This window comes from Phaenicophaeus curvirostris, chromosome 13, assembly GCF_032191515.1.
Source record: "Phaenicophaeus curvirostris isolate KB17595 chromosome 13, BPBGC_Pcur_1.0, whole genome shotgun sequence".
NCBI lineage: Eukaryota > Metazoa > Chordata > Aves > Cuculiformes > Cuculidae > Phaenicophaeus > Phaenicophaeus curvirostris.
This window is the reverse complement of record NC_091404.1, coordinates 1757517-1994843: the sequence shown is the minus strand read 5'-3', so window position 1 is coordinate 1994843 and position 237327 is coordinate 1757517. Positions and strand designations below refer to the sequence as shown.

The window sequence follows — 237327 nt, the reverse complement described above, 5'->3', positions numbered from 1 at the left end:
GCACTGTGCACCCTGGGGCTGTCAGGCCATGGAATCATGGAATGGTTTGCGTTGGAAGGGGCCTTAAAGTTCCAACCCCCCTGCCATGGGCAGGGACATGTCCCACTGGATCAGGCTGCCTGAGGCCACATCCAAACTGGCCTTGAACATCTCCAGGGATGGGGCAGCCACAGCTTCTCTGGGCATTCTGTTCCAGTGCTTCCCCACTCTCATTGTGAAGAAATTCCTCCTTACGTCTAGTCTAAATCTGCCCCTCTCCAGTTTATACCCGTTGCCCTACGTCCTATCACTACAAGCCTTTGTAAACAGTCCCTCCCCAGCTTTCTTGTAGCCCCTTCAGCTACTGGAAGCTGCTGTAAGGTCTCCTCGGAGCCTTCTCTTCTCCAGGCTGAACAGCCCCAACTCTCTCAGCCTCTCCTCATACAGGAGGTGCTCCAGCCCTTTGTCCCCTCTGCATGTGTCCCAGGGCCCCCGGGTTGTTCCCTTTTGCTACTGGGTGGCCACCTCTCCCTAACCTGTGTACCATCAGTTGCTTCCATCTGCCCTCCTCTGCCCCTCGCATCCCTGTGGCCTCTGGTCTCCCCAGGATCCCCTTCCATCCCCAGGGAGCACTCTCTTTCCTCCTGAGTCTGCAGTACAGCTCATCGTTCAGCTTTCAGTGCTCCCCAGAGTCCTCGTGACTGGTTCCATGAAACCAGAGCCCCCCCCATTTCCCTTCTGCTCCCATCAGGAACCTCTGTTTCTCCTCCAGTACGCCCTAGTGTTTCTTTGTTTCCTCCCAGGCCCTTCCAGAGCTCCCTGCAGCTCTCAGGGTTGCTCTGTTTCAGCTTTTGCTGCATTCCCCCTCCAGTCCCCACTGGTGCAGCCAGGAGCCCTTCACTCCTTGCAGGCCTTGCCTTAAACAGATATAAGCTGCTGTAAACCAAACAAAGAATAATTTGATGGACAGAGGCTACCACGAAAAGGAAAAAGAACGTGTGTATCATTCTTGAAACCTTTTGGTCCATGCTTCCATCAATTAATAACGACATGTAGTGATTAAAAGCCTTTTCTTATATTAAAAAAAACCGGTTCCATTCTGCATTTCCTGTACTGAAATTATTCTTAGCAAACTGAAAAGTATTTAACTTTTTATGCCAGCTCCTCCTTTCTTTCTGTTTTGGCTACTGAAAAACATAGAAGCTGTGGTAGTGTAGTGTCCTCCTGCTGAGCTAACTAAAAAATGTGTTTCCTGGAGCTAATTACTGACTTATCACAGAATCATAGGCTTAACTGAGCCCTGGTTCAAACCTGAACTGTCAGGGTCAGAGGGACACAAAGAGATTTGCTATGGAAATGGTGCAAATGGAACAGAAACACATCAGGAGCAAATTAACATGGAGACGAGGTTGAGCAGAGACCTCGTCGCTCTCTGCAGCAGAAAGGAGGTTCTGGTGAGGTGGGTGCTGGTCTCTTCTCCCAGGTAACAAGCGATAGGACGAGAGGAAATGGCCTCAAGTTGCACCAGGGGAGGTTTAGATTGGATAGCAGGGAAAATCTCTTTCCTGAAAGAGTGGTGAAGCCCTGGCAGAGGCTGCCCCGGGCAGTGAGGGAGTCTCCATCCCTGGAGGGGGTCAAAAAAATGTGTGGATATGGCACTTGGGCACAGGGTTTAGCAGGCACGATAGGGTTGGGCTGACGGTTGGACTGGATGAGCTGAGAGGGCTTTTCCAACCTTAACAACCCAGTGATTCTATGATAAGTAGGACAGTTCCAAAGAAAGACAGATGGTGCATGTGAACGTCCTTGTGCTGAGCTTTGGAGGTGTGCGGGACGAGTGGGCTGCTCTTGGTAGGATGTGGAATCGTAAAGGCAACAGGCCGACCCCTCTGCAAACCTCCCAGTGATGAGCTCTTGTGGAAAGCCTGCCCATGGCACAGGGCTTGGAATTTGATGATCTTTACGGTCCCTTCCAACTCAAACAAATTTATGAACCCCCTCCTCACTCCTGCTGCTCCCCGGTAATGCTTAAAGGATCTGCAGTGGGACAGAGCTGCTTTGGGAAGGACTCAGGAGGCTTTCCCTGTCGCCCTTGACTGCAAGGTGGAGGCTGTTTGTCTTCTCCTGCCTGGGGACCAGAGAAGGGGTGAGCGGCTGCACACCTGCTGCATCCTCAGCATCGTCCTGCTGGGGGTGGAGGGGTCTCTGACAGCAACGGGGATGCTGAGGGGGTCTAGAAAATGCAATTCTTAACACTTATTCATCCACACACTTCTGATTTCTAGCAGAGAGGGACACTCGTCCCTTCACGACTTTGGGGCTGCAGCAGTGTGGCAGTGGGAAGAGAGAAGGACCTGGGGTTGTGCACGAGGTTCACAGCTGCTCCTGGCTGCCTGCTCTTCTTATCTCTCTCCAACCACAATAACCTGGACTAGCCCAGAGCGGCAGGTGTGCAAATTCTTCCTCGCAGCCAATATTGACAGGTCTGTGCTGCTGTGTTTGCTGTTTGATCTCTCTCAGCCCCTCAAGAGGCACAGGAAAAACTTTTAAAATACTTCTGAAAGGAGTTAAGCCCTAGCAGAAACCTGTCATGGTTTTTAATTTAAGTTATCTAGGATTAAATGGAGAATATGGAAGTGTTCCAGGCCAGATTGGATGGGGCTTTGAGCTTCCTGGTCCAGCAGGAGGTGTCCATTCTTGTGGCAGGGGGGTTGGAACTGGATGGGCTTTGAGGTCCCTTCCAACACAAACCATTCTAGGATTCTATGATGTGTCTTATAAAGTTTCCTTCCAGCAACCTGGAAGGACATTTTTCAAGGATAAGTCTCCTTCCAGCAACTGGGAAAGATTAATGGGGTCAGAGTGCCCTGATGGATAACAATTACTCTTTGGAGTAACCAAAGCAAGAGGTGGACATGGATGATGGGGACATGGGTGGGTAATGCTCATCTACAGCAGCTCATCCTTCCTGCAAGTGAACAAAATATCTGTCTGGAGAATCACAGAATGCTTTGGGATGGAAGGGACCTTTAAGATCGGTGGATGTGACAAATTACAGCATGAGGAGCATCAAAGCTGGGAGCTCGTGGGCAAGATGCAGCTGGATTTTGTGGTGGCCAAGGCAGGGGAAATGAGAAACAACTGAACTGCTCAGATCACAGAGGGGAGCACTGGGGACCTCTATGGGGTAAGACTTGCAAGGGGAAAGCAGAGTGGCGATAGCAGCTAAAGCTGAGATTGCCTGGGGCTGGGGGATCAGGACTGCTGAGTTTGGGGGTGGAGATAGCAAAATGAGGACCGATGGGGGAAATATAATTGTTTGGAAGGAGATAAAGAATGGTAGGAAGGGTCAAGAAATGGGAAAAGGGTTGGCAATGTCAGCATCGGGATGACCGTGATGTAGGGGTTGGATTTGCTCTGGTAGGTGGGAGGCACGGGCTGGGTGCTTTCTGAGGCTGGCAGGGAGCATGAAGAGAGGGCTGATGGAGCCAATGGGGATCACCGTGTTGATGCTCCAAACCCAACGACATCTGCATCCACCCACCCTTTCTCAATGCTTTACATGCAGCTGTCCTGTCCCAGCATCCATCTCACTCTGGCCCTGGTGGTCCCTGGGAGGCAGGCAGGGCTGGCCGTGCTCACCAGGGCAGGAAAGCTTTCCCCAGAGCTCAAACCTTCCAAAGTCTCTCCTCCCTTTGCTCCTCAGTGCAGAACTTGAAACTGAGTCCTCTGATCCCAGGCGCATCTCTCCCTTCAGCTGAAATTCCCTTTGCAGAAAGCTTGTGATGCAGTGGGAGGTGTCCCTGCCCATGACAGGGGGTGGAACTGGGTGGGCTTTGAGGTCCCTTCCAACCCAAACCATTCCATGATTAGTGGAGGAAAAAGCTGCTCACAGTGGGACAAATGTTTCCGAGCCCTCCCGAGCCCCTGGCCACCACTAGAAAGAGGCTGCAGGATGAGTTCAGCATCTGCTCTGCTCGTGGAGCTGGGCTCCTCTCCCCAGGGGCAGGATGGACGGTGGCTGAGCTGTAAGAAAGGCTTGGGGGTCGATGTCTTAGGGCACGGGAGTGATCTGGGACATCCCTGTGATTTATAGCACTGCAAGAACTGAAATAGGAAACCCCTGCTAGGAGAGGATTCAGGTGGGCTCTTCTCCCTGGTTTGGCCTGACAATAAAGTCGGTGTTTCTGGGGTGCGTTCAGGGCTGCCCCTGACCCCACGGGCTGCAGAAGGGCCCTTTGGGGTGGCAGAAGGGCTGGGCATGGGCAGCCGCTGCTCCAGCCGCCGAGCAGGGATGCGCAGGGAGCTCTGCCTTCCCACGCCGCCTGCGCACAGCACCGGGGAGCGGCCACCGAGCAGCCACCGGGAAGGGTCCCCAGCAGGACAGGAGGCAGCGAGGAAGGAGAGGAGCATCACCAGGAGAACAGCGAGGTCGGAGCCAGCCCAAACCGGGACCAGTGGCAGCGCTGCCTGCACGAGCATCACGAGTCCGGCCACTGAGACTGCAGAAACTCCTCCCGTGGTACAGCCTGACCTGTTACTCTCCTCACAGGGTGGACTTTTAAGGGGCAGTTTTAAAAGCAGGGTAATTTTGGAGGCGTTTTTCCTGGACAGATGTGGACGTGCCGCCCCGCAGAGCTGCTGGTGACCAGCTGGATGCTCCTTGCAGGTAAATTGTCCCCAGGCTGGGTGAGGTACCGCTGCCGTCTGGCAGATCCTCGCCACGGGGAACCTGAGGCTTCACTCGAGCGATGCTGTTGTGCATGGGGACACTCAGTCCATGCACTCAGACTTCTTAGACGGGGCAAAATGCTTAACCTGAAGGGGAAAGGTGTGTCTGCCTTGCTGCCCAAAGGCAGAGGAGGTAGAAGCAGCTCAGGAGCAGGCACAGTGCGAAGCTGAAGTCTGTGGCAGAGCTTTATACTGGGGCTGATGTATGTGATAACACCGAATTTATTGCAGTTATCCTCGTGTGAGCAGCCTCACCATGGTCCTTACAGCTGCACTGGCTGCACTGGAGCACAAATGTACAAAGATATTCAAGGCGAGCACCTGAAATAGAAAAGAAACCCATGGCAATAATCCCAGATCTTCTGATGCCGTGATGTTAGTGAGCTCTGAGTGTCGATTGAACGAGCTTTGGATGTTGTAGCTATAAAAAGATGCCTGTGAGGAAGTGTTCTGTCTTACTTTCTGCTAGTAGGACCACATGGTCTGTAGAAACAGTGTTCATGGAATCATAGAACCGTTTGGTTGGAAAAGACCTTTGAGACCACCGAGCTCAGCTGTCCCTGTCCTCCTCTGAACAAGATCCTTGAGCGCTTTGTCTGCCAATCTTTTAAACCCCTCCAGGGATGGGGACTCCAGCACTGCCCTGAGCAGCTGTTCCAGTGCCCGAGAACCCTTTTAGGGAAGAATTATTCCCTGATATCCAACCTGAACCTCCCCTGCTGCAACTCGAGGCCATTTCCTCTCATCCTCTCTTCTTACCTGGGAGAAGAGCCCAGCACTCAACTCGCTCCAACCTCCTTGTAGAATTCTTCTAGGGCAAGGGGATTTTCAGTCATAAGGTGGTTTCTTCTCCCTGCACGTCCCAGAGTCTGAAGGGGATGAAGGTGCCAAAATAAAACCCAGTAGCTGCTTCTCAGGGTGATGGCAGTGAGAAATGAAACCCACCAGATGTCCTTGGATTGTTACGCCTATTTTCTTTGCCATTTGTGCCGCAAAATAGCTCGGAGCAATCACTGGGCAGAGGACAAGAGACAGATTGCAGAATTGTTTGCAGAGACAGCAGGCGGCGGTGTAACTGCCTGAATATCTGCTTATCAGGGCAGGAACCAAGATACGATGGAGAGAGAAGAGCAAACAGCCTGTGCGGCTGGTGGCTCTGAGCTGGGATCATCCTGCCTGTGCAGCATCCCTCGGCCTCCCTGCGGTGGCTGGAAATGGGGTTTTTATGAGATCTCTTCTCTTGGGAAGCGTGGCCACGTTTGCACAGCCGGGGCTGGAAATAGGGTTTTATGAGATCTCTTCTCTTGGGAAGAGTGGCCGCGGTTGCACAGCGGTGGCTCTGTGGGGACAGGCAGGGATCGCTGCCACCAGTCCCTGTCTGGGAGAGTCTCAGCCGTGATGCTCCTTTGCAAGGGCTCGACTGACAGCTTTGAGGAGGAGAAGAGGACCTTCAGCAGAAATCCTGGTTTCTGCTTCAGAGCAACCTCCTAAGAAGCACTAGGATTGCTACCAGCAATAAACTGGACCTCTGTCTGGGTAGATAAACACCTTTTCCTTCATTTTGTCTGCCTAGGGCTGCCTCATGCTTTAAAGCCTCAGTTTAGAGCTGTTGGAGCGATTCTAGGGGAGGCCACAGAGATGATCCGAGGGCTGGAGAACCTCCTGTAGGAGGACAGGCTGGGAGAGTTGGGGTTGTTCAGCCTGGAGAGGAGAAGGCTGTGGGGAGACCTTAGAGCAGCTTCCAGGGCTGAAAGGGGCTCCAGGAAAGCCAGGGAGGGGCTCCTGAGCAGGGAGGGCAGGGAGAAGACACAGAGAATGGTTTTGAGCTGGAAGAGGGGAGATTGAGATGAAATCTTAGGGAGAAATGTTTTGCTGTGAGGGTGGGGAGGCCCTGGCCCAGGCTGCCCAGAGCAGTGGTGTCTGCCCCATCCCTGGAGGGGTTCAAGGCCAGGTTGGATGGGGCTTGGAGCCCCTGATGCAGTGGGAGGTGTCCCTGCCCATGGCAGGAGGTGGAACTGGATGGGCTTTGAGGTCCCTGGGTGCTGTGACCTACCTAGAGCGGCTTCTCTTGAAGTCCTCAAGTGGCTGTTAGGGTCCAAGTCGTGCCAAGCCCAGGAACTGCCATGTGTTTTGGGGATACAACCACAACCCTGTGAATGTGTGGGCACTTTCAGCCCCAAATGAGACCAGGAAACGGGGATGAACCACAGAAATTATGTGAGGATTAGGAAGTCCCTTCTGGAAATGCCACCCAAATGCACACAGAACTGGAGTAGAAAAAGCTCACAGCCCTGCAGGTGGGCACCCCCAAGCACCCTGTGCTCTATTTAGGCACCTCTATCGGCTCTGGCTGGGATGTCTCCCTGGCTGGGAGCATGACAGGCAATGACAACAGTCTTGTGAGAGGCACTGACCAAGTGGTCCAAGTCCCCATGTGTGTCCTTGGGCCCCCCAAACCCTCCACCAAACCATGTTGACTTGCTCCGTCTGCCCAGATCATCTTCCCCTCCCCTGCCATCCAGGGCTGCTGGTGCCTCTGCGACAGGCTGCAGGAGTGCCTGGAGTCCTCAGGAGGAAAGTCACTGCTGTGGGATCCTCGGTGCTGCTTCCTGGTCCGGATAATGTCACGCACATCGAGTCCACGCGATGGGAGTTCCTCAATGGCACCAGCTCCAACACCATCCTGCAGTACTACAGGGGGTCTCACAACCCAGCCATCCACGCGCTCTACACAGGACGAGCCATGTTCCATCCATCCAATGGATCCCTCTTGCTGGAGGATGTCCAGGAAAGCGACAGTGGGCTCTACAAAGTGACTGTCAATGTGGGAAACAGCAAGAGCCTGAAAATCCTGCTTGAAGTCCTCAGTAAGTGGTGGGCATGGGAGGGAGGAGCGGGGTGATGGATGCAGGCAGGGCCGTGTTGTTATCTGACTGTACATGGATCATCAATGAAGCAAAGGGCTCTGGGGAAGGGCTTGGAGCTAATGGGTTGGTTTGAACCTGCCATGCATGTAGACGTCCCCACGGAGATTTTGGGAAGAGGTTTCCAGCCTGTCCCAGTGGAGAAGATTTGATAGAGATGCCCAAGGAGACGTTCTAAGGCGACAGAGGTGCAGGCTCCTTCCTGGAAAGGCGATTTCCTCCCCTGTTTTCTACTCTCTGAGCAGAGATTGAGGGACTGCTGGGAACAGAACCCAGCTGCCCCGCTGCCCATCCTGACTCCTAGACCACAATCTGCAGGCAGCAGCTGCTCTCACAGAGAGAAGAGTTCACTTAGAATAATACAAACGTTCTCCTCAATATAAGAATCATAGAATCACAGAATTGCCAGGTTGGAAAAGACCCACTGGATCATCGAGTCCAACCATTCCCATCCATCACTAACCCATGCCCCTTTGCACCTCATCCACCCATCCCTTAAACCCCTCCAGGGAAGGTGACTCAACCCCCTCCCTGGGCAGCCTCTGCCAGTGCCCAATGACCCTTTCTGTGAAATATTTTTTCCTGATGTTCAGCCTGATCCTCCCCTGGCGGAGCTTGAGGCCATTCCCTCTCGTCCTGTCCCCTGTCACTTGGGAGAAGAGCCCAGCTCTCTTCTCTCCACAACCTCCTTCCAGGTAGCTGTAGAGAGCAAAGAGGTCTCCCCTCTGCCTCCTCTTCCAAACAATTCCCTAATGTGCTTTGGCATCACCCTCCTTTGCTGTGATAACTCTGCTGCCATAACGCTGCCATAGGCCTTCAGCACATCCTCCTTTCCACCACATGAAAATCTAAATGAGATCTGTGTACTTTTCTCCTTTTCCCCCATTTCCTGATACATTTTAAAATGCCCTGGGGATACTCAAATGCAATGAAAGCAATGCCTCAGCTAGAGAAAGAAACCCAAGCCTCAAGAGGGGCTCCAAGAGAGCTGGGGAGGGGCTCTGGATCAGGGAGGGCAGGGACAGGATGAGGGGGAACGGGTTTGAGCTGCAAGAGGAGAGATTTTGCTGTCAGGGTTGAGAGGCCCTGGCTCAGGTTGCCCAGAGCAGGGGTGGCTGCCCCATCCCTGGAGGGGTTCAAGGCCAGGTTGGATGGGGCTTGGAGCCCCTGATCCAGTGGGAGGTGTCTCTGCCCATGGCAGGGGTGGAACTGGATGGGCTTTGAGGTCCCTTCCACCCCAAACCATTCCATGATTCTATGGAAAGCAGAGCAGCCCTGTGCAGCACGAGACTTTCCAAGGAAAAGGTGCCTGTGGTTGCAGCGTTGCAGACTCAGGGATGCTGCAGTGACAGCTACAGGCCAGATCCCCATCACAGACGCTCCAGGTTGGGTCTGATGGAAGTGTTGGTGTTTCTGTCCTCTTTCCAGAGCCTGTGTCTCGCCCTCGGCTCCGGAGCAGTGCCCTCGTGGCCCAGGCCCCCGGCGAGGTGCTCTGTGAGGTGGCAGAAGACAGGGTGGACACCTTCACCTGGAAGAAGGATGGGAAGCCGCTTCCCCCAGCCAGATACGTTCACACCTCTGATGGTCTCAGCATCTTGTACCTGAGACCGGTCAAGAAATCGGACTGCGGCTCCTACTCCTGCAATGCCAGCAATGGGATAAGCTGGGAGGAAGCCTCCCTGAACATCACTGTTGCAGGTGATTACTGCTGAGGGTTTCCCCTCTCACTGCTCTGTACCCTTCCCTGGGGATCCCTGGGTGGTTTCAGCCTATCCCACCTCCATTCCCCAAGGTCCTGATGCCCTCTCGTGAGGTTGTGGCCCATGTGCCGTTGACAGGAGCTCTCCATCACAGGATGATCAGCAATAATTCCCAACCTCTGATCCCACCAAGGCACGGTCCTTGGCACGATGGGCAGCAGGAGACTGGCTGTTCCCTCTTAGAGAAGGTCCCTAGCGATGACCCTTGACCAAGGTGACGTTGAGTAGGACATGGGCATGGGAGGGGTTGAGGCCAGAAGGGCAGCGTGCATCCCAGACTGGACATTCCATGGAGCACAGAGTGCAGTAGAGAGGGCTGGTTTGACCACTAGCTGGAAGATAAATGCAATCCATCCTGGTGACAGAGGAGCCCCAAGGCCCACCAGAGCCATCCATGCTGGTCCTGCCAATGCCCTGACTCCTGGCTTCTTTTCCAGGTCTCTCCCCTCCCTTGCAGGACATGCTGAGGGTTGCAGTGGTTGCTGTGGTCTTTGCTGCCGTCTCAGGATGGGGATTAATTTTTCCTGTCTGCCAGTCTGAAAAGCTAAGAATAAGTGAGTCTGTGGTTGAGGGGCAGCCAAGCCATCCATTCCCTCATTTGACAAGGCGGAGAGACGCGTTGTTGTGAGAAGAACTGGGCATCATTTGATTCCCTTTCCAGCTGTCTGGACATCTCTTCTTCAAATCAGCTTGCTAGGTTTTATAAGATCAGAGAAACATTCCTTGGCAAATTTTTTAACGACAAAACCTGATTTTACTCTGTTTACAAGCAAGGTTCGAGCTGGGCACTTCCCCAACATTTTTGTTGTGGATGGTTGAGGTGATTGACTGACACATTTATAGAAAAAGGTGTTTCTTGGGAGCATTTTATTGCAAGGTTCCATCTTTAGGAGTATGTTTAACAAAATGTACCCAGGGCACAGAGACCTTTCCAGCTTCCCACGCTAAAGAGCAGGTCAGAAACCCCTTGGGGTTTGAAAAGACCTATCAGCTCATCCAGTCCAACTGTCAGCCCAGCCCCAACGTGCCTGCTGAACCCTGTGCCAAAATGCCACTGCCACACATGTTTTCAAAGCCTCCAAGGATGGAGACTCCCCCACTGCCCTGGGCAGCCTCTGCCAGGGCTTCACTGCTCTCTCAGGGAAGAAATATTTTCTAATATCCAATCTAAGACTCTCTTGGCACAACTTGAGGCCATTTCTACTCATCCTACCCCTTGTTACTAGGGAGCAGAGCCCAGCACCCAGCTCGCTCCAACCTCCTTTCCAGGAGCTGCAGAGAGCGATGAGGCCTCCCCTCAGCCTCCTCTTCTCCAGGGTAAACAGTCCCAGATTCTTCAACGTCTCCCAAAACCCCTGTTCTCCAGCCCCCTCCCCAGCTCTATTCCCTTCTCCAGATGCATTCCAGCCCCTCAGGGTCTCTCCTGCACTGTGGGCCCCAAAACTGAACCGGGATTCGAGGTGCACCCTCACCAGTGCCAAGGCATCCAGGCGGACGATCCCTTCCCTGCTCCTGCTGGCCACCCCATGGCTGAGCCAAGCCAGGATGCTCTCAGCCTTCTTGGCCACCTGGGCCACTGCTGGCTCGTGTTTGGCCACTGTTGGCCAGCCCCCCCAACAGGGATAGTCCTCAGGATCCCAGGTGGGGATGGGCTGCATTCCAACCTGAGGAAGGGGTGGGAGCTGGTACGGGACATCCCGAGGGGTCACAGCAGTCACCCCTCGCTGCTCTTGGTTTCTAGGAGGGGAGCTGTGGAGGTGGCTCAGCGCCTACACCTGCGGGCTGGTGTGCATCTCCTCCATCCTGGCAGGCACCGCGGGGATCCTCTGGATGCGAGAGGAAGGTAGGAGGTGGCTGGGGCCAGTTTGGGGTGGGTGGATGGTGCTGTGCACTTCTTTGATAGAATCATAGAATCAAAGAATCACCAGGTTGGAAAAGACCCACCGGATCATCGAGTCCAACCATTCCCATCAATCACTAAACCATGTCCCTTTGCACCTCGTCCACCCGTCCCTTAAACCCCTCCAGGGAAGGTGACTCAACCCCCTCCCTGGGCAGCCTCTGCCAGTGCCCAATGAACCTTTCTGTGAAATATTTTTTCCTGATGTCCAGCTTGAACATCCCCTGGTGGAGCTTGAGGCCATTCCCTCTCGTCCTGTCCCCTGTCACTTGGGAGAAGAGCCCAGCTCCCTCCTCTCCACAACCTCCTTTCAGGTAGTTGGAGAGAGCAATGAGGTCTCCCCTCAGCCTCCTCTTCTCCAGGCTAAACACCCCCAGCTCTCTCAGCTGTTCCTCTTGTTCTCCAGCCCCCTCACCAGCTTCGTTGCTCTTCTCTGGACTCGCTCCAGAGCCTCAACATCCTTCTTGTGGTGAGAGGCCCAGAACTGAACACAGGATTCGAGGAGCGGTCTCACCAGTGCCGAGTCCAGAGGGAGAAGAACCTCCCTGGACCTGCTGGCCACGCCGTTTCTGATCCAAGCCAAGATGTCATTGGCCTTCTTGGCCACCTGGGCCACTGCTGGCTCATGTTCAGTCGCTGTTAACCAACACCCCCAGGTCCTTCTCCTCCAGGCAGCTTTCCAGCCAGACTTCTCCTAGTCTGCTCAGGGTTGTTGTGCCCCAAGTGCAGGACCCGGCATTTGGCCTTGTTAAAACCTCTTGCCATTGGTCTCAACCCAGCGGTCCAGCCTGTTCAGATCCCTTTGGAGCCTCCTGACCCTCTAGCAGATCAACACTTCCACCCAGCTTAGTGTCATCCGCAAACTTGCTAAGGGTGCACTCGATGCCTTCATCCAGGTCATTGATAAAGACACTGAACAGGGCTGGACCCAGCACTGAGCCAGCACTGAAGGCAAGATGCAGCACGGAAAAGCAATTCTTTGTGTGCGAACCGTGCAGGATGAAAACCTCATGGGAGATGTGGAGTCATGGGGAAGAAGAGGAGGAAGAAGGGAACTCAGAAAGGAAGGCAGTGGCCTGGAGAGAGAGGTCACACCACTAAACACCTGAGGACAGACCCAGCCAGACAGAGACACACAGCTTCTTGCTGTGTGATTGCATCTAGTGATTGGAACCTGGCCCACCGTATGGATCACACGCCCATCCACACAATCAATTGAGTTATTCCCCTTTCCCCAGAGACCCTTCCCAGAGTTAATTGCAGAAGGGAATTCAAATGATCAATGGGTGGAGAGGCTGCTTGCAGGGACAGATGGAAAAGGCTGGGAGTCAGCAGAGCCTGGGAAAGAGATACAGTGGAGGGTTGCACAGTGCTGAAGGTGTAAGCACAAGAGCTGGTGCTCTGCCACGTCCTGGCTTCTTTCAGGCCCTTCTATTGCGATGATACTGCCGGAGATCGCCCTTACGTACGTGATCGTGGTAACCTTCCTGGTCTCAGCCACTGTGACCTTCCAGCCAACAAAGTTCATCCAACTGAAAAGCAAAACAGGTGAGCTGCTCTGCGAAGGATGGCAGGGAGCGAGAGAAAACTGGTCCATGAAAAAATTCCTTCCGGTACTGAAAGGGGCTGCAGGAAAGCTGGGGAGGGGCTCTGGATCAGGGAGGGCAGGGAAAGGATGAGGAGAACGGTTTTGAGCTGCAAGAGGGGAGATCGAGATGAGAATTAGGGAGAAATGTTTTGCTGTGAGGGTGGGGAGGCCCTGGCCCAGGTTGCCCAGAGCAGGGGTGGCTGCCCCATCCCTGGAGGGGTTCAAGGGCAGGTTGGATGGGGCTTGGAGCCCCTGATCCAGTGGGAGGTGTCCCTGCCCATGGCGGGAGTGGAACTGGATGGGCTTTGAGGTCCCTTCCAACCCAAACCAATCCATGATTCTAAAATCTCATCCTTAAGTTTTTTTAAATAAAACCTTTATTTCTGCTTCTGTGCTAACTCCAGCTGGTGGATTTCACACCAGTTCATGGGTGCAGGTAGACCCCGACCCACGTCTTGTAGCACACGCTAACATCGCTTTCTCACCTTTCCCTCGGCCAGCACAACGCACGCTGGGCTACGCTGCTCCAGGAGGGGTGGTGGCGGTGGTGCTGACGACCAGCTTCCTCATCAAGAACATCCACAATCGCCACGGTGAGAGGGGACGCGCCGGTGACCACCCCAAGGCTTTGTCACACTGAGGCTCAACCTTGTCCATGATCCGTAATCCCAATATCCCTTCAACTCAGCCATTTGGACTTTGATCTGCTCCAAAAAAATCCATCAAATTGGTATTTTCAAGGAAGTGAAATCTTTGCAAAAGCCAAGCTAGTTTTCAACCCGCTCTTTTGGGAGTTTTGTGTGTGTGTATTTTCATGGTGGGAATGTGCCTTTTCCTCCTTGTGCTCGGGCGGCGTTTTGTACCGACCCCTGCTCTGCTTTGCCAGAAGAAGGATGCACGGAGTTCGTGGAGGTGACCGCCCTCGCCATCAGCACAGCGGCCGTGTCAGCGCTCCCGCTCCTCGCTATCTACCTCTGCTGTAAGTCTCCCTGCTCCTGCTCTCCCTGCCCCTCCCAGCACCTTCTACCTAGAGCTGCTCCTCACACCAGCCAGCAACCATGGGAATTAATTCAACACTGTTTGTGGGCTCACACGAAGGCCCCCATCCCTCTCCCATCCCCTGTCCCATCCCAGCGAGCCCCGGCCACCCTCCCCTGAGTACAACACCCCATCCTGGGCTCTCGATGCCTCTCAAACCCTTTGTCCTGACGCCTGGGAACAGACTTGTCCTTTCACAGATCACACGACCCAGGGCTGGCTGAAGGAATACGATTCCACTCGAGTGGACAAGGAAAGGTAGATTCTCTATTGCCTTTTTCTGTGTAAATTCATACTGTCTTCAAGAGAAAAGACCGGGACATGGAAACTGTCCTCTGCCCTGCTTTATGTCCTAGACCCCGAGCCCTGCCCTCCAAGCCCCTGGTTTCACCTCTGGGAGAGGCCATAGAATCATAGAATCCCTAGGCTGGAAAAGACCTTTGAGATCATGGAGTCCAACCATACCTGTCCACTACAAAATCACATCCCTAAGCACTTCACCTACTCGCCTTTTAAACCCTTCCAGGGATGGGGACACTGCCACCTCCCTGGGCAGCCTCTGCCAGTGCTTGAGAACCTTTCTGTGAAGAAGACTTCCCTAATGCCCAACTTGAACCTGCCCTGGGGCAGCCTGAGCCCATTCCCTCTTGTCCTATCGCCCGTGACTTGGGAGAAGAGACCAGCACCCACCTCTCTGCAACCTCCTTCCAGGTGGTTTTAGACAGTGATAAGGTCTCCCCTCAGCCTCCAGGCTAAACCACCCCAGGTCCCTCAGCCATTGCTCGTAAGACTTGTTCTCCAGCCCCTTCCCCAGCTCCATTCCTTTCTCTGGACGCGCTCCAGCCCCTCAAAGTCTTTCGTGAAACGAGGTGCCCAAAACTGAGCCCGGGATTCGAGGTGCAGCCTCAACAGCACCAACTACAGGGGCAGAATTCCTTCCCTGCTCCCGCTGGCCACTCTGTTTCTGATCCAAGCCAAGATGCTGTTGGCCTTCTTGGGCACCCGGGTACACTGCTGGCTCACGTTCAGTCGCTGTCAACCAGCACACAAGGTCTCCAGCCTGCAAAGTGCTTGAGTGCCTGCTCACATCTCCCCACAAATCCCTCCCTTCTGGCCTCAGCCTGAAGCCTTTAAGCTTTAATTCCTGCTGGTTTCCCCCCAGCGCTCTGGGTTTCAGCCACGCTGTTGGTGCATTTAGGCTTGGCCAATCTGTGCGCCCTGCAGGAACGCAACCTCATGGGCCTCAGCCAGCTCCTCACCACCCCGAGAGAGAGAGGAGCAAGTATCAGACCCACAGCCATTTGGAAGGTCGTGTTGTGTCTTTGGGCCATGCAAGAGCGGGTGCAGAGGGAGAGGCCACCACAGCCCTTGCCTCTGCCTGGCACACGGGGCAGGTCTGGATGGGCTCGCAGAGCTCCTGGCTCCGGTGATGCTCAGCACACGCACCTCCTCTTCCTTCCAGGTCCTTCGAAATGTCTCAGCTCCGCAGCAAGGATGCTGTTTCCACTCGTTAGAGGATGGTTGGGGTGATTCAGGTTTGGCTGAGTCAACCCAAACTTGACGGGTTCAGGGCTCTTGGTTTCAGTTGATTTGACTTTCCGCAACAACCGTAATAAACAGCAACAAAATGAACTCGCTCCTGCCTTTTATATTTAACACCGAACTGGGGAAGGCCAAACGTACATTCATTTCCTTCCTTTCTCTTGAAAAACATGCCCTAAAGTTTAGAATCATAGGATCACTGAGGTTGGAAAAGCCCTCTCAGCACATCTAGTCAAACCCTCAGCCCAACCCCACGGTGCCTGCTAAACCCTGTCCCCAGGTGCCACATCTACACACTTTCTGACCCCCTCCAGGGGTGGAGACCCCCCCACTGCCCTGGGCAGCCTCTGCCAGGGTTTCACCACTCTGTCAGTGAAGAAATTTTTCCTGATATCCAATCTAAACCTCCCCTGGTGTAACTTGAGGCCATTTCCTCTCATCCAATCCCTTCTTAGATGGGAGAGGAGCCCAGCATCCACCTCACTCCAACCTCCTTACCAGGAGCTGCAGAGAGTGATGAGGTCCCCCCTCAGCCTCCTCTTCTCCAGGCTAAGCAGCCCCAGGTCCCTCAGCTCCTCCCCGTAAGACTTGTGCTCCAGACCCTTCACCAGACTCATTGCCCTCCTCTGGACACACTGCAGCCCCTCAATATCTTTCTTGTAGTGAGGACGTGTCTTTAGCAGTGCTTGCAGGAGTCTTTCTCACTGTTTGTTTCAGTGAAACCGCATCTTTTTTTAAACATTTCTGGGTAAACAAATGACCCCACTCCTTCCTGTCCCCATGCCTGACTTCTCCTAAAGTGGTGAAAAAATGGTTCTCAGATGTTTGAGCTTGGGGAGAGGGGTTGTCAGACTCTGTCCCCCTCAGTCCACAGGTCTACGTGCTGCCTGTCCCCTCCAGGGTGGGACAGTTCCCCTCCACCACGAGGGCGGCTGCTCTTTCAGTTATTTGCTTAAATGAAAATCATGCTTGTACAACCCCTGGCCCTGTGTCAGGGTGTGTTGATATGATCATACCCCCACAGAATCATGGAATGGTTTGGGTTGGAAGGGACCTCAAAGCCCATCCAGTTCCACCCGCAGCCATGGGCAGGGACACCTCCCACTGGATCAAGAGCTTCTGGAATATTGTCAGGCTCAGAGGTGTGACTGTTTTCCTGGGCTCCACCACCCTCTGGGGAAGAACCTCATCCTACTGTCCCATCTCCCTTGACCCACCTTCCTGCCATTCCCTCCAGTCCTGTCATTGGTGGCCTGAGAGAAGAGCTCAGTGCCTGCTCCTCCTCCTCCCCTGCTGAGGAAGCTGCAGAGTGCGATGAGGTCTCCTTTCAGTCTCCTCCAGGCTGGGGAAGTCCCACTGGACTGGAGGCTGATGTTGTGCCCATCTACAAGAAGGGTCGCAGGGAGGACCCAGGAAACTCCAGGCCTGTCAGTCTGACCTCAGCGCCAGGGAAAGTCATGGAGCAGGTGATCTTGAGTGCTATCACGAAGCACATGCAGGAGAACCGGGTGATCAGGCCCAGTCAACACGGGTTCACAAAAGGCAGGTCTTGCCAAACTAACCTGATCACCTTCTATTACAAGTGACTCGGCTGCTGGACGAGGGAAAGGCTGTGGATGTATCTTCCTGGACTTCAGTAAAGCCTTTGACACAGTTTCTCCCAGCATTCTGCTTCAGAAACTGTCACCTGTGGCCTGGACAGGCGCACACTCTCCTGGGTGGAAAACTGGTTGGCTGGAGGGCCCAGAGAGTGGTGGGAAATGGAGTTAACTCCAGCTGGAGGCCAGTGACAAGTGGTGTCCCCAGGGCTCAGTGCTGGGTCCAGCCCAGTTCAATGTCTTCATCAATGATCTGGATGAAGGCATCGAGTGCACCCTTAGCAAGTTTGCAGACGATGCTAAGCTGGGTGGAAGTGTCGATCTGCTGGAGGGTCGGGAGGCTCCAAAGGGATCTGAACAGGCTGGACCGCTGGGCTGAGACCGATGAGATGAGGTTTAACAAGGCCAAATGCCGGGTCCTGCACTTGGGGCACAACAACCCTGAGCAGTGCTACAGACTAGGAGAAGTCTGTCTAGAAAGCTGCCTGGAGGAGAGGGACCTGGGGGGGTTGGTTGACAGCGACTGAACATGAGCCAGCAGTGGCCCAGGTGGCCAAGAAGGCCAATGGCATCTTGGCTTGGATCAGAAACGGCGTGACCAGCAGGTCCAGGGAGGTTCTTCTCCCTCTGTACTCGGCACTGGGGAGACCGCTCCTCGAATACTGTGTTCAGTTCTGGGCCCCTCACCACAAGAAGGATGTTGAGGCTCTGGAGCGAGTCCAGAGAAGAGCAATGAAGCTTCTGAGGGGGCTGGAGAACAGGCCTTATGAGGAGCGGCTGAGAGAGCTGGGGGTGTTTAGCCTGGAGAAGAGGAGGCTGAGGGGAGACCTCATTGCTCTCTCCAACTACCTGAAAGGACGTTGTAGAGAGGAGGGAGCTGGGCTCTTCTTCCAAGTGACAGGGGACAGGACAAGAGGGAATGGCCTCAAGCTCCGCCAGGGGAGGTTTAGGCTAGACGTTAGGAAAAAATTCTTTACAGAAAGGGTCATTGGGCAGTGGCAGAGGCTGCCCAGGGAGGGAGTTGAGTCACCTTCCCTGGAGGTGTTTAAGGCACGGGTGGATGAGGTGCTGAGGGACATGGTTTAGTGTTTGATGGGAACGGTTGGACTCGATGATCCGGTGGGTCTCTTCCAACCTGGTTATTCTATGATTCTGTGTGATTCTGATTCTGAGGTGATGCTTTTCATGCCTTGTCTCCTGCTTTCCTCTTCCAGGTCTTGAGCCCATTTTGCCCCTGTGCTGGATCACCCAGAGATATTCCCTACGTCTTGCGCAAGGCAAAACCAGATCCTTCTAAGCTCTCCTGGGCTACTTATAAATGCATCATGTAGGAACCTGGAGGTCCTGGTCCCTGCAGGGATGGCTGCGTGGGGAAGAGGGAACATCTCGGTGGTCCCATTGCCGAGGGAGTGGGCGAGCCAGGGGCTGAACCAGAGCATCACTGCCCAACCACCTCCTGCTCCCAAAGAGCAGGGGGTGCGCTAGGGGAGAGCAGAGAGAAAATGAAACAGAGGAAGCGCCAATTGGTGCTTGTGGGTGGGAGCTCCGGAGCAGAAATAAAACAGAGGAGGCTCGGATCTGAGCAGACAGCAGCGAGCAGTGAGCAGCCCCGCAGTGAGTGGGGACGGGCCTGGAGAGGTGGGGATGGGGCTGGAGTGATGGGAACAGGGACCTGGAGTGATGGGAGGAGGTACTGGAGTGATGATGCTGGGGTGCTGGAGCTTTGTACTGGAGTGACAGGGATGGAATAACACCCGGGCTGGAGCAATGGGGAAAAGCCGTCCGCCCCCCTGCCCAGGTCTTCCCTGCCGAGCTGCCAGAAATAGTAAGTAAATATTTGCATGAAGACAGATTCATGATAAGTCATAGAATCATAGAATCGTGGAATGGTTTGGATCAGAACGGACCTTAAAGCCCACGCAGTTTCATCTCCTCCCTGCCTCTCTCCTCTCCTCTCCTCTCCTCTCCTCTCCTCTCCTCTCCTCTCCTCTCCTCTCCTCTCCTCTCCTCTCCTCTCCTCTCCTCTCCTCTCCTCTCTCTCCTCTCCTCTCCTCTCCTCTCCTCTCCTCTCCTCTCCTCCTCTCCTCTCCTCTCCTCTCCTCTCCTCTCCTCTCCTCTCCTCTCCTCTCCTCTCCTCTCCTCTCCTCTCCTCTCCTCTCCTCTCCTCTCCTCTCCTCTCCTCTCCTCTCCTCTCCTCTCCTCTCCTCTCCTCTCCTCTCCTCCTCCTCTCCTCTCCTCTCCTCTCCTCTCCTCTCCCTCCCCTCCCCTCCCCTCCCCTCCCCTCCCCTCCCCTCCCCTCCCCTCCCCTCCCCTCCCCTCCCCTCCCCTCCCCTCCCCTCCCCTCCCCTCCCCTCCCCTCCCCTCCCCTCCCCTCCCCTCCCCTCCCCTCCCCTCCCCTCCCCTCCCCTCCCCTCCCCTCCCCTCCCCTCCCCTCCCCTCCCCTCCCCTCCCCTCCCCTCCCCTCCCCTCCCCTCCCCTCCCCTCCCCCTCCCCTCCCCCTCCCCCTCCCCCTCCCCCTCCCCCTCCCCCTCCCCCTCCCGCTTCCCCTTCTCTCCTTCCCCTCTCCTCCTCCTCCTCCTGTCTTAACAACCCCAACTCTCTCAGCCTGTTCTCATACTCCAGCCCTCACATCATCTCCGTGGCCTCCTCCGGACTTGCTCCAACAGCTCTGTTCCTTTCAGGTTTACCTGAAGGTGGTTTTCCCTTCCATGCAAACCATGACTGCCAAGCAGCCTGCACAGTTTCTTCCTTTGTCACCAGCTGTCACGGTTCCCCTGTGCCCGAGCTCTCTGCCGGGCGGCCTCAGCAGGTGTGAGATGGAGAGAGCAGAGCCAGGCTTTCCTATTTTCTAATGTGCTAATCGAACCTTTCCCAGGTGTCGGGGTGATATCACAGAATGGTTTGCATCTCTTTTGAATTCTTTACTCAGGGCAGGTCAAGGATTGTTCCTCTTTATTTTGCAGAAAAAGGCTTCATGTCAGAGCAAAGGGATCACGCAACGTGTTTAGTGTTTCTCATAGATCCTTGCCAAATGGCCCGATCATACCAGCCCATACCAGAGGTGCCTGCCCTTCCTCTGCAGCAGGGTTTATTTCTCATCAAAGTTCATCTTTGGAAACCATTCATTCCTGTTTTGCCTGTCAACTGTGCCAAGTCAGGGGCAGTAAATTCTTTTAACAACCACACAGAAGCCGGTGCCTAGAGCAGCCATCCCAAGAGTGCAGAGCTGCAGAAAGAGCTCATCCCTCATAGTGGTGTGAAAGAGCCTGCAAGGCGTTACCATGTTGACCCGGCTGCAGGGAGCCGTCACAGGCTGTAAGTATGAAAATGGACTTAGGTGGGGCTTGTAGCACCTCCTTGGGGAGCACATGCTTGCAGCATTTCCGAGCTCTGCTGTCATCCCTGCTCCAGGCAGTGTCAGTGCTGGGAAAGGGATGTGTCCGGGGGAGCCAGGCTGGCAGGTGCCTGCTTCCTCCTAGTGCTGCGGCATCATCATACCTGGGGGCCGCCACCTCCTCCACGCAGCTCTCCTCCACTGCATGCCTACAGGTTGCTTTTCTGGGAGCCTCTTCTCCACTCTCCCATCATGCTGTACACTCTGCTTCCTTTCCCTGAGCCTTTGAACTTCCCCTCCACCATCCTGCCTCTTTGCTTTGACATACTTTCCTTTTGGAACCTGTTGTTGCAGATTGCTTCCTCTTCAGCGACCAGCATAACCTTTGAAACACGCTCAAAGTGGCTCCAGGGTGATGATTCTGGCAGATTTGGGTGCTGGAGGTATCGTGTGTGCCTTTCCTCTTGCTACATGCTCTTACCCAGCAGCGTTACAATGGGATTCTCACGCCTGGGTTTGGTAGAGCCAAGGGAACGTTTCAAGGTCACACAGGCTGACACCCACACTGGCTCCAGTATCCCCTGGGAAAAGCATAACACATTTTCAAGACACAGGCTTTTATGTAAAGACCAGTTCAGGTTCTATTTCATGCTCTTGCTTTCAAGTGCTTTGGGAGCAGCTTGAGGTGCAGGATTGTGGTCCCTGTTAGCAGCCCGTGCTGCGCAGGAAAGCCCCAAAAGTCCAGTTTCCAACCAGTTTCATTGCAAAGAGAAAGGAATTGCCTTAACCAGCTGAGAAGCATTTCTAGAACACACCAACAAAACGTTACAGTTTTTATCTTGAGGAAGGAGGCCAGATCATGGCATAAATATGCTTCAGGAAGGCAGATGGTAATATAGGCAAAAGAAGATGGATAAAACCAGAGTGCCCAAGTACATTAAATGCGCTTTTACTTTAAAACAAACTCATGCTGCTCTGACATCTCTCCCCTTGCCAGATCTGTTGCTGGTTTTGCAAGTGTCCTTCACAGCGGTGGGAATCGCAGAAATAAGACACGCAGCCAAAGGATCTTCCATACTGATGCACGCGCCGGATATCAAGAATGTCAGCTTCACCCAGTGGGAATACCAGAGCACCACCAGCTCTGCGTTAATCCTGCAGCACAGTGCGCATTCCCAGTCTCTCACCATTTACCCAGCCTACCAAGAGAGAGTGATTTTCTACGAGAACAACAGCTCGATTCTCCTGCAGGGGTTACGAGAGACAGACAGCGGCAACTACATAGCGACAGTTAATTGGATAAAGGAAAAAGCTAGGACAACTCGCCTTGAAGTTATCAGTAAGTCAGATGCATTGAAAGGATCTTAGAATCATAGAATCCCTAGGTTGGAAAAGACCTTTGATGTCATTGAGTCCAACCGTACCTGCTCACTACTGAACCAGATCCCTGAGCACCTCATCTACCTGTCTTTTAAACACCTCCAGGGATGGGGACTCCACGAATGCCCTGGGCAGCCATTCCAGTGCTTGAGAACCCTTTTGCTGAAGAAATGTTTCCTAATGTCCAAACTAAACCTCTCCTGATGCAAATTGAGGCCATTCCATCTCATTTTATCAGTTCTTACTTGGGAGAAGAGCCCAGCTCCCACCTTGCTCCAACCTCTTTCCAGGAGCTGCAGAGAGTGATGAGGTCTCCCCTCAGCCTCCTCTTCTCCAGGCTAAACAGCCCCAGCTCCCTCAGCTGCTCCTCATAAGACTTAGAATCATAGAATCTTAGAATCACCAGGTTGGAAGAGACCCACCAGATCATTGAGTCCAACCATTCCCATCAATCACTAACCCATGCCCTGCAGCACCTCATCCACCCGTCCCTTAAACCCCTCCAGGGAAGGTGACTTAACCCCCTCCCTGGGCAGCCTCTGCCACTGCCCAATGACCCTTTCTGTGAAAAATTTTTTCCTACTGTTCAGCCTGAACCTCCCCTGCTGGAGCTTGAGGCCATTTCATTGCTGCCTCACCAATGGCCCTGCCAAACCCTTCAGGATCAGATCCTGAGATCAGCTGCGTTTATGGATGCAGGAGGTTGGGTCTGCCCGGCAGATGGTGCTGATCTCCTGTGGCTCCCTGCAGGAGCTCCCCCTGTGCAGCTCCAGACCTTGCAGATGGTCTTCCTTCCCATCACCATTGCCTGTCTCTGCCTCTGGATTTCCCTAAAATGTTAATAAGAGCTCACCCTGTTTTGAAGTGCCCTTTCCTAGAGCTCAGCACCACTATGAGAGCAGGCTGCAGGTAGGACATCCAGGAATGAAGGACCTCAGGACCACAGGGTTGCTACCAAATGGAAGTCCAGATGTAGTTAAAAGCAACCAGCGCAGGTACCTAGGTGTTAGCTGAGGGACCGTCAGCCCTCCTCCTGCACGTGGCTCTCCAGCACGCAAGGCTTGCTTCTCTGTGCTTTGGCCCACAGGGAGCTGGACCAGTTGAAATGCAGACAGCAGTGAGTCCCCTGTTGCTGCTCTTCAGCTGAACTTCATGAGTTCTTCCCGTCCCAGATTTGCCTGTGCTACTGCTGTGTGGGAAAATGTCTCTCCTCTGGAGACACGCCATGTCACACAGCATCTAGAAAGTGACTTCCCAGTAATCTCATCTCACATCTCTTTCGGGATGGTATCCGCAAGCCCAGGGTGCCAAGCCTCATCTCCAAGGGTTGGTAGAGTCCTTCCTAGGATTGGGGCAGTGGCAGGGATGGGGGCATCTACTTTCTGTAACTCGATGGTTGTTGTGCTGCTCCTGCAGTATCTTCTCTCCCTCCAAACTGACATGGGGTGTAAATCAGAAGGGAAGGACCTGCTAACTGCCCAAGGGTCTCAGTATTCTTGCACGTCAGCCAGTCTCGAGGTCCAAAACAAGGCGGTCCTCGTGCTCCTCGGAATGCTACCACATTGCTCTCTGCTTTTCAGAGCCTGTGCCCCAGCCTGAGCTCCAGTGCACTTCAAACCTGGCAGGTTCACCCATCAAGCTGATCTGCTCGGTGCCAGAGGGAATGGAGGTTTCTTCTGTCTCCTGGAAGAAGGATGGACATCCCCTTTCCCCTGAAAAATGCGACCTGCTCTCTGAAAACATCACTGTGCTGCAGATAAGGAACGGAAAGAAGTCGGACTGCGGCACCTACTCCTGCAACATCAGCAACAGGATAAGCTGGAAGGAGGCAACCCTGAACCTGACGATGACAGGTTAGACTCGCCCTGCTATGGTGGGTCCAGTGGTTTGTCCACCCTGCAGGGCACACCTATCTCTCATGGACTTTTGTGAGCAAGGGAAGGACATGTCCCTCAGGTTTTCCAGCATTTTGCAGTTTTGTATGATCGCCTCTCTGTGTTTTGAGGTTGTTCCCAGTGTGGGGTTTTCCTCCTGCCCTGCCTTGCAGGTCTCACGCCTCGTCTGCACCATGCACAGAGGATGGTCATTGTTACACTGATGTTCACCAGCGTCTCTGCCATCGGCTTCATTATCCAGCTCTGTCACGGGTTCGGTGAGTGCCAGAACTTCACCCCAGCCCCCAGATTCAACCCTCCTCTCCCCACTGTGAACAGCACCGTCTCTCAGGTAATGAGTGATGAGAGAAGAGGAAAAAGCCTCAAGTTGCACCAGGAGAGGTTTAGGTCAGATATTAGGAGAAAATTCTTTACTGGAAGAGTGGTGGAACATTGGACCAGGCTGCCCAGGGCAGTGGTGGAGTCTCCATCCCTGGTGGGGTTCAAAATTCATGTAGATGTGCCACTGGGGAACAAGGTTTAGTAGGCACAGTGGTGTTGTGTTGATGGTTGGACATGACGATCTTAGAGGTCTTTTCCAACCTTAATGATTCTAAGACAGGGCAGATGATAGAAAGCCTCAGGCAAGCTCCTACTCCTCCATCATCCCAATTCACTTCGGCAGTGGAAGGAGATGTGCTTGGCTTGTGCACTTCTGATGCCTCTTCAGTTTACACGGAAAACAAAGCTCCCAAGGAGCAGCTAATCCCAAATGGCCTTGTGAGAGATGGAGCCGAAGTATCACAATACCAAGCAGATGAGCGGTTCCTCTCCTGTTCCTCAGACATCCCTGGGAAGAAATAAAAAGAGCAGGACAGGCAGGCTGCATGGGAAGAGCCTGGAGCTGGCCAATGATCGTGTCTTGTGGGTTTTGGTGACTGAGCACATTGGTGTTTGGGTCATGACATTGGATCTGTTAACCCAAGCTTAACGTCGGTGCTTCAGTAGCAACATATATTTTAATTGAAAGAAACAAACATAAAGACGGAGCCAACAGCAAGTTACAAACACAGTGTTTGTAATCTGCTAAGGTGTTCTTCTGCCCACCAGGAATAACTCCCAGAATAACAGAGACCATGTGGAGAGCACAGGGGAAGCCCTGGTAGAGGTTCTCCCATGTGTATTTGTGTCTCAGCGTTACCACTGGGAGCACGTGCGGGTTGTGACACTAACTCCTGTCTTTGGGGTAATCTCCCCTGAGGAGCGTGGTGAGCAAGAGCTTGTGCCATGTGGGCTTTCCCCCTTGAGATGGGTCTCCAGAGGAAATCCAGCACTTGTTAGATCTTCGTAGGCAGCAAACACTCAGAAGTGTTGTAAAGTGTCTTACTAGGTGGGATTGGTGTCTGGTTCAGTGTGGAAAAGCCCCAAACTGTGCTAACTTCTCCTGGTTCCTCTTGAAGTCAAAGAAAGCACCAGGTTTTCTTTTCGGGGTTTCTAAAGCTCGGGGGTTCAATTCTTTACAAAGAAATCCCAGGCTTGTTGTTGATCTTCCCTTTGCAGGCTGCACCCATTCTGTTTATCATAGAATCATCGGGCTGGAAAAACCCTTGAGATCATCAACTGCAACCATACTTGTCCACTACTAAATCATATCCCTGAGCACCTCATCTACCTGCCTTTTAAACCCCTCCAGGGATGGGGACTCAACCACCTCCCTGGGCAGCCTCTGCCAGTGCTTGAGAACCCTTTCTGTGAAGAAACTTTTTCTGATGTCCAATCTAAACCTGCCGTGGGGCAGCTTGAGGCCATTCCCTCTCATACTATCACCTCTCACTTAGGAGAAGAGACCAATACTCACCTCTCTGCAACCTCCTTTCAGGCAGTTGTAGACAGTGATGAGGTCTCCCCTCAGCCTCCTTTTCTCCAGGCTGAACAACCCAGATCCCTCAGCCGCTCCTTGGAAGACTTGTTCTCCAGCCCCTTCCCCAGCTCCATTCCCTTCTCTGGATGCACTCCAGCCCCTCAGTGTCTTTCTCCTACTGAGGGGCCCAAAATTGAACCTGGGATTCGAGGTGTGGCCTTACCAGTGCTGAGTGCCATGGCAGAATCCCTTCCCTCCTCCTGCTGGCCACACGGTTTCTGATCCAAGCCAAGATGCTATTTGCTTTCTTGGCCACCTGGGCTGCTGCTGGCTCGTATTCAGTCTGCTGTTAATCAACACTCCCAGGTCTTTCTCTGCCAGGCAGCTTTCCAGCCGCGATTCCCCACGCCTGTAGTGCTGCACGGGAGTTTTGTGCCCCATGCACAGGACACAGTTTGTCTGGTACGAATACATCTGCCTTTTTTTCCCCAGGAGAAGCAGCAAAGAAACTTGTAATTCTGTCCACCCATGGATTTTTGTGTATCTCCTCTCTCCTTCTGCTTGCCGCCTCCATCATCTGGATGCTGGAAGAAGGTAGGATTCCTTTATCTGATCTGTTCTTGTTTGCTTCAGTGTCTCTTCTTTCTTTCTCAGCGTCTTTGATGTAGCAGTGTTTGATTTGGGGAAATTAAAGTTAGACTGCCCTGGTGGGTAGCCAGCAGGCTCCTCTTTCTGTGCTCTTTGAAACCAAAGTGCTACGTTTGCCCCTTTGCACTCTTGATGTGCCACTGTCTCCTCAGCCTGTCCTCGTACGGGAGGTGCTCCAGCCCTTGGATCATCTCCATGGCCTCCTCTGGACTCACTCCAAAAGGTCGAGATCTGAATGCTGTGCTGTTTGCTTGCTACCAACTTACAGGATAAACACCATCCTGAGCTGTAGGACATGGTCTCCTGGCCAGCAGTGCTGAGCTAGTTCTGCTTCCAGACTCGTCCTGAGGATGTGGGGACCCTTCTTGGCTGCACGATGCAGCCCAGCTCCTACCTCACAGCCCCTGTGATGGACCCTCCACTCCCACATGCAGCACTAGGTTGCAGGGTCTCCAGAAGCCAACTTTCCTCACCCTGTTCTCAGAGTGCTGTCTTCACTAGCTTCCATCTCACCCTCTGGTTTGCTTCTGCTTCCACAGGTCTTTCTGCTGCCTTCTTCTTGCTTGCCCTGTTCTGCCTCGCTGGGGTGATAGGAAGTGCTGTGGCGGCAGCAGCAGCAGTGAGGGGACCAGCACCTGCGAGCTTCTGCACAATCCAAAGATGTAAGTTGCTGATTACGATCTAAATCTCTGTTGGAAAAGGCCTAATAAGAGCCCAGGACTAAATTCCTTAGGTTTTCACTCCCGGGAGGGAGCAGAGGCTCGGCACACTCTGGAACCTGTCCAGACAATTTTCCACAACTTGCTCACTCTCCCAAAGAAGCCCAACTCCTCTGCATTCCAGCTGTCACTTTTTGTGCCTTTTTCTCTTATCTATCAGTAATTTTTGCCTCTCCCAGGGCACAAAGTCAGCCAGAACTCTACAACCCCCACAACGCTGGTCATCAACTTGTTGTTCACCACCCTTTTGCTCCAGAATGTCCAGAAGCTGCATGGTAAGGGGTGGCCCAAGTTTAGAATCATGGAATGGTTTGGGTCAAAGGGACCTCAAAGCCCATCTAGTTCCAACCTCTGCGATGGGCAGGGACACCTCCCACTGGATCAGGGGCTCCAAGCCCCATCCAACCTGGCCTTGAAGCCCTCCAGGGATGGGGCAGCCACCACTGCTCTGGGCAACCTGGGCCAGGGCCTCCCCACCCTCACACCTTTCTTCTGGGGTTGGGGGGGTGTCTGAGGGGGGGTTACTTCACATGGGGCAGAGAGATTCCATAGGTGGCTTGCATAGCTGGTCCTGCCAGAAACCTTATTGCAGTTAATGCTGTCATGGCAGCTTCTTAGCTCTTGCATAGAAAAGGAAGTTTTGCCTGGTTGGTTCCATGGTTTGAAACACAGGAATTCCCTGTATTAAATTCATGGCACCAAAATGTTCAGAGGGAGGTGTTGGCCAGAGGAGCGACTGCTGACAGCTTCTCCCTTTCTCTTTGTCAGAGCAAGGCTGCTCGGAGGCTGTTCATGTGACAGGCAGCTGTGTCTCTGCTGCTGTAGCAATCTTTGTTGTGCTGCTGCTCCTCCTCCTGTGCTGTAAGTAGCTGCTCCTCATGAGACTTGTTCTCCAGACCCCTCAGTTGAGGAAAGACCTTGAGGGGTTGGAGCGCATCCAGAGAAGGGAACAGATCTGGGGAAGGGTCTGAAGCTCAGAGGTTGTGGGAGCAGCTGAGGGAGCTGGGGCTGTTTAGCCTGGAGAAGAGGAGGCTGAGGGGAGACCTCATTGCTCCCTGCAGCTCCTGGAAAGGAGGTTGGAGCAAGGTGGTTGCTGGTCTCTTCTCCCAAGCGACAAGCTGTGCCACAGGAGGTTTAGATTGGATATTGAAGAGAAATTCTTCACTGAAGGGGTTGTTGGGCACTGGAACACCTGCCTGGGTGGGTGTGGGAGGCAGAAGTCCACCCTCCATGCTGCTTCTTGCTTTCCCCCTGCCCCAAACCAGGGCTCTCCTGGTTTTGGAAAGAGAGGGGCTCTGCCCAGTGCAAGGCTCCCATCCTCGCTGCTCTCTGCAGCCAGTTTTTCTTCCCCTCTCCCACGAAAGGCAGGGTGCAGCCTGCATTACTGAAGTGTTGTTGGAAACCCAAGAGTCACTTGGCCATTCCTTTCTTTGCAGATCACAGGAATAAGCCGAAGGAGAGGATGACAAATACCAGGCGTTCCACCTGCAGCACACAAGACACGCCCGGCACGGTATCTCTCTGCTTTAGCTGGTTCCCTGCTATTGCAAGCCCTTATTATTTACTGATGAATATTTAATTCACAATGAGTGTTTCATTTATAATAACAAGGAAGCACCTGCCTGCATCCCTGCAGGATGCTCTGGGCTTTGTCCTCATCCTGAGGAGACACAGCGAGACCTGTGGTTGCTGGGGCCACCACCTTGGCTGGGCCGGGGCCACCAGGTCAGCTCAGTCCCGTGGGGTCACTGCCAGACCCTGGGGAGCTTTCCTGGCTTTGGGTGGGTGGTGGACGATGCCCTGAGCTCTGCGGTTTCCCTGCCCACGCTGGCCTTGCTGAGATGCAATCAGCTGCCGGGAGAAGCACCTCAGTGTCCCACGTACCGCAGCTCTCCGGGCTGCTGCACTGTGATTTGGGTAACAACATACAAATCCCAAATCCTTACAAATAATGCACAGAGGAAAACCAGTCTTTCAGCAACAAATACACCTCCTGTGCTCACTTCACTCTCTCTCCCTCTTCCGCCCCACTCTGTTCAGAGTAACATCCCTCCCACACCAGCACCGTCCCATTCACCCCAATGCCCCCTTCTCTCCTGCCTCTTTATCTGAGCGATGCCAGAAGGATCTGGGGGGCAGTGGAGCCCCTCCTTTTCTGCCCCTCTGCATTTCAGGGGTGCTGGTGTGTGTGCAGCTGCAGCCTTCTCTTGATTGGGGTGCAGGGACAGGATGAGGGGAACAGTTTTGAGCTGCAAGATGGGAGACTGAGATGAGATCTTAGGGAGAAATGTTTTGGTGTGAGGGTGGGGAGGCCCTGGCCCAGACTGCCCAGAGCAGTGGTGGCTGCCCCATCCCTGGAGGGGTTCAAGGCCAGACTGGATGGGGCTGGATGGGCTTTGAGGTCCCTGCCAACCCAACCCACTCCATGATTCTCAGACCACTGGGCTGAGACCAAGGGCATGAGGTTTAACAACGCTAAATGCTGGGTCCTGCACTTGGGGCACAACAACCCTGTGCAGCTCCAGACTAGGAGAAGTCTGGCTGGAAAGCTGCCTGGAGGAAAAGGACCTGGGGGTGTTGGTTGACAGCGACTGAACATGAGCCAGCAGTGGCCCAGGTGGCCAAGAAGGCCAATGGCATCTTGGCTTGGATCAGAAATGGCGTGGCCAGCAGGGCCAGGGAGGTTCTTCTCCCTCTGTACTCGGCACTGGTGAGACCGCTCCTCGAATCCTGTGTTCAGTTCTGGGCCCCTCACCACAAGAAGGATGTTGAGGCTCTGGAGCGAGTCCAGAGAAGAGCAACAAAGCTGGTGAGGGGGCTGGAGAACAGGCCTTATGAGGACCGTCTGAGAGAGCTGGGGGTGTTTAGCCTGGAGAAGAGGAGGCTGAGGGGAGACCTCATTGCTCTCTGCAACTACCTGAAAGGAGGTTGTGGAGAGGAGGGAGCTGGGCTCTTCTCCCAAGTGACAGGGGACAGGACGAGAGGGAATGGCCTCAATCTCCACGAGGGGAGGTTCAGGCTGGACATCAGGAAAGAGTTTTTCATGAAAGGGTCATTGGGCACTGGCAGAAGCTGCCCAGGGAGAGGGTTGAGTCACCTTCCCAGGAGGGGTTTAAAAGGCGGCTAAGACATGGTTTAGAGATTGGTGGGAATGGTTGGACTCAATGATCCGGTGGGTCTTTTCCAACCTGGTGATTCTATGATTCTCTGACTCTGGAGGGGGTCATGGTGTGGGTGATTTACTGCTTCCCTCAGGACAGTCTCTGGAGGCGAGCTGAGGGATGGGGATGTTTAAGAGAGGACAACAGCTCTGTGTGCTCAGGGGTGCTAATCCCAGGGCTGTGACACAGTTTCCTAGGGGATGCTTCACGGAGTGGCTGAAGTGTCTCTTTTATGTCACCAAATGCCGTGGTCTCTGTGGTTTTGGCAGATGTTAGAAGAAATCCAAGGACAGAAGCAGGAAGAGGAACAAAGGATTGTCACTCTACCAGCTTAGGTGGAGCCCCACGGAGCTGGGAAGCTGCCATTGGCTGAAGCAAGGAATGTGCAAGATCTGCCTCTACCCAGTGAGACAAAGGATTTTGGTAAAGATCTTGTCTCAAGATCTTTACCAAAAGCTTGTCTCACTGCAGGGGAAATCTTAGAGTCACAGAATCACACAAGGCTTTGGGTTGGAAATGACCTTTACAGACCATGCAGGCCAGCGCCCCTGCAGAAGCAGGGACACCTTCAATCAGAGCAGCTTGCTCCAACCCCAAGGTCAGGTTTTTTTGTCCCCTGGGACAGATTGCCAGCTCTAAGATGTGTTCATCCATCAAAAACAGCAAAGAAAATAATACCTTTTGTTACTTTTCCCTTCACTTTGTTATCGCTGTGCTAATAAATGCATTTCATGTGGATTTGTCTGGGTGTCCCCGTCTTGCTTCCTCAAGCAGAAGAGAACTCCACCCTCTTCCCAGGGTCTGGTTCCTGCCCTGGTGGGTGCTGGACCAGGTTTCACTGCCCAGGTAACTTTAGGGCTCCACTGCCCTCGGCTCCTCCTCCTCAGCTTTACATCAGCGAAAGAGGAATGCTGGTTGGGGAAGAAACTGGCTTCTCGCTCTGTGCTGGACCTCTTATTCCTGGCTGCAAGGCTGGGCTGGGGCTCAAGGTCTCTCCTGGTGCTACCAGGAATCATCCAGGCTGTTGGGCCACAAGAGGGTTGTGCTGCACCCTGGCTGGGGGGCTCCTCCTCCGTCACCACCTCCTTTGACCTCCTTACTTCAAGCCCTGTTTCCCCTGCCTGAGCTCTGGATGAGAGCCCGTGGCCCTGCCAGATCCCCACCAAGCCGTGCTGGCAGGGATGCTGTGGGGAGCAGCAGGCTCTCTCCCCATGTTCACTTCTCCTATTGGCTGCATTGGGGCATCCTTCATCCTCCCATAGAGTCATAGATCAGTTGGGGTTGGAAGGAACATCAAAAAGCATCCAGTTCCACCCCCTGCCGTGGACAAGGACACCTCCCACTGGATCAGGCTGCCCAAGGCCCATCCAACCTGGCCTTGAACATCTCCAGGGATGGGGCAGCCACAGCTTCCCTGGGCAACCCGGGCCAGTTTCTCACCACCCTCATGGTGAAGAAATTCCTCTTTATGTCCAGTCTAAATCTGCCCCTCTCCAGTTCAAAGCCACTCCCCCTATCCCTCCAGGCCTCTCAATGCCTCTTGTTCTTGTGGAGACTTCAATCTTCCTGATATCTGCTGGAAGTACAACACAGCAGAAAGGAAGCAGTCTCGGAGGTTTCTGGAGTGTGTGGAAAACAACTTCCTCGCACAGCTGGTGAATGAACCAACAAGGGAAGGTGCCCTCCTGGACCTGCTGTTTGTGAACAGAGAAGGCCTTGTGGGGGATGTGGCAGTAGGTGGATGCCTAGGACAAAGTGACCATGAGATGATGGGGTTTTCTGTTCTAGGTGAAGTGAAGAAGGTGGTTAGTAGGACAGTAGCATTAAATTTCCAGAGGGCAGACTTTGATCTCTTCAGAAGGCTGGTTGGCAAAGTCTCATGGGAGACAGTACTTAAGGGCAAGGGAGCCCATGAAGGCTGGGAGCTCTTCAGAAAGGAAATCCTAGCAGCTCAGGAGAACGCCGTCCCCGTGTTCCGGAAGAAAAGCCGGCAGGGGAGAAAACCAGCTTGGTTGAACAGAGAGATCTTGAGGGATATCAAGAGGAAGAGAAATGTTTATGGGCTCTGGAACAGGGGACAGGCCTCTTGGGTGGACTACAGGAGGGAAGTGAGACTGTGTAGAGGGACCTCAAAGCCCATCTAGTTCCAAACTCTGCGGTGGGCAGGGACACCTCCCACTGGATCAGGGGCTCCAAGCCTCATCCAACCTGGCCTTGAACACCTCCAGGCATGGGGCAGCCACCCCTGCTCCAGGCAACCTGGGCCAGGGCCTCCCCACCCTCATTATGAAGAAATTCCTCCTTATGTCTAGTCCAAATCTTCCCCTCTACAATTTAAAGCCATTCTCCATCATCCCATCACAACAGGCCTTTGTAAAAAGTCCCTCCCCAGCTTTCTTGTTGCCCCTTTCAGGTACTGGAAGCTGCTCTAAGGTCTTCTCAGAGCCTTCTCTTCTCCAGGGTGAACAACCCCAACTCTCCCAGCCTGTCCTTGTATTGGAGGTGCTTCAGCCCTCAGATCATCCTTGTATCCTCCTCTGGACCCATTCCAACAGAATCCATGAGAATCTCTCATTAATAATAAGGCAGAGTTTTCTTGTATTCGGATTGACTTCCCTATTTAACGGGTGCCCACCACCTCCTGGCCTGTCAGTGGGCACCACTGAAAAGTCCGGCTCCCTCTTCATTAAACGCCCTTTAATAAGAGGACTGGTCCCACCACCAACCCCGGATGAACTGGGTCTTCAGGCAGTTTCCAACCCACCCCACCGCCCAGGCTTGGTCGGCTTGTTCCCGAGGAAGCCAAGAGGCACGGTGTCACCCGCCCAGCTGGCCAAGAGCAACGATGGTGGGTAGAAGGTGGGACTTAGTGAGGACCCAGGCGATCTGGATGGGTCAGAGGTTCTTCTTAGAGCCAAAATGACGCTCGTGCCCATCTGCGTGATGGTGAGTTCTGGGAAAACACTGAAGGCAGATAGAGATGACGCTTTTCATGCCTTGTCTCCTGCTTTCCTCTTCCAGGTCTTGAGTCCATTTTGCCCCTGTGCTGGATCACCCAGAGATATTCCCTACGTCTTGCACAAGGCAAAACCAGATCCTTCTAAGCTCTCCTGGGCTACTTATAAATGCATCATGTAGGAACCTGGAGGTCCTGGTCCCTGCAGGGATGGCTGCGTGGGGAAGAGGGAACATCTCGGTGGTCCCATTGCCGAGGGAGTGGGCGAGCCAGGGGCTGAACCAGAGCATCACTGCTCAACCACCTCCTGCTCCCAAAGAGCAGGGGCAGAGCTAGGGGAGAGCAGGGAGAAAATGAAACCGGGGAAGTGGCAGTTGGTGCTTGTTGGTGGGAGCTCCGGAGCAGAAAAAAAACAGAGGAGGCTCGGATCTGAGCAGACAGCAGCGAGCAGTGAGCAGCCCCGCAGTGAGTGGGGACGGGCCTGGAGAGGTGGAAATGGGGCTGGAGTGATGGGAACAGGGACCTGGAGTGGAGGGGCAGCTGCCAGAGAGGTGGGGATGGGGCTGGAGTGATGGGAACAGGGACCTGGAGTGGAGGGGCAGCTGCCAGAGAGGTGGGGATGGGGCTGGAGTGATGGGAACAGGGACCTGGAGTGGAGGGGCAGCTACTGGAGACGTAAGGTTTGGGCTATGTCACAACCCGGACCCACGGGCCACACGGTCGTGTCCGGCCCTGACTCGGGGGGAATTGGATTCGTTTGTCTGTGTGGCGATCCAGTGGCCAATAAGGTCACTCCCAGGGTGAATATCAAAACAGGATTTATTTCTGGCTCCGGGAAGCATAAACACACCGAGACCCCAGGGCGCACAACAGAGACACAGGGGGCTGCAACCACCCAAAGTTACAGAAATGAATCCCCGCAAACAAACCAGGTACCTTGGATCCAATCTGACACGCACACTATGAGGTAATGGGGGAGAGAGAGAGAGAAAGAGGGAGAGAAGGAAAGAAATCACCACGTGGAAGGCAGCAGATAATCTCGGGAACACGTGGCCCAGGTTGGTCCAATCGAAATGCCTGGAGGAGAGGGACCTGGGGGTGTTGGTTGACAGCGACTGAACATGAGCCAGCAGTGACCCAGGTGGCCAAGAAGGCCAATGGCATCTTGGCTTGGATCAGACAGGGTGTGCCCAGCAGGTCCAGGGAGGTTCTTCTCCCTCTGGACTCAGCACTGGGGAGACCGCTCCTTGAATCCTGTGTTCAGTTCTGGGCCCCTCACCACAAGAAGGATGTTGAGGCTCTGGAGCGAGTCCAGAGAAGAGCAATGAAGCTGGTGAGGGGGCTGGAGAACAAGAGGAGCGGCTGAGAGACCTGGGGGTGTTTAGCCTGGAGAAGAGGAGGCTGAGGGGAGACCTCATTGCTCTCAACAACTACCTGAAAGGAGGTTGTGGAGAGGAGGGAGCTGGGCTCATCTCCCAAGGGACAGGGGACAGGACGAGAGGGAATGGCCTCAAGCTCCGCCAGGGGAGGTTCAGGCTGGACATCAGGAAAAAGTATTTCATGGAAAGGGTCATTGGTCACTGGCAGAGGCTGCCCAGGGAGGGGGTTGAGTCACCTTCCCTGGAGGGGTTTAAGGGACGGGTGGATGAGGTGCTGAGGGACATGGTTTAGTGATTGATGGGAATGGTTGGACTTGATGATCTGGTGGGTCTTTTCTAACCTGGTGATTCTATGTTTCTATGATTCTTCCAGCCAGTGCTGGGCTGGGACCCTGCATGTCCCTGCATCCCCATGGCAGGGACCAGGATGAGGGACACAGCAAACCCAGGGAGCTCCAGCCTGAATATAACAAATCTCCTACACTGAGCCATAAACCCCATGAAATGGCTCTGAGGTCAGGCCAGAGCTGCATCCATCGTGTCCCACCTTGTTTCAGGTTATCCAGGTTATCCAGGTTATCCGATGAAAGACCTTTTGTGTGCAGAGAGGAAGGGGATCAACAAAAGCACATGGAGACACAGTCAAGGGAGATGGGGTGAAGGGAGATGGTACCAAAACAATAAATATCTGGTCACTGACTGATGAGCCACGAAGAACTGGGGGGAGAGGACAAACCTGGACTTCACAATTGACAAGAGGAGGGAAGAAGGAGGAAGATGAGGATTTGGGATGAGGATTTTTGTCCCTGTGAGGACAGGCTGGGAGAGTCGGGGTTGTTCAGCCTGGAAGAAGAGAAGGCTGCAGGGAAACCTTAGAGGAGCTTCCAGGACTGAAAAGGGGCTCCAGGAAAGCTGGGGAGGGGCTCTGGATCAGGGAGGGCCATGACAGCATGACAGGGAATGGTTTTGAGCTGCAAGAGGGGAGACGGAGATGAGATCTTAGGGAGAAATATTAGAAAATAACTGTTTTGGGTGAAACAGAAACTTCAGCTCCTATGCCCCCTCATGTCGCTCTGGAGTAAAAATCACTTCCTTTCCATCCAAAATGGAGGCTCCCCAGGAAAATTTCCCTATGGGACCCCCGTCTGACTCCAGATTCCCTGGCATGGATCACCCATGCAGGGAGACTTTGTCCATCACCAATCGGCCTCGCTCCTGGGAGTGATTAGCTGAACGTTATACGGGAAACATTTCAAATGATCCACATACACGGGCTGGGCAGAGAATGGAGTGGGAGCAGCCCTGAGCAGAACTTGGGGTGCTGAGGGAGGAGAAGCTCAACACGAGCCGGCAACGAGGTCTCACAACCCAGAAACCACCCGTGGCCTGGGCTGCACCCTAAGCAGTGGGAGCAGCAGGGAGGGAGGGGATTCTGCCCCTCTGCTCCGCTCTGGTGAGACCAAACCTGGAGCCCCGTGTCCAGTTCTGGAGTCCTCAGCACAGGAAGGACATGGAGCTGGTGGAGCAAGTCCAGAGGAGGCCACAGAGATGATCGGAGGGCTGGAGAACCTCCTGTATGAGGACAGGCTGAGAGAGTTGGGGTTGTTCAGCCTGGAGAAGAGAAGGCTATGGGGAGGCCTTAGAGCAGCTTCCAGTCCTGAAAGGGGCTCCAGGAAAGCCGGGGAGGGGCTCTTCATCAGGGAGGGCAGGGACAGGATGAGGGGGAATGGTTTTGAGCTGCAAGAGGGGAGATTGAGATGAGATCTTAGGGAGAAATATTTTGCTGTGAGGCTGGGGAGGCCCTGGCCCAGGTTGCCCAGAGCAGGGGTGGCTGCCCCATCCCTGGAGGGGTTCAAGGCCAGGCTGGATGGGGCTTGGAGCCCCTGATCCAGTGGGAGGTGTCCCTGCCCATGGCAGGGAGTGGGACTGGATGGGCTTTGAGGTCCCTTCCAACTCAAACCATTCCACGATTCTATGATTCATACAAGAAATTAATCACAGATCAGCTTAATCATGGGTAGTAAAATAGTTTGAAATATAAACATACACTTGTTTTTCTGGGTGTAATTTTGTAGTAACTTGAACTACAGACATGCTTTACCAGTAGAAATCTTTTTGCTTGGCAAACTCAGACAGGGACTCTTTTACTCAGATCACATTGAAACTCCGCGTGTCCTTACTGTCCTTCCCAAAGCTGTTCTTCCCCACCAGATTTGGCTGTCAATGCACAAAGGTATTTCCTACAGCCTGCAGAAGGCTTTTCTGATTTCAGACACAGCTACTGTGCGTAAACCCACATACAAAGGGCACCAGATAAACCTCAGACTGAAACTTCCCCTGAAAATGATCCACAGGGTGAATTCCAGAAGCATCTCTGACCCCGGTGGTATCTTCTCCCAAGCCCAGCTGTCCCTGGGACTATGGGCCGTGCCAGGGCAGCTGCTCGCCAGGTTCCTGTGACTCAGGGATCTGATGCAGACTAAAAATAACCTCACTTGGCCTCAGCACAAGGTGGTTGGGTTGGTTTTAACCCCAGCTCAGTTCCCCAAACTGCAGTTGCCACAGGAGGAACTGGGCTGCCAAGGCAAAGGAGGGGATGGGGAATCATAGAATCATAGGTTGAAAAAGACCTTTGAGATCATCAAGCCCAACCGTACCTGTTCCCTACTAAATCATATCCCTCAGCACCTCATCTAGCCATCTTTTCAACACCTCCAGGGATGGGGACTTCACCACCTCCCTGGGCAGACGTTCCAGTGGGAATGCAGGAGCCAAATGACCTCCTCGGGCACAGCGGCTCTTCCCACAGAGCTGGACATAAGGGGAAATCCAGCATCTCCAATATCTGCCACCACCTGCAAACTGCTACAGAGCCTGAAGCCCACACAGGTACCAACAGCGGGGAGCACATCTCTCTGCTGGCTTTAGATTCTCCACCCGTGAAGGTAACGACAATATCACCCGGGGTAACACACACGCACTTTTATTAGCCGCAATGGACATTAAAAACCACAACATCTCCCAAATGATTTACAGATATCTCTCCAAAACGCTTAGAGAAGTATTTCCTGTAAAACGCGGCTGCATTCATTTGACACCTGCGAGTGTGACAGGGAGCTTGGCAACCTGCACCAAAGCCTAAAACTGAGGCTGAAATCTGGTTTACTCCACCCAAACTACTCTGATTCTTTGAATGCTTTAATTGCAACACGAAAACCCAGGCTGCGAGATGGCCCTCTGCTGCTGGCCCCTTAATATCCTGGTTATCTCTCCTGGACAGAGTGGGCAGCATCCAAAATGGTCAAGCCATGAGCCCCTTCACTCACCTGCGATTTCCCTGTTTGCCCCCGAAAGAGATGTAGGACCTCTCGGTGACTGCTCACACCACGAGTCATGATTTCAGCCTCTCCAAGGTGCAAAGAGAATGGAGAACTCCAAGGAGAGGGAAATCCACCATTCCCCTGGCCAGGAAAGCCCTTTGCTGGCAAAGCAGGTCTACAAGCAAGACCCAAGCAACAGAAACATGCACCTGTGCTGCTCTCCATTTGCTGACAGCAACCCAGAGCAAGGAGAGGTGCCTGAGCTCTCAGAAAGAAGTGAGCACCCAGCAGCCAGACCAGGGCACCCAAACCCCCTGCCTCTGCAGAGACCGTGGGGACCGGCTCAGGCACAGTGCTGGATGTAGGATTGTCCCCACCAGAATGAATGATGGGTGCAAACACCCTGGCCTGATGACCTGCAAGGTTCATCACCCACAGGAGCTGGTGGCGGCTCTTACCAGGGCCACCAGCCCATCCACAAGCACTGGCCCCTGGAGGAAGCCAGGAGTGCTAAGGAGGTTTGAGCACAGGAGCAGCTGGGTCTCCAAGAACAGCCATGCCCACCTCCCCCCACAGGGATGTGCAAAGGGACCTGGGGAAAGGCAAGACAACACAGGAATAGTCCAAGCTTGTGTTTTACAAAACCAAAAATCTTTGTGGTATTCAGCAGCTTGAGCAATTCAGAGGTGAGCCCAGAAGAGGCTGGGACAGCAGCAGATGTCCGGCGCTCCTCAGGCAGCATCCACCACCACCACCAGGGGAGGGCAGGGAGAACATAGCTGCTCAAGCTTTACCTGCAAGGAGAAGGAAGGTTTCCACCTAAGCCATCTCCTGGGTTTGGATCCTCACTTAGACCCCTCCAAGGCAGCTGCAAAGTGTCACATGCTGGCAGTGGCAGTGCTGGACTTGTGCTCTACTCTAAATTTCAGGAGCTACCTCAGCCAACTTACCCTTGGGAGGAGTCACCTGGAACTGGCCGCACAAACCAACCAGGAGCTCTCTTATTTTTGTCTGCCCACGATGTGAGATAGGGTTTCCTGTCCTTAGGGGATCGTATCCTTATCCTCACCCTCCAGGTAGCTTCAGTTAAGAGCACTCTGGGGTCACAGAGTGAGCAAACTCCCAGAAGATGTTAAGAATCACTCACTTCCCAGAAATCTCTGGAGCCCTTTGGATAATTCGAACAAAAGACCCCACTAAGGAGCACGTTTCCGAGTGGGGCTGCACAGCTTCTACATCTGCTCCACCCCAGAGGCTGCTGCAGCTTGGCTGACGTCAATCTGGAAAGCTTTACTGGAAACAAGAGCTTGGCTCCATCTGAGCCCCAGACACACTTTGGAAAAGCTGAGTGTTTCCCCTCCAGGCAAAATTCTGCTCTCCCAAAAAACACAGCCCGAGTTTTTGGCTGCTTGTGCAACAGGAGGAATTGGGATAGGACCACCACTTATTACCCCAGTACACATGGCTTCAGAAAATACATAATGGGAGTTAGAAAGCCAGCGCAGAGGGAGAACAGGTGATGGAGCAAATGGATGATGGAGCAGGAGGAGTTTTGAGGTTCCTCGCTGCTGGTGAGCCTGCACTCCCTGCTGCTGGCACCTGCTTTGCTGAGATAGCCAGCAGTACCAGGCTCTGGGTGGAGGAATCAAGGATACTTCAAGAGCAAATCCCAGTGGGGACTGAACAGGGGGGACAGCAAATCCTTTTTGCCTCCAGAGTGGGGAGAGCAAACCCTCGGCTGCCTCTTACATCTGCAAGGAGAAGCTGGCAAAGGACCCCAAGTTCTCCCACTTGTCCAGCTTCTCAGTTCCAGCCAACGATAACTTTGGGCTCGTAGCTAAGGCTGAGGGAGCCCCAAGAGAGGAGCTGAAGGCATCTTACCTACAGCCATTGCGACACGGGCGGTCCCTGCTCCTGCACCAGACGAAGACACCTGGGGACAAAGCAGTCATCATCTCCATTAAACCCCCTAGAGATGGTGCTCCGGAAACCTTGAGCCAGGAGCGTTTGTCAGCTGGTGTTTGGGGTCTGGAGGAACCACCCCTGCCCATCTCCCTGCTGCCCCACTGTTCGCCCCAGCCCAGCCGATGGTGGGGGAGCAGAGTTGGCCACCAGCTCTGGTGACATGTGGGCAGGTACAGGGGAGCGTCGCGAGGACAATGAGAGCAGGAACACACCATGAGCTTCCCCAGCACCTACCCAGCGCCTGGAGGCTTTGCACAGGAAAAACCTGAAAACTTTGTGCAATAGCAAAACATCCACAGAAACCACCTGGGGAGAACCTCCCACTTCTCTTTTACACTGCCAGAGCCTCTTCTCAGGTCCAGACTTGGCTGCTTCTGTTTTCTTTCCCCACTCCAAGTGTGCTGTTTTTAATCTGAGAATTAAAATCCCCACTTTGCCAGGGACTGGCTCTTTGGCTCCAAAAAAGGTGGAAAAGTGAAGCCACCGAGTTAGGAAGCAAGTTTCCTTTCTGCGGGCAGCTCACAGCTGGGGGCGCTCAGTGCTCTGACCCTACAAGGGATGCACAACATCCCCCAGAGCCATGGGACTTTGCAGGGGGGTGACCCAGATAAGAAAAGTAAAGTTGAATCTCACACCTGCTCTGGACACACAGGAGGCGTTTCATGACCACCTTCCCTCCCACGCCTGGGAGCAGGAAGGCAATGGAAGGACACTGAGGACAACATCACCTCTGCGGATTGGGGACACCCGGCATGAAACGAGGGTAGTGACAAAGCCACAGCCCCTGCGCACAGGTTGCATGGGTGGGAAAACCTCTGTTCTGCTCTTCTGACTCCCCACCTGGAGAATTGTCTCCAGCTATGGACTCCTCAATATAAGAAGGATGTGGAGCTGTTGGAACAGGTCCACAGGAGGCTACAAGGATGATCCAAGGGCTGGAGCACCTCCTGTACGAGGACCGGCTGAGAGACTTGGGGTTGTTCACCCTGGAGAAGAGAAGGCTCCAAGGAGACCTTAGAGCGGCTTCCAAAACCTGAAGGGGGCCACAAGAAAGCTGAGGAGGGACTTTTTACAAGGGCTTGGAGTGACAGGATGAGGGGGAATGGCTTTAAATTGGAGAGGGGCAGATTTAGACTAGACCTAAGGAGGAAATTCTTCACTGTGAGGTGGGGAGGCTCTGGCCCAGGTTGCCCAGAGAGGCGGTGGCTGCCCCATCGCTGGGGGTGTTCAAGGCCAGGTTGGCTGGAGCAGCCTTGCTCCAGTGGGAGGCGTCCCTGCCCATGGCAGCCCTGTTGGAATTAGATGATCTTGAAGGCCCCTTCCAACTCAGATCATTCTACAATTCTATGAAACCCCAGTCCCAGCAAGGACGAGCCCCATCAGCCAGCACAGCTCCTCTCACCCCATCCCTTCTCTCACGCAGCGCCTGCGGCAGCGCCCACCAGCAATGCAGCCAGACAGCCAAAAAATATGGTGAGGAGTCATGCCCAGCACTAACCTGCGAGTGAGCCGACAAAAACACACACCAGGGTCATTGGCAACACCACATTTGCAGCATCTGCAAAGGAGAGGATCCACAGCTCCTGCAGCTAGACCAAATTAAACCCTTTTCCCACACCCTCCAAGCAAAAACCTGCCACTTGGCACAGGGAAAAGGAGACACTGGGTGAGATGATACCATTTGGAGACTCTTTCCCCCGTTTCTTTCCCTGGGCATCAGGAAGAAATCCCCACTTACTCTGGACATGGAGCAGGAAGGAGGTTTCATTCTGGCTGACTTCGTTGCGGACCACACAAGCGTAATAGCCACTGTCATTCATCGACGCTTTAACGATGCACAGGGTGGTGGTGTTGTCAACAAACTGGATGTGGTCACTTCCCAGCAGCAGCTCTCCATTTTTCTTCCAGCGGTACAAGTCTGCCTTCCCTCCCAGGACGTTGCAAACCAGTTTGGTGCTGCCTCCTGCCTTCACCGATGAGTTCCCCACAATTTCTGGCTCAGACAGCGGTTCTGGGAGACATGGAGGGACAGTCAGCATTGAAACCAGCGGCTCCCCAGATGCCAGAACCGAAGCACCTTCCTCCGCAGCGAATCAAGCTCTCCAGCTGTGGCAGAGGGTTTGCTATCTCATCACTCACCCACAACACGCAGCTGGAACCAGCCCGTGGCCTCTGACTCGGACCGGAACCGGTACAGCCCATCATCTCCCTGCTGCAGCACCATCTGCAGCGAGAAGTCCGTTTCATTGAACTTGGTGCGATTCTCGAAGGAACGAGACGTGTTGGCGGGTCTGTTGAAAGCATAACTGACGATAACTCCTTCCTGCGAGTCGGTTTTGTATTCCCAGAAGACGACTTTGGTGGCATTCGGCAGCGGGACAGTCAAAAGCACAGTGCAGCCCACGGCCGAGACCAGCCTCTCTGGTGTGGGGCTGAGGTCAGCGGAGTAGCATGGAGAAAGCGTGCGGGCTGAAGAAGAAACGAGCTGTCACTATAGAGCGCCTGAGATTCAACTTTGCCTGCCTGGGAGGTGGCTGCCAAAACCCTCCCTGGCTCAGCTGCCCCACAAAGGCGGCGTAGGGGACTTATTTCTGGATTTAAGCAGCAACATGGAAAAGCAGGAGGTCCTGGTGGATGCATGCGAGCTCCCTTCCTATCTCTTGTCAAAAAATGCAGCTCTCTGCCTTAACTTGCGGATCTGCACAGCTCCAGCAGCTCAGACCTGAGCTGGGAGAGCCGACTGCTCCCAGCTCACACCCGGGCAGCCTTTTTCCTCCCTCCCTCTCTGCCAGAGGCACAAACCCAGGGGTGACCAACGTAAGGCACCCTCACCATGCACAAAAGCTTTCCCATACGATTCACTGGCAAGAACTTGCCCTAAGAGATGGGAAAGCCCACAAGCACCTTCCCAATTGTCCTTGAAAACACCCTTAGCTCAGTGGGAGGTGTCCCTGCCCATGGTCAGGGGTGGAACTGGATGGGCTTTGAGGTCCCTTCCAACCCAAACCATTCCATGATTCTACGATTCCTCTGCTTCTCCTTTTTCCAGAGAGAGCAAGGGAAGATCTCTCCTTTATCTCTCCCATGACTTGTCAAACCAAAACCAATCTCAAGTCAGCAAAAACAAGAACAAGCCAGGAAAGCAAAGTGAGAGCGATGGGAAGCTTAACAAATTCCCTTCCAGCCCAAACCACTCCATGATCCTATGAAAAGCTTTTCACCAGGAAAAAGATGGGATTAAGGAGTGCCCAGGCCTGGGACTTGTCTTTGCTTCTCACCAAAGGAGCCAGGAAAAGATTCCTGACCCCTTAAAGAGAGAGGAGAGGGAGAAGGACAGGGAGAGGGAGGGAGGGGGGAGAGGGGACAAACACTCGCCTGTGACCCCCGCGCTGGCTGCGGGGCTGCCGGGGCTCGCCAGGACGAGGAGGAGGAGGAGGAGGACGGGCAGCATCAGCGGCCGGAGCGGCGGCGGCTCCGCAGGGGACGGGACGGAGGCACCGGGACCGCCCCGCAGTTCTGCCGGCTCTGCCCCGGCTCCTCCTCCCGCTCCTCTGCCTCCTCTCCTCCCCACTTCTCCTCTGCCAGTTCTTCTCTTCTCCTCTCCCTCTCCTCTCCCACTTCTTCTCGTCTCCCACTTCTTCTCCTCTCCCACTTACTCTCTTCTACTTCTTCTCCTCTCCCACTTCTTCTCGTCTCCTACTTCTTCTCCTCTCCTACTTCTCCTCTCCTTTCCCACTTCTTCTCGTACCTTCTCCCAATTCTTCTCCTCTCCTCTTCCACTTCTCCTCTCCCACTTCTTCTCATCTCCTACTTCTTCTCCTCTCCCACTTCTTGTCTCCTGCTTCTTCTCCTCTCCTCTCCCAGCAGAGGGCGCTCCTGGTGCTTTGGTGGCCTCCCAGTGTCCCTCCAATTGCTGCTCTAAATGGATTCAAGAGGAATCCCCCCTGGGAAGGGGCTCTGGATCAAGAAGGGCAGGGGCAGGATGAGGGGGAACAGTTTTGAGCTGCAAGAGGGGAGATTGAGATGAGATCTTAGGGAGAAATATTTTGCTGTGAGGGTGGGGAGGCCCTGGCCCAGGTTGCCCAGAGCAGTGGTGGCTGCCCCATCCCTGGAGGGGTTCAAGGCCAGTTTGGATGGGGCTTGGAGCCCCTGATCTAGTGGGAGGTGTCCCTTCCAACCCAAACTTCAGCTCAGCTGAAGTGCATTTACACCAATGCATACAGCATGGGGAATAAGAAGGAAGAGCTGGAAGCTGTTGTAGGGCAAGGAGCCTATGATGTCGTTGCCATCACGGAAACGTGGTGGGATGACTCATATAACTGCAGTACAGCTATGGTGTGTACAAACTCTTCAGGCGGGATAGGAAGGGTAGGAGAGGAGGCAGGGTATCCCTCATTGTAAGGGAGGACTTAGACACCATTGAGATGGATTGTGGTGATCAGGAGATTGAGTGCTTGTGGGTTAAAATCAGAGGAGCCCACCAGAAGATTGATTTTGTGATGGGAGACTGTTACAGACCACCCAGCCAAGGAGAAGCAGCTGATGAGCTCTTCTATAAACAGCTGGGGTTAATCTCTAGATCAATGCCTCTCATTCTTGTGGGAGACTTCAATCTTCCTGATATCTGCTGGAAGTACAATAGAGCAGAAAGGAAGCAGTCTAGGAGGTTCCTGGAGTGCGTGGAAGACAACTTCCTTGCACAGCTGGTGAATGAAGCAACAAGGGAGGGTGCCCTCCTGGACCTGCTGTTTGTGAACAGAGAAGGCCTTGTGGGAGATGTGGCAGTAGGTGGACGCCTAGGACAAAGTGATCATGAGATGATGGGGTTTTCTGTTCTAGGTGAAGTGAAGAAGGTGGTTAGTAGGACAGTAGCATTAAATTTCCAGAGGGCAGACTTTGAACTCTTCAGAAGGCTGGTTGGCAAAGTCTCATGGGAGACAGTACTTAAGGGCAAGGGAGCCCATGAGGGCTGGGAGCTCTTCAAAAAGGAAACCCTAGCAGCTCAGGAGAAAGCCATCCCCGTATTCTGGCAAAAAAGCCGGCAGGGGAGAAAACCAGCTTGGTTGAGCAGAAAGATCTTGAGTGATATCAAGAAGAAGATAAATGTTTATGGGCTCTGGAAGAGGGGACCATACAGTCCCTGCTGGACGCAGAAGGAACAACAGTGACAGGGGATGAGAACAAGGCTGAGGTACTTAATGCCTTCTTTGCCTCAGTCTTTAATTGTAAAGAAAGTTGTTCTGTCTGTGTACAAACCCAGGAGCTAGAGGAGCATAATGAGGCTCCCATGATCCAAGAGGAGGTGGTCAGAACCTTGCTAGCCCGACTAGACACCCACAAGTCTATGGGGCCGGACGGGATTCTCCCTAGGGTACTGAAGGAGCTGGTGGATGTGCTGGCCAAATCCCTTTCCACCATCTTCCAACAGTCCTGGCTGACTGGGGAAGTCCCACTGGACTGGAGGCTGATGTTGTGCCCATCTACAAGAAGGGTCACAGGGAGGATCCAGGGAACTCCAGGCCTGTCAGTCTGACCTCAGTGCCAGGGAAAGTCATGGAGCAGGTGATCTTGAGTGCTATCATGAAGCACATGCAAGAGAACCGGGTGATCAGGCCCAGTCAACACGTGGTCACAAAAGGCAGGTCTTGCCAAACTAACCTGATCGCCTTCTATGACAAAGTGACTCGGCTGCTGGACGAGGAAAAGGCTGTGGATGGATCTTCCTGGACTTCAGCAAAGCCTTTGACACAGTTTCTCACAGCATTCTGCTTGAGAAACTGTGACCTGTGGCCTGGACAGGCGCACACTCTCCTGGGTGGAAAACTGGTTGGCTGGAGGGCCCAGAGAGTGGTGGGAGATGGAGTTAACTCCAGCTGGAGGCCAGTGACAAGTGGGGTTCCCCAGGGCTCAGGGCTGGGTCCAGCCCTGTTCAATGTCTTTATCAATGACCTGGATGAAGGCATCGAGTGCACCCTTAGCAAGTTTGCAGACGACACTGAGCAGGGTGGAAGCTGGATCTGCTGGAGGGTCAGAAGGCTCTGCAAAGGGATCTGGACAGGCTGGACCGCTGGGCTGAGACTAATGGGATGAGGTTTAACAAGGCCAAATGCTGGGTCCTGCACTTGGGGCACAACAACCCTGAGTAGCTCCAGACTAGGAGAAGTCTGTCTATAAAGCTGCCTGGAGGAGAGGGACCTGGGGGTGTTGGTTGACAGCCGACTGAACGTGAGCCAGCAGTGGCCCAGGTGGCCAAGAAGGCCAACGGCATCTTGGCTTGGATCAGAAACAGCATGGCCAGGGAGGTTCTTCTCCCTCTGTACTCGGCACTGGTGAGACCGCTCCTCGAATGCTGTGTTCAGTTCTGGGCCCCTCACCACAAGAAGGATGTTGAGGCTCTGGAGCGAGTCCAGAGAAGAGCAACAAAGCTGGTGAAGGGGCTGGAGAACAGGCCTTACGAGGAGCGTCTGAGAGAGCTGGGGGTGTTTATCCTGGAGAAGAGGAGGCTGAGGGGAGACCTCATTGCTCTCTCCAACTACCTGAAAGGAGGTTGTAGAGAGGAGGGTGCTGGCCTCTTCTTCCAAGTGACGGGGGACAGGACAAGAGGGAATGGCCTCAAGCTCCGCCAGGGGAGATTTAGGCTGGACATTAGGAAAAAATTCTTCACAGAAAGGGTCATTGGGCACTGAACAGGCTGCCCAGGGAGGAGGTTGATTCACCTTCCCTGGAGGTGTTTAAGGCACGGGTGGACGAGGTGCTAAGGGACATGGTTTAGTGTTTGATAGGAATGGTTGGACTTGATGATCTGGTGGGTCTCTTCCAACCTGGTTATTCTATGGTTCTATGAAACCATTCCATGATTCTATGAAAACCCGTTTGGATTTCTGGCTCTGGCTTCCCCTCAGTCCCACACCGAGATGGTTGCTGCAGGTAACACAACAGTGGTGTGAGGGCAACGTGGCTGCTTGGGAGGCCATCACACCTCACCAGCAAGTTTGGTCAAGGCCAGAGATTATCTCCTAGGTGATCAGGGATGAAGGCCAGACCACAGCTCAGGGAGAGAAGGTGGGACTTTGAGCATCAGCCCTCTCAGCTGCTTGTCCCAGAAGCATTAACCAGTGTCCCTACACCTGGCAGGAGAGCGACTTTGCAGCCTGCACGTCCCTGGAGGTGAGATGCTGTGCCAGGATCTCTTGATTTGGGTTGAACGCAGCCACCTTAAGGTGATCCCAGAGCTGTGAGCTCTTCCAGCACGGAAAGGCCACGTGCCTGACGTGGCTGCAGCTGGAAAGACGAAGGTTAGATGTGCCCAGGTCATGAATTCTCACCTTTAGGCAGCTGAGCCACCACACTGCACGCCGGCCTCTAACGAAAACAAGGCTTTCAGGTTGTCTCTTGGAGAATGCTCTGCTCCCTCCATGGGTACCAGTGAGGGGAGCAGGGCTGCGGGGAGGAGAGGGGGCACACCAGGGACTGCCCTATCTAGGCCAGAGGAAGATCTCCAGAAAGACATCAAGAACACAGAAACAGGATGCTCAAGAGGAGAAACATGGACACGGCTGTGTGCGCGGTCAGGGAGGCCCCATCACCATCCCACTAGAGGGAGTGAGAAGATCAGCTGTCAGAGGAGACAAGGGGAGGAGCCGGGATGAGGGGTCTAAACACAGAGAGGAAGCTGCAGGCAGCAAATGGCTCTTCCTCCCCTACCCAAGCCTGTGGATGCTCCAGGTCTTGTGTGTCTCAGGAGGGATTAGTCCCACCTTGTGATGTTACGCAGGGTGCTGCTGGTTGGCAGCAGTAGGGCTTTATATCCATCCCTAGGAAGCTTGCCAGTCTGTGGCTTTATGGAGCTGGCTCAAATCTTCCCCCCTCCATCCATCCCTCAGCTGCCACGTGAGCAACCTCCCGTCAGCAAAGCAGGGAGCAGCCCTGCTCCCACAGTCACAGGCTCATAGAATTGTTTAGGTTGGAAGAGACCTTTAAGATCATGAAATCCAGCACTTAACCCAAGACTGCCAACTCCACCACTAAACCATGTTCCTAAGCACCATGTCCACAGGTCTTTTAAACACCTCCAGGGATGAAGACCCCACCAGTGCCCTAGGCAGCCTCTGCCAGGGCTTCACCTGGGTTTTGGTAAAGAAATTTTCCCTAATACTCAATCTAAAACTCCCCTGGTGCAGCTTGAGACCATTTTCTCTCATCCTATCACTTGTTACTGGGAGAAGAGCCCCGCACCCAACTCACTCCCACCTCCTTTCCAGGAGCTGCAGAGAGCAATGAGGTCTCCCCTCAGCCTCCTCTTCTCCAGGCTAAACATCTCCAGCTGGGCTGCGCTCTGGCCTTTTTCCTTGTGTTTGTTATGCTCTGCTTGCCAGGCGGTTGCAAAACCCAGGCAATGAGTCAAAATGACCTGGAGCTCTCTTTTACCCCCTGCAGCCCAGGAGAAACTAGGCATAGCGTCCCAGCTCAGAGATAGCAGGAGCAGCCCTAGGATGGAGACAGCTTCCCATGGGATGCAATGACTGTTACTGGGGTTGAGCTGTGCTGCGTGAGAGGAAAAGCTGAGCCAAACCAGCCCAGATCCTGCTGGTTCACAGGAGGCCACAAAGCCCAGCTCTCCATCAAAGCTTCTGGCTGTGGGCGTTTCTGGTCAGTGAGAAACAGCTTGTGCCCATTTAAACCAACCTGTCGTGCTGCAGTCAGGGTGACCACCGCCCCCTTTAGCTTCCATCCCTACTCCTGGCACTGTGTGAGGCTGGAGGAGCTGGCCTGAGCTGTTAAGCTGGGACAAAAAAACTGGTAGCTTCTGGGCTGCAGAGAGCAAAGGGAGCTCCAGGGTGGTTTGACTCATAGCAACCACCTGGCAACCTCTGGAGATGACCTGATGCAGCCAAGCAGGGGAGGTCTCCATCCTCCCTGATAACGGGGACAAGCAAACCCTGGCCCCAGGCAAGGAGTGACCTGATGGGCCAACAAGGACTGGCAGCTGCTCTCAGTCAAGTTACTGGGAGGACTTCGGAGGAAGAGGCTGGTTCCTCATGGCTGATGTTCTCCCCTTGCAGCCCCAAGGTAAGCATGCAGTGGCGCAGTGCAAAGGCTGCTTTTGCTCCACTGAGAGCAGGCAGAGGGGCCAAACCCGCTGCCCCTCGGCACCACACAACCAAAACCAGGTGTACAACAAACCAGAATGAGCAAGGCTCACCTCAAAAGGGTGTTTCTACTAAACCAGAACCAGGCAGTGAGTACACCCTTCCCCTGCAAGCTGCCTGGATGAGGAAAAGGGGCCTCTTGCAGCTCTGCGGGTGGGAAGCGTGTCTGAGCATCCTCACAAGGAGCTGGGCTGGGAGGAAGGCATGAAAAAGCCCTGAGCAAGCAGGAAACCTGTGGTGGGAAGCTCTGAGTCAGCTCCAACCACGGCTTGGCTGAAATTGGTCCATTCCTCCGCTCCCCAGCCTCCACGTGTCTTGCATGGTTCTCAGATTCCCAGGAACAAAGCAGACGGAGAGCACGCGCCGCCTGTCCGCATCACCCTGTCTGTGTCTGCGGGAAGGCATGGTCATGGGACCTCCTGGGGTGCAGGCTGAAGCCTCTGCATGGGTCTGGCCAAGAGACCAGTCCAAACTGAGCAGTTTGAGGCTGACCTAGTTCCCATCCAGGTGAGTTTAGGGGAAAGGACAAGGATGAGAAGCAAAGTCTCCTCTGAAATGGATTGCTGGGACCATGGTTTGCACACTGCCGCATGGCAGTTAAGGATGCGGTACAAGGTAGAGTGCCACAGGGAAACTGAGGCAAGGAATTAGAATCACAGATCTGTTTAGGTTGGAAAAGACCTTTGAGATCATCAAATCCAACCATCCCTGTCCACTCCTGAACCAGATCCCTGATCACCTCCTCTGCCCGACTTTTAAACCCCTCCAGGGACAGAGACTCCACCACCTCCCTGGGCAGTCATTGCAGTGCCTGAGAACCCTTTCAGGGAAGAAATTCTCCCTAATATCCAATCTAAACCTCCCCTGGTGCAGCTTGAGGCAATTTCCCCTTGTCCTTTGTCAGGCAGCACTGCTGGAGCGCTGAGCCCTGCTGTCGGGACCCCAAAAACTCTCAGCACAGGAACCAATCGGTTCAAATCACAAGACAAATGTTTGAGAGGTCACACCAGGGAGATGAGCGGAGGCGTTCCTGAACTGCAGGCAATGATTTCACCTCCCCGGGGTGGGGGTTTTGTGTTGCTTCCTGGCTGAAGATCCTGTAGCCAACACATGTTTGAAATCATCAGCTGCTCAAGTAAACAAAGCTGCCTTAAAGGAACAGCTTCAGGAAGCTAAGCCCTAGCATCAGAGCCATTTTCCAGAAGAATGGACCCACAGGGAGATGCTCTGTCACTTATCCAGCTCGCGAGAGGATCCAGCCTAAGCTAATCCAACAGATCCTGTGTGCCCCATCACCCTTTTAAAACATGGGGCGACTGAATTGCACATTCAGCCATGGAATCACAGAACGGTTTGGGTGGAAGGAACCTCAAAGCCCATCCAGTTCCACCCCTGACATGGGCAGGGACACCTCCCACTGGATCAGGGGCTCCAAGCCCCATCCAACCTGGTCTGGAACCCCTCCATGGATGGGGCAGCCACCACTGCTCTGGGCAACCTGGGCCAGGGCCTCCCCACCCTCATTGTGAAAAATTTCTTCCTACTGTCTCATCTAAATCTTCCCCTCTCCAATTTAAAGCCATTGCCCTCATCCTGCCACTCCATGCCCTTGTAAAAAGTGTCTCCTCAGCCTTCTTGTAGGACCCTTTGGATATTGGAAGGCCTGCAGAAAAGCTGAAGCGAAACCAAGGGGCAAAGCGGAAAACCCCAGGCACACAAACTCAAACGTCCATGCAGGTGCTCTCTGCCTGGTCCCCCCCACTCCCAGGTCTTGCTAACAACCAGCAAAACACTTTCTCCTGCTCTCCTGCACTTGCTCTGCACCGCTGAGTGCTGAGGAAACCGATTTCCAGCCTCGGCTGACCCAGCCCTCCTAGGGCACAGACCAGGAAACACTAGAAGTGAAAAACAACTCCTCAGCCAGTCTCAGGAGGCCTTTTTGTTTTACCTGGCATCCACCCAATTTTACTTGCACAGTTACAGTTCTGGTCCAGCCCTCGCTTGCAGGCTTGGCTGCTCTGCAAAGCTCCTACGACCAAGACAGGGAGAGCAGTCCCACACTACCAAGTTCTTGTAGCTCCAGGCTTTCCTCTGCTCATCAGCAGAGCCCACGTGCACCCTTGCCCCATCTGACAGGGCAGCACATGGCCCAGGATGGCAGCACATAGATATCACAGAATCACAGAATCACCAGGTTAGAAGAGACCCACCAGATCATCAAGTCCAACCATTCCCATCGATCACTAAACCATGTCCCTCACCACCTTGTCCACTCGTCCTTTAAACCCCTCCAGGGAAGGTGACTCAACCCCCTCCCTGGGCAGCCTCTGCCAGTGCCCAATGACCCTTTTATGAAAAAATTTTTCCTAATGTCCAGCCTGAACCTCCCCTGGTGGAGCTTGAGGCCATTCCCTCTTGTCCTGTCCCCTGTCACTTGGGAGAAGAGCCCAGCTCCCTCCTCTCCACAACCTCCTTTCAGGGAGTTGGAGAGAGCAATGAGGTCTCCCCTCAGCCTCCTCTTCTCCAGGCTAAACACCCCCAGCTCTCTCAGCTGCTCCTCATAAGGCCTGTTCTCCAGCCCCTTCACCAGCTTCGTTGCTCTTCTCTGGACTCACTCCAGAGCCTCAACATCCTTCTTGTGCTGAGGGGCCCAGAACTGAACACAGGATTCGAGGAGCGGTCTCACCAGTGATCAGGCCTATAGTGATAAGACAAGGGGGAACAGCTTTAAATTGGAGAAGGGAAGATTTAGATGAGACATGAGGAAATTCTTCATGCTGAGGGTGCAGAGGCCCTGGCCTAGGTTGCCCAGGGAAGCTGTGGCTGCCCCATCCCTGGAGGTGTTCAAGGCCAGGTTGGATGGGGCTTTGAGCAACCTGATCCAGTGGGAGGTGTCCCCACCCATGACAGGGGGTTGGAATTAGATCTTTAAGGTCCCTTCCAACACAAACCACTCTTTGATTCTATGATCAGGACCCAGGTTGCTTCTGCACACACACCCACACCCCAAATTGCAACTGCATCTGGATCTCCAAGCTCCTGACCACCAAAAGCAAGGGCTTGGTCCCCTCTGCCCTCTTTCCACCCTGTTTATCTGGCTGTCCCTTGCATGTGGTGTCCTTCCAAAACCCCAGAGCAAGCAGTCCCCCAGCACCAGAACCAGGCAGAATTGCTGCCTGAGACAAGTGCAAGGTTTTGCAAGCAGTTTGTGCCACAGATGTGCCTTTTCCAGCTCTTCCCCCTCCACCTGGCTCTGAAGGTCCTGAACCTTTTTAATGAGAAGAGCGAGGAAGGTTCATTTCTTGTTGGATTCTTTTAGAAACAAACAGTCATCTCTCTCCTTGCTCAGTGCCTTTCCCCAGTTCCAAAGAAAGCAACTTGCCTGGGACACCATCTCCTTGCCAGGGCAGGGCAGGTGCCTGCATGGGCACGGGGGCATGCACTGAGCTGTCAGAGGGGACAACACCGCTCGTGGGCCTGGCAGATACTTTTGGCTGGAAGATCCCCTTGTCTCAGGAGCATCCTGACTCACACAGCACGGAGGTGGAAGGGGCAGGGTTTTCCCCACCCAGGTTTCTCCAAGACAAGTAACCAGAAGTTCAGCAGCTCCTTCCCACAGTAAGAGCGAGGACAGGAACGGGTGGTAGAGGTAGAATCATAGAATCCTTAGGCTGGAAAAGACTTTTGAGATCATCAAGCCCAACCATACCATTCACTACTAAATCATATCCCTAAGCACTTCATCTGGCTGCCTTTTAAACCCTCCAGGTTGGAGACTCCACCATCCTGCTGGGCAACACCTGGCAGTGCCTGAGAACACTCAGTGATGGACTCAGAGAAAATTATGTGAGTGGGCACTGAGATCAACATGCAGCCCAAGTTGAAAGACTTTGGCCAGGGTGGTTGGTAATATATGAGCCCTCAGGCCTTCAGCATCCACCTCCACATCTCCTGTCCACTTTGGGTCCCACCTCCCTCACCCTGCTCCTGCAGCTTCGCTCTGATCAGGCTCCAGCACAGATCCTGGGAGGTGGGGAATGGGGGGACCCGCAGCCCCCAAACCACATCAGTGCTGCCTTTCTGCTAAAAGAGTAAGAAGAAAACCCTTTTTGCTATGCAGAAGATGCCAAGGAAACTGCCAGCACCCTCTACACACTCCCCATCATCCTCTCCCTTCGCACATCACAGCCCACTGGAGACACCGGTGCAGGGAACGAGTGATTAGATCAAGGATCCAAAGGCATTTGCATGGAGCGCGCGTTATTCAAGGCTTTGAGAAATCTTTTACAAAGGCAATAAAAGCAGATAAGGGGACTACTTACCTACTTCCCCATGTTTGGGAGCTCATGGCAGCTGGTCACGGGGCTCCTCTGCGTGCTGGGAGCAGCCCCACGTGCCTGGCTTCTGCCGCAAGGACAACTGCATCTTGGTGCCCACCTAAGAAGAAAATAGGGCTCAGGGAGACCAAAGCACTGAGATTAAGTGTTCCCACCCTCACCTGGTGGCAAAGCAAGCATGGGTGAAGGGAAGCTTGTAGAGGAAACCTGCTCCTACGACGCCAACCCAGCCAGGCTGCAGTGATAGGTCCAGAGAGCAAGGGTCAGGAGGAAGGACACGTGCACAATCAGCAGCTGGAGGAGTGAGGAGAGCCAACACAGACCCTGTAGGGAGGTGTCATCCCAAAACACGCGTCTGCTCCAGGAGAAATGGGCAGGGACGGCAGAGTCCAGAGGTCATTGGGAAAGGAGAAAGAGGTGGGATGAGAGTTGACTTCCAGCATGTGGGGGCCACTGTGCTTCACAGGCGGGATTGCTTCAAGTCCGGTAGAAGAAAAGGCAGGACCTGCTTGAGCTCCATGCGTGACCAGGGCCACCCACCCACCCACCTCCTCACACACCGAGAGGCGGTGCATTTGGGGATGGGCAGGAGCAGCCAGTTCTCAGCTCTAAACATGCTCCAACAAGGGCTGTCTCCTCCATCTCCAGAGAAGGGAGCCCCAAAACCCTCACCATCCTCCTGACCTAAAGCAGGGTGGGCGCTGCCTCGCTCTGCAGAGGGGTCAAAGAGCCTGGTTGGGCTGCATGGGCAACGAAACCATCTGTAAGCGGGTACAAGAACACTAAACAGAAAAGCAGGACTGGAAAGATGCTTGAGGGTTTTTTTTTCTTTGAGCTCCTGCCCTGGCAGCTAAGGGAAAGGGTAATTCCTGCCCCTTCACCCAAGCCCAAGGCAATCTGGGACCCAAGAGGGAGCTGCTGCTTCCTCCCAGCCCCACAATTCATTAAAAAGGAGAAACTGGACCTGCTCTTTGCCTTTTAATGAGGTGGTACCTGTGAGCAGCTGCCTTCTCCTCCATCCTGTGTCTCTGTAGGGAACTGGTCTGCACGAAGCCAGGAGGAGGCAGGAGGATTTGATGGAAGCGGTAGTGCCATTCCGGGTGGATAGGATCTGAAATGGGACAAGTTCATTTTTTAGAGGAAAAAAAAAACACCCTTCACAGTGTGGGAGTGCTGGAGAAGTGAGCATGTGGGAGCCAGCTCTTCTGACCAGCTCTCCCTCTGCCCCTCGTTGAGGAGGCCTTAGATGACACACGCTCTGCAAGCCCCAGTCCAGCAAGTCAAGGCTTAAGGGCCAAATCCTGAACTGATGTAACTATTGAAATGTCACAGACAGGTTTAAGCCCCTCAAGGGTCAAAACTCAGCCTGGTGGGACTTTGGTTCACAGCTGTCACGGAGGGAGAGCAGCACTGGCCGGGGAGCTCCATAACCTGCAAGAAACTCAGTCCTGGTTGACTCAGAGCAGCTCTGGCTTCATGTCCACCTCTTTGTGGCATGTCCCTATGGCACTTGGTGCCCTGTGTTCAGTTCTGGAGTCCTCAGCACAGGAAGGACATGGAGCTGGTGTCCAGAGGAGGCCACAGAGATGATCCAAGGGCTGGAGCACCTCCTGTACAAGGACAGGCTGAGAGAGTTGGGGTTGTTCAGCCTGGAGAAGAGAAGGCTGTGGGGAGACCTTAGAGCAGCTTCCAGTGCTGAAAGGGGCTGCAGGAAAGCTGGGGAGGGGCTCTGGATCAGGGAGGGCAGGGAGAGGATGAGGGAAACGGTTTTGAGCTGCAAGAGGGGAGATTGAGATGAGATCTTAGGGAGAAATGTTTCGGTGTGAGGGTGGGGAGGCCCTGGTCCAGGTTGCCCAGAGCAGTGGTGGCTGCCTCATCCCTGGAGGTGTTCAAGGCCAGGTTGGATGAGGCTTGGAGCCCCTGATGCAGTGGGAGGTGTCCCTGCCCATGGCAGGGGTTTGGGACTAAATCAGCTTTGAGGTCCCTTCCAACCCAAACCATTCTATGAGCACCGGTGGCTGCAGTTCTGGGTGGGTCCCAGGCTGAAATCCTTGGACAGGGTGGCCATGGGGCAGCTGCCTCCACCCTGGGTCTCACCTGGCTCCAAATTCTTAGGCTCACAGCCTAGTCCCTGTCCCACCAAACTGCCCCCACGCTCAGGGTTTGGGTTGAGGCCAGGCCTCTTCTCCCACGCCCCATCCTTAGAGCAGAGGGAGAGGCTTCTGGAGGACCAAAGCACTCACATGTTTTAGCAAGATCTCACTTTCTTTTCAGAGCTAATACCACTGCCAGCCACTGCCTCACCTGACCGCAGAGTGGCTCTTGCAGCCACCGGGTGACAGCCAGCCTGCCCGCTTCTCTGTTTGCCATCTAAACACTCCACATTTTGATTTCAGAGCAACTGGGAACTCAGTCTGCCTGCAGGCACCAAGCCCACCCAGCTCTGGACCTCTGTCCCTGGGGACACTCTTTGTCCCCAGGGCCACCTCTGTCCCCTGGGCCAGCTCTGTCCCTGGGGCCACCCTCTGTCCCTGAGGTCACTCTCTCTCCCCAGTAGCCACCCTTGGACTAGCAGCCACCCACGGCCCATGGGTCACCTCTGTGCCTGAGACTACTGTTTGTCCAGGGGCCACCTCTGTCCATGTGTCACCTCTTTTCCCTGGACCAGCTGCATCCCTGGGGTCACCCTTTGTCCCCAGGGCCACCTCTATCCAGGGGCCACCTCTTTTCCCTGGGCCACCTCTTTTCCCTGGGCCATCTTTTGTCCAGGATCACCTTCGTGCCTGGGGTCACCCTTTGCCTCTGGGGCCACCTCCATCTAGAGGCCACCTCTTCTCCCTGGGCCACCTGTGTCCCTGGGGCCACCCTTTGTCCCTGAGGCCACTCTCTCTCCCCAGTGGCCACCCTTGGACCAGCACCTGTTCTCTGCCCAGGAGCCACCTCTGTCTCTGGGGCCACCCTTTGTCCAAGGGCCACCTCTTTGTCCCTGGGGCCACCTCTATACAGAGGCAACCTCTTTTTCCTAGGCCACCTCTGTCCCTGGGGCCATCATTTGCCCCTGGGACCACCCTTTGTCCAGGGGCCACCTCTGTCCCTGGGGCCACCTGTATCCAGGGACCACTTCTTTTCCCTGGGGTCACCCTTTGTCCCTGAGGTCACTCTCTCTCCCCAGTGGCCATCCTTGGACCAGCAGCCGCCCACTGCCTAGAAGCCACCTTTGTCCCTGGGGCCACCTTTGTCCCTAGGCTCCCCCTTTGCCCACGAGCCACCTCTGTCCCTAGGCTCCCACTTTGTCCATGAGCCACCTCTGTCCCTGGGCTCCCCCTTTGTCCAGGGGCCACCATTTCCCCTGGGACTGCCCTTTGCCCAGGAGCCACCTCTTTTCCCTAGGCTCCCCTTCTGGTCAGCAGCGACCTCTTTGTCCCAGGGGCCACCTTTGTCCCTGGGCTCACCTTTTGTCCAGGAGCCACCTTTGTCCCTGGGGCCACCATTGTCCCTGGGCTCAGCTTTTGTCCACGGGTCACAACTTGCCTCTGGGACCACCCTTTGTCCAAGGGCCACCTTGGTCCCTGGGCTCCCCCTTTCTCCAGGAGCCACCTCTGTCCCTGGGGTTGTCATTTGCCACCCTCTGTCCAGGAGCCACCTCTTTTCCCTGAGCTGCCCTTTTCTCCAGCAGCCACCTCTCTGTCCCAGGGGTCACCTTTGTCCGTGGGCTCCCCCTTTGCCCAGGAGCCACCATCAACCCTGGGCTCCCCCTTTCTCCAGGAGCCACCTCTGTCCCTGGGGCCACCTGTGTCCAGGAGCCACCACTTCCCCTGGGACCACCCTTTGTCCTGGGGCCACCTCGTTTCTCTGGGCAGCCTCTGCCTCTGGGGCCACCTCTATCTAGGGGCCACGTCTTTTTTCTAGGCCACCTCTGTATGTGGGACCACCTTTGTCCCTGAAGCCACCCTTTGTCCAGGAGCCACCTCTGTCCCTGGGGCCACCCTTTGTCCCTGGGGCCACCTCTATTCAGGGACCATCTCTTTTCTCTGGGCAGCTTCTGCCTCTGGGGCCACCTCTATCTAGGGGCCACCTCTTTTTCCTAGGCCACCACTGTATCTGGGACCACCTCTGTCCCTGGGGCCACCTTTTGTCCAGGAGCCACCTCTGTCCCTGGGGGGACAGACCATCTCTTTTCTCTGGGCCACCTCTGCCTCTGGGGCCACCTCTATCTAGGGGCCACCTCTTTTTCTTAGGCCAGCTCTGTCCCTGGGGCCACCTCTGTCCCTGGGCTCAGCCTTTGTCCAGGGGCGACCATTACCACTGGGCTCCCCTTTCTCCAGGAGCCACCTCCGCCCCTGGGGTCACTCCCCCTTCCTCCACCCCTATCCCCGCTGCCCCGCTGGGCTCGGTCCCCGCCCCTGTGCCGGTCCCCGCCCCCGTGCGGTGCCTCCCGCGGCTGCCGGGGCTGCGATGGCGGCCGGGGCCGGGACCGGGGCCGGGGCCGGGCGGCGCGGGGCGCGGGGCGGGGGCCGCGGGGCCCTGTGGCCCGGGCTGGGCCTGGGGGCCGCCATCGCCCTGCAGCTCGCGGCCAACGCCGGGCTCTTCGCGTACTTCGCCGGGGCCCTCGCCAAGGTGAGACCGCGGCGGGGATGGGGGAGGCGAGCTCTGCCCCCGAGGGGGAGCTGGGCGGGGGGGGGGTGGGGGGGGGGGGTGGCAGTGATCCCAGCTGTGCGTCCAGATGTGGAGGTGGGGGGCAGTGATCCGAACCCTGTGTCCAGTTGAGGGGGTTGGGCACCAATCTGAACCATGAATCCAGATGTGGAGGCTTGGGGGGTGCACCGATCCGAACTATGAATCCAGATGTGGAGGGGGGGGGGGCAGTGATCTGAACTCTATGTCCGTTTGAGGGGGTTAGGAAGCACCAATCTGAACCATGAATCCAGATGTGGAAGGTGGGGGGGCACCAATCCCAGCTGTGTGTCCAGATGTGGGGGGACACACCAATCTGAACTGTGCATCCAGATGTGGAGGCTTAGGGGGGCAGGCAGTGATTGGAACTATGAATCCAGATGTGGAGGCGGGAGTGGGGGGCAATGATACGAACTCTATGTCCAGTTGAGGGGGGCACCAATCTGAACCAGGAATCCAGATGTGGAGGCTTGGGGTGTGGGGATATGCACCAATCAGAACTATACATGCAGATGTGGAGACTGGGGGGGGGGCACGGATTCGAACTCTGAATTCAGATGTGGAAGCTGGGGGGGGCACCGATCCAAGATCTGTGTCTAGATGCGAGGCTGGAGGATGGGTGGGGTGCACCGATCCGAGCTTTGTGTCCAGATGTGGGGGGGAATGATCCAAACTATCGATCCAGATGTGGAGGTGGAGGGGGGGCAACAATCCAAGCTCTATGTCCAGATGTGGAAACTGGGGGGGCACCGATCCGAACTATGTATCCAGATGTCGGGAGGGGGGCACTGATCCGAACTGTGCATCCAGATGTGGAGGGTGGACTGATCCAAACCATTAATCTGCATGTGGAGGCTGGGGGGGGTTGCGCACCAATCCGAACTGTGCATCCAGATGTGGAAGCTGGGGGGGCACTGATCCGAGATGCATGCCCAGGTTGGGGAGCGGGAGCACCGATCTGGAATATGCGTCCAGATGTGGAGGCTGGGGGGTGGGGAGGCAATCCTAACTGTGCATCTTGGGGGGAGGGGGGAGCACTGATCTGAGCTTTGCAATCCAGATTTGGAGTTGGGAGGGGGTGCACTGATCTGAGCTTTGCATCCAGATGCAGAGGGGACACAATTGCAACTATGCATCCAGATGTGGAAAGGGGGGGGCACCGATCTGAACCAGGAACCCAGATGTGGAGACTGGGGGCAACACCAATCCGAGCTCTATGTCCAGATGTGAGGGAGGCACTGATCCAAACCATGAATCCAGATCTGGAGGCTGGAGGCTGGAGGGACCGATCCGAGCCATTAATCCACATGTGGAGGCTGGGGTGGGGGTGTTCGCTGATCCGAGCTTTGCATCCAGATGTGGAGGCTGGGGGAGGGGGCACGTATCCAAACTCTGCGTTTCTATGTGGGGCTGGGGCAGGGGGAGCACTGATCTGAGCTCTACATCCCATCCCATCCCATCCCATCCCTCTGCTCCTGGGTCCTTGCTCCAGCACAATCCCACCAAACACCCGTGCTGGGAGCCGGGATCCAGCTGTTCCCACCTACCCACAGTGCTACTTGTGCCAAACCCTTCCCAAACTTGATGTGATGGCCAATCCTGCTTCCAAACCCCCTGTCCCAGCAGCTGACTTGGGCTCATGGCAATTCTGGAGCAAGAGGAGGAGGGGGAAACCCCCAACCAGGAAAGATCTTTGCCATGGGGCGAGGGAAATTCAGGCTTGATGATGGGAATCATCAGCCCTGATGGTGGAGGGTCCATCAAGTCCCACAGCTCCAAACTGCACAAAACCACAACAGAGGCAGGGAAAATAAAGGACCAAGCCCTGCTTGGGGTGCAGGAGGGACGGGCTGGGAGCTGAGCATCCTTTGGAGCAGAGCCCTGGGCTTTGTTTCCAGCCCTGCTTCCCACGTGCACCCGCTGTGAGGGGTTTAGATGAAAGACACCAGGGAGAGGAGAGGAATGCGAGCAGATGGAGCCAGAAGGCAGGGCTGAAAGGAGGAGAAAGCTGCTTCCGTGTCCATCTTTGGGGGTCTGCAGAGGCTCCTCAATGGATCCCTGCGTGGTATGCAGAGCTCGGCACCTCTGAGGACACCATAGACCGGTTTGGATTGGAAGGGACATCTGAGCTCGTCCAGCTCCAACCCCCATCGCTCGGCACAATACTTCCCATCCCTTCAGTTTTACCAAACTTGCCCACTTTTCCCTTCGTTTAATGCCCTCTCGCTGGTACCAGGAGCCCAGGAGAAGGCAGGTGGGGCGGTTACCCTGCAGGGAGAGAGGGACCAGTGGCACACGCAAGCTTTAATCAAGGCAATTAGCGCGATCAGGCAGCGCCAGGCGGTTGGGAAGGCCTGGAGGGGTGAGGTGTGTGGTTGCCATCCCCGTGTGCTGCTGGGAATGTGCCACCACCAGCCTACGGACCGGTCGGATGAGGGCTCACCCCCTAATTGGTAATTAGTGCCCGTGGCAGCACGAGAGTGGCACACGCTGGCCCTGCCCAAGCCTGCGCTCGGGTTGTGGGTTCAGCCCCATCACTCGGGGATTTACTGCCCCAGTGAGCACCGAGCATCATCCCTCTCGGGCAGACGGGAGAGACGAGGGCTGTGCTTGCCTTTCTGCACCCATGCTAGCCACTGCCCAGCCCCCCGAGCTGGCCACTGCAGCCCATCTATGAGCCACCACCCAGCCCCCCGAGCTGGCCACTGCAGCCCATCTACGAGCCACCGCCCAGCCCCCCGAGCTGGCCACTGCAGCCCATCTACGAGCCACTGCCCAGCCCCCCGAGCTGGCCACTGCAGCCCATCTACGAGCCACTGCCCAGCCCCCCGAGCTGGCCACTGCAGCCCATCTATGAGCCACCGTGCTCCTGGCAGGGTCGGCCAGTGCGAGGACAGATGCTCGGCCCAAGAGAGTTGACAGGCGCTATGAACACCACCTTCAAAGCCAGGGCTGGGTTTTACTGCTTGAAAAGCCTCATCCCACCAGGGCAGAGGTGAAGGAGTTGGAGAATGAGAAATCTGGGTTCCTTCCCTTGACCTGGTGCTCTGCAGCTTAGGAGAGTCCTTGAGTCTCGTCTCCTCCTCCCGCTTGCTGCTGGAACTCCAGGAAAGAGGTCATGGTGTTTCCTGAAGAGCTGGAGATGGACAAGACTCACATCTTACTCGGCTGAGAGAGCTGGGGTTGTTTAGCCTGGAGAAGAGGAGGCTGAGGGGAGACCTCATTGCTCTCTACAACTACCTGAAAGGAGGTTGTGGAGAGGAGGGAGCTGGGCTCTTCTCCCAAGTGACAGGGACAGGACAATGTCCTGTTTGCAGCTGATGTTTGCATCCCAGCAGTGCCACTGTGGCCCAGCCCCAGCTCTGGGATCAGGGCAGCTCAGGGTTGTTCTCCACACTGCCGCGTGGTCGTGAGCTCCTGAACACTGGAGGAGCTGGGCCAGAGGTGGCTGTCCCATCCACACCCCCTGCCCGGCATCCTCACTGCTCCCCCCAGGCGCACTGTGCACACCCGGTTTGATGAGGAGTTAGAAACATGGAATCATGGAATGGTTTGGGTTGGAAGGGACCTCAGAGTCCATCCAGTTCCCATGGACAGGGACACCTCCCATTGGATCAGGGGCTCCAAGCCCCATCCAACCTGGCCTTGAAACCAACCCCTCCAGGGATGGGGCAGTGACCACTGCCCTGGGCAGCTTGGGCCAGGGCCTCCCCACCCTCACAGCAAAACATTTCTCTCTAAGATCTCATCTCAATCTCCCCTCTTTCAGCTCAAAACTGTTCCTCTCGTCCTGTCCCTACCCCTCCCCAGCTTTCCTGGAGCCCCTTTCAGCCCTGGAAGCTGTTCTAAGGTCCCTCCTAAGCCTTCTCTCCTCCAGGCTGAACAACTCCAACTCTGTCATCCTGTCCTCGTACAGGAGGTGCTCCAGCCCTGATCATCTCCGTGGCCTCCTCTGGCCTCACTCCAGCAGCTCCATGTCTGGGTGTTTCTGTTCCAGCTCAAAGCTGAGGTGCCGGGGAGCACGGAGGAGCTGCAGTGTCTGCAGGTGATCAGCCAGCAGCAGGAGGGCTCCAGCCTGGATGAGCTGATCAGCAACCAGTCCTGTCTCAAGCTGGCCAACACCATCAAAGCCTACGTGGCCACGGTGAGTCCAGACCCGCTGGCTTTGGGGACCGGGGAAGATGGCACAGCTGTTGGGAGAGCTCCTGTCTGCCTCAGTTTCCCCATCCACCTCACTGGAGGGGTGGCCGAGGGCAATTCCAAGGATGGTTTAAGAGCGGAGCGGTGGAGTGAGGCTGCATGTCAGGCCCTCTGCAGCGAGGAGCTGGTGGAGCCCAGAGCCGTAGCACAAAATTCAAGGTTATGAAGGCTTGGTGGAGCTGAGAGGAGCTGGGGCGCGGGGAATGCCCATTTCACCTTTAACCGCAGGACTGTTTCTCTCCTCTCCTGGTTCAGGTGACAGAGAACGTTATCCGCAGGAGTGTGGTGAAGGGTGAGTCCCTCCTGAGGTGCCTCCGTGGCCTCTGCTGGGGTGCGGTTGCAGCCGGACAGACGGAGCCATGGTCCACGTGCGCAGGGCTCGGCATGTGGCTGCGGCTGCCAGCAGGCTCCGTTGCTCCCAGGGCAAACTCCACCGGGCACGGTGCTGCCAGCTGGGGTGGGAGAGGAGAGCAAGGACTGTCCCACAGGAAAGGTTAAGGGCATCTGTCCCAAGGGATGGGGTGGCAGGGCCAGTCTGTGTGGAGTCCAGGCAGCCAGGGCCACAGGGGATAGCACCGAAACCTTAGAGAATGATTGACTTGACATTTCCGTCCCCAAATAACCCCCCTCTTCAACGGGTCAGTGGGGCATTTCCTGCTTGCTCAGTGAGGACCTGCTCTGCCAACATGGGGCTGGGCATCCCCATGCTCTCTGTCCTCTGCAGCCTTGTGTCCCTTGTCCCACAGAGGCCCAGCGGAGCTCCTTCAACATCTCAGAGGGGCAGGTTCTCCCCAGAACAAGTGGCAAGCCCTCGGCGCATCTCACCCTCCGTGCGCAAAGCCTGGCCCAGGACAGTAAGTTGGGTTTCTGATGTGGGAACAGGGGAAAGATCCCATCCAAGGGGTAGGAGAGCAGGATGGGAGGATGCATTTAATAGAATCATAGAATCACCAGGTTGGAAAAGACCCCCACTGATCATCGAGTCCAACTATTCCTATGAAACACTAAACCATGCCCCTCAGCACCTTATCCACCCGTCCCTTAAACCCCTCCAGGGAAGGTGACTCAACCCCCTCCCTGGGTGGTAGATGAGGCGGTTTCTCCTGTCCAGTTCAAGACTGCCTTCACACCTCCGGGCTGTGAGAGACGGTTAAAGCCACCCTTCCTGACCCTGACAGTTGCTCCGCTTGGTGACTCTTCTCCCCAGGAAACTCCAAGCCCTTTGGGAACCTCTCCCAGTCCTGCCGCCACGCCATCTCCCGCTGGGAAGACAGCACCATCCACTCGCACCTGCAGAACATCACCTACCGTGATGGCCGCTTGCGAGTCAACCAGGCAGGCAAGTACTACATCTACTCCCAGATCTATTTCCGCTACCCCAGTGCCGGCGCCAGAGTCTCCGTCCCACAGCTCGTGCAGTGCATCAACTGGAAGACCTCCTACAGCCAACCCATCCTCCTGCTCAAAGGAGTCGGCACCAAGTGTTGGGCGCCCGAGGCGGACTACGGGCTCCACGCTCTCTACCAGGGGGGGCTGTTTGAGCTGAAGGCCGGCGATGAGCTCTTCGTCTCCGTCTCCTCCTTGGCTATCGACTACAACGATGCAGCAGCCAGCTACTTCGGGGCCTTCCGGCTCGACCTGTGACAGCCACCTCAGCCTCCCACCTTCCCTTCCTGTCAGCTCTCCCGCAGCAGCTTATTCCAACCTGCCTCCAGCCCGGTGGCTGGAGCAGGGACGTGGCACGGGGTCCTCCCCAGCCTGCAATGACCCTTGCAGCGAGGAATGAGCCAGAGGAGGGCACGGGAGGTAGCCTCCTGCAGGGACCCGCGGTGCTCAGCGCCGCACAGAGCTCAGCCGCCCATTCCACGAGCCAGGAAGAGTCTGGGGTGGCCTGTGGGTGATGTGCACGAGGGACGATATCCCAGCTGTGTCACCTCCTTGAGCTTCTGCTGCAGGAGAGGCACCAAGGTGGCATCTGGAACTGCAAGAAAAAGCATCCTCGTGGCAGGATGGCCCTTGGCGAGTTGGATTGCACGGCCAGACGGGCTGCAAGGACCCGGGGACACCAAGGCAGAAGCTGGGCTCGGCAGGGCAAAGTTCACCAGGACAGCCCGCAGGTACGAGAAAGCTTCGGCAGCGGCTTCTGAGAAGGAGTCGAAGGAGTTTCAGTTTGGGCTAATTAGAAACCTGGGACGATGCCAGCGATCGGCTTTGGGGCGATCAAAGAACAGGAGCAGCGAGTAATCAGCAGCCCAAGCCCCAGCGCCCGGGCACGGGGCAGAGAGTCAAGTTGTGCCCAAGCAGAGCCACACGGGACCATCCGGCCAGGAGTTTGCTGTGACACTTCCCCTGTGCTTCTGACCAAGCATCTCTTTCCTTGGGGGTATTGGTCCTTCCAGTGCTGTTGGGCCACCTGATTGCTCGCACCTTTAGCCCCAGCAAGGATTGTAGCGGGTGGGTGAGCGCCAGCAGGGACCCAGGAGGGACAGGACCAGCCCCTCGGTGCTCAAGGCCATGGCAGATGCTAAAAGAGGGTTCAAGCAAGGAGGAGCATGGTCACACCAGCTCAACCCAGGGACGCTGGGCTGGACACAGCCCCCCTTTGTAATTCCCCGTATATTCTCTGTATCCTATGAAGACTATTTGTATGGACAGGATGGCAGCGTCAGCTCGACGAAGGATGCAAAGCACCGCCTGTGCCGGCATGGCAAGGGGTTGGCTTGCAGTGCTGGTTTAATTAAAGCCTGTACTCTAGTCCTGCTCTGCTCCCCTTTTGCGTCAGGCAGCCCGGGCATCGCCGAGCGAGCATCGTGACATCCGGGCTGGTTCACATGCTCAGCCAGCAACCTGGGTGCCAGCGCCCTTGGGTGCCAGGCAGCCCTGGCGGCTGCAGCCCACCCTTCTCTGCCCTGTCTTGCCCCGTCCCTGCCCAGCACTGCAAGCACGGGGCTGCGAGGAGACAGAGCAGAGCCGCAGCTTCTCCCCAGCCGCCTGCAGCTTCTCCCCAGCCGCCTGCAGCCTCGCCCTGTGGTTCCACATCTGAGCACTGCCGCGGCACCGGCGGCAATGGAGCAGCCTGGGTGCGATGCCAGAGCTGCCGGGTGCCAAGGCAGCCTCGGGGAATGGGCTGGTTCTCAGGAGCTCTGGCTCTCAGAGCTGCAGACAGAGCCCAGCGAAGGCTGCAGGCCATAACCGGCTCCTGTCTCGTCCTGCATCGGTAGCGCCTCAAAGGGCTCCGTGCCACCTCGAAGGGCTCCACGCCACCTCTTCCCCATGGATTCCTGGGGCATTCCCAGGAAGATGCGCTCCCACTCCTGAGCCCGGTAACTTCGTCTGCCCTGGGACCAGCGGCAGCTCCAGCAGCAGATCCAGCACAATCCCTGCTGGGACCTGACCCAGCCCCACTCCCTCCCATCAGCTCCTGGGAACCACATCTCACCCGCCTTCCCTGGGGCGATCCTGGTGCTGCTCCCCTCTCTTCATTTTGGGGCTGCCAAGCCCAGCCCAAGGCACAGCCAACCCCTGGAGTGCTAGTAGGGGTTTGTTCCCCATCACATCGTGTCCAGCTAGGGACTGCTCTTCACTCCCACTATCCATCCACAGCTTTCCAGGCCTGCATCCTCAGCTGGGGCTGAGAGCCAGTTCCAGGCTGAGCCACGTGGCTCCCACACCCTCCAGAACCCACAGCCCTTAGCCATTGCCACCCTCCAGCTCCTGCAGGCAGCTCCTGCTGCTCCAGAGAGGCTGATCAAAGGGGCACAGTGCGGCCCCCTCGTCCCGCAAACAAGTGTCTGAACCAGCCCCAAACGCAGGGGCAGTTTTCCCAGCTCATCCAAAGCCTGAGGGCACCATCCTGCCACCTGCAAAGGGGAAACACGGCTGCTCTGGAAAGGGCTGGGGGGTGTCCTGCTCCCCCCTGGGTGTGGTTTTCCAGCTCCGTGGAGGGAGGTGAGGCTTGGCTCTGCACTCAGCCCTGCCTGACGCATCGGGCTCTTGCCCAACACAAACAGAATCACAGAATCACCAGGTTGGAAGAGACCCCCAGGATCATCAAGTCCAACCGTTCCCATCAATCACTAAACCATGTCCCTCAGCACCTCATCTACCCATCTTTAAAACCCCTCCAGGGAAGGTGACTCAACCCCCTCTGTGGGCAGCCTCTGCCAGTGCCCAATGACGCTTTCCATGAAATACTCTTTCCTGGTGTCCAGCCTGAACCTCCCTGGTGGAGCTTGAGGCCATTCCCTCTCGTCCTGTCCCCTGTCCCTTGGGAGATGAGCCCAGCTCCCTCCTCTCCACAACCTCCTTTCAGGTAGTTGTTGAGAGCAATGAGGTCTCCCCTCAGCCTCCTCTTCTCCAGGCTAAACACCCCCAGCTCTCTCAGCCGCTCCTCTTGTTCTCCAGCCCCTTCACCAGCTTCGTTGCTCTTCTCTGGACTCGCTCCAGAGCCTCAACATCCTTCTTGTGGTGAGGGGCCCACAACTGAACCCAAAACACAACCCGAAAGCATATGGCACAGCTGGGTCCCCAGAGGTGTCACTTAGCCAAGACCCCATAGCACACCAGGTCCCACCTAGTGCTGGTCCTGCAAACCCCTGCCTTCCAAAACCCCCTCTGAATGGTCGCTTTCGTCTTCCACCTCTTCTTTCTTTGCCAACCACCTCGGTGACCAACAACAGGACTCGGGCTCTCGGAGCTCTTCAAATCCTTCCTGGCATGAACCCTCTGTGCTGGGGAGCGCTGAGCTCATCCTGGCTCCCCTGTCAATGACCCCTGAGCTGTTGCGAGAGCTCAGGTTGAACCTGGAGCTGCAGGAAATGGAGCAGATGAGTCCAAGTTTTGCTTTGAAAGAGAGTTTGAAGCAGCCTCCCCAGCCCGCTACAGTGGAGGTTGCTTTTTGCAGGAGTTGGCAGTGAGGCAGGTAAAGCAGCTCTGTGCGTGAGATGGGAGAGCTGGGTGCAGTGCCAACCAGATCATAGATTGCTCTGTTTCCTGGAAGAGAAAGACTTGTGCACAGAGGATTTCGGAGAAGATGAACTCCACGAGCATTAAGCCAAACAGCAATCTTGCTGTCTGGTGCGAGCTGAGTGGCACCGGGCAAGCAGAAATGGGATGGACTGGGGGGAAGAGGTGGGAGGGTGGGGGATGTCTGTGGCATGGGAGGGTGTTTGAAAGGTCCTGGCTCTGCTGCTCTGGGTTCATCACGGTGGGGAGAGGGCTTGGAGGCATCTCCCAGCCCTGCAGCTGAGATCATAGAATCATGGAATGGTTTGGGATGGAACGGACCTCAAAGCCCCCTGCCATGGGCAGGGACACCTCCCACTAGATCAGGGCCTCCAAGCCCCATCCAACCTGACCTTGAATACCTCCAGGGATGGGGCAGCCACCACTGCTCTGGGCAGCTTGGGACAATGTCTCACTCATTATTCAAAGATCTTGCTTCAGGAATACCTGGAGAAGAGCTCAGAGGTGTAAGGAAGAAGATGCGGTGGTCTTTAATCCAGAGGGTTTGAAGCCATAGCAGTAACCTGTTGGTCATCACCACCTTCATTCTCTACAGCTGCTGAGGTTGGAGAAAGCAGCTGGGTTGGACAATAACCAAGAGTGCTGGCAGGAACCACTCAGTTTCTTCACCAGGAGACCTGGGCACTCCTGAAGCCTCCGTGCCTCGATTTCCCCATTTGTATAAGATGCCTGTGGCCGTCAGCTTTTGTAAAAGGCTTAAAGCCCTGCAGGTAAGAGGGCTTCCCAAACCACTTGTGGTGGGTTTCTGGCAGCACAGACCCCACCAAGCAAAGACCTTGAGCTGCTTGCTGTCACAGAGTTGATCCCAAAAGGTCTGAGTGTGAATAAATAGAGATTTTGGTACCCAGTAGCGTCTTAAGTGCCACCGCCTGGTGCATGACTCACCTGGCCGCCCGTGGCGGGGTCGCTTTGCCCTGCTGCGATTTCTTCCTGCTGCGGCGAGGGCAGAGCTGGGGCGATGCCGGGAAAGGCGGGTGCCAGGCTGCTTGCTCACATTGCCTGGAGGAATGTGTGGCTTCGGGGAAGAGGAGGGGTGCTACCCCGATGGGTGCCAGCACGCCACGTACACACCTACTCCTACCCGGCAAGGGCGGCTTGCTTCCCCGTGCCAAAGGGAGGGTGGGTCAGCACTTCACGGGGCCCTTTCCTTGACATCCACCAAACTCAGAACCTCACAGAAAACAAAAGAAACACCCTAAACTGAAAGCTACTCTGGCTCAAAAGCTGCTCCAGCTCCACTGGGCACCTCATCCCTGCAGGTGACAGCTCCTACGCCTTCCTTGCCCTTTCATAGAGTCATAGAATTGGTTTGGGTTGGAAGGGATCTCAAAGCCCATCCAGTCCCACCCCCTGCCATGGGCAGGGACACCTCCCACTGGATCAGGGGCTCCAAGCCCCATCCAACCTGGCCTTGAACCCCTCCAGGGATGGGGCAGCCCCCACTTCCCTGGGCAACCTGGGCCAAGACCTCATGTGAGAATGGATATTAAGGAGATTCGTGTCAGCATCACAGGAAATGGTGGCAACTGTGAAGTTCTGAATGTTGATCTTCAAGTTTAAGCATTTGACAAAATTCGCTGTTTAATATTTGTGCAGCATTTAGCTGTATTGGATTGTGCAGACGGGGGCATGGGGATGGGGATGTCTGTGTTCACAGAGCCTCAGGGAGCAGCTCTTGAGAGTCCCTAGGTGGACAAGGCGCTGAGGGACATGGTTTAGTGATGGTTGGAGTCAATGATCTGGTGGGTCTCTTCCAACCTGGTGATTCTATGATTCTGTGATTCTATGAAATGTATAAAAAGGTGTGGCCAGCATGGTTTAGTGTGCGTGTTGGTGGGGCAGGAGCTCCCCGCACACCCGGTGCTGTATTATCCAGCTTCTCATCCCCAGATAATAAAATACTTTGCTTCTGAATTGGCCTGGCAGTGTAGTCATTTATAACAAATTTTGGGGGCTCGTCTGGGATCCTCCTTTGAGTCTCACTTAGGGCTCAGAATACCCAGGCAAGGTGCCTACAGCTCCCTATTTGGAGCATAAAGTCTGGATATTTTGGGTCCGGGTTCAGGCGAAGGAAGATTTTTGGGGATTCCTGGGTAATAATAATAAAAGTAATAGTACAGTTATTCCCCATAATTTTGGTGCACACGAAGACCCAATTAAGACATCCGGATGGCTGGAGTTGTGAGTATATCGCTGGGTTGGGGGTAGGGAGGTGTCCTGATACCGGGGGGTTCTCCAGAACCAAACTCCCTAAGAAGGGTCCTGAGACAGGGGGGGTCCCCAGGACCAAACGAAAGTATGATCGAATGTGTGTGTGAGATGTACCGTAGCTACAAAGCGAGTGCGGAGTCCTTCTAACCTTGGTTCCACTCTCCCATGAGGGAAGTGGCAGGTGAAGGGACGAAACGATAGAAAGCGTGCAAGATGGGACAACAAAACAGTAAAAAAGGGGGTAAGGGTGGTACGGTTGAAAATATTCCACAGTATAGTCCACTAGGGCTTAAGTTGAAGGAGTGGAAAGGGAATAAGTTAGCAAGGGAGAAAAGAACAGGTGATTAGATATTGTATGGAGAAATGGGCTAAGGAGGAGATGAGGCCGGGTAAGGTATTTTGGCCAAAGTTTGGATCCTTTGTGGGATGGATTTGTCAAGCTCTAAACTTATACGTAAACTCAAAGAAACCCTTTAATCAAGAGGAAAGTGATTATGCGGCACGTTGGAAGGGCCCACTAAGATTTTCAAACTCAAGAAAGAAATTACTGAGACACCATTATCAGAAAAAGATGAGGAGCCTCCAAAATGGGATCCCTTGGATCCCTCCTCCGCCACCAGCTCAGGAAAGGCCACCTCCTCAGGCTCCCACTCCTCCATACCCAACAGGGACTCTGTCCCCTTTAAGAAGGCGGCGGAACCTTCATAAAAACACTGAAGAATTGGGAAAAGGGAAGCAATGGCTCAGTTATATCCATTATGGGAGGTACCTTTGCGAGGGAACCGTGGAGGCATAGGATTTGTGAATGCTGCCCTATCTGGAGGGGAGGTTCAAGCATTCAAGAAAGAGATGGGGAAGTTATTAGAAGATCCGATAGGGGTTTCTGATAGGGGTTTCCGAAAGGTTAGACCAGTTTTTGGGACCCAACACACACTTGGGATGAGATTCAGTCCATCCTAAGTATTTTATTCAGTCAAGAAGAAAGGCAAATGATCCGGGTGGCAGGGATTAGATTGTGGGAACAAGAAAACCAGAATGGAGACCCGGGTGACCAAAAATGGCCTCATCAAGGCCCTAATTGGGATCATAATAACACGACTGACAGACAGCAGATGTCTGATCGACGCAGTCTTATAATTCGAGGAATTAAAGAAGTCGTACCCCAAGGCCAGAACAACAGTGAGGGCTTTAGTGAGCACCAGGGGAAAGATGAGTCACCAACAGAATGGTTGGAGAGGTTGAGAAAAAACCTGGCTTTATATTCAGGAATTGATCCTACTTCTCCTGCTGGGGAAGTATTAGTTAAAACCCAGTTCATCAGTAAATTACAGGAACTGCTGCGGAAGGCGCAGAAATTTTATGTCCGGAAGGATGAGGAAAAGGCGAAGGCAAAAGCAAAAGTGTTAGTGTGCGCTGTTCACCAGTCTCAAACACCTCCAAGAAATTGTAATAAAGCTCCAGATCCGATGGGGACAGGATCAGGGCCACCACCAGGGGGCAAGAACAGTTTTATTGCGAGAAAATGGGACACCAGGTAGTGGATCGTTTAGAGAGAAAGAGAGACGAAAAAGTATTTCAAGCACAAGAACAATAGAGGGGTCAGGGGCTCTTACCTCCTGGGGTCAAAACCAAATGGAGAGACATTTATAAGATTGAAAATAGGACCCCAGCGGGAAATATGGGAATTTTTAGTAGACCCAGGGGCTGAAAAATCCACAATTCTGAAGGTCCTTGAGAGATGAAAAATTGGGAATGAAACATTAGAAGTAATTGGAGCGAAAGGGGAAGCATTTAAAGTACCGATAATAAAAGATGTTTTTATTGAGACAGGAGCTAAATATGTGGTTAGTGACTTATTAGTGGTCCCTGAGGCAAGCTATAATCTATTGGGAAGAGACCTTATGGTAGCCTTAGGGATCGGGGTAATAGCGAGTGAAGACCTTATAAAGGTAAACCAGATAAAAATCATGAAATTAACGGAAACGGACCAGGAGAAAACAGACCCTCAAGTCTGGGCAGGTCCTAGAAATATGGGAAAGATCCCAATGCCACCTGTTAAAATTACTATTATTGACCCAGAACAACCCATTCAGATTTGACAATACCCCATTTTCCTTGAGGGATGAAAAGGACTAGAACCTATAATAGAAAAATTGTTGCAACAGGGTGTTCTGGAGCCCTGTATGCCCCCTCATAATACGCCCATATTGCCTGTTAAGAAAAATGATAGCACCTACTGACTGGTGCAAGATTTAGGGGCAGTGTTACAGGAGAATAAGTGGATTTTGCCAGATGGGAGAGAAATATTGCCAAGATCGGTAGGTCAAAGAATATTAAATAGATTGCATGAGCAAACCCATTGGGGAACGAGGGCACTGTGTAATCAATATTTAAAATCTTTTGGATGCATAGGGATTTTTGAGATAGCAAAACAAATAACCCAAGGGTGCCCTATCTGCCAAAAAGTAAATAAAGGTGCAATGAGGAAAACACCTTCAAGTGGCAGGGACCTGGCTTATAGACCATTTGAAAGGATTCAAATTGACTATGCTGAACTACCCAAGGGAAGTAAATGGAAATATGTGTTAGTTATCGTGGATCAACTAACTCATTGGGTTGAAGCCTTTCCAGCCACCCGAGCAACAGCCTAATTTGTGGCAAAAATACTATTAAAATCGATAATTTCTCACTTCGGCTTGGTGTATGCTATCGATTCTGACTGAGGCACCCATTTAACATCAAAGTTTTGCAAGAAGTAACACGAGCTCTGGGGGTAAGATGGAACTTGCATACCCCATGGCACCCCCAAAGTTCAGGACAAGCTGAGCCAATGAATCAAACTCTTAAATAACAATTAACTAAATTGATGATTGAAACACAGATGTCTTGGGTAAAATGCTTACTGTTAGCACTAGTAAATATTCGAACTCAACCCCGTAGTGATACAGGCCTAGCTGCCTATGAAATGTTATATGGACTGCCTTGTTTGTGCATGGGGCTGATTACAACTCCAGATATTGAGGATATGACAATACAAAAACACATCTCAGTTATAGCAAGACGCTTGAGCGAGATGCACAAACTGGGGTGGATTGCTCAATCAACACCATTAGGGATGAGCATTCATAAGATAAAACCTGGGACTTGGGTATTAGTAAAGTGTTGGAAAGAAGAGAGCCTGACCCCAAAGTGGGAAGGTCCTTTTCTCATTCTTTTAGTTACAGAAACGGCCGTCCCCACGGCTGAACGGGGGTGGACCCACACAACCAGGTTTATAGGACCAGTGGAGCCACCCACTGAATGGACTGTAACATCACCGCCACGGGACACACGACACCTTACGGAAGACACTGATGAGTAATTAAACTTTTATTTGCATGGAACAGGACAGCAAATATTGAACTGTGTAAATGTTGTGGATATGTGATAGCACATTGTGGCCACAAGTGTGACACAAGTGATATTTGGTTGAATGGTATTGATTTATGAGGTGGACACACATTTTTGAATTTACTGTTGCAAGACTGGTAAGGAACTAAAAACAGTTTCAGGGGTGGTACGACCAAACTCAAGCAACATAGTTCGGAGAGAGAGGGCAAGACCAGATTGGGATTACCGTTTGCCTAAGATCAGTCCAACATGGGAGGCAAACCCATAGTCCTTGGGTATGGAAACGGATCCCATACCGGACCTCACTTAAGAGAAATTACCTTAGTCACGCTTCTACTAGTCGCTACATCCAGAGAGGAATCAAAATGCACCTCTTGCATAAAGGAAACAAGACAAGGAAATGTAATTACCCAGACATTGGTGTACCATGCCCATTATATTTGTACAGGCACCAAAATTGAAAGTTGTAAACTGAATTCGACTATTTATCACCAGTGTAATATTAGTGGATCAATTGTCTGTTATGATCCCTGGATGAATCCCAACAAATGGCACTTGGTAATTAGGGGAAAAAAGGGATTTTAATAGAAAAGACAGAAATTATCAATATCAAAAGCCCTATATCAATAATATTCGATGTATGCAAAGCCATAGACCAAAATACCTGGATACAGGGAAACTGGAGACCTGAGCTGGCGGCGTTATTATATGAACAGTAATAAGCACATGTGTGACCCTTATGGCCCATGTTATAACGCTGAAGATTGGAATTATTGTCCGGGCTGGGATTGTGTTGTATGTGCTACTTGGGATAAAAATCCTTGAGAAACATCCCTTGATCAGAACTCTGGGAAACTGAAGGCACTATTGGTGCAGGCCATAAGTCTCTCAAATTGCACAGCTACTAGTTGTACTCCTGTAAATTGTACTATATATAATCCAGAAGTTCTAATGGGTAGAAAGGAAACAATGTATGGTATACAGATTGAAGGTAGGGGAAAGGATCCTGGAACTATAATTAACGTTATAGTTAAAGAAGAACGTAGAGATCAAGAGCAAAACAAACTAGTATTTCATTCATTTTATCAGGAAATGGCCACAGGAGTCAAATATGACATTCCCTCAGTTGCCCAGAACTTGTTTACAAATCTTGAGGAAAACATAGCTAAATCTTTAAATGTCACCAATTGCTGTGTGTGTGGAGGGACCAATATGGGGGTGTGATGGCCTTGGGAATCTCAGGAGTCAAATCTCTTGGATCCTAGCGGATGGAACAATACCGACCCAGGGAGGGCTCAGCAACGGGCCCTCCAAACCAGTATCATCGGTAGGACGTGTTGGTAAAAGCCGACAGGGAAAAGACCAGTAGGAGATTGGGTGTGTGAAGGAGTATATGTATGGAATGATACTCAATCAAACTGGACGGCTTGGGCAACACCTAAAACTTTAGCTAAAGAAGGAAAAGATTGGACTTTGGGAAAGGCCTTAAATGAAAAATGGGAAGCTCCCTGGGGGTAGTATTGGATATGTGGAAAGTATGCTTATTCCATACTTCCACCTAATTGGATCGGCACGTGTACATTAGGAACCATAAGACCTAGCTTTTTCCTGTTACCCTTAAACAAAGGAGAAAAATTGGATGTACAAGTTTACATAAATCGTGAAAAATGAGAATTAGCAATAGGAAATTGGAAGGAAAACGAATGGCCACCTGAAAGAATCATTGCGTACGGTGATCCAGCTACTTGGGCCAAGGATGGGTCATGGGGATATCGAACACCTATATACATGCTGAATCGAATAATTAGATTACAAGCTATACTAGAAATTATTGCCAATAAAACAGGGGATGCCCTCCCCCTAGTGGCCAAACAAAATACAAAAATAAGAATAGCGGTATATCAAAATTAGCCTGTTAGGCTGGAGAAGAGGAGGCTGAGGGGAGACCTCATTGCTCTCTCCAACTACCTGAAAGGAGGTTGTAGAGAGGAGGGAGCTGGGCTCTTCTCCCAAGTGACAGGGGACAGGACGAGAGGGAATGGCCTCAAGCTCCGCCAGGGGAGGTTTAGGCTGGACATTAGGAAAAAATTCTTCACAGAAAGGGTCATTGGTCACTGGCAGAGGCTGCCCAGGGAGGGGGTTGAGTCACCTTCCCTGGAGGGGTTTAAGGCACGGGTGGACGAGGTGCTAAGGGGCATGGTTTAGTGATTGATAGGAATGGTTGGACTCGATGATCCGGTGGGTCTCTTCCAACCTGGTTATTCTATGATTCTATGAAAATAGATTAGCTTTAGACTACCTCCTAGCCCAAGAAGGAGGAGTCTGTGGGAAATTCAATCTCACTAACTGTTGTTTACAGATTGATGAGGAAGGAAAAGCCATTGAACAGTTGGTAGACGACATGAAAAAAAATAGCTCATGTGCCCATCCAAACTTGGAACGGAATTAACCTTGATAAATGGTGGAAAGACAATTGGTGGAATTTTGGAGGGTTAAAAGGGATCATCCTAGGAATAACTGTATTGATGTCCATCCTTCTATTCCTCCCATGTTGTATCCTGTTAATAAGTAATTTAGTGAAACAAATAGTTGAAAGAGCCACCTTTTCCATAATTTCAGCTGATAATCCTGAGAAACAGGGCAAAAAGACACAAATTAAAGTTTTAAAGAAGAGCAAAGAAGATGAAGATACAAGATTAATTCTCTCCAACTTTGAAAGACAGACGTGAATCAATTTATTAGAAAAGAAGGGGAGGGATTGTGAGAATGGATATTAAGGAGATTCGTGTCAGCATGACAGGGAATGGCAGCAATTGTGAAGTTGTGAATGTTGATCTTCAAATTCACGGTTTAACATTTGTGCAGGGTTTAGCTGTATTGGATTGTGCAGACTGGGGTGTGGGGATGGGGGGGTCTGTGTTCGCAGAGTCTTGGGGAGCAGCTCTTGAGATGCCCTGGGCCATCTGGGAGGGGCTGGGTGCACTAAGGGGAAGGAACATTCTCAAAGACGATTGTAATATTCATGAAACTAAATGAATATGCATGAAGGAACATTCTCGAAACTAAATGAGCAAGCATGGAGGAACACTCTCAAAGATGATTGTAATACCCAGCTCCCCATCCCTTGATAATGAAATACTTCACTGCTGAATTGGCCTGGCAGTGTAGTCATTCCTAACACTCACCAGCCTCATCGTGAGAAATTCCTCCTTATGTCCAGGCCAAATCTTCCCCTCTCCAGTTTACACCCATTGCCCCTCCTCAAATCACTCCAAGCCTTTGTGAGCTTTCTTGTAGCCCCTTCAGGCACTGAAAGGTCGCTCCCCCTTGTTCTATCACTCTATGACTTTGTAAAAAGTCCCCGCCGAGCTTTCACACAGCCCCTTTCAGCACTGGAAGCTGCTCTAAGGTCTCCCTGCAGCCTTCTCTTCTCCGGGCTAAACAACCCCAACTCTTTCAGCCTATCATTCCTCTTGTTACAAAAAATACGTAGGGGTGGGGGACGACTGCAGCTCTGATAACATTTTCAGGCTGACCTGATTTCTCAGGGCCCCGCCGTGTCGATGGGATCCGGACACGCACAGCTTCCTTGTAGTCGCTGCCAAATTCTGTCTTTATCCTCACCGCCACAAAGCTCTGCTTTCAACTCAGGGCAGACAAACACACCAGCCAAGGGGCGTTCACACGCTCCCTTTGTCACAAAATAAATTCTGGGGCTGCAATCCATTTTCGCCCCTCCTTCTGTTGTTATTAACCAGTTCATCACTACCTCCAGGTCTTTTGTTCCCCTTCCAAGCAAGAGTTTGTTTTATTTTCAAGTTCCAAGCCCAGAACAAGTTGGCAGCAGGGAGGAGGAAATCCACGCTGATAAACATGTCTACACCCAGGAAATGATTTATTGGGACCTTATAAATAAAGCCGACAAAGAAAGCAAGCCTGGGGTTGTGACCCCAGCACTGCATGCGTGCAGACTCCGCTGGCAGCCCTGGCTCTGCCCTGATGCGTATCTGTCCCAAGACACCACAGGACACCTCACCCAGCCACCAGGTAGTAGCCAAGCCTGGAAAAAGGGAAAACAATCCACTCTTTCCTTCAGTAAGAAGGACTCAGAGAGCTGTAGGAGGCAGGACTTGCTGAAGCAACAGGAAAACATTAAGCAGAGCGAGCAGAGGGAACCCTGTGCTGCTGCAGGCAGGAGCCCACTGTCACCCATCCCATCCGTGCGGCTCATGCCTTACTCAAGAAAGACAATGCTTTGGAGACGGTTTCTCTCCCTTTCCAGAGTTGCTTTTTACTGCTCAGACCTTGGATTCTGAGCAACGGGGCTGCTGCCCTGCTGAAACCAATGCCAGAAGCTCACCTGCTCCTCCCGTGTCACCTGCAGCCACATCGCTGCTGCTGCTACCCAGCATGGTCCCAGGCTCCCCTGCCAGCACCAACAACTCCCCAGATCTGCTCTTGGGTCTAGCGAGCTGTACACGAGAAAAGAGCTTGATCCAGACTCACAGATCTTGTGCCCCAAGTGCAGGACCCGGCATTTGGCCTTGTTAAACCTCATCCCGTTGGTCTCAGCCCAGTGGTCCAGCCTGTCCAGATCCCTTTGCAGAGCCTCCTGACCCTCCAGCAGATCCAGCTTCCACCCTGCTCAGTGTCGTCCGCAAACTTGCTAAGGGTGCACTCGATGCCTTCACCCAGGTCATTGATGAAGACATTGAACAGGGCTGGACCCAGCACTGAGCCCTGGGGAACCCCACTTGTCACTGGCCTCCAGCTGGAGTTAACTCCATTTCCCACCACTCTCTGGGCCCTCCATCCAACCAGTTTTCCACCCAGGAGAGTGTGCGCCTGTCCAGGCCAGAGGTGACAGTTTCTGAAGCAGAATGCTGTGAGAAACTGTGTCAAAGGCTTTGCTGAAGTCCAGGAAGATCCATCCACAGCCTTTCCCTCATCCAGCAGCCGAGTCACTTTGTCATAGAAGGCGATCAGGTTAGTTTGGCAAGACCTGCCTTTTGTGAACCCGTGTTGACTGGGCCTGATCACCCATGTGATCACCCATGTGCTTCATGATAGCACTCAAGATCACCTGCTCCATGACTTTCCCTGGCACTGAGGTCAGACTGACAGGCCTGGAGTTCCCTGGATCCTCCCTGTGACCCTTCTTGTAGATGGGCACAACATCAGCCTCCAGTCCAGTGGGACTTCCCCAGTCAGCCAGGACTGTTGGAAGATGATGGAAAGGGATTTGGCCAGCACATCCACCAGCTCCTTCAGTACCCTAGGGTGAATCCCGTCCGGCCCCATAGACTTGTGGGTGTCTAGTCGGGCTAGCAAGGCTCTGACCACCTCCTCTTGGATCATGGGAGCCTCATTTTGCTCCTCTAGCTCCTGGGTTTGTACACAGACAGAACAACTTTCTTTACAGTTAAAGACTGAGGCAAAGAAGGCATTAAGTACCTCAGCCTTGTTCTCATCCCCTGTCACTGTTGTTCCTTCTGCGTCCAGCAGGGACTGTATGGTCCCCTCTTCCAGAGCCCATAAACATTTCTCTTCCTCTTGATATCCCTCAAGATCTTTCTGCTCAACCAAGCTGGTTTTCTCCCCTGCCGGCTTTTTTGCCGGAATACGGGGATGGCTTTCTCCTGAGCTGCTAGGATTTCCTTTCTGAAGAGCTCCCAGCCCTCATGGGCTCCCTTGCCCTTAAGTACTGTCTCCCATGAGACTTTGCCAACCAGCCTTCTGAAGAGTTCAAAGTCTGCCCTCTGGAAATTTAATGCTACTGTCCTACTAACCACCTTCTTCACTTCACCTAGAACAGAAAACCCTATCATCTCATGATCACTTTGTCCTAGGCGTCCACCTACTGCCACATCCCCCACAAGGCCTTCTCTGTTCACCAACAGCAGGTCCAGGAGGGCACCTTCCCTGGTTGGTTCATTCACCAGCTGTGCAAGGAAGTTGTCTTCCACACACTCCAGGAACCTCCTGGGCTGCTTCCTTTCTGCTCTATTGTACTTCCAGCAGATACCAGGAAGATTGAAGTCTCCCACAAGAATGAGAGGCATTGATCTAGAGATTAACCCCAGCTGTTTATAGAAGAGCTCATCAGCTGCTTCTCCTTGGCTGGGTGGTCTGTAACAGACTCCCATCACAAAATCAATCTTCTGGTGGGCTCCTCTGATTTTAACCCACAAGCACTCAATCTCCTGATCACCACAATCCATCTCAATGGTGTCTAAGTCCTCCCTTACAATGAGGGATACCCTGCCTCCTCTCCTACCCTTCCTATCCCGCCTGAAGAGTTTGTACACACCATAGCTGTACTGCAGTTATATGAGTCGTCCCACCACGTTTCCGTGATGGCAACGACATCATAGGCTCCTTGCCCTACAACAGCTTCCAGCTCTTCCTTCTTATTCCCCATGCTGTATGCATTGGTGTAAATGCACTTCAGCTGAGCTGAAGTTTGGGTTGGAAGGGACCTCAAAGCCCATCCAGTTCCACCCCCCTGCCATGGGCAGGGACACCTCCCACTGGATCAGGGGCTCCAAGCCCCATCCAACCTGGCCTTGAACCCCTCCAGGGATGGGGCAGCCACCACTGCTCTAGGAGACCTGGGCCAGGGCCTCCCCACCCTCACACCAAAATATTTCTCCCTAAGATCTCATCTCGATCTCCCCTCTTGCAGCTCAAAACCATTCCCCCTCATCCTGCCCCTGCCCTTCTTGATCCAGAGCCCCTTCCCAGCTTTCCTCTTGAATCCATTTAGAGCAGCAATTGGAGGGACACTGGGAGGCCACCAAAGCACCAGGAGCGCCCTCTGCTGGGAGAGGAGAGGAGAAGAATTGGGAGAGGATACGAGAAGACGTGGGGAAGGAGAGGAGAAGAAGTAGGAGACGAGAAGAAGTGGGAGAGGAGAAGAAGTAGAAGAGAGTAAGTGGGAGAGGAGAATAAGTGGGAGAGGAGAATAAGTGGGAGAGGAGAGGGAGAGGAGAAGAGAAGAACTGGCAGAGGAGAAGTGGGGAGGAGAGGAGGCAGAGGAGCGGGAGGAGGAGCCGGGGCAGAGCCGGCAGAACTGCGGGGCGGTCCCGGTGCCTCCGTCCCGTCCCCTGCGGAGCCGCCGCCGCTCCGGCCGCTGATGCTGCCCGTCCTCCTCCTCCTCCTCCTCGTCCTGGCGAGCCCCGGCAGCCCCGCAGCCAGCGCGGGGGTCACAGGCGAGTGTTTGTCCCCTCTCCCCCCTCCCTCCCTCCCTCTCCCTGTCCTTCTCCCTCTCCTCTCTCTTTAAGGGGTCAGGAATCTTTTCCTGGCTCCTTTGGTGAGAAGCAAAGACAAGTCCCAGGCCTGGGCACTCCTTAATCCCATCTTTTTCCTGGTGAAAAGCTTTTCATAGGATCATGGAGTGGTTTGGGCTGGAAGGGAATTTGTTAAGCTTCCCATCGCTCTCACTTTGCTTTCCTGGCTTGTTCTTGTTTTTGCTGACTTGAGATTGGTTTTGGTTTGACAAGTCATGGGAGAGATAAAGGAGAGATCTTCCCTTGCTCTCTCTGGAAAAAGGAGAAGCAGAGGAATTGTAGAATCATGGAATGGTTTGGGTTGGAAGGGACCTCAAAGCCCATCCAGTTCCACCCCTGACCATGGGCAGGGACACCTCCCACTGAGCTAAGGGTGTTTTCAAGGATGATTGGGAAGGTGCTTGTGGGCTTTCCCATCTCTTAGGGCAAGTTCTTGCCAGTGAATCGTATGGGAAAGCTTTTGTGCATGGTGAGGGTGCCTTACGTTGGTCACCCCTGGGTTTGTGCCTCTGGCAGAGAGGGAGGGAGGAAAAAGGCTGCCCGGGTGTGAGCTGGGAGCAGTCGGCTCTCCCAGCTCAGGTCTGAGCTGCTGGAGCTGTGCAGATCCACAAGTTAAGGCAGAGAGCTGCATTTTTTGACAAGAGATAGGAAGGGAGCTCGCATGCATCCACCAGGACCTCCTGCTTTTCCATGTTGCTGCTTAAATCCAGAAATAAGTCCCCTACGCCGCCTTTGTGGGGCAGCTGAGCCAGGGAGGGTTTTGGCAGCCACCTCCCAGGCAGGCAAAGTTGAATCTCAGGCGCTCTATAGTGACAGCTCGTTTCTTCTTCAGCCCGCACGCTTTCTCCATGCTACTCCGCTGACCTCAGCCCCACACCAGAGAGGCTGGTCTCGGCCGTGGGCTGCACTGTGCTTTTGACTGTCCCGCTGCCGAATGCCACCAAAGTCGTCTTCTGGGAATACAAAACCGACTCGCAGGAAGGAGTTATCGTCAGTTATGCTTTCAACAGACCCGCCAACACGTCTCGTTCCTACGAGAATCGCACCAAGTTCAATGAAACGGACTTCTCGCTGCAGATGGTGCTGCAGCAGGGAGATGATGGGCTGTACCGGTTCCGGTCCGAGTCAGAGGCCACGGGCTGGTTCCAGCTGCGTGTTGTGGGTGAGTGATGAGATAGCAAACCCTCTGCCACAGCTGGAGAGCTTGAATCGCTGCGGAGGAAGGTGCTTCGGTTCTGGCATCTGGGGAGCCGCTGGTTTCAATGCTGACTGTCCCTCCATGTCTCCCAGAACCGCTGTCTGAGCCAGAAATTGTGGGGAACTCATCGGTGAAGGCAGGAGGCAGCACCAAACTGGTTTGCAACGTCCTGGGAGGGAAGGCAGACTTGTACCGCTGGAAGAAAAATGGAGAGCTGCTGCTGGGAAGTGACCACATCCAGTTTGTTGACAACACCACCACCCTGTGCATCGTTAAAGCGTCGATGAATGACAGTGGCTATTACGCTTGTGTGGTCCGCAACGAAGTCAGCCAGAATGAAACCTCCTTCCTGCTCCATGTCCAGAGTAAGTGGGGATTTCTTCCTGATGCCCAGGGAAAGAAACGGGGGAAAGAGTCTCCAAATGGTATCATCTCACCCAGTGTCTCCTTTTCCCTGTGCCAAGTGGCAGGTTTTTGCTTGGAGGGTGTGGGAAAAGGGTTTAATTTGGTCTAGCTGCAGGAGCTGTGGATCCTCTCCTTTGCAGATGCTGCAAATGTGGTGTTGCCAATGACCCTGGTGTGTGTTTTTGTCGGCTCACTCGCAGGTTAGTGCTGGGCATGACTCCTCACCATATTTTTTGGCTGTCTGGCTGCATTGCTGGTGGGCGCTGCCGCAGGCGCTGCGTGAGAGAAGGGATGGGGTGAGAGGAGCTGTGCTGGCTGATGGGGCTCGTCCTTGCTGGGACTGGGGTTTCATAGAATTGTAGAATGATCTGAGTTGGAAGGGGCCTTCAAGATCATCTAATTCCAACAGGGCTGCCATGGGCAGGGACGCCTCCCACTGGAGCAAGGCTGCTCCAGCCAACCTGGCCTTGAACACCCCCAGCGATGGGGCAGCCACCGCCTCTCTGGGCAACCTGGGCCAGAGCCTCCCCACCTCACAGTGAAGAATTTCCTCCTTAGGTGTAGTCTAAATCTGCCCCTCTCCAATTTAAAGCCATTCCCCCTCATCCTGTCACTCCAGGCCTTTGTAAAAAGTCCCTCCTCAGCTTTCTTGTGGCCCCCTTCAGGTTTTGGAAGCTGTTCTAAGGTCTCCCCACAGCCTTCTCTTCTCCAGGGTGAACAACCCCAGCTCTCTCAGCCGGTCCTCGTACAGGAGGTGCTCCAGCCCTCGGATCATCCTTGTAGCCTCCTCTGGACTCACTCCAACAGCTCCACATCCTTCTTATGTTGAGGAGTCCATAGCTGGAGACAATTCTCCAGGTGGGGCCTCAGAAGAGCAGAGTAGAGGTTTTCCCACCCATGCAACCCGTGCGCAGGGGCTGTGGCTTTGTCACTACCCTCGTTTCATGCCGAGTGTCCCCAATCCGCAGAGGTGATGTTGTCCTCAGTGGCCTTCCATTGCCTTCCTGCTCCCAGGCGTGGGAGGGAAGGTGGTCATGAAACGCCTCCTGTGTGTCCAGAGCAGGTGTGAGATTCAACTTTACTTTTCTTATCTGGGTCACCCCCCTGCAAAGTCCCATGGCTCTGGGGGATGTTGTGCATCCCTTGTAGGGTCAGAGCACTGAGCGCCCCCAGCTGTGAGCTGCCCACAGAAAGGAAACTTGCTTCCTAACTCGGTGGCTTCACTTTTCCTTCTTTTTTGGAGGCAAAGTGGGGATTTTAATTCTCAAATTAAAAACAGCACACTTGGAGTGGGGAAAGAAAACAGAAGCAGCCAAGTCTGGACCTGAGAAGAGGCTCTGGCAGTGTAAAAGAGAAGTGGGAGGTTCTCCCCAGGTGGTTTCTGTGGATGTTTTGCTATTGCACAAAGTTTTCAGGTTTTTCCTGTGCAAAGCCTCCAGGCGCTGGGTAGGTGCTGGGGAAGCTCATGGTGTGTTCCTGCTCTCATTGTCCTCGCGACGCTCCCCTGTACCTGCCCACATGTCACCAGAGCTGGTGGCCAACTCTGCTCCCCCACCATCGGCTGGGCTGGGGCGAACAGTGGGGCAGCAGGGAGATGGGCAGGGGTGGTTCCTCCAGACCCCAAACACCAGCTGACAAACGCTCCTGGCTCAAGGTTTCCGGAGCACCATCTCTAGGGGGTTTAATGGAGATGATGACTGCTTTGTCCCCAGGTGTCTTCGTCTGGTGCAGGAGCAGGGACCGCCCGTGTCGCAATGGCTGTAGGTAAGATGCCTTCAGCTCCTCTCTTGGGGCTCCCTCAGCCTTAACTACGAGCCCAAAGTTATCGTTGGCTGGAACTGAGAAGCTGGACAAGTGGGAGAACTTGGGGTCCTTTGCCAGCTTCTCCTTGCAGATGTAAGAGGCAGCCGAGGGTTTGCTCTCCCCACTCTGGAGGCAAAAAGGATTTGCTGTCCCCCCTGTTCAGTCCCCACTGGGATTTGCTCTTGAAGTATCCTTGATTCCTCCACCCAGAGCCTGGTACTGCTGGCTATCTCAGCAAAGCAGGTGCCAGCAGCAGGGAGTGCAGGCTCACCAGCAGCAAGGAACCTCAAAACTCCTCCTGCTCCATCATCCATTTGCTCCATCACCTGTTCTCCCTCTGCGCTGGCTTTTTAACTCCCATTATGTATTTCCTGAAGCCATGTGTACTGGGGTAATAAGCGGTGGTCCTATCCCAATTTCTCCTGTTGCACAAGCAGCCAAAAACTCGGGCTGTGATTTTTGGGAGAGCAGAATTTTGCCTGGAGGGGAAACACTCAGCTTTTCCAAAGTGTGTCTGGGGCTCAGATGGAGCCAAGCTCTTGTTTCCAGTAAAGCTTTCCAGATTGACGTCAGCCAAGCTGCAGCAGCCTCTGGGGTGGAGCAGATGTAGAAGCTGTGCAGCCCCACTCGGAAACGTGCTCCTTAGTGGGGTCTTTTGTTCGAATTATCCAAAGGGCTCCAGAGATTTCTGGGAAGTGAGTGATTCTTAACATCTTCTGGGAGTTTGCTCACTCTGTGACCCCAGAGTGCTCTTAACTGAAGCTACCTGGAGGGTGAGGATAAGGATACGATCCCCTAAGGACAGGAAACCCTATCTCACATCGTGGGCAGACAAAAATAAGAGAGCTCCTGGTTGGTTTGTGCGGCCAGTTCCAGGTGACTCCTCCCAAGGGTAAGTTGGCTGAGGTAGCTCCTGAAATTTAGAGTAGAGCACAAGTCCAGCACTGCCACTGCCAGCATGTGACACTTTGCAGCTGCCTTGGAGGGGTCTAAGTGAGGATCCAAACCCAGGAGATGGCTTAGGTGGAAACCTTCCTTCTCCTTGCAGGTAAAGCTTGAGCAGCTGTGTTCTCCCTGCCCTCCCCTGGTGGTGGTGGTGGATGCTGCCTGAGGAGCGCCGGACATCTGCTGCTGTCCCAGCCTCTTCTGGGCTCACCTCTGAATTGCTCAAGCTGCTGAATACCACAAAGATTTTTGGTTTTGTAAAACACAAGCTTGGACTATTCCTGTGTTGTCTTGCCTTTCCCCAGGTCCCTTTGCACATCCCTGTGGGGGGAGGTGGGCATGGCTGCTCTTGGAGACCCAGCTGCTCCTGTGCTCAGACCTCCTTAGCACTCCTGGCTTCCTCCAGGGGCCAGTGCTTGTGGATGGGCTGGTGGCCCTGGTAAGAGCCGCCACCAGCTCCTGTGGGTGATGAACCTTGCAGGTCATCAGGCCAGGGTGTTTGCACCCATCATTCATTCTGGTGGGGACAATCCTACATCCAGCACTGTGCCTGAGCCGGTCCCCACGGTCTCTGCATGGGCAGGGGGTTTGGGTGCCCTGGTCTGGCTGCTGGGTGCTCACTTCTCTCTGAGAGTTCAGGCACCTCTCCTTGCTCTGGGTTGCTGTCAGCAAATGGAGAGCAGCACAGGTGCATGTTTCTGTTGCTTGGGTCTTGCTTGTAGACCTGCTTTGCCAGCAAAGGGCTTTCCTGGCCAGGGGAATGGTGGATTTCCCTCTCCTTGGAGTTCTCCATTCTCTTTGCACCTTGGAGAGGCTGAAATCATGACTCGTGGTGTGAGCAGTCACCGAGAGGTCCTACATCTCTTTCGGGGGCAAACAGGGAAATCGCAGGTGAGTGAAGGGGCTCATGGCTTGACCATTTTGGATGCTGCCCACTCTGTCCAGGAGAGATAACCAGGATATTAAGGAGCCAGCAGCAGAGGGCCATCTCGCAGCCTGGGTTTTCGTGTTGCAATTAAAGCATTCAAAGAATCAGAGCAGTTTGGGTGGAGTAAACCAGATTTCAGCCTCAGTTTTAGGCTTCGGTGCAGGTTGCCAAGCTCCGTGTCACACTCGCAGGTGTCAAATGAATGCAGCCGCGTTTTACAGGAAATACTTCTCTAAGCGTTTTGGAGAGATGTCTGTAAATCGTTTGGGAGATGTTGTGGTTTTTAATGTCCATTGTGGCTAATAAAAGTGCGTGTGTGTTACCCCAGGTGATATTGTCGTTACCTTCACGGGTGGAGAATCTAAAGCCAGCAGAGAGATGTGCTCCCCGCTGTTGGTACCTGTGTGGGCTTCAGGCTCTGTAGCAGTTTGCAGGTGGTGGCAGATATTGGAGATGCTGGATTTCCCCTAATGTCCAGCTCTGTGGGAAAAGCCGCTGTGCCCGAGGAGGTCATTTGGCTCCTGCATTCCCACTGGAACGTCTGCCCAGGGAGGTGGTGGAGTCCCCATCCCTGGAGGTGTTGAAAAGATGGCTAGATGAGGTGCTGAGGGATATGATTTAGTAGGGAACAGGTACGGTTGGACGTGATGATCTCAAAGGTCTTTTCGAACCTATGATTCTATGATTCCCCATCCCCTCCTTTGCCTGGGCAGCCCAGTTCCTCCTGTGGCAACTGCAGTTTGGGGAACTGAGCTGGGGTTAAAACCAACCCAACCACCTTGTGCTGAGGCCAAGTGAGGTTATTTTTAGTCTGCATCAGATCCCTGAGTCACAGGAACCTGGCGAGCAGCTGCCCTGGCACGGCCCATAGTCCCAGGGACAGCTGGGCTTGGGAGAAGATACCACCGGGGTCAGAGATGCTTCTGGAATTCACCCTGTGGATCATTTTAAGGGGAAGTTTCAGTCTGAGGTTTATCTGGTGCCCTTTGTATGTGGGTTTACACACAGTAGCTGTGTCTGAAATCAGAAGAGCCTTCTGCAGGCTGTAGGAAATACCTTTGTGCATTGACAGCCAAATCTGGTGGGGAAGAACAGCTTTGGGAAGGACAGTAAGGACACGCGGAGTTTCAATGTGATCTGAGTAAAAGAGTCCCTGTCTGAGTTTGCCAAGCAAAAAAATTTCTACTGGTAAAGCATGTCTGTAGTTCAAGTTACTACAAAATTACACCCAGAAAAACAAGTGTATGCTTATATTTCAAACTATTTTACTACCCATGATTAAGCTGACCTGTGATTAATTTCTTGTATGAATCATAGAATCGTGGAATGGTTTGAGTTGGAAGGGACCTCAAAGCCCATCCAGTCCCACTCCCTGCCATGGGCAGGGACACCTCCCACTGCATCAGGGGCTCCAAGCCCCATCCAACCTGGCCTTGAACCCCTCCAGGGATGGGGCAGCCACCCCTGCTCTGGGCAACCTGGGCCAGGGCCTCCCCAGCCTCACAGCAAAATATTTCTCCCTAAGATCTCATCTCAATCTCCCCTCTTGCAGCTCAAAACCGTTCCCCTCATCCTGTCCCTGCCCTCCCTGATGAAGAGCCCCTCCCCGGCTTTCCTGGAGCCCCTTTCAGCACTGGAAGCTGCTCTAAGGTCTCCCCACAGCCTTCTCTTCTCCAGGCTGAACAACCCCAACTCCCTCAGCCTGTCCTCGTACAGGAGGTTCTCCAGCCCTCAGATCATCTCTGTGGCCTCCTCTGGACTCACTCCAACAGCTCCACGTCCTTCCTGTGCTGAGGACTCCAGAACTGGACACAGGGCTCCAGGTTTGGTCTCACCAGAGCGGAGCAGAGGGGCAGAATCCCCTCCCTCCCTGCTGCTCCCACTGCTTAGGGTGCAGCCCAGGCCACGGGTGGTTTCTGAGTTGTGAGAGCTCGTTGCCGGCTCGTGTTGAGCTTCTCCTCCCTCAGCACCCCAAGTTCTGCTCAGGGCTGCTCCCACTCCATTCTCTGCCCAGCCCGTGTATGTGGATCATTTGAAATGTTTCCCGTATAACGTTCAGCTAATCACTCCCAGGAGCGAGGCCGATTGGTGATGGACAAAGTCTCCCTGCATGGGTGATCCATGCCAGGGAATCTGGAGTCAGACGGGGGTCCCATAGGGAAATTTTCCTGGGGAGCCTCCATTTTGGATGGAAAGGAAGTGATTTTTACTCCAGAGCGACATGAGGGGGCATAGGAGCTGAAGTTTCTGTTTCACCCAAAACAGTTATTTTCTAATATTTCTCCCTAAGATCTCATCTCCGTCTCCCCTCTTGCAGCTCAAAACCATTCCCTCTCATGCTGTCATGGCCCTCCCTGATCCAGAGCCCCTCCCCAGCTTTCCTGGAGCCCCTTTTCAGTCCTGGAAGCTCCTCTAAGGTTTCCCTGCAGCCTTCGCTTCTTCCAGGCTGAACAACCCTGACTCTCCCAGCCTGTCCTCACAGGGACAAAAATCCTCATCCCAAATCCTCATCTTCCTCCTTCTTCCCTCCTCTTGTCAATTGTGAAGACCAGATTTGTCCTCTCCCCCCAGTTCTTCGTGGCTCATCAGTCAGTGACCAGATATTTATTGTTTTGGTACCATCTCCCTTCACCCCATCTCCCTTGGCTGTGTCTCCATGTGCTTTTGTTGATCCCCTTCCTCTCTGCACACAAAAGGTCTTTCATCGGATAACCTGGATAACCTGGATAACCTGAAACAAGGTGGGACAGGATGGATGCAGCTCTGGCCTGACCTCAGAGCCATTTCATGCGGTTTATGGCTCAGTGTAGGAGATTTGTTATATTCAGGCTGGAGCTCCCTGGGTTTGCCGTGTCCCTCATCCTGGTCCCTGCCATGGGGATGCAGGGACATGCAGGGTCCCAGCCCAGCACTGGCTGGAAGAATCATAGAAACATAGAATCACCAGGTTAGAAAAGACCCACCGGATCATCGAGTCCAACCATTCCCATCAATCACTAAACTATGTCCCTCAGCACCTCATCCACCCATCCCTTAAACCCCTCCAGGGAAGGTGACTCAACCCCCTCCCTGGGCAGCCTCTGCCAGTGCCCAATGACCCTTTCTGTGAAAAATTTTTTCCTGATGTCCAGCCTGAACCTCCCCTGGCAGAGCTTGAGGCCATTCCCTCTCGTCCTGTCCCCTGTCACTTGGGAGAAGAGCCCAGCTCCCTCCTCTCCACAACCTCCTTTCAGGTAGTTGCAGAGAGCAATGAGGTCTCCCCTCAGCCTCCTCTTCTCCAGCCTAAACAACCCCAGCTCTCTCAGCCGCTCCTCTTGTTCTCCAGCCCCCTCACCAGCTTTGTTGCTCTTCTCTGGACTCGCTCCAGAGCCTCAACATCCTTCTTGTGGTGAGGGGCCCAGAACTGAACACAGGATTCGAGGAGCGGTCTCACCAGTGCCGAGTCCAGAGGGAGAAGAACCTCCCTGGACCTGCTGGCCACGCCGTTTCTGATCCAAGCCAAGATGCCATTGGCCTTCTGGGCCACCTGGGCCACTGCTGGCTCATGTTCAGTCGCTGTCAACCAACACCCCCAGGTCCCTCTCCTCCAGGCATTTCGATTGGACCAACCTGGGCCACATGTTCCCAAGATTATCTGCTGCCTTCCACGTGGTGATTTCTTTCCTTCTCTCCCTCTTTCTCTCTCTCTCTCCCCCATTACCTCATAGTGTGCGTGTCAGATTGGATCCAAGGGACCTGGTTTGTTTGCGGGGATTCATTTCTGTAACTTTGGGTGGTTGCAGCCCCCTGTGTCTCTGTTGTGCGCCCTGGGGTCTCGGTGTGTTTATGCTTCCCGGAGCCAGAAATAAATCCTGCTTTGATATTCACCCTGGGAGTGACCTTATTGGCCACCGGATCGCCACACAGACAAACGAATCCAATTCCCCCCGAGTCAGGGCCGGACACGACCGTGTGGCCCGTGGGTCCGGGTTGTGACACAGCCCAAACCTCACGTCTCCAGTAGCTGCCTCTCCACTCCAGGTCCCTGTTCCCATCACTCCAGCCCCATCCCCACCTCTCCAGTAGCTGCCCCTCCACTCCAGGTCCCTGTTCCCATCCCTCCAGCCCCATCCCCACCTCTCCAGTAGCTGCCCCTCCACTCCAGGTCCCTGTTCCCATCACTCCAGCCCCATCCCCACCTCTCCAGTAGCTGCCCCTCCACTCCAGGTCCCTGTTCCCATCACTCCAGCCCCATTTCCACCTCTCCAGGCCCGTCCCCACTCACTGCGGGGCTGCTCACTGCTCGCTGCTGTCTGCTCAGATCCGAGCCTCCTCTGTTTTATTTCTGCTCCGGAGCTCCCACCAACAAGCACCAACGGCCGCTTCCTGGGTTTCATTTTCTCTCTGCTCTCCCCTAGCGCACCCCCTGCTCTTTGGGAGCAGGAGGTGGTTGGGCAGTGATGCTCTGGTTCAGCCCCTGGCTCGCCCACTCCCTCGGCAATGGGACCACCGAGATGTTCCCTCTTCCCCACGCAGCCATCCCTGCAGGGACCAGGACCTCCAGGTTCCTACATGATGCATTTATAAGTAGCCCAGGAGAGCTTAGAAGGATCTGGTTTTGCCTTGCGCAAGACGTAGGGAATATCTCTGGGTGATCCAGCACAGGGGCAAAATGGGCTCAAGACCTGGAAGAGGAAAGCAGGAGACAAGGCATGAAAAGTGTCATCTCCGTCCTGTTTCACTGTTTTCCCAGAACTCACCATCACGCAGATGGGCACGAGCGTCATTTTGGCTCTAAGAAGAACCTCTGACCCATCCAGATCGCCTGGGTCCTCACTAAGTCCCACCTTCTACCCACCATCGTTGCTCTTGGCCAGTTGGGCGGGTGACACCGTGCCTCTTGGCTTCCTCGGGAACAAGCCGACCAAGCCTGGGCGGTGGGGTGGGTTGGAAACTGCCTGAAGGCCCAGTTCATCTGGGGTTGGTGGTGGGTCCAGTCCTCTTATTAAAGGGGGTTTAATGAAGAGGGAGCCGGACTTTTCAGTGGTGCCCACTGACAGGCCAAGAGGTGGTGGGCACCCGTTAAATAGGGAAGACACTCCGAATACAAGAAAACTCTGCCTTATTATTAATGAGAGATTCTCATGGATTCTGTTGGAATGGGTCCAGAGGAGGATACAAGGATGATCTGAGGGCTGGAGCACCTCCAATACAAGGACAGGCTGGGAGAGTTGGGGTTGTTCACCCTGGAGAAGAGAAGGATCTGAGAAGCTTCCAGTACCTGAAAGGGGCAACAAGAAAGCTGGGGAGGGACTTTTTACAAAGGCCTGTTGTGATGGGATGATGGAGAATGGCTTTAAATTGTAGAGGGGAAGATTTGGACTAGACATAAGGAGGAATTTCTTCATAATGAGGGTGGGGAGGCCCTGGCCCAGGTTGCCTGGAGCAGGGGTGGCTGTCCCATCCCTGGAGGTGTTCAAGGCCAGGTTGGATGAGGCTTGGAGCCCCTGATCCAGTGGGAGGTGTCCCTGCCCATCGCAGAGTCTGGAACTTGATAGGCTTTGAGGTCCCTCTACACAGTCTCACTTCCCTCCTGTAGTCCACCCAAGAGGCCTGTCCCCTCTTGCAGAGCCCATAAACATTTCTCTTCCTCTTGATATCACTCAAGATGTCTCTGTTCAACCAAGCTGGTTTTCTCCCCTGCCGGCTTTTCTTCCGGAACACGGGGATGGCTTTCTCCTGAGCTGCTAGGGTTTCCTTTTTGAAGAGCTCCCAGCCCTCATGGGCTCCCTTGCCCTTAAGTACTGTCTCCCATGAGACTTTGCCAACCAGCCTTCTGAAGAGTTCAAAGTCTGCCCTCTGGAAATTTAGTGCTACTGTCCTACTAACCACCCTCTTCACTTCACCTAGAACAGAAAACCCCATCATCTCATGGTCACTTTGTCCTAGGCATCCACCTACTGCCACATCCCCCACAAGGCCTTCTCTGTTCACAAACAGCAGGTCCAGGAGGGCACCTTCCCTGGTTGGTTCATTCACCAGCTGTGCGAGGAAGTTGTTTTCCACACACTCCAGAAACCTCCTAGACTGCTTCCTTTCTGCTGTGTTGTACTTCCAGCAGATATCAGGCAGATTGAAGTCTCCACAAGAACAAGAGGCATCGAGAGGCCTGGAGGGATAGGGGGAGTGGCTTTAAACTGGAGAGGGGCAGATTTAGACTGGACATAAAGAGGAATTTCTTCACCATGAGGGTGGTGAGGAACTGGCCCGGGTTGCCCAGGGAAGCTGTGGCTGCCCCATCCCTGGAGATGTTCAAGGCCAGGTTGGATGGGCCTTGGGCAGCCTGATCCAGTGGGAGGTGTCCTTGTCCACGGCAGGGGGTGGAACTGGATGCTTTTTGATGTTCCTTCCAACCCCAACTGATCTATGACTCTATGGGAGGATGAAGGATGCCCCAGTGCAGCCAATAGGAGAAGTGAACATGGGGAGAGAGCCTGCTGCTCCCCACAGCATCCCTGCCAGCACGGCTTGGTGGGGATCTGGCAGGGCCACGGGCTCTCATCCAGAGCTCAGGCAGGGGAAACAGGGCTTGAAGTAAGGAGGTCAAAGGAGGTGGTGACGGAGGAGGAGCCCCCCAGCCAGGGTGCAGCACAACCCTCTTGTGGCCCAACAGCCTGGATGATTCCTGGTAGCACCAGGAGAGACCTTGAGCCCCAGCCCAGCCTTGCAGCCAGGAATAAGAGGTCCAGCACAGAGCGAGAAGCCAGTTGCTTCCCCAACCAGCATTCCTCTTTTGTTGATGTAAAGCTGAGGAGGAGGAGCCGAGGGCAGTGGAGCCCTAAAGTTACCTGGGCGGTGAAACCTGGTCCAGCACCCCACAGGGCAGGAACCAGACCGTGGGAAGAGGGTGGAGTTCTCTTCTGCTTGAGGAAGCAAGACGGGGACACCCAGACAAATCCACATGAAATGCATTTATTAGCACAGCGATAACAAAGTGAAGGGAAAAGTAACAAAAGGTATTATTTTCTTTGCTGTTTTTGATGGATGAACACATCTTAGAGCTGGCAATCTGTCCCAGGGGACAAAAAAACCTGACCTTGGGGTTGGAGCAAGCTGCTCTGATTGAAGATGTCCCTGCTTCTGCAGGGGCGCTGGCCTGCATGGTCTGTAAAGGTCATTTCCAACCCAAAGCCTTGTGTGATTCTGTGACTCTAAGATTTCCCCTGCAGTGAGACAAGCTAGAGGGGCAGGTGTGGCTGCAGAGCTGAGGGGAGCTGCTGGTCTTGGAGAACCAGCCACCCACCTCTCTGCACCTTAAAAGGAGACTCTCAAAGGCAGGAGGAGTATGTGGCCTCATGAGCAGCACCACGTGTGGGTGTCAACACCAAAGAGCTCTGCTGGAAGCAAACCAGGGTCAGGTGAAAGGTTCAGACGCAAAAGCAAAGGCAGGGGTGGCTCTAGCAGCACCACATCTCAGCAGGGCTTGGGCAGCAGGGTACGCTCGTCTTTTGCACCAGAACGAGTATTAACCAGGCCAGCAGCTAAAGCTGACAATTAATCTGCTCTTCTGCACTTGTCCACACTAACTATTGGCAGCAATGCATTCTGGATCAAATTCCTTGAAGTGCTCCAGAGCATCAGCTTTTTCCCTTGATGGACATGTACATGACTTTTGGGATTTTTTGTTTGTTGATGTATTAATGTAATGAATAAAGAAGGCACATGGTGTAGCAGCTGGTTAAGCTCCAGCTTGGAGCGAGGTACAATTTCTGGCTCATGGAAAAGCTGCTCCTGGTCAGATGACAACCAGCGTTAGCAAAAGTGATGCTCACGTTTTCTCTCACCCTCGGTTTTATGAATAGAAGGCAGTGAAAGTGGGGGAGGAAATATCACTTGTCACCTGGAGCTACTGCTTAGGGACCCAGCGGGCACCAAGATCTTTACCAAAATCCTTTGTCTCACTGGGTAGAGGCAGATCTTGCACATTCCTTGCTTCAGCCAATGGCAGCTTCCCAGCTCCGTGGGGCTCCACCTAAGCTGGTAGAGTGACAATCCTTTGTTCCTCTTCCTGCTTCTGTCCTTGGACTTCTTCCAACACCTGCCAAAACCACAGAGACCACGGCATTTGGTGACATAAAAGAGACACTTCAGCCACACCGTGAAGCATCCCCTAGGAAGCTGTGTCACAGCCCTGGGATTAGCACCCCTGAGCACACAGAGCTGTTGTCCTCTCTTAAACATCCCCATCCCTCAGCTCGCCTCCAGAGACTGTCCTGAGGGAAGCAGTAAATCACCCACACCATGACCCCCTCCAGAGTCAGAGAATCATAGAATCACCAGGTTGGAAAAGACCCACCGGATCATTGAGTCCAACCATTCCCACCAATCTCTAAACCATGTCTCAGCCGCCTTTTAAACCCCTCCTGGGAAGGTGACTCAACCCTCTCCCTGGGCAGCTTCTGCCAGTGCCCAATGACCCTTTCCATGAAATACTTTTTCCTGATGTCCAGCCTGAACCTCCCCTGGTGGAGATTGAGGCCATTCCCTCTTGTCCTGTCCCCTGTCACTTGGGAGAAGAGGCCAGATCCCTCCTCTCCACAACCTCCTTTCAGGTAGTTGGAGAGAGCAATGAGGTCTCCTCTCAGCCTCCTCTTCTCCAGGCTAAACACCCCCAGCTCTCTCAGCTGCTCCTCATAAGGCCTGTTCTCCAGCCCCTTCACCAGCTTTGTTGCTCTTCTCTGGACTCACTCCAGAGCCTCAACATCCTTCTTGTGGTGAGGGCCCAGAACTGAACACAGGATTCGAGGAGCGGTCTCACCCGTGCCGAGTACAGAGGGAGAAGAACCTCCCTGGCCCTGCTGGCCACGCCGTTTCTGATCCAAGCCAAGATGCCATTGGTCTTCTTGGCCACCTGGGCCACTGCTGGCTCATGTTCAGTCGCTGTCAACCAACACCCCCAGGTCCTTCTCCTCCAAACAGCTTTCCAGCCAGACTTCTACTCTGTAGCTGCACAGGGCTGTTGTGCCCCAAGGGCAGGACCCGGCATTTGGCCTTGTTAAACCTCATGCCCTTGGTCTCAGCCCAGCAGTCTGAGAATCATGGAGTGGGTTGGGTTGGCAGGGACCTCAAAGCCCATCCAGCCCCATCCAGTCTGGCCTTGAACCCCTCCAGGGATGGGGCAGCCACCACTGCTCTGGGCAGTCTGGGCCAGGGGCTCCCCACCCTCACAGCAAAACATTTCTCCCTAAGATCTCATCTCAGTCTCCCATCTTGCAGCTCAAAACTGTTCCCCCTCATCCTTCCCCTGCACCCCAATCAAGAGAAGGCTGCAGCTGCACACACACCAGCACCCCTGAAATGCAGAGGGGCAGAAAAGGAGGGGCTCCACTGCCCCCCAGATCCTTCTGGCATCGCTCAGATAAAGAGGCAGGAGAGAAGGGGGCGTTGGGGTGAATGGGACGGTGCTGGTGTGGGAGGGATGTTACTCTGAACAGAGTGGGGCGGAAGAGGGAGAGAGAGTGAAGTGAGCACAGGAGGTGTATTTGTTGCTGAAAGACTGGTTTTCCTCTGTGCATTATTTGTAAGGATTTGGGATTTGTATGTTGTTACCCAAATCACAGTGCAGCAGCCCGGAGAGCTGCGGTACGTGGGACACTGAGGTGCTTCTCCCGGCAGCTGATTGCATCTCAGCAAGGCCAGCGTGGGCAGGGAAACCGCAGAGCTCAGGGCATCGTCCACCACCCACCCAAAGCCAGGAAAGCTCCCCAGGGTCTGGCAGTGACCCCACGGGACTGAGCTGACCTGGTGGCCCCGGCCCAGCCAAGGTGGTGGCCCCAGCAACCACAGGTCTCGCTGTGTCTCCTCAGGATGAGGACAAAGCCCCAAGCATCCTGCAGGGATGCAGGCAGGTGCTTCCTTGTTATTATAAATGAAACAGTCATTGTGAATTAAATATTCATCAGTAAATAATAAGGGCTTGCAATAGCAGGGAACCAGCTAAAGCAGAGAGATACCGTGCTGGGCGTGTCTTGTGTGCTGCAGGTGGAACGCCTGGTATTTGTCATCTTCTCCTTCAGCTTATTCCTGTGATCTGCAAAGAAAGGAATGGCCAAGTGACTCTTGGGTTTCCAACAACACTTCAGTAATGCAGGCTGCACCCTGCCTTTCGTGGGAGAGGGGAAGAAAAACTGGCTGCAGAGAGCAGCGAGGATGGGAGCCTTGCACTGGGCAGAGCCCCTCTCTTTCCAAAACCAGGAGTGCCCTGGTTTGGGGCGGGGGGAAAGCAAGAAGCAGCATGGAGAGTGGACTTCTGCCTCCCACACCCACCCAGGCAGGTGTTCCAGTGCCCAACAACCCTTTCAGTGAAGAATTTCTCTTCAATATCCAATCTAAACCTCCTGTGGCACAGCTTGTCACTTGGGAGAAGAGACCAGCAACCACCCTGCTCCAATCTCCTTTCCAGGAGCTGCAGGGAGCAATGAGGTCTCCCCTCAGCCTCCTCTTCTCCAGGCTAAACACCCCCAGCTCCCTCAGCCGCTCCCACAACCTCTGAGCTTCAGACCCTTCCCCAGATCTGTTCCCTTCTCTGGATGCGCTCCAACCCCTCAAGGTCTTTCCTCAACTGAGGGGTCTGGAGAACAAGTCTCATGGGGAGCAGCTACTTACAGCACAGGAGGAGGAGCAGCAGCACAACAAAGATTGCTACAGCAGCAGAGACACAGCTGCCTGTCACATGAACAGCCTCCGAGCAGCCTTGCTCTGACAAAGAGAAAGGGAGAAGCTGTCAGCAGTCGCTCCTCTGGCCAACACCTCCCTCTGAACATTTTGGTGCCATGAATTTAATACAGGCAATTCCTGTGTTTCAAACCATGGAACCAACCAGGCAAAACTTCCTTTTCTATGCAAGAGCTAAGAAGCTGCCATGACAGCATTAACTGCAATAAGGTTTCTGGCAGGACCAGCTATGCAAAGCCACCTATGGAATCTCTCTGCCCCATGTGAAGTAACCCCCCCTCAGACACCTCCCCAACCCCAGAAGAAAGGTGTGAGGGTGGGGACGCCCTGGCTCAGGTTGCCCAGAGCAGTGGTGGCTGCCCCATCCCTGGAGGGCTTCAAGGCCAGGTTGGATGGGGCTTGGAGCCCCTGATCCAGTGGGAGGTGTCCCTGCCCATCGCAGAGTTTGGAACTAGATGGGCTTTGAGGTCCCTTTGACCCAAACCATTCCATGATTCTAAACTTGGGCCACCCCTTACCATGGAGCTTCTGGACATTCTGGAGCAAAAGGGTGGTGAACAACAAGTTGATGACCAGCATTGTGGGGGTTGTAGAGTTCTGGCTGACTTTGTGCCCTGGGAGAGGCAAAAATTACTGATAGATAAGAGAAAAAGGCACAATAAGTGCCAGCTGGAATGCAGAGGAGTTGGGCTTCTTTGGGAGAGTGAGCAAGTTGTGGAAAATTGTCTGGACAGGTTCCAGAGTGTGCCGAGCCTCTGCTCCCTCCCGGGAGTGAAAACCTAAGGAATTTAGTCCTGGGCTCTTATTAGGCCTTTTCCAACAGAGATTTAGATCGTAATCAGCAACTTACATCTTTGGATTGTGCAGAAGCTCGGAGGTGCTGGTCCCCTCACTGCTGCTGCTGCCGCCACAGCACTTCCTATCACCCCAGTGAGGCAGAACAGGGCAAGCAAGAAGAAGGCAGCAGAAAGACCTGTGGAAGCAGAAGCAAACCAGAGGGTGAGATGGAAGCTAGTGAAGACAGCACTCTGAGAACAGGGTGAGGAAAGTTGGCTTCTGGAGACCCTGCAACCTAGTGCTGCACGTGGGAGTGGAGGGTCCATCACGGGGGCTGTGAGGTAGGAGCTGGGCGGCATCGTGCAGCCAAGAAGGGTCCCCACATCCTCAGGACGAGTCTGGAAGCAGAACTAGCTCAGCGCTGCTGGCCAGGAGACCATGTCCTACAGCTCAGGATGGTGTTTATCCTGTAAGTTGGTAGCAAGCAAACAGTACAGCATTCAGATCTCGACCTTCTGGAGTGGAGCACCTCCCGTACGAGGACAGGCTGAGGAGACAGTGGCACATCAAGAGTGCAAAGGGGCAAACGTAGCACTTTGGTTTCAAAGAGCACAGAAAGAGGAGCCTGCTGGCTACCGACCAGGGCAGTCTAACTTTAATTTCCCCAAATCAAACACTGCAACATCAAAGACGCTGAGAAAGAAAGAAGAGACACTGAAGCAAACAAGAACAGATCAGATAAAGGAATCCTACCTTCTTCCAGCATCCAGATGATGGAGGCGGCAAGCAGAAGGAGAGAGGAGATACACAAAAATCCATGGGTGGACAGAATTACAAGTTTCTTTGCTGCTTCTCCTGGGGAAAAAAAGGCAGATGTATTCGTACCAGACAAACTGTGTCCTGTGCATGGGGCACAAAACTCCCGTGCAGCACTACAGGCGTGGGGAATCGCGGCTGGAAAGCTGCCTGGCAGAGAAAGACCTGGGAGTGTTGATTAACAGCAGACTGAATACGAGCCAGCAGCGGCCCAGGTGGCCAAGAAAGCAAATAGCATCTTGGCTTGGATCAGAAACCGTGTGGCCAGCAGGAGCAGGGAAGGGATTCTGCCATGGCGCCCAGCACTGGTAAGGCCACACCTCGAATCCCAGGTTCAATTTTGGGCCCCTCAGTAGGAGAAAGACACTGAGGGGCTGGAGTGCATCCAGAGAAGGGAATGGAGCTGGGGAAGGGGCTGGAGAACAAGTCTTCCAAGGAGCGGCTGAGGGATCTGGGTTGTTCAGCCTGGAGAAAAGGAGGCTGAGGGGAGACCTCATCACTGTCTACAGCTGCCTGAAAGGAGGTTGCAGAGAGGTGAGTATTGGTCTCTTCTCCTAAGTGAGAGGTGATAGTATGAGAGGGAATGGCCTCAAGCTGCCCCACGGCAGGTTTAGATTGGACATCAGAAAAAGTTTCTTCACAGAAAGGGTTCTCAAGCACTGGCAGAGGCTGCCCAGGGAGGTGGTTGAGTCCCCATCCCTGGAGGGGTTTAAAAGGCAGGTAGATGAGGTGCTCAGGGATATGATTTAGTAGTGGACAAGTATGGTTGCAGTTGATGATCTCAAGGGTTTTTCCAGCCCAATGATTCTATGATAAACAGAACGGGTGCAGCCTACAAAAGGAAGATCAACAACAAGCCTGGGATTTCTTTGTAAAGAATTGAACCCCCGAGCTTTAGAAACCCCGAAAAGAAAACCTGGTGCTTTCTTTGACTTCAAGAGGAACCAGGAGAAGTTAGCACAGTTTGGGGCTTTTCCACACTGAACCAGACACCAATCCCACCTAGTAAGACACTTTACAACACTTCCGAGTGTTTGCTGCCTACGAAGATCTAACAAGTGCTGGATTTCCTCTGGAGACCCATCTCAAGGGGGAAAGCCCACATGGCACAAGCTCTTGCTCACCACGCTCCTCAGGGGAGATTACCCCAAAGACAGGAGTTAGTGTCACAACCCGCACGTGCTCCCAGTGGTAACGCTGAGACACAAATACACATGGGAGAACCTCTACCAGGGCTTCCCCTGTGCTCTCCACATGGTCTCTGTTATTCTGGGAGTTATTCCTGGTGGGCAGAAGAACGCCTTAGCAGATTACAAACACTGTGTTTGTAACTTGCTGTTGGCTCCGTCTTTACGTTTGTTCCTTTCAATTAAAATATATGTTGCTACTGAAGCACCCACGTTAAGCTTGGGTTAACAGATCCAATGTCATGACCCAAACACCAATGTGCTCAGTCACCAAAACCCACGAGACATGATCATTGGCCAGCTCCAGGCTCTTCCCATGCAGCCTGCCTGTCCTGCTCTTTTTATTTCTTCCCAGGGATGTCTGAGGAACAGGAGAGGAACCGCTCATCTGCTTGGTATTGTGATACTTCGGCTCCATCTCTCACAAGGCCATTTGGGATTAGCTGCTCCTTGGGAGCTTTGTTTCCCGTGTAAACTGAAGAGGCATCAGAAGTGCACAAGCCAAGCACATCTCCTTCCACTGCCGAAGTGAATTGGGATGATGGAGGAGTAGGAGCTTGCCTGAGGCTTTCTATCATCTGCCCTGTCTTAGAATCATTAAGGTTGGAAAAGACCTCTAAGATCATCATGTCCAACCATCAACACAACACCACTGTGCCTACTAAACCTTGTTCCCCAGTGGCACATCTACATGAATTTTGAACCCCACCAGGGATGGAGACTCCACCACTGCCCTGGGCAGCCTGGTCCAATGCTCCACCACTCTTCCAGTAAAGAATTTTCTCCTAATATCTGACCTAAACCTCTCCTGGTGCAACTTGAGGCTTTTTCCTCTTCTCTCATCACTCATTACCTGAGAGACGGTGCTGTTCACAGTGGGGAGAGGAGGGTTGAATCTGGGGGCTGGGGTGAAGTTCTGGCACTCACCGAACCCGTGACAGAGCTGGATAATGAAGCCGATGGCAGAGACGGTGGTGAACATCAGCGTAACAATGACCATCCTCTGTGCATGGTGTAGACGAGGCGTGAGACCTGCAAGGCAGGGCAGGAGGAAAACCCCACACTGGGAACAACCTCAAAACACAGAGAGGTGATCACACAAAACTGCAAAATGCTGGAAAACCTGAGGGACATGTCCTTCCCTTGCTCACAAAAGTCCATGAGAGATAGGTGTACCCTGCAGGGTGGACAAACCACTGGACCCACCATAGCAGGGCGAGTCTAACCTGTCATCGTCAGGTTCAGGGTTGCCTCCTTCCAGCTTATCACGTTGCTGATGTTGCAGGAGTAGGTGCCGCAGTCCGACTTCTTTCCGTTCCTTATCTGCAGCACAGTGATGTTTTCAGAGAGCAGGTAGCATTTTTCAGGGGAAAGGGGATGTCCATCCTTCTTCCAGGAGACAGAAGAAACCTCCATTCCCTCTGGCACCGAGCAGATCAGCTTGATGGGTGAACCTGCCAGGTTTGAAGTGCACTGGAGCTCAGGCTGGGGCACAGGCTCTGAAAAGCAGAGAGTAATGTGGTAGCATTCCGAGGAGCACGAGGACCGCCTTGTTTTGGACCTCGAGACTGGCTGATGTGCAAGAATACTGAGACCCTTGGGCAGTTAGCAGGTCCTTCCCTTCTGATTTACACCCCACGTCAGTTTGGAGGGAGAGAAGATACTGCAGGAGCAGCACAACAACCATCGAGTTACAGAAAGTAGATGCCCCCATCCCTGCCACTGCCCCAATCCTAGGAAGGACTCTACCAACCCTTGGAGATGAGGCTTGGCACCCTGGGCTTGCGGATACCATCCCAAAAGAGATGTGAGATGAGATTACTGGGAAGTGACTTTCTAGATGCTGTGTGACATGGCGTGTCTCCAGAGGAGAGACATTTTCCCACACAGCAGTAGCACAGGCAAATCTGGGACGGGAAGAACTCATGAAGTTCAGCTGAAGAGCAGCAACAGGGGACTCACTGCTGGCTGCATTTCAACTGGTCCAGCTCCCTGTGGGCCAAAGCACAGAGAAGCAAGCCTTGTGTGCTGGAGAGCCACGTGCAGGAGGAGGGCTGACGGTCCCTCAGCTAACACCTAGGTACCTGCGCTGGTTGCTTTTAACTACATCTGGACTTCCATTTGGTAGCAACCCTGTGGTCCTGAGGTCCTTCATTCCTGGATGTCCTACCTGCAGCCTGCTCTCATAGTGGTGCTGAGCTCTAGGAAAGGGCACTTCAAAACAGGGTGAGCTCTTATTAACATTTTAGGGAAATCCAGAGGCAGAGACAGGCAATGGTGATGGGAAGAAAGACCATCTGCAAGGTCTGGAGCTGCACAGGGGGAGCTCCTGCAGGGAGCCACAGGAGATCAGCACCATCTGCCGGGCAGACCCAACCTCCTGCATCCATAAATGCAGGTGATCTCAGGATCTGATCCTGAAGGGGTTGGCAGGGCCATTGGTGAGGCAGCAATGAAATGGCCTCAAGCTCCAGCAGGGGAGGTTCAGGCTGAACAGTAGGAAAAAATTTTTCACAGAAAGGGTCATTGGGCAGTGGCAGAGGCTGCCCAGGGAGGGGGTTAAGTCACATTCCCTGGAGGGGTTTAAGGGACAGGTGGATGAGGTGCTGCAGGGCATGGGTTAGTGATTGATGGGAATGGTTGGACTCAATGATCTGGTGGGTCTCTTCCAACCTGGTGATTCTAAGATTCTATGATTCTAAGTCTTGTGAGGAGCAGCTGAGGGAGCTGGGGCTGTTTAGCCTGGAGAAGAGGAGGCTGAGGGGAGACCTCATCGCTCTCTGCAGCTCCTGGAAAGAGGTTGGAGCAAGGTGGGAGCTGGGCTCTTCTCCCAAGTAAGAACTGATAAAATTAGATGGAATGGCCTCAGTTTGCATCAGGAGAGGTTTAGTTTGGACATTAGGAAACATTTCTTCAGCAAAAGGGTTCTCAAGCACTGGAACGGCTGCCCAGGGCATTGGTGGAGTCCCCATCCCTGGAGGTGTTTAAAAGACAGGTAGATGAGGTGCTCAGGGATCTGGTTCAGTAGTGAGCAGGTACGGTTGGACTCAATGACATCAAAGGTCTTTTCCAACCTAGGGATTCTATGATTCTAAGATCCTTTCAATGCATCTGACCTACTGATAACTTCAAGGAGAGTTGTCCTAGCTTTTTCCTTTATCAGATTAACTGTCGCTATGTAGTTGCCGCTGTCTGTCTCTCGTAACCCCTGCAGGAGAATCGAGCTGTTGTTCTCGTAGAAAATCACTCTCTCTTGGTAGGCTGGGTAAATGGTGAGAGACTGGGAATGCGCATAGTGCTGCAGGATTAACGCAGAGCTGGTGGTGCTCAGGTATTCCCACTGGGTGAAGCTGACATTCTTGATATCCGGCGCGTGCATCAGTATGGAAGATCCTTCGGCTGCGTGTCTTATTTCTGTGATTCCCGCCGCTGCGAAGGACACTTGCAAAACCAGCAACAGATCTGGCAAGGGGAGAGATGTCAGAGCAGCATGAGTTAGTTTTAAAGTAAAAGCGCATTTAATGTACTTGGGCACTCTGTTTTTATCCATCTTCTTTTGCCTATATTACCATCTGCCTTCCTGAAGCATATTTATGCCATGATCTGGCCTCCTTCCTCAAGATAAAAACTGTAACGTTTTGTTGGTGTGTTCTAGAAATGCTTCTCAGCTGGTTAAGGCAATTCCTTTCTCTTTGCAATGAAACTGGTTGGAAACTGGACTTTTGGGGCTTTCCTGCGCAGCACGGGCTGCTAACAGGGACCACAATCCTGCACCTCAAGCTGCTCCCAAAGCACTTGAAAGGAAGATCATAGTGCGGAAACCAAGCTCTGAAATGCACTTTGTAGGGACTATGCAGGCTGCTAAATGGTTTCCTGAATGGTGTTAACTCCTACAGACCTCTTCAGCCCTGGCCTCATCATTGCTTCCAGAGGAGCTTGAGCCCTGCAAAATAGATGCTCCCCCTCAGCTAGATGTGACCTTTTCGCATTTGGAAGCTGCTTGGTTCATCACACAGCCACATGTCCTGGAATCACAGCTGCCATGTGGGTGAGCTCTTTCCACAGAACCATTAGGTTAGTGACCATCAAGTCCAACCATCTACTACTAAATCCTATCCCCAAGCCCCTCCTCTACCCACCTTTTAAACACCGGGAATGTGACTCAACCACCTCCCTGTTGAATCTAAACTTCCCCTGGTGCAGTTTGAGGCCATTCACTCTTGTCCTATCCTCTCTCACTTGGGAGAAGAGCCCAAGACCCACCTTTCTGCAACCTCCTTTTAGGTGATTGTATAGAGCATGAAATGGAACCTGAACTGGTCTTTACATAAAAGCCTGTGTCTTGAAAATGTGTTATGCTTTTCCCAGGGGATACTGGAGCCAGTGTGGGTGTCAGCCTGTGTGACCTTGAAACGTTCCCTTGGCTCTACCAAACCCAGGCGTGAGAATCCCATTGTAACGCTGCTGGGTAAGAGCATGTAGCAAGAGGAAAGGCACACACGATACCTGCAGCACCCAAATCTGCCAGAATCATCACCCTGGAGCCACTTTGAGCGTGTTTCAAAGGTTATGCTGGTCGCTGAAGAGGAAGCAATCTGCAACAACAGGTTCCAAAAGGAAAGTATGTCAAAGCAAAGAGGCAGGATGGTGGAGGGGAAGTTCAAAGGCTCAGGGAAAGGAAGCAGAGTGTACAGCATGATGGGAGAGCGGAGAAGAGGCTCCCAGAAAAGCAACCTGTAGGCATGCAGTGGAGGAGAGCTGCGTGGAGGAGGTGGCGGCCCCCAGGTATGATGATGCTGCAGCACTAGGAGGAAGGAGGCACCTGCCAGCCTGGCTCCCCCGGACACATCCCTTTCCCAGCACTGACACTGCCTGGAGCAGGGATGACAGCAGAGCTCGGAAATGCTGCAAGCATGTGCTCCCCAAGGAGGTGCTACAAGCCCCACCTAAGTCCATTTTCATACTTACAGCCTGTGACGGCTCCCTGCAGCCGGGTCAACATGGTAACGCCTTGCAGGCTCTTTCACACCACTATGAGGGATGAGCTCTTTCTGCAGCTCTGCACTCTTGGGATGGCTGCTCTAGGCATGATGGATGGACCTGTGAAGGACACCGTGAAAAGCATCATTGGTGTCTGCCATGCAGGGGTTGGAAAAGGCAGAGGGTGCTCAGTGCAGCAGTGAGGGAGCTCCTAACCTTCTCCATGTGCTCCCTCAGATCTGAACTGGCTGAAGCCTGAGCCCACACTGTTCATCACAGCACAGCGTTAGCTGCCTCCAGAGCCAGTTCACCACAGTGGTGGAAAAAAGGATCTCCTAGATACAAAGGCAACAAGATATCAATAAAGATCACAGAATCACAGAATCACAGAATCACTATGTTGGAGAAGACTCACAGGTTCGTTGAGTCCAACCATTCCTATCAATCACTAAACCACAGCCCTCAGCACCTCATCCACCCATCCCTTAAACCCCTCCAGGGAAGGTGACTCAACCCCCTCCCTGGGCAGCCTCTGCCACTGCCCAATGACCCTTTCTGAGAAAATTTTCTCCTGATGTCCAGCCTGAACCTCCTCTGGTGGAGATTGAGGCCATTCCCTCTCGTCCTGTCCCCTGTCACTTGGGAGAAGAGGCCAGCATCCTCCTCTCCACAACCGCCTTTCAGGTAGTTGGAGAGATCAATGAGGTCTTCTCTCAGCCTCCTCTTCTCCAGGCTAAACACCCCCAGCTCTCTCAGCTGCTCCTCAGAAGGCCTGTTCTCCAGCCCCCTCACGAGCTTCATTGCTCTTCTCTGGACTCCCTCCAGAGCCTCAACATCCTTCTTGTAGTGAGCTTTTCAGGCGGGACAGGAAGGGTAGGAGAGGAGGCTGGGTAGCCCTCTTTGTAAGGGAGGACTTGGACTCCATTGAGATGGATTGTGGCCATCAGGAGGTTGAGTGCCTGTGGGTCAAAATCAGAGGAGCCCACCAGAAGGTAGATTTTGTGATGGGAGTCTGTTACAGACCTCCCAACCAAGGAGAAGCAGCTGATGAGCTCTTCTATAAACAGCTGCGGTCGATCTCTAGATCGATGCCTCTCGTTCTGGTGGGAGACTTCAATCTGCCTGATATCTGCTGGGTGTACAACACAGCAGAAAGGAAGCAGTCTAGGAGGTTCCTGGAGTACATGGGAGACAACTTCCTCACACAGCTGGTGAATGAACCAACAAGGGAGGGTTCCCTCCTGGACCTGCTGCTGGTGAACAGAGAAGGCCTTGTAGGGGATGTGGCGGTAGGTGGACGCCTAGGACTAAGTGACCATGAGATGATAAAATTTTCTGTTCTAGGTGAAGTGAAGAGGGTGGTTAGTAGGACAGTAGCATTAAATTTCCAGAGGGCAGACTTTGAACTCTTCAGAAGGCTGGTTGGCAAAGTCTCATGGGAGACAGTACTCAAGGGCAAGGGAGCCCAGGAGGGCTGGGAGCTCTTCAAAAGGGTGGTCCTAGCAGCTCAGGAGAAAGCCATCCCCGTGGTCCGGAAAAAAAGCCGGCAGGGGAGAAAGCCAGCTTGGTTGAATAGAGAGATCTTGAGGGATATCAAGAAGAAGAAAAATGTTTATGGCCTCTGGAAGAAGGGACAGGCCTCTTGGGTGGACTACAGGAGGGAAGTGAGATTGTGTAGGGAAAAAATCAGAAGGGCTAAGGCTCAGCTAGAAATTGGATTGGCCAAGTCAGTGAAAGATAACAAAAAATCTTTCTACAAATATATAAATAATAAAAGGCGGACTAGGGAGACCATACAGTCCCTATTGGACACAGAAGGAACAACAGTGACAGGGGATGAGGAAAAGGCAGAGGTACTTAATGCCTTCTTTGCCTCAGTCTTTAGTTGTAAGGAGGGTCGTTCTGTCTGTGTACTAACACAGGAGCTAGAGGAGCATAATGAGGCTCCTGTGATCCAAGAGGAGGTGGTCAGAGCCTTGCTAGCCCGACTAGACACCCACAAGTCTATGGGGCCGGACGGGATTCTCCCTAGGGTACTGAAGGAGCTGGTGGATGTGCTGGCCAAATCCCTTTCCATCATCTTCCAACAGTCCTGGCTGACTGGGGAAGTCCCACTGGACTGGAGGCTGGCTGATGTTGTGCCCATCTACAAGAAGGGTCGCAGGGAGGATCCAGGGAACTCCAGGCCTGTCAGTCTGACCTCAGTGCCAGGGAAAGTCATGGAGCAGGTGATCTTGAGTGCTATCATGAAGCACATGCAAGAGAACCGGGTGATCAGGCCCAGTCAACATGGGTTCACAAAAGGCAGGTCTTGCCAGACAAACCTGATCGCCTTCTATGACAAAGTGACTTGGCTGCTGGATGAGGGAAAGGCTGTGGGTGTATCTTCCTGGACTTCAGCAAAGCCTTTGACACAGTTTCTCCCAGCATTCTGCTTGAGAAACTGTCACCTCTGGCCTGGACAGGCGCACACTCTCCTGGGTGGAAAACTGGTTGGCTGGAGGGCCCAGAGAGTGGTGGGAAATGGAGTTAACTCCAGCTGGAGGCCAATGACAAGTGGGGTTCTGCAGGGCTCAGTGCTGGGTCCAGCCCTGTTCAATGTCTTCATCAATGACCTGGATGAAGGCATCGAGTGCACCCTTAGCAAGTTTGCGGACGACACTAAGCTGGGTGGAAGTGTCAATCTGCTGGAGGGTCGGGAGGCTCCAAAGGGATCTGAACAGGCTGGACCGCTGGGCTGAGACCAAGGGCAGGAGGGTTAACAAGGCCAAATGCCATGTCCTGCACTTGGGGCACAACAACCCTATGCAGTGCTACAGACTAGGAGAAGTCTGTCTAGAAAGCTGCCTGGAGGAGAGGGACCTGGGCGTGTTGGTTGACAACCGACTGAATATGAGCCAGCAGTGTGCCCAGGTGGCCAAGAAGGCCAATAGCATCTTGGCTTGGATCAGAAACGGCGTGACCAGCAGGTCCAGGGAGTTATCCTCCCTCTGTATTCGGCACTGGTGAGACCGCTCCTCGAATCCTGTGTTCAGTTCTGGGCCCCTCACCATAAGAAGGATGTTGAGGCTCTGGAGTGAGTCCAGAGAAGAGCAACAAAGCTGGTGAAGGGGCTGGAGAACAGGCCTTCTGAGGAGCAGCTGAGAGAGCTGGGGGTGTTTAGCGTGGAGAAGAGGAGGCTGAGGGGTGACCTCATTGCTCTCTACAACGACCTGAAAGGAGTTTGTAGAGAGGAGGGATCTGGCCTCTTCTCCCAAGTGACAGGGGACAGGACAAGAGGGAATGGCCTCAAGCTCCGCCAGGGGAGGTTTAGGCTAGACGTTAGGAAAAAAATCTTTACAGAAAGGGTCATTGGGCACTGGCAGAGGCTGCCCAGGGAGGTGGTTGATTCACCTTCCCCGGAGGTGTTTAAGGCACGGGTGGATGAGGTGCTGAGGGATATGGTTTAGTGTTTGATGGGAACGGTTGGACTCGATGATCCGGTGGGTCTCTTCCAACCTGGTTATTCTGTGATTCTGTGATTCTGTGATATTCAGCTGGGATATAACTGTGTAACAGGACAAACAACGTGTGTCAGTGGAAGGGAAAGTCCCCAGCACTACAAAGCCTTCAGTCTTTTCAGGGCTGCCAAGGACCCAAATTGAAAGAGGGGAGATTGAGATGAGATCTTAGGAAGAAATGTTTTGCTGTGAGGGTGGGGAGGCCCTGGCCCAGGTTGCCCAGAGCAGTGGTGGCTGCCCCATCCCTGGAGGGGTTCAAGGCCAGGTTGGATGGGGCTTGGAGCCCCTGATCCAGTAGGAGGTGTCCCTGCCCATGGCAGGAGGGTAGAACTGGATGGGCTTTGAAATTCCTTCCAACCCAAACCATTCCATGTCTCTATGATTAATATAATTCATTACAACTCTATGCAAGCAAGACCTTGAGTCCTCCCTGCTGATAGAGAGGGGTGAGAGGTTCCTTTAGGGTCAGAGCGGGTAAAATGCCGTTTATATTGCAATTCCTTCCTCCTCCTCGGTGGTTTCTCTGCAGCACAGATGTTTCCAGCGACAGCCTCGGACTGAAACTATTACCAACTGGCAAAGGAAGCGGCAGCTCTGTGCGGGTGAACCGAGAGCCATCAGCACAGTCACAGGCACCTGCACCCTGGGATTTTCTGCAACCGTGCAGCCCCGCTAGGGAGGTGGGTAGAGAGGAGACATGGCTTATCAGCTCCTGGCAGTGGCAAAAGCCGTTATCCAAGCCCGGGCTGTGGGGGCTCTGGCCCCACCTGGGGAGGAGATGCTCAGGCACCACACTTCCCTGGAGCTGTGCCTCCCAAACACCGGCTCCTGTGTGGTTGTTAAAAGAACAGGGGAGATGGGAGAGCCTTTGCATTGGCTACAGGTCTGGAGAACAAGCCTTACGAGGAGAGGCTGAGAGAGCTGGGGGTGTTTAGCCTGGAGAAGAGGAGGCTGAGGGGAGACCTCATTGCTCTCTGCAACTACCTGAAAGGAGGTTGTGGAGAGGAGGGAGCTGGGCTCTTCTCCTAAGGGACCGGGCACAGGACGAGAGGGAATGGCCTCAAGCTCCACCAGGGGAGGTTCAGGCTGGACATCAGGAAAAAATATTTCATGGAAAGGGTCATTGGTCACTGGCAGAGGCTGCCCAGGGAGGGGGTTGAGTCACCGTCCCTGGAGGGATTTAAGGGACGGGTGGATGAGGTGCAAAGGGACATGGTTTAGTGATTGGTGGGGATGGTTGGATTCGATGATCCAGTGGGTCTTTTCCAACCTGGTCATTCTATGATTCTATGATGCGAGGGCTGGAGCATCTCTCATATGAGGACAGACTGAGAGAGTTGGAATTGTTCAGTCTGGTGAAGAGAAGGCTCTGGGGAGACCCTAGAGCAGCTTCCAGTCCTGAAAGGGGCTCCAGGAAAGCTGGGGAAGGACATTTTACAAGGGCATGGAGTGATAGGATGAGGGGGGATGGCTTAAAATTGGAGAGGGGAAGATTTAGATTAGACATCAGAAAGAAATTCTTCACAGTAAGGGTGGGAGGTGTCCCTGCTCATGGCAGGGGGATGATGAAACTGCATCATCTGATGGCTTTAAGGTCCGTTCTGATCCAAACCATTCCACGATTCTGTGATTCTATGACTTATCATGAATCTGCCTTCCTGCAAATATTGACTTACTATTTCTGGGGCTAGGTAGGTGGAGAGAGCAGCACCTGGGGAGCAGATCCCAGTGCCTGGTCGGGGAAAGCACCTGCAGCTCGGCAGGGAAGACCTGGGCAGGGGGGCGGACGGCTTTTCCCCATTGCTTCAGCCCGGGTGTTATTCCATCCCTGTCACTCCAGCACAAAGCTCCAGCACCCCAGCATCATCACTCCAGTACCTCCTCCCATCACTCCAGGTCCCTGTTCCCATCACTCCAGCCCCATCCCCACCTCTCCAGGCCCGTCCCCACTCACTGCGGGGCTGCTCACTGCTCGCTGCTGTCTGCTCAGATCCGAGCCTCCTCTGTTTTATTTCTGCTCCGGAGCTCCCACCCACAAGCACCAACTGCCGCTTCCTCTGTTTCATTTTCTCCCTGCTCTCCCCTAGCTCTGCCCCTGCTCTTTGGGAGCAGGAGGTGGTTGGGCAGTGATGCTCTGGTTCAGCCCCTGGCTCGCCCACTCCCTCAGCAATGGGACCACCGAGATGTTCCCTCTTCCCCACGCAGCCATCCCTGCAGGGACCAGGACCTCCAGGTTCCTACATGATGCATTTATAAGTAGCCCAGGAGAGCTTAGAAGGATCTGGTTTTGCCTTGCGCAAGACGTAGAGAATATCTCTGGGTGATCCAGCATAGGGGCAAAATGGGCTTAAGACCTGGAAGAGGAAAGCAGGAGATAAGGCATGAAAAGCGTCATCTCCATCTGCCTTCAGTGTTTTCCCAGAACTCACCATCACGCAGATGGGCACGAGCGTCGTTTTGGCTCTAAGAAGAACCTGCAGCCCATCCAGATCGCCTGGGTCCTCACTAAGTCCCACCTTCTACCCACCATCGTTGCTCTTGGCCAGTTGGGCGGGTGACACCGTGCCTCTTGGCTTCCTCGGGAACAAGCCGACCAAGCCTGGGCAGTGGGGTGGGTTGGAAACTGCCTGAAGACCCAGTTCATCCGGGGTTGGTGGTGGGACCAGTCCTCTTATTAAAGGGGGTTTAATGAAGAGGGGAGCCAGACTTTTCAGTGGTGCCCACTGACAGGCCAGGAGGTGGTGGGCACCCGTTAAATAGGGAAGTCAATCCGAATACAAGAAAACTCTGCCTTTCCGAAGAGGGCGACCAAGCGCTGGCACAGGTTGCCCGGAGAGTTTGTAGAGTATCCTTGTCAGCATTCAAAAGCCATCTGGCCATGTTCCTAAGCAACCGCACCGTACCCGTAGATGAAATCAGGCACTTGGTTTTTAACCGTAATGGTATCAGAGAAAAGCAGAGACTCCTGAGCAAACACAAATGTAATAAATAAGTCGTATTCACTGCTACTAGGGCAACAGGAAAACAGGACATAAGGCTCAGAGAAATATCAATGTGGCCCATGCCTATCAGCAAAGCTCCTTTCCACCCCTTAGTAATGAGAGATTCTCATGGACTCTGTTTGAACGGGTCCAGAGGAGAATACAGGGATGATGCGAGGGCTGGAGCACCTCCAATACAAGGACAGGCTGGGGGAGTTGGGGTTGTTCAGCCTGGAGAAGAGAAGGATCTGAGAAGACCTTAGAGAAACTTCCAGTACCTGAAGGGGAGAACAAGAAAGCTGGGGAGGGACATTTTACAAAGGCTTGTAGTGATAAGATGATGGAGAATGGCTTTAAATTGTAGAGGGGAAGATTTAGACTAGACATACGGAGGAATTTCTTCATAATGAGGGTGGGGAGGCCCTGGCCCAGGTTGCCTGGAGCAGGGGTGGCTGCCCCATCCCTGGAGGTGTTCAAGGCCAGGTTGGATGGGGCTTGGAGCCTCTGATTCAGTGGGATGCCACTACCCGTGGTAGGGGGGTTGGAACTGGATGATCTGTAAGGTCCCTTCCTACTCAAACTATTCTATAATTCTATGAAGTTTCAGACTCTGAACACTCAACCTGAAATTAAGCTACAAGTCACAGTTTCCATGACTAAAAGTGGTCACACAGTGTTGCTCAGCCACTGGAAACTACAGGGGGCTCTACCTAAACCTGCCCCCAACTTTCATTTTCAGGTATCGTTTTCTAATGGCTCCATCTACCTTAACAGTACTCATTATCGTCTTCATAAATGACCTGGATGCAGAGCCTGAAGGTTTAATATCTAAGTTTAGGGGTGACATGGAACTGAGGAGCTGTTGAGGGCAGAGAGGACCTGCAGAGGGATCTGGATGGGTTGGAGATCTGGGCAATCAACAACCGCATGGAGCTGAACAAGGGCAAGTGCCGGGTTCTGCAGCTGGGACACGGCAGCCCTGGCTGGACAGACAGACCGGGGATGAGAGGCTGGAGAGCAGCCCTGCGGGAGGGAACATGGGGATCCTGGTCGAGGGCAAGTTGGACACGAGCCAGCAGTGTCCTGGCAACCAAGGGGGGCAACCGTGTCCTGGGGTGCATCCAGCACGGTGTGAGCGCTGGGGGCAGTTCTGGGCACCACAGGATGGAAAGGATCTAAAGCTGCTGGAGAGTGTCCAGAGCAGGGCACGGAGTTGGGGAAGGGTTTACAGGGGAAGAGTGTGAGGAGCGGCTGAAGGCACTTAGTCTGTTCAGCCTGGAGGAGACTGAGAGGAGACCTCATCGCACTCTGCAGCTTCCTCAGCAGGGGAGGAGGAGGAGCAGGCGCTGAGCTCTTCTCTCAGGACACCAATGACAGGACTGGAGGGAATGGCAGGAAGGTGGGTCAAGGGAGATGGGACAGTAGGATGAGGTTCTTCCCCAGAGGGTGGTGGAGCCCAGGAAAACAGTCACACCTCTGAGCCTGACAATATTCCAGAAGCTCTTGATCCAGTGGGAGGTGTCCCTGCCCATGGCTGCGGGTGGAACTGGATGGGCTTTGAGGTCCCTTCCAACCCAACCCATTCCATGATTCTGTGGGGATATGATCATATCAACACACCCTGACACAGGGCCAGGGGTCGTACGAGCGTGATTTTCATTTAAGCAAATAACTGAAAGAGCAGCCGCCCTCGTGGTGGAGGGGAACTGTCCCACCCTGGAGGGGACAGGCAGCACGTAGACCTGTGGACTGAGGGGGACAGAGTCTGACATCCCCTCTCCCCAAGCTCAAACATCTGAAAACCATTTTTTCACCACTTTAGGAGAAGTCAGGCATGGGGACAGGAAGGAGGAGGCTAATTTGTTTACCCAGAAATGTTTAAAAAAAGATGCGGTTTCACTGAAACAAACAGTGAGAAAGACTCTTGCAAGCACTGCTAAAGACACGTCCTGACTACAAGAAAGATCTTGAGGAGCTGCAGTGTGTCCAGAGGAGGGCAATGAGGCGGGTGAAGGGTCTGGAGCACAAGTCTTATGGGGAGGAGCTGAGGGACCTGGGGCTGCTTAGCCTGGAGGAGGCTGAGGGGGGACCTCATCACTCTCTGCAGCTCCTGGTAAGGAGGTTGGAGTGAGGTGGATGCTGGGCTCCTCTCCCATCTAAGAAGGGATTGGATGAGAGGAAATGGCCTCAAGTTACACCAGGGGAGGTTTAGATTAGATATCAGGAAAAATTTCTTCACTGACAGAGTGGTGAAACCCTGGCAGAGGCTGCCCAGGGCAGTGGGGGGGTCTCCACCCCTGGAGGGAGTCAGAAAGTGTGTAGATGTGGCACCTGGGGACAGGGTTTAGCAGGCACGGTGGGGTTGGGCTGAGGGTTTGACTGGATGCGCTGAGAGGGCTTTTCCAACCTCAGTGATCCTATGATTCTTTACTTTAGGGCATGTTTTTCAAGAGAAAGGAAGGAAAAAGAATGTACGTTTGGCCTTCCCCAGTTCGGTGTTAAATATAAAAGGCAGGAGTGAGTTCATTTTGTTGCTGTTTATTACGGTTGTTGCGGAAAGTCAAATCAACTGAAACCAAGAGCCCTGAACCCGTTAAGTTTGGGTTGACTCAGCCAAATCTGAATCACCCCAACCGTCCTCTAACGAGTGGAAACAGCATCCTTGCTGCGGGGCTGAGACATTTCGAAGGACCTGGAAGGAAGAGGAGGTGGATGTGCTGAGCATCACCGGAGCCAGGAGCTCTGCGAGCCCACCCAGACCTGCCCCGTGTGCCAGGCAGAGGCAAGGGCTGTGGTGGCCTCTCCCTCTGCACCCGCTCTTGCATGGCCCAAAGACACAACACGACCTTCCAAATGGCTGTGGGTCTGATACTTGCTCCTCTCTCTCTCGGGGTGGTGAGGAGCTGGCTGAGGCCCATGAGGTTGCGTTCCTGCAGGGCGCACAGGTTGGCCAAGCCTAAATGCACCAACAGCGTGGCTGAAACCCAGAGCGCTGGGGGGAAACCAGCAGGAATTAAAGCTTAAAGGCTTCAGGCTGAGGCCAGAAGGGAGGGATTTGTGGGGAGATTTGAGCAGGCGCTCAAGCGCTTTGCGGGCTGGAGACCTTGGGTGTTGGTTGACAGCGACTGAACGTGAGCCAGCAGTGTACCCGGGTGCCCAAGAAGGCCAACAGCATCTTGGCTTGGATCAGAAACAGTGTGGCCAGCAGGAACAGGGAAGGAATTCTGCCCCTGTAGTTGGTGCTGTTGAGGCTGCACCTCGAATCCCGGGCTCAGTTTTGGGCACCTCATTTCACGAAAGACCTTGAGGGGCTGGAGCGTGTCCAGAGAAAGGAATGGAGCTGGGGAAGGGGCTGGAGAACAAGTCTTACGAGCAATGGCTGAGGGACCTGGGGTGGTTTAGCCTGGAGGCTGAGGGGAGACCTTATCACTGTCTAAAACCACCTGGAAGGAGGTTGCAGAGAGGTGGGTGCTGGTCTCTTCTCCCAAGTGACGGGCGATAGGACAAGAGGGAATGGCCTCAGGCTGCCCCAGGGCAGGTTCAAGTTGGGCATTAGGGAAGTCTTCTTCACAGAAAGGTTCTCAAGCACTGGCAGAGGCTGCCCAGGGAGGTGGCAGTGTCCCCATCCCTGGAAGGGTTTTAAAGGCGAGTAGGTGAAGTGCTTAGGGATGTGATTTTGTAGTGGACAGGTATGGTTGGACTCCATGATCTCAAAGGTCTTTTCCAGTCTAGGGATTCTATGATTCTATGGCCTCTCCCAGAGGTGAAACCAGGGGCTTGGAGGGTGGGGCTCGGGGTCTAGGACATAAAACAAGGCAGAGGACAGTTTCCATGTCCCGGTCTTTTCCCTTGAAGACAGTATGAATTTACACAGAAAAAGGCAATAGAGAATCTACCTTTCCTTGTCCGCTCGAGTGGAATCGTATTCCTTCAGCCAGCCCTGGGTCGTGTGATCTGTGAAAGGACAAGTCTGTTCCCAGGCGTCAGGACGAAGGGTTTGAGAGGCATCGAGAGCCCAGGATGGGGTGTTGTACTCAGAGGAGGGTGGCCGGGGCTCGCTGGGGATGGGACAGGAGATGGGAGAGGGATGGGGGCCTTCGTGTGAGCCGACAAACAGTGTTGAATTAATTCCCATGGTTGCTGGCTGGTGTGAGGAGCAGCTCTAGGTAGAAGGTGCTGGGAGGGGCAGGGAGAGCAGGAGCAGGGAGACTTACAGCAGAGGTAGATAGCGAGGAGCGGGAGCGCTGACACGGCCGCTGTGCTGATGGCGAGGGCGGTCACCTCCACGAACTCCGTGCATCCTTCTTCTGGCAAAGCAGAGCAGGGGTCGGTACAAAACGACGCCCGAGCACAAGGAGAAAAAGGCACATTCCCACCGTGAAAATACACACACACAAACCCCCCAAAAGAGAGGGTTGAAAACTAGCTTGGCTTTTGCAAAGATTTCACTTCCTTGAAAATACCAATTTGATGGATTTTTTTGGAGCAGATCAAAGTCCAAATGGCTGAGTTGAAGGGATATTGGGATTACAGATCATGGACGAGGTTGAGCCTCAGTGTGACAAAGCCTTGGGGTGGTCACCGGCGCGTCCCCTCTCACCGTGGCGATTGTGGATGTTCTTGATGAGGAAGCTGGTCGTCAGCACCACCGCCACCACCCCTCCTGGAGCAGCGTAGCCCAGCGTGCGCTGTGCTGGCCGAGGGAAAGGTGAGAAAGCGATGTTAGTGTGTGCTACAAGACGTGGGTCGGGGTCTACCTGCACCCATGAACTGGTGTGAAATCCACCAGCTGGAGTTAGCACAGAAGCAGAAATAAAGGTTTTATTTAAAAAAACTTAGGGATGAGATTTTAGAATCATGGACTGGTTTGGGTTGGAAGGGACCTCAAAGCCCATCCAGTTCCACCCCCGTCATGGGCAGGGACACCTCCCACTGGATCAGGGGCTCCAAGCTCCATCCAACCTGGCCTTGAACCCCTCCAGGGATGGGGCAGCCACCACTGCTCTGGGCAACCTGGGCCAGGGCCTCCCCACCCTCACAGCAAAACATTTCTCCCTAATTCTCATCTCGATCTCCCCTCTTGCAGCTCAAAACCGTTCTCCTCATCCTGTCCCTGCCCTCCCTGATCCAGAGCCCCTCCCCAGGTTTCCTGCAGCCCCTTTCAGTACCGGAAGGAATTTTTTCATGGATCAGTTTTCTCTCGTTCCCTGCCATCCTTCGCAGAGCAGCTCACCTGTTTTGCTTTTCAGTTGGATGAACTTTGTTGGCTGGAAGGTCACAGTGGCTGAGACCAGGAAGGTTACCACGATCACGTACGTAAGGGCGATCTCCGGCAGTATCATCGCAATAGAAGGGCCTGAAAGAAGCCAGGACATGGCAGAGCACCAGCTCTCGTGCTTACACCTTCAGCACTGTGCAACCCTCCACTGTATCTCTTTCCCAGGCTCTGCTGACTCCCAGCCTTTTCCATCTGTCCCTGCAAGCAGCCTCTCCACCCATTGATCATTTGAATTCCCTTCTGCAATTAACTCTGGGAAGGGTCTCTGGGGAAAGGGGAATAACTCAATTGATTGTGTGGATGGGCGTGTGATCCATACGGTGGGCCAGGTTCCAATCACTAGATGCAATCACAGAGCAAGAAGCTGTGTGTCTCTGTCTGGCTGGGTCTGTCCTCAGGTGTTTAGTGGTGTGACCTCTCTCTCCAGGCCACTGCCTTCCTTTCTGAGTTCCCTTCTTCCTCCTCTTCTTCCCCATGACTCCACATCTCCCATGAGGTTTTCATCCTGCACGGTTCACACACCAAGAATTGCTTTTCCGTGCTGCACCTTGCCCGCAGGGCTCAGTGCTGGGTCCAGCCCTGTTCAGTGTCTTTATCAATGACCTGGATGAAGGCATCGAGTGCACCCTTAGCGAGTTTGCGGATGACACTAACGTGGGTGGAAGCATGGATCTCCTGGAGTGTTGGTAGGCTCCAAAGGGATCTGAACAGGCTGGACCACTGGGATGAGACCAATGGGATGAGGTTTAACAAGGCCAAATGCCGGGTCCTGCCCTTGGGGCACAACAGCCCTGAGCAGCTCCAGACTAGGAGAAGTCTGTCTATAAAGCTGCCTGGAGGAGAGGGACCTGGGGGTGTTGGTTGACAGCAACTGAACATGAGCCAGCAGTGGCCCAGGTGCCAAAGAACACCAATGGCATCTTGGCTTGGATCAGACACGGCGTGACCAGCAGGGCCAGGGAGGTTCTTCTCCCTCTGTACTCGGCACTGGTGAGACCGCTCCTCGAATCCTGTGTTCAGTTGTGGGCCCCTCACCACAAGAAGGATGTTGAGGCTCTGGAGCGAGTCCAGAGAAGAGCAACAAAGCTGGTGAGGGGGCTGGAGAACAAGAGGAGTGGCTGAGAGAGCTGGGGGTGTTCAGCCTGGAGAAGAGGAGGCTGAGGGGAGACCTCATTGCTCTCTGCAACTACCTGAAAGGAGGTTGTGGAGAGGAGGGAGCTGGGCTCTTCTCCCAAGTGACAGGGGACAGGACAAGAGGGAATGGCCTCAAGCTCCACCAGGGGATGTTCAGGCTGGACATTAGGAAAAAATATTTAATGGAAAGGGTCATTGGTCACTGGCAGAGGCTGCCCAGGGAGGGGGTTGAGTCACCTTCCCTGGAGGGGTTTAAGGGACAGGTGGACGAGGTGCTGAGGGACATGGTTTAGTGATTGATGGGAATGGTTGGACTCGATGATCCAGTGGGTCTCTTCCAACCTGGTGATTCTTTGATTCTATGATTCCATTAAAGAAGTGCACAGCACCATCCACCCACCCCAAACTGGCCCCAGCCACCTCCTACCTTCCTCTCGCATCCAGAGGATCCCCGCGGTGCCTGCCAGGATGGAGGAGATGCACACCAGCCCGCAGGTGTAGGCGCTGAGCCACCTCCACAGCTCCCCTCCTAGAAACCAAGAGCAGCGAGGGGTGACTGCTGTGACCCCTCGGGATGTCCCATACCAGCTCCCACCCCTTCCTCAGGTTGGAATGCAGCCCATCCCCACCTGGGATCCTGAGGACTATCCCTGTTGGGGGGGCTGGCCAACAGTGGCCAAACACGAGCCAGCAGTGGCCCAGGTGGCCAAGAAGGCCAAGAGCATCCTGGCTTGGCTCAGCCATGGGGTGGCCAGCAGGAGCAGGGAAGGGATCGTCCACCTGGATGCCTTGGCACTGGTGAGGCTGCACCTCGAATGCCGGTTCAGTTTTGGGGCCCACAGTGCAGGAAAGACCTTGAGAGGCTGGCGCGCGTCTGGAGAAGGGAATAGAGCTGGGGAAGGGGCTGGAGAACAGGGGTTGTGGGAACAGCTGAGAGAGCTGGGGTTGTTTAGCCTGGAGAAGAGGAGGCTGAGGGGAGACCTCATTGCTCTCTGCAGGTCCGGGAATGGAGGTTGGAGCGAGCTGGGTGCTGGGCTCTGCTCCCTAGTAACAAGGGGTAGGACGAGTGGAAATGGCCCCAAGTTGTGCCAAGGGAGTTTTAGATTGGATATTAGAAAATATTTCTTCCCTGAGAGAGCAGTGAAGCCCTGGCAGAGGATGCCCAGGGCAGTGGGGGAGTCTCCGTCCTTGGAGGCTTTGAAAACATGTGTGGCAGTGGCATTTTGGCACAGGGTTCAGCAGGCACGTTGGGGCTGGGCTGACAGTTGGACTGGATGAGCTGATAGGTCTTTTCAAACCCCAAGGGGTTTCTGACCTGCTCTTTAGCGTGGGAAGCTGGAAAGGTCTCTGTGCCCTGGGTACATTTTGTTAAACATACTCTTAAAGATGGAACCTTGCAATAAAATGCTCCCAAGAAACATCTTTTTCTATAAATGTATCAGTCAATCACCTCAACCATCCACAACAAAAATGTTGCTTGTAAACAGAGTAAAATCAGGTTTTGTCATTAAAAAAACTTCCAAGGAATGCTTCTCTGCTCTTATAAGACCTAGCAAGCTGATTTGGAGAAGAGATGTTCAGACAGCTGGAAAGGGAATCAGATGGTGCCCAGCTCTTCTCACAACAACGCCTCTCTCCGCCTTGTCAAATGAGGGAATGGATGGCTTGGCTGCCCCTCAACCGCAGACTCACTTATTCTTAGCTTTTCAGACTGGCAGACAGGAAAAATTAATCCCCATCCTGAGACGGCAGCAAAGACCACAGCAACCACTGTAACCTTCAGCATGTCCTGCAAGGGAGGGGAGAGACCTGGAAAAGAAGCCAGGAGTCAGGGCATTGGCAGGACCAGCATGGATGGCTCTGGTGGGCCTTGGGGCTCCTCTGTCACCAGGATGGATTGGATTTATCTTCCAGCTAGTGGTCAAACCAGCCCTCTCTACTGCACTCTGTGCTCCATGGAATGTCCAGTCTGGGATGCACGCTGCCCTTCTGGCCTCCACCCCTCCCATGCCCATGTCCTACTCAACGTCACCTTGGCCAAGGGTCATCACTAGGGACCTTCTCCAAGAGGGAACAGCCAGTCTCCTGCTGCCCATCGTGCCAAGGACCGTGCCTTGGTGGGATCAGAGGTTGGGAATTATTGCTGATCATCCTGTGATGGAGAGCTCCTGTCAACGGCACATGGGCCACAACCTCACGAGAGGGCATCAGGACCTTGGGGGATGGAGGTGGGATAGGCTGAAACCACCCAGGGATCCCCAGGGAAGGGTGCAGAGCAGTGAGAGGGGAAACCCTCAGCAGTAATCACCTGCAACAGTGATGTTCAGGGAGGCTTCCTCCCAGCTTATCCCATTGCTGGCATTGCAGGAGTAGGAGCCGCAGTCCGATTTCTTGGCTGGTCTCAGGTACAAGATGCTGAGGCCATCAGAGGTGTGAATGTATCTGTCTGGGGGAAGCGGCTTCCCATCCTTCTTCCAGGTGAAGGTGTCCACCCTGTCTTCTGCCACCTCACAGAGCACCTCGCCGGGGGCCTGGGCCACGAGGGCACTGCTCCGGAGCCGAGGGCGAGACACAGGCTCTGGAAAGAGGACAGAAACACCAACACTTCCATCAGACCCAACCTGGAGCGTCTGTGATGGGGATCTGGCCTGTAGCTGTCACTGCAGCATCCCTGAGTCTGCAACGCTACAACCACAGGCACCTTTTCCTTGGAAAGTCTCGTGCTGCACAGGGCTGCTCTGCTTTCCATAGAGTCATGGAACGGTTTGGGGTGGAAGGGACCTCAAAGCCCATCCAGTTCCACCCCTGCCATGGGCAGGGACACCTCCCACTGGATCAGGGGCTCCAAGCCCCATCCAACCTGGCCTTGAACATCTCCAGGGATGGGGCAGCCACCCCTGCTCTGGGCAACCTGAGCCAGGGCCTCTCAACCCTGACAGCAAAATCTCTCCTCTTGCAGCTCAAACCCGTTCCCCCTCATCCTGTCCCTTCCCTCCCTGATCCAGAGCCCCTCCCCAGCTCTCCTGGAGCCCCTCTTGAGGCTTGGGTTTCTTTCTCTAGCTGAGGCATTGCTTTCATTGCATTTGAGTATCCCCAGGGCATTTTAAAATGTATCAGGAAATGGGGGAAAAGGAGAAAAGTACACAGATCTCATTTAGATTTTCATGTGGTGGAAAGGAGGAATGTGCTGAAGGCCTATGGCAGCGTTGTGGCAGCAGAGTTATCACAGCAAAGGAGGGTGATGCCAAAGCACATTAGGGAATTGTTTGGAAGAGGAGGCAGAGGGGAGACCTCTTTGCTCTCTACAGCTACCTGGAAGGAGGTTGTGGAGAGGAGGGAGCTGGGCTCTTCTCCCAAGTGACAGGGGACAGGACGAGAGGGAATGGCCTCAAGCTCCGCCAGGGGAGGTTCAGGCTGGACATCAGGAAAAAATATTTCACAGAAAGGGTCATTGGTCACTGGCAGAGGCTGCCCAGGGAGGGGGTTGAGTCACCGTCCCTGGAGGGGTTTAAGGGATGGGTGGATGAGGTGCAAAGGGACATGGGTTAGTGATGGATGGGAATGGTTGGACTCGATGATCCAGTGGGTCTTTTCCAACCTGGCGATTCTGTGATTCTATGATTCTTATATTGAGGAGAACGTTTGTATTATTCTAAGTGAACTCTTCTCTCTGTGAGAGCAGCTGGTGCCTGCAGATTGTGGTCTAGGAGTCAGGATGGGCAGCGGGGCAGCTGGGTTCTGTTCCCAGCAGTCCCTCAATCTCTGCTCAGAGAGTAGAAAACAGGGGAGGAAATCGCCTTTCCAGGAAGGAGCCTGCACCTCTGTCGCCTTAGAACGTCTCCTTGGGCAGCTCTATCAAATCTTCTCCACTGGGACAGGCTGGAAACCTCTTCCCAAAATCTCCGTGGGGACGTCTACATGCATGGCAGGTTCAAACCAACCCATTAGCTCCAAGCCCTTCCCCAGAGCCCTTTGCTTCATTGATGATCCATGTACAGTCAGATAACAACACGGCTCTGCCTGCATCCATCACTCCGCTCCTCCCTCCCATGCCCACCACTTACTGAGGACTTCAAGCAGGATTTTCAGGCTCTCGCTGTTTCCCACATTGACAGTCACTTTGTAGAGGCCACTGTCGCTTTCCTGGACATCCTCCAGCAAGAGGGATCCATTGGATGGATGGAACGTGGCTCGTCCTGTGTAGAGCGCGTGGATGGCTGGGTTGTGAGACCCCCTGTGGTACTGCAGGATGGTGTTGGAGCTGGTGCCATTGAGGAACTCCCATCGCGTGGACTCGATGTGCGTGACATTATCCGGACCAGGAAGCAGCACCGAGGATCCCACAGCAGTGACTTTCCTCCTGAGGACTCCAGGCACTCCTGCAGCCTGTCGCAGAGGCACCAGCAGCCCTGGATGGCAGGGGAGGGGAAGATGATCTGGGCAGATGGAGCAAGTCAACATGGTTTGGTGGAGGGTTTGGGGGGCCCAAGGACACACATGGGGACTTGGACCACTTGGTCAGTGCCTCTCACAAGACTGTTGTCATTGCCTGTCATGCTCCCAGCCAGGGAGACATCCCAGCCAGAGCCGATAGAGGTGCCTAAATAGAGCACAGGGTGCGTGGGGGTGCCCACCTGCAGGGCTGTGAGCTTTTTCTACTCCAGTTCTGTGTGCATTTGGGTGGCATTTCCAGAAGGGACTTCCTAATCCTCACATAATTTCTGTGGTTCATCCCTGTTTCCTGGTCTCATTTGGGGCTGAAAGTGTCCACACATTCACAGGGTTGTGGTTGTATCCCCAAAACACATGGCAGTTCCTGGGCTTGGCACGACTTGGACCCTAACAGCCACTTGAGGACTTCAAGAGGAGCCGCTCTAGGTAGGTCACAGCACCCAGGGACCTCAAAGCCCATCCAGTTCCACCTCCTGCCATGGGCAGGGACACCTCCCACTGCATCAGGGGCTCCAAGCCCCATCCAACCTGGCCTTGAACCCCTCCAGGGATGGGGCAGCCACCACTGCTCTGGGCAACCTGGGCCAGGGCCTCCCCACCCTCACACCAAAACATTTCTCCCTAAGATCTCATCTCAATCTCCCCTCTTGCAGCTCAAAACCATTCTCCGTGTCTTCTCCCTGCCCTCCCTGCTCAGGAGCCCCTCCCCAGCTTCCCTGGAGCCCCTTTCAGCACTGGAAGCTGCTCTAAGGTCTCCCCACAGCCTTCTCTTCTCCAGGCTGAACAACCCCAACTCTCCCAGCCTGTCCTCATACAGGAGGTGCTCCAGCCCTCGGATCATCTCCATGGCCTTCCCTAGAATCGCTCCAACAGCTCTAAACTGAGGCTTTAAAGCATGAGGCAGCCCTAGGCAGACAAAATGAGGGAAAGGGTGTTTATCTACCCAGACAGAGGTCCAGTTTATTGCTGGTAGCAATCCTAGTGCTTCTTAGGAGGTTGCTCTGAAGGAGGCACCAGGATTTCTGCTGAAGGTCCTCTTCTCCTCCTCAAAGCTGTCAGTCGAGCCCTTGCAAAGGAGCGTCACAGCTGAGACTCTCCCAGACAGGGACTGGTGGCAGCGATCCCTGCCTGTCCCCACAGAGCCCCGGCTGTGCAACCCCAGCCACTCTTCCCAAGAGAAGAGATCTCATAAAACCCCATTTCCAGCCCCGGCTGTGCAACCGCGGCCACTCTTCCCAAGAGAAGAGATCTTATAAAAACCCCATTTCCAGCCCCGGCTGTGCAACCGCGGCCACACTTCCCAAGAGAAGAGATCTTATAAAAACCCCATTTCCAGCCACCGCAGCGAGGCCGAGGGATGCTGCACAGGCAGGATGATCCCAGCTCAGAGCCACCAGCCGCACAGGCTGTTTGCTCTTCTCTCTCCATCGTATCTTGGTTCCTGCCCTGATAAGCAGATATTCAGGCAGTTACATCGCCGCCTGCTGTCTCTGCAAACAATCCTGCAATCTGTCTCTTGTCCTCTGCCCAGCGATTGCTCCGAGCTATTTTGCGGCACAAATGGCAAAGAAAATAGGCGTAACAATCCAAGGACATCTGGTGGGTTTCATTTCTCACTGCCATCACCCTGAGAAGCAGCTACTGGGTTTTATTTTGGCACCTTCATCCCCTTCAGACTCTGGGACGTGCAGGGAGAAGAAACCACCTTATGACTGAAAATCCCCTTGCCCTAGAAGAATTCTACAAGGAGGTTGGAGCGAGTTGAGTGCTGGGCTCTTCTCCCAGGTAAGAAGAGAGGATGAGAGGAAATGGCCTCGAGTTGCAGCAGGGGAGGTTCAGGTGGGATATCAGGGAATAATTCTTCCCTAAAAGGGTTCTTGGGCACTGGAACGGCTGCTCAGGGCAGTGCTGGAGTCCCCATCCCTGGAGGGGTTTAAAGGATTGGCAGACAAAGAGCTCAAGGATCTTGTTCAGTAGAGGACAGGGACATCTGAGCTCGGTGGTCTCAAAGGTCTTTTCCAACCAAACGATTCTATGATTCCATGAACACTGTTTCTACAGACCATGTGGTCCTACTAGCAGAAAGTAAGACAGAACACTTCCTCACAGGCATCTTTTTATAGCTACAACATCCAAAGCTCGTTCAATCGACATTCAGAGCTCACTAACACCACGGCATCGGAAAATCTGGGATTATTGCCATGGGTTTCTTTTCTATTTCAGGTGCTCGCCTTGAATATCTTTGTACATTTGTGCTCCAGTGCAGCCAGTGCAGCTGTAAGGACCATGGTGAGGCTGCTCACATGAGGATAACTGCAATAAATTTGGTGTTATCACATACATCAGCCCCAATATAAAGCTCTGCCACAGACTTCAGCTTCGCACCATGCCTGCTCCTGAGCTGCTTCTACCTCCTCTGCCTTTGGGCAGCAAGGCAGACACACCTTTCCCCTTCAGGTTAAGCATTTTGCCCCGTCTAAGACGTCTGAGCGCATGGACTGAGTGTCCCCATGCACAACAGCATCGCTCGAGTGAAGCCTCAGGTTCCCCGTGGCGAGGATCTGCCAGACGGCAGCGGTACCTCACCCAGCCTGGGGACAATTTACCTGCAAGGAGCATCCAGCTGGTCACTAGCAGCTCTGCGGGGCGGCACGTCCACATCTGTCCAGGAAAAACGCCTCCAAAATTACCCTGCTTTTAAAACTGCCCCTTAAAAGTCCACCCTGTGAGGAGAGTAACAGGTCAGGCTGTACCACGGGAGGAGTTTTTGCCGTCTCAGTGGCCGGACTCGTGATGCTCGTGCAGGCAGCGCTGCCACTGGTCCCGGTTTGGGCTGGCTCCGACCGAGCTGTTCTCCTGGTGATGCTCCTCTCCTTCCTCGCTGCCTCCTGTCCTGCTGGGGACCCTTCCCGGTGGCTGCTCGGTGGCCGCTCCCCGGTGCTGTGCGCAGGCGGCGTGGGAAGGCAGAGCTCCCTGCGCATCCCTGCTCGGCGGCTGGAGCAGCGGCTGCCCGTGCCCAGCCCTTCTGCCACCCCAAAGGGCCCTTCTGCAGCCCGTGGGGTCAGGGACAGCCCTGAACGCACCCCAGAAACACCGACTTTATTGTCAGGCCAAACCAGGGAGAAGAGCCCACCTGAATCCTCTCCTAGCAGGGGTTTCCTATTTCAGTTCTTGCAGCGCTATAAATCACAGGGATGTCCCAGATCACTCCCGTGCCCTAAGACATCGACCCCCAAGCCTTTCTTACAGCTCAGCCGCCGTCCATCCTGCCCCTGGGGAGAGGAGCCCAGCTCCACGAGCAGAGCAGATGCTGAATTCATCCTGCAGCCTCTTTCTAGTGGTGGCCAGGGGCTCGGGAGGGCTCAGAAATATTTGTCCCACTGTGAGCAGCTTTTTCCTCCACTAATCATGGAATGGTTTGGGTTGGAAGGGACCTCAAAGCCCACCCAGTTCCACCCCCTGTCATGGGCAGGGACACCTCCCACTGGATCACAAGCTTTCTGCAAAGGGAATTCCAGCTGAAGGGAGAGATGCGCCTGGGATCAGAGGACTCAGTTTCAAGTTCTGCACTGAGGAGCAAAGGGAGGAGAGACTTGAGAAGGTTTGAGCTCTGGGGAAAGCTTTCCTGCCCTGGTGAGCACGGCCAGCCCTGCCTGCCTCCCAGGGACCACCAGGGCCGGAGTGAGATGGATGCTGGGACAGGACAGCTGCATGTAAAGCATTGAGAAAGGGTGGGTGGATGCAGATGTCATTGGGTTTGGAGCATCAACACGGTGATCCCCATTGGCTCCATCAGCCCTCTCTTCATGCTCCCTGCCAGCCTCAGAAAGCACCCAGCCCGTGCCTCCCTCCTACCAGAGTAAATCCAACCCCTACGTCACGGTCATCCCGATGCTGACATTGCCAACCCTTTTCCCATTTCTTGACCCTTCCTACCATTCTTTACCTCCTTCCAAACAATTATATTTCCCCCATCGGTCCTCATTTTGCTATCTCCACCCCCAAACTCAGCAGTCCTGGTCCCCCAGCCCCAGGCAATCTCAGCTTTAGCTGCTATCGCCACTCTGCTTTCCCCTTGCAAGTCTTACCCCATAGATGTCCCCAGTGCTCCCCTCTGTGATCTGAGCAGTTCAGTTGTTTCTCATTTCCCCTGCCTCGGCCACCGCAAAATCCAGCTGCATCTTGCCCACCAGCTCCCAGCTTTGATGTTCCTCACGCTGTAATTTGTCACATCCACTGATGTCAGTGCCCCAGCCAGGCTGCTGAGCCTGCAACAAGACTGAGCCATCTACCTGCAGCCCCAGCAGGCAGGACAGACACGTACTGGATTGAGAGCAGCCCTGACGAGAAGGGCTTGGGGTGCTGGGGGATGCGAAGCTCAACATGAGCCGCAACTTATGCTCCCAGCCCAGAAGCCAACAGTGTCCTGGGCTGCATCCAGAACAGTGGGAGCAGCAGGAATGGGGAGGGGATTCTGTCCCTCTGCTCCGCTCTGGTGAGACCAAACCTGGGGCCCTGTGTCCAGTTCTGGAGTCCTCAGCACAGGAAGGACATGGAGCTGGTGGAGCGAGTCCAGAGGAGGCCACGGAGATGATCCAAGGGCTGGAGAACCTCCTGTACGAGGACAGGCTGAGAGAGTTGGGGTTGTTCAGCCTGGAGAAGAGAAGGCTGTGGGGAGACCTTAGAGCAGCTTCCAGTGCGGAAAGGGGCTCCAGGAAAGCTGGGGAGGGGCTCTGGATCAGGCAGGGAGGGAGAAGACAAGGGGAATAGTTTTGAGCTGCAAGAGGGGAGATTGAGATGAGATCGTAGGAAGAAACGTTTTGCTGTGAGGGTGAGGAGGTCCTGGCCCAGGTTGCCCAGAGCAGTGGTGGCTGCCCCATCCCTGGAGGTGTTCAAGGCCAGGTTGGATGGTGCTTGGAGCCCCTGATCCAGTGGGAGGTGTCTCTGCCCACGGCAGGAGTGGGACTGTATGGGCTTTGAGGTCCCTTCCAACCCAAACTGTTCTGTGATTCTATGATTTTCAGGCAGGAAGGACAATGACCTTTAAGACAAGTGGCGCTTACAACTGGCTCAGTGCAAACTGTTCACCAAGCCATCTTGAATAGAATCATAGAATCACAGAATGCCCAAAATTGGAAGGGTCTCACAAGGACCACTGTGTCCACCTCCTGTCTCTGCACAGGACAACTCCAAAGCTTACACCATGTGTCTGAGCTTGGTTTGGTTTGGATTTCTCTCTGTGTGTGTGTGTGTGTTAAAGGGGGGCTCAGATTCTGCTTTTCATGTTGTTTTGTGGTCAGCTATGTGTTTTCGTATTTAATTCAACTTCTCTTTCTCCCCATGTCCAGCAGAGCACATTTTCCCATCTGCCTGGTTCCTCAGTGCAGGGCTGGATATTTGTGGGGTCACCTCACAGGTCCTTTGGCATTTTGTCACTGCAGGGAAGGGCTGCTGCTTCCTGCGTGCAGTTTATGTGCAGTTGGGGTGTCTGAGAAGCCAAAAGCAACTGAAGGCAGTGCCAAGGCATGGACGTGAGATGCAAGCAGGACGCCCCATCCCTGGAGGTGTTCAAGGCCAGGTTGGATGGGACTTGGACAGCTTGATCCAGTGGGAGGTGCCCCTGCCCGCTGCAGCGTGATTGAAACTGGATGATCTTAAAGGTCCCTTCCATCCCAAAGCATTCTGTGATTCTCCAGACAGATATTTTGTTCACTTGCAGGAAGGATGAGCTGCTGTAGATGAGCATTACCCACCCATGTCCCCATCATCCATATCCACCTCTTTCTTTGGTTACTCCAAAGAGTAATTGTTATCCATCAGGGCACTCTGACCCCAATAATCCTTCCCAGTTGCTGGAAGGAGATTTATCCTTGAAAAATTTCCTTCCAGGTTGCTGGAAGGAAACTTTAAAAGACACATCATAGAATCCTAGAATGGTTTGTGTTGGAAGGGACCTCAAAGCCCATCCAGTTCCAACCCCCCTGCCACAAGAATGGACACCTCCTGCTGGACCAGCAAGCTCAAAGCCCCATCCAATCTGGCCTGGAACACTTCCATATTCTCCATTTAATCCTAGATAACTTAAATTAAAAACCATGACAGGTTTCTGCTAGGGCTTAATTCCTTTCAGAAGTATTTTAAAAGCTTTTCCTGTGCCTCTTGAGGGGCTGAGAGAGATCAAACAGCAAACACAGCAGCACAGACCTGTCAATATTGGCTGCGAGGAAGAATTTGCACACCTGCTGCTCTGGGCTAGTCCAGGTTATTGTGGTTGGAGAGAGATAAGAAGAGCAGGCAGCCAGGAGCAGCTGTGAACCTTGTGCACAACCCCAGGTCCTTCTCTCTTCCCACTGCCACACTGCTGCAGCCCCGAAGTCGTGAAGGGACGAGAAATCAGAAGTGTGTGGATGAAAAAGTGTTAAGAATTGCATTTTCTAGACCCCCTCAGCACCCCCGTTGCTGTCAGAGACCCCTCCACCCCCAGCAGGACAATGCTGAGGATGCAGCAGGCGTGCAGCTGCTCACCCCTTCTCTGGTCCCCAGGCAGGAGAAGACAAACTCCCTCCACCTTGCAGTCAAGGGTGACAAGGAAAGCCTCCCGAGTCCTTCCCACAAAACCACTAAGCTGGAGATGCTGGGACAGCCTGGGCTAGGAGAGGGCTTTGCTGTGGCCACTGTGCTCCTGCCTGTCAACAATGCTCATGTGGGTGCTCACTGGAGGCAGAGCTTTATGTGGAGGGGGCTAAAATTCTCCACTTGGGATGACATGAGAGAACAAAAGCCATCAGTGAAAAGGAGTCCAATTCACCTGAGAAGTCCCAGTGAAGACAGCGTTGTCTGAAGACCCAGCTCTGGGAACTCAGGGGACGGGGAGCTCTTCCAGCCTGCTCATGTGCACAGAGGTGTAGCTGGAAGCCTTGGCAGATGTCTGTAATCTCAATGATGCCGTGCTCATGACTTTAATCAGCTCAGGTAGCCACGAATCCCAGAACAACAGGGCAGCTGAGGTTGGTAGGTGCCTCTGTGGACGAACTAGTCCAAGCCCCTGCCCATGCAGCACCACGTAGAGCAGGTTGCCCAGGACTGCGTGTGGGTCCAGTTGTTCAGCCAGATTTCAACCTGAAAAAGTGATAAATCCACTCATCTCACTCCTACTTTGTCAGCTTCTCTGTGAGGATGCTGTGGGAAATGGTGCCAGAAGCCAGACTAAATCAGAGTAAATAACACAGCCTCCTCTCCCCTTGTCCACAAAGCCAGTCGCCTCATCACAGAAGGCTATCAGGTTGGTTAAGCAGGAGTTTTCATTCATAAATCCATGCTGACTCCTCCTAATCACCTTCTTGTCCTTCACGTGCTGGGAAATGGTCCCCAAGGGTAGCCGCTCCATCTTCTGCCCAAGGATTGAGATGTGGCTCACTGCTCTGTAGGCCCCTGGATCCTCCTTTTTGCCCCCTTCTGAGGACAGGATCTCTCCCCCAGCCTCCAGAAACCTCCCCGGGTGCTAGAACCTCTTGGAGATTACCAGAAGCGATCGCTCAGTGCTGCCCCAGGGCTCACGGGCGCATCCTCTCAGGGCCCACTGGCACGTCCAGCGTGCTAAAGTGCTGCCTAACCTGATCTTCTCCCATCGAGGCAGCTCTCCCTGCTGTGACCCTTCTCCGAGCCCTTGGATCGCTGGAGATCAGTCTTGATGGTAAAAGCCGAGATGAAGAACGCCCTTGGCCATGCCCTTTGTCACCAGGTCCCCCACCCACCCAGCAACAGCCTCGAAGGACGATATTCAGCCACGTGGGCCCAGGATGGATTGACAGGAGGAAGAATCAACTACGACCAGCAGCAAGGCTGCTGAGAGGACCACTGCGCCGCCTGAAATCTTTAAAATCCAAGGCTGCACATCTCCAGTGGAAGGAAGCTCGCGCTGAGATGCAGCCAGACCTTGAGGTCTGCAAGCACCGAGCCAGTTGCAGCCAGGAGGAAAGCCACACTGACCTTTAAGAGCTTCAAAAAGCAAGCAAAGAAAGGCCTGGGAGGGTGAAGAATGTGCTAAGAGGGGGAAACGAAAAAGCGGAGGCACCTGGTAAGGCTCTGACGTGGGTTAGAGAGAGGGGTGGAAGCCACAGCGCAGGCAAAGACCAAATGTCTTCTGTGGTGGGAGCCCAGAGTGAGCAAAAAGATAGAGAAGATAAAGCAGAAACATGGAGAGCGTCACAGAGCGAATGTGGCCAGCCCTGTCTCCTCTCACCTCTAAGGGTTTCTTTGCCATGAATTTCTGCATTCCTCTCCATTTCGCATGCAGAGACGGGAGACCCTGGATGCAGCCCTGCGGGCGCTCGGTCTGAGGGGCTGTGAGAGGAGCTGTGGGCTTGCTGCAAGGACTTAACAGCTCAGCCGCGTGCAGCAAGTGTAGGGGCTGCTCTCTCCTCCCTCCAGCTACACTTGCGGTCTATAAAAAAGTGTAAAATTTAAACTGCACGATGCCACAAATGCGGTTACCGTGTCTCTTCAACCAAGTAACGAGGGATAGCACGAGCCTCAAGTTGCACCAGGGGAGGTTTAGATTGGAGAGAAGGGAAAACTTCTTTCCTGACAGAGTAGTGAAGCCCTGGCAGAGGCTGCCCAGGCCAGTGGCGGAGTCTCCATCCCTGGAGGGGCTCAGAATCCATGCGGCTGTGGCATTTAGGGACAGGGTTTAGCAGGCACGGTGGGGTTGGGTGACAGTTGGACTGGATGAGGTGAGAGGGCTCTTCCAGACATAACGATTCCAGGATTCTATGATTTCATATTGGCCAGCAAGTCTAGGCAAGTCTCATCAGCATAAAACTGCACGTAATTAGTGCCAACACAGCATCTCACCAGCCAACAGCAGGCACTGGTATCTCTTTGGAGGTGCATGGATTTACTGGTACCCAGCTCAGCTGCCTGATGGGAATAGCAGCCACTGCTGGCAGGGATGAGCCGGCTGAAGTGAATATACAAAAGCCTGGAAGCTCCAGAGCAGGCATGGAATGGAAGAGCCTGGTTTCCTTGGTTGACGCGGATGACAAATGACAAGGACATGACATACCAGACAGAAAATGAGTACAAGTGACTGCTCACAGCCACAATCAGATGATGAATCAGGGAATAGTTTGGCTTGGAAGGGACCTCAAAGCCCATCCAGTCCCACCCCCTGCCATGGATCCTCAACTCCCACTTGATCAGGTGCTCCAAGCCCCATCCAACCTGGCCTTGAACCCCTCCAGGGATGGGGCAGCCACCCCTGCTCTGGGCAACCTGGGCCAGGGCCTCCCCACCCTCACACCAAAACACTTTTCCTTAAGATCTCATCTCAATCTCCCCTCTTGCAGCTCAAAACCATTTCCACTCACCCTCTCCCTCCCCTCCCTGATCCAGAGCCCCTCCCCAGCTTTCCCGAAGCCCCTTTCAGAACTGGAAGTTGCTCTGAGGTCTCCCCACAGTTTTCTCTTCTCCAGGTTGAATAACCCCAACTCTCTCAACCTGAAACTCCCATTAACCTCATCCCACCAATCCTGGATGTCCCTAACTCTGCCTGAGACAGGCTGAGCACTGCAGAAACAGCTCCAGACAAGAAGGTAAAATCCACTGAATTTCCTGACTAGAAACCAACCTTAGTCTTCCTGTGAGCACATTAAAGCAAAAGTGAGAACTGCAGCTCCTCTGTGAGATGTCCAGAAAGCTGCTGCAACAGCCCTTGTGCTCTAGGTGAGCTCCCTGCCACCTCTCTGCTCCCTTCCTCCCCACACGCTGCCAGCTGCCACCGCTGCAGAGCTGCCAGCCCTGCTCACAGCTCCCTCCTGCCCGAGCAGTGCTCCTCGCCCTCACCCCGGTGGCTCCAGCCACAGAGAGGTGGTTTATCAAAAGCTGCTGTGACTTTGCTGGGGAATAAAACCTAAAGGGACAGTAGCCCCGACCTCTGAGGAAAGTGTCATTCACAGAAGCGGCTCAAACGAGGCTGAGCGGGGTCAGTAAAACACAAGAACCACTTTGCATCTTCGTGCTGCAATCAAGCCCCACGCCAGCATCCTGCTCAAGAGTCAAACTTTCTACCACCTCCTACACGGAAACACCGCGGTCCATCAAGTGAACTTTGCTCAATAGCCCCGTTTCCCAGGTCCAAAATAAAATCCACCCTATACTGACCTGCCAGTTGGGCACCACAGGTGGGTAACGTCCCAGCTTATGGGACATCCCAGCTTTGTCTGTATGGCCCATCACACACCTGTATCTTCTCACACAGAGCCACAGAGGTTGGTCTGCGTCAAACTCATATCGGGTTCCTCTTCCTTTCTACCTCTCAACCTTACCCAAAGGCAGAAGGATAAAGCAAAACTCTGGAAACTCTTGCAAAACTTCACTTTTTGATCCTTTCAGCACATTTATGATGACAGCAAGCTGAGTGGTGCAGCTGACACACCAGAAGGCCAGGATGTCCTCCAGAGGGACAGGGACAGGCTGGAGAAGTGGCCCACGTGAACATCATGAGGTTCAGCAAGACCCAGTACAAGGTCCTGCACCTGGATTGGGACAATCTGTGGTTTCAATACAGGCTGGAGGATGTTGTGGTTGGGAGCGGCCCTGAAGAGAAGGACTTGGGGTGCAGGGGGATGCAAAGCTCAACATGAGCCACAACTTATGCTCGCAGCCCAGAAACCAACCATGTCCTGGGCTGCATCCCAAGCAGTGGGACCAGCAGGGAGGGAGGGGATTCTGCCCCTCTGCTCAGCTCTGGTGAGACCAAACCTGGAGCCCTGTGTCCAGTTCTGGAGTCCTCAGCACAGGAAGGACATGGAGAGGCCATGGAGATGATCTGAGGGCTGAAGCACCTCCTGTACGAGGACAGGCTGAGAGAGTTGGGGTTGTCTGGAGAAGAGAAGGCTGTGGGGAGACCTTAGAGCAGCTTCCAGTCCTGAAAGGGGCTCCAGGAAGGCTAGGGAAGGTCTCTTGATTAGGGAGGGCAGGATAAGGATAAGGAAGAACAGTTTTGAGCTGCAAGAGGGGAGGCTGAGAAGAGAGCTTAGCAAGAAATGTTTTCTATGAGGGTGGGGAGGCCCTGGCCCAGGCTGCCCAGAGCAGTGGTGGCTGCCCCATCCCTGGAGGTGTTCAAGGCCAGGTTGGATGGGGCTTGGAGCACACTGAGCTGCAGAGACCGATGAGGTCTCTCCTCAGCCTCCTCTTTTCCAGGCTGAACAGCCCCAGGTCCCTGAGCAGCTCCTCATAAGAGTTGTTCTACAGACTCTTCCTCAGCTCCATTCCTAACAGGTGGGCGCTGGCACTGCTGTAGCTGATAGGGGAGCGGAAGAGCAGCCGGAGCTGCTGCTGCACTGGAGAGCAGTCAAGAAAAGCCACAGGAATGATTAGAAACTGTAAGATCTGGACTCCCTGTTTCATATATTCTTTTAATATAATAAGACTACTGGTAGTAAACCTGGGACACATGATTAAAATCCATTTAATGCTCTTCATTGCCATTCAAATTAAAGTGAGTCGATGGCAGGAAGCTTCCCATGGATGAACGTTTGACTTGCCTTCGCCTTTGGTTCTTTCCATCACAGCAGGGGTGTTTGTACCCTCAGGAAGCCCCAAGTTAAAACTAAAATCAGCTCATCCCTCAGCTTCAAGAGATTTACTGCAGTTCGAGACAAACTATTGCATTTCTGTTGCTCCAAGTCCTTCCCAGCCTGGGCTCAGTGTGTGGAGCTGCTGGAGGGGGAACACGGACAAAAGCATCCCCTTTGCTTTCAGGCACAACTACCTTCTGCTCCCGCTTGAGGCAACTCCCACAGTCAAACCAGGAGATGGTAGGGACGGGCGTTCAGTCCTGGTGGATCAGGAGAAATTATGGATGTGTACACCACCTCTGGCGTTGGTCTCGGTGGTGGCTGTTCAAAGCTGTCTCCAACTGAGGCATAAATCGCTACCGCGGCCCCCCCAGCACTTTCCGTGGGGGCCTCCTCCACAACCGAGACCTGGAGAAGAACAAAGCAAATGCTGAAGATGGGAGCCTTCAGAGGCTGTGCTGGGTCAGGAGGGGAGTTGGCAGAGGCAGGAGCTACGAAAAGCCCAGTTGGCTTTCCCCGCGATAGCAGTGGGGGAACGTCGGCCCCCAGGGATGCCAAACTGGCTCAGCCCATCGGGCACAGCACGGGTGGCATTGACTGTGCCTAAGGAGCTCTCAGACAAAATGCACACCCTGGAGAGCAGACAGAGAGCTCGATGGAATCTGGAGAGAGGGAGGAAAACTTTTGCTGGAGTTTAATCATTTCATTTCCAGTTTCTCAGACCTGGCAGCACTGAGTGGGGAACAGTTCCGGGCTGAGCTGAAGCAGAAGCAGTTTCTCACTCCAGCTCAGCCTCATCTGAGTAGCTTCATTCCCTGCAATTTAACTGTATGGTTTTCAGGCGCTGTTTCTGTCTAGAAGGGGTAACTTGGGGCACGGGGGTGCAGAGAGGCCTTTGCTTACACTTACTCTGACAGAAATCAAGGCCACCCTGGGGCTGGGGGAGTCGTGAGGGAAAGAGGTGGAGAAGGGGAGACCTGCAGAGAGGTGACCCCAACCTGACCACAAAGGATTCCACCCCATGTAAATTATACTGGAAATAAAACTGAGGGATCACACTCTCTTCTTTGATGGCCGATGTCCAGTGAGGACCTCGTCTGTTTGTTTGCCCCAATCCTGGATCCGTGCGTTCCTGAGCCCAGCTCCCTCCTAGCCCAGACCCTTCCCCGTGTCTGCTCTGCAGCATCGCTGGTGACGCAGTCCTTGAGGGGTGGGGGAGAAATTTCATATATTTGTATATATTTTATTATTTTCTTATTAATAGTGGTAGTATTACTATTGCATTTGTCTGTTTTAGTTTGGGTTTCCAACCCACGAGTCTTTAGCTCTCAGTTCCCTTTCCCTGGGGGTGGCTTTTGCTCTCAGTTCCCCTTCCCTGGGGGTGGTGGGGAAGGGAATCGGGAGCCCAGCTGCTCAGCTTTAGCTGCCAAATTGGGCCAGGCTGGAGCTAAACCATGACAGGAACGTACCTTCCACCTTGGCTCTCTGCACCAAAAAAAAAAAAGCAAAATCCCCAACCCCTCTTTGCTCTCTTTGTGTGGCAACAACCCCAGGCTGGTGGGATCTGCAGAACGTGCTCTGTGGAGTTCTCCAGTGCTTCTGGGACACCTGCCACCCCACAGAGTCCCCTTCACCAGAACTGCGCTGTGGGCAGAGAAATGGCTTGAGCTATCTTGGTCTCATGTCTCCTTCTTAGGTTTCTCTCTCTCCCCTATGGTCATTTCCCATGGATAAAACTCTGTGAGAAGAGCCCTGAAGTTATCCCTACCAATCCCTGAAGAAATAAATGCTTGAAACATAAATCCCTGAGCCTGGGAAGCAGGGAGGGATGAGGATCTGCACATCTCTGCATTTAACCCCTCTGCATTGTCCTCTGCTGGCCAGGGCTGTCCCAGGGCTGCCCAGCCAGGAAGGTTTAGTTCAGGTTCCTTTGGAGTCTGGCAGGGAGGGATGTGAAGGGGAATTGTGGAGATGGGGAAAGGGCTGGCTCTTTGCACTTCCTAATTTTATCTCCAGCACCAATTCTCACAGCTCAGTCCATCAAGCCAGCAGAGAGCAGTTACCCAGCTGCCCGTGCCCAAGAGCTTTCAGCTTTTCCACTGTACCTGCTGTCGATCAGTGATTTTCCTCTTCTGCTGTTGAGCTGCACCTAGGAAAAAACTGAGTTTTATTGCCTGGCAGATGCACTGATGCTCTGCACCTCCCTCTCTCCCAGCGCCAGAGGACACGGATTCCTCTGTTGGCATTTTCACCCCGGGCAGGTGTTGATTTTGCCTTTAAGATGGAGAGTTCTGTAGCTACTTTCTCCAAGTGCAAGAGAAATCCCCCCCTCAGAAAGAACTAGATTTGTTTCCTGAAAAAGGCAACTCAGGGGTGAAGGTTTTGAAGACACCCCTGATGGCAGCTGTGGAGATAAACACCTTGCTGGGGTTGTTCAGCCTGGAGAAGAGGAGGAGACCTCAGAGCAGCTTCTAGTCCTGAAAGGAGCTCCAGGAAAGCTGGGGAGGGGCTCCTGAGCAGGGAGGGCAGGGAGAGAGTGAGGGGGAACAGTTTTCAGCTGAAAAAGGGGAGACTGAGGTGAAATCTTAGAGAGAAATGTTTTGGTGTGAGGGTGGGGAGGCCCTGGCCCAGGTTGCCCAGAGCAGGGGTGGCTGCCCCATCCCTGGAGGGGTTCAAGGCCAGGTTGGATGGAGCTTGGAGCCCCTGATCCAGTGGGAGGTGTCCCTGCCCGTGGCAGGGGTGGAACTGGATGGGCTTTGAGGTCCCTTCCAACCCAAACCATTTCATGACTTGAAACCCAAGATGTTCTCCCCAGCTGGAACCTTAAAGGAACTACAATGGGAATGGTTGGACTCAATGATCCGGTGGGTCTTTTCCAACCTAGTGATTCTGTGATTCTATGATTCAGTCAGAGTCCGTGAAATCGCATCCCTTTTACAAGCTAAACATGTTGCGATACCTTTATTCTACTCTGAGCTCCTCAAAAACCCATTATAAGAAACCCAGCCCGTGCCTCCTGAAATGCGTTCAGCCATGCTCGCATCTGCAAGGAGGCGGCACATTTGAAAGGTGCTTTTACAGGAGGAATAAGTCTGGTGTGAAGAGCAGCACCCAGGCCAATCCCCCGCCCTCTGCTTCCTTTAAAATCCAAGAATGCACCTGGGTGAGCTGGAGGATGCATCAAGGAAGGGTAAAAAGCAGGAGGGGATCCACTTACTACGGTGCCGCCTGTAGCAGAAGAGCAGGAGTAGCAGCAGGAGGGAGGCTGAAGAACAAATGCCAATAGCGTAGTCACGGATGTGGTCTTGCTGCACGGTGCCTGCTGTTTGGAAGGAAGGAGGTGATGGAAATATTTGCTAAACAAGGAATTACAGCGGCTTCATCACATTCTCTAAACCATGGCTATAAACTGGAGAGGGGAGGATTTAGACTAGACATAAGGAGGAAATTCTTCAAAAGTTGCCCAGAGAAGCTGCGGCTGCCCCATCCCTGGAGGGGTTCAAGGCCAGGCTGGATGGGGCTTGGAGCCCCTGATCCAGCGGGAGGTGTCCCTGCCCATGGCAGGGGATGGAACTGGGTGATCTTTAAGGTCCCTCCATTCCTGTTGGTAACACCAGAATCTCCCTGGTATCGGAGAGCAGCACAAGGAGCTGGAAAGCAGCAGCACAGCCACAGGGCTCCAAGGAAATACTGCACTGCAAAAAGCCGCCCCATCCCCCGCCCCCCCCCCACATTTGCAGCTCAGGGATTAATGAGTTTTCTTTCCCGCACTGCAGGCACCCTCCCAGGGCTGTGATTGTGTAGCAGAGCCCTTGGAGGAGCCGGAGCCGGGGGCTGGGGGTGCTCAGCATGGAGCCAGGCAGGCACATCTCTTGGGGGGCTGATGGCATCTCCCCCAGGCTCCAAACCATGAGGAAGCACAGGAGGGTTCCCTCCCCCAGGGACTGTGGGTGACAGCTTCACCTCCAGCTGGCCAGAGGCTGGCATTCGTGTGCCAACAACCCTGTGCAGCGCTCTGGGCTTGGAGAAGAGCTGCTGGAAAGCTTCTGGGCAGAGAAGGACCCGGGGGTGTTGGTTGACAGTGACTGAACATGAGCCAGCAGTGGCCCAGGTGGCCAAGAAGGCCAAAAGCATCCTGGCTTGGATCAGAAACGGCGTGGCCAGCAGGTCCAGGGAGGTTCTTCTCCCTCTGGACTCGGCACTGGTGAGACCGCTCCTCGAATACTGTGTTCAGTTGTGGGCCCCTCACCACAAGAAGGATGTTGAGGCTCTGGAGCGAGTCCAGAGAAGAGCAACAAAGCTGGTGAGGGGGCTGGAGAACAAGAGGAGCGGCTGAGAGAGCTGGGGGTGTTTAGCCTGGAGAAGAGGAGGCTGAGGGGAGACCTCATTGCTCTCTCCAACTACCTGAAAGGAGGTTGTGGAGAGGAGGGAGCTGGGCTCTTCTCCCAAGTGACGGGGAAAAGGACAAGAGGGAATGGCCTCAAGCTCCGCCAGGGGAGGTTCGGGCTGGACATTAGGAAAAAATTCTTCACAGAAAGGGTCATTGGGCACTGTCAGAGGCTGCCCAGGGAGGGGGTTGAGTCACCTTCCCTGGAGGGGTTTAAGGGACGGGTGGATGAGGTGCTGAGGGACATGGTTTAGTGTTTGATGGGAGTGGTTGGACTTGATGATCCGGTGGGTCTTTTCCAACCTGGTAATTCTATGATTCTATGAAAAAACCCATGGGATATTTATATCCTGGAGAGATCAGGAATTTTGTCCAGGCTCACAGCTCTGCCAGAGGGGAGAGGGGAAGGAGCTCACCAGATCTAGCAGAGAAGGCATTCAGGTGCTACATACGATGATTTAGACTGAGCCATGACAGATGCTACCACAGAGATTATTTAACTTATACTTTGTCCATCGGGCAGCAGCAGAGCTGTGGGAGAATGTTCTCATCTGAGCTGAAGCAGAATCACTGTCTCACAGCATCGCTGGTGATGCAGTCATTGAGGGGTGGGGGCAAAATTTCATGTTTGTATATAGTTTATTATTTTATTTTTAGTAATGGTAGTATTACTATTCGTCTGTTTTAGTTTTGGTTTCCAAGCCATGAGTCTTTTGCTCTTATTTCTCCTTCCCTGGGGGTGGCGGGGAAGGAAATTGGGAGCCCAACTGCTCAGCTTTAGCTGCTAAATTGGTGAAATATAGTATATTTGTATATATTTCTATTAATAGTGTTTCTATTATTATTATTTATTATTATTATTACTATTTCTTTAAAGCTGCTTTAGCTTTGGTTTCCAGTCCTCAAGTCTTTTGCTCTCATTTCTCTTTTCCCTGAGTGGAAGGTTGGGGGGAAGGGAATTGGGAGTCCAACTGCTCTGCTTTAGCTGCCCAAATCGGCCAGGCTGGGGCTAAACCGTGACAGTCACCGGCACGAAGGGACTTGTGCTCTGTTTCATGCTTTGAGTGATGGCAGAGACCCAGCAGAGAAGGAAAACCCAGGGAGGGAACGGGGGATCTCCTGAATTCAAAGTTAGGACTTCCAATCCCCATGCTCCCCATGGAGACGATAAACCAGGGCACCTGTAGCCGTTCATGATGGGTAAAGGCAAGACTGGTTAAAGAGCATTTATTGTGTGGAGACAACCAGCTGCACGGGAAGATTTTCTACTTCCATAAAAGCTGTTGGGGTGGGACAGGATGGGTTTCCTGCCATAAAAGAGATGCACACCGAATCATAGGATGAATCACAGAATCATGGAATGGTTTGGGTAGGAAAGGACCTCAAAGATCATCCAGTCATAATGAATTATATTAATCATAGAGTCATAGAATGGTTTGCATTGAAGGAATTTCAAAGCCCATCCAGTCCCACCCCTGTCATGGGCAGGGACACCTCCCACTGGATCAGGGGCTCCAAGCCCCATCCAACCTGGCCTTGAACCCCTCCAGGGATGGGGCAGGGCAGTCACCCCTGCTCTGGGCAACCTGGGCCAGGGCCTCCCCACCCTCATCGTGAAGAATTTCTTCCTCATGTCTGCTACAAATCTTCCCCCTTTCAATTTAAAGCCGTTCCCCCTCATCCTATCACTACACGCCCTTGTATCACATCATCTAATGCCTACAGCACCATCTAAGGCAGCCTTGGAAATCCTCTCTTCGCCACAGCAGCTCATCCCTCTGAGATGAAGGACAAACACTCCACCAGCACCTGCTCCTTCCCCCACGAGTGGCCGGGGCAGCGCAGGAGGCGGCTGCGCTGAGCAGGCTCCCACTTACTTGTGCCGGGACGCTCAGGGCTGAAGCGCTGCTCGTGCACGGTGAGGGTGACGTTCCTGGTGTGGTGTTTCTGTTTGGAGGTGCCATACCTGCTCTGGTACGTCACTACGAAGATGACAGTGTAAACCCCACCGTCACTCAGCCGCAGGTCCCCCAGCAGCAGAGATCCATTCAGGGGGAAGAGTGCGGCACGGTCACGGTGGGTGGCCTGGAGGATGCATTCTGTAGAGCAGGTGCTGGGAGCTCCCCAGGCATCCAGGGAGCAGTTCTTCACCGTGCAGGTGGCCAGTTCATTCGAGCTTTTGCTGAATGTCCAGGACACCGACATCGCAAAGAGGACGGCACCATCAAATCTGTAGGAGACAGGCAGGAGCGCGGGCTGACCCACGGTGCCGTTGACTGAGTCCTGATGGATTTCGATGAGGACACCCAAGTTTCTCCCTGTAGAAAAAGGGCAGCTCAGTGACACGCTTCACCCCATGGTGTGAGAGCACAGGCTGGACCTGCTGCCCATTCCTCTCTTCGAGCACAGCCCCCCGCGGGCATTTGCAGCACACATCGTCCCATCATCCCATTTCATAGAACCACAGACTGGTTTGGGTTGGAAGGGACCTCAAAGCCTATCCAGTTCCAACCCCTGCCATGGGCAGGGACACCTCCCACTGGATCAGGGGGATCAAACCCAATCCAACCTGGCCTCGAACACCTCCAGGGATGGGGCAGCCACCACTGCTCTGGGCACCCTGGGCCAGGGCCTCCCCACCCTCACACCAAAACATTTCTCCCTAAGATCTCATCTCAATGTCCCCTCTTGAAGCTCAAACCAATTCGCCTCAGCCTGTCCCTGCCCTCCCTGATCCGGAGCCCCTCCCCAGCTTTCCTGGAGCCCCTTTCAGTACTAGAAGCTGTTCTAAGGTCTCCCTGGAGCCTCATCCTATCACACAGAGCGGGGTCTCGGCCACATGCAGCTGCTGTATCCGCAGTCTGGGGGACCCAAGCTCTGGCAGCAAAAGGCTCTGCCTCTCCGGGGCTGCAGGGGCTGAGCCAGCCCATCAGCCAAGGCAGCAGCTGAGAGATGGGCTCCAAATATCCACCACCCTCAATGTCATTTGTCCCTTGGCACTTCAGCAGCTGTTTCACGGTCAGGCTTGTCTCTCTGACCATCCACATGCAAAGCAGATCTCAGTCCTTGTGCCGCAATAAGAAAAAGGGATGCAAAGGCACAGCCCTCTCCTGCTTTTCACCTACTGAAAAGCCTCAAGCTCCGCCAGGGGAGGTTTAGGCTGGACATGAGGAAAAAATTTTCACAGAAAAGGTCACTGGGCACTGGCAGAGGCTGCCCAGGGAGGGGGTTGAGTCACCTTCCCTGGAGGGGTTTAAGGGATGGGTGGATGAGGTGCTGAGGGACATGGTTTAGTGATTGATGGGAATGGTTGGACTCGATGATCCGATGGGTCTTTTCCAACCTGGTGATTCTATGATTCTACTGGTGGACGGAGCCACCCTGCCCCTGCCGAGACCGATGCCAGTGCACAGGTGGCACAGGTTGAGGGGACCCTGCTCCTGGGGGTCACCGTCGAGCTGTCCCTGTCGCCCAGCCGAGGAGCCATCCAGCACCACCCCACAGGGCACCGTCCCATCCCGGCTCCTGGCCACATCCCCCTTCCCCAAGACCTCCAGACTCACCAAGGAGCAGCAGGAGGGAGCTGAGGCTCCAGCAGTGCCAGCTGGAGGACATCTCCACGGTCCCCAGCAGAGGAGCTGCAGCGGGAGCTGTGGCCAGCCGGTCACCACACCTGCTCTACAGCCTCGAACCCACCAGGCTCTGCGTCACGGCAGGCAGCGAGCGTCTCCGAGGTGTCTCCTTGGCAGGGAAGGAAGTCAGTGGCTTTTCTTGGGTCCCCTGTGGGCTGCAGGGTTTACTCGCGAGCATGCGAGCCCGGCCTTTCTTCCTGTCCTCAGCAACCACAGCCCTGGCAGCAGGAGCTGGGCAGGTCCCAAGCTCTTCAGTCTCCTTGCCCTGCTCACTGCTGGTCCTCACCCAGCACAAGGGTTTGCAGAGCTGCCAGCCAGGGGTGCAAACCCACGGGCTGCAGGCGGAGATGAGAGGAGGCTCCAGGGCTGTGCAGAGGGAAGCTTCTCCCGAGCAAGGCCCGGGGAAGCCAGCGGTGAAGAGTTCTGTCTCTCCAGGGCTGAGAAACACCAAGCAGACAGCCCGAGAGAAAGCTTTTTCCCCTTGCAGGAATAGGGTTGGCGCAGCTGTTGTGGATGCTCTCTTAAATCTGTGACTTCCACATCTAAAACATCTAAGGCTTTTCACTTGTATTTGGTCACCACATCACTGGAAGCGAAGGAGATCTAAAGTTACAGCCATCCTGCCCTTACAGATTGTCCTGAGCTGGAAGGGACCAACAAGGACCATCGAGTCCAACCCCTGTCCCTGCACAGGACACCCCAACATTCACACCGCGGGGCTGAAGAACTTGGTCAAACGCTGCAGGAATATCGTTAGGCTCAGTGCCGTGACTGCTTCCCTGGGAGCTGTTCCAGGGCTCCAACACCCTCTGGGGAAGAACCTTGTCCTAATGCCCAACCCAAATCACCCTTCGTGGGCTGTCCCGAGGTTACCAGTGACAAACGACACAGCACACTCAGCAGGGGCAGCAGCAAACGCCTCTGCTGGGTCCACCTGCCCCACTGCTCTGTCCGGGAGTGGCTTTCGGTGATTTTATGAACTACATTGTGGTGCTTCTCCCCTGTCCCAGATTTCTAGCCTTTTATGGTTCACAAGAGCTCTTCATCGTCACCACCAGCTGCTTCCACTTACCATTAGCTCAGCACTACCCCAGCCCCAGCTTTTACACCCCGACAAGGTGCTTCCAGCCCGCCCCATCCCACACTCACCGCCCGGCATCAGGATGGAGCAGATGGTACAGGATAGAATCATCCAATGAATCATAAAATCAGAGCATGGTTTGAGTTGGAAGGGACCTTAAAGAGCATCTAAATCCAGCCCCCCTCCCATGGGCAGGGACGCCTCCCACTAGATCTCAGCATTCCTGCAGAGAGCTCATGTCTTGCTTGCCTTGGAGGTGCAGCCAAGCTGAGCACCTCTGCCGACCTCAAAACTTGCATGAAGACCTGTCCTGGGGAGGAGGCCAGTGGCCAGCAGCTTGGGGCCATTGATTCAGTGACTTGAGACGGTGCTGGTGACACCTGCTCAGACATCGGTGCCTCTGCAGTCCCCCTGCAGCTCCAAGGGTGCTGCCTGCTGCTGGGACACACAAATCCCACGGTGACGGGGAGCAGCCAGCCCAGGGCAGGGGCCGCGTGGCCTGAAGGAGTTTTTTAGACAAAACCTGTGTTTAAGGAGTGTGACTTAATAGAGTTCGATGATAAGGTCATGCTATTGCTTAGTGCAAGGAGGAAAGAGCTGAGGAGAAGTCGGTTTACGTGTACTTACAGCCAAAGGATTCTATTTGAGGTCCCTTCCAACCCAAACCTACAATTGTATGATTTAAAAGGGTCCTTATAGGACCAGACAGGGATTGTTTCTTTTCTCAAAGCCTCATAGGCCCATATTCCTGCAGCCTCCTCTGAGTTTCCTGAGGTTTTCCCTTTGTTTCATTAAATCTATTGAAATCATGCAAGGCGGCCTGGGTCATGATTTGCTCCCCTCCTTCATCTCATCCCTTGAGCCCCATTACATTCCCAAGGCTGGAACACTGTTAATGAACAGTAATGAGCTGGAAATCAGTGCTTCCCATGAGCCAAAGCAACATCTGGAGATGTTCTCTCCCTGGCTAAGGACTACAGAGGGCTTCGAAGTCCCAACAGGAAAAGATGAGGAGAAAAAGGGACCCTGGGAAGAAGGAGCAGATACCCACTGTTTGGAGCACAGGGGAGCAAGGACTCGTCTGTCCTTGCCCAGAGCTGCCCAAAGCAGCTCTGTCCCACTGCAGATCCTTTAAGCATTACGGGGGAGCAGCAGGAGTGAGGAGGGGGTTCATAAATTTGTTTGAGTTGGAAGGGACCGTAAAGATCATCAAATTCCAAGCCCTGTGCCATGGGCAGGCTTTCCACAAGAGCTCATCACTGGGAGGTTTGCGGAGGGGTCGGCCTATTGCCTTTACGATTCCACATCCTACCAAGAGCAGCCCACTCGTCCCGCACACCTCCAAAGCTCAGCACAAGGACGTTCACATGCACCATCTGTCTTTCCTTGGAACTGTCATATTTACCATAGAATCACTGGGTTGTTAAGGTTGGAAAAGCCCTCTCAGCTCATCCAGTCCAACCGTCAGCCCAACCCTATCGTGCCTGCTAAACCCTGTGCCCAAGTGCCATATCCACACATTTTTTTGACCCCCTCCAAGGATGGAGACTCCCCCACTGCCCTGGGCAGCCTCTGCCAGGGCTTCACCACTCTTTCAGGAAAGAGATTTTCCCTGCTATCCAATCTAAACCTCCCCTGGTGCAACTTGAGGCCATTTCCTCTCATCCTATCGCTTGTTACCTGGGAGAAGAGACCAGCACCCACCTCACCAGAACCTCCTTTCTGCTGCAGAGAGCGACGAGGTCTCTGCTCAACCTCGTCTTCATGTTAATTTGCTCCTGACGTGTTTCTGTTCCATTTGCACCATTTCCATAGCAAACCTCTTTGTGTCCCTCTGACCCTGACAGTTCAGGCTTGAACCAGGGCTCAGTTAAGCCTATGATTCTGTGATAAGTCAGTAATTAACTCCAGGAAACACATTTTTTAGTTAGCTCAGCAGGAGGACACTACACTACCACAGCTTCTATGTTTTTCAGTAGCCAAAACAGAAAGAAATGAGGAGCTGGCATAAAAAGTTAAATACTTTTCAGTTTGCTAAGAATAATTTCAGTACAGGAAGTGCAGAATGGAACCGGTTTTTTTTAATATAAGAAAAGGCTTTTAATCACTACATGTCGTTATTAATTGATGGAAGCATGGACCAAAAGGTTTCAAGAATGATACACACGTTCTTTTTCCTTTTCTTGGTAGCCTCTGTCCATCAAATTATTCTTTGTTTGGTTTACAGCAGCTTATATCTGTTTAAGGCAAGGCCTGCAAGGAGTGAAGGGCTCCTGGCTGCACCAGTGGGGACTGGAGGGGGAATGCAGCAAAAGCTGAAACAGAGCAACCCTGAGAGCTGCAGGGAGCTCTGGAAGGGCCTGGGAGGAAACAAAGAAACACTAGGGCGTACTGGAGGAGAAATAGAGGTTCCTGATGGGAGCAGAAGGGAAATGGGGGGGCTCTGGTTTCATGGAACCAGTCACGAGGACTCTGGGGAGCACTGAAAGCTGAACGATGAGCTGTACTGCAGACTCAGGAGGAAAGAGAGTGCTCCCTGGGGATGGAAGGGGATCCTGGGGAGACCAGAGGCCACAGGGATGCGAGGGGCAGAGGAGGGCAGATGGAAGCAACTGATGGTACACAGGTTAGGGAGAGGTGGCCACCCAGTAGCAAAAGGGAACAACCCGGGGTCCCTGGGACACATGCAGAGGGGACAAAGGGCTGGAGCACCTCCTGTATGAGGAGAGGCTGAGAGAGTTGGGGCTGTTCAGCCTGGAGAAGAGAAGGCTCCGAGGAGACCTTACAGCAGCTTCCAGTAGCTGAAGGGGCTACAAGAAAGCTGGGGAGGGACAGTTTACAAAGGCTTGTAGTGATAGGACGAAGGGCAACGGGTATAAACTGGAGAGGGGCAGATTTAGACTAGACATAAGGAGGAATTTCTTCACAATGAGAGTGGGGAAGCACTGGAACAGGATGCCCAGAGAAGCTGCGGTTGCCCCATCCCTGGAGATGTTCAAGGCCAGTTTGGATGTGGCCTCAGGCAGCCTGATCCAGTGGGACATGTCCCTGCCCATGGCAGGGGGGTTGGAACTGGATGATCTTTAAGGCCCCTTCCAACGCAAACCATTCCATGATTCCATGGCCTGACAGCCCCAGGGTGCACAGTGCCCTCCAACAGCCCTCGCGCAGCTCCTTCCCTCGCTGGGTGCCATCAGATTAGTTGTTTGCCCTCATCCTGTACTCAGCTCAGCTTCCCTCCTGCCTCACCTGCCACCTTCAAGTCACCTCTCCACTTTCCTCCAAGCATCCTCAGCTTCCCTCCTCTCACATCCCCCCGTTCCCCTCTCCACCCTTCTCTCGCACACCGGACACCACATGCTGCAGCTCCTTAAACCCGTTCACAGCCACACAGGCTCGTGAACAGCAGCTCCTGGGCTTCTCTAAAGCAATGGAACCAGCACAGCAGAAGAAACAAAGCCTGCATCACTGCCAGCCCTAAAGCCATGCCGGGATGGCACTTAGCAGTGACCTCTTGGTAGTAACTCCTTGCATCTTCTGCCACCGTGTGGCCTCAGAACAAACCATAACAAGTTGACAGAAATGCAGTGATCTACTGCTCCTCACGTTTATTCCACCTTTGATGGGTAATACAGACTTCTTTAAGTTCATTATTGCTTGGAATACCTCTTTTGTTAAGCTGACCACATAATAAATCATTTCTTTGAAGACTTGCTTTCTTAGTTTAAGACATTTTCCAACACTTTCTGGCGCAGTGGGAGGGATAAGGATGCACTTCGTTATTTACTGGCTGAAAGGACTGAAAAAGCTCCGTTACAAGAATTGATCTGATCTCATTATAGCAAACAGAACCTGTTCCGTAACACGGCACAACCAACACCCATATCGGAGAGACCCAGTTCGGACAGACGGCAACTGCCAAGAAGTTCCTTCCAACAACCTTTTGATGCTCACAAACTGCAAAGGGACAGTTTAGTCCTCTTGGGAGGTGGGGAGAGGTGAAGCGCGAGATTTAAACGCAGCTCTCTGCACTCCCCATTCCGTTGTTGGGGTGGCTACATTACTGTGAACAGCAGGTGAGGAATGTGCTTCTTCTACATTCATCATGAGCAGGTTTCCCCAACCACATTACACAATCCCCTCGAGGAGCGTGTCGGCTGGGAGTTGGCTCAGAAGAGGAGTCTGGTGGCTGAAGATCGCAGCCCTTGGCAGCGAGAGGCAGAGCTACAGCAACCGTGTCCCCAGGAGGCACCTATGTCACGACAATCAGTCACCAATGATCTTCGGGCAGCTCTCCCTCGGGCCAGAGCCAGAGCCCGGCACGATCCACCTCAGAGCGGTGGCAGATTCTGTTTATAGCTGGAGCTTCATAGGTGGAGACCCCCTCAGCAGGGGTGGGTAAAGTTCATCCCACTGATTAAGGGAAGGTTTCCACACTACCCAAGCCTTTTCCCTTGTATCCTGAAGGCACAGGGAGGCAAACAGAGCTCAGGAAACCCTTGACATCCTCAAATAATTTGAAAGAGCGCTCCACTGCCCAAAGGTTTCAAATACTGAACAGGTTCCTTTGTTAACTAACACAAAGATCGTTTTCTGCCACCAGCAGCTCCAGGCCACGGCTTCATCCAGAAGCACGTGGTGAAAACAGCCCCAGAGCAGCTGAACTGTTCTGGGTGAGGGACAGTGTACGCAACCGCTGCAGTTTGCTACTGCAACATGATTAACAAAGGTTTGCAAACTCCACATCTAAGTTGTGCTGGCTTAGCTGGCACCTTGGGAGAATCTATAAACAAAACACCAGGTAAAGGATGTAACCGAACGTACACGGACGGCTGCTCGAGGAATCCACTGCCTCAGCCTAGAGGAAAATTCGAGTTCGTGCCCATGCCCGAGGCTGCTGTTCACAGGCCCTGGAGACACCGACAGACACCAGCTCGCCTCAAGCTTGTAGTACCTGCCACCGTTGCTCACATTTCACGTCCTCACACACCCTCTGATGAGCAGCTCCCTGCCAAGCCTCTGCTCAGAGACTCCTTTAAGCTCCTGGCTGCAGCAGCGGCTCCCTGCAGGCAGGAAATACTGCAAAAGAAAGCGCCAGGTAGCTCAGACCACAAGAAGAGAAGCTTTGAAGAGTGTCTGGGAGATAGGATCTAGGTATTCCGTGTGCATCCGCGCTGCGCTTGTATCTTGGACACAGGAGCATCCTGCCTGCACAGGAAAGCCAGGACTAAAAGCGACCAGCCCTGTTTTAAGGTCCAGAGGAGTGAACACCGCCAAACATACGGAAGAATGAAGAATAAACAAATCCTAAAATCCCCTCCTGGGTCTAAAAATCCCAGTGTTCCTAATAATGATAGGATTTTCTTTTCTTCCTTACACTGTGGCCCTTCAGCGTGCCAGGCCTCCCCAGCTCCCAGGAGTGGAAAGGAGCCTCTGTATTCATTCTGGCAGGGGAGAAAAAGCCAGTGGAAAGGTGCTCCAACATAAATTCCTTCTTCAGAAGAGAGGAAAGAACAGGCATAGTAGGAAATCTGTCAGGAAATACTGCAGCTGCTGGGCCTTTGCCCTTCATACATGCAGAGTGGAACAGGCAGAAAAAGCACAAATGTTACACTACTACAAGCCAAGGAAACGTGAGAAACACACCTCTCTAACACAGTTGACTCTCCTTCCCAACAGGCAGATCTTGCTACTTCCCCTTTTCCTTCTAACCTAAATCTTTTCAGAAGTAGCCTAACTACTTCAGGTTCTCCTTCCTCAAGTATCAGTGACAGCAGCAGGGGTACGCAGCATGTTTAAGAAAGAGATATGCCAACAGCCCTCAGTTTGAGTAGTTGCATTTTCATCAAATAGGCATCACAGATTTTCATTTTCTCTAGAAGAGGTAAAGTCTGGCCTGGGATGAGACAAGACCACAAAAGATTTCCATTCAACTCTGCTGAAAAAACACTCAGAACTGCCAGCTGACAGAAAGGCTGAAAGCAAAAAATGCAAAGAGTTCAGAACCTGAAGGCACTTGAGTAGAGGAGCACTTCACATCAGCCGGTGCTGGGAGCCTGGTATGATTGACCCTCACCCAGCAGAGCTGAGACAGCCTCGCTGGCAGCAAGGCCAGCGGGGTGCACAGGCAACAAGAGCTGATCACACATGAAGGCAGAATATGGTCCCATCAAAATCCTAAAACCTTTGGCTTCCATCTGCTCCCTCTCCTGCGCAGGCACCAGAAACGGCTCAGAGAGGGCGGAGGTGTCTGAGGTATGTGCAGCATCTTCGTCAGGGTGGTGCTGGTGGTCGGACAGCCTCTCTGCGGAACAGGGACTGGGCTAAGCTTGGAGTCCCAGTAAGCGCGCGGTGTTCAACACGTCATCTCTCGTCAGGTAGCAGCCACAGAGCTGGCGGTACCCAGTGAACGCTTCCCGTCCATGCAGGACGCGCCAGTTATCTACAAACAGTGCCTGCAGGAGAAGAGAAAAAGGCAGTCAGAAGGGCAACCACCATAGTCAGGGCCAAGACGCGTCCTGGAGCTGGAGATCCCTGGAGACTGAAAGTGCAAGCAAGCATTTTACAGAGAAGAAGGCCTGGATGCTGTGGGACTGATTGATACTGAGCAATTCTATCAGGGCCTTGAAACAGAGAACTGAAAGATAAAGGCCAGTTTGGTGAGAAGAAAAGACAGCCTTCTGATAAACAAAGGCCAGCTGAAAGGAATACAAGAGCTAGTTCAGTGGGAACAAGTACCAACTGAAAGAAAAACAACGGAAGAGAAGTATCAACATAGTTAATTTTAGTGTAACTTGGCTTCTTAACATGCGCAGTAGTTTAGCCAGTAATATGTTAGTAATAGCTTTATGGACAGCTACCTTTAACCAATAATACACTGTAGATACCCTCGTGGACACCCAGTTATGTAACTAAAAAGGGTATATAAAAAACCCGCTAACTCAATTAAATGTCTTCAATCCATCAGATTGAAGTCCGTGCATTTAACCCCCTCAGCCCAAGACAGCACATGAGGCTGCAGCCAGATGTTTTGCAGGATCTAGCAGAGCTGTTCTACCTGAAGACAGTAGTTCTGCTCTGCTGCTAACCATGAGTCAAACGTGATGGTTAGCAAAGCACAGAGATCCATTCTTTGCTCTTTCTTTGTCATTCTACTGGAGAGGTTGGGCAGCTGTTCATCAGCAACAGAAACCAGTGATCTTCCACCGCTACAGTGTCACTTCCCCAGGCACCCTTGGGAACAGTGAGGTGTAGGCGCTCTGTTATCCTCATCTTCCTTGCTGAAGTCATTGCTTTTTGAGGCCCTGGGCTCAGACTGAATCTAGAAGGGGATTTATTCCTATAGGGTCAAGCAGGTAAAGCTGAAGGAAGCACCAAACCAACACCTTTAAGTCTACAACTGTGGCTCAAGCTCTTTGAGCTCCTCCAAAGCTGCACCCAGCATCAGCCTTTTGATGCAGTGCAAAGCTTTTCCTTTTGATACCAAGGTGTGCCAAGGAACTGCAGCCGTTGCTGGGACATGAAGAGAGCCAAGGTCTCTAGTGATCCGCTGGCAACGTAAGGGTTCAAACAAAACTTTGGAACAGAAGTAAATTTATCTTCCTACACCTTAGCATCTCCCTCAAAATAACATTTTCTTCTGGATGAAATTAGAGGTTGAACATCAGTTGTTCCCAGCCTCTCTGCTCCCACGGGTCCTCATTTCAGTGACTGGAACTTCTTTCTCCACTCGCCCAGTTGGGACTAACTGTCCTCTGAGGCAGAGGTTGAATTCAACATTTCTGCCTTATCTGGAAGCTTGTGGGCCAGCAGGAACACACACATACCCCACAAATGGCAGTACTGTAAAACAGGGGCCCCTTAAAGCAGCGGTAAGGAGAAAAACTGCAGCATACAGATCCTGCCTGAAGCACCTTCCTTAGTTGCAACAAGCCTGCACATCCAGAGAAGCACCCCGTCTCCCTCCCTGTACCAAATAAACCTTGGCGTATAAGAAAACCGGAGAGGGAATTTTTATAAATGCATGTAGTGACAGGGAACAGCTTTAAATTGGAGAAAGGCTGATTTAGACTAGACATTAGGAGGAATTTCTTCACAATGAGGGGGAAGAAGCCCTGGCCCAGGCTGCCCAGGGAAGTTGTGGCTGCCCCATTCCTGGAGATGCTCAAGGTTGGACAGGGCCTTGAGCAGCCTGATCCAGTGGAAGGTGTCCCTGCCCACGGCAGAGGGGCTGGAATTAGATGACCTTTGAGATCCCTTCCAACTAAAACCATTCTATGAACCTCCCAACTCCAAGTCCTACCTTGCCCGGCTTCAGTTTGACCCACAGTTCATTTTCAGGTCTCCTGAGCTCTGCGGTGAGTGTGCGGTGAGCGGCGTACCAGCGATGCACAACATCGTAAGGCACGGTGTTGATGACAGCACGGTCATAGTTATTGTACCTAAGAATAAAAAAGAGATCATGGAAGGATGGGGGACAACAATGGGCAAGAGTGAGATTCAGGTCGAGCGTGAAGCAGGGCTGAACAGCATCCTGCACTAAGCCGAGGTGGAGTTTCAGAGGAAGGGGAACGATTTTCAGGTGAAAGAGGGATGATTGAGATGAGATTTTAGGGAGAAATGTTTTGGTGTGAGGGTGGGGAGGCCCTGGCCCAGGGTGCCCAGAGCAGTGGTGGCTGCCCCATCCCTGGAGGGGTTCAAGGCCAGGTTGGATGGGGCTTGGAGCCCCTGATCCAGTGGGAGGTGCCCCTGCCCATGGCAGGGGGTGGAACTGCATGGGTTTTGAGGTCACTTCCGACCCAAACCATTCTGTTATTCCATGGTAGTTGCTGCTGTGAGAGCAGCATGACAGGCTTTATAAGGGAGTTTCAAAATCAACATTCCATGTGTAAGGTGGTGTCACTTGGGCTTTCCCAGGACACTTTTCCATAGTGGATAACTGGCTGCAGGGCACCTTTCACCTCTGCTGAAATGTAACAGGATGTTTCTTGGAGTAACCCATGGAATTTTTGCCCATTCAGCATGTGGTGGCTTAGAAAGAGGATGGGGCTTTGAGCAACCTGATGCAGCGGGGTGGAACTGAAGGGACTTTAAGGTCCCCTACAACCCAAACCATTCCATGATTCTCTGAAGACAGCCCAAACCTCCTCTGGAAGGGGCCAAATCTGCGTACTCGCCAGTCTCTGTACACTGGACTTGTTTCTAGAGGTTTTTTCAGAGGACTGAATTCAACTGCCTCTCAAATCTCTCAAATGAAGTGAGACGACGGCGTGGAGGTGAAGGGAGGATGACAGGAAAGGGGAAAAAAAAAAATCAAGGCTCAGCACTGCTACTCTTCTTTGTATCAGTGGTTCTGCCACTTCCTCTACAGCAGCAATGCACAACCCAGGAGGAAATGCAAGGAGTTTCTGTGGTTTCACCTCTGCCCTTCAAAAGATTATTTTTTTTGTTTAAATCTCCTGGAAAATCACTCCCATCTGGAACAATCCCCTCTCTTCTGCATAGGCAAGAGGCCTCCTGTTGATGTTACCTGATGAGATAAAGCTCATTGTTCCAGGGATAGACATTGAGGACCGGCCCGACGCCGATCATGTGGTTGTGACAGTCTCCCACGTTCTCGACGTACTCGTGCTTCAAGGGCACTTTGCTCAGCAGCTCAAACTGGTCGGGGGCTTGTCGGAGAACCTGCTCTGCCGCGTAGAAACCATCCACCAGCAGTGTTCGCCCGCCCGTGCCCTCGTGCTTTAGGCAGTGAAACACTTGGATGCTGCACGGGGGAGAGAATCCAGAGCACAAGAGAAAAGACCTTGGCTGCCTGTCCCGGATAGAAGGTGCCCCTTATGGACTCAGACGGGTGTGGATGGATGCACCACCCTTCTCTGATGGTTGAAACATAGTTATTTGTATAAGATTCATTTCCCTAAGACCTGCCCAGGAATGGAGACAGGCTGGCAAGAAATGTCTGTACTTGCCATTTCTCAAGGCCAAATCTCACACATTTTGCTTTCAGGAGCCTATGCTGCCTCCCAAATCAAGTGCCATGAGTCTGGGAGACTTTCAGTGTTGCACGATCAGGCCTATCTCACCCAAAAGACAAATCAAAGGGACTGCTCATTTCTGTGAGGCGTGCCACTGTAGAGACTGAGGAGGGTGATTTCAGAAGAGACTGTTGGATCAGCAGGGCAGTGCAGAAATGACTGCAGCCTTTCAGCCCTCTTTGTGGCTACAAGGCCGCTGGAACCGCAGCAACACCAAGCAGCAGCCAGCTATATAACAGCCAAATCCTGCACTGCCTGTGTTCTGGAAGACCTAGAAGTTTCAAGCATAGGAAAAAGTGATCTTGGAGTACTCCACTGGGATCAGACAGGATCCAGAACTGCAGTGTGACTGGTAGAAATACATCCCAAAAGCAGCACCTGAGCTGATGGAGCCTTTGCTGCCGGCATCACTCTTGTCCTACTCCTACCCCCTGCACTGTGTGTCTGTGAACCAGGCAAAGTGCTCACCCGCAGGGTTCCTGGAAGTACGTTGTGTCAGTGTGACGATCCAGAGCCAGCTTGGTGTAGGCAGTGTCTCCCCGAGAGAAGTCGGAGGTAAAGTACCACATTCTACCATAAATGGTCTCCCTACAAAAGAAGCAGGAGTTACGGAAGCGCTGCAGGGATCAGGGTGGTGGTAAAGCAGGCCCTCTCTTGCATTTGAGGTTGCTCCCCTCCACCCTATGCACAGAGTAAATTAAAGCAGAACAATTTAAAATTCACACTGTCAAGAGTTGGTGCTTGTAGTGCCTCCTTTAGTATTCAATTTCTCTTTCCTCCCCAAAAGACCAATGGCACCGACTCCTGCTTTCCTTCCACAAATTTAGACCCTTTTTTCACATCAAACCTCTACCACAGACAACTCAAGGAAGCCACTGAGCAATGTAAGGAGCTTCCAGAGTGCAGCATTCACCACAGGGTTCCCCAATAATCTCACTTCTTGTTGAAGATCCTGCATTTTCACTCTCTTTCCCGCTACAACATGCACAGAAGCAAGTGGGCAGAAGGCAAGGATGAACAGCACTCAGGGACTACAAGCTAATGGCACCTGGAGAAAAAGGCTGCCTGGATATTCCTTGGAGTGTCTCACTTCCATTTGGAGTGACAGTTCATTAAAGAAACTGCTCCTCTTCCAATGGCCCAAGGCAAGTTCAACTGTTTCTGCAGCTCGGATAAAACTCAAAGCTCAAACCCTGGCTTGCCATGTTCTCAGTGCCTTTTAAACAAACACAGAGGAAACATTTCTCAATATTTTCCTTTAGTGAGAGCTACAAAGCATTTTTGATCTCCCTGGCTCCCAGGGCCAGGGCTGCCCTCCTAACCTTTCAAGTCATAACAGGAAATGTCTCTCCTTGCAAAGTTCTAGCATCCCAGGAAGGGCACTTCCTTCAGTCGCTCCTCTCTGTGCACAGTCCCACTATCACAGAAGTCATCAAATGCCCCGGAGGCAGCTCTGTAACCCAGTGACTCCAGGCTCTCTGCTAAGGAGAGGTCAGATCCCACACTGCAACGCTCCATCTCGGTTCAAGCGGAGGCCCAGACCTTTTGTTTGCCAACCAGGCCACACTGCACCACCCATAGGAAAATGTGGCGGCTTTCCAAACGAAGTAACAATCTGCCCTTCCTGTCTCCTCTACAAAGCTGTCTTCCCAGGACACCGCTCCTTACCTGATCAAGCTGACCCTTTCTGCCAAGATTTCCGTATCCTCTTTGGTGGGAGTGACATTCTCTACAAAAGCAATCCCATACAGCAAGAAATTCTGCAGGAACTCCTTCAGCCCCTCGTCTGTCTCCAGGAAACTCCGGCAGTCGACGGACGGGACCTGAGCCTGGCGGTAGATTTCAGCGTTCCAGAGGATCCGCGGGTGCATCACTCTTTGCTTCTGCCCCTCGTAGCTGTTCTTCACCAGCCACTCCAGCCCGTAGCGTGTCACGTGCCCGTCGGGCCCTTCGACAAGGGACAAGAGTCACAGTCACCGCAATCGCACTGAACAGCATGAGATCGTGGGCAGTGCAGCCAGCAGTCCAGGACAGTCCTCACCCTTTTGATTTTGTCTAGTGATGGACATTCTGCACCCTGACGCCATCCAAAATATTAGCTGGTTAAGGTCACAAGTCCTAAAAGCATTGGTGTTGCTGCAACAACTCCAAACTCAGAGCCAAATGTTTCAGTTTCAGTGGTTTTCTTTTCCAAGGAGAAGTAAAGCATGGAAGAGAAGCCCATAAACAAAGGTAAGCTACAGCAAAAGGAAGAAAGCAGCTGGGAAGCTGAGGAGAAAGGACAGAAAATGTGAGTTCTTATCAGGGACACCACATAGGACAGGGTAGGGAAAAGAAAACCAACCGCTTCTTGACCACTTTCTTCACTACCTGCATTGCTTCTGTGGTCAAGACAAACCAACAGAACGCCCAGATGTTGAAGATAACGCACATCTCTACCCAAAATGGGCTGGGCAAGAGGGGGAGAAAACACAAATGTGAATTTAAGACTGAGGCGTGTTTACAGTAAGAGCACCGCTCTGAACAGCAGTGTTTTAAGTCTGCTCACAGCCAAATCGCTTCCCAAAACAGCCACTGACTTAGGGACAAGGCTGCCCTCTGCCAGGAAGCCTAAGGGTGGGATACATCAACAAGGCTCCCTCCAAGGAAAGTCAGTGTGCCCATGAAACGTGCAAGATAGAGTCACTTTGCTACTTACAGGTGAGGAAGAGCGTGGTCTCATCCACTCGGACAGCCTTGGGTTTGATTCCCAGGTCCACGCTTGCTGTGTCCAAGCTGCGCTGGTTCGTCTTGGTGTTGTAGCAGGAAGCTGAGCGGCAGTGGTCCCGCAGCCAGACAAAATCGAATCGCATCAGTGTGTCAGCGTACCTGAGCTCTGCAAAGAAGGACACGCTCAGAAGGTGCCTTGGTGAGAACAGTGAGAAAAAGACAACCCAGGAACCGGCACTGAGAGCCTACAAGTTACAGGGGTTATAGGGGATGCAGAGGCCATCAGACTTGGTGACTTATTAAGTAGATTAAGCTTGTCCCATGGGGAAGACCAGGCACAAGTGGGACAAGACAGCAAGGCACACACCGAATCAGCCATCCTGCTTGGAAGTCGTTGCCCTGAGCGTTACACAGAGAACAAAAGACCAACAGGGCATGGCTCAGGTGCAGTTATTGTTCAGGAAACTCTTGATTTGATTTCCTATTTAGCATCACCTCATTTATCATAAAAGACTTGCTGCCAGCAGACAAACCCACTCCACCCCGTTTTTCGGAATTCCCAAAGAGAGCATGAAACAGACTCCTGCATGTGTTCCTCTAACACAGGCCATTTCAGAAGGTTCCATTCCTGTGGAACAAGGTCAGGAAAATCATAGAATGGTTTAGGTTTGAAGGACCTCAAAGCCCATCCAGCTCCAACCCCCTGCCAGAGGCAGGGACACCTCCCACTGCATCAGGGGCTCCAAGCCTCATCCAACTTGGCCTTGGGCACCTCCAGGGATGGGGCAGCCACCACTGCTCTGGGCAAACTGGGCCAGGGTCTCCCCAACCTTACCACAGCAAAACATTTCTCCCTAAGATCTCATCACAATCTCTTCTCTTTCAGCTTAAATCTCGCTACTCTCCCCAAGCAGAGCTAAAACCAGGTACACGTACCCAACGCACCTACCTAGATGGTCCCCATGTAACTGCCAGGCACACTTGAGGGACCCTGGGACCGTGTGATGCCAGCGAGCCGTAGCCACAAGGACTGTCCTGCTGTCATGGGGCAGCCATGGCGAGCGATGTCCAGCACTTCCGCTTGGTTGGCACGGCACCTTGAGCAGATACGCCAGCCTCCTGCACCACATCCTGAGCTGCTCGGAGAGAAGGGAAAGAATAAAGTGATTCAGCTGTTCACTGTCAAAAGAGTTCACTGACAAAAGAGGAGAGTGAGAACCAGTTTGATGAAGACAAAAGAGGGTGTGATGAGTGAGAGCCTGGCCAGAGGAACCGTTAGGGCAGGAAAAATAACTACACACAGACTTCGGAGAATCTCAAGGTCAACACCTTCCCTGCCAAGTCTGAGTACCAGCAGCACTTCTGCACCTTGCCCGTGGCAATCATAGAATTGTTTGGTTGGAAAAGACCTTTGAGACCATCGAGTCCAGCCATACTTCTCCACTACTAAACCATCTCTAAAAACCTTGTATTTTAAACATCTCCAAGGATAGTGACTCCATCACTTGAGAGCCCTTTCAGTGAAGAAATTCTTCCTAATATCCAATCTAAACCTCTCCTGATGCAATTTGAAGCCATTTCCTCTTGTACTATCATTTGTTACTTTGGAAGAGAGACCAGCATGTACCTCACCACAACAGGAGCTCTTCAGGAGCTGCAGAGAGCAATGAGGTCTCCCCTCAGCCTCCTCCAGGTCCCTCAGCCACCCCCACAACCCCTGGGCTCCAGACCCTTCCCCAGCTCCGTTCCTTTCTCCAGACAGGCTCCAACCTCTTTCTTGTAGCGAGGGGCCCAAAACTGAATCCAGGATTCGAGGTGCGATCTCACCAGCACCAAGTCCTGGGGGACAATCCCTTCCATGCTCCTGCTGGCCACACCACGACTGATCCAAGCCAGGATGCTGTTGGCCTTGGTCACTGCTGGCTCATGTTCAGCCACTGTCAACCAGCACCCCCAGGGCCTTTTCTGCTTGGCAGATTCCCAGCCGCTCTTCTCCATGCCTGCAGCACTGCATGGGGTTGTTGTGGCCCAAGTGCAGGACCCAGCACTTGGCTTTGTTAAACCTCATGCCATTGGTTGCAGCTCATGGATCCAACCTGTCCAGATCTCTCTGCAGACCCCTCCTGCCCTCACACAGATCAACACTCCTGCCCAGCTTCATGTCATCTACTTACTAAGAGTCCATTCAATCCCTTCATCCAGATCAATGAAGATATTGAACAGAACTGGACCCAACATTGAACCCTGGGGACACCACTTGTGACCAGCGACGAGGCAGCCAGCCACACTGCCAGGCTCTTCCCAATGCCTAGAACTCACACTTGCTGTTGGCGACCCACGGACTGCCTGGCAGCCTCCACGAAACGGGGTGCTTTCCCCTCATTTCGAGCAGCCCCTAGCAGTCAATTTTCCAGCCATCACCAACACCCCAGAGGAAGACCACGAAGCTGCATGTGAAAACCAGCCACCCTCAAAAACTGCGTGGAATGGAAGGAACAGGGAATGAACAGTAAGGGGGGCATGGAATGTTTTAAAAAAACACGCTAATCCAGTCCACGCACACCAGCTGGATGTGGGAGGAGAGACCAGGGTATCTTTCTTATGACAACAACAAACTGCAGACCTGAGAAGAAACCAGAGCAACACTAGGATTTATCAGGTACAGCAATTCCAGAAGAGACAGCTGTGTGTTCCATGCTCTTGTGCAAACTACTGGCAAAGCCTCATCTGCTGCAGCTCCTGTCCCTTCTCTGGCCTTTCCAGTTGGAATTCACCATTCCTGGACAGAACTGCAGTGGTCAGGAAAGTAGAGCAAAGTGACCTTGGTTAGAGAAGCAAGAGCTGGAGGGAGTCATGAACTGGGGCAGGTCTAGAACAAGTATGCAAAATGATGAGGAGTAGGAGGATCTCTGCTTCTGCTGAAGGACACAGCTGGCACAGAAAAGAAACCAAGTGTGGTTAATTTTAGGCTAGAGATTAGAAGGCAATTTCTCAGAAGAAGATCCATAACAACTCTTCATTCAGCAAGGGCAAAAGTTTTAAGTTCTACAAGTTACGAGTTTTAAGACCTGACACCATAGCCTAAACACCTTGTTACGTTCATTAAGTTTTAGAAGTCAGGTCTAAACGCAGCAGGATTTTAACATTGCTGTGGTCTGAAGAAATGTGGTATCGCTGGATAAGACACAGACTCGGAAAGCATTTCTTATCCTGGACTTCTGATTTTCCTTCACCCCCTTATCTGAAGAGTCCAGGCACCAGGGCTCCGGCTGCCCAACCTGCTTCTCTGCTTCACATTGACTCGGTGCAGAGATCTTCAAAGCTCCTAACAACAGTAAATCAACGGCGGTGCCCTCTTCCCTGACAACAACCTTGCTAAGGAGAGGGAAGATAAAATGCAGCAAGCCAGCTCCAGGAAACAAAGAAGCATGACCACTTCCACAAAGAGAATATGGCTTGAGATGAAGATGCGTGCTTTTCAGCCATCAGCTTTTGCAAGGTTCTCGGCCACAGCTTGGGCACAAGTCACCAAGAGCTTTAGCACTGCAGAAAAAGCTCAACTCAGATGCTTCTGACTTCTGTGGCTGCTAAAACCCCATGCAATACTCCTCAGCACTGCAGGAACTGGGCTGTTCAGCAAAGCAGCTCGTTTCAGATCAGAAGCTGATGTTTTGCTCCACACAGAGGAAGTGGAGGCACTGGGAGCTCCTTCCTCACTGCCTGCCACCTGAAACAGAACACACCTCACACTTCCAACACCACTGCAAAGCCCTTGCAACTCTTTATGGATGTCAATCAATCTGCAATATCCTGAATGACTCCAGCATTCTCACTACAGACAGAGAAACCGGGGAACCGGAGAACTGACAGAGCCTGAGCCAGGGTTACTGGGCAGCTGAAGACACATGGGAACACTTTGCTTTCCCTTCAGTGGTCTCCAGCCTGCCAGGATATCAGGTTTTGTAGAACTGCCAATGCTACGTCCTGGGAAAATTCCTTCTAGCCACCCCTAGCCCAGATTTGAAGATTTAGTGTAGAAAAAGAACCAGCCAAATTCGATATGCAAAGTTACTAAGTGAAGAAAACCTGCAGCACGGGAGCTGACTGCGATGTTTACTGGCCTTAAAGACACGATTTAACTTCCTGAACCAAGTACTGACTCACAAAGCTTCAGACTGTCCTTTGAGAGAGACACACAGGATGGAAGTTCCTGTCCAGTTTAGCTTTTGGATACCAAGGATATCCACTAGCTCAGTGGGAGGAAAAAAGAAGTGAGCTTGTTTGCACATGCCTGGTATCTCCGCACGCAGGACCCAAACCTGACAGGAAAAGCTCACGTACAAATCCATTTAGAAAGTGGCCTCTGCCTGGGGCAGCTCCAGCCGCAGTTATCTCTTTCTGCACACGTTGCTTTTATCTCGTCCTCTTCCAGTATCAAAACCCACCAGACAATAAAGAGAGGTAATGTGTTTATTGCTTTTTTGCTGTGCGGGATGGAAACAGACACCACAATCCAGCTCACAGAGAAGCCTTATATTAAATCTTTGCTGGAGACACTAAAACTAGGAGAGGGTGAAAACAAAAAAAATCTATATGATTACAGAGGATTTATGGTTTGTGTTTGTTTAATCAGACCTAACAGTTCTCTCCTGGCTGGAATCACGTGAACAGCCGACTCTTTCCCTGTTTAACTCACTTTCAGCTACCCAGACCCTGGGCAGCAATGAACCGCAGCTGAGAGATTTCAAGGCAAAGTTTCCCTTGAAATTCAAAGGGAAAGGGCAGGAGGAAGAAGACATTGAACTTCCCTGTCTGTAAATACAGGCAGACTTTAAGAAGGGAGAGCTGTTCTGTTACCAAGCCTGTCCCTGTGCCCAAGCAGGACAAAATCCTACTCAGACACTGTGTGCGAGTATCTGCTGTGCAGCTCATCACAGAATCATGGAATGAGTTGGGTTGGAAGGAACCTTAAAGACCATCCAGTCCCACTCCTGCCATGGGCAGGGACACCTCCTGCTGGATCAGGGGCTCCAAGCCCCATCCAACCTGGCCTTGAACCCCTCCAGGGATGGGGCAGCCACCACTGCTCTGGGCAACCTGGGCCAGGGCCTCCCCACCCTCACACCAAAACATTTCTCCCTAAGATCTCATCTCAATGTCCCCTCTTGCAGATCAAAACTGTTCCCCTGGTCCTGTCCCTGCCCTCCCTGATCCAGAGCCCCTCCCCAGCTTTTCTGGAGCCCCTTTCAGGACTGGAAGCTGCTCTAAGGTCTCCCCACAGCTTTCTCTTCTCCAGGCTGAACAACTCCAACTCTCTCAGCCTGTCCTCATACAGGAGGTGCTCCAGCCCTCGCATCATCTCTGTGGCCTCCTCTGCTCTCTCTCCAACAGCTCCATGTAGTTCCTGTGCCAAGTTCACCATGTAGGAGATGTAAAACAGGAGCCCATGCTAGCAGGAACAAGGTGCAGAGGGGAACAGAACTGCAGGTGCTAAAGGGAAATGTAGAAAACTCAAATATGTTGTGATTTGAGGAATTACCACAAGTCTCATGAGAGAGAAGACAACAGACATGCTGTGGAAGGAGGAGGAAGGAAGAATGGGTCTCACATGGGGCTCATCTGTCCAGGAGACTTCCCACCAGGCCCTTCAGCAGTCCCTCACTGCTGACACAAGGAGCCTTTGCAGAAACCAATCCTGATTTTAAAGCTCTTCAGTAAAAAGCCACAATTACCATTCTACACAAAGGAAAACACAGAGCTGAAAAAATCAGTATCCAAATGGTTTCAGCAATGAAAACCAAAGAAGAAACCCCAGGAATTTGTGCGTTTAGCCAGCTTTTAGCAAAAACTTTCCAGGAACACACTGACACCAGGGAAGCTGTTCTGATGCCCCAAGTGCTGGTGCTGTGAGCAGACCCGTTCGGTCACTCTGCTGGCACGTCCAGCCTGTTTTTCAAGCTCATTTGGCACCTGAAAACACCTGTGTGTTTTTCATTAAACATTTCCAGACACTCAGCTGCTCACGCTCAGCATCCTTTTTCATTGCTAGAAGCATCTGACTAAAGGAGAGGCTTCTGATCCATAAGAAACAGAGAAATCCCAGTAGCAACAGGCCTTACACTTCAAAGAGAGCGAGAAAACAGATTGGTTTTCAAGGCAGCCTGAGCAATACTCTGACAGAGCTCACACGGCTCATTCCAGCTGACATTCCCATCAGTGCCCCCGCTGGAGCAAAGGTGACCTCTGTGAGGGGGACACGGATAAAAGAGAAGATGGTCAAGTCAGTGCTGCTGCCCAGAAAGGGCTGTGCCAGAAGCCAGGGAGCAGGTTAGGAACACATCCCTGCTGTGAGGCACGGACACCGAGGTAACACTTTAACAGCCTGGACTCACAAAGCTTACTTATTAATTACAAAAGAAAGGCTAGGCAGACTGGCTGTCCCCTGCTGAGAACGGCTCCTGCCCATCCCCTGCAGACAACTGTATTAGATCTCAGCTGTCAGAAATCAGATTCCCTTTCCAGGCCTTCCCAGCAAGGGATTTCTATTAAATTAAGTCACTAATAAAGACATCCCAGACACCGCCTGCTTCACAGCTACTTTATCTTCCTAGAAGCAAAGGTAATTACACACTCACCCTGCATTTAACGCCACTCACACGACTCCAGATGCTCCTTTCTCACAACCTCACTGCAACCTCCTGTTTGCAGTTCCTTCCTTTACCTCAAGCAAAGCCTTTTCAGGCTACGCAGCTTCACTTGAATGAGGTCCCATTCTGTTTCCCAGCAAAGCAGCTGGCCCTCGTGGCACATCCCTCGCAGGGACACTTACTGCAGTACACTCCTCCTACTAAATCACTTCATTCAATCACCCCGGGGCCTGCCCTGGCACAGAGGGGCCGGGCAGCGCTCCAGGGCAGGGCAGGGCTGCCTTTTATCAAGGAAGGAGAAGGAACAGATCGGGCCACAAGCAGGGATCATAGAATCATAGAACAGTTTGGGTTGGAAAGCACCTTAAAGCCCCTCCAGTTGCCCCTGTTCCTGCACCTACAGGACAGAATCATGGAATCATAAAATGGTTTGGGTTGGAAGGGAACTCAAAGCCCATCCAGCTCCACCCACTGCCATGGGCAGGGACACCACCCACTGGATCGGGGACTCCAAGCCCCATCCAACCTGGCCTTGAACCCCTCCAAGGATGGGGCAGCCACCTCTTCTCCGAGCAACCTCTGCCAGGGCCTCCCAACCTTCACAAAACATTGAGATAGCATCTCAATCTCCCTTCTCTTACCTGAAAACTGTTCCCGTCATCCTGTCCCTGCCCTGCCTGATCCAGGGCCCCTCCCCAGCTTTCCTGGAGCCCCTTTCAGCACCAGAAGCTCCTCTAAGTTCTCCCTGGAGCCTTCTCTTCTCCAGGCTGGAGAACCCCAACTCTCTCAGCCTGTCCTCATACAGGAGGTGCTCCAGCTCTTGTATCATTTCGGTGGCCTCCTCTGGTCTCGCTCCAACAGCTCCATGTCCCTCCTGAGCTGAGGACTCCAGAACTGGACACAGGGCTCCAGGTTTGGTCTCACGGAGCAGAGCAGAGGGACAGAATCCCCTCCCTGTCCCTGCTGGTCCCACTGCTCGGGACGCAGCTCAGGACACGGGTGGTTTCTGGGCTGTTGCTGTCTCACATAGAGCTTCTCACCCCCAACCCCCCCGGGGAAAGGCAAAGGCACCTCAATCCCTGTGCGAGCTGATGTTACCTGGGCCCCTGCGATGCTGACGTGAAGGAAAAGAGGCAGCGAGGCTTCAGACGGGCCGGTGACGCCGGAAAAATCCCACGGGGAGCTGTGCAGCCGCTCCCGGCTCTTCCCCGCCTCCTCCTCCTCGGGGGCTCCGCAGAGGCGCCTCGAAGGCCTTTACACATTCGCCGCCCCCGGGGCTGCGCGAAGCCGGCGATGCCCGAGGAGCCGCGGGCGCTGAAGCTGGGGGTCTCGCCGACTCAGAGAGAATAAAGGACAACGAAGAGAGACCCGGTTACCGACGGGGGGGCGGGAGGGCAGCGCGGCCCCCGGGTCCCCGGCGGCTCCTCGGGGCCCTGCGGCCGCCCCGGGGCGGGGCCGCACCACAGAGCGCAGCCCGGCGCGGCGAGAGCGCCCCCCCGCCCGCCATAGAGAGCGCCCCGCGGGGCAGAGCGCCGCCCCCTCCCTGCCACCACAGAGAGCCGCCCGCCCCCCGCGCCCGACATAGAGGGCGAGCTGCGGGGCTAGAGCGCCCCCAAGCGTCGATCTGTCATAGAGCGCGGTCCGCCCGGCTGCCATAGAGAGGGCGCCGCGGGGTAGAGCGCCGGTCCTGGTTGCCATAGAGCGCGGCGCGTCGTGTAGAGCGCCTCCGGCCCACCCCCGTAAGAATGGAGGACACGGCGCGGGGGGCGACGCGCGGCTTGAGGCGGAGGAAAACGCTGCCAGGCGGGGCCCCGGCGGCGTGAAGGGCTGAGGGGTGTTGTGTGCGTGCTGCCCAGGCCATGGAGCCTGGGGAGGGGCTGGCAGGGCAGCACAGAGTGGGTTGGGAGGGAGGCGACCTTAAAACACATCCAGTGCCGCCCCCGGCCCGAACTGGACTGGGGGCTCCAGGTTTGGTCTCACCGAGCAGAGCAGAGGGGCAGAATCCCCTCCCTCCCTGCTGGTCCCACTGCTCGGGGTGCGGCCCAGGACACGGGTGGTTTCTGGACTGTGAAGCTCAGGTTGAGCTTTTCACCACCAGCAATCTGAAATGCATCCTGTAAGCGTCGCCGTGACTGTTCTCTTGTGGTTCCTTTTAAACTCCAGCTGGGGCCAACACCTTGGGCTGTTTCCACTTTAAAATCATAGAATCACGGAAGAGTTTGGGTTGGAAGGGACCTCGAAGCCTATCCAGTTCCAACCCCCTCGCATGGGCAGGGACACCTCCCATTGGATCAAGGGCTCCAAGACCCATCCAACCTGGCCTTAATGGAGACTCGAATGCTGGAGCATGTCACGTATGAGGACAGGCTGAGAGAGCTGGAGTGTTCAGCCTGGAGAAGAGAAGGCCATGGAGAGATCTTAGAGCAGCTTCCAGTGATGAAAGGGGCTCCAGGAAAGCTGGGGAGAGGCTCTGGATCAGGCAGGGCAGGGACAGGATGAGGGGGGAAGGAGATGAGATCTTGGGGAGAAATGTTTTGTGAGGGTGGGGAGGCCCTGGCCGAGGTTGCTTGGAGAGGTGGCTGCCCCATCCCTGGAGGTGTTCAAGGCCAGGTTGGATGGGGCTTGGAGCCCCGATCCAGTGGGAGGTGTCCCTGCCCATGGCAAGAGGAAGGTGATGGAACTGGTTGGGCTTTAATATCCCTTCCTACCCAACCCATTCCGTAATTATCTTTCTGTCTAAAGGTGGAAGACCCCAGCCCTGAAGGTGCCCTGGGGCTTCTTTCATCGCCCCGCCGCTCACCTGCCTTGAGCCAGGGGACAGGATGGGGTCCCTGGGGGCAGCAGCCCCTCTCCTGAGTTGTTTTGATTCTTTTCCAGTGTGGAGCGGGTTGAGGGCAGGAGGCGGCTGGAGAGGTTCCTCTGAGCACAGCTGCTGAGAGAGACGGATTGGAAAGCAGGAGCAGGCAGTGGCATCGGGTGAGAACACAGGACACACGGTGGCACTGGAGCTCTGGGCTTGGGTTCTGTCCGGACACCCAAACCCCTGAGCTGCTGCCTTCAAGGGATGTTTGGGCAGAGTGGGGAGCGTTGCACCCTGCTCACCCCACCAGGGATGGCCGCCCCCCACCTGCAGCGCTGAGGAGAGAGTCCTGGGCCCTGTCCGGGCAGCGTGGGGACTGTGTCCACCCTGGAGGGTGTTCTGGATGTCCCTGTCAGCTGGGAATGAGCTGCTCTGGCAGGTGGTGGGGCTGGCAGGAGCTCCCAAAGCGGGACAACCCTACTGTGCCTTTGCACTTTGCACACATCCAGAGCCGAGCCCCGGTGTCCGCTGCGGTGCTGCGTGTCTGGATGGGGACACATCCCTGGCAGGCGGCTGCCGTGTCTCCTGCTGGAGGTGGGCAGGATGTGTTCTCCCTGATACCCATGTAGACAAACCACCCCAGTGAAGCACTGAGAGCTTCATGCCCTGTGGTGTCTGTGTTGGGCTGCCACTTCCATGACTTGGGTTTCTAAAATCCAGGCTCTTTGGGTCCTTACAGTTTCCTGGCCATCGCACCCCTGGGAGTGCTGGTTTGCAAGAGGCAGGACAGCCACTTGCCATGGTTGCCTTCACAGTGAGGGGATGTGAAGGTGCCTCTCTCTGTTCCTTTCTTGATTACATTCTCTGTTCCGAGAGTGTTTTTCAGGAAAGGGGTGGGGACAGTGCCTGGAATGGGCAGAGGAGCTGGTGGGGATCTGCTGCTTTCCAAAAGCGTGGTGCAGCTCCCAAGGGAGATAAACAACTTCGTCACTGGGTGAGCTCATGGCAGAGGCATCTCGGACTCCATGGGAATTTATGGTGGGCCCTTCCTGGGCTGTGCCCGGGTGCCGGCTCCCAGAGGTGGCTGCGCGTGGTGCCTGGCCCTCTGCTCCTCATGCTCCAGCAGTGCCCATTGCCTGTCCCTTGTCCTTCCCAGCAGGAATCCCCAGCCCCTTCCAATCTATCAGAGGGCAAGGACATGCTGGGAGAGTTGGGGTTGTTCTGCCTAGAGAAGAGAAGGCTGAGGGGAGATCTCAGAACAGCTTCCAGTGCTGAAAGGGGCTCCAGGAAAGCTGGAGAGGGGCCCTGGATCAGGGAGAGCAGGGACAGGACGAGGGGGCACAGTTTTCAGCTGCAAGAGGGGAGATTGAGATGAGATCTTAGGCAGAAATGTTTTGGTGTGAGGGTGGGGAGGCCCTGGCCCAGGTTGCTCGGAGAAGTGGTGGCTGCCCCATCCCTGGAGGTGTTCAAGGCCAGGCTGGATGGGGCTTGGAGCCCCTGATGCAGTGGGAGGTGTCCCTGCTCATGGCAGGGGTGGGACTGGATGGGCTTTAAGGTCCCTTCCAACCCAAACCATCCCATGTTTCTATATCCTGGTGCACTGATGCAGCCCCTGAGCTGAGCAGGGACTTGCCCAGGTTTCTTTGGGATCCAGGCGTGTTCCTGATGTGAGTGTCAGGTGTGAACAAGCATGGATGGTCAGTGGATCATCAGAAGGGCCCTCCAGATACAGGGGGAGGCTGCAGGCTCTGGGGAAGGATGAGCCCTGTTCTGTCATGTCTCCCTGGCTGTATTTGGGACAGACAGTGCAGAGGCATCAGGACATTCCATGGATTGTGCCTCACAGGGCTGTTCCTTGGCCAAGCCACCCTTTGGAGTGTGGAGTGTGATCTTTGGAGCTCACCAGGATTTATGGGCACTCGTGCACCACAGAGTCGAGCCTGTGCTGCTGGCAGGTGCTTGCTGGGTGTTGGCTGCTCCAGGCACCCAACGATTTGGACAGGCTCCTGCTGCTCAGCCCCGGCACACTGGATCTCGTGTGCTGGGAACGAGAGTGCCTGTTTGTTTTCTGGGGGTTTCCCAGGGAGAGCTGAGACCTGGGAATTCTCTGCCCCCCTCCCTCCTCCAGCCGTGGCTTTCGCTTGCTGGTCCCAGGGTCACAAATGGCTTTAAAAAAAGCAACAGCCCACATAATGCTCTTCCCTTTTCTCGCGGACGCTGGTGATGAGAGACCGCATCCGGCTGGAGGGTATGGAATTAGCCCTGGGAAAGGCCCTGCTGGTGGCTCCAGCACCTCCGGGATCTGAGGTCAGCAGCACATCACCATGCAATGAGGAAAGCAACTCTGTGTCCCACAGCTGCATCCTCCGTTGAACTCACTCATCCCCTCTGCCAGGGCGTGGAAAGAATCAACCTCTCTTCCCTGCTCCTGGGATTTCTTGGAGGTGGTGTTGCCGGTGCTGATGTCAAGTGGTGTTCTGTGACATGCGGCACACACGAGGGTTTCTCTCTACATGTGGCTCCGGGGGTTGAATTCACCTTTTACAGGAAAGGCAGCAGTTTCCACAAGAGCCACCTGAACCCTGGGTGACCGAGCAGATGGGGGATGTTCCTGGAAAAGGGTCCCAGGGCAGGAGTTTTGGAAAACTTCAGGGTGAGCGTAGGAAGTGTTTTGTTTTGATGCACCCCACCCCAACCTGAGTGCCACTGGCTAGGCCATCCCAACCCAACCCAATGGGAATGACGGCGTGGCCAGCAGGTCCAGGGAGGTTATTCTCCCTCTGGACTCAGCACTGATGAGACCGCTTCTCGAATCCTGTGTTCAGTTCTGGCCCCTCAGCACAAGAAGGATGTTGAGGCTCTGGAGCGAGTCCAGAGAAGAGCAACGAAGCTGGTGAGGGGGCTGGAGATCAGGCCTTATGAGGAGCGGCTGAGAGAGCTGGGGGTGTTTAGCCTGGAGAAGAGGCAGCTGAGGGGAGACCTCATTGCTCTCTCCAACTCCCTGAAAGGAGGTTGTGGAGAGGAGGGAGCTGGGCTCTTCTCCCAAGTGACAGGGGACAGGACGAGAGGGAATGGCCTCAAGCTCCACCAGGGGAGGTTCAGGCTTGACATCAGGAAATTTTTTTCATGGAAAGGGTCATTGGGCACTGGCAGAGGCTGCCCAGGGAGGGGGTTGAGTCCCCTTCCCTGGAGGGGTTTAAGGGATGGGTGGATGAGGTGCGGAGGGACATGGTTTAGTGATTGATGGAAATGGTTGGACTTGATGATCCAGTGTGTCTTTTCTAACCTGGCGATTCTATGATTCCATGACCCAACAGGGCACTGCTCAGGCAGAATGATGGAACCCAATCCAATGGGAGTGACCCAACAGAACACTGCTCAGCTGGACGAGACAATACAACACAATAGGAATGACCCAGTGGGACACTGCTCAGTTGGATGAGACAGTACAACCCAAAGAGAATGATGGAACCCAACCCAATGGAACACTGCTCAGCCTCAGTGATGCAGCCCAAGCCAACAGGAATGATGGAAGCCACCTCAATGGAAATGAGCCAGCGTAACACTGCTCAGCCTGAATGGCACGACCCACCCCAACCTCAATGACTCAACATGTCCCAACTCATCTTGGATGACAACACAGCAAGACTGGAGGAGAATCCAATCTTTTAGAAGGATAAGGAGAGAAGAGTCCATGGACTGGAGCTTCAGTTGCCTGCTGGTCCTAACCTGCCCATGCTACAAGACTGTTGTAATGAAACAAAAGGAGGAAAACAACCTCTACCTGCCAGGACTTCCCCTCTAAATAGGCCATGGACTGGTGAAATGTGACTGTGGTGTAGGAACGTGAGGGTCCAGGGGGATTTTCAGGTGTAACAAGGGGTTGAGCCTCTCTGTTGCTCCAAACCCTCTGCTTTCAGGACAGTTAGGACTAAAGTCACCTGTAAGCATCTGTCTCTTCCAGTGATATTGGTCAGTGCTTTCAAGAGGATTGAGGGATCGGAGGCCAGTGGGAAAACCTGGAGCATGCAACCGCATTAAGAAAGCAAGCTAAAAACTGAAGCTGAGCCCCCAGTGTGGCTGTGATCCTGACTGTGGTGTGTGGCCACCTGCACAGCCCTTGATCCATGGGCTGTCGGAGCCCAGGTACACATGCCGGGTCCCTTCGGGTGCAGTGGTGGGCTGCCCATGGGGCCTCTCATTGCTTCGTGGCTTCACTGCTCCAGCGTTACTTCTCAGTGAGGCCAAGCTCCCACTCCCAAGAATGCATCGCATCCCCATGGAAACACAAATTCTTGTTTATTTGACTTGTTTCAGTATTTTGTTTGATTTAATTCCCTCTCTCTCTCTTTTTTTTTTTTTTTCAGTTATTCGAAGGAAGGAAGGAAGCCCAAACTCGGATGTTTGTTTGTTCTGTCCTGGCCGATGTTCCCTTGGTCACACTCCAGTGGCTGATAAACTGGCAGGGAACCGGAGCGTGGAGCACAGCAGAGCCTGGGAAAGGCCGGGACCCCACTTCCCCTGGCCTTACGTCACGATTTCTCTCTGATGAGCTTGGCCTGGAGGCCACATGCTGCCAGCTGCCTTTGCTCTCTCCTCGGACAGGCAGCTTCTGCCTGCTGGTGCCAAAGGGGACCATTCTTAGGATGTCTGCAAGGAGGGCATCTCCCTGCAATCCAGGTTCTCTCTGCCCTGGTGTCACCTTTGGTGCCCCTGGTACACGGTGTTTATGGGACTCATGGTTCACCCCTGGCGGTGGGACCTTGGAGGAGAAGAATCCACAAGGAATCTGGGCTGGAGTGAGAGCTGTGCTCTTCTCAAGCAGAGAAGCATCCAAGCAGCTCCCACTCCACTGCAGGCCTCCAGTGATGTCTGAGGCTGGGACAGACCCTGAGCAGAGAAAGAAGGAATGCTTACGGGTTGGAATAATCAGTTAGGAGCTCATCCCATGCTCCTGACACAAGCCATTAGGTTGGAAAGTCTCCCCTCCCTCCAAGCTGGAATGCACGCTTATCATGGTCCACGAGAGGCAAACATTTATGGGATATTGAATACATGCCATGGGTGGGGAAGCTGGAGGCTTGGTGGTTCTCTTGTGCCCTGCACACTGTTGAGGGCAGGGACATGGTTCAAGGGAAAGGGAAACGTGCAGTGGGGGCTTGATCAGCTCAGGAGACTCCTGGAAACCTTATGGGAAGAGCAGCTTCCCAGGGATGTTGGAGTGGCTCTGGGGGATGTGAGACCCTGCCTCGTCCCCCAGAATCCCTGAGGTTGGAAACACATTTGGGTGGGCTCAGGACATGAGTCCCTGTGGGACACTTGCAAGGTGAACAAAGATGTTGGAGATACTGCAGGGAGAGGCATGGTGGATGATGGTGGGGCAAGAAAGCCACCATTTCTGTTACAAATTGGCTCGCAGTGGTCTTTGCAGCAGTGCGGTGTCCCTGGAGACAGCTTTTGAGACCCCCTCCTTAGAGAAGGACAGTAAGAAATATGGGGGTGTTCCATTCTCTCCTGCAGCTCGTGCTGATGTCCTCATTCAGGAGACTTGAACTTCTCCCAGCTCAGGCTGTGCAGGTGGCTCCCAAATCTCCAGCCTTAGTCCCCACATTCTAGCAGCTCTTCTGCCTCTTGCTCATCTGCCATGGAGCAGTTTTTCCCAGGGCTTTCTCAGCAAATTTCACAGAATCCTTTAGGTTGGAAAAGACTTTTAAGTCTTTCCAACCCTTAACCTCATACTGCCAACTCCACCACTAAACCATGTCCCTTATCACCACATCCACACAGCTTTTAAATGCTAGGGATGGTGACTCCACCACTGCCCTGGGTAGCCTCTTCCAATGCTTGACAACCCTTGTTGCGAAGAAATGTGTCCAAATATCCAATCTAAACCTCCCCTGGGAAACTTGATACCATTTCCTCTCATCCCTTGTTACTTGGGAGAAGAGCCCAGCATCCACCTCACCACAACCTCTTTTCCGAGAGCTGCAGAGAGCAATGAGGTCTCCCCTCAGCCTCCTCTTCTCCAGGCTAAACAGCCCCAGGTCCCTCAGCTACTCCCACAACCTTTGTTTTCCAGACCCTTCCCCAACTCCGTTCCCTTCTCTGGATGCTTTCCAGCCCCTCAAGGTCTTTCTTGAAGTGAGGGGCCCAAAACTGAACCCAGGATTCAAACGCTGCAGAGCATCGTGACAGGCATCCGAGTCCAGCGAGGAGAACACTAGGGGCTGAGGGAGGAGGTCTCTTTCTGCCTGTTCTTCGATGCAATGTCCCCGTCCCCTTCCTCGGTCCCAGCAGGCACTTGGCCCTTCCCTACTCTGGCTCCCTTCTCCCCACCCAGTGCCTTTGGCAAAGGGTCCGCTCTGAGCGGTGCAGCTGAACGCTCTGGAGGGGGATGGTGGGCATAGGGGTCTTCCCTGGGGAGTGAGTGGGGGTGTTCTGGGGGTCCTGGAGCCCCTGGTCCTCCAGCACCATGTGGTGCAGCAACGGCTGCCCTGGCTGGCCCAGGCGCCCCTTCCAGATGAGAATATAAAGCTTTGATGCTGTTAATTGGAGCTCTTACCCTACGCTTCCTCCATTCAATCTTGGTCTGCCAGCGGCTCTGCGGGGTCAGTAAGTGATTCGCATTAAAGTGGAGTCTCTGTTGGTTCCCGTGCATCTACGACCACCGAGTCTGCTGGGGGGGCTGCGAGGAGGGGGCTGCATCAGCGAGGTGAAGCCTTCAGACCATTTGGAGATGCTGTATTCAAACCTTTTCCTGCCACGCAGCTCTGCTGCCATTGCCTGAGCCCCTTGGGTCCCCCTGCTGCTTCTGTCTCCCCCGCCTCGCCTCGGCCCCTCCGTCTGATCCCCCCGCCCAGGTCTGGCCAGCAGCAGACAGCCAGGATCGATTTTCCTGCTTCAGCAAAACCCAGCAGCGAGGGGAGTGGGAGCCAGGGCTGGGGAGTGGTGACACGGGCGATGGCAGCGCTGTGAGCTGGGGATGAGGGTGTTGAGGAGGTGGCTGGGGAGAGCATCATGTGTCCCTGGTTTTCTGGGAGACCTGGGTGGTTCTTCCCCCAACCCCATGCCTTGATCTCCCCTGTTTCTTGAGATGTGATGGTGAGGAAATGCAGCTCCTCCATGGAAACCTGTCAGTGGGGTAGCAGGAGACCCTCTGCCCTCTTTGTTTTGGGGACAAACAGTCCTTTGCTCCCTCCAGACAACCCTAGGTGGATCTGGGCAGGCTTTCCCGGGAGTCTGTGATTTTTGTAAGCCCATTCCCAGCAGAAATGTCCCTCTAATCTGCCTGAGGACACTGGTGGTGGAGGAGAAGCTACGTCCAATGTCATGGCCAGACCATCACCTTTCTTCTACCCTGCTCTGTGATGATCCCTGGTGAAGATGTTTTGGACCATAGCATCTTGGAGAGCAGCTGCCAGTTTCCTCCAGCCATACCCTGGGGGTCTTCCAGCAGGTTGAGAGTGGTGATTCTGCCCCTCTCTTCCTCTCTTGTGAGACCCCACCTGGAGTACTATGTCCAGTTCTGGAATCCCCAATGTAAGAAGGATATGGAACTGTTGGAACAGGTCCGGAGGAGGCTACAAGGATATCAGAGGACTGGAGCACCTCCTGTATGAGGACAGGCTGAGAGACTTGGGGTTGTTCAGCCTGGAGAAGATAAGGCTCCAAGGAGACCTTATAGTGACCTCCCAGTACCTGAAGGGGCTACAAGAAAGCTGGAGAGGGACTGTTTACGAAGGCTTGGAGTGATAGGATGAGGGGCAATGAGTATAAACTGGAGAGGGGAATATTTATACTGGCTATAATGAGGAAATTCTTCATTATGAGGGTGGGGAGGCCCTGGAACATGTTGCCCAGAGCAGCGGTGGCTGCCCCATCCCTGGAGGTGTTCAAGGCCAGGCTGGATGGGGCTTGGAGCCCCTGATCCAGTGGGAGGTGTCCCTGCCCATGGTAGGGGTGTGGAATTAGATGATCTTCAAAGTCCCTTCCAACACAAACCATTCTATGATTCTATGATCTCCTGTAGCATGGAAGAGGGAGGGATCCTTCCCAAATTACTGCAGGCTGAGAATAAGCCATTGCGCTTCTCTGTAGGGGTAAACTGAGTCAGGGGCTATGAAATGACTTAATTTCCTCATTTCTATGGATGTGCGCTTGGTGATGTCCTCTAGAAAGCAAGGAGCTTGCCAAGGTGGGTAAAGACAAGCCCTTCCTTTGGACCACATTGATCGTGTATTTGTTGTGGAGCAGCAGGTCCTCTCCCAGGCTGCTCTCACCCCTTCCACGTGCCGAAAATAATAAAACCTTCAGCCTCACATTGTCCCCTCTGAGGAGAATGAGGTGTCCCTGGAGAAAGAGACAGCCCATGTGCTTCTGCAGGGATGGGGTAGCATCTGCATGTTTCTGTGCGTCCCCATGGAGGGAGGGGAAATGTGAGCCTTCCTACAGCCAGAATTTCCCCTCCTGGGCTGGGGGTGGATGCTCTTCCTTCCCCAGAGTGGATATCTGGGGAGGGGGAAGATCATCCTCCCCTGGGGGTGAGCTGGACAAGGTGACACGAGTCAAGTGGAAGCTACATGGAGACCAAGCCCGTTAAATCCAGGACCTCAGTGGCTCGTTGTGTCCAACCTGAGGGTTGGAGCCCCACTAGGACCCATATCCCTTATCCCCAGGTCTGGCCCATGGCTCTCATGTGGGTTTCCAACAGAATCTGTGCCCGATCCCTTGCCCTGCGGGATCAGGGCATCTCTCCCTTCTCACCCCATGGTGATGTGGGAGCAGTACAGCTGTGGGAGGGGACGCAGTGCTGTAGCAGGGCTCCCCAGCTCAAAGCTGCCTGACAGACGCCGTGGGCTCTCTCTCCAGGTGATTGGCTCTGCTGGATGTGGTCTGCAAGCAAGGGGCTTCCTGATGGCACCCACCTCCAAGACAGAGGACAAGAAAGGTGGCTCATGGAGGTCCCTCTTTTTGCCAGTCACTGTATTTTGGATCAAAGGCAGCTCTGCCTGCATTGAAGGCAGCGGGACTGTGGTGGGTTGCTGGTGACTCTCCTGCCTCTGCTCTGTCCCTCTCAGGGCATCCCTGGGGCCTCACCCCCTCTGCTCCTCGCCCCTCGAGGATACCCCTCACCCTGGGGTCACTGCTCCGGATGCTGTGCAGCCCATTTCCCCATCCCTCACAACTTTCCCACTGCCTGCAGCAGAGCCTCGCCCTGCCCCAGTCTTTCCATGGCCCCTTTGCTCTGGCTTGCAGTGCAGGAACGTGAGGCTTTCTAGCCTAGGGGCTCTCGGCCCTGCTGGGGAGGTCTTGGTGTAAGGATTACTTGGTACAAAGGCAGACAGAGTGGTCATTGCCAGCCAGGAGAGCCCCTGTGCTCGGCCACCGCTGGTAGAGCAGCACAATCAATATCCCTGGGGAGCATCCCCTGCACTGCCAGGACCTGCTGGAAGGAGCTCAGCGGAGAGCGCAGACCTATAGAGATTCTTAGGATGGTTTGGATTGGAAAAGACCTCAAAGCTAACCTCAGTTCCAACCCCCCTGCCATGGGCAGGGACACTGGGTCAGGGGCTCCAAGCCCCATCCAACCTGGCCTTGAACACCTCCAGGGATGGGGCAGCCACCCCTGCTCTGGGCAACCTGGGCCAGGGCCTCCCCACCCTCACAGCAAAACATTTCTCCCTAAGATCGCATCTCAGTCTTCCCTCTTCCAGCTCAAAATCATTCCCCTCATCCTCTCCCTGCACTCCCTGATCCAGGGCCCCTCCCCAGCTTTCCTGGAGCCCCTTTCAGCACTGGAAGCTGCTTTAAGGTCTCCTCAGAGCCTTCTCTTCTCCAGGCTGAACAACCCCATCTCTCTCAGCCTGTCCTCACACAGGAGGTGCTCCAGCCCTTGAATCATCTCTGTGGCCTCCTCTGGACTTGCTCCGACAGCTCCATGTCCTTCCTGTGCTGGGGACTCCAGAACTGGATGCAGAGCTCCAGGTTTGGTCTTGCCAGAGCAGCAGAATCCCCTCCCTGTCCCTGCTGGTCCCACTGCTTGAGATGCAGCCCAGGGCACAGTTGGTTTCAGGGCTGCAAGTGTATATTGCCAACTCGAGCTTCTCATCCACCATGTAGTGAGCTTCAATCTCTTCCTCACCTTTCCCAGCCTGTTAAAGGGCTTCACATATCTCTGCTGCTCTCTGTCACCAGCTCTGGGGGTGTTGAGGAGTGGGGACATGGAGCTGGAGGTGCTGGTGTGTGAGAAGACCCCTCCTTATTGCGTGCTTTGCCTCCCATTCCTCCCACTTGTGGGTCCCACCACACCAGATGCCAGTGACCAGCACTGGACAAGCTCCAGCTGTTGCTGAAAGGTGATTTTTGGAGGGGTGCAGGCAGCCGGGGGACACTGGCATCCCTCCCCTTCTCTCCAACAGAGTCCTGAAGCCTGTCTTGGAGGAAGCTTTTCCTGCGAACCACCGCGAGGGATGAATGAGCTGGGTTTGCGAGACCCAGGAGCAGAGCATCAGCTCACCACCAGTCTGACTACCACCTGCTCCCCCTTCGCTGGCTCCAGATGTGCTCAGTTTGGGGGCAGCAAGGGAAATATTCCCTCCCTGGAAGTGGGAGCAGCCTCTTCAGGTGGGTCTGGAGACCCTCAACCTCCGAGGCATCACCTGCTCCTCAGGTGCTTGCTTATGGGTTTTGGGCACCACCTGCTGTGCTAAGATGCAATGGGTGGACAAGCCCAGGGGATTTTAGGGCTCAGAGCCGCCTGTGGGGAGGTGGGAGATGGTCTGTGTTGGGGCACAGCAAGGGATGGGGCTTTGGGGGGTCACGGCTATGGGGCAGAGGCTCTCTCAGCAGAGGAGGGGAAGGAGGCGAGAGAAGGTCAGCAAAGTTTTTGCCTGGCCCAAAAGCGCTTAGGCATGCGGGGCCGAGCCTCAAGATAACCACTGTTATTTAATTTATTTTTTCTAAATAAAAAAAAAAAAGGAAGGAAGTTAATAAATAATGTAAAGTGGAGAATGCATTAATGAACGAGAGAGTGAGGGAGAGAGAGGAAAAGAGAGGAAGGGACAGGGTAGAGTGAGAGCGTGGGGTAGGGGGGGAGATATTCCTGCCTGTATCGATTGGATATGATTACATTAGACCTATCAAATATTCATACTACATTCCACAAGAGGTCATTGTGTGTGTTTTTCCAATTTAGCTCTGCCTTGGTGCAGGGAACAGGCTCCAAGTGGGAAAAAGGCTGCATGAATTGCTCGAGCTCTGCAGCCCCAGCACTGCTGCCTGCCCCTCTAAGCTGGGATGTCACCCACGAGTGCCCTGGGGAGGTGACAGGGACAGGATGGAATGATTTCAACACAGAAACGATAGCTCTGTTGGAGCAAGCTCAATGTGAGCCGGCGATATACACTCACAGCCCAGAAACCAACCCTGTCCTGGGCTGCATCCCAAGCAGTGGGACCAGAAGGACTGTCCCTCTGCTCTGCTCTGGTGACCAAACCTGGAGCCCTGTGTCCAGTTCTGGAGTCCTCAGCACAGGAAGGACATGGAGCTGTTGGAGCAAGGCCAGAGGAGGATATGGAGATGATGTGAGGGCTGGAGAACCTCCTGTACCAGGACAGGCTGAGAGAGATGGGGTTGTTCAGCCTGGAGAAGAGAAAGGTGTGGGGAGACCTCAGAGCAGCTTCCAGTCCTGAAAGGGGCTCCATAAAAGCTGGGTAGGGGCTCTGGATCAGGGAGGGCAGGGACAGGATGAGGGGGGACAGTTTTGAGCTGGAAGAGGGGAGATTGAGATGAGATCTTAGGGAGAAATGTTTTGCTGTGAGGGTGGGGAGGCCCTGGCCCAGGTTGCCCAGAGCAGTGGTGGCTGCCCTATCCCTGGAGGGGTTCAAGGCCAGGTTGGATGGGGCTTGGAGCCCCTGATCCAGTGGGAGGTGTCCCTACCCATGGCAGGAGGTTGGAACTGGGTGGGCTTTGAGTTCCCTTCCAATCCAAAACATCCCATGATTCCATGATTCTATCACCCACAGCATCAGCAGTCCCATCTCAGGTGGCTTTCATGGACGCACCTGTCCAGTGGCTGAAGTGGGTGGGTGCTGAGCCCACCTTGTAGAACCCATCCATGGTGACCCTTCCTCCTTAAGAGGCAACTAGGGGTCTGCTGCCCAACCTCACTTCCATGCCAAGCACTTACTTTGCCCGTGCCTCAGTTTCCCCATCCTCTGCTCCTGCCGACGGGGGCTACAGCCCCACACTTCCACGTTGCTGAGCATCACTGCTGCCATCCCTGTGTCCCCCAGCCCCGGGTGCTCCGCCGAGGCCCCCGGTGCCCTCCGCCTCACTGTGGCCCTGGCCGGTGCGAGCCAGCGCTGTGTTCTCTGCTTACATTAATAAAAATTTTACAGCACAGTGGCAGGAAATGCATTTTCAGTTCATCTGCTGCAGCTATTAGATTACCAGGAAATGGCTGGCTGGCCGGCGGCCAGGGCCTCCAAAGGGCCCGTGCACACCCGGCACGGAGTGGAGGGAGAAGGCAAGCGGAGTCCCCCTGTGCTGGTGGGCACCGGAGCGAGGTGATGGAACCGGTCCCCATCATCCTGGATGTCCCCATGGGTTGCCAGGCTGTCACCTCAGGTGTTGGGTGCACAACTGCCTGGGTGCAAGGAATGCTCCAAGCTGCAGGGATCGCAGAATCATAGAATCATGGGTTGGAAGGAACCTCAAAGCCCATCCAGTTCTACCACTGCCATGGGCAGGGACACCTCCCGCTGGATCAAGGGCTCCAAGACCCATCCAACCTGGCCTTGAACCCCTCCAGGGATGGGGCAGCCACCACTGCTCTGGGCAACATGTTCCAGGGCCTCTCCACCCTCATCTTGAAGAATTTTATCCTAATGGCTAGTCTGAATCTTCCCCCTCCCAATTTAAAGCCATTCCCCCTCATTCTGTCACTCCATGCCCTTGTAAAAAGTCCCTCCCCAGCTTTCCTGCTGCCCCTTTCAGGACTGGAAGCTTCTCTAAGGTCTCCTCGGAGCCTTCTCTTCTCCAGGCTGAACAACCCCAATGCTCTCAGCCTGTCCTCATACAGGAGATCTTCCAGCCCTTGGATCATCTTCATAGCCCTCCTCTGGACCACCAGATCCTCCTCTGGGATGAAATCCCAGTGGTTTGGGCAGCTGAGAAGGCATTTCTTGGTGGAACACTGCTCCATCCTAAGAGCAGCCGAGCCCAGAGCAAAGGGCTGTGACCTGAGAGAGGTGGAAGACTCGGGGCTGGGACGGGGAAGGTGCCTGCACCAGGAGAAGATCTCTGCGGAGGTTGGTTATTCCAAGGTATGGGATTTCAGGCTGCCAGACTGGGCTGGAGTCAAGAGGAGCATGGGAAGGAGTTAACTTTGTGTTGCCTTTGAAAAAGTTGGCAAGAGGGGGTAGGTGCCTGGCTATAAATACCTCTGAGGTGGCAGAGCTAATGAAGGGAGGGAATTATGAGCAGCCCCTCAGAGAGGAGGACCAGCAGCAGCAGTGGCTCCGAGGGCCCAGGGGAGGAATGTGGTTTTTAGGCTAGGTGGTGATTTTAGGAGAGCCCTTGTAGAGGTGATTGCATCCGAATGCTAGAGCCAACCTCTACAGGTGGGACACCTCGATGCAGTGACCCCTCTGAGTCCGATCCAGCCATCTGTCCTGAGTTCCCTGCACAAGCATTTGGCACCAAAGCAAAGCATCTTCCTTTGGTGGAGGTGATGCCCTGGGGGTTCAGCTGGGCTGGCTCTGTCCCCTCTCCAGCTGTGCTGGCTCTGTCCTCTCTCCAGCTGTGCTTTTGCACCTTCCTGGGGTGCAGTGGGTGGTCCCTCCTTTTGGGGTGCTCCAACGAGCATCTGGGAGATGAGCTGGGCTCCGCAGGGATGCTTGAGGCCAGCGGCTTGGGGAGCTCAAGCTCTTGCTGCCTGCTTAGCCTCTCAGAGCACCTGGCTGCGTGTGCAGGACGCTGCTTCTGGGTCCCCCCAGCCCCACCGCGGGGACATCTCCACTCGGGACTCTGCAAGCTCAGGCCAGATTGGAGAGGACACCTGGGCCATGGGGAGTGAAGGATGGCAAAGGAGGGAAAGTAGGAGATGGTGGAAGGGAGCAGAGCAAGCAAGGGAGCAAAGTGTGGGGAGAAAGCAAGGTCTGAGCCTTGCTAAGGTTTATTAAAGTTTAACAGAAAAGAAACCCTGGTTTGCGTGGAGGGGACCTGCTATTTTTAGCTGTGGGTAGGATGTCAGCTCTGAAAATAGCCTGCTACCAGATCCTAATGAAATCCTCTCTCTTTGGCTCTCACCCGGAGCGAGTTTGGAGGGGGAGGATCGCTGTCACACCCGCAGCCGAGGAGCTCCTGACATTCACAATGACTCGCTGTATTTTTTTTTCCCTTTCCTTCCCCCTCCGGTTTCTCCTATTCTTCCCCGGCTCTGCCTTACGCCGAGCAGAGGAGTCACCAGCCAAAAAAGTGAATGCGGGGGTGGTGCTGCTTAGCTACGGCCAAATCTCAGGCAACATGTGACCAGATTGGCAATTTAATACCAAGCCTTTCTCCTCTGCACTCGCGCGCTCAAGTTAAAGTGACATTGAACGCGAACTTAAAGTGCTGAAGGCAAAGAAACTGGGGGGAGCTGTGCTCCCTCCACCACTGCCTCCATCGCTGGGGAATGAGTTTTGCTCAGCAGGGCATGAAAGGGTTGGTCTGGAGTGGGAAGGGTGGTACTCACGTGAGGAAGGATGCTCGTGTCAGCCGCACAGGCTTGGAGGGGAGCAAGAAGTGGAAGATCTGCTGCTGGATGCTTGGAGAGCTGAGCACATCTGGGAGTCTGCAAGGAGGGATACCTGAGATGTGATGGAGCTCGCTCTGGGACCTCTGGAAACCCTGGAGAATCATAGAAGGGTTTGGGTTGGAAGGGACCTTAAAGACCATCCAGTTCCAACCCCTGCCATGGGCAGGGACACCTCCCACTGGATCAGGTTGCTCAAAGCCTCATCCAACTAGACAGGAGGTGATTGCTGCTCCTAGAAAAGACCAGGAAGGTGGAGGAAGCATCACTGGAAATGTGGAGTACAGGAGCTAGGGAGAGACACAGCCCTGAGTGCTTGGGGACAGCAAAGACAGTCGTGGGAGCATCAAGTTGCCACCAAACCAGGAGCGGAACTTGCCTTACAGACACAGGGTGCATGAAGCCCACATGTCCTGTGGATCCAGGATCAGGCCTGGCAAGAGAGTCTGGTGCTCCATGCGCTTTCTGGGGACATTCAGGGTCTGGAGTGCGCAAACCCTTTGGTACTTGGTTACCTGGTGGGTGTAGCAATGGGGTTTTGGTAGGAAATACACATCCCCTTCGTCTGGCACCCTACACAGATCTCAAGATTTTGGCTCAGCAGAGACAGCCTGTTTCCAATAGGAAGGAGAAGCCTTCAGCTCTGTGCCCTTTGTCTGCTGAAGGAAGCACCCCATGCAGCTGGTCTGGTGCAAATGATGCAGCTCCTGAGCTTGCTGCCCACACTGCATGCAGAACGTGCTCCCAGGCACCTGCCAGTCCCTCCAAGGGGCTGCAAGATGGAGTTAACAAGTTCCCAGTGTGGAAATACTTGTGCTGACAGGCTCCCCAGTGTCTCTATAACCAATGCATGGTCTGGCTTCAGCCACTCTGCTCAGTTTCCCAAGGTGCTCAGGGACTCTCCATCGCATGCCTGGAGCCCCACTTGCTGCTCAAGTCCTGTCTTTGGTTTCTCTGCTGGGAGGGTGATGTGGATGTGGGTAGAATCATGGAATCACAAAATGCTTTGGGTTGGAAGGGACCTTTACAGGTTCTCCAATCCACCCCTCCCATGCAATGAGCAGGGACACCTTTAACCAGACCACGTTGCTCAGAGACTCATCCAACCTGGCCTTGAACCCCTCCAGGGATGGGGCAGCCACCACTGCTCTGGGCACCCTGGGCCAGGGCCTCCCCACCCTCAGCATAAACAATTTCTTCCTTACATCTAGTGTGAGTCTCCCCTCTTTCAGTTTAAAACCATTACCCCTTGCCCTGTTTCACCAGGCCCTACTGCAATGTCTGTCCCCACCTTTCTTGTCCAGCCCCCTTTCAGCACTGGAAGCTGCTCTAAGGTCTCCCCACAGCCTTCTCTTCTCCAGACTGAACAATCCCAACTCTCTCAGCCTGTCCCCATACGGGAGGTGTTTCATCCCTTGGATCATTTACCTGGCTTCCTCTGGACCCACTCTGAAAGATCCATGTAGGGTAGGGGACCTTGTAGGGACAAATATGTTTTCTGCAGAATAAAAGCCACTGCAGAAGTACAAAGAGGGGGCGTCGATGCACTGGGGTGCCCTGAGCTTCACCCAACTTGCTTGGCGCTCGCTATACACAACGGGACGTGGGGAAAAGCCCCACACATCTACTTCTCTGTTCTCCCCCTGGCTGGGTTCACATGCCAGGGAAGCAGCTCAGCCCCTGCGCTGGATGCTCTCCCCCGAGACGGCACCTCCTGCCTCGCTGCCGTCCGCGTGGGGATGGAGCCATCTGCATCAGTGAGTCAGCAGGACCCACTTAACACTTCTCCGAGCAGGATCTACTCCTCCTGACAGAATGGGCAGCTTCTGGCAAGCTCCGTCAGCATGTTACAATCTCAGCTCATTAAAGGGACACATCCTGATCTCTTTATTGATGTTTTATGCTGCCTGGCTCCATCTTCAGAGAAAAACTCACATTGCAGTCAATGACTACACCTCCGCGGTGCTGCAGGCTGAGTAAGGAGCTCAGGATCTGGCTCGCGTGGTGGGTCAAGCTCAGCTGGGGTTGCTATCAAGCTACATCACTGCAAACAGTGGGGGTTGACACCAACGTGGCCAAGAGACGTCTTGGGGCCAGGATCCTTGTAGGGTGTTTTCTTTCCAGGGACTAGAGACAGTTGAAAAGGAAGACGCAAGGAGGGGCTGGTGTCTTTCCTGCTTGCTTATCCCTCTTTGCTGGGCAAAGGAACTGCGTGATATGGAAGGGAAATGATTTCTTTCCCCAGTGCTGCTGTCTGTTCAGCTTGAGCCCAGTGGGGTGGATGTACCTGGCCTCCTCCTTACCGAAGCATGTGCTGAGAGCCACATGTCCCTCCACCCTAGGAGAGTCGCAGCCTTTTAATAAGTTCCCCAGCACTCACTGTTGCTTCTAAAAAGCTTGTGGCACTGTCTGACTTCAAGTGGCTTTTACATAATCCAGACTGTCAGGCTAGATGAACATCACGGTCCCTTCTGGCCCTAAAATCTGTGAATCTAAAAATTAGAGGGAACCAGCACCTCATTGTTTCTGGCTGATTTAATCAGGGGAATCGCATGTTCTCTTCATCCCCTTCTTTTTTTTTCCCTCCCTCCCCTGCATCATCTTTAACGGAAGATGGATTTGCCTCCCCCTGTGCCTAAGCTTGGCTAATGGCATCAGAAGAGATCAGACAGCTTCAGCCCTGCGCTGGGATGCTCTCCTCTCCGCTTCCGGACTGATTCACAGCGGTTAATTGTTGGGCTGTCTGCACAAGGCAGGACCAGAGGTGCTCAGGCTGGGAGGCGGCTGGACAACGTGCCTAGAAAACAGTGCCGAGCTCTCTTGCTTGTTTTGAAATTGCAGCTACACTTTTCAGGTTCCAGGTTCAGCTCTTTTGGGTTTGTCAACATGCGTGTTCACCTACAGAAACACTTTTTGAGGAGGGGAAGGCAAGTGAGTAACTCCCCACCTCTTTGGCTGGGCTGGGGATGTGCAGGAAAGAGGAAAGCAGGGAGGGATTGCTGGTGCCCTGTGGAGATTGCCAGGGATGAGGGTTCCTCTCAAGGCAGAGATCTGCAGCAGGGCTGAGGACTCACTGAGTGGACTCGGCTGGAGCTGGGAAAGTGAGGATGCGCTTCTGCTACCTCTATGCCTTTATATCCTTGCTCTTAGCTGGCCCAGGCAGGAGATGTGCCAACAACCTCTAAAGTAAGGCCAGAGACTGGGACTCCTGGGAGCTGCTCCTCCCTCTGTCCCTTTGGACGGGACCCCAAGGGTATTTGAGGAGTCAAAATACGGTGTGAGGTTACTCCAAAAGGCCAGTTGAGAGGAGCTGGGATCATCTGCAGGTGGTGGCTGAGAAGGGACCGGAGGCAGTGGTGATGGAGAACAGTGAGAGCTATCACAGCACCGCGGGGGATGTTAAACCCCCCACTCAGGGCAGACGCTCGCTCCTGCAGACCCCATGCAGGGAGAAAACATCCTAAACCTAAAAGAGCCTAGTGCTTTCCTCTGACATGGCTCGTATCAGGGCTGCGCGCCATCAGTGGACCACATCCCTCTTCCAACAGCCAAAAACTCCTCAAAAACCTGCCCGGGCTCTGTCCCAGACTCTTCCTTTGGGAGCCGCTTTAACTTTTCCGCTTTGCAAATGCATTCGAGTTCCCAGCCCTCCTCTTCAGCGATGCTGTGGTCAATAACTCGCCAGGAGGCTGCTATTCTCCCTCTGCTTCCCACCCTCCCACTTGTCTCGGTATCTGCATTCATGCCTTTTTGGCCCTCCCTCGGCAGCGGGTGAGGAATAAAGCGGCGCTGGCTGAGCACGACGCAGGCTGCGCTAGGGATGCTGAGAGCCGGCGGAGGGGAAGCCTGAATCACCGGCGCTTCAAGGTGGGAGTGAGAGGTTTGGGCTGGGAGAGAGGGGAGGACATCACACGTGCTTTTTGAGGAGTCAGGTGCTCGCAGCCAGCTGGCGGTCACTGGGAATTGGGCAACTCTGTTCCTTTCTGCGCCTTTAAAGACAGAGCTGAGAGCGATGGGGAGGAGAGGAGGGGCTCGTGGGAGTGCAGAGAGATGCCGGCTCTGAGCTGGAGCTGGAGCTGAAGCTGAAGGATGCAGCCCGGGACTTGTGCCTCTTGGAGAAAACCCTCCTGGAGGAGCGTCTCTGGTAGGATCCTGTGGAGATGGAGGAAAGCTCAGCCTAGAAATGCCTAAAAATGAGCCTGGAAAGGCTCAGCTGGGTACCACGCAAGAGAGCAGGGTCACTGGCCCCTGCTGAGGAAGACTTCTGCTGGCATCATCTGGGAGGGAGCCACTGAGGTCAGTGGGATCACCCTGGTTCATGCCCGTCTGGTAGGATGACAAGCAGCAGAGCTGGTTTTTGACACCCTTTGTTCAGGCTCCTTCTCTTCCCTGGCTGCTCTCACACCCGCAGACCCTGCAGCTTCGTGCCCCAGGGGAGCGGGTTCCATGCTGCTGGCGACTTGGCTGGGATGGATGAGGACTTGATGGCTTCAGCTTCCCTTCTTGCAGACGGGCTCTCCTTGAGCTGGTAACGTTGCTTTGCTTCTGGGAAGAATGGGTGACCGACCTGGAAGTGTTGAGAGGAGCAAAGTGAGGGTGGGAGCTCTGATGGGGTCCATAGCCAATGTCCAGTGCCATCAAGGAGAGGCTTTGTGTCTTTGGGATTGTCAAAAGAGGTCCAGTTTCTTTATAAATGGGGCCGAGGGTATCACAAGGACCTTTAGTGCTCCTGAACAGAGGTTGTTGCCTTAGAGAAAGCAGCACAGAAGGTCCAGGTCCTGTTTGGACCTTGAGCCCAAGGTTTTCTTATTTTTGGGAGAATGGGATATGCATGAACTGGTTCTGTGGGTCTCGGTACAGAAGATCCAACCTCTCTGCCCTGAGCTTCTGTTTCAGGAGCTGATTCAGGTAGAGTTTAGGCTTTTTAGTAGTATCGGGTATGGTTGGCATCTGGACTCCTGTTGACACCTCTGGAGATGCCCAGTGGACAGGCAGGTGAGAGGGGAGAAGGTGACTCCCTGGTCTCTCAGCGATTTAGGGACCAGAACCTGATGGTTGATACTTTGCAGCTAAATCTGCTGTGCGACCAACACAACCTGCCCAGTGTGTCTGACTGAACCGAGCCCACCCTGCATACTGGGATTAGCTGATACCTGTGCCACCGGGATTGGCTGATACCCATGTCACCGGGATTGACTGATCCTGTGTCACCGGGATCAACTGATACCCTTATCGCTGGGTTCAGCTGATAACCCGTGTCACCAGGATCAACTAATACCCATGTCACTGGGATTGGCTGAAACCTCATGTGGCTGGTATAGGTTGATACCCATGTCACCAGGATCAACTGATACTCATGTCACCGGCATCCGTTGCTACCCATGTCACTGGGATTCACCGGTACCTATGTCACCGGGCTCAACAGATACCTGTGTCGCCAGCATCATTGCTACCCATGTCACCAGGATTCATTGGTACTCATGTCACCAGGGTGAACTGATGCTCGTGTCACCAGCATCACTGCTACCTGTGTCACTAGGATTCGCTGGTACCTGTGTCACTGGGATCAACCGATACCCAAGTCACTGGGATTCATTGATACCCGTGTCACCGGGATCAACCGATGCCCGTATCAGCGACATCACTGCTACCTGTGTCACTGGGGTCAACCAATACCCGTGTCACTGGGATCAACTGATACCCGTGTCACCAGGATTCACTGGTACCCATGTCACCCAGATTCTCTGGTACCCATATCACCGGGATCAGCCGATACCCGTGTCACTGGGATTCACTGGTACCTGTGTCACCAGGATCAACTGATACTTGTGTCACCGGGATCCACTGGTACCCATGTTCCTGGGATTCATTGGTACCTGTGTCACTGGGATCAACTGATACCCATGTCACTGGGATCTACTGATACTTGTGTCACCGGGGTCAACTGATACCTGTGTCACTGGGATTTATTGGTACCCATGTCGCTGGGATCAACCGATGCCCATGTCACTGGGATCCATTGGTACCCATGTCACCGGGATTCACCGGTACCCATGTCACTGGGATCAACCGATACCCATGTCACTGGGATCAACTGATGCCCGTGTCACCAACATCACTGCCACCTGTGTCCCCGGGATTCCCTGGTACCCGTGTCACTGGGACGAGCCACTGGCAGCAGGGGTGTCCTGGGGGGTGAGGGTGTCCTGGGGGGGGGGGGGCGGGTGCCCCGGGGGGGGGTGAGGGTGCCCCCGGGGGGGTGTCAGGTGTGTCCGGGGGGCAGGGGCTGGGAGCCCGGGGCAGGCGGAGGGGCCGCAGTCATTACCGGGGGAGCGGATGCCCGGGGCTCGCTGGGGACCGCTAATGGGCCGGGTCCATTTCTGCTGGATGACGCCACTTAGGTGAAGCGTTAAGAGCTTCAGCTCCGGGAAAAGCGAGCGGCGGGGAGAGGGAGAGCGAGAGATGCTCGCGGGCACCGAGAAAACCCCTCCCTCGCTCCCCTCCTCCGCGCTGCCCCCGCGCAGCGCCGGCTCCGAGCCCCCAGCCCTGCCCCACGGCATCGCCCCTGCCCCACGGCATCATCCCCGCCCCACCGCCCCCCTGCCCCACAGCATCACCCCTGCCCCTCCGCACCGAGCCCCCAGCCCTGCCCCACCGCATCCCCCCTGCCCCACGGCATCTCCCCTGCCTCACGGCATCTCCCCTGCCCCACAGCATCATCCCTGCCCCACCGCCCCCCTGCCCCACCGCATCACCCCAGCCCCACAGCACCGAGCCCCCCAGCCCTGCCCCACCGCCCCAGCATCGCCCCCCGGCTGATGGACCCGCGGTGGGGTGAGTGTGGGGCGCGAATATGGGAGAGGGTGGGGGGTGAGAGGCAAGGGGGGAGGCAAAGGGGGACACGAGTGGGGGGCAGGGGGGCTGCGGGGAAGGGGAAGGGGGGTGGGCAGCGATGGGGGGACGCGAGTGGGGGGCGGAGGGGATGCAGGAGGGTGCGGGGGATCGGGAGAGAGGGGTGCGGGGGGCAGGGGGACACGAGTGGGGGGCAGGGGACATGAGTGGGGGGCAGAGGAACACGAGTGGGGAGCAGGGGGGCTGCAGGATGGCACTGGGTGTGGGCCAGCAGGGGAAGGTGTGGGATGGGCAGGGGGACACGAGTGAGGGGCAGGGGGACTGCGGGACAGTGCTGGATGCAGGATATTGGGGGAGAGGTGTGGGGTGGGCAGGGGGACACGAGTCGGGGGCAGGGGGCTGCAGGACAGTGCAGGGTGTGGGGCATTGGGGAAAGGTGTGGGGTGGGCAGGGGGACATGAGGGGGGGTCATGGGGGCTGCAGGACGGTGCTGAGCGTGGGGCAAGGGGGGTGGGCAGCTATGGGGGGATGCGAGTCGGGTGTGTGTAAGGCGGTCCTGGGCACACGTAGGGTGGGCAGCGGCAGGGGGACACGAGTGGGGAGGCAGAGGTGGGGGGCACGTGTGGGGAGGGCAGCAGGGCTGCTGGGTGTCGGGGGGCATGCGTGGGGTGGGCAGGAGCGAAGGGGGGACACAAGTGGGGGGTTTGGGAGGGGTCCTGGGAGTGCGTGGGGTGCTTTCTGGTGGGACAGGGGTCCTGAGCACATATAGGGTGTTTGCAGGAGGGTCCTGGACACATATAGGGTGTTTGCTGATGGGACACGGGTCCTGGGCATGCGTGGGCTGTTTGCAGGGGGTGTTGGGTGCACCTGGGCTGTTTGTGATGGGACGGAGAGTCGTGGCCACTCGTGGGGTTTTGGTGGAGGGTCAGGCGTTGTGGAGCACACGTGGGTTAAGTTGTCCCGGGATGCCCACGGGCCGTAAGCGTGTGATGAAGCTGGGGTTCCAGGGCACAAGCACGCCGTGGGATGGGGGTCCTGGACACGTGGGCAGTGTACGCGGTGGGGCTGGGGGTGAGGGTCACGCACTGGGGGTGTGCACAGCAGGGCTGGGGAGTGCTGAAGGTGGACAAGCTGCATGCACAGCAGTGCTGGGAGGTGCTGGGAGCGTGTGGGCTGTGTCACCCCGTGGGGCTGTGGGTGCAGGTTTAGGTTTGTATCCGAGCCGTGTGGGGGCTGTCACTGCGGCGGGGCTGGGGGCTGCTCCGGATCTGAGCCACGCGTGGGTTGTGTCGAACGGTGGGGCTGGGAGCTGCAAGACGGGTCCGGATCCAAATCACACGCAGGCTGTGTCACCCGGTGGGGCTATGGATCTGAGCCATCTGTGGGCTGTGTCACCCGGTGGGGCTGGGGGCCGCGGATCTAAGCCACACGTGGGCTATGTCACCCGGTGGGACTGTGGATCTGAGCCACCCTTGGGCTGTGTTGAACGGTGGGGCTGGGAGCTGCGAGATGGGTCCGGACCCGAATCGCGCATCTGTTGTGTCACCCGGTGGGGCTGGGGGCTGTGGATCTGAGCCACCCATGGACTGTGGATCTGAGCCACCCATGGACTGTGTCAGCTGGTGGGGCTGGGGGCTGTGGATCTAAGCCAGGCGTGGGCTGTGTCACCCAGTGGGGCTGTGGGTCTAAACCACACGTGGGCTGTGTTACCCAGTGGGGCTGTGGATCTGAGCCACCCTTGGGCTGTTTCACCTGGTGGGACTGCGGATCTGAGCTACTCGTGGGCTGTGTCACCTGGTGGGGCTGGGGGCTGTGGATTTGAGCCACCCATGAACTGTGTCACCTGGTGGGACTGTGGATCTGAGCTACTCGTGGTCTGTGTCACCCAGTGGGGCTGTAGATCTGAGCCACCTGTGGGCTGTGTCACCTGATGGGACTGCGGATCTGAGCCACCCATGGGCTGTGTCATCTGGTGGGGCAGGGGGCTGCCTGACTGATCTGAATTGGATCCATACATGGGCTGGAGGAGCAGTCACTGGGCTGTGTACAGGGGCTGCAGCCCAGATCCAGGCCACGCATGGGCTTCATGCAGAGCAGGACGCGAGGATCAGCCTCCTGCTCCATCCCGCAGTGCCTGGACCAGATTGAGAGGGTCCTGCCAGGGGGGGGAAAGCCCTTTTCTCCCACCTGGGTGCTTTGTGTACCTCATCCCTTCTTGCAGCCACCTCCAGCCTGTAAATCATTTGCTTTTACGATGCCTCCTCTGGCCCATTATCACACGAACTTTATGTGTTTGGTGACCATCAAGCTGAGCCGGTTTCCGGGGCTGGCAATGCCTGCCTGGCAGGCAGGGTGTGAGGAGAAGGAGGAGGCTGGGGACACGCTGCCCTGGTCCCCCCAGCTGGGCAGGTAGGCAGGGAGAGGTGCAGCGGTGCCTCAGGGATGGTCAGAGCGATGGGGTCAGGAGACGGACTGGTTGCAACCCCAGGATCGGGCTGGAGCAGGGAGGGCTGGGACTGAGCCAGGGGCACTGGGCTCCCCCTGGGGAGAGGGGATGGTTGCTGGGTGCCAGCTCTGGTCATTCAATCCCTCTTTCCCCCATCCCGCTGGACTTGAGGACATACAGATCCTCCGGCTCGCATCCGGTTGGGTCCCAGAGGGACCTCTACCTGCCACAGCCAGCAAGGCTGGGTCCGTGTCTTACCCGCGTGCGTGAGGATTGTGGGTCCAGGAGCCTTTCGGGCTCCAGTTCAGAGCTGGGGGCCTCCCAGGACCTGTCTTGCCTGGGATGCTGTGTCCAATTCCTGGACTCAGATCCTAAGTGTCCAGGTTGCAATGCACTGTGTGGCCTGATGGTCAGCTCCTTTCTCTGTCTGCTGTCCCTGGGGCTCTGTTTCTCCTCACGGTGTCCCTTGCGCATCTCCTCGTGCCTAAGCATGGCTCATGGGTTTCCTTGCGTCTCCTGAGCTCCTGGTCTTGCATAGAGGACTGGGCGTAGCTGAATTGGGTCTGTCCTTTGGGTGCTCTTCATCTCCCGGTTCCACTGCCTCCACCACAGCAGGACCCTCTGCTGCCTTGATCTCTCTCTCTGGGTCACACCTCGGTTCAACCCCACACGAAAACCTCATGGGAATCTCACTGGCTGAGCCCTAATGCTCAGGTGCTGCCAAACCCCAGCGCACAGGGACACCTGGAACAGCTCTTCCCCGGGTGTAAATCAGCATCGTCACCAGAACGATCCCACCCCACGATGGGATCCTGGTTGTGAGGCATGTGGGAACCCACTGAGGCTGCTCTCTGCGTGGTCCTAGGTGCTGGCTGAGATGTGTCCTGTCTCTTCAGGAGTATGGGGGGCTTCAGGTCACCACCTTGAGCTTTAGTCAGACCCTCCGAGGCGAGGAGCTCAGGTCCCAGCTCACAGGTGGGTGCTTTGACTCTGTGGCCTGCTCTCACCCTGGCAGCATCCTTGCAAAACCCTCCCTGGGTCATCTGTGCCCTCCTAATTCACCTTGATATTTCTGTTAAACAAATCGGTGTCCAAATCAGTTGTGGGTGTCCTGGGAGAGTGACTCATTCCCTGTCTGCGCCTCCTTGGACGGGGCGAGCATCCCACTTAAGATCATACGGAGGTGGGCTCCACGTGCAGGAAAAACCCAAATCTAAGCAGATCCGTTGCCTTTTCTCTCCGAGGAGGGGGATGGGAGAGGCCAGATTTTGCTTGAACAGTCAAAGTAAGTTGCCTTTGCTTTTCCCTGCTCTTCAAGGTCAGCCTAGCTAATGAAAATCAATCTTCCCTCTGCCTCTCTCTGCTGCATGAGCAGATTCTACCTGTGGCCCCTCACCTAGTTGAAAGGCTCCGCCACGGCCGCCTGCCTGGGCTGCTGACCATGTGCAACGCAGTGGGGAACTTCCTATTGAAACAGAGTCTTCCTGCGGGCCCGGGCACCGTGACAATATCTGTGTCACTGAGGGATCGCTCACTTGATCTGCCAAAGGAGAATGGCTTTGTCCCAGGGAAGTTGGCCGTGCACGGAAAGCACGTATCCGATATTGCAATCCAGGCTGGGGGAAAGCTCTTCGCTGGGGTCTGACGTGCAACGTGTGGCTTCTGTCCTCCTAGGCAGCTCCTTTTTGCAGGCAGCATGGGTGGGAAGCTTCCCTCTCCCTTCCTCTTAAGGGACCTGTCTCCATCGCAGCCCTGCTCGCCTCACCTCGCTGAGGTTTCATCTGGACACCAGCAGCAGTATCTGGAAGCCCAAGGGTTTGGCGATGGTGCTGATGTCCAACCTGCCAGGGTCGGGGGAGCTGTGGGACACAGAGATCCTCTCTAATGCAGCCCCCAGCCCTCGGACGGCCCTGGCTTTCCTTGTGGCTATACCAGGCACCGATGCAGCCTGGGGAAGTGCCGTTTCCTTAAAACAACAGCGTGGCAGCCTCGGTGCGAGGAGCAAGACGAGGCTTGCCTGCTGGGAATGCTGCGCTCCCTGCTTCACCCTAGCTTTGTGCCAGGGTTGAAGAGAAACTTTCTCAGTGTTGGGGACGGGGCCGTTGCTGGGTTGTGCATGGACCAAGACTGAAGGAGTCTGCAGGCTGTGTCTCATTAGTTGCAATTTGTTGATGCTACTGCCTAACATCAAATGTGTTCAGATCCACCTCCATCCCCGTGCCACTGGCGTGTACAGAATACAGCACAAGGATGCTGCTCGCGGTGTGCTGGGAATCCCCAAAACAGTCTCCTGCTCTTCCCAGTTCTGTCACAGGCTCTGGATAAGTCACATCTTCATGTTTCCCCTCCTCTAGAGAGGGCCAGCGCCTTCCCCTGGGGAAGGAGACTGAGGAGAGACAGGGTCCATCAGTCTGGCAAGGGATGGGAAATCCTCTGGAAGCATCCCAGAGCGTGGGAGGATGCTGTGCCCACGTATTTCAAGGGAGAGATCTCACAGTCCTTGTCTTTTGGACACATCCAGCCCAAGCCTTCTCAGGCACAAAAGTACTTTGATTCTGGTTGTTGGAAACAACTTCATTAGGAGTTCTCCAGCCAGCCTTTGCTTCCTGCTTTGGATGGATAGATCCATTATAAAACATAACACAGATGTTTTCTCTATCTTCCTGTCCCGTCCTTTAGGAATTTTAGATGTGCCCTGATGCCGCAGGGTCTCCTGGCTCCTGGAAATGCAGCTCTCTTCCAGTGTGGCTGAAATCAGTTGTGACGAGACGATGGACCCACCTGCTGAGGACTTCCAGCAGGTCCTGTCCATTGACCAAATCCGCTCCATCCGTGCCAGCAACAACTACGTGGAGAGACCGGCTGTCTGCTTCCAGCAAGCCGTCTCCAACCCCTCCCTGTCGCAGCCACCGCACAAGCAAGAGTGGTCCCAGGACCGCCTGGTGTCTTCCACCTTCCAGGACCTGCACCGCAGCCACAGCCAACAGCACCAGATGCCACCTTTGCAGCAGCACATGAGCCACTCCAGCACGGCCAGTTCCGTCTCCCAAAGCACCACCGCCTCGGACCAGCGCCTCCTGAGCAGCCTGACGCCTTCCCACTCCGGGCACTCCCTCATCCGGACGCAGCCCCGGGCTGGCGAGCTGAAACCAGAGGAGTCGCCACTGAAGGGGGTGGCGGAGAAGCCCACGCTCCACACCGGCCACCTCTTCATCTGCGAGGAGTGCGGGCGATGCAAGTGCCCCCGCTGCACGGCTGCGCGCAGCCTCCCCTCCTGCTGGCTCTGCAACCAGCGCTGCCTCTGCTCCCCCGAGAGCCTCCTCGACTACGGGACTTGTCTCTGCTGCGTCAAGGGTCTCTTCTACCACTGCTCCACCGACGACGAGGACACCTGCGCCGACGACCCCTGCTCCTGCGGGCCGGGGTCCTGCTGCGCCCGCTGGGCTGCCATGAGCTTCCTCTCTCTCCTCATGCCCTGCCTCTGCTGCTACTTTCCTACCCTGGGGTGCCTCAAACTTTGCCAGCGGGGCTACGACGGCCTGAAACGACCCGGCTGCCGCTGCCAGAGCCACACCAACACGGTCTGCAGAAAGATCTCCTCCTCCAGCGGCACGCCTTTCCCCAAGACGCTGGATAAGCCGGTATGACCCTCCCAGGGAGGAGAAGCAGGCTCTACTCCTCTTCCTTCTCCTTCCCCTGTCCCCTCCGTCCCCCTCCTACTTCGGCTCCCTCCGCTCTGCAGCGCTCGCCCCTTCCCACCATCACCTCCCAGGAACGAGACAGGTGAACTGGGGGTCCCCCAGCCTTTGGGAGGACGAAGGCGCTGGGGAGCCGGCACCAAGCTGGTGGAAAGCGGTGGTTTTGCACACTCGGGAGAGGCAGAGAGAGCTGCGGGTGCCCTCCTTGGCCATGTCCTGCAGGGAAGGGCAACCCAGGGGGGTCCTCAGGACTCTGCTCTCTCAGGGTTTTAGGAGCTGCTGCTGCCCCATGGTGTGGTCCTTCCCCACGTGAGGAAGAGGCAGGTCGATGCATCCCCTGTGCAAGTGTCCTCCAGCAGCCAGACCTCCTTGTCTCTCCCTTTATCTCTCTCCAGCACTTTTTGTGGGTGGCCTCTCTCCTCTCACGTGGCTTTGGGTCTGCTTTCCTCATGGGGCTGGGGTGCTGCGGGATCCCACCAGTGACAGTGGCTTTCCTCTGGGCTCGGAAGACACTGGGAGAAGCAAGTGAGCTTCAAAATGAGGTGGCATCGTATTTTTCTGTCTCAAAGAGGAAGAGAAGGTGTGGGATGCTTTAGAAACCTTCTGGCAGGGGAAGGAGCTATCGGAGGCAGCCCAGCCCACTCGCTTCTGCCCGACTGCATTGAGGGAAAGGTCCCCTCTGGGATTTGGCTTAGAACAAGAAGCTGGTTCGAAATTGCCATTCATTTCTCAGTGTCTTGTAGGGCTGCCTCCAGAGCACAAACCCTGGCAGGATGGGGGTCTCCATCCCACCACTAAGCAGATGCCACGAGCATCGGCTCCGTGCTTGAGCCCCAATATGGTACCTTCCACCAGCACTGAATTCACTTTAAAAATAAAACCCCCAACCCCACCTCTCAGCAGCTGCCACTCACACGGCTCTCCCTGACTGAGGAGACGCCCCAGCAGGGGTTTCTATAGCTCCTGCGTTGGGCTGGAGGGAAGCCGAGAGCAGAAGCGAGTGTCAAAAGGTGGGAGCCTGAGCTTCCCTCCCTGCAGAAGTTGTCTTTGAGTCCTTGCCTTGCTTTCCTTCGCCCACTGGCGTGTCCCAGCACCACCAGCATCACGCTGACAGGCAAACCCTGCCGGCTCTGCTGAGGGTGTTGTGCAGCAAACTGGAGATGGGGCTGAACCGAGCCCTGGGGCTGGGCCAGCTGCACACAAGAAAGAAACCTGAATTGGTGTCCATGCTTCATGGTTCACTTGCTGTGATGACAATAAGCCCAAGCCTTTGCTGCCATTGGGGGAGCTCCTCCTGGTCCTGGACTCAGCCCTATCTCCCCTTGCAAAGAGGCGGCATCACCTCGCAGTTGTGACCCCACTGACATCGTCCAAGGAGACTTTGAAGATGGGATGGTGGCCGAGTGCTCGACTCTGCCTACCTGTCCCTCCTCCGAGGTGCGTGAGTGCAGAGGGGAGCGAATGGTTCCCCTTTAGAAATATATGCAATGTGTCCCTTGGCTTCCTCCAAGACCCTGCCACCCAGGGCTCCTCCGTCGTCATCCCTCAGCCACCTCCTTACGCAGAGTTCTGTGGATCTATTTTTGTATATATAAATATATCGTTAGGATGGCTAGGTCTCTTACTAATAATATTCATGATACTGCTGTGAATGGTGCCAGATGCAAGGTCTGGCTTCTTGGTACACTTGCACCTGCTGGAAGATGATTTCCCTGTTTATTGCTAATCCTAGACCTTTAATTCCTGGGTAGTCGGGAGAGGAGGAAAGGGAGGATTCCAGATTGGCTGCTTTGCAGAGTGAGGGTAGGATTTTGTGCTGGCTGTGGGGTGAGGCAGGAGGTAGGCTTTCAGGATGGGATTCCTCTCTCTGTACATTTGCTATCTAAAAATCGCAGCCAATCCAAGCTCCCTCTGTTGCAGAGAAAAGTGGTTCCAGGGGGTGATTCATCCCGCTCAAAAACATTATTCATTAAATTATGTTCTGGCAGTGCCTGTCTCTCTTGACTCAAATGGGACCCAAACACCGAACTCACAGTTTCCTGTGGAAGGGGAGATGAATCCCATCCCTGATGTGAAGTTTGTGCCCATGTGACTGAAATCCTCACCCTGCTTTCATCTAGACCCTGAGGTGGGATGGTGAAAGATGCTTTCTCTGGCCAAAGACAGAGAGCCCACTTCAGAGGATTCAGGGTGATGCTCTGGGTTACGCTGAGGATCTCTTGACATTAAGAAGGGAAAGAGCCACATCTGTGTAGTCTGCCCACCCTCTGAGGCCAGCCCTGGACTTGGAAGTTGTTTGGGTTTGAAGGCAGTGACCACCTCAGAGGATGCATGTGTATCTCTGTAACTCAGTCCATGTCTCCATGGCAGAGGTTAGAAAACATATTGAAAACGTATTTATCCGTATGCCAAAAACTGCTTGGTGTCCTACTTCCAAATGATGTTTGGGGGAGAGACTTCCATCAAGAGACACCCTTCCTCTTGAACGCTCCGTTCACTTTTCTATTGGTGCTGATTAACTCCTTCATCCTAAAAAATGTAATGGATTGGGGGCAGCCCCGAGGAGAAGGACTTTGGGTACTGGGCAATGAGAATCTTGATGTGAGCTGGCAACGTGTGCTCACAGGGCAAAACCCAACCCTGTCCTGAGCTGCATCCTGAGCAGTGGGACCAGCAGGGAGGGAGGGGATTCTGCCCCTCTGCTCTGCTCTGTGAGACCAAACCTGGAGCCCTGTGTCCAGTTCTGGAGTCCTCAGCACAGGGAGGATGTGGAGCTGTTGGAAAGAGGCCAGATGAGTCCACAGAGATGATACGAGGGCTGGAGAACATCCTGTACGAGGACAGGCTGAGAGAGTTGGGGTTTTTCAGCCTGGAGAAGAGAAGGCTGTGGGGAGACCTTAGAGCAGTTTTCAGTCCAGGAAAGCTGGAGAAGGACTCTTGATCAGGGGGTGCTGGGGCAGGACCAGGGGAGTGGTTTTGAGCTGAAAGAGAGGAGATTGAGATGGGACATTAGGAAGGAATTCTTCCGTGTGAGGGTTGGGAGGCCCTGGCCCAGGTTGCCCAGAGCAGGGGTGGCTGCCCCATCCCTGGAGGGGTTCAAGGCCAGGTTGGATGGGGCTTGGAGCCCCTGATCCGGTGAGGTGTCCCTGCCCATGGCAAGGGGTGAAATTGGATGGGCTTCAAGGTCCCTTCTAACTCAAACCATTCTATGATTCTATGAGAAAAGGTCCCTTTTTCACTGTGGGTTTGAGGACTCATCTCCCTTGAATGAAACTGTGAAATAGTTCATTGAAACTTTTTGAAGAAAACTAATGAACAGTATTTTCCAACTTGCTCTACTTTGATTTTTTTTTCCTCCTTTTTAAACAGATCCCACTTGTAAATTTAGTTACCACCTCTGTATCTTTGCAATTCCTTGCTTCCTCTCCTGATGGTGGAATGACTCAACATGTGAAGCTGCATCATTTTCACGGCCTCCAAAGTCATGCAAAGCACGGGGTGACCTCCCCCAAGTGCTGGAGCTGTAGGATGAGGAGATGGCTGTCCACATGGCAGCTCCCCAGAGCCAGTTTTGCTTGGCACCAGCATGGCAAGGCAGAGCCCTGCTCTACTATTGCAGCACATTTACCTTCAGGAGCTGGTAGAAGGCCAGGATGCTTGCCAGTAGACTTCTACCTAATGGGATTTTTTCTGGGTCAGTGCGGAAGCCCCATTTCTCCCAGGGAATCATGCCATAGCAGGGCTGAGGAGTCTGGCCAGGTCTCTTGAATGCCTCATCTCCAAGAAATGACAAACCTGCAAGATATAGTTTATGAAATACAGGACACGTAGAAGGGAATCGGAGAGGAAGAGAGTCCTGGATGGGCACTGAGGGTGGTCACACCACCACAGGACTTTGGTTTGATTGTGTTGAGCACAAAATGCAAAGCCACAGCTAGGCATTGCACTTCCTAGAATCATAGAATTCTAGAATCCTATATTGGAAAAGACCTTTGAGATTATTGAGTCCAACTGTACCTGTCCACTACTGAACCAAATCCCTCAGCACCTCGTTTACCCAGCTTTTAAAGCCCTTCAAGGATGGGGACTCCACAACTGCCTTGGGCAGCCTCTTCCAATGCTTGACAACCCTTGTCGTGAAGAAATTTTTCCTAATATCCAATCTAAACCTCTCCTGGTGCAACTTGATGTCATTTCCTCTCGTCCTATCACTTGTTACTTGGGAGAAGAGACCAGCACCCACCTCACCACAACCTTCTCTGTGGGAGCTGCAAAGAGCGATGAGGTCTCCCCTCAGCCTCCTCTTCTCCCAGGTAAACTGTCCCAGGTCCCTCAGCCGCTCCTCATCAGACTTGTTCTCCAACCCCTTCACCAGCTGTATCAGCTAGAGAAGTTCAGAGATGTTGGCCCCTACCCTGTTCGTAGGAGCATGTGGATTCACACGGGATTATTGCTTCTTATTCCATTGGGAGTTGTGGGAGACCAAGCTCCCATTTCTTGCTCTCACCAGAAAGGACAGGACAAAAAGTTAGCCAAGAAGCTCTGGTTCACTGAGCTCAGCTGGTGTCAGGAAGGCTGTGGGTAGGCTCTGATCCTGGCTTTTTCCTGAGCTTTTCCAAACATCTTCAGACTAGACCCTTCGTGCTCCCTCCCCATCGCTGGCTGCCAGACCATTTGGTTTCCCTGCAGAGAGGACTCCAATTTTGGTTGAGGTTGAGAGCCCCTTTCCTGCCCCACCCTGCAGCGAGTCAGATAACATCTGCTCCAGATGTTTATTAGCAGCTGCTCATCCTGGCAGTTTGGGTTTCTCTCTGTCCTGACGTGTCTTTTTTGGTTTTCCTTTGGGAGAGTCAACATGTTGAGTCCTCTGTTTTCCATGCACCCCCCTGATTTGACAAGGACGGATCCACTTTGTGAGGGAACATCTGTCTGTGTTGAGTGACTTTGCCAGTCGTGGTCTCCTTTGCCAGGAAACACGCAGGGCTGTAGGGCAGATTTAGATGGAAAGAGAGACTCAGGTGCCGAAGGAGCAGGAGGCAGGAGCTGCTGAGCAGGACCCAAGCTCCCCCTCCTCTGCTCCCCATGCAGGAACCTCCTCTTCTCACCCAGCCCTCCAAAGCTCTCTTCATACAAGAACTCCTGCTGGTGCTTGCTTTCTTCAAGGCTCTCCTTGGTCCTGCTCCCCTCCTTCCTTACCGGCAAATGTGTGAACCAGAGCGGAGGGGTCACTGGGGACCAAAGTGGAGTCTCCTTCTCATCCCAGCTCCCCAACCCTCCTGGTGGAAGAGCAGAAGTGGTCCCTGGGCTGCTGTCCACCCACCCCTGAGAAACATCAGAGCCAGCCAAGTACCTCACAGAAGAGGGAGAAGCTCTTTGGGACTCTTTGCTCACATTCCCGTAAAATCCCCTAGAGTTTTCTCTTCCCCATCCCCAGGTGGGAACCCAAAGACTTGGTGGTCAAGCGTCACTGACAAAAAGATGCCAAAGAGCAGAATAATGGTTTATGAACGGCTGCTTTAGTGCAATAACAAGAAAGGAGAGGAGGGGTGAGAGGAGCTCCTGCAAGGTTTGCACGACTGGACTGCACAGGGGAGGAGCACACCATGCCCCAAACTTGCTGTTTCCAGCACCCGCTCTCTGTTCCGAGACTGAAGAAAGCTCGGAGGTCTTCAGATACTGGAAAGTCTACCTTGTTGTTATCAGCATGTGAGGAAAGCAGATAAGGGATGTAAACTCACTCCAAAGACCATCCTTGGTCTTTAAGAGGATCCAATTCCGGCTTATCTCCTTCAAGGAGCCCACAGAGCCCAGTCCTGTGGGATGCTTGCAGCAGCTGGAGGCTGCTGGTCAGCATCAGGTCCCTGTGGGGCAAACCAGAGCTGCGAGCTCTTGGGGCTCAGTCTGCCCTGGGGTGTTTCTCAGTGGGCATCGGGATCTCTTGCCGACTCTTTCTCCCAGGGTGCAGGGTGGGAGCTTTCACAGGTGAGATCCATTGTCCTGCTTGGGGTGACGGTGTAGAAGAACCTCCCGATTGAGGGCACAAGCCCCCCTTTTCAGGGGACTGCAGGCAGGAGGGAGGGTGGGTGGATGGGGAGAGTGTCTCCGTGGGGCAGAGTGAACATGTGAGTGCCGGGTGAGGGGTCTCTCACTGCATCTTTCTCCTGCTGCACCTTCCCGCAGCACCTCAAAAGGGCTTCAGCACGAGCAGAACCAAACCCACCCTGCTGAGCCAGCCTGGGCATCGGGAGAGGAGGCTTTTCACCCTCTCTGTCCCAACGTCATCATCAGCTGAGAGGAGTGTGGTGCCCCTGGAGCTGGCACGGCTGGTCCCTGCCTGGGCTGCTGTTCTGCCCCAGCAGAGCCCCTTGTCCCCCTCCCTCTCCTTTTCCCTTTTCCCCTCCGCGCGTCCTTTCCCAGCAGCTCCCTCAGGCCTTTGCGATGCTCTGCGGCCAGGCAGCCTCCTGCCTCTCCAGGTGTCCTCAGCACAAAGTTCTCCTTAGAAGACGCATCACCCTTGGCTTCAAAGGAGAGTCTCATACCAAGAACCGAAGCCTCTTATCCTCCGTTTAATTGGTACAAAGGCATTCTGTACAGTGTATAAAGAGATCCCTCCCCTGGCTGTCTTTATTTGGGTTCCTTTCTATAAGGTGTAATATATGTTTATAACCCAATGGCTGGATTTTGACAATACTCTTGTACCTTTTAAGGGAAAAAAAAAAGAAAGAAAAAACCAAAGTATTTATTTGAAAAGTTTATTTTAAAGATAAGAAAAAAAAAACCTATTTATTTTAATGCACCCTCTTCTGTTTGGTTTTCTTCTCTTGCAAAGCTAATAACTGTTACTGAACCACTGCTGAGATGGAAGCAATTCTATGGGTGGCTTCACAAGCCCACTTAGAGCAACTATTCAATAAAAATATATATTAATTTTGAAAGCGGTCTCCTTCTTGCCCTCGTGGTGGCCAGGGTGTGACTCAGGCTTGGGCAGGGCTCGTAACTGGCTGTGGGGTGCTGGGTGGCTGAGCTGGATGTTGGGGGGATCATTGTTAACTCCACGACACCTCCTCTGATCTCCTGCTGCATAAAGCAAATCTCCAAAATCTCAGTGTGTGCTTTCCTGCTGCAACTGTCCCAGGTCCTCAAGGAAAGTCCTCAAGGCTTCTGTGGCAAAGGGCAGGGACAAGGAGGGAGGGACTGAAGTAAGAAGTCCTTGAGATCTGGGAGGTTTCAGTCACTGCATTGAGATGTCAACACTTTCCCGAAGCTACTGCCAGAAGAGATGGCGTGATGTGCAGGGCAATGGACATCTGCAGGAAGAGCTTAGGTTGGGCATTAGGGCAAGGTTCTTCCCCCAGAGGGTGGTGGAGCCCTGGAACAGCTCCCAGAGAAGCAGTCACGGCACCGAGCCTGACAATATTCCTGAAGCATTTGGCCAAGGCCCTCAGCCCCACGGTGTGAATGTTGGGGTGTCCTGTGCAGGGATAGGAGCTGGACTCGATGGTCCTTTTGAGCCCCTTCCAATTCAGGAGATGCTAGGATTCTATGAGCTGTGGTCTGGGCTCAAAATGTGTTTGGCCTCAAAAGGATGAATCTGGGCCACAGCACCAGCAGTTGCTGGGTTGGGCTGGTGTCTCCGACCTCTCTGTGTGTATCACAGGCCAGTGTCTCCTGCACTTCTGTAGGTACAAAGCCCAGTAACAACTTCTTGGCTTGAGGATATTTTCTGTTTACCTAAAACTCTTCTCTCACAAAGACTTAGAGCTTTATCCAAGTGCTTTGAGAGCATGAAGTTCTTTCACATCAATTCAGTGGGTAACGAATCCCATGGTCAGTGGCACCTCCCATTTGAATTTGTAGACTTCTGTTTCCAGCCCTTGACTCCGACCGCAAGAATCCTTTTGTGGGATGGTTTTGTTAGGCTAGCGCTGTGCTCAGGAGCCCCCTCAACCTTTGGGCTTAAATAAAACCGTGCATTCTCCATGTCTCTCACATAAAGACTTTTCCCAGGTTGTTTTACTGGGTTTGGAGCCCTGTTTGTGCCGCTGCTGGTATCAGGGCATGCTTTCCAAAATATGTTCCAATGCCTCAGCCACAGGCTTCAGAATCTGCCTCAGGGCTGTGAAATACAGATGCAAATCCAATGCCTGCTGTGACTCATTCTTCCCCTGCTTTTAAAAGATGACTTTAGGCCATTTGTCACCCATTGGCTCTTTTCAAAGCCGAAGTCCCTCTTTCTTGGACACAGCCTACCAGTTTCATTCCTAGATGCACAACCTTCTTTTAACGCCATTGGAGCCCTTTTGGTTTATATGGTACCTCCTTCCCAAGCTTTCCATGTCCTCATCAGTTCATGCCAACAAATCTTGGTGGCATCTGCAGATCTTGATCAGCTGTGGTCCTACAGAGGGAGGTTGAAGGAGACTTCAGGAGCTGAGCTGTAATGTGAGATTAGCAGAGAAGCACATGTAGGTGCCCTACAGACCATAATGATTGGAATAAGATGGTAATTGCTTGCCTAGACATTTTCCTTCTCCTGTGTAAAGAAAGTCCTTGTAGTCCCAGGAATCACAAAAAAGTGACAGATTACTGGGCTTTCTCCTAAGATCTAGGGGATTATTTAAACCGTGCAAGCTTTTCTCTGTTGCATCTGTGTGAAGACCAGGTAGAGACTCCAGAGGCTCTTGGGTACCAGGGCACACGCTGTAGAGTGTAGGGTCTCAGGTGGCCTGGTGGGAGCACCAGGTCACAGCCACATAGCTGTGCTGCGATGCTTGAGTCACTCCTGTTAGTTTAACTGAGATTAATAACCCCCTTTTTCTTGCTTATCACAGCCAGAGGTTGTCCAGAGCTGAAATGCCCTCAACCACACTGTACTAGGACAAGAGCAAGCTCAGCTCCATGAAGCCCTCCCTTAGAGGCAGAGAAAGTTTTCCAGAAATGGATTTCCAGCCTTTTGGTGTTGAAATCTTCCTTTGTCTTCAGAGGGAGCACAATGAGGCCAAGCTCAAATTCCTCTGAGGATGCGTTCCTTTCTGGAGTCCTCAGCACAGGAAGGACATGGAGCTGTTGGAGTGAGGCCAGAGGAGGCCACGGAGATGATCCAAGGGCTGGAGCACCTCCTATATGGGGACAGGCTGAGAGAGCTGGGGTTTTTCATCCTGGAGAAAAGAAGGCTGTGGGGAGACCTTAAAGCAGCTTCCAGTCCTGAAAGGGGCTCCAGGAAAGCTGGGGAGGAGCTCTGGATCAGGGAGTGAAAGGACAGGACCAGGGGTATGGTTTTGAGCTGGAAGAGGGGAGATTGAGATGAGATTTTAGGGAGAAATGTTTTGCTGTGAGGGTGGGGAGGCCCTGGCCCAGGCTGCCCAGAGCAGGGGTGGCTGCCCCATCCCTGGAGGGGTTCAAGGCCAGGTTGGATGGGGCTTGGAGCCCCTGATCCAGTGGGAGGTGTCCCCTGCCCATGGCAGGGGGGGGACTGGATGGGCTTTGAGGTCCTTTCCAACAGAAACTGTTCTATGATTCCATATATCCAGGTGTGATCCCTCCCTCCACCTGTGCCGGAAACCTCCAAGAAGCCAACATCCCTCACCAGCCTGGGAAGGGTGCCTGGTGTGCTTCAGGAGAGCAAGGGTAGGTGTTTGCAGTTGAGAGGTTGGCTGTCTAGACAGTGGAAAGAAACAAGATCTCTTAAGGACTCATTCATCTCTTCCTAAGATGGCTAAATAGGTCAGATGACTCATGCCCTGAAAGTGCCTATTTCTCTTCACTGACTACAAAGGGGGAAGGAGCTCTCAACAGCCCTCCGCACCGAGACATCTGAAGGTAACGGATCTGAACCTGGCTGCCGTGGCGGTTTCAGCAGGTCAGCAGAGGAATTCAGCCCGACCTGCAGATCCAAAGCACTGCTTCATCAGTGACTTCATCAGTGACGGTGATGAGGAGACAAAGGAATAATTAAATACCAGCTGTTTTTTTTAACTCATGCTGACGGTGATATGCATGCAGGAATTCAAGCTTACAGAGTTGGATAGAACCAGGTAGAAGGTCAAACTGGTTCTCTGCTGTCACCATAGGTTGTAGTGACCATGAAACAGGAGTTTAGGTGGTGGGATTTGCAGAACGGCATCTTCCACAACCGTAAACGTTTCCTCTCTTGGCCATTGTCATCCTCCATGGAGAACAAGTTTTTGCACTGCAGACCTGACGCTGCTCTGGCCTGGAAAAGCTCATGTTACTCTGGTCTGGGCAGACACGAGCACACAGTCTTAATGTTACCCCTTGGGTCTTCCTTGCCTACCCCTGTTCAGATGTTTAGGAAATGGGGGCCTGGAGGGATCATAGACTCATGGAATGCTTTGGGTGGGAAGTGACCTCAAAGCCCACCCAGTCCCACTCCCTGCCATGGGCAGGGACACCTCCCACTGGATCAGGGGGCTCCAAGCCCCATCCAACCTGGTCTTGGGCCTCCCCACCCTCATTATGAAGAATTTCTTCCTAAGATCTCATCTCAATCTCCCCTCACACAGCTCCAAACCATTTCCTCTCATCTTCTCCCTGCAATCCCTGATCCAGAGCCCCTCCCCAGCTTTCCTGGAGCCCCTTTCAGCACTGGAAGCTGCTCTAAGGTCTCCCCACAGCCTTCTCTTCTCCAGCCTGAACAACCCCAACTCTCTCAGCCTGTCCTTATACAGGAGGTTCTCCAGCCCTTGGATCATCTCTGTGGCCTCTTCTGGTCTCGTTCCAACAGCTCCATGTCCTTCCTGTGGTGAGGACTCCAGGACTGAACACAGAGCTCCAGGTTGGGTCTCATGAGAGCAGAACAGAGGGGCAGAATCCCCTAACTTTCCCTGCTGGTGATGTGTGTGGGATCCACTCAGAGCAGTGAGTGGTCAGTGTGAGGATAGCGAGGATTCTTTGAAATGACACCAGTAAAATACTTATCCATGCTGTAACTGCAGCCCTGGGTATGCAACGGGACCTTTTTCCTACAGGAAAGAATGTCTCCTTGACCCCATTGGTGACACTGTGCTATGGTCCTTTTGCAAAATAGGCAATTTTCTTAGAAACACCCAGAAACACTTGCAGTTTCTCGTGCTGCCCTGAGATTACAGACCCGTGCTTTGGCCCTGCAAAACATCACAAGGTTGGCTCAAAAATCAAGATGCAGCTCACAGCAGATTCTTGTTTTTCGTTGCTGCTGTTGGAGGCTGACTGAGTCATGCTCACAAGCCTCTTTTGCCAGACACCAGAGCTAGCAGCTTCACTGAAATAATTAAATGAGCACAGAGAATCTCATGTGAGCCCAGAGCCAGCAGCTCAACCCATGCCCCAGCCATCACAGCCTGGAGATCAGGAGTCACCCCAGACACATATCAGACAGCACAGAAGATTGCAATGTGCAGAGAGGATCTTAAACCGGAGCCAATTCATAAAAAAACAGAGGGACAGGAGGTCCATCTTCCAATTTCAGTCTGGTCCTTGACACGCTCTTTCCTCTAGACACCTCACTCCTTCCCCAGCCTCATTCGTTGGCAGCTCCTGCGTTGGGTTGGTCTGCCTGGGGTTCCTACCATACTCCCACCACCACGACCAGCAACGTCTCAGTCCCTGGCCCTGCAGACAACTGCATGTCCAGGTTCTTCACTCGTGGCTGAAGAAACGATGCTTTCCCCTGGCTGGAGAGCTCCTCACCCGGGCGTTCCCATGACATCCTTGCTCTCCACGTTCCCAGTGCTCGGGAAGCAGCTGAGATTGAGGACATTTCTTCCAGGCACGTTCCAAGCAAAATTGTTTTCCTGAAATGAAACTCAAACTCCAAATCCTCCTGGGTAGCTTCTAAAGGATTGATTTCCTGTACCCACTTCCCCTGTGCCTTGCTGTTATTCATAAGGACATTTGCATGAAACAGTAGGATCTCAGGCTTTTGATGTGCAATTATCATCTGCAGAAATGAGTAATCAATTAAGGACAGTCACTACCAGCCTTGCTATTTTTTTTTTCCCACATTGAAACCAGAGCAAATGTGCCCTTTTTCACAGGAAAATGCTGGGGTTTTGGTTTTTTTTCAGCCATTGCTGCTGAAAACTTCCCAGCGGATCTGAAAATTACATCATGCCCTTCGTGGTCCCTTGTTGTTGTCACCATCAGCGCTGAGCTGGCCGTGCTGCTGAGAGCGAGCAGGCAGATGAGCAAGCCCACGGCACTAACCCTGCCAGCTCAGCGGTGCCAGCGGGAGCGGGGACATGCCAGGAACGGCTTGGATCGCACTTGGAGAGCAGCTCGGGCAGGTAAAAAGGTGCCTGGAAGTCTGAGCAAGCACGAAGATACTTCATCTTAAAGGTGGTCCACCATGAGAGGGTTCAGCTAGTGGAGAGCCTAGACTTAAACTGTAGATCTGGACTTCCCCTAAGCATGGGGGAATTTGGATTTGAAGGGTTCAGCCGTTCATTAATCACAGAACGCTGTGTGGGAGTCTCTAGGAAGAGGCAGGAGGGCTGGACTGTCTTTCCAGCCTTTGTAGTTCCTGCTGTTGTCACCTTCAGGCTGAGCTGGCCGTGCTGCAGAGAGTGAGCAGGCAGATGAGCAAGCCCATGGCACTAGTCCTGCCAGCTCAGCGGTGCCAGCAGGAGTGGGGACATGCCAGGAACGGTTCAGATCGCACTTGGAGAGCAGCTCGGGCAGGTAAAAAAGTGCCCAGAAGCCTGAGCAAGCACGAAGATACTTCATCTTAAAGGTGGTGGAGCACATTGGAAGAGGCAGGAGAGCTGGATGGTCTTTCCCAGACACATCTGATGACACTGGTGTCTCCTTTTGCCAGGAGTGTCCCCCTTTCTCTGCATGGTGCTGTCTGTCTCAGCAATTGTCCCCACTCTGTTACAGAGAGCTGGGGTCGGGGTGGACATGGATGGATGGGCAGGGAGCCAGTAGAAAGCTCAGCCTGGGCTGCAGAGGGAGCAGGGTCTGGATGAGGCCCCAAGTTGGATGTGGCTTTGAGCACTCTGATCTGGTGGGAGGTGTCCCTGCCCACGGCAGAGGTTAGAACTGGATGGGCTTTGAGGTTCCTTCCAACTGAAAACGTTCCATGATTCTGTTCTATGATTCTCGGATGACTTCAGGGTGTTGCTGGCCTAGATCTATGGGTGCATCACCAAGGAGACGATGCTATCCCAGATGAAAGAGTGGTCATGGGCCTTGAGAAGGAGAGACAGGTTCTGTGCTAAAAGTTTGAGGCATCTCTGTGTGTCGATGTGTGCACAGCAGAGGGAAACTGAAAAGAGGGTCCAGGATGTCTGGATTCCCACCCTTATCCTGACTGCTCTTCCTGAGGGAGTTCCCCCCAAAAGGAAAGAAACACCTCCTGGTCTCAAAAGCCAGTAGATGCTGGTCCAGTTCGCTCTATGCATAAATGGGCACCTGAGCTGGCCCAGCATTCAGCAGCTGGAGGGAATGAACAAGCTCCAGAGCAATGAACCAAGGGATCCAGGGCTTGGTGCTTGCCACCTAGTAAATAATGACAGCCAGATGCATTTGGGAATGAGGTTTGCAGGAAAATCTTGCAGCTGAGCATGCTGGGCTCTGCCGCTACCCATGCTTAGTGCTGTTATTAGCATCCTGAGGAGCAGAGGGGAGGCTCCTACTCCAAATACGGGGCTTCTCTCCTCTTCTCCTCCACCTGCTTCCACCATCACTGCTCCTAGAAATTCTGTGTGACCCTGACAAGGGGCACAACGTTGGGGGTGGCTCTGAAGACGAGAATAAGATGAAGCTGAAAGAGAAGCAGAGCTGTTTTGTAACAGCCTGCCTCTGGGGAGAGATCACACCACACCGGAGAAGGGCCTCCAGAGAGGTGTGGCAGGCACGGAGGTGACCAAATGAATTGACACCAGGCAATTCTCAACGGAGCTAAAGAGATAAAGTAATTGAAAATAAATGAAGGAACATGACACCTGGCTGGCAGATCAGTTATCTATAGCGTCCCTTTCCTGAAATAACTGCCTGCTGAACATCATCTGCTGAGGCAAAACCAAAGAGATCCACACATAAAATAGGCCACTCCAGCAGGGACCTGAAGGCCCCTTTATTTTTAATCGAAGCTGTCAGAAGGGTTAATTAGATGGTGCACAGTGGTGCCCTCTGCCTGGGGTATTGGCTTCCCTTGCCACCAAGGCATCCTGTGCACCAAGGGTAAGATGCCCCATCGTTCTTGTCCTTGGGCAGCACTTGAATCGCAGACCAACACGAGTAGGGGCTTTCCTGGCTCTCCAGCCTCAGAGACAAACACAGACACCCCGGGGAGAGCCAGGATGGGGTGCTCTCACCCAATGAGGTGGGTAATTAGGGTAAGGGGGAGTCATCAACTCATCTACAACTACCTGAAAGGACGTTGTAGAGAGGAGGGTGCTGGCCTCTTCTCCCAAGTGACAGGGGACAGGACAAGAGGGAATGGCCTCAAGCTCCACCAGGGGAGGTTTAGGCTAGACGATAGGAAAAAATTCTTTACAGAAAGGGTCATTGGGCACTGGAACAGGCTGCCCAGGGAGGTGGTTGAGTCACCTTCCCTGGAGGTGTTTAAGGCACGGGTGGATGAGGTGCTGAGGGATACGGTTTAGTGTTTGATGGGAACGGTTGGACTCGATGATCCGGTGGGTCTCTTCCAACCTGGTTGTTCTGTGATCTAACCTCAAAAATGATCCCAAAAGTTTTCTAAGTGGGTCGTATACTACCCACTTCCCCCAGACTGGTAGTCTGCAAGGATGGTTCAAAAGGGATGGTTGTTCCTGGTGAGATATAGTTTTTGTCCTGCAGAGGCTGGCAGAGATTGTCCCTCCCTCTGCAGAAAGGTTTAAACAAAGGTGAGGAGAGCGGGAAGTGTAGGTGGGACCTCTTTGGGCAGTCGTGCTTACTCCAGGGTTTCAACTCCAACCAGCAGCCAAATCCACACCACTCAATTCATCCTGCTGGGCCTTTCTGTTGCTTCTTTGTGGGATGGTGACATCTTTTCCACGGAGCCATTTGGGAAACAAGAGATGCTCAGCAGGAGGTTTAACAGGGTTTGGCTGCCCAGTTCAGAGCCCAGTAGCCCAGGCAATAATGGTTCACAGCACCGAACGCTGGGACGGGACCCGCAGCAACGGAGAAGATCCTCCAGATACATTGGCCATTCCCAGGTGAACAGTTTTGGCTTAGAGACTTAACTGCTAGGTTTTCCTCCCCGATGAAGTGAAGCTGGGTTAAATCTCCCTTTGGAAGCAGTCTCATCAAAGCCCTGCTGTCCCAAGGAGACACTGCAAAGATTTTCCCTTTTCATCTGTTCTTCTCCTTGTTCTAAAAATGAAAGCAACCAGGGCAGAAAGCAGGCTCCTGTACCTTTTGCACAGAGGAGAAAAGAAAATAAATGGCCAAAAGGCTGGTCTGTGCCTGAAAAAAAAACTCGCTTTGAAATACTGTGGTACTTGACTGGTGTGCCCTGGGATGACACGGCTCCCACAGCCCCTCAGCAGGACCTGTGCTGATACTGTGATCAGTTTTGGACCCCTCAGTACAGGAAAGACATTGAGGAACTGGAGCGTGTCTGGAGAAGGGAATAGAGCTGGGAAGGGGCTGGAGAACAGGGGTTGTGGGAGCAGCTGAGGGACGTGGGGCTGTTTAGCCTGGAGAAGAGGAGGCTGAGGGGAGACCTCATTGCTCTCTGCAACTCCCAGAAACGAGGTTGGAGTGAGGTGGGTGCTGGGCTCTGCTCCCAAGTGACAAATGGATGAGAGGAGATGGCCTCAAGTTATGCCAGGGCAGGTTTAGATTGGATATTAGGAACATATTCTTTACTGAGAGACTGGTGAAGCCCTGGCAGAGGCTGCCCAAGGCAGTGGTGGAGTCTCCATCCCTGAAGGGGTTCAAAAATGGTGTAGAGGTGGCACTTGGGAACAGGGTTTAGTGGGCACAGTGGGGTTGGGCTGATGGTTGGACTGCATGAGCTGAGAGGTCTTTTCCAACCTTAATGATTGTATGATCCCCACCACCGTGCCTATGGCATGGGGGCGAGATGTAGATCCACAGCACCTTCCTGGGGGCTCTTTCCTTGGGCAGGAGGCTTGGCCATGAAAGAGGTTGGGATCTGGGGGAGAGAAATCAGGTGCCACCCTTTGCAAAGCAGCAGTGTTTTCGGCAGCCTCTTCTGTGCACGCCGAGTGATTTTTAATGTGTCCAACTGATAGAAGGGAGACTGAGCCTTTGCACTCCCGAAGCACCCTGCCTGTCTGAGAGGGGCAGACATGAACAATTCTTTTCTTATACTGAGATGCGCTGCGGATCTTTCTATTTTACATCTTCAGGCATCCTGATTTTTAGTGGTTCTCTTGCTCACTTGCACTAAATGAGGCAGAGGAATCAACAGGCAGCCAGGAGCTCTGGAAGAAAACTTCATGAAAAGAAAGTGAGAAAGAAAGCAAGAAAGAAAGGCTCTCCCTCCCCCTCCAACAAGTGCAGCTGAAATCTCATAATGAAAACATGGCCAACACTCTGCTCTGCCCTCTGCCCTTTATGGTGCAGGTTGCAAGGTCACAGAGACGTGGTCCCCTGGTATTGATCAGGACTCTTTTGGGCTGGCATATGGCACCAGGTTTCAAAGGCCGAGCAGCTAAAAAAGAATTAAGTGGGGGCAAAGAGTGGAACGTACCAGATTGAACTCCTGACATGCAGGGGTCAAAGATCGCTGGAGATAAAGCGGGTGCTGGAATGGTCAGGGCAATGTCAAAAATAAATAAGTATGCATTAAAAATCCAGCAGTCCCCAATGCTCAGGCTAAAATCCCACCCTTTTTCAGAGCAAACAAAACAGGCTGGATGAGGCTGATACGTTAGAGAATAACTAGCAGGGTAAATCATAGAATCCTACAATCATTTGGTTGGATGAGACCTTTGAGATCATCAAGTCTAACCATACCTGTCTACTAATAAACCAGATCCCTGAGCGCCTTGTCTGCCTGGCTTTTAAATCCCTCCAGGGATGGGGACTCTACCACCTCCCTGTGCAGATGCTCCAGTTCCTGAGAACCCTTTTGGTGAAGCAATTTTCCCTAATATCCAATTCAAACCACCCCTGGCACAACTTGAGGCCCTCTCTTGTACCTAGGGTTGAGTGCAAGAGTGCCTTACCTGGAGAATGTGCCTATGGGCTTCACCACCTGAGGTTTTGTGGGGTTTTGGCTCCCTTTTGAATGTCCTCCAGCTCCTCGAGGGCTGAAAGACCAACTGCTGGAAGAAAGAGAGGGAGTGAGCTAGGAAGTAAACAGAGCATCCAGCACCTCTGTGTATGCAGGAGCATCACTTCTTAACTGGCAAGGTGACTGGGATGAGAAGAAAGCAGCAGCTTCAGCACTCCATGCTCCAGATGAGGAAGAGATGGGAAAGGTGGAAGAGACCCAAGAGGACTGGAAATTCAGGCTTGTAACAGAGCTTTTTTTCCTCTATTGTGAGCCACTGTGAGAAGGGAGAAGTCAATGGGCAAGGAGGAAGGTGGTGCTGAGGAGAGAGAACCAGGTTCTGCTTCCTTCCTTGGGGGCACCAGCATATGTGGTACGATAGAGACCCTTGTGGTACATAAATCAACAGCTCCAGCTACAAAGCTCACGGGATGCCGTATCTGGGTTGTGTCCTAGTTAAGGCTGTGGCTTTGGTACCACACTGAGGGTCTCTTCCCAGAATCAGCTGGTTGCTTTTCTCCTCAGCTGACAATGCATTGCAAATGCCAACTCCTGAGCTCCCTTTGAAGCATAAAACTCCATCCTGGCTTCTTCCTTCAGGTCTCCAGCGAGGGACAGACTCCTGAGAGAAGGCGAAGGAGTTGTCCCAGTTCCTTTCCTTTACCATTATGGTGTTCCCTGAGTTTCACGCCCTTGCTTCTGCTTACTCTCTGTAGTGTTGGTAGGACACAGGTCCTGTGCTCCAGACCTGTACTAAAGGAATCACTGCTAGAGATCATTGTTTGGTCTCAGAGGAATGGGAGATGGTCAGAAATCCAGCAAAGGACAAGGAAATCCACAGGGTACTTCTGTGCTGGGTGAATGCTGGTTTAGAGTTCATTGGTGCTTCTTCTCAAGTTTGTTCTGGACCTTGCACAGGAGCAGGTGGACCCTGTAGAATCTGCTGTCTCTCCAGGGAGCTCCACTAGCAGTACAGACCTCATGTGAGGCTTCTCACCGATATTTATGGCCCACCAGCAGGAAGGATGAATCTCTCCAAAGCAATGACACCGTAAAGAACCAAACAAAGAAGGGATAAGGGAGGTTGTAGGACCTTCTGTAGCTACTGCAGGACCTCACCAGGCACATCTGTGCTGCCTATTAGGAGTTTATACTTGTCTTTGAGGCCAGACTCACCACAGCTTTCACCAGAATCCCCAGCCCCATGCTGGAAGCTCGCGGGGTGGGACATACTCAGTGTACATTCAGTGTATTATGGGAACCCAATCTTCATGTGGCGTGGATGGGCTGACGGCAGGCAGAGCTGGGAAGGCAGCAAACATCTCAAGTTTTGTCTTCCTGAGAGCGATGTGGATGCTTCAGATCCAAGCCACAACAAGTTGAAGATCTTAAACTTGATTTTCAAGATCCTTCATCATTTCTGCATGTAATGCCAGCCTCTGTAATCTGGAGAGTCGTACTGAGGGTGAAAGGTACGTTGCCTGGAGCAAAAAGACATGAAAAGGAAGAAGCATCTCAGTTAATGGACTTATCCAGGGCATCCTGTGTTGTTTTCAGCTCTTCCCAGCATTGTGATGCTCCATGGAAAGCTGCGTGCGTGGCAGTGCTGCATCTTTGTCCTCTGTCCTGCCTGAGCCATGTAAGAGATTAATGAATCCCATGGTTCCCCCATCTCCATCTTTACTGAAGCCCCTCTAAATCCCTAGTGTTCAATGCTGAGAGTCTGTGGCTCTTTGAACAAATCAGTGAACTTGTTTTCCAGTCTGATTTTTATTGCCTTCTTCTCTGCTTTTGTTCTCCCAGTGCCTTTCATATCCAGCCAAGGTGCTCTATCTTCTTCCCCAGCTCTGCCTGTGGGGACACGCTTCGCTCTGCTATTTAATGTGTCTCCTCTGTTTGGTTCCTGATAAACTGAATTACCTGGTGTGGCACGCAGCCGGGCCAGGTGTGCTCCCAAGCACAGACAATGCAACCAGAGTCTCGTCACCATGCAGTTCCACCAAAACACTTCTGCCATGGACACCAGAGTATCTGGCTGGGAATGTCCAAGAGCAACATCTCTGGATTTCCTCTCTCAGAATTTCTAGATGTACCTCCCATAATGAGGATCATGATGCAAATATTTTCCTTTCCCTGGTTGTCAGGGCTAAAACCCTTCATAGTCTGAGTGGAGTAAGAGGTAGATCAACAGGCAAGGATAACAGCTGAATACTTGGAGGAATCATAGAATGGTTTGAGTTGGAATTGACCTCAAACCCATCTAGTTCCATCCCTGCTATGGGCAGGAACACCTCCCACGGGATCAGGGGGATCAAAGCCCCATCCAACCTGTCCTTGAACACCTCCAGGGATGGGGCAGCCACCACTGCTCTGGGCAACCTGGCTCAAGGCCTCCCCACCTTCACAGCCAAATATTTTTCCCTAAGGTCTCATCTCAATCTCCCCTCTTGCAGCTCAAAACCATTCCCTCTCACCAAATCCCCATGCTCCCTGCTCCAGAGCCCCTCCCCAGCTTTCCTGGAGCCCCTTTCAGCACTGGAAGCTGCTTTGAGGTCTCCCTGCAGCCTTCTCTTCTCCAGCCTGAACAACCCCAATTCTCTCAGCCTGGCCTCGTACAGGAGGTTCTCCAGCCCTCAGATCATCTCCGTGGCCTTCTCTGGACTCGCTCCAACAGCTCCATGTCCTTCCTGTGCTGAGGACTCCAGAACTGGATGCAGGGCTCCAGATGAGGTCTCATGAGAGCAAAGTAGAGGGGCAGAAGTGGGGGAGTTCCTAGCTGGGAAGCTCAGTGACACATCTAGAAGGTGTCTATGTCTCCTCTCTCAGGTGTACCAGACAGGACAGGCAGAATGGGATTTAATGCCCTCATACGTTCCTTCTACATCTGTGTAGGTGGAATACTCTAAATGGCATATTATCTCTTCCACTCTGCTCTTCCCCCTGGATTTGTACTTCTCCTGAATGTTATCAAATGAGTTCCAGAGCTGCTGTACGATGAGCAGGCGATGAGCAGTCAATGCTTAAAAACGCTGCCTTCTTTTTTTCCCATTTTTCTTGGTGAATTTAGTGCCAGATGGTAGCCTCACAGCCCTGAGAATGAAGTGCTCCGTAATTGACAGCAGAACATGACTAGCAGCAGTGCAAACTTCCTCCCCTCTCTTCCACCGCCGAGCCTCCGATGGCGCAGTGAATAATTTAGCATCCATCTCTCATTCAGCAAACACTGCCGGTGAGCTGTGTGAGGATGATTTTTATTAACTGGACGGCTGGATGCAATTTTCCAGCAAACCCAGTGTGCAAACAAATTGTAGCTGACTGCTGGGTCAGCGCCAGCGCTTTATGAGTGTCTGCTGGTAGGGAGAGCTTGGATGCCCACATCCTGTTACACCATCTCCTCTGCTCGTGAACTGTTTCCCAAGCCCACAAGTAACTTTGCTGATGAACAACCACAGTTTCATATTGGAGAGATTGTTCTCAGTGAGACACATGTTCACAATGTCGTTTCATTCCCTGGGAACACTTCAACAAAATCCTACTGCCCAGCCTGGGCTGTAAAAGCCATTGCAGATATTGTTGATGGGGCTCATGGGATCTGACCATGAAAAATATTTATAAGCCCTTTTGGTTTTGCCCCGTTTCCGCCTTGTTCCAGCATCAAGGTGACCATGTTTGGAGGTGAGAGGGGCATCTGGTCTCATCGGGCCCTTTCCTGGTCGTCTTTAGACTGGATAGAAGGAAGAAATGGTTTACAGTGAGGGTCAGGAGGCCCTGGCCCAGGTTGCCCAGAGAAGTGTTGGCCACTCCATCCCTGGGAACATTCAACATCAGGTTGGATGGAGCTCTGAGCAACCTGATCTGATTGAAGAGGTCCCTGCTCTTGCAGGGTGATTGGGCTGGATAGAATCATAAAATCCTAGAACTGTTTTCTTGGAAAAGACCTTTGAGATCACTGAGTCCAACTGTACCTATCAACTACTAAACTAGATCCCCAAGGACCTCATCAGTGGGTATTTTGAACACCTCTAGGGATGGTGACTCCGCCACCTCCCTGGGCAGCCATTCCAGTGCCTGAGAACCCTTTCAGGGAAGAATTTTTCCTAATATCTGATCTAAACCTCCACTGGCGCCACTCAATGACCTGTAAAGGTGCCTCCCAACCATTCTATGACCCACCACTGGCAGATGTTGTGGCCACCCAGGGATCCCACTGGAGCTGCAGCAGCAGTCAAAACCAGACAGATGATGCCAACCACAGAAAGACTTCTTTGGCTGCAGGTGAACTGCTGATTTTGACATTGCCTCTCACATACCAATCGTTGTTTGCAACCTGCTGCCAACCTCAGCAGGTGACTGCCAGTAGGGATGAAAGGTCCTGCACATGGACAGGGTGGCTATTTTGAGGTCTTCCAGAGCCTTGCCAGTTTTCAATGGCACATCTAGATGTCTGCTGGGAAGCGTGCTGGATAGGAATCCTGCAGTAGGCAGGTAAGAAAACTGAGTTTGTTGGCCAGGTGCCTGGAACATTAGGCTGTTATTGGAAACATGAGGCTTTTATGGTAAGTAATTGTAATGTTATTGGGCGTTTTCCTTAAATAGTCTGCCACACTCCCATATGCCGGCAGCTGATGCTGAAGGGAGAGGTGTGTGTGAGCACAAAAAAAAAAAAAATAGGAAGGTGAAGTGGTTTTTTATTAAGATGGGATGTAAAATAGAGATCTGGGGCAGCCATGGCGATGAAAGTCTCTCTGGCTCTTTTCCTGAGCAGAGGGGTGTGTTCCCCTGCTGCCCTGGACCCTGTCCAGCTCAGATAGTTCTTTTCCAGCTCTTTACGAGTTCCTGTGTGCTTGCAGATGGATGTGGTATTCTTCTCCTCTTCCTGTCCTCTGTCGGAGCAGGGAAGCACTTGAGGAGATGCAGGAGATAGCGGTCCATTCGGCAGGGGAGGTGCTTCACAGGCAGACAGCTTGTTTTTAACAGGAGTGGAAAATGCCACAGAGTTAAGTCAGGTCTGGAATGTGTCTCCTCATGGAGAGCCTGCGCTGGTGAAGCCCTTGTGGTATTCATAGATCGCTGGTACATGGTCCCTCCTGGCAGTTTCGTAAGTAAGTATGGATTTTTACAGGGATGCAAGACCCCTGGTCTCTCAAACTTTGAAACACCTGCTTTACCCAGCTGTGCTCTCCCAGTGATGTGGGGTGTGCCCCTTCTACAGAGGAAAAACAGCATGCCAGAAATACAAGCAAGAGCCCTGATTCTTCTCTCCTTTCCCACAAAGCAAGATAGTCCCAAAAGACCCGAATGCTGTGTCTTTTCCATGATCACTAGGGAATGACAAAGCTCTAGTCTGGATTCCCCTTTAGTTTGTCCCTATCAGACTTCACTGCCAGGTGGCTGAGTGCAGGAGAACACGCTTTCTCCCTCCAATATCATGGTGGGTCAGCTCTTGCCTGTGGTTAGTAGCTCATCTGGTCACCACTGGAGCTGTCGGTCTCTTTGGGAAAGGCCAGACCAGCCGCATGCTGCTGGGTATGTAAGAAGTGATCCTTTTGGCTCTTAATGATGCAGCACTGGGTACTTTTTCCCCAAGTCCCAGCCAGGGGAAACATTTTTGGAGCCTGAGAGCTGGATACAGGCATCTGAGGGGCTTTTGGCACTACATATTGTGGAGGCAGGGCTGTGAGATCAGAGACAACATTATGCCAATAAGGTATTTGTCCTCTCCTGAGCACCTGGGAAAGAATAAGAGCATCCCTAGAGCTAGAACCAGTGTGAACAGCTACGGCAACTAGGCCACCCTGGCTTGAAATAGCCCATGGGGCAGGATAAGTATCCTTTCCCCTGAGGAGCATCCCAGGTGTCAAGAGATCTCCCAGGCAAGTTTGATATGTTTCTTTTTACTCCTATCCAGCCTAAAGGAGGTCTCTTTGCTCTCCAGCACTCACCCTTCCCGACTCTCCCGTATACAGGACTGTGAGCAATATCCTGTCACTCCTCAGGCTCGTGGTTGGTCCTGGAGTTACTCACAAGAAATGAGCCAGTTCCATGCGCACTTCATCACCGTACAGTTGTCCCTGAAAGCTGGGCTTCCAACATCTGAGAGCTATAAATAGCCTAGAGCTTGTAGGAGGCAGGAAAACACATTTGAACTCCTCTGAAATCTGATGGAACTAGAGAGCTGCAAAGGGGCAAACCATAAAGATCTGGCTAGAAATATACCTGAGCTCTGTCTGCAAGATGGGATGGGTGGGGGAGGCTGGGGGCAGCATTGGCCGGCAGTTAGAGTGGGCAAGTAGCCATTGGGACTGACTGGTCCTATTGGAAGCTCAAATGATGATGCCCCCTGTGAGCAGGAGGGAGCTGGGGAAGGTTTGATTTGACACCAAGAGGTGCAAACTGAAGGGTCCCCGCAGTGGGATAGAACCAAGTCAGGCCCATGGGCCGCATCCTGACCCTCTCTCTTGCCCCACACCCACCACGGGCTTGGCTGAAATTCAGGGCTTGGCTTCAGCATCTCCCCTTCCAGCAAGAAGGTGCTTTGATGAAACCACTGAGCCTCTTTTGGAGACTCCCTTTCACCCGCACTGTGAAAACTTTTCTGTTGCTGCCTCCCACCTTCCTCTCCACCAGCCCACCCTCCTCCTCCTCCTCCTCCTCCTCCTTCTCCTGTTGTCCTGGAAACCAAAGGCCGGGATGTCTCGCCCTGGGTGACAGCCCCTCAACAAAGGAGGCTTTCACGGTGCTGGTGGGATGGGGTCGTCCCCAGCGCCCCTTCCTCCTGGGTCCCAGTGAAGGGCAGTGAGTGCTTGGGGTGGCCCAAAGCCCAGGGGGATGCCCGGTGCTGGCCAACCTCGGCGGGTCCTGCCTTCGTCCCCCTTGCTGCCTCCCCTCTTTCACATTTCACAGGTCAGGGGACAGGGTTCACGGGCTCCTCTCGGCTACAGGGCGAACGTGGATTAAGGAGGGGGCAAGGACTCATTCTTGTCAGTGTTGCAGGGTGGAGACCGGGTCAACCGTCCGCGAAAGCCCTCGCACACCCTGGTAGGTCCCCAAGTGTCATTCAGCATGAAGGAAGTTGTCCATCAAAGCTGGGGGGGAACTGTGGCAGACCAGGAGATGGGGACTGTCTCAGGGGCAGCAAAGCAAACTTCTGGCCCTGCTGCTTTTCCCTTTTCCCCCTTCTCCCCCAAATAAGCTGGAATTTCTCAGGCCCATCAGAACCAAGGAACTCATTGGAAACAATTTCCTTGCAGAAAGACTTTGCATTTTCTTGAGTAAACCAGGGGAGCTGGAAAGCTATTTAAGGGAAAAAAAAAATCTGATCTGCAGATAAAGACTGGTCTAGAAGGTCTTCTTGCCTACATCAGAAGCAAATCTACTGCAAAGCCTCAGAAAAGTCAGATGCACTGCAAGGGCAGGTACATCATTTGGGGGGAAGCCAGACCACCAGGGAAAAGAGGCTTTCCCCGAAATCAGAGAATCATGGATTGGCTTGGGAAGGGATCTTAAAGCCCATCCAGTTCCACCCCCTGCCATGGGCAGGGGACACCTCCTACTGGACCAGGGGCTCCAAGCCCCATCCAACCTGGCCTTGAACCCCTCCAGGGATGGGGCAGCCACCACTGCTCTGGGCAGCCTGGGCCAGGGCCTCCCCACCCTCACACCAAAACATTTCCCCTTAAGATCTCATCTCAATCTCCCCTCTTGCAGCTCAAAACCATTCCCCTCATCCTGTCCCTGCCCTCCCTGATCTAGAGTCCCTCCCCAGCTTTCCTGGAACCCCTTTCAGCACTGGAAGCTGCTCTAAGATCTCCCCAAAAATATGAAGTGAGAAAGAAGAAACCCTCCCCAAATACACACAAACCCTATTGAGCACCTGTTGTTGGGCTGGGAGATGCCCGACACTTTAGGAAACACCCCAGCAGCAGGTTTGCCCCGGTGATCACATCTGCTTTATGTGCACAGAGGCTGAGTGAGGAGGGAATGCGATGCCCACAGCTTTGCAAGCAAGGAGGCTGTGGGTCTACTACATCTTTTCTTGCTGCTGCACTGAGTGAGGTCCATCATCCACTGGCACAAGGCAAACGGGGATGAAGATGAACACCAAGATCAGGTAGGAAGCAAGCAAGTCCTTTGATTTGAGGGTTTGCCCTGCAGCTTGGGAACTGCTCTTTCAAGCTGTCCTTTTTCTATTTTTTCACCTGATCTACCATGATCCCCAGGTGAAGATGCTCTCCTCTAGCATCATATTGTAGCCGCAAGGCACCAGCAGAGCCAAAAGCTCTCAATCCTGTCTGGTGAGCCTGCAAAGAACCTGGTGGCTTGCATTAGCAGCTATTGCCTGGCACTCCAGAGGCACCGGGGTACTGCTGGAGCAGAGTTTCGGGGCTGCAGGCACACAGGGAAGAGGGGAACCACAAGGCTCCCTCCAGCAATGGGGAAGGAATGTCTTCCGCCGCCTGTGCCTGGGTCCAAACCCTTTCCAAGCTGCTTATGTACCCTACTTAGGCAAACTTATGGGTGCTTAATTCATACCTGCTCACTCAGTGCAGCCACTAAATCTCTCCTTGCTGTGCCCTTCCCTGTGCACCACAGCATCGCAGCCCCTTGCCCTTCCCTGCCTGTCTCCCTCTGCCGCCCCATCCTCCCACTGCTCCTACCAGCAGATGGGGGCAAAAGCCAGTGACTGGTGTGGCCTCTGCAGAGGTCACAGCCTTGTGCTGGGGTCTCATGGGATGATCTTGCAAGATTGTCTCCTGCCATCACCTCTGCTCTCTCCTGTCCAGCCCCTAGCCAAACATGGACCCCCTCCGTGGTCCTCGTGTGCACAAGTCGGGGTCTTCCCCTTAGGCGGCTGTTTCTGGGAAGCCGTGTGTGACAGAGGAAGGAGCCGTGGTGGCTGTAGGCAGGGAGTACTCCTTGTATCCACCCTCTGGCTCCTTCCTGCCTTGCTAAACTCTGCTTTCCTGCAGCTGGGTCCAAGCTCTTCTTGGCCCCTGCCTGCAATGCCTAAAAATAATTCCCCTGTCCAGGTCTGGGGAAGAGCTTCTGGGCTGGCGTTCAGCCCTAGAAGGAAAATGCAATAAAGAAGAGCCAGTCGGTGTCTCCTGGACAAGCTGAGCCATGGTGTGCTGGGGCTTGGAGCTGCCAGTCTGTGCTGCTCCAGTCTTTGAAGGCAACTCTTACTTTCTCACCCTGGGATGGAGTGGCCCCAGGGCTCTGGAGATGGTGTCCCTTCCGTGTGCAGCCTCCATGTACAGGGTGGGTTGGGAGGTCATCCCCATCTGAACCGCCCAGGACTCCTTACAGATCACGGCTGGGAGCAGTACAGAAGGATCTCCAGGTTGGTAGAGGGGATCCACTCGTGGAAATGTCCTGGAGCCACATGGGACTCATGGGGCTCTCCTGCCCTCCTCAGCTCCAGCTGCTGGGTGTCAGCCCAGCCCTTCGGGTACCAGTGTGATCCGTTTGCAGAGGGATGGGCAGCAAGGGGAGACCTCAATGCACTCTGCAGCTTCATCACCAGGGGAGGAGGAGGAGCAGGCGCTGAGCTCTTCTCTCCGGCCACCAATGACAGGACCTGAGGGAATGGCAGGAAGATGTGCCGGGAGAGGGTTAGGTTGGACACAAGGAAAAGGTTTCTCATGCAGAGGGTGGTGGAGCCCTGGAACAGCTCCCATGGAAGCAGTCATGAACATGAGCCTGACAATATTCCAGTAGCGTTTGTCCAAGGCCCTCAGCCCCACGGTGTGAACATTGGGGTGTCCTGTGCAGGGACAGGAGTTGGACTCGATGGTCCTTGTGGGTCCCTTCCAACCCAGGACATTCTATGATTCTAAGTTTTGGGGGGATTCACTCTCTACTCTAGCTCAAAGTTCATGGTGTCACACAGGGTCAGGCAAGACCTGCACGGAGGTACCACCTCTCCCTTCCTTCCATCTCCTCCCTTCCTTCCTCCCTCCCTCCCTCCCTTCTTCCCCCTCTCCCTCTCTGTTCCCAGAACCTCAAGCCTTCCAGGAAATGGGGTGTTAAATGGCGCTAATGAGCCTCTCTGTTTCAACCAACAGCTCTTCCCCAGCCTGCTGGATGGCAATGGATGGGTTCAGGGGAGGCAGTGAGCATCGATCAGCTGTCAGGACAGCAGAGAGGATCAGAACATTAACCCCCTAGTGATAGCCCAGCTGAGAGCCATGGGCTCTGCCAAGCTGGGTGGGGAATAGGAGAAATGGTCTTTGACTGTTGGATGCTGTCACTGCAGCTGTCTGGGGAGGAGAGGAGGGTGCCTGGAGCATTTCTGGGGAGGGATGTGGGCAAAGGTGTTATTTTAGGCTGTAGGGAAAGGTTTATGGGATACCTCTGCAAGGTGTACAGCAATTGGACTTGGAATGTATTTCCCAGGATGCAAGTTTGTGTCAGGTATCCCCTGAGGTACCTGGAAGATGAGAGCTGCAAGGCTTCATGACAGAGACTCTCCAGACCACGGGGGCTGCTGCTCCTGCCCACACCACCTTGGCCCTGTGCCTCCCCTCCTGCCAGCTGCTGAAGCCCCTCTGCTGCCTCAAGGACATCCAAGCCACCAGATCTCTCCATGTTCCAGGACACTGAGTTGAAGGAAATTCTCCCATTGCTTGGTGTTGTTTAGCCTGGAGAAGAGGAGGCTGAGGGGAGACCTCATTGCTCTCTACAACTCCCTGAAAGGAGGTTGTGGAGAGGAGGGAGCTGGGCTCTTCTCCCAAGTGACAGGGGGCAGGACGAGAGGGAATGGCCTCAAGCTCCACCAGGGGAGGTTCAGGCAGGACATCAGGAAAAAGTACTTCACGCAAAGGGTCATTGGTCACTGGCAGAGGCTGCCCAGGGAGGGGGTTGAGTCCCCTTCCCTGGAGGGGTTTAAGGGACGGGTGGATGAGGTGCTGAGGGATATGGTTTAGTGTTTGATGGGAATGGTTGGACTCCATGATCCAGTGTGTCCTTTCCAACCTCGTGATTCTATGATTCTATGATTCTATCTCCATCAAAATACCCTTGGCTGGGGCCAGCAGTGGATCTGAAGTTAACACCTCTCCCTAGGAACAAAATTTGGGTCCTACTGGGGTTCTAATCCAGATCCAGTTGGGGTGACTGGAGCTCAATGCAAATTGGGGTGCTGAGGCTCTACAAAAGCCATACTGCCTGCCCTCCCCAGGTTTTGCTGCAGGGATTTTAGTCTTCCAAGCTGTGGCTTGCACCTGTAAACCTGCCCACTGCCCAACCCAACAGGTTCTGTCCACTGTGTTGAGGAAAAGAAAAAGTTTGAAGGCTTCCTTGCAGAAGCAGCCCTTTCCTTTCATTTCCCTGGGGTTTCTCTCACTGTGGATGAGGACGGAAGCTCACGTCTATGCTGACTGGCTCACGCCAGCTGCACGCTCGTAGGGAAGAAGGTTGAAGAGCATCAGAGCTGCCTTGCTCTGCCCAAGCTGGCCCAGCCAACGTGCTCGCCTTCACGTGGGCTAGCAGTCCGGGTGGATGTCACAGGGCCTTGGCACGTCCCCTGTCCTACCCCTCTGCCTCCTGACGCAGCCCTGAGCTTTTTATAGCTGATGCTTCCTGTTTGTGGGGCATGTGGGGAGGCTTCGCGCTCCCTCAGTCGCTCTTTTCCCTCTTGGCTGAGGGCAGGAGGGAGTCAGTGTCCTGGGAAAAGTAAAACCTGAAAGCGAAGCCGGAGTCTTCATTGTCGGGAGGGTGTTTGTTGGTCTTTTTTGATGCGTTTCCTCTGGGTTGTTTCCTTTTCATTCAAACACGGGGTTAAAAATATGTTTCCGCTGACATCACCCTGCTGTCCCTTTTCGGAAGGGATCTGGTGCTGGGCTCCATGAACACCCTAGGGCTTTGCATTCCTCTGATGGCCATGAGAAACATGCCTGGAATGAGCAGCCCAGGCCAGGCTGGAGCAGCTGGTGGGGATGGGAGAAGGGACCAGCCACGGAGATGGGACTCTTGGACTTGTGGCATTTGTTAAGGGGCTCAATGGCATCGGTTGTGATGAGAGAATTCAATAGAATCATAGAATCACTAGGTTGGAAAAGACCCATCGGATCATCGAATCCAACCATTCTCATCAATCACTAAACCGTGTCCCTCAGCGCCTCGTCCATCCGTCCCTTAAACCCCTCCTGGGAAGGGGACTCAACACCCTCCCTGGGCAGCCTGTTCCAGTGCCCAATGACCCTTTCCATGAAAAATTTTTTCCTAATGTTCAGTCTGAACCTCCCCTGGTGGAGCTTGAGGCCATTCCCTCTTGTCCTGTCCCCCTGTCACTTGGGAGAAGAGCCCAGCTCCCTCCTCTCAATTCAGCTCCACCTGCCACCCAGCAGATGACAGCAGCCTGGGAAAATTCAGCTCTTAGAATCATAGAATCATTAAGGTTGGAAAAAATCATCCCGTCCAATCATCATCCCAACCCCACCGTGCCTGCTAAACCATGGTCCTGAAGCACCACAGCCACACAGTTTTTGAACCCCTCCAGGGATGGAGACTCCACCACTTCCCTGGGCAGGCTCTGCCAGGGCTTCACCACTCTCTCAGTAAAGAATATGTTCCTAATATCCAATCTAACCCTGCCCTGGCATAACTTGAGGCCATTTCCTCTCTCCCTAACACTTGTCACTTGTGAGAAGAGCCCGATGTCTACCTCACTTGAACCTCCTATCCAGGACCTGCAGAGAGTGATGATGCCTCCCCTCAGCCTCCTCTTCTCCAGGCTAAACAGTCCCAGGCTCCTCAACCTCTCCCACAGCCCCTGTTCTCCAGCCCCTTCCCCAGCTCTGTTCCCTTCTCCAGACACGCTCCAGCCCCTCAATGTCTTTCTTGCACTGAGGGGCCCAAAACTGAACCCAGGATTTGAGGTGTCACCTCATGAGCACCAAGTCCACTCTATCTCATGAGATCACTTGGCACCTTCTCCACCATCTACCCTGAGATGGTGAGACACCTCAATGATCACTCCTTGTGGGCAGGCTGGAGCTGTTGACAGTGGGTTCAGAGACGTACGTAGGGATGAATACAAGGGTTACTTGAAAACCCAAGACCTTTGCTGCACCCCAGCTGCAACTCCATGGGAGAAAATCTGTAGCAGTTCCCTCTCTTGAACCCACTGGGAATGGGAGTGAGGCTCAAGTATTTCTCCCTCGGTTGCCGCACACATGCTGAGAGGTCCCAGGGATCCTGGAGGAAGGGTTGTGGCCAGAAGCCCCAGATATTTTTACAGCTGCGACTTTGCTCTCTTTGCTTTGTTCTGGGTGGCCCTGAACTTCCACAAAATATTTGGTGTGGGGACCAAAGGGACCGTGCAGCCACGCCTTGTGCTGCTGGCTTGGACAGGGAGTGAGGGAAGTCGCTGGCCTGGTCTCTGATGGTCAAAGTTGCTGAGAAAGGATTTCTGCCCGAGCTCTCGCAGTTTTCCCATCCTGATGAAAGCTTTTGGGAAGTGAGAGGCCAAATGACTCTTTTGGAGCTGCTCACTCCAAAGAGGCTGTTTTGTTGTGCCAACTGACTTCAGAGTGAGTTTCAGGAGGGAAAAGCTGTCCCAAGAAAAATGAGTCTGTGGAAAAACAGGATGTTTCAACTACTTCCAAACCCTTCTTTAACGAGGAGAGATCTGGAGGTGTGGAACGGCTCCACTTGGAGTGTGCCACCATTTCCTGATGAAAGTGGTTTGCCTGGGAGGATCCTGGCTGGCACGAGTCCCATTAAGTCCCTGGGAACAGTGGTGCTGAGCCTCTTTTTCACGGCTAGATCAATGCCTCCCCGGCACACTCTGTGATCTCACTGCTCCACCTCTCCAGATGTGCCACCTCAGCTGAAAATATGGCATCTTGTCCCATTTTATGTCCTTCCCCAGATACCTCCTCCAAGAGACCAGCTCATTGCTCGACTCCTTCATTTCTCCTCCTCCTTCCCCATGGGCAGATGTCAGCGTCCTACATCCCTCCTGGGCTATTTTCTCCCTCTCAGCCTTTTCTGTGCTGTCTCCTCCTCACCGTGGTGCTCACGGGCAGTTTATCAAACAGTCCTGCTGTCCCCTGAGCTATGGGGCAGCTCTTCTTCTGTCCCTGATGCTCCTGGCGAGTTCTGAGGTGCAGCCACGTTCATCCTCCAAAACCACTGTTGCCTGTGTGGTTCCCAAGGGGAAGTTCTACATCCCAGATGGGATCTCAGCTGCCCACTGAAGCTTGAAGGCACCTGGGAGTAAATATCAGAACCTGTGCTGCATTGTCAAAGGCATGGTCGTCTCTAGTAGCTTTGAAGGGACCTGAAATCTGGGGATCAAGACATTTCTGGGCGCTGCTCTGAGGCTGAATCCACCTCCTAGATGCAGAAAGCCCAGTGGTGGGACAGCCACTGATGATGTGAGATGTGGATGCAGGAATGGAGCTGATGCCGATGGTCCAAACGAGGCTGTGCCAGTTGCTTGTGCAGGGAATGTGGTGCCATAGGGTGAATTTGAGGAGCAGTTTTATCCAGATTCGAGTGCCCACTGGAACGTGGGACCTGAGCAAAGAAGGACTCTCTGATCCAGGCTGCAAATATTCCCAGCAGCTCAGGAGCGGACAGCACGGTGGTTTCCAGCCAGGGAGGAGAAATAGGGCAATTGCTCCATCTTGTGACCCAACCTGTGAATGCAGCAAAACTGACGGGAGTGATAAAGGCAATTAGCCTCGAGGCTGCTCCTGAATGGGTCAACAAGTCCCTCAGAGAGCTCCATGTCCCATGGCTCAGGCCATGAGCTGGTGGGGAGGTCAGATCCAGCAGCAGCTGCGTCTTTCATAGAATCATAGAATGGTTTGGGTTGGAAGGGACCTCAGAGCTTCTCCATTTCCACCTCTGCCATGAGCAAGGACACCTCCCACTGGATCAGGGGCTCCAAGCCCCATCCAACCTGGCCTTGAACCCCTCCAGGGATGGGGCAGCCACCACTGCTCTGGGCAACCTCGGCCAGTTGAGCTTCTTATCCACCCCCACCCCATCCCCCGCCTTCTCCTCGGGGCTGCTCCCAATCCATTCTCTGCTCAGCCTGTGTTTGTGCTTGGGATTGTCCTGTCCCAGATGCAGGACCTTGCCCTTGGCCTTGTTGAACGCCATGAGGTTTGCACACCCCCATCTCCAGGCTGTCCAGGTCCCTCTGAATGCCATCCTTCCATCCCGCGTGTTGACGATGAAGCTGGTGAAGGGGCTGGAGAACAGGCCTTTTGAGGAGCGGCTGAGAGAGCTGGGGGTGTTTAGCCTGGAGAAGACGAGGCTGAGGGGAGACCTCATTGCTCTTTACAATTACCTGAAAGGAGGTTGCGGAGAGGAGGGTGCTGGGCTCTTCTCCCAAGTGACAAGGGACAGGACAAGAGGGAATGGCCTCAAGCTCCACCAGCGAGGTTCAGGCTGGACATTAGGAAAAAATATTTCATGGAAAGGGTCATTGGTCACTGGCAGAGGCTGCCCAGGGAGGGGGTTGAGTCACCTTCCCTGGAGGGGTTTAAGGGATGGGTGGACGAGGCGCTGAGGGACATGGTTTAGTTATTGATAGGAATGGTTGGACTCAGTGATCCGATGGGTCTTTTCCAACTTGGTAAGTCTATGATTCTATGATTCTATGGCCATGCCACGCAGCTTGGTGTCACCAGCAAACTTGCTGAGGTGCCCTCAATCCCACTGTCTAAGTCTGTGACACAGATCATAGAATCATAAAATCACCAGGTTGGAAAAGACCTCTTGGATCATCGAGTCCAACCATTGCTAAAGAACACCAGCCCCAACACTGACCCCTGTGGAACAACCACATTTGTCGGGTCAGTGTTGTCTAGATCCATTTCTTGATCTGTCTCATCGTATTGTGGAAACCACTGAAAAGTCTGCACAGGATGGGACCTCTGCAAGCCGAAGGGCCACCTCCTTCTTTCCCTAAGTTGACTGGAATTTTCTTCATAGTAGCATTTCTTAGAATCATAGAATCATAGAATCACCAGGTTGGAAAAGACCCACCGCATCATTGAGTCCAACCATTCTCATCAGTCACTAACCCATGTCCCTCAGCACCTCATCCACCCATCCCATAAACCCCTCCAGGGAAGGGGACTCAACCCCCTCCCTGGGCAGCCTCTGCCAGTGCCCAATGACATGTTCTGTGAAATTTTTTTTCCTAATGTTCAGCCTGAACCTCACCTGGCGGAGCTTGAGGCCATTGCCCACTGACCTCCTGCAGGGAACCTTTGGGAGCCTGGTTCCATCCCATCTGTGGTGCCCCATGAGGAGCTGAGGGTAGCAGTTCGTGTGCCCCTTTGGGCTTCTTTTCTCTGGGGTAAGAAGCTCTGTTTTCTCAGCATCTCCCTGTGTACCATCTGCTTCAACTTTCTTGATGGCTTTTCAAATACCAGCAGCCTCAGGAGAAGGAGAGGAGGAGGGACAGATGAACAACTGGGGCAACTGGTGTTTCTGGGAGCAGTCTGGGCTTGTGTTGGGGCACAGCGGCAGGCGGCCAGAGCCCAGGGGTGAGGGTCGTAGCCAAGGCGTGCGCTGTGCGAGCTGGCAGGAGGCTCGGGTGCCTCGAGGACAGCTGGCAAGGGAGGACATGAGGAGAGAAAGTGCTGTTGAATTAGAGAGGTGGAGGCTGGGGGCAGACCTTGCAAACCAACAGGATTAGGAGGAAACACATTGTCACTGGGAATTAAAATTATTAAAAATGATAATGTTAACTGGACTGAGCTGGGAAAGCGGACCAGAGGGCCCAAGGGGCTGAAGCTCAGCGTGTTGCTGTTAGCAATGAGATGACTGATTTCTGGCAGGGAATGGGGTGAGCTTTTTCATGGATACAGGAACTCTTCATGGATACAGAAACCTGTATCCCTTTCCATGTGTTCCTCCCAAAAGTCTGGTCTTGCTCAGCAGGACTGGCTTCAGTGGTGGCTGAGCTCCAGGGGAGGCCAGGAAGCAGCATTCCAGACACTGCAAAGATTTTAGCATCCTCTTTGCTTTTCTACACATGCCACTTCCACAACACGACTGGAGGAGGGGCTGATGTGGTCGCCCATCACTGCTCTGCTCAGAGCTGGGACCTCAGGTTGCTTGGAGCGATGAGTGGGACAGTGGTGTCCAGGCAGCAGAGGCATCTCAGCTTGCAGGAGCAGTGTAGACACTCACAGGGATGTGGGCTGGGTTCTGGTGGCATGGTTAGCCTTGCTGGGGATGCCTGGCCAGACCAGCAAGCCTGGTGTGGTATATGATGCTGTTTGTGGAAGGGATGCATGGAAGAGTGCAATGAGCATCCAGAGCAAAGGCTTGAAGATGATTTTTACACTTCCTAGGAACAAACTCCCATCTGAACAAGTTAGGCTCTTGGATGCAGGCGTGAGGGTTGCTGTCTCCACTAAACACCTCTTTCCAGTGCGCTGGGCTGTTCATTTGTAGCTGGGGATGGCGGTGTTGGAGATCATCTGTGTGCTGCTCTGCAGAGATCACACCTCTGCTGCTCTCTAGCAGCCATGCTTCAAGTTCCTCTGATTTCATGTCATGGTTTCAGCAGCACCTGGGATGTTTGGGCTGGTAGTGCTGGTTTGTGTTTGATGGCTTCAGTCTTCACCTCACTGGAGCTCCCCTATTCCAGCTCAAAACCATTCCCCCCCATCCTATCCCTGCCCTCCCTGATCCAGAGAACCTCCCCAGCTTTCCTGGAGCCCCTTTCAGTTCTGGAATGAGCCTCCTCACTCTGCTTTAGGGCTGCCCATTAATGGGAAAGCAGAGGGAGAAAAAAAAAAAAAAAAAGCTGTGAGAGAAGCCCAAGAGCTCTGTGAGAGAACCAGCAGCAATCTGTTGTGAGAGTGAAAAAGCCAGTGGCTTGCTGGTAGGGGGTGTGTTTGCACTGAAAGGCACCGCGGAGGAGAGAAATCCTCAAACCAGTGCTGCTCTTAGGCTGCCAAGCTGATCAAACCCAGCCTTGCCTTGGCAAACTCAGACTGGATCCGTGCTGTTAGATTGCACCCAGATCCCCACGGTCTTGTGACCCACCAGATAATGTGGCTCTGGTCCATGTCCCCTGCCTAAGATCTCATCTCAGTCTCCCCTCTTGTTACCCCTCGTCCTGTCCCTGCCCTCCCTGATCCAGAGCCCCTCCCCAGCTTTCCTGGAGCCCCTTTCAGCACTGGAAGCTGCTCTAAGGTCTCCCCGCAGCCTTCTCTTCTCCAGGCTGAACAACCCCAACTCTCTCAGCCTTTTGGTTCTGCATCCCACACAGTCAGCATGAATCCGTGGCTCTGTCTGTACCAGCTGACTTGGAACGGTTTCACTGTCCCCCAGGGGTGCAGAAGCCACGGCGCCGTGTCTGGGAGTGCAGGAAACGCCCTGCTGGAGAGACCCTTGCTCCCAGATCCCCAAACCCCCTCCCCACCTGCAGCCTCATGGCTTTCTGTCCTTCCTCTCCCCAGAGAGTGCCCAGCCTCTCCTTGTGTCAGCAGGGTGCAATGCAACCAGCTCTACTCAAAATCCACCTCTGCAGAGATGCTCTCTGCACACACTTGAGCGCAAAACATCTCTGCAAGGAGAGGCTGAGCCTGGAGGAGGTGCTGGATGCAGCCCTGAGAAGCCAGGGATGCCCCAGCAGGCAGAGCAGCGTCTCCTTTAAGACTTCCCTACCTCCTTCCTCCTGCCAGTGAGAAATGACAATGTGGAAGAGGCAATTATTGGGCACCAACTGCATCTGCCCAGCTCTGGCTCAAGCCTGGGAATGATGCTGACCGACAATGAGCCTCCTCAGCTCGGCTTTAGGGCTGCCCATTAATGGGAAGGCAGAGGGAGAAACAAAAAAAAAGCTGTGAGAGAAGCCCAAGAGCTCTGTGAGAGAACCAGTAGCAATCTGTTGTGCTATAGATCACCCAGTTCCCCCTTGGAACATAAAAGCAAAAATTAAAACCATTTACGAGCAAAGTCACTTCCTGGTAATTTATAGCCCTTGGCTCGTGAGCGTCTGGGCAGAGGAGTTCAGGGTTGCAGCACGGGAGGGACTTTGTTCTCTCCACCTTTCTTCCTTCCTGTAGTGTTTTAATTTGGGAAAGGTGCTGGCATTCAGATCAGCCACGAGGTTCCCACCGCTCACACTATTCAGAGGAGTCCTCGCTGCTGAAAGGGTTTGCGAGAGGGTTCTAAAAGTCATTTGAAGCTGCACGGTTGCAGCTTGCTGCGAGGACTCCGTTTTCTTTGACAGCTGGGAGATGCTCGGATCAAATCCTCTCCTGATTCCTCTGAATGGTGTGAGCGTCTCGTTCCAGGCTGCCAGGGTGCTACTTTGGTGGCTCTGGCTGGAGGACCCACCAAGAACCAGAGACTGATTTACTGATTGGTCTCTGCTCTGAGAATGGGGGCATCTCTAACAGCAAAGCAGAGATTAGGGAAAATAGCTTTACTCTGACCCTCTCTCTGAGTCCAGAACTGCTGTGCTCGCACCCAGGGGGTCTTCTGGAAAACTTGACTCTGGTTCTGAATCTTGTTTAGATAATTTGCCCAGTGCAAGGGTGGAGCAGATGCACAGAACAGCATCGGGACCTTCTGCTGAGGAATAGAATAGGATCACAGAACAGTTTGGGTTGGAAAGGACCTCAAAGCCCATCTAATTCCACCCCCTGCCATGGGCAGGGACACCTCCCACGGGATCAGGGGCTCCAAGCCCCATCCAACCTGACCTTGAATGCCTCCAGGGATGGGGCAGCCACCACTGCTCTGGGCAACCTGGGCCAGGGCCTCCCCACCCTCACAGCAAAACATTTCTCCCTAAGATCTCCTCTCAATCTCCCCTCCTTCAGCTGAAAACCGTTCCCCCTCACCCTCTCCCTGCCCTCCCTGATCTAGAGCCCCTCCCCAGCTTTCCTGGAGCCCCTTTCAGGACTTGGGGCTGCATAGGACAGTGTTTCTCTTAGTTCCATGAATAAAGTACCAGTCTGGGGTTTGGGACATCTGGCCTCAGCTTGCACCCATCCCAAGTTTCCTGTATGAGGTCATCTGTCCCGGAGCCCTGAGTGTCACTGCTCTGTGCCCCATGAGGAGTCACGCTGCCTTTGGTGGGACTGCTCCATGCCTCAGGATGCCTGGAGTCATTGAGCAATAGAATCGCACAATGCTCTGGGTTGGAAGAGACCTTTCCAGGTCATCCAGTCCAACCCTTATGGTAACCTTTCCTCCTACCCCAGACCATCTAGGGACTGGGACACACTGGTGGCTATGGAGTTAGTCTGGTCAGCCCAAAGAGGAGCAAACCAGAACATGCAAAAGCAGCCATCGGCACATCAGACGTGTCTGTGGATGCTTTCTTTCTTTCCCCCCTTTTTTTTAAATGAAAAGTGCATGTAATGTGTTTTCTCCCAGGAATTGTTGCTGCCGAAGCTGTCACCCCCAGCAGTGACGGGCATCTCGTGGGAGAGTTTGGCGGAGAGGCAGCAAAGCAGAAAACCCAGAGATGTCACGGTGCGGAGGAAGGTGGCACGGCTCATGCATCACAGTCTGGGATGACACTAGTCTCATTGAGATAAATGGGGAGGTGGCCCCTGGAGAACTTTGAAGTCACTTCTATTTAGTGGTTTGCAGGATCTGGCCTGAGACAGGTCAGCAGGAGACAAATCGCTCCAGGGTAGTTGCAGCTCAGCTCCTCCTGGACAGACGAACCTGTCCCACTCCGTAACCTGGCTGTGCAGGCAGGGAAGGGACTGCAGGAGGGGCAGAGCATGTGTCTGGGGACAGTGTGCACTCTTGGGTCACAAGAGTGAAGATGTGTGATGAACAGGAGATCACACATGCATGAGCTGTGACAAACGGTGACATAGCAGAGTCTCTTTGGAGAGGCTTGTTGAGGGCACGGCAGGTGGGGGGTGGCCAGGCTCTGCTCTGCTCCGGGAAGACCCTCTTGACATGCGTTCTGGGCACTTCATGGAGCTCTTCAAATATGGGAAGTGTCTAAACTTTTAATAGCATAAAAATCAAGACAGACCTGGGAAAGATGACAGGCAGGGTGAAAGGACCAGGTGTCTGGTGCTCCAAATGGGTGATACATCAATTGTTTCTCAGCAAAATGGGTGTGCGGGGAGGGAGAGGAAATGTCAAGGCATAAAGGGAATGCAAGGAAGAAGAATGGGGCTTTTAACTTACAGTGAAGTGCCCAGGGAAGCCTGTTGACAGAGAGATGTGTCAGGCCATGGAAGATTACCCAGGGAAGCACTGGAGATCCCGTGGGGGACACTCAGAAGTAGATTAGAGAAAAACACTCTGGACACGGTGAGGCATCCAGCACGGCCAAGAGGAGGGCGGGGGTGGGGGAGCTGGGCTCCTTCCAGCCTCAGTCACTGCTGGTTGCCTCCAGTTGGAAGTGGGTTTTCTATTTGAGCGGTTTTAACATTATTTTAGATTGTGAAAGACCGATCTCTTTCATCTTTGGACAGAGCTCAGAGATTCTCCACTTCACAGAGAAACTCATGAGCTTAAGAGCTGCCGATCCCCCAGGAAGGAGGTTTCTTAAACATGAAGGAGAGAAAGTCCAAGCCAGTGGAGGATCCCTAGGGAAAGGGAGATGTCACTTCCCCAGCCTCTAGGGAATGGATCCATCCAGATCCTGCCAACACGTGGACCTGGGCTGCGTTTAAGACCCGCATTTCTCTGTGCCTCCTTTGATTTGACTAATTGGCCAGCGAGCTGCAGGGAGACCCAAGTGCCGTGTTAAAAGGATGAGATGAAATAAGAGTGCAGAATAAATCATGAGCCAATTTCCAGCATTTTCTTGGCTGAAATGGAATGGCTAATCATTTTGATGGCAGAATTAACATAATTACCCACTGGCCCAGGCCAGGCTGAGCAGTGAGAAAAACAGGCTGCTGTTTCAAAAGGAGATGTTTATAGAAGTGATTGAGTGAGTCGTGGGACTCGGATCTGGATAAAAGATGGGCTTGGGATGGGGAGCCACGACTGCTGCACTGGACCTGAGCGTCCCGTCTGCTCTGTGTGGCTGTTGTTGCTTCAAAAGAGCCGCATAAGGAGGATTTCCCATTTAATATTTCCACCTTTTATGCCCAAGATTCAGTGAGTGATGGCTGAAACCAGAAGGAATTTGAAAACCAGAAGAAAACCAGAAGAAAGTTGATAATGTGTTGCCCTCAACGTGCTATGGCCTGAAGTCGAACTAGGGGAGGTTTAGGTTGGATATAAGGAAAAATTATTTTACTGACAGAGTGGTGAAGCCCTGGCAGAGGCTGCTCAGGGCAGTGGGGGAGTCTCCACCCCTGGAGGGGTTCGAAAACGATGTGACCATGGCACCTGGGGACAGGATTTAGCAGGCACGGTGGGTTGGGCTGATGGTTGGACTGGATGAGCTGAGAGGGCTTTTCCAGTCTTAATGATTCTATGACTCAGTAGCACAGCAGGACTTCAGATCTTTGCTTACGCTCTGGATGGCCAAAGAAATCAAAGCCAGAAAACTTTCTTGATGAACCCAATCTTACAGCTAATTTGCACCTACATCTCCTGCTTTCAGCAATGTTTAACCGGATTTTACTTCAAGCAGGTTCTATCTTTTTTGCCCCTCTTTTCTGATGTCATGTTCCTATTTTTTTTAACTTTTATGCAAAAATAGACCCCATAAAGACAATTTAGTAATTATAATTACTTTTGGCTTGATAGAATGTCTTGAGTTGGAAAGGATCCACAAGGACCATCGAGTCCAACTTCTGTCTCTGCACAGGACACCCCAAACATTAACACCGTGGGGCTGAGGGCTTTGTGGGACTTTGGGGGTGTTTGTATGACTTCAACTTCTCGGACTTGGGCAGGTTTATGTTGCATGAGACTTACGTTTTTAATTAGGCTCCATCTTGAGATCTGCAGCTCAAATTGATAGCAATAAATCCCACATTCCTTCTCACCCAGGTTTTCAGCATTGGATGCTTTATAATGAAATCTTAATCTGCATCTTGTTTCTTTACAGATCTCACACCAGAGCACCTGTCTTCTGCAAGCAGCTGAAGCAGGTTTACGTATTTGTAAACTCCTTTCTCGCAGGCAGTAGGAGACCATGTGACCAGGTACAGGGACTCCTGGTTTTATCTCCCTTCCCAACAAGAGAAGGCTGCAGGGAGACCTCAGAGCAGCTTCCAGTGCTGAAAGGGGCTCCAGGAAAGCTGGGGAGGGGCTCTGGATCAGGGAGGGCAGGGAGAGGATGAGGGGAACATTTTTGAGCTGAAAGAGGGGAGATTGAGATGAAATCTTACGCAGAAATGTTTTGCTGTGAGGGTGGGGAGGCCCTGGCCCAGGTTGCCCAGAGCAGGGGTGGCTGCCCCATCCCTGGAGGGGTTCAAGGCCAGGTTGGATGGGGCTTGGAGCCCCTGATCCAGTGGGAGGTGTCCCTGCCCATGGCAGGGGGTGGAACTGGATGGGCTTTGACATTCCTTCTAACCCAAACCATTCCATGGTTCTATGAGTTTTCATGATGGTTTCAAGCCCTTCTGTTCATTGTTTCCTTGCTACATTGAGACTGTCTAAGGCAGGGTAGCTATTGTCTGCCTGGCTTCTTGATTCTTTTGCCTCTTGATTCTTTTGCCTCTTGATTCTTTTGCCAGCTATAGTCTTAGGGCTGAAAATGTCCCCAGGAGTGTTTGGGGGCTCTAGGGCAGCTCCCAAGATGCTAGGAATTGGTCCAGCTGAGCCATGAGACCCTGCGCAGACTGTTTCTATGATCCTACTGTTATGTTTGCAAGAAATTCTCATATTGCTTGTGAAAAAAAATCTGATCAGCAAGGCAGAAACCTTTTAATGACAACCTGAGTTAATGCAGTGACAGAGCCTCCAGCCACCCGCGTTTCCTATGAGGTTATTGATTGTAGAACAACACTTGTATATTGTGTTAACATCGTTCAGAAGGAGGACAATCCTTGTTTACTTGTTTTGTTAACATTGGAAGACTCCAGGGCCTTCCCACACACATTCATTTGCATGTTTCTTCCAATGAAAAGTAATAAAATATTAATATCATTAAAGGAAGGGGGGAAAGAAAGAGGCCTTGGACTGCTCCTTTGATTGAGTGAGTGGGTGAGCTGCATGTTCTCCAGCAGAAGAGCAAGGGAGGATGGAGGGTAGAGGGTGCACACAAATTTTAACCCGTTTCTCTAGCCCTCGCGGATGTGACTGCAGCAAAGACTCGCACTGCACCCTGCAGCATCTCGCCAGCAGATCTGGATGAAACAGCATGATGTTTTGCAAAGATTCTCCTTCCCTGAGCCACAGGTTAAGATTCTGATTGCCAGAGGTGGAAGAAAACACCTGAAAGTGGGTCTTTGGGGCCTTTTTGGTGCCTGCTGATCTCTCCTCGTCATAGAATCATAGAGTGGGTTGGATTGGAAGGTATCATGAGTATCATCTGGTCCAACTCCCCTGCAGTCAGTGGGGATATCTTCACCAAGATCAGGTCCAACTAGATCCTCCTTCTCTCTCATTCTGTTTCTCACCCAAAATGAAGGGGTTGGCCCCATTTTGCACCCTTCAGCAAGGCATCAACTCGCGGTGGCACCCACCTACTTGGCAGCAGGAAGGTCCATGGGCTCGTGATCGCTCCATGCTGACGTGCAGAGTCCTGACTGACCTTACTGCCCACTGGACCACCTGCTTTGCTTTCCTTGGTGAGGAGCACAAACACACTGGCCTCCAGGAGCTGAAGTCATGGGATAATCAGGATGTATAGCCAGCCACTGAGGCCATGTATATTTTATGAGCCCTGTTAAAGGATTTTTAGAAGTGCTTTCCCCACGGACATGACAATGACTTCTTTGTTTATAATTTTTCCCCCCTTTCCTGTTGACACTAATCACTAACTCTCTGCTCCTTAATGGCACCTTTGGGGAGCTCCAGGGATGATTGATTGATTTATTTACTTGCTCCAGACTGGAGAAAAGCACCCTTCCTCCCTGCCACCATCATGAGCAGTCACAGGTCTCAAGGTCCATCTACACAGGAGTCTTCTCCAGGGCAGTGACTCCAGGGCAGTGACTCCAGCCAACAGAAGTAGGATCTAGATCCATCCCTCCATCTCCAACCAATTCCCCCCTCTCTGCACTTCATGAGGGTCGGCCACTCTGCGTGTCTTCCCAGGGCCTTTCTCATTCTGCAGGGCTTTGCCAGTGAGAGGAAGAAGCAGCGAGGTCCAGGGGACCTGGGGGGAGGAGTGAGCTACTCATAATATTAATGTTGATGTTAATGTAGCACCCGAGCGTCCCGTTTCGCTCAGCCAGGCTCTTGTTGACGTGACCTACTTTGCTAGAGATAGACTCATGCACTTAGTGCTGTGTGCGTGTGAGCGTGTCAGCTCACGTCCTCTTCGACCATGTCCTTCTCTCTTGCTAGGTTCCCTTTCAGCCCAGGGAACCGCACTCTGTCCATCACCTTGGTGCAATCCACTGGGTTGTGCTCTCATGCTCTGAGCTTCAGTACAACACCAACCCAAAAGTATGTTGAGGGGACCATCATCCTCAACCTAGGAAGCTCATAGGAAGCTGCTGCCCATGTTATAGAATCATGGAATGGTTTGGGTTGGAGGGGACTTTAAAAGTCATCCAGTTCCAGCCTCATCCTATCTCTTATTACTGGGAGAAGAGCCCAGCATGCACCTCACTCCGACCTCCATTTAGGGAGCTGCAGAGAGCAATGAGGTCTTCCCTCAACCTCCTCTTCTCCAGCCCCAAGTCCTTCAGCCACCCACATAACCCCTGGGCTCCAGACCCTTCCCCAGCTCTGTTCCTCTCCTCTGGACACAATCTGGCCCCTCAACATCTTTCTTGTACTGAGGGGCCCAAAACTGAACCCAGTATTCAAGGTGTCTTCTGTCTCACACAACCTTGAACACAGTCAGCTGGGCTTGGAACTTGGTTCCAGGAGAAAAATTGCCTCTTCAAAAAGAATTTAGAAGTAATCTTTGAAGATGGCAGACAGCAAACTCCGTCAGCTTTCAGAGGAAAATGTTACAACTTTAATTGTGTGATGAAAAAGAGCCAAGAGCTGAAACTTGCTGATGCAGATTCCCAGGCTTCTGCCACTGATCCAGTGCCCCAGTGTCACTCAAAATCTTCCTCCTTGCAAGGTCACGCATGCCAATCTGCTCAGAAAGGCTGGTGGTCTGGACCTCTCTGGCCTCCTGCTGACGCTCCCCAGCTGACGCAGGCTCCCCGAGTCTCATGTAATGTAATGCAATTAGAGGAAAGCAGAGCCCGTCCCAGCCCCATGCTCTTCCCAGCTGAGGTTTCTTCTTGTCCAGGCTGCTCAGGCTGCTGAGTGGCAGAAAACTCTCCTTCCTCCGTGCATTAATTTGCACTTGGTTCTGTTGCCGGCCCTTCTGCCAAGCCAACCCATAGTGCTTTTTAATTGACTGGAGGGAGCCAGCTGAGCTGATGAAGGGCTCTCCAGAGCCCCAATCTTGCCTTCGTAGCCTTCTCAGACACCAGTAGGTAGAGCAGCAGAAAACCAAAATGGGGAATTGAGCTGGCTCTTGTCTGTGAATGCTCCCGTACCTCTGGGAACTAGTTTTCCAGTCTGTATCTTCATCCCTCTAACTGGAAGGGAGTCTCCCTTCCTCACTGCTGTGAGATGCATCACAAGGCAGCTAGTTACTGTTCCCAGATGTCCTACCCATTCCTGATGTACTGCAGTTCGACAGCGAGCTGTGGTCAGCCCAGGACAACAGGTTACCACCAGCTGAGCCAGATCTTAGTATTCCGGAACTCACACCGAACCTCCACATCTGCCTCTGACCCCAAACTTGTCCCTGGCCACAGAAGCCAGGAGATGTTAGTGCAGAAACCAGCCACATACCCAGCCCTCAGGACTCCCAGGGAGCTCATCCATGATTCTCAAGCCTTACTTTAACTTATGGACCCCTTTCCTGCCCTCCCCAAGCCCCTGTTTTGGGGACCTGAGGTCATCCTACTGCCTGAAGAAGTATGTGAGAGCTTCTGGTACTGGGGTCAAGACCACAGACACAGGGGTAGACCCACACTTGGGTCTTGTGCATTCAAAACCCACTCTCTACATGACTTCCAACAGTCTGATTTCTGTGCCCTTGGTGCCTGAGCCACACACCAACCTATCCCAGGGTGAGAAACCAAGCCTAGTTTCAGATGTGGCCCTGGTGGTGCTGAAGCAGAAGACTGTGGAGGATTACCCTGTTCTCTTTCTCTGCTTCCAAAGGAATCATAGAATAACCAGGTTGGAAGAGACCCACCGGATCATCGAGTCCAACCATTCCTATCAAACTCTAAACCATGTCCCTTAGCACCTCGCCCACCCGTGCCTTAAACCCCTCCAGGGAAGGTGACTCAACCTCCACCCTGGGTAGCCTGTTCCAGTGCCATTACACACACAAGGCCATTACATCCTGCAAAGAATAAAGGCAAGAAGCATCCCAACCCAGCCCTGGCCAGGTTTTCCGTGCGTATTTTACCCTGCAAACTGCGTTCCCAACCCAAGGAGGCTGGAGAAATGGCTGCACCTGAGCCCTGCCTGCTTCTGCGTGCGCCTGCGTGTGCCTGCGCACACATGCCATGCACAGAAAGTTCTGCAGCACTGCTAATGGCACAGGGAAAAGCCATTAAAGGAGGAAGAGTTGAGGTTACAATATCGTGCTGAAAAGTTTATTGCTGCCTGTAGAGACATCAGGTCTGTAGTTCCAGAATTACTCAGTGCTTAATGCCGAGCGCCTGCACATTAGTTTTGCTGGGAAACCCATTAGGGGTTCTTCCAAAACGGAAAAATTAAAGGGCTTCCCTTTAAAAGAGAAAGGCTCCAAACCGAGCCCAGGAACCCAAACTGAAGCAGCCAAGTGGGAGAATAAGTGGCACGCTGGAGCCTGGGGGGCAGTCCCGCTGTCTGAGCTGTGGATGCAGCTGCAGTTGTGGGAAGTAACATTCATACCCACTCCCTTCCTCTTTTAGGATCTCCTAAGGCTCAGCTACGTGGGGATAAAATACCAATTTATCTGAAGTTTGGGTACACAACAGATAGATCTGCTTGGGAAATTCTCCCTGTTTTACTGGCAAAAAGAAGCTCAGCTCCAAAGAGACTTGCTCAAAGCCTTGCTCTTCATCTATTTTCTGCACACAAGAATGAGAAGCCAGGGCTTTGGAGTCCCAGCCTTACATCCAGGTGGCTGGGCCACCCTTTTCCCAGCATTTAGTGTACAACTGGGAACACAATTAGTGCCTGAAATAGATGCAGACTGGATGGTGTGGCAGCAATGATTTGGGGAAGTATTTCAGCCCCAAGTCAGGTGGCTCAGCTCACTTCTTGCTCCTGTTCTGGCACCTAACTCCTATCTGAAATCAATGAGAGTAAGGTGCCAAGATGCAAGTTAGACTCCGTGTCTCTTTGCAACTAGTAGATACTATAACTTTACAGAGGCACTGCCTGGAAAC

General features: G+C 53.6%; 10 protein-coding genes and 2 long non-coding RNA genes across 42 annotated transcripts; 6 read left to right on the top strand and 6 right to left on the bottom strand.

Annotated features, from left to right (window-relative positions):
* The first annotated feature begins 3852 nt into the window (after positions 1-3852).
* Positions 3853-15434, top strand: LOC138726340 (uncharacterized). Its single transcript, XM_069868024.1, has 11 exons — positions 3853-4175; positions 4411-4648; positions 7233-7577; positions 9063-9332; positions 9832-9948; positions 11136-11237; positions 12720-12842; positions 13383-13475; positions 13769-13861; positions 14121-14178; positions 15383-15434. The coding sequence occupies exons 2-11, from the start codon at positions 4594-4596 to the stop codon at positions 15432-15434; spliced, it is 1308 nt and encodes a 435-aa protein (XP_069724125.1). The 5' UTR covers positions 3853-4175; positions 4411-4593.
* Positions 15435-18560: 3126 nt separating this feature from the next.
* LOC138726155 (neural cell adhesion molecule L1.1-like) lies at positions 18561-30775 on the top strand. Of its 13 annotated transcripts, none has more exons than XM_069867641.1 (11): positions 18571-18674; positions 20249-20375; positions 21392-21733; positions 23355-23627; positions 23822-23926; positions 26005-26103; positions 26697-26819; positions 27056-27151; positions 27645-27737; positions 28313-28389; positions 28513-28936. In XM_069867641.1, the coding sequence occupies exons 2-11, from the start codon at positions 20342-20344 to the stop codon at positions 28678-28680; spliced, it is 1410 nt and encodes a 469-aa protein (XP_069723742.1). In that variant the 5' UTR covers positions 18571-18674; positions 20249-20341; the 3' UTR covers positions 28681-28936. The 13 variants fall into 13 exon arrangements, 11 of the variants coding, with proteins under 11 accessions (XP_069723750.1, XP_069723744.1, XP_069723749.1 ...); XM_069867638.1 differs by having other exon boundaries at positions 18572-18674; positions 26002-26103; XM_069867644.1 differs by lacking the exon at positions 28513-28936 and adding an exon at positions 30307-30775 and having other exon boundaries at positions 18575-18674; positions 26002-26103.
* An 8099-nt stretch (positions 30776-38874) lies between these two features.
* LOC138726281 (carcinoembryonic antigen-related cell adhesion molecule 1-like) lies at positions 38875-43121 on the bottom strand. Its single transcript, XM_069867922.1, has 5 exons — positions 43033-43121; positions 41797-42126; positions 41396-41668; positions 41156-41215; positions 38875-39625 (listed from the first exon to the last, which is right to left on the bottom strand). Exons 1-5 carry the CDS (start codon positions 43106-43108, stop codon positions 39570-39572), a joined length of 795 nt encoding a protein of 264 aa, XP_069724023.1. The 5' UTR covers positions 43109-43121; the 3' UTR covers positions 38875-39569.
* Positions 43122-51515: 8394 nt separating this feature from the next.
* Positions 51516-198629, top strand: LOC138726296 (uncharacterized). Its single transcript, XR_011338407.1, has 2 exons — positions 51516-51697; positions 194835-198629. It is a non-coding gene; the product is annotated as an uncharacterized lncRNA (long non-coding RNA).
* LOC138726173 (tumor necrosis factor ligand superfamily member 10-like) lies at positions 57599-64781 on the top strand. Its single transcript, XM_069867672.1, has 5 exons — positions 57599-57760; positions 61815-61961; positions 62273-62309; positions 62764-62871; positions 63225-64781. Exons 1-5 carry the CDS (start codon positions 57599-57601, stop codon positions 63659-63661), a joined length of 891 nt encoding a protein of 296 aa, XP_069723773.1. The 3' UTR covers positions 63662-64781.
* Positions 79765-85791, top strand: LOC138726280 (carcinoembryonic antigen-related cell adhesion molecule 1-like). Its single transcript, XM_069867921.1, has 6 exons — positions 79765-79854; positions 80765-81094; positions 81223-81495; positions 81676-81735; positions 83248-83299; positions 84387-85791. Exons 1-6 carry the CDS (start codon positions 79779-79781, stop codon positions 84388-84390), a joined length of 795 nt encoding a protein of 264 aa, XP_069724022.1. The 5' UTR covers positions 79765-79778; the 3' UTR covers positions 84391-85791.
* Positions 93137-109207, bottom strand: LOC138726263 (uncharacterized). Of its 10 annotated transcripts, none has more exons than XM_069867869.1 (12): positions 109139-109207; positions 103673-103804; positions 101825-102166; positions 99931-100203; positions 99632-99736; positions 97455-97556; positions 96775-96897; positions 96443-96538; positions 95856-95948; positions 95204-95280; positions 94992-95105; positions 93137-93288 (listed from the first exon to the last, which is right to left on the bottom strand). In XM_069867869.1, the coding sequence occupies exons 2-12, from the start codon at positions 103704-103706 to the stop codon at positions 93223-93225; spliced, it is 1425 nt and encodes a 474-aa protein (XP_069723970.1). In that variant the 5' UTR covers positions 103707-103804; positions 109139-109207; the 3' UTR covers positions 93137-93222. The 10 variants fall into 10 exon arrangements, with proteins under 10 accessions (XP_069723970.1, XP_069723973.1, XP_069723969.1 ...); XM_069867872.1 differs by lacking the exon at positions 109139-109207 and adding an exon at positions 103901-104041 and having other exon boundaries at positions 99931-100158; XM_069867868.1 differs by lacking the exon at positions 109139-109207 and adding an exon at positions 103901-104037.
* LOC138726213 (uncharacterized) lies at positions 112701-125939 on the bottom strand. Of its 3 annotated transcripts, none has more exons than XM_069867735.1 (11): positions 125118-125939; positions 123636-123752; positions 120642-120986; positions 118886-119155; positions 118270-118386; positions 117005-117106; positions 115399-115521; positions 114766-114853; positions 114380-114472; positions 114062-114119; positions 112701-112857 (listed from the first exon to the last, which is right to left on the bottom strand). In XM_069867735.1, the coding sequence occupies exons 2-11, from the start codon at positions 123688-123690 to the stop codon at positions 112759-112761; spliced, it is 1350 nt and encodes a 449-aa protein (XP_069723836.1). In that variant the 5' UTR covers positions 123691-123752; positions 125118-125939; the 3' UTR covers positions 112701-112758. The 3 variants fall into 3 exon arrangements, with proteins under 3 accessions (XP_069723836.1, XP_069723837.1, XP_069723835.1); XM_069867736.1 differs by lacking the exon at positions 125118-125939 and adding an exon at positions 124113-124268 and having other exon boundaries at positions 114766-114858; positions 123636-123877; XM_069867734.1 differs by lacking the exon at positions 125118-125939 and adding an exon at positions 124113-124268 and having other exon boundaries at positions 123636-123877.
* Positions 132433-141298, bottom strand: LOC138726070 (uncharacterized). The gene is made up of 5 exons (XM_069867483.1): positions 140559-141298; positions 138873-139313; positions 135826-135930; positions 134714-134757; positions 132433-133016 (listed from the first exon to the last, which is right to left on the bottom strand). Exons 1-5 carry the CDS (start codon positions 140608-140610, stop codon positions 132834-132836), a joined length of 825 nt encoding a protein of 274 aa, XP_069723584.1. The 5' UTR covers positions 140611-141298; the 3' UTR covers positions 132433-132833.
* Positions 145292-162458, bottom strand: TMLHE (trimethyllysine hydroxylase, epsilon). 2 transcript variants are annotated; one of them, XM_069867890.1, is made up of 8 exons: positions 162200-162458; positions 155404-155593; positions 154444-154620; positions 153414-153693; positions 152214-152333; positions 151238-151474; positions 150011-150149; positions 145292-148163 (listed from the first exon to the last, which is right to left on the bottom strand). In XM_069867890.1, the coding sequence occupies exons 2-8, from the start codon at positions 155582-155584 to the stop codon at positions 148032-148034; spliced, it is 1266 nt and encodes a 421-aa protein (XP_069723991.1). In that variant the 5' UTR covers positions 155585-155593; positions 162200-162458; the 3' UTR covers positions 145292-148031. The 2 variants fall into 2 exon arrangements, with proteins under 2 accessions (XP_069723991.1, XP_069723990.1); XM_069867889.1 differs by having other exon boundaries at positions 155404-155590; positions 162200-162456.
* LOC138726297 (uncharacterized) lies at positions 168184-178852 on the bottom strand. Of its 2 annotated transcripts, none has more exons than XR_011338408.1 (2): positions 178639-178852; positions 168184-168791 (listed from the first exon to the last, which is right to left on the bottom strand). It is a non-coding gene; the product is annotated as an uncharacterized lncRNA (long non-coding RNA). The 2 variants fall into 2 exon arrangements; XR_011338409.1 differs by lacking the exon at positions 178639-178852 and adding an exon at positions 176089-176279.
* Positions 182410-198629, top strand: SPRY3 (sprouty RTK signaling antagonist 3). Of its 6 annotated transcripts, none has more exons than XM_069867913.1 (2): positions 182410-182565; positions 190676-198629. In XM_069867913.1, the coding sequence occupies exon 2, from the start codon at positions 190723-190725 to the stop codon at positions 191641-191643; it is 921 nt and encodes a 306-aa protein (XP_069724014.1). In that variant the 5' UTR covers positions 182410-182565; positions 190676-190722; the 3' UTR covers positions 191644-198629. The 6 variants fall into 6 exon arrangements, with proteins under 6 accessions (XP_069724014.1, XP_069724018.1, XP_069724015.1 ...); XM_069867917.1 differs by lacking the exon at positions 182410-182565 and adding an exon at positions 182730-182842; XM_069867914.1 differs by lacking the exon at positions 182410-182565 and adding an exon at positions 182852-182994.
* Positions 198630-237327: the final 38698 nt, after the last annotated feature.

What these genes read in the sequence shown, in the direction of transcription:
- LOC138726340 (XM_069868024.1), top strand. Translation starts at nt 4,594, where the DNA reads ATGTGGACGTGCCGCCCCGCAGAGCTGCTGGTGACCAGCTGGATGCTC. An exon ending in CCTGAACATCACTGTTGCAG is followed by an intron (nt 9,333 to 9,831) that starts GTGATTACTGCT and finishes CTTCTTTTCCAG; the next exon opens with GTCTCTCCCCTCCCTTGCAG. An exon ending in CCTCTGGATGCGAGAGGAAG is followed by an intron (nt 11,238 to 12,719) that starts GTAGGAGGTGGC and finishes GGCTTCTTTCAG; the next exon opens with GCCCTTCTATTGCGATGATA.
- LOC138726155 (XM_069867638.1), top strand. Translation starts at nt 20,342, where the DNA reads ATGTTGACCCGGCTGCAGGGAGCCGTCACAGGCT. An exon ending in GAATGTCCAGAAGCTGCATG is followed by an intron (nt 27,152 to 27,644) that starts GTAAGGGGTGGC and finishes TCTCTTTGTCAG; the next exon opens with AGCAAGGCTGCTCGGAGGCT. An exon ending in GCTGCTCCTCCTCCTGTGCT is followed by an intron (nt 27,738 to 28,312) that starts GTAAGTAGCTGC and finishes CTTTCTTTGCAG; the next exon opens with ATCACAGGAATAAGCCGAAG.
- LOC138726281 (XM_069867922.1), bottom strand. Translation starts at nt 43,108, where the DNA reads ATGCTGCCCGTCCTCCTCCTCCTCCTCCTCGTCCTGGCGAGCCCCGGC. An exon ending in AGCCAGCGCGGGGGTCACAG is followed by an intron (nt 42,127 to 43,032) that starts GCGAGTGTTTGT and finishes TTTCTTCTTCAG; the next exon opens with CCCGCACGCTTTCTCCATGC. An exon ending in TTTTGTCGGCTCACTCGCAG is followed by an intron (nt 39,626 to 41,155) that starts GTTAGTGCTGGG and finishes CTTTGTCCCCAG; the next exon opens with GTGTCTTCGTCTGGTGCAGG.
- LOC138726173 (XM_069867672.1), top strand. Translation starts at nt 57,599, where the DNA reads ATGGCGGCCGGGGCCGGGACCGGGGCCGGGGCCGGGCGGCGCGGGGCG. An exon ending in CCGCAGGAGTGTGGTGAAGG is followed by an intron (nt 62,310 to 62,763) that starts GTGAGTCCCTCC and finishes CTTGTCCCACAG; the next exon opens with AGGCCCAGCGGAGCTCCTTC. An exon ending in GCAAAGCCTGGCCCAGGACA is followed by an intron (nt 62,872 to 63,224) that starts GTAAGTTGGGTT and finishes TCTTCTCCCCAG; the next exon opens with GAAACTCCAAGCCCTTTGGG.
- LOC138726280 (XM_069867921.1), top strand. Translation starts at nt 79,779, where the DNA reads ATGCTGCCCGTCCTCCTCCTCCTCCTCCTCGTCCTGGCGAGCCCCGGC. An exon ending in AGCCAGCGCGGGGGTCACAG is followed by an intron (nt 79,855 to 80,764) that starts GCGAGTGTTTGT and finishes TTTCTTCTTCAG; the next exon opens with CCCGCACGCTTTCTCCATGC. An exon ending in TTTTGTCGGCTCACTCGCAG is followed by an intron (nt 81,736 to 83,247) that starts GTTAGTGCTGGG and finishes CTTTGTCCCCAG; the next exon opens with GTGTCTTCGTCTGGTGCAGG.
- LOC138726263 (XM_069867869.1), bottom strand. Translation starts at nt 103,706, where the DNA reads ATGTTGACCCGGCTGCAGGGAGCCGTCACAGGCT. An exon ending in CCTGAACCTGACGATGACAG is followed by an intron (nt 99,737 to 99,930) that starts GTTAGACTCGCC and finishes CCTGCCTTGCAG; the next exon opens with GTCTCACGCCTCGTCTACAC. An exon ending in CTTCTGCACAATCCAAAGAT is followed by an intron (nt 96,539 to 96,774) that starts GTAAGTTGCTGA and finishes TGCCTCTCCCAG; the next exon opens with GGCACAAAGTCAGCCAGAAC.
- LOC138726213 (XM_069867735.1), bottom strand. Translation starts at nt 123,690, where the DNA reads ATGTGGACGTGCCGCCCCGCAGAGCTGCTAGTGACCAGCTGGATGCTC. An exon ending in CCTCTGGATGCGAGAGGAAG is followed by an intron (nt 115,522 to 117,004) that starts GTAGGAGGTGGC and finishes GGCTTCTTTCAG; the next exon opens with GCCCTTCTATTGCGATGATA. An exon ending in CCTCGCTATCTACCTCTGCT is followed by an intron (nt 114,120 to 114,379) that starts GTAAGTCTCCCT and finishes GTCCTTTCACAG; the next exon opens with ATCACACGACCCAGGGCTGG.
- LOC138726070 (XM_069867483.1), bottom strand. Translation starts at nt 140,610, where the DNA reads ATGTCCTCCAGCTGGCACTGCTGGAGCCTCAGCTCCCTCCTGCTGCTC. An exon ending in CTGCTACAGGCGGCACCGTA is followed by an intron (nt 134,758 to 135,825) that starts GTAAGTGGATCC and finishes GTTTTTTCCTAG; the next exon opens with GTGCAGCTCAACAGCAGAAG. An exon ending in AAATCACTGATCGACAGCAG is followed by an intron (nt 133,017 to 134,713) that starts GTACAGTGGAAA and finishes GTTCTTCTCCAG; the next exon opens with GTCTCGGTTGTGGAGGAGGC.
- TMLHE (XM_069867890.1), bottom strand. Translation starts at nt 155,584, where the DNA reads ATGTGGTGCAGGAGGCTGGCGTATCTGCTCAAGGTGCCGTGCCAACCA. An exon ending in GACCACGCTCTTCCTCACCT is followed by an intron (nt 153,694 to 154,443) that starts GTAAGTAGCAAA and finishes CCCTTGTCGAAG; the next exon opens with GGCCCGACGGGCACGTGACA. An exon ending in AATGAGCTTTATCTCATCAG is followed by an intron (nt 150,150 to 151,237) that starts GTAACATCAACA and finishes TTTTATTCTTAG; the next exon opens with GTACAATAACTATGACCGTG.
- SPRY3 (XM_069867913.1), top strand. Translation starts at nt 190,723, where the DNA reads ATGCAGCTCTCTTCCAGTGTGGCTGAAATCAGTTGTGACGAGACGATG.